This window comes from Gouania willdenowi, chromosome 13, assembly GCF_900634775.1.
Source record: "Gouania willdenowi chromosome 13, fGouWil2.1, whole genome shotgun sequence".
NCBI lineage: Eukaryota > Metazoa > Chordata > Actinopteri > Blenniiformes > Gobiesocidae > Gouania > Gouania willdenowi.
In genome coordinates, this window is record NC_041056.1 from 10,377,609 (window position 1) to 10,665,966 (window position 288,358).

Consider the following 288,358-nt stretch of genomic DNA (forward strand, 5'->3'; position numbering starts at 1 on the left):
GAGCTTTTGTTTTGAAAGTCAACATATGGACGATGTCGCTCAGTGTATAAAGTACTCAACCAATTGTACAGTAATAAAGAGCTGAGCTTTCCCCACATAAAACTTATTTTCTTCATCTTTTTCACACATGGATATTGCACCCATCATCAGGACGTAGCAGGCCAGAGAATAAAGTGGATTGGTTTCAGTAGATATTTTTACCTGGACAGTTGGCCACAGATATTCTGATACTCACTATGTTTTTGGTTCAATATGGAGTTACATTTTTTTTTTTTTTTTCGGAACCACTGCTCTAAAGGTTACATTGTAACGCAGGCACAAAAAGAACTAAAAGCACATCCAAAACAAAACAGTGTATCTTGATTTCATTTCCAAAGCAACAGCTTCCCTCAAAAAATAAAATATATTCATTGGTGACAATACAACAATACACTGAACCACCAACATGGTGCATGTAAAATGTACTCTTTTTTTTTTTAATATTATCATAATTATCATCATAGCTATTATTTCGGTTCTTGTGCAACTGCTACATAATGACTCACATTCAGGATATTTTGTCACTGAGGAACAGCTAGAGAGTATTAAAAAAAAAACAAAACAAACAAAATTAAAGTGTGAGAAAGCAAATATGGTCCATGTCTGTGGATTCAAAATAGAAACACTGAATCTGGAAAACTTCACCATCATCAAACTGGATAGCATGACAGAATAAAATAAATACTTAAATACTGTCCAAAGAACAAAACAGATCATACTTCAATGTGACAAACACTAGATGTTGAGATTAAGTAATTACCGCCAGTGGAGTTTTAATCTTCCTTTTTTTTTTTTTACTTTAACAAATTAAATACACATATTGCATGTCACTATAGCAACGCTGAATTTTTACGATCACCATTTTGGTATAGCAAATTAAAAAAAACTCATAACAAAATGTGATAAATCAGAAATCAACAGCAGACAAAGCCCGTTTTTCTCAATCATATGAATACATAACACCCACAGTATAAGTTAATAAAGTCAAGCTACGGTATATAAATACATCACCAGCATGCACAATATTAAATAATTGATATTGATGTCATCATCTTACACTGAAGAAACAGTATAGTAGGCAAGTGCATTGAATAAAACAAACACATAAGTAAACCACGAACTCTGAAGCTGCTTTTATTTAGAGTTTTTTTCTCTTTTTTTTTTTGCCATTTTTTTAAATATTTTATCGTTAAGTCTCTGCCTTTACTAATCTTCATCTCCAAAAAAAATAATGATTCCAGTGACTAATCTGCAAGATGCCAAAAACACTTCAGACAAAAAGGGATTCATCTTCTTCTTATTTTTTTTTTTTGGTCAATCTGCTGCGTGTCATTTTAACTCTTTAATTTTTTATTTTTCTTAAACCTCTTTTGTCTGTAAGACACTTTCCCTTTACATTGACCATGGCTGGAACCAATGCAATCTCGTTTTTGTGAGGCATTTCCATTCAAGCAATTTACTCTCTCAAGTGCAATCCCTATCGCGCAAAAAAACCTAGCTAAGCAGTTTATCTCGACAGAACAAGATCAGTTCCTATGCCAGTGTGAGGCTGCGACTTCAGTCCAACAAGAACCACTTCAAGCTGATTGACTGTCGTACGTGTCGGTGGTTTTGGCAAAATGTCAAAGAGAAAAATCAGGAAGACAGAGGCCCCCCTTTCAACTGTTATATATATTTCTATATATATTTAAACTGAGATTTTTACCTCCATTCTCACCTTTCTTTTTGATTCTTTTCATTTAACACATGGAAAAATAAAGAACTGCTGCTGCGGTAGATTCATCGGCAAAAGCGGCTGCCAAAGTCCACCAGCGCTTCCAAATTTTGTGTCGAAGTGTGGTTTCTCTTTTAGTTGTTGCCCTCCCCTCCCTCGTCATCCTGTTGGTCACTTGTCCACAGTGTCAAGTTGTCTCGGAGCAGCTGCATGATGAGAGTGGAGTCTTTGTAGGAGTCCTCATTGAGGGTGTCGAGCTCGGCGATGGCGTCGTCGAAGGCCGTCTTGGCCAAATGGCAGGCCTGCTCTGGGGCGTTCTGGATCTCGTAGTAAAACACTGAGTAATTGAGGGCCAAGCCCAGGCGGATGGGGTGGGTGGGTTGCATGTGCTCCTTGCTGATCTCGTGAGCCTCGTTGTAGGCCTTCTCTGACGACTCCACCACGGTGGCCCTCTTCTCGCCCGTGGCCACCTCGGCAAGGTACCGGTAGTAGTCGCCCTTCATCTTCAGGTAGAAGACCTTGCTCTCGTGCTGCGTGTCGCTGCAGTTCTTGATCAGGAAGTTGTCCAGGAGGTTGAGCACGTCCTGGCACACGGCCTCTAGCTCCTTCTCGATCTTCTCCCGGTAGGCTCGTACCATCTCGATCTTCTTCTCGTTGCCGTCGGCCGAGGTCTTCTGCTCAATGCTAGAGATAACGCGCCAGGAAGAGCGACGGGCACCCACCACGTTCTTGTAGGCCACAGAAAGGAGGTTCCGCTCCTCATTGGACAGAGCCTCGTTTAGCTCTGTTACCTGGAAGGAGAAAACAAACCCTTAACACTCTCCAACAGGTGACTCCACCTAAGAATCAACAAGACAATGTGTGATAATGACTAAAGAGGCCATTTCTAAACTGGAATGGAAAATACATTTTTGCATTTTCTTGGCTTTGAAAAACCTTTTCTTTGACACGATGCTCTAAAACAGGGATGAGCAACTCTATCACAGCAGGGGCTACAAAAATGTGATTGTATCTGATCAAACATTCATGTCAGCATTTAGAATATTGACCAATCTGAGCATTAATACAGGGGGAATAAAGAGTTTTGTCTTTGTCAGTGGTTTTGATGTTTTGTCAGTTTTTAGTCATCTTGTGTGTTTTTTGGAGTCACTGTGTGTGTTTTTTTTTGTGTTATTGGTATAATTTTGGGCATTTCATTTTCTGCATTTTTGTTGTCAATCTGTGCATTTTTGGGGACACTTTCTGTATTTTTGTTATGGTTTTCTGTATTTTCATGTAATATTGTTAACAGTTTGTGTGTCTTTGGAGCTATTCTGTAATGTGTTGTTGTTTTGTGTGTTTTTGTAGTCATTTTGTTTGTTTTAGTGGTTGTTGTGTCTGTCTGTTGACATTTTGTGTATTTTTTTTTTCAATTTTGTGTATTTTTTTTCAATTTTGTGTTTATTTTTGTGCATTTGTGTACTTTGTGTATTACGCTGCGCTTCGTATTCCTTCTAACTTCTTGAATTACAATTTTTGGAGATTTACTTTGGAGGCTGCAAAAAATTAGACTGAGGGCCATATGTGGCCCTGGGGCCGCCAGTTGCCCATGACTGATCTAAAAATTGAAGTGACAAAAAAAGCCTCCTCATACGTCACTTACATGAAACCTAAAGAAAGTTCCAGTGAGATTAATTTTGCCTTCTATTTGAATAATATGTTAAGTTGAGGTTTCGTTTATTCAGACAAGGTTTTTCAGGGCATTTTTTATGAAAAATTTCCTTAACTTAAGAAACCTAAAAAAAACTTTGTCCCAGGCTTTAAAATCTAAATAATCGCAATAAAGGAATAGAGATGATTGTAGTCCTGAGAAACGGCATTGCACATGAAATACTCAGGACCCTCTGACAATGAACAATGTTACGCTCTCGAGACGCAATTCAGTTTCCATGGCAATCCATTCATTTAGTTCTCCAGTAGCTCCAGCAGCCACGTGAACAGCTAATACCAGTTACAGATGATATTTAGGATAGTGGGCAGTCGAGGACGTGGGGGAGGGCCCTTGGTGGCTAAATGGTTCACTGGACTGTAAGGGAAAACCACTGGAGGTTCACGTGTCCTAGTGACCTTCTCCCCCAGCTGAGGCCAACCCTTGACCTATCCGATCTAAAACTCCAACCTGACATGACTTTCAGTCAGAGCAAAGAATATATTTGAATGGAATTATTTGGAAACTTAGCATCCATTAATGATTTACCTTTTTCACTGTGTTTTTTTATTTAAAAGAACATGATTTCAAACAGATTGATAAGCAAAGATTCAACAAACCTCGCAACAATAAATTTACACTAGCACTTCTGTTTGAAATGTAAAAAGCTCATCCTAAATTCCTCCTGATATTCCCTGCTCTGCTACAGGAGCACAAAGATGGTGCAGGCTCGATGACGTCATGGACTCACAGAGACGGAGTGGCCTTCAGCGCGTGCTCTCACACAAACCCACAAACACGTGACATTTAAAACCCATTCAGATGAGTCATTTGATACAGTGTTTGATGGAAATACAGGGCTTTATTGTCCTTGCGTTTGGGATTTCAACTTTACCAACTGAACTACAGTCAAATTTAATCTAGAAACATCATTTTACAAGCATTAACGGATAATATATGACAAAAAAATACCAAAAGAATAATTTACCAGCCCGTGACGCTTTCTGTGCAACATCAAGTGACGAAGGGAAGTAGGACTGGGCAATATATTGACATTAAAGATATATTGAGTTTTCAATTTTGGCGATATAGAAAATTACAATATCGCCTGTATCGATATATTTTTGTATTAAAATACTCGTTTTAGGAGTTGCTATTTTTGCTTCTTCTCAGATGGATTACCGAGTGTGTCCAAACCCAGACGCTCCCCTAAACAAGCCACACTACTGAACTCACTCACACGTGCTGTCCCTTACAAAAGAAAAAGACTAAAGTGGTACACCATTGTGCAGCTGTTTGTTAATAAATGTGTCTGACATTTCTCATTAGCAAATTTAACCCAGAATTGTGAATACTTTATTGAGTTAAAAAATATTGAGATTTATATTGTGTATCTCCATTATGAGAAAAAAAATATTGAGATATGAATTTTGGTCCATATCGCCCAGCCCTAAAGGGAAGGGATTCCCTTTGAGTGGGGATCAGTGGTGCACACCCCCTGCAGAAAGGCCCAGTTTGGACTTCACTGACATGGCAAGATTGTTTAAAGGGAAAGGAATCCCCCCTCCCCCTGCTCCAACACTCTCCCACCTCCTGCAACGTGAAACCGCAAAATGACAAACTATCCACATGGGGGCTGGTGGTGGGTGGGTGGTGTAGTTGGTGTGTCCTACTTCATCCTTGAGTAATATCCTTACAAATGTGCCTCATGGTGGAAGCTCCAGCTGCAGGGCAAAGCAGGACCTAATGTGACACAGCAGTTTTTTTTTTGGGTTTTTTTTTTTTTTTGGTTTTTTTTAAATGTATTAATGAATCTATAGTTCCCACAACCCCAACAATAGATAAGACAAAAGCTATGTGTCCTCAGCAGGCTGGAACAATGAGATCAGAGGAAAAATATCATGAGACATGGTCCTCTCCTCCTCCTCCCCATCATATAGGCCGGTAACCCAAAATGACTTCAGACTGCAGCACACGAACAGTGAACAAGGATAACTGGGGGGACTATGGTGAGGAAAGGAGGGAGAGAAAACAACGCCTGTAATCAAATCCGATCTTATTGACTTACTGCAATATGACAAAGAACATTCTAGAGAGGTTCTACTGCCTCCTACGTGTGTTTGGAGGAAAGAGCAGCCCACTCTCCATGGAGAAACCAGCTCACTCACATCAGATGAAGCTTCACTATTTTATTTTATTTTATTTTTTTAAATGAGTAAATATGAGCATTTTTATTCTGACTGTGGGTCATAGGGGAAAGGAAAGCAAAAAGGGGGGGGGGGGGGTGCAGCAGCAGATTATCTTAGAAACATCTCAGCAGACAAAATTCATTCATTCTGCATGGTGGGATCTGCGGAGGAAAAAGGCAGAAAGGACATGCTCGAAAAGCCTATAATAAAACCTTAAAGCCTCTTATTATAAGGAGCTGGAGCTGCTGGGGACCTGCGTGCATTTCACTAGAATAAAACCTTCATTCAAATGACAGTGAAGGCACCGCCCAACCAGCGGCAGATCAGTCATGATAAAAAAAATGTTTTAAAAATCTGGAAAAAATCATGTTAAAATAACATGTAATGTGTAAAATGTTGACACATATATGCAGTCCGGGGTGGATAGTCCAGGACTCCAGGGGCGTTTTACGCACAGCTCCAGCCTTTTTACGCACGGGATCAGCCTTTTAGGGACACGTCGCTCCTTATTCGTGCACTAAACACCAATGCCCAACAACACAACTCTGATGATTCATTATTGAATGGACTTACCGACTTCATAGCAGCTGCCATATCATCATATCTCTCAGCCTGCTCGGCCAGCCTGGCTTTCTGCACCAGCTGCTCACGGTCAACCATGATTTTAGGCAATTTGTGACTGATGCTCGACTCTGATTCAAAGCCTGGGGGATGATGGGATGTTTTAAAAGGCGATGCAGTGAAACCCAAAGCGGACCTAATGCTGCAGCTGTTCCCTGCTGTCTGTATGAGCTCCTCCGTGCAGACGGGACGCCCTCTCTCCTCTCTCTCCTCTCTCTCCCTCCCTCCTTCCTTCATCCTCCTCCTCCTCACACACTCTCCACAGGCTGCGTCATCATTCGGAAAGGTGGGTTAGGGTTAGTACCAATGATGTAACTCTCCATAGATGAAACTACAGGGACAGATTGAAGTTTATGAATATGAACGGGAATAAATGCCAGTTTAACCCTCCTACTATTCTTGGGGTCAGTTTGACGTATAGGCGTAGTTTGAGATTAATAAAGAAAAAATAGAATTACATACAATAACCGTCTCAAGATTCACGCCAACCACAATGTGTGTAACATATACAATCATGCAAAAATGATTAGTAACATAATTGATCATGTTGACAACAAAAATATGCGTTGACGCTTTTAACGTTGTAAATTCATGATAAAATCTGTTTTCTGCTTTTTTTTTTTTTTTTTTTTTTTTTTTTTTTTTTTTTTTTTTTTGCTGCAGTACCATACATGAACTGCTGGGTGCAGTGTAGCTTCACTATTTACGACGTGAAGAAGAATTGCGCAACAGAAGAGGAACCAACCTAAAGTCTCAAAAGTTTGGGACCATTTCACTGAAAACTTATACTATGCACCTGAGGTAGAACTAACTATCTTTGTACACTGACTGTATTTTATGGCACTTTATATTTGTATATGATGTACATTATATTAAGAACTGTATATATTTCATGACTTTTCCTAATTTGATGGTTACAACTGATTTAACATAAAATTATCATGGTTTTTATTTTATTTTATTTTTTCAATGTGCTGAACACATATTGCACTACGTCTGGGGTCAATTTGACCCCAGGATGTTTTAGCTGTCAAGTAAAATGTGTTAGTAATTAAAGATAATAGGAGGGTTAAAGGCCTTCTGGGAATTGTAGTCCTATAGCGGCCTCCACTGGCACGTAATAAGCACAGAAATTGGACAATTGATTTGAAATAAACTCTAAATGTCATGGGATATGACTGCCTTTCCAGATCAATCCTAAAATTGAATAAAACGGACATAAATCGATAAATGTACAGCAGAATGATTAATGAACTAACAACCAATAATTCAGTTATAATAATAGACATTTTGCTCTACTTAATTAGTATCAATAAATATTTTTCCCCCATTTTGTGTTTAAAGAAATTAAATGTACCTTCAAAATATTTAGTTGAAAGTTTTGAAAAAAACATAGACAAAGTAAAGGAAACGTGTGCTAAATCAGACAGGCTGGTCAGCAGATTCATGCATTAAACCTGTTCGTATATAATCGTTTCAATGCATATATGTTACACTTATTTTTTCTCCAAGTTTGATTGTTTAATGTTAGGTATTATAATCCACTTTTATGGATGAAAATCTGGAGAACAGCTTCTTTAATACCTAGAGAAGCAAATATTATGAGTCATCGGCATCAAAACCTGAAGGATTATTATTATTATTATTATTATTATTATTATTATTATTATTATTATTATTATTATTATTATTATTATTAGTAGTAGTAGTAGTAGTAGTAGTAGTAGTAGTAGTAGTAGTAGTAGTAGTGGTAGTAGTTAAAATAAATATTCAGGTGTGTTATGGCGTTTGAAAGCACCTTTTTTGATTTCATGGTTCTTACAGTAATGCATTATAAATTACTGTTGAATTGTTATTGATTTTTACATCTGATAATGTGATCAATCACGTAGTTCATGCTAAATAATCTCCAACCGTTGCTTATTATATTTATCTACCTCAAAGAAACGCATTTTGTTCGTGTTTAAAACCATGAACATAGCGCCCTCTGGTGGCCTTTTAATGATGAAGTCATCAAATTCCTGTTTTTTTTTACAACAATAAATTTGATTAAATCCAATCAGACTAAGAAAATGAATTTGTACATGCCAATAACCAATACATTTTCAAATTTGACGTCTTAAATATAAGTCAAGCCAATAATTGGCTTGACTTATATTTAAAATTCAGAGGAAAAAGGAAGTTAAAAGTTAGATTTAAACGAAAGACCTAAAGATTGGATTGTACACACAGATTGGATACACGGTGTGAACGCCTTAAATCACAGGTTTTAATTGAAAACTCTGCAACATTGTTTCCTACAAAAACAGTATTTGAACATTTTTAAAAAGGCTGATCACTTCAAACCCACAGAGAGGACACACTAATGCTCATAAATATGTAAAGAGCTGAAATGGATAAGTTGTCATTAAAACGGAATTTTAACATTCAGTTTTCAACATTTGCTTAAAGTAGTTTTATATGCACAAAGAAAAGCTGAAACAGGCAAAGAATAATAATTATTGAGTACCTTTAAAGTAAAATGTTACATAAGTAAATTATTAATATAAAGATCTCATTTAAAGCAGTAAAGTAAAAACAAAGATGTGGTTCACCTGCGCAGGGTTTCTCAAATGGAGGTACGTGTACCCCTAGGGATACGCAATGGCACTACAGGGGGTACTTGAAAGCGAGTGGAAAATTAACTTTTTCCCACACCAGGCGTGAGATGACTGTAAAGGATAAAAACTATAGAAATATAGGAGCCACTAAATCAGCCTTGGGGTCGGAACCCCATGTGGGTTCACCTGGAGTTTAAATGGGGTCGCCTGAAATTTCTGAAAAATTAAAATAGATTTTTGAAATTTTGTAATTATTATTCTTTTTTTAATTAAAACAACGGACAATCTTAAACCTAAACTGTATTTCTATAGTTTTACTTGTGAATATAGTTCAACTAAGATGCAGTAAAAACAAAAACAAAAAAGAAACATGAACAAAAACTAATTCGAGAAAAAAATGTCTTTGGGGTCGACAGGAATTCTTGATATCAAAATGGGGTCACGATCCAAAAAACGTTGGGAACCACTGCACTAAATACAGTTTCTTTCTACTTATTCTTTAAAATGTGTTATCATTCATTCATTCTATTATTATTATCTGTAGTTGTTTGTAAAAAGCGAAATGTTGTAGTCGGACAAAGGGGGTACTTGAGCCAAAAAAGATTGAGAAACACTGCACCTGAGCTTTACATCTGGCCCCCAAAGCCCTTTGGACACTGAAGCAATTTAAACATTGAGCTTAAATAATTCATTTCAGTGTTTTATCACCTGGTTTTCCCAACAGGTAAACAAGGTTACTTTAAATTGTGCATTTGGTATTGACTATCTGCAGGAATAGACTGTCCCTTGGTCCAGTGTTTCTTAAATGGGGGTACGTGTACCCCTAGGAATATGCGATGTCACAACAGGGACTACTTTAGAGAGAAAGAGAGTGTATATTAGCAAGAAAAAAGTATTAAAAATATGGATATTTATAATGTGTATTTTTTGTTAAAAATGGTAATAAATATAATGAAGATAGAAATTATCTTGATTAGAACATGAATGGAAAATACAGGGTCCGGCACTAAATACTGTTTCATTCCATTCCATTTTTACGCTCTATGGTCATTTTCTTATTGTATTATGAGCAAAATGGACAAATGGGGTACAAATTTAGATTCAGAATTCAGGGAAGGGGGTACTTGAGACAGAAAAGTTTGAGAACCACTGCCTTGGTCTATGTTGTTGACGACCCATGACAGTGAGCATGTATTTCTAAGCCTCTCCCAGGGCCAGGACAACCTGGCAATTTCAAGCCAAGCTGACCTCATCAATCTATCCACTTTCTTTAAAGAGGATTACAGATGCTCCTTCTGCTTGCTAGCTTACCTACCTCCACTTAACAGTGGGCTAGTCTGCAGAGGCCATCTGTCTGACAGCACAGTGCTCAGGGCTGCTCTCAATGGACACCCGGCTCGAGCTGGATGTTTTGATTTACCCAGATGAAGTGAGGATAGCCACGCCCGAGGACCTCAGACAGTGGGAGCTAGAAACAGCGAGTCAGGTGTCCATTCCCTGTGTGCGGCTCTTTGTGGCACTTTACCCGTACAACCCAGCAGCAATGTCTCCAAACTATGAGACGGCAGCAGAGGAGCTGCCCTTTGTGCCAGGGCAGATCATCAAGGTAGAGACTGAGCAGTGCATTTTTGCTTTTTGTGCAATCATACACCTTCACCTGTGGTCATCAGCTGACATGTACTCCCTGTTTGTGCATCTGTAGGTGTGTGGAGACAAAGATCATGACGGTTTCTACCACGGTGAGTCTGGTGGTCTCTCAGGTTATGTGCCCAGTAACATGGTGGCTGAAATCCCAGTGGACGATGAGTACGTGAAGCATCTGCTCATGCAGCAGGGATTCCTCCCAATGGATCACAGAGGTAGGAAACCAAACTTCTGTTTACTGAGCGTCACTGTGAGACTATAATACAGATACAGTTTTGTTTATTCAGACAAGGTTTTTCAGGAAGTGTTTATCTCCTGACATGTTTCATCAACTGCCAGTCTTCGTCAGAGGAGTTCTGCTGATCGCCTTTGATGGTTCCTAGAACCTGTAGTCGTTCAATAAATGGCAAATTGCTTCTGGTACAACCCTAAAATAAAGCAACCATAAACATGCTAACTAGATCGCTAAACATCTTAGAAGATTTATCTCTCCATGCAGAGGAGTAATTGTCTACTTTGAGCTCCTCTTTGATGGCTACATTGTCTATCATCACAGGCAGATACATACATTAAATTTGTATTATTGTATCAACTACATTATTGTAAATTATACGCTGAGTACAAAATATAGAATAGGACAAGGTTAGGGTGAGTGACTCCATTAAACAAATACCATTAAAGAGTAACTAATCCCAGAGGTTTTGGCTGATGCACGGCTAAGCTGAAAACTTTCATTTTATGGCCAAGATCATTGAGAAGGTGGTCTTCAACCAACTGAGTCAAATCATAACCTTCAACAGAATATTTGATGGACAGAAACTGCTCTCATTAAAGTGCTTAATGACATATCGTTGAACACTGATTCAGGATTAGTGTCCGTTCTCATTCCATTGGATGTTAGTGTTGTATTTGGCACTGTGGACTATAACATTCTATTGCACAGATTGCAAACATGGGTTGGACTAAATGAAAAGGTACTGCGATGGTTTAGGTTCTACTTGGAGGAGCGAAGTTATTTTGTAAGCATTGGAAACTTTGATTCTGACAGATTAACAATTTCCTGTGGGGTTCCTCAGGGCTCTGTTCTTGACCCCTTCTGTTTAACTTTTATATGCTTCCTTTAGGACAAACTTTACAGAACTGTAACGTTGATTATCAGAGCAACGCAGATAACACAAAACCATATCTGTTACTGAACTTCCTTCAACTTAATCATGACAAGATGGAGGTGATTATATTTGCAAACAGGCATAAGAAGACTGCTGTTAGCAGTACCTTGAGTCTCGATGTTTAAAAGAACAAATCAGAAACCTTGATGTTCTGTTTGACTCAGATCTGACATTCAACAGTCAGATTAAATCAATCACTAAAACAGTTTTTTACCATCTAAAGAACATCTCCAGAGTGAAAGGTTTCATGACTCAGCAAGATCAAGAGAAACTGGTCTATCCTTTTATCTCCAGCAGACTGGACTACTGCAATGGTCTTCATCAACAGCTCCAGCTGGTTCAGAACGCTGCAGCTCGAGTTTTAACCAGAACAAAGAGGTCACAGCACATCAGTCCAGTTTTAAAGTCTTTACACTGGCTCGCAGTCAGGCTCAGAAAGTTCTGCTGCTGGTGTATAAATCTGTGAACAAGTTTGGTTCAGAATATATCAGTGAGATGTTAGTCAAGTATGAAACCAGCAGGTCTCTCAGATATATGGACACAGGTCAGATAGTGGAGCCCAGAGTTCACAGTAAACATGGTGAAGTTGCTTTTAGTTGTTATGCTGCAAAGAAGTGGAGTCAACTCCCATTTAAGAAAGGCTCTCTTTTTCTCTTCTACCTATGGGATATTTTTAATCATGTTATTGTTGATGAAATACTTTTACTGCTGATTTCAAACCTTGTTTAATTTTTTAATGCTCTCATTGATTTAATTTTTTTCTGTTGCATGTAAAGCACATGGTTCTTGTGCCTGATACCACTTCACATTTTTAAAGGTTTACCAGAGTCTGTGAGCTGATGGCACAGGACTTACTGTTCTATAATGTATGTATAGCGCACTGATTTGCCTAATGCTATACAAATACATTTCCCTTTCCTTGCCTTTGTATGCATTGTTTTATTTATTCCAATATAGTCCTAAATGACTCTCAGTGGTTCTTTTATCTCTGTGAGGTATCACATGGGTCATAATTATTGCAGTGAGAAGAACAGGCCAAACTCTCCTCTGAAATGTCCAAATATGGTCTCGCACCTTCAAAGGACAAAGGTTTTAAATATGAATTTGTATCCTCATTATTTCTGCAGGTATGTGTTTGATGCCTGCGTCCAATGAAGTGCCCAGTATCCCTGACAATGTGGTTGTTCAACGGATGGTGGCCTTGTTTGACTACGACCCATGGGAAAGCTCTCCGAACATGGACAGCGAAGTACGCGCAAGAAATTGATTTAAAAAAAAAAAAAACCCTGCAGATAAACGTTACTTTTTTTTTAGAAGAACAGCTGGTAAACAACATTAAATATTGTTCTCCTCTTTCAGATGGAGCTCGGCTTTCAAGCAGGAGACATCATATATGTTTTTGGCAACATGGACGAAGACGGATTTTATCATGTAAGTGTCATCTCTGCTACAATAAGTCCAGGAATAGAATAGAATAGAATAGAATAGAGTTTATCAAGTGAGGTTTGTGGTTTGCAATCATCGTTGCCAGATTGGATGGTTCACTATCTTCTTCACTTTAACTGGTGGATTAAAATCTGTTGTATAAAACTTCAATTGGATTTATTTTTAAATTTTATATTTTATGGTGTGCATTTTTGCGGATTTTGAAAAAAGTTTAAAGTGAAGCATTTTCTTGCTGTATCTGGTGTAATTATTACACTTGGGGCAATATGAGACATGTGGTGTTCAGGTGGTCATTATGAAAAGGATCATTTTTGGGGTTGATTACAGTATGTCCTACAGTCTTAATTTTCCTTTCTTATGCTGTATTAAGTTAAGTTAACTAAAACTCGGCCTTGTCTTTTTGGTTTAAGGGTGATCATCACGGACGGCGAGGTTTGGTTCCCTCAAACTTCCTGCAGTCATTACCCTGGGATTAGAAAAAACTGTACTAAGTTTAGTTTAGTTTCATTTTTTTACCAAAAAATGCCAAGTCTGACACAATGAGAATTTAGTCATCTTTACATGGAACACACAGTTAACAAAACATGTTTAAATCATTTTTATTTTCTACATTAATATGGTAATATGACACTCCAGTTGAATACTTTATTTGGTTAAAAAACAACAAAAAAAATGTAATAGTTTACTACATATCAATAATAATAATAATAATATTTTATAGCTTGTAAAATAAATGCAGCAAAGGTGGAAAAGACAAATGTCACATACATCTTTATTTCCTATAACACATTAAAATAGCTCGGTGCAAAAAAACAGTTAATTGCATTTTACAGAAACTTAAAAAAAAAAAATAAATACTTTAATAAAGTTCATGTACATTTTACATCATTTACATTTATGCCTTATACAGTATTTATACATTTTCTTCATTTTACTGCTGATTATGTATTTAATTAAAAAAACATGTTTTTAAAAATAAATAATGTCAAAATGATTCATTATTGTGTTTATTATTCCACATTTCTGTACTGTTATATGATTTTGAAATGTAAAACAAAAAAGGCGTTAAGCTTGTTTCTTCTGTTTCACTCCCTGCAGACAACAGTGCACTCATCCATAAAGTAGGAAACACTACACTGTGTAGTGACGTTTAGCAGTGCTTTCTACTTTATGGGTGACAACACTGTACGTCAGATGCTCCTCGGCCGCTTGGCTGCAAAATGCTGTGGAAATACTGGTTACATTCAAGAAAAAAACCAGGAAGAACAAGTTAAAATGAACTCAAATATCTTTCAAATCAGTGGCATTCATCAATTTCAACATTCTGTTTAAGTAATGAAATATTCATCTTACCCACATGTCGTCTGCGAAGAGGAAAGACAACCCAGAAGTGCGTTCAACCTTTTATTAACCTCCTCTATGACCACGTGATTCACACAGGAAACGCTGCAACGCATTTACACACGTAGACAAGTCTTTACAAAACACACACACACACACACGCACACACGCACACACACACAAACTTGTAAACTTGTGTAGAGGGCCTGTAGAACACATTACACTAAATGAATGACACTTTATTATTCACAATTTGAAGTGTGTGAAGGTTAATAGTAGTTTTCCCTTTAACAGTCAAAAAATTACTCAACCAAAGTTTGGAAGAAACCAACTTGGAACTGAAAAAACACACAGACATGGTCCACACAGTTGTGAGAGTGTATTAAGTATTACTTCCCATCACAACTTCCTCCTTGTGTTTGCGTTTTTAGATGGTTTAGATTATTTTAAAACAAATTGCCGTGTCTGCAAAGTGCCATTTGTTCGCCTCAGAAACTTGTCCCCCGCCACCCCCCCAACCCCCCCTGGCCGTGTAATAACGCCAACAGGAAGTGCTTTAGTATCTGATCTCTACATTTCTGAGAACTTCCATGGCAAGTTGCTGGTTTGCGGTTGCGTGAAGCGCTTTAGTGTCACAGCAGCAACATGTGCAACATCCTTGCTGCAACAGAAACTGCAAAAGATAGGCCTCCGTTTCCACAACAACCGAAACCTCAAATTCACACAAGGTATAAAAGAGGAAGTGGGGGGATGGTTATGGAGAGACACATTTATAGAGCAGCACAGCAAAAAAGGCTTTTTTCATTGCCAACAGGTCAAAACTGAAGTCACATGTTCAAAACTCTTAACACAGTCTGCATGTCCATCAGCATCTCAGCTCAACAGAGGTGGCAAAAGTACTAGTCTTCAGTACTCAAGTAAAAGTATAGATACTTGAAAAAGAAATGACTGATAAAAGTATTGAAGTTGCTCCCTTACTTGAGTAAAAGTAAAACAGTACATGCTACAAAATGTACTTAAGTCAAAAAGAAAAGTAAAGCAAATGTCCCTTCAATAATAAGACAGGATTTTTAATTCTACATCTTTTCTTTTTTAACAACTTGTAGAATACTGGTACATGGAAACAAGTTAAATCTGTTACCTTTGAACACCTGTGGAAAATTTAGCACTCATTATGAATACAATTTGTAAATAAAATGTTTCAAGAACAAAAAAAGTGCAAATGCTCAATAAAATCCGGCCAGAGCAGCTTTAATTTAACGTTTTTGTGAAACTGGTACATGGAAATAAATTAAATCTGTTACCCTTTATACACCTGGATAATTTAGCACTCATTATAGATATGATTTGAAAAAAAAAACTTGAAAATGTTAATTATAAAACTAAGGGACCTGCCTAACAGAAAAAAATCTCCAACTACCAACATTTTGGGTTTTTTTATATCGTGACATCTTCGAAGGTCTTAAAAGTAACAATCTCATTTTAAAAATGTAAAGAGTAGAAAATACAGATATTTGTTTAAAAAAGTAAAGAGTGAAAGTAAAAAGTGGACAAAAAAATAAATACTCCAGTACAGTATAGATACCAGAAAACAATACTTACAGGGTCCCCATGGTCATGAAATTCCTGGAAAAGTCATGGAATATGAAAAAAGGATTTTCCACTCTTGAAAAGTAATGGCATAATTTAACTGTTTTGGAAAAGTTTTGGAAATATAGCCCATTTTATTTCAATGTTTAAAATATATTAAACTCTAAAGATGTTAAGCGTTATCTCAGAGTGAAAGTGCTGCATACCGGCAGCATTATTGAGGGGGAATCACGACTACATTAAATATCTTTTTCACCTGTTCAATGTTTTTGCTTTTTTAACATTTGGAATTAGTGGGTAAGGAAGGGAGTAAGGGGAGGGAATCCAATCTTCGCTATTATAGCTGATGCATCGTTATTTAAAAAATATGGGTGTCAAAGGTGCCACTGTATGACGCTATGATGGATAAGTGATGAACACGACTTACATTCCCTGTGCCACACTTTTGCTACTAACCGTGGGACACTGTCAGTGAATAGATCTCAGTGAATCAGAACAATGTCATGGAAATTTTGGTCAAATATTTTGGAAAAGTTTCGAAAAATCATTGTGAAAAAAGTGTGGGAACCCTGTACTTAAGTACAGCAACAGAGTATTTGTACTTTGTTGCTTGTCACCTCTGCAGCTCAACAGTTCGTCTCGCCCCCCAACAAAAGTGTTTTCTCACCAACGAAACACTTCATACACGTCTCAAAAGAAGCTCATTCAACCACAACACTAGCAAATAGTCACTGGACACATTGTCCCTCTGAGCACACTGAACTACACAATAATATAACAACAAAGAGCATTACATAAACAACATCTGATTCTGATTTTTGTCAGGTGAATCAGTGTTTTTATAATAAAATAAGTTCTTTGCATTTTCATGGTTCTAAATTATTGTATATGCTGTAATATATTGCAACAAGACTGAGTCATGGACCTTACAAAAAAAAAAATATATAAAGATTACTGTAAACAGAAAAATGCAGAAATGTCGTCTGTGAATTGCATCATCATTTATTTATTTCCATTGTCAATATTTTGATAGAATTTTCAAAAGATTTGAATGTGTCTGTAGCAGACATTCCCTATGTGGTTTTCTTTTTTTTCCCATTCTGTTTTGATTGTGTTTTGAACTGTTTTGAACAAAGTGTGTTGGCATTTTTAAAAATGTGCTGTAAAATGTTAGTGTATTGCAGGTGGTGAACTAGTGACTGAGAAAAGCGTTGAATTTTGGTGACTGTGGTCACTGAATAAATGTTGTGTGAAAACAATATGAAGTGATTTAAAGTTTAGCCCACATACTCTTCTGTCTTGCAGACTGTTAGTTTTGAATATGTGACTTCAGCTTCAACCAATGCTTGTTTGCTATCAAAAAATAAAAACTGTAAAACTTTAGTGATAATTATGGCTTCTGTTTTTGGGATCTTTCCAATACGAGTCAAAAGCATGACTGTGCAACCACAGCATTGTTTCTGTAAAGGCTGACTCTACGGCAGAAGTCTATTCCTGCATTATTGGATTATATGCACAGTGATCTCCTCCAGGACTTAGGGTGACATAGATAGCATCAAGGTGCCAGAAACCATAGTGCATTACCCTCAGAGGTGGAAGTACTCATGTAACTGCAATTGAGTGGCTTTTATAGTTGTACTTTTTTGTGTATATTTCTACTTCATTCTTTTTTTTTTATTATTTATTTTTATTAGTATTTTATTATGTTTTCAACAGTGTTCAAGAACAAGCATTCCTTTACACACAAGTGCATTTTTTCCAAACTCAATGTCCTTAAAATGGCCATGCTTGTATTAAAAAGAATACTTACAAAAAGAAAAAGAAAATAAACTGAAACAAAAAACAGGAAAAAAAAAAACCAAAAAAAAACCAGTTGTTGCTCAGGAGTACATTTATAAATCAGTATTTTTACTTGTACTCAAGTAATGTGTTATATTTTTACAGGGGAGTGAGAGCCACTCGTGACTTTTACTTTGAGTACTATCTATTTGAGCTACTTTTTACTTGTACTTGAGTATTTTATTTTATGTATGACTTACGTAAACTTACACTTGAATACAATTTTAATTAAGTAATAGTACTTCTACTTGAGTTGGATATACTGTGTGTGTGTGTATATATATATATATATATAAACTTTTCTTATATATATTCAGACTTTCATATATATATTTAATTTCCTGAACGGCTTGCCATAACACACACACACACACACACACACACATTTATATATATATACACACACACACACACACACACACACACACCTCTGATTGTTTATTGCTGCCCTCTAGTGAATGTAAGAGCAGGTAATGCAGTACATTTTTTGTCCAAGTTAGATTTAAGAAGGGTGATGAGATGGTAAAAATAAATATATTGATAATATCCGTTAATATGAAATGGCCTACATATAGAAAAATATTAATAACTATATGAAACCAATTATGCAGGTGCAGTTGATAAATTAATTTGGTTATTTTCTTGGTACTTTCTCTTTAGTCCATTATTATAATAATTGAATATGAATAAATATGAACAATAATAATATGAATAATGATAATATTGAAATTGCTACACCAAAAACAATGACACTTAACCTCTATATAAAATGATGAAATAGCAGTGAATAACCCCTCTTTAATGATTGTGTGTGTGTGCGTGCGTGTGTGTATCAGATTCACACACACAGGTTGGTAATGATTAGTACATTTTCCTAGTAACTAGTTGAGTGCAATGCTGATATTCTGGGGGATTTTAAGACTGAATGTTTATTCTTCTGGCACATTAGTCATTTATTTGGACTTGTTTAATAAAACAGCACAAAGGTTGTCTACAATCCCCAGCTATTGGCTCATAGACTCTGGAATTAGTCAATTTTTGTTGGTTTTTATGTCACAAACTTTATGCAAGAAAGATTATTATCAAATGTAAACACTTTATTATCAAAAAGACATCTCTCGGTAGATAAATTAAATAAGTCTACATTAGGGTGAAAAAACAGTTTGTGGTTTGTTTTATTTTGAAAATAAAAAATATTTACATGTTTAATCAGTTGTTATTTTTCCTGACAAAACTATATCAACATGTTAAAAAAAAAAAAGAATGCTTTTCTTACCCAACAATAAACCAGCACAAAGGCCGGATTTATTGACCATCATTTTTTTCTAAGAACATTTTGGGTTTAATATATTCACTGATGTGTATCAAATGCACATTAAGAACATGTCCATTATATACGTTTACTACTTATTAGTTGTTTTTCACTCACAGATTGTAGGAGGAAATGGTCTAAAGCTGGACATTTGTACACACTGGATGCTTCGAGGATACTATTAAACAAAGAAAGTTTCCCATAACCACCTTCACATTCTATTGACCAATTAATGAGAAAACACTTCAGTTGCAACTAAGATTTTTCAAACAAAATTCCATCTTACACGACACTCAAAATACAGTCCTTTAATCACATCAGGGGGAAAAAAAACATACATACATTACTCATTGCTCAAAACACATTTTTACCCTGGCCTTCAGCAGAGCTTAAAGTGTTCTTAAAGAGTTTCTTAAATCTTTTAATGTTTTACTAGTGTCTTTTGTTTTATGGTGTTATATATTCATTAAAGCTGACATTGAAGAAAAACTATAAACTAAAATGTATATAGAATTTAATTATATATATATAAAAAAGGTCTGAGTCTGTAGATTATTATTAGCAAAATGTGTGAAACTATATCAACACATTTTTAATAAAAAGCAACAAAAGAGGTTTAACCTTAGTACTTGTAGTTACGAATTAACATTCTAGTCAAAATAACCAATATATATTGCATCCCACACCTTTTTCTATTATTATGTTTTAATTATTCTCTCTTTTTTTTTTTTTTTTTTTGGTTGAGAATACAATAGTACACATAAAACATGTAACATATATTACCCCATTTCTTTAACAATAAAAAAAAAAAATCAAAAAAATAAAACATAATATTTACAACTATAATATTTATTTAATTTCAAACTAAAGTATCCGGGTATGAATGCTGGTTTCAAATGCGTTTTTGATGTTTGATCACATTTGAAGGCAGTTTATAAAAAAAAAAAAGGAAAAAAGAAAGAAAAAAAAGAAAAAAATGAAGAAAAACAAAAAAATAATTTTAAACAACCTTTTTCACATAAAAAAATAAATAATAATAAATACATAAGGCAAATAATTAATGATAAAGTGTGTGAGTGTCGAGTTGTTGTCAGTATCATTTCCCTAAACTTGAAGTATTTTGCGAACAGCTACTTCCGGTTCTGGTACTTTGAACCCTGGCTCGTGCCCAGCAGATAGTCGGTGATTGTTGCCAAAAGGCCAAAGTTTGTCTCTATTGTTCTCATTTCTTCCTCCTCCTCTGTGCTCGGTGATATCGGTGCTGTTTTTCTGGTTCTGGTTGGACCTCCATAGCCATGCAGCGCTGGAAGGACAGAGTGGCTCTGGTGACCGGAGCCTCGGTCGGTATCGGAGCTGCTATCGCCGCAGAGCTGGTCCGCTGTGGGATGAAGGTGGTGGGCTGTGCCAGGGACGTGGACAAAATACAGGTGTGCTTCTGAACTAAATCATAACCTTTAAAAAAACTGAGGTTTTCAAATGAAAATAATACTTAAAGTCACTGTCCAGCAAAGCTTTTCATATGTTTGTTGTGAGGTTTTACAATTTGCAAGGAAACTAAAGTGTCATGGAGTCACATGACTTGAAATAAGTTATGCATTTTGGTAGTTTGCGCTATTATAGTTACACTAGCGACATCTACTGACATTTAGCTCTCACAAGCCCCATTTTTCATATTCTCCCTGTCAGCCCAGTCCTTTGTAAAAATGAAAAATTAATATTCTTAGTCTTTGCTCAGGAAACACTGTGAATCGAACATACAAATATTAGAGTTGGGAACCTCTGGGTACCTCACGATACAATACGATACAAAGCTCACAATAACGATTATCTCACGATATGACGATACTGCAATTATTGATATATTGGTCAGAAATCAATCTACGATAATCTATGACATAACAAGAAAAAAAAAAGATTAAGTGAAAAAAATATATACATTTTTTATTTTTTATCTCTGAAAGACAATAAATTGAAAAAGTGTCCTATGAACAGTGACACTATTTTAGTGCAACATTTCTGTAAATAAGTGTCAACATACCAATAGTGTTTTCTGTAAATAAAAAATAAGGTCTTTCTTACCAGTGACACCATTATAGTGCAATATTCCAGTAAACAAAATATTGGTTTCTTCAACAAACAGTGACAACATTTCTGTGAAGACCTACCTGCACATTTTAGTAAAAAAGGTTTTTTTTTAAAAAAAAAAAAAAGGAAAAAAGATACTTAGCGCGAGCATATCGACAATCGATCATGCAAAAAAATATTGTGATATATCGCCATATCTTCACACTCCTAACAAATACATATTAGTGGTCTTATAAATAGAAAGTCAGCTAGAATTCATGCTAACATCTATGGGAAAACTCATGTATATGCTCATGCTAACATTTACAGCGATCGGCGGTGATTTATATAACACACAGTTTATGCTTAACTTTTACAAACACAGTCTTAGGATTGTAATCAAACAGTACACTTAAACATACTCACGTGTATGTTTTTCCAAGCCGAAAATACAAGAACTTAGTTAGTAGAGACTACTCGGTGAAGGTTTTAAATAATCAATTGGGTGTTGATCTAACCATATAATCATTGCTAAAACCATTGCTTAAGGCAAAGACAAGTGCAGCAGGTAAACATGTCCTGTTTCAACATTTTGTTGTAATTTTCCACTCTGAGCTATTGCAGACGCACACTTTTTTTACTTGGAATGGTCAAGGTCAATGCCATATATGGCATTATTAAAATCTTTGTGTAAAAAGTTAAAAACTCACTTTCTGAATTACTTGAGATGTCATTTGTAACATTGTGATGTTGTTGAATAACATGCTGAAAAGATTATAACGGTTCAACCACACTTTATGTCTGTATTAGTTATTGGAGTCAGATTACACACTATCACAGTGGCTGGGAAACAGATGACATAAGTGAAAAGCATAAATTAGCCCTGCACATGAAGTTCGGGGCTCTTCCTCTTTGATTTTGCTCAAGACTCTGTGTCAGGCCTTTTTCTTAGAAGGGTGTGGTCGAGCCCGAGATCTCGTATTGAACTGCTTCCTGCACAACAGGTAAAATAAATGGTCAAGTAAGAATTTGAAATGTGATCCTTCCTATTCACAAACACACTGGAATAAGAATAGATTATATTCCAACATAGGCCATGGGCTTTCAAGATGACGACTTCTGACTACTATGGCAACAGTGTTGGGTCAAAACACACAAACTCACCCAGACCTTTACAGTCTATGACACAATTCCAACAGGAAACAACAGCGACCCCAACTTACAATGTATTACATAGACAGCACAAGGAGTGTGTGTTTTTATTTGTTTAGCATGAATAAATGTTACCTTTTGTCTTGATTTTGCCTTTGTGTGATTACATCATTGGAATCAGTTCATTTAAAATTATCTTACACAAACTGTATTGTTTTTATGTCAGAATTTGTCTTAACACATTATGCATTGTATCAGTTTTTGAATCGAAAATCGGTTGAATCGAAAATCAGTTAAAACGAGAATCGATTTTGAATCGAATGGAATCGTGAGACACCCAAAGATTCACATCCCTACCACCTACTGTACTGTGTAAACTCAACAGGACACTGCTCTGAGTGTCTTTATCAGAAGCCCAAATTCTACATACTGCAGCTTTAAGTGCTTCAAATTACCTAGCATATCTCTTCAGCAGTAATACGTTCTTGATCCAGTGCCATTTTTAACTCCTCCATATTAAATGGTGCGTTCTGCTCTTCTCCTGTATCTTTCGTGACCTCTCTCCTTCACATATCTATGTTTTCAATCTTTGTTTCCTCCCTAATCCTCCATTCCTGAGAAGTTTTTGCTGATTGAAATATTATCCCCTCAATTCACCTCTCAGATGGTTGTTGGTGCATAAATTTCTGTTACTTTCATGACTACACCTTGTCATTTAATCTAGTTACCAACAATCGTCTTGTTTGTTTTCTTTAGAAACTGGCTGATGTCTGTCAGAGGGCTGGCTACTCAGGGGTTTTGGTTCCCTACAAGTGTGATTTGACCAATGAAGAGGAGATCCTGTCCATGTTTGCAAACATCAAGGCCCAGCACAGCGGTGTGGACGTGTGCATTAACAACGCTGGTTTAGCTCATGCAGAGCCACTGCTGAGCGGTCAAACCAGCGGTTGGAAGAATATGATTGACGTAAGTTGCTTGATGTCTGTGACGTAGTTGTCTGACTAAATATAATATTTGATAGGCCATAAACTCCCACCAAATCATGTTATATCAAAAACAACATGATTTATATCAGGGCTGCACCAATTGCAATTTTCTGGCCAATTACGATCTTTAAAAAGCTGACGGCATACACCTTTAATATTCTAATCTTATTTTATTGTAAAACAAATATAAATTATCCTTTAGTTCGCACATGTCAAACTCAAGGCCCGCGGGCCAAATCCGGCCTTTTGGAACATCCAATTCGGCCCGCAGGAGAATGTAAAAATGACAGAAAACGTGAACCATTGTGTAAATGAAACTCAACAATATTTGCAGGGGCTCACAGTTTTCCCGGTGCATGTATCGCATGATTGCAGTAATTTTTTTAATGTTTAACTGTTGGGAAAAAAAATTCAAAATCTTACAAAATCTTTTAATTTTCCTTAATTAAATAGAAATTGGTCACAAATCTAGGACATTTAAATTGAAGATTCTGTTGGGACTGATATTTGTCACTTACTGCTTGGATTTTGTTGGTTTCTTATGTGTTTTGTATTTCATGTATACGTAGAAGTGCACACTAGGGCACAATAATGTTGAAATTACTTGTTTTCTCACATATAATTTCCGGCCCTCTTGAGATCAAACTGCTTCATATTTGACTCGTGAACTAAAATGAGTTTGACGCCCCTGCTTTAGTCTTTCATTTTTCACATTTTAAAAACAAATAAAACTTGTGCAGCAAGTTACACTGCAAACCTGTTTTGAGGTCTTACCCCAACTTGGACTTTAACCCAACAAACCATCAACAATATGTTTCTTCACTGGATTGTACAACACAAGCAATCGCCATTTTAAATTCATTTTTGTTTCTTATCTTTTTTTGTCATCTTTTTTTTTTTTAACTTGTACCCCTGTATGGATAATAAAGTAGCTGCACTTAAACTGATTCCAGTCTCTTTTTCTGTTTTGTCCTGATCGTTAATCAGGTGAACATCCTGGGGCTGAGTATCTGCACCCGTGAAGCATATCAGTCGATGAAAGAGAGAAACATTGATGACGGGCACATCATTCACATCAACAGGTAAAATTAGTGTCTTAAAGCTGCTGGAATCCATACTTAAAGGGCCCATGTTACGCTAAATCAACTTTTCTTGCTTTAAACATCATAAAGTGCTATTTGGGCTTCATACACATGTCCAAAGTGTTTTTTCATTGATTTCCTCAGTCATTAGTTAGAGGGTGATTTGCTCCTTTCTTACTGCAGGGTGAGCCCAAACACCTCGCTCCAATTTGATGACGCGTTCCCACTTTGATGACGAATTTGACGTGGCACTGAGCTGGAGAAGCTCTCTGCTGTGATTGACATGTAAACAGACACGCTCACAAAGGTGAGCATTTCAGCGTCCTTCGCGCAGTGCTATGTATGTGTTTTCTACAGTCTATGTATGTACCGCCGAACGCCCCGCCCCCACGCTCTGTCTCCTGTTTATAAAGCAGGAGCTCGGCTACGGAGTGGGTGGGAGGAGGGCGGGCCGTCCTCTGGCCCTATGTCACCAAGCGGGGAGGAGAAAGTCAGTGTCCTGTCTATACACACGCCCACTCATGAATATGCATAAATAGGACGCAAATCAGCCTGTTTGTGTAGAGTTGCTCAGAAAGTGACTTTTCAAAGGTTAAAACTCTGGAAAACAGGTGAGTTTGTGAAAATAAACCTCAAATACTGTTTTTGGGGTTTTTAGAACAAATGGAGATGGGTGGAAAAATAGCATGACATGGGACCTTTAATGTATCAGATAAAAACATAGTTTAGTTCTAATTGATCAATAAATTAAATCTAAATTAATAAAGATGTAAAAGGTTCAATTGTCACTTGAATGTTAGTTTTTATTTCCACTGTAAACACTCCCTTAATGACATATGTCATATATATGGAAATGATTTGTAAGGAATGTTTTGTATTTTTAGCTAATGGACATTGTGATTGACCATCATCAAATGTTAATAATTATTTATTCATCTCCTGATCCAGCATGAGTGGCCATCGGATAGTTCCTGTAGCAGACACACATTTCTACTCGGCCACAAAGTTTGCAGTGACTGCCCTGACTGAAGGTCTGAGGCATGAACTACGTGAAGCCAACTCTCGCATCCGAGTCTCAGTAAGAATTTCAGTTCATTTCAGTCAAATGTTTTGCAACTGTAGATTTCCTCACTGTAGCTGATGTTCATGTGGATTTGTTGGGTTTTTTCTCAAGAATTTTATATTGATATGTAGTGCTTCGAGATCACTATTGTTGTAATTTGCGCTATATAAATAAAGTTGAATGAATTTCTACTCCACTACTTCCTTTTTAAGCCTGATTGACAACGTGTGTGTGTTACTTAAAGATCTTTCTGTGCTCCTGTCTGCAGGGCATTTCTCCTGGTCGAGTAGACACTGAGTTTTCTTCACGGCTCCACAAAAACAAGCCAGATTTGGCTGCAAATGCCAACACAGATTTGAAGGTGGTAATTTTTCCCTTTACTTCTCAAAGCACTGCTATAAAAATGTTGATGTGCCTTGAATTCTCCACAGGTGCTGGCAGCGAGCGATGTGGCAGAGGCTGTCACATACGTCCTCAGTGCTCCTCCTCATGTACAGGTGTGTGCTTTTATTTTTGATTTATTTACATTTTTTTTTTTTTGTGGGGGTGGGAGGGTTGACACTCAATCAGCATCAGCACAGTGAAGGTTAATGCCAACATTTGTTCAAGACATTGAATTTTCTCATGCATTCTTTGCTTTATGGTTTTGCCTGAAGGTGAGATTAGGTTCAACTGATTGATTTGATCAGAAAACTGTGGTTGTGTTTGAAATCGTTCTACTCATACTAAGTCTAACGTCAGAGTGAGTATGTTGTGCCTTCACTTTAAATAGTATGAGAAGGTTGAGTACTCAATAAATACCCAGGTGTATACTATATCGGGACATTTTTGAAATATGCATGGTGGGCACACTAGTCATACTCAACCGCCCCACAATGCTTTGCGAGCGGAATGTAAAATCGTCCTTGGACTGTCTTCAAGCTAAATCTCAAACATCCCCTTTTCAAAATAAAAGCATCTCTTCTTGTCTTCCATTAGTTTTTTTTTTTTTTTTTTTTTAACCCTTTTTGTAAATAGGGCTCTTGTTTTGAAGTTAACCAAAAGTTTTGTCAGTAGCACAATGACGGGTCTCCAAAATGTCTGTGTGAAATGTGTTTTCCGCGACTTTTATGGATCAAATGACCACATGTTGATATTCTACTTCGACACTTTCTCGTATGAAATGTTTTCAGAACTTACAAAGGTGGAGAATCAACAGAAATATTTAGCCTCAGTGTGCTTCAGGTTTAAGGGAGAACAGTCATCATCCTAATCATACGTATAGTATATAGTAGACAATACATACTCATTGAGTTTGTAGTGTGTAGTACGGAGTGTGCCATTTCGAACACAGCATGTGCTTTATTCAAAGTTGCGAATTTTTTTTTGCCACTTTCACTCGATCCAATCTACTTTCCTTTCAGATCGGGGATGTTCAAATGCGACCTGTGGAGCAGCTGCCTTAGAGGTGATGATCAGAGCACTACTGGAAAAAGACCATTGGGTATTCTCAAACACTTTGATTGAAGTCTCTGCTATAAACTTTGAGAGAATAAAAGTTCTTAAGTCATTTTGTGTGTGTGTTACTTTAAAATCACAGTAGTTGCTGGAGGAATAGCAACAAATGAATTAGATTTCATCAATGTGAGCTTGTCTTTCTGTACAGAAGATCATCTTGGAAAATACCAAACAAATGCACACCAGGACATGAATGTTTCAAATACAGCGGTGTAATATTACTAACTAACACATTTTACCCATGGGGTCAATCTGACCCCAGGGATATTTGCCTCCAGAAAATGATTTTCTGAAAATTGTTGATCAAGTATTTGTGTCAGCCACTTTGTTTATTTGTTGAATATATAAATAACCCCTTGATAATGAAACCATGACCTGTTCTCTAGCGCCACCATCAGGCCTAACTTTTAAATTAGAATTAATTTATCTTGAATAGTTTTCATCCAAATCTTCTCAAATGTACTAACAACATGAGTGACTACAAGAGTATGAACCCTATTGGTTGTGGTGATGATATAACTTTTACTGCAGCGCCACCTACAGGTCAAACTTTCAGTTTTAGAGTTGGTGTATCTTGAAAATCTTTCATCCAATTCTTCTCAAATCAACTCAAAAGTACCAATTCTGCACACGCGCACGTTTTACTCAGCTAAAACACCTTGGGGTCAAATTGACCCCAGAGGAACACTGATGCATGCAATATTGGAAAAATAATGTATAATGATAATTTGATGCTTAATCAATTGTACCCATCAAAGTAGGCCAAGTCATGAAATATGAAGCAAAAAAATAGTCAACTATTATTTTTTCTAATGACAAACAATGAATGGGGTCAAATTGACCCAAGGATAATAGGATGGTTAAATTGATTAAACCCTAAAATACACTAATCCAACATTTCAGCTACACATGTGCACGGTTTAGTCAGTGAAATGTCACAACCAACCGACACTATTGCATTTGAATTGCAACACAAGCCTTTTTTAGTGGTGAAAACTCCTCAAATCATCATGCCCAGTGCACACTATGCCTTTATGGATTGGACAAACGGTACTTTTGCACTTGAGAAGATAATGTTTGATGGTGTGTGTGTGTTATCATCAGAGAGGATCGTGGAGAAAGTCCTTCAATCTATTTTGCTCAGAGTGTCAACAGGAAGGTAGAGCTTTCAAGCTAACAGAACTATGTATAAATACTGGGCAATTAAGAGCCTGAAAAGCTTGAGTCTGTCTGTGTGCCGTGTCTGGTTAGCCGTCCTGCTACAGATATGTTGTTATAGATAGTTTAAAAGGTTGCGGTTGTACCACGTGCATTCCTTTCAGTTAACTCTTACTGTCGTTGTAATTATACATACACACAGGAGGCACAAGTAGGCTCCATTAACTCCTCACACCCATCTTTCCAGAAGATTCCAAAGGATTCAGGCAGTAGAGGCTGTTAAAAAAAAAAAAAAAAAAACCATCAAAATCTGTCTATCTTTAAAGGAGCAATTGGACAGTTTTTGGTCCGTTGATGCAAAATTAATAAGTTACTGAAATGTATTCATTCATGTAAGCATTGCTCTAAGCTTGACTTGTTTGTTACACTTTACACCTCTCGTTTGTTTTTTTTTCCACTGGCCTTAGAAGACCAGCAGTAAGCGACTCCTTTTATCAAAACCATTCAAACCACAAAGTACCTTTGTACTGTGTTTTGCAATTGTGACCCTCACTTTACCCTGTTTGTAAATAAGGAAAGAAGAATGAATCAGTTTCTCCTCTGTCTGAACAGACTTTTTTCAACTCATAGTGTGATTCTGATGTCTTGTCTATGCCACCTCTCTCTCTCTCGCTATAAAAGATGAATTCATCTTATTGTTCTTTTCGATCTCTGACAGAAGCTTCAGAACGTCTGCTACAACAGTTTTGTCTTTCCAAGGCAATACTGCAAATTTCCAACACAGGTCTCAGGCTGCATAAGAAAGTGTCAACCCTCGTTTTTTACCAAATTATTTTAACTGCTGGACATCCCATCACCTAAATATCAATATTCCGTATATCTCTAGTGTCTGTAGAAACCCATAACAGTGTTCACCTTTGATCTCATCCCACAATGCACTGAGATGTGGGATTAGTCGGATAGTCCAAAGTTTTAAATAACAAAATAAAAGCATAACATTCAATGTAATTACATAACACACTCAAAGACATCTGCCAAGGACTGAAACCTCTAATAGTTTTAAATTCTTTAGATTTAATAACCATGATGTTGTCAATTCATCATTTATACCAGTAGTCTTATAAGGTAGAAAAACATTAAAAAGGACTAACAATCAGAAAATAATACGAGGGTTAATTGAATTCAATTCCATTGATTTATATAGCGCAAAATTACGACAGTCATCTCAAAGAGCTTAACAATATAAAATTCAAAGTGAAAAAGAAAGATTCACAACAGGAAGAAATCTCTGGCAGAACCAGGTTCAGAGGCAATCATCGGCCTCGATACAAGCTGCTGGAATCCATCATTAATCTATCAGATAAAAACATAGTTTAGGCCTCATTGATCAATAAATCAAAGATTATTTGTTTGAATAAAGGTTAAAGGTTAAAATTGTCAGTTGAAAGTTTTTGACACTCAATCAGCGTAAGCACAGTGAAGGTTAATGCCAACACTTGTTCAAGACATTTAATTTTCTCATGCATTCTTTGCTTTATGGTTTTGCCTGAAGGTGAGATTTGGTTCAAATGATTTGTTTGATCAGAAAACTGTGGCTGTGTTTGAAATCGTACTACTCATACTAAGTCTAACGTCAGAATGATTATGTGGGATGCTTGTCCGCTTTAAATTATCGCAATATACGATGTATGCTTTAGTAAATAAGTAGGTTTTTAATGTAACGGTCTCTTGCAAAGCTGTTGACCATTTACGTGTAATGGTCTGTGATTGTGACCAAAACAACGAGACCATGTTTGTTTTAGGTTTTTTGCTATTATACGATATACGCTTTAACAAATAAATGGGTTTTGAGTTTATTTTTATAGGTGGAGAGAATAGCAGCCTCCCACACTAAGACTGGGAGCTGATTCCAAAGGCCAGGAGCCTGGTAGCTGAACGCTCTGCTTCGTTAGTGATTGGTAATGGTAAATGGACTTGATTTATATAGTGCTTTATCCCTACACTGAAGTAGTCCTAAAGCTTTACATATCAGCTCATTCACCCATTCACACAGCTCCACCCCAATGGGACAGAGCTTAGTGTCTTGTCCAAGGACACTTCGACACATAGACAGGTATAGACTGGGATTGAACCACCAACCTCTCGATTAGAAGAGCCACGGTCGCCCTACTGAGACCATTTCAAGAAAAGATCAAATACACCATTCATATCCACTTGTACAATACTTCAAACTCTAACTATTTACAAATGAACGTCTTTTTTAGAACTTTTTACTTATGGACCTGAAAGGCATGTCAACTTTATGCATATCTAAAAATGCTTTAAAGGGACATATCATGCTAAATCCAATTTTTTAGCCCTTAAATGCATTTTGTTGTATATTTAGAGTGCTTAGAAGTACAGAAAAAATCAAATAAGTCTCTTCAGGTGATATCTTTATATTCTGTTTTGCTCATATTTTTCAATCTGTTTCGATTTTTCTATTCTCTATTATGTTTTTTGAACTATTACATCACAGTATTTGCAGCGGAACTGCCAAATTAGTACATCAACTCCTGGTCCAACACTTCAAGCAATCCGCCATTTTTATTTCTCGCTTTTATTTTGTAGTCCAAGCTCAAGGATGCCGAAGTTACGAGAGGAGAAATCAAAATGTTGGGTTGTTGGTTGTAGTAACCCACACGCTTCATTACACCGTCTCCCAGCATCAGAACCTTTTCAAAGTGCCTGGTTGAGTTTTATTTTTCACGGAAATGTACCCACATCTGTGGGTAAGGTCATTTTTGTGTGCGCGAAGCACTTCAAGGATGACTGCTTCTGCAACCTCCACCAGTATAAAGAAGGATTTGCCAAAGACTTTGTCTGATTGAGGGTTCAATTCCTTCTATCTTTGGAGACGACGAACAGAGCACTTCGGTAAGCTGTAAATAACGCTAAAAAGTGTGATGATAAGACGTCCCTGTCATTGTTTTGTTAGCATTAGCAGTTGCACCATCTTCAGACTTCATATGTTAGCGCTGTGTGCTCGTTTTAGATCCTTGATGATATGGCCTACGTGATTTACTTTAAGTCTAAAGTTTTCATTAATCATTTCATTTTGCCGTTTTTGTCTTTGAAAAGACTGTATTAAAATGCATCTCGTGACGTTAGCTTGGCGCTAACGTTAGCTCGGTGCTTGTGTTAGCTCACTTGTTAGGGTTCTGCAGGTTCATCATCTTCATTTTCATCTCGCTCCGCTGGGTCAGACTCTGGCTTCAACATATAAGGCTGGATGGACAAGTCTTCCGTTGTTGACATTTTGTAAATAACCTCTGAATAAAAAGTTTATGCCCCGCTACATAGCCGTATCTCTTCTATCAAACTACAAAAATGGCCGAGCAGGGTGGAGTTGAACCGAGTGTCACCTGAAGAGGGGGCGGGGTATTGAGTGTCTCATTTGCATTTAAAGAGACCGCACCAAAACGAGTTGCTCTCAGAAGCACATCAGAAAAGGGGCCTGTGGAGCTATAATAATGAGGAATTCAGACCCAAGCATTGCAGTTCCGCTTTATATAGACCACAACTGAATGATTTATTTGTAAAAAGGAAGGATTTAAAACCATGATATGTCCCCTTTAAGATATTTTTTTTTTTTACCAAACTTAATGTATCATTTTTGTTGGGTTTTTTTTTGGTTTTTGGTTTTTGGTTTAAAGAAAATGTGTCTTGATTTTTTTTTATATAATGTTTCTGTATATTTTTAACTGTCTTTAATTTTTTTCTGTTCTTACATGTATTAGAATTTTGATGTTTTTGTTTTTTATGGATCCCAGGAAGATTAGCCACCACCATGGTGGAAGCTAATGGGGATCCAATAAACAAATTAACAAAGGTAAGAATTCCTCACACTTTGACTAAAATAATTAAAAAGATATGATATATGCGTAATAAGTTTTTCCCTTGCCATGGCAAAAAAACTGCCCAACTGCCCTCAATGAACCTTGGGAATCAAACCCAGAGCTTATTGTGGTCAGGCCAAAAGGCTAATATTTAAAACCAGTGTGCTTTGGATGGTGAGAAAGTATTCAGATTTTGTAAAATGGTATTTTCTGCCATTGAAGACAACACAAAATAACATACACCTATTAATGCTTGCAGGCATGGTGTCTCATCTCTTGTTGCATCAGTGGAAATTTCCAGGGGATTAACTTGCACCTCCTTCTCTGCCTTTGTTCAACATATCTTTGTCTGCAGAACATTTTTCTCATGCAGAAGATCTCAACTGTATGAACCAACATGGACCGCTGGAAGGGCAGAGTGGCTCTGGTTACTGGGGCCTCAGCAGGGATCGGGGCAGTAATTGCTAAAGAGCTGGTCCAGAGCGGGATGATAGTGGTCGGCTGTGCCAGGAATGTGGAAAAGATTAAGGTTTGAACCCATCTGAAAACACTTCTGCAGAAATATTAAGGAAAATTATATATATATATATATATATATATATATATATATATATATATATATACACAACGCTCTGCTTTGTTAGTGATTGGTAATGGTAAATGGACTTGATTTATATATATATATATATATTTATAGAGTATGTATACATCAAATGTAGTCATTTTACTCTTTTAAATGTTTGTGCAAATATGGTAATTACTGGTTTGTTAACATATAAAATACTAAATATGAAATCAAATTCTAAAAATGTCTATTCTATATATAGTCTGTCTTTATTCATCTGTGTTTTTCCACTTGCATGACAGATTACCTTTTCTTCCAGCCTCAGGCACACACACATGTTTCGTCATGTTTCCGTCTGAAACCTGTCTTACGAAACGGTTATCAGAATCAGAATCAGAAATGTTTTTAATGGCCATGTACAGTTTTAAGGACAGTACAAAGAATTTTTCTTGGTAGTTGGTGCACAAAACAAACAACAAAAAAAATAAAATAAAGAAAAAACAAAACCAAAAAAAAAAACAAAGAACAACCCAGCAACAATAATAATAATAATGATAAATTTAAAGGATGAGGGATAAATAAAGGATAGATAGAGAATAAAGGATAAATAGGATATATATATATATATATATATATATATATGGGGGGGAAGATAGGGGAGAGAGCCTCTGTAAGCAGCTGTGGTGAGACTGTAGCTTTGATATGGGGGGTGAAGGTGTTGGAGTGAGGCTGGTCAGAGGTGTGAGGGGGGTTGGAGTCAGGTCTGTCCCATTGTCTGTCAAATCTACAATAGAAGTTATTCAGACTGTTGGCCAGGCAGAGGTCGTTAGCAGCAGCAGGGGCTCTGGGCTTGTAGTTTGTAATTTGCCTGAGCCCTCTCCAGACAGAAGCCGAGTCAGTCGCAGAGAACTGATGTTGTAGCTTCTCTGAGTACAAACGTTTGGCTTTTCTCACCTCCTTTCCAAACGTGTACTTCGACTCTCTGTACCTGGCTCTGTCCTCAGTGGGAGAGACACTGTGTGCACATCTCTCAGAATCATTACAGGAATAAAATAATAAACTGAAATTATAGATTTGTTCTTGTGCTGCTGCTCTTGTACTGGCACATTTTACACTAAGGAGATAATGTTATCTGTTGTTTCCACTACAAGCCAAGCCAAACACATGCATTTTAATGTGTTCATTATTTTTTATTTTAAATTAAGTAATGTAAGTTTCATGATGCTAAACAATTAGTTTTACATGGTGCAGTAAACCAAGATAGTTGGCAAACTCCTTTTTCCAAAGTTGAAAACAATTACTTGTTTTTCATGATATGCACAACTACTTCTTCTGTATGTGTAAATGTGTTTTTCTCCTTTGTTTTTTTTTTTTTGATATTATACAAGAAAAAAATTACTACAAGTGTGTTTTGTAGTCTCGATCTTTAAAAGCTAAAGACCAAGTCAAAAACCTTGGTGTTCTGATTGACTCAGATCTTACATTCAGCAGTCAGATCAAATCTATCACAAAAACAGCCTTCTACCACCTAAAGAACATCTCCAGAGTGAAAGGTTTAATGGCTCAGAAAGACCAGGAGAAACTGGTCCATGCTTTTATCTCCAGCAGACTGGACTATTGTAATGGTCTTCTGACAGGAATCCCCCAAAAGAGCATCAAACAGCTACAGCTGGTTCAGAACGCTGCAGCTCGGGTCTTAACCAGAACAAAGAGGTCAGAGCACATTACTCCAGTTTTAAAGTCTTTACACTGGCTCCCAGTCAGCCTCAGAATAGACTTTAAAGTTCTGCTGCTGGTGTATAAATCTGTGAATGGGTTTGGTCCAGAATACATCAGTGACATGTTAGTCAGGTATGAACCCAGCAGGTCTCTCAGATCTATGGACACAGGTCAGATAGTGGAGCCCAGAGTTCACAGTAAACATGGTGATGCTGCTTTTAGTTGTTGTGCTGCAAAGAAGTGGAACAAACTGCCAGCAGAGCTGAAGTCAGCATCTAATGTGAACATTTTTAAATCAAAGTTAAAGGCACTTTTTTTCTCTACTGCATATGATTGAGAGAGAGATTTTTAGTCATGTTGTTGATGTAATGATGATTTTACTGATGATTTTAAATGTTCTTATTGATTTAAATGTTCTTACAATTGAATGTTTTATCATGTAAAGCACATTGAGTTGCCTTGAGTATGAAATGCGCTATATAAATAAATTTGCCTTGCCTTGCCTTGCCTTTTGATTTCAGAAATCTGCAGCTGAATATCAAAGTGCTGGCTCCACTGGGGTTTTAGTGCCATTCAAGTGCGACTTGACCAACGAGGACGAGATCCTTTCGATGTTTGCAGCCATTAAAGCCCAACATAAAGGTGTGGACGTGTGCATAAACAACGCTGGTCTGGGTCATCCAGACTCACTGCTGGATGGCAAAACCAGCGGCTGGAGGAACATGCTGGATGTAAGGGCTCAAAAGCTTTTCTTGGGTGTCACAATTGGAAGGGTGTGTTCTGATTTATTTACATGAACCAGAGTCTAAATCCAGTTACAACACTGAGTTCTTCCAGTTGTTTCTTGTTTATACAAACTTGTTTTTCCATCCATTTGCTTTCAAGAGTCGCAGGGATATGGAAGCCATTACGGCCACTAAGAAAAAAAATTACAATCACTACGGAGAGTCATAGTTATAATTATGATATAAAAAGTCATAATTATGAGAAACATTTTTTTTATGTAAAGTTGCAAAGAAATGTACAAAGATGTGACAGAATAATTTTGCAATAAAGACGTATTTATGTACTTCCACCATTTTCTACACTATGTACCATGTGTTGAATTCTAATAACTGAATAAACAGCCAAAATATGTGTTTTGAATACACTTTTATTCAAAGTGTAATCTCATAATTAAGACTTGCCGTGGTGATTTTTATTTATTTTTTTAGTGGCGGAAACAGGCTTCCATAAAGATGTCTTCAGAAGCCTGAACAAGGCGCCAGTTTACTGCGCACTAACACAGACATGTAATCCTATTGACTTAATACATGGTATGTTTGAAAACTGTAATGAACTTAAAAGATAAACAGGTTTTAGACCTTGGGAAGAAGCTGGAGCATGTGGAGTGATCCCAAACATGATCAGACAGAACGTTCAAACTCAACTCTACACAGTCCATAAGAAGTTGAAACCTCAGCATCTGCTGATCACTTTGATGTGATCTCATGAGTTCTTCCTGAAAAAAGTTCTATGAATAAATGAAACTTACATATTAGATACATTAAAGAAGACAAAAGTCACAAACTGGAATTAAAAGTTGTTTCATTCTTTTAAACCACACATGTTGGAAAAACAAAAAGGACAATCTTTAGACAGGCAACTTGCTTCCATTGTAAAGTAAGTGGTGATATTTACAGTTGTACAGTTTTATCTTGTATACTTTAACAAAAACTATGAATCAAACTTGAGGTGACGGGGTCTGAACCAATCTTTCATCCAGTGCATTTGCACATGTTCTCTTTTACTGATCTGTGTTTTTCAGGTTAATGTCCTGGCATTAAGTATCTGCACACGTGAGGCATATAAGTCCATGAAGGAGAGAAATGTTGATGATGGGCACATCATACACATCAGCAGGTATGGTTTTATTTATGAATAAAAAAAGCCTTGGACTTGACCAAGTCTCTATAATGACTAAGATTGTGAGGCTCAGGTTTCTTTCAGTTACAATTATCCATCTTGGTAACTGTGAAGTGTTTGGACAATAAAGCTGTGACATATTTACTTCTCGTGTTTCAGCATGGCTGCACATGTCATCGTTCCCAATACTGATCTACATTTCTACACTGCCACCAAATTCACAGTGAAAGCTCTGGCTGAAGCTTTAAGACAGGAGCTGAGGGAGGTGGGCTCCCACATCAGAGTTACAGTAAGTCATCATTTCTTCATCATAAATAAGGGTTTTGTTTTTTCTTTTTTTAAAAAAAAAAAAAAATATATATATATATATATATATATATATATATTCTTATACATTATTGTAGGCATTCTTTGGGTGTTTTTTTTTTTTTTTTTTTTTCTTATATCCCCTTGGGATAAGCTAATTAATTTATGATATACAATATATAACAACCTTTCTATAATGATAAATATATTAACATGAGCTATTTAGTCTGCAATGATATAACATTCTTTAGTGTTTTTTTAAAAAAAATATTAAATATTAATATGAACTATTTAACGAGCTACTTAATCTACAATGATATTTTTCATAATATAGATATAATACAATAATATGAGCTACTTGATGAGCTTCTTGGTTTACAGTGATGTGTATAATCTTTATACGATGATAAATGCAATATATTAGTATTATCAAATAGATAGCAATCTTTTAAATAGCTCTAAACAATATCTTTATATAACATATTTTCCTCGGTATTTCACAGTGCATTTCCCCTGCTCTTGTGATGTCTGAGTTTCGCACTCGGCTCCATTCAGGTGATAAGGATAAAGCAGCAGCTGCATACTCATTCAGGGTGAGTTAAGAGACTTTTGCTGAGTTAGATTTATACATACTGAAGTTCTTTCCCCTCTGCTGTAGGCTCTGGACGCTATCGACGTGGCAAATGCTGTCACTTATGCTCTTAGTGCTCCTCCCCATGTGCAGGTATAGACTTAAAATAACATGTTAAACTTTTGCTCTTTGCAAGTCAAATATTCACTACACCCTCTCTTCTTTCAGATTGGAGATGTTCAGATGAGAGGTGTGGAGGAGTTCTGATTCTAGAGCTGCTCATCAAAAAAAAAAAAAAAAAAACAGAAAGAAAACTTTTAAAGATTTAAGAAAACTCTCCGTGGTGGGCTCAATAAAGTTCATGATCAGTGACGTGTGTTTGTGTTTTTGTATAAGTTTGAGAACTGAAGCTCACAAATAATTCAGTTATATTGATGCTAATGAAACCTCTACTCTTGCCTGATGAAGACTGTGTATTTTCGAGACTTAGTATCTCATAATTATGACTTCAGATTTTTTTTTATTATTACTATTTTACTTTTCCTAGTTTTTTTTTTTTACTGGGGGTAATGGGCTTCCATAGTTATATATGTTTGAGATGAATACATAAAGAAATCGTATTCATGATATACTAAGATTACTCAGTATCTTATAATTATGACTTCAGATTTTTAAAATAATATTACTATACTTTTCGAAGTTTTTTTTTTTTTTTTTAAACGGGTGGTAATGGGCTTCCATGGTCATTTATGTTTGAGATAAATACATAAATATGTCATATTTATGATATACTAAGTCATAGTATCTCATAACTATGAGACAACTTACTATCTCATAATTATGACTTCAGAATTTTTTTTATTTATTTTTTTTTTTTAAATTGTCATTATTTTACTTTTCCTGATTTATTTTTTTTTTTTACTGGCCGGAATGGGCTTCCATAGTTATTAGTGTTTGCGATAAATGTATACTTTTCTCCTGCGGCCCAAATTTATTAAACGACATGGCCGTATTTGGCCCCCGGGCCATCAGTTTGACACAGCTGCTGTCGTAGTGTATCTGATGAGTGGTTCGTAATGTTCCGAAGACGAACTGCCCCCAGTGTGCTGCTGAGTCGGTGTTTCTTCCTCCTCCTCTGTGCTCGGTGATATCGGTGCTGTTTTTCTGGTTCTGGTTGGACCTCCATAGCCATGCAGCGCTGGAAGGACAGAGTGGCCCTGGTGACCGGAGCCTCGGTCGGTATCGGAGCTGCTATCGCCGCAGAGCTGGTCCGCTGTGCCAGGGACGTGGACAAAATACAGGTGTGGCTACCCTAACCCTCTGCACCTTTTATGAAACATCCAAGCAACATCCTTTAGAAATAAATAACACTTAATAAGAGCAGGGTGTTTTACTAGAAACAAGTTTTTACAATATGGTATGCATGTCTCTCATTTGCATAAATAATTGTCATGTCAACTAATGAACTCAGTTAGATTTCTAAAACAGGCTATATTCAAGAGTTAGTACAGTATAATATATTGTTTAGTACAGTATAATATATCGTTCCTTTATTTTAGTCAGTTCTCTACAGAAGCGTAGCTGCCACAAGGGAAAGTATGTTTTGGATCACTATATTTCAGGAGTTCACAAGTATGGAGTATGCACACTAAAAATGGAGAAACTGTGTTAAAGGTTGATCTCAGTTTGACACATGATGCTTGGCTCCCATGTCTGCTTTGGTTCTTTGTTATCTATTCTTACACTTTAGGAATGTATCTGTTTAAACATTCTATAACTTTGTTTTGTGAACATTTTGTCATGTACAATGTGATAGGTATCTGGCACCTACAAACAAGCAAGACTTCTGTCTCTCACCGACCTGTTCCTTCTTCTTTAAGAATCTCTTCTATCCTCCACTCATTACCTGTAATAATGGCACCTGTTTGATCTCGTTATCTGTATATAAGTCACCTGTCCACACCTTCAAACAGTCAGACTCCAACCTCCACCATGGCCAAAACCAGAGAGCCAGTTTCTAAAGCATCTTGGCCCACAAAAGGGCCATTGACCAACACTCACCATACAGACTATGGGAAAGAAACACACTTTCACAGTGTCATCAACCTGTTAATGTGTTGGTTTTCTTTATCCTGGCTGTAGAAATTGGCAGCAGAGTGTCAGAGTTCTGCCTTTGCTGGTGTTCTGGTGCCTTTCAGATGTGATTTGACCAATGAGGAGGAGATACTCTCCATGTTCGCCGCCATCAAGGCTGAACACAAAGGCGTTGATGTGTGCATCAACAACGCAGGGTTGGCTCATCCACAGTCACTGCTGAGTGGCAAAACCAGCAGCTGGAAGAACATGATGGATGTAAGAACTGGGTAGAATATTCATTTATGTTAAATTGTATTTATGTACTTACAATGTTTTGCATAAAAACAACAGCTTTCATTTTCCTCTGCTCTGTGTTAACAGGTGAACGTCTTGGCGTTGAGCATCTGCACACATGAGGCCTATCAATCCATGAAAGAGAGAAATGTTGACGATGGACACATCATACACGTCAACAGGTAATACCAATGATGGTCAACTAATGTCGGCTGGACAATCCTCCAACTTACTTTTGCTCCTTTTTTATTTTGAATGAAGTCATTAGCTTAGTTCTCAGATTGCCGCTCTGGGTAGCATTTCATAATTTAGCATATAGCAAAAGTTGGAAACTTATCTCACTCAATAGCAAATTATGCCACTATGAGACTGCACGAAAGAAGACTTGTCCTTCAACCAATGACTGCTTTGGGTCAATATTGCTACTGATGTATTTCTGCTACTGGCAAGATGTAAATTACAAGTATTTATCAGATAGCCAGTTTTGTTTTGATCTCCACTGTAAATGTATAATTTTCCAAAAAGTTATTCATTATTTTCCACATTGCATGTTGGGATGTAGAGTCCCAGAGACGGACGCATAGACGCGTTCTTCCTTCATTCTTACAGTGATTTCTTGTTTCTTCACCAGACAAGGGGAGGACAGTGATTGACTTGACACCATTTTGTTGTAGTTTGTTCTCGGTATTCCCCGTGATATCACCTCATTCGGCGAGACATTACATTTTGGCTGCATTCTGATTAAGGGACTTTAAATTCATGCCTTCATTTGTTTACGTTTCAATGAGAACAATTAATATAAGCTTTCTGACTTGTACGTGCAACTCTTGAAAAACTTGATGCTGAAGTATTTCATGATTTTGTTGGGTAACTTGTTGACTATATTGCAGGTGGTTGTAAATGTGTTTATACAGTGTACTTTTTTTTAATCCTCCTATTATCCTTGGGCTCATTTTTACCCCATTAAATGTTTGTCATTCAAAAAATAATAATTTGATGAGTACAATGAATAAAGCATACAAATGTAATGGTAATATTTTTTCTTTGTGCTGAACACATATTGCATGTATTGATGTTCCTCAAGGGTCAGTTTGACCCCTGGCTGTTAGCTGTGTGTGTGTGTGTGAGACCCATGTATAACCTAACATCTTAATTGACCTGAAGGTGGCGCTGCAGTAAAGGTTGTATCATCACCACAACCAATAGGGTTCATACTCTTGCGGTCATTAACGTTGTCAGTAAAATTTGAGAAGATTTGGATGAAAACTGTTCAAGATAAATTGATTATAATTTAAAAGTTTGGCCTGATGGTGGCGCTAGAGAACAGTTCAAGGTTTCATTATCAAGGGGTTGTCTATGTATTCAACAAATAAACAAAGTGCCTGATGCAAAAACTTGGTCAACAATTTTCAGAAAATCATTTTTTGGAGGCAAATGTCACTGGGGTCAGATTGACCCCCAAGGGTAACATGTGTAAGTAATATTTGAGGATAATAGGAGGGTTAATGGTCTTTCCCCCTATCACGTGTGAATCATCGTGATTCATTGTTACTAAGGCAACAACAGAGCCGTAGCGTAAAAACAAGCTTTAATCCAGACAAACATGTGAAAATATACAATATTTCAGCTTGTGTGGACACCGCTTGATAAAGTTTGCTGATTTGCAATTCTACACGGCCACCAAGTATGCAGTGACGGCCCTCACTGAGGCTCTGAAACAAGAGCTGCGTGGAGAAAAGTCTCACATTCGAGCCACAGTAAGCCACACTCTCTGAATACATTGTTTACTTATCGTGTAATGATATTGGAGGTTTCTAATGGTTAACCCTGATCTTTTCTTTTCATCATTTTATTATGTTATCAGTGCATTTCCCCTGGTTTAGTGGAGACCAAATTTTTTTCACGGTTCTATTGCAATGATGCGCAAAAATCTGCAGCTGTGCACACAAACTGCAAGGTAAAAGTTGTGCTCTTTATATTGTATTCACTTGGATTTAAGCTATAGATAAAAGCCGTTCTCTCTCCTCTAATAGGCTGTAGAAGCAGTCGATGTGGCAAATGCCGTCATCTACGTTCTTGGAGCCCCTCCACATGTGCAGGTTTGTGATATTTTTTGTTTCTGCATACGTATCAGACAAACAAATGACCATCACTTTGCTCGGTATTTTTTTTTTCTCTCAGATTGGTGATGTTCTGATACAACATGTGGAAGAAACCTTATAGAGCTACTCAAAGTCTCTACTGAGGATCTGTTTGTGATGAATCGAACAGTAATAAATTGTTTCAATCCACATTTAAGGTGTTGTTTAAACATATCAACCGTGCATTTTAGTTTAAATAGGTGACTGAGACGTATGTAACGCACTTTAGAGCTAGTGCTTTATAATGAAAGTCCATATCCAAAGAGTTTTTGCTGATCAATCACTTTCATTGAAATTACATCATTCCATCCATATCTGTTGCTATAGTTATCATGACTTTAGATGTTGAAGAATGAAAACAGTTGCATAAAATTTACAAAATCTTGCAAGATGGGATGTATGAAATTCAATTTTTAGCCCATATCCAATGTGCTGATGCTTTTTTACCCCACACCTACTTGCAGTGATCATATAGTTTCTATAGTGTAAATAACATACAAAATTATTTTACATACTCTTAATCATGTTGGCCCACTGCAAAATACAGTCATAAGACAAAGCTGAAAATTATTTAACGTTGTGCAAAATGTGTTATGTACAAAATGTTGTATTTTTTTCCTGGCAATTGTTTTTAGACAAAATAGAAAACATACTTGCAGCCTATCCTACTAAAAACAGTCACGACTTACCTTCTTAGATGTTGTATTTGGATGGTTTAAAAAACAGGATTTTTACAAAATCCAAGCATTCTGTCATGTCTGTATATGATAATAATAAATTAAAAAAAATCAAATTGTTTTGATGGCTGGGTAAATCCATTGAATAATGCTGACTTGACATTGTTGATTTACAAGCACTCCTGCAATCTGTTCCTGACACAAAAGATGGCAACGCTTAGTCTCAACTTTCCACGGGCGACGAGCATCTACGTATATGATGCCTAATCTATAAGTTGATCAAGGAAGCAAAGCCTGTTATTTTATTGGTTGATTATATACTGGCCTATGTCCGATACTGAAGTACTACTAGCAAACTAACAAAGGGAAAATTTAGCATACCGATTCGGAGTCAAGTTTATTTGTACAGCGCATTTTCTGTACAAGGCAACTCAGTGTGCCTCACAGCAACACCAAACACAATAAAAATACAATAAAGAGCAATAAAAACAAATCAATCAATACAATTACAATAAAATTTGTTAAAATACAATCAATATCCATAGGCAGCAGTAAATAAGCATGCTCTCAGCCTGGACTTAAACATAGAGTTGAAGCTTGTCTCATGTCCTCACGGAGGCTGTTCCACACCTTTGCTGCATGAAACTGCAATGCAGCCTCACCGTGTTTAGTCGTGACTCTAGAAACCACCAGAAGACCCCCTCCCTGAGGTTCTCAAGGCCCGAGGTGGGTCATATGGCTGTATAATGTCAGCTACAGTATATACTTTGGTGCCTGACCATGAAGAGACTTGTACACAAACAGAGCTATTTTAAAGTCTAGTCTCTGAGCGACAGGAAGCCAGTGCAGAGACCAGAGTACTGACTAATATGGTCATATTTCCTGGTTCTACTCAGGACTCGAGCTGCAGCATTTTGGAGGTACTGCAGCTGTCTAGTGAGAGAGCCTCAAGATGACTAATAACAATCTCTCTTTGTCTTTGTGGGCCAAAAAAATGAGTGTTTAACTGGAGGAAACTGTTTTGCATCCACACACTAATCTGTTTAATACAATGACACAGTGTATCTAAAGGCCCATGTTCACCCGCCGTCAGTGACACGTAGATCTGAGTATCGTGTGCGTAATTGTGATAGGACACATTGTTGCTGCACATAAATTCCCTTCAACATGAGCATCAAGACACACACAAAAAAAAGTTTAGGCATAAAACTTTAGTTCAATGCAAGAGTAGAGTACAACAAAGACATCCTCCATGATGGGAGCTGAGAGAATGCATTGAACCTAACATTGTTTTAGGATTCTCTAGAAAACTATGGACCCTTTTAAATCTCAGGAGTCAAACGTTGTTTTTTTTTTTTTTTTTTTGTGAGGTAGAAGATCCTACCGCCATGCTTCTAAATGGTAGTTAAAACTAAAAACTAATCAAGATAAATATGCAGTATTTATATAATGAACTTAATAACTATCTGTTCCATAAAGAAGAAAGCTCCCTGTTAAATGGAGCCTATTTTAATAAACCTCCGCAGGTTCTTCCCTCTCGATTGATTGTTCATCCTTTGTGTTGATGAACATAATGGATTATTGGATTCTTCACCCAGGAAACGTCACGTGGTGTTTGTTTCTTTGTGTTTTTATGCTGAGCAGGGATTTTCGTGACCAGCCCTCAGAAATCCTGCATCTCGGATCAATATTGTATTGGTTTGAATGAAAATCATTAAAAACTACTCCATTGGCTGAAACTACATCACTATGTGACAGTTTTAACATCTCATTGCTATTATATAACATTCATACCCTTGAGGATTATATTGTACAGGGTTTTGTATGTAGCAGCAGGCTCATTCAGGAGCAACACACACACACCCTAAAGTTACCCAGATCAATTGTACTTATGAGAGCATGTGAGAGTCAGCTGACCTGCGGCTGTTACAACCGTCACCGTAAAAGAGGTGAGGGTAATGTGCCCCTAATCAGTGCTAGGAATGTAAGCTTCATCACAAACGCGCGCACGCACACACACACACACACACACGCCAGCAGGCCAAAGTCCATTAAACAAAAGCCTAAAGTGCAGAACCTCAGCTTTGTTTTTTTCACTTCACACTTAAGTCTAGGAAATTAGCCCTAATGATATACGGAAAAAATCCTCACCAAATGAACTAATTGCACTTAGAATAATACGAAGCATCTTTTTTTCTTTTAGGCTTAAAGATTAGGACAAATATCTTTCTTTTAAGTAAGGGGTGTCAAACATTTTTTACAGATTTTGGGCTGCAAATTTTAGGTGGGAAAATAAGCAATTTCAACATTCTGCCCTATAAATATATGTAAAGTAATGGAACTTACACACAATATTCAATATTTCCATTTCCTTGAGTTTCAATAATAATTTTAATATATATATATATATATATATATATATATATATATATATATATATATTTAATATTTTAATAAAATTGCAAGATTTTAGAAAAGATAAATATTTATTTTTCAACAATTTGTGATTAAAAATGGCTGTCATCATGTGATAAAAGCTTAAATCTGATATTCACTGAATTTATGACTCCTGTAAAATATCATATCATAGTTTTATTTATATATATATATATATTTATATCTGCTCTCTCACTGTAAATATTGTAAATACTTGTGTTGTTGTTCTGTCTTTATAATTTATGTATTCTACCTTGTCGTGTTTTTGTGTTTGTAAATGTGTGGGGTGGAGAAAACAGTCATTTCAAATCTCTACATGTCTTGTACATGTAGTGTATTTGATAATAAAGCTGACTTTGATTGTGTATTTGGAAGAGCTGAGAAATCTGCAACTGAATTACTTGGTATTTTTAAACAAAGATTCATGTTTTTTGAAATTCTGAATTTATCCTGATTTGACCCCGGCCCTTGAGTTTGACACGTGTTTTAAGTTGTTCTGTTGGTTCTCTGCTGCTATAGTTTAATATTTGTATCAAAGAATAATAGACACAGTACAGCCATAATATATGAGGTCCTTGAATCTTAAAAGTTGATGTCAGATCGGATCAGAGCATCTCTAAATCTGCACTTTTGGTGCCGTTTTCCTTCTCTGCGTTGACTTCAAATGTACTGAACAGGTTATTCATTATTGCATTCAGACATGCAACGCAGATTCATCTAAAACAAACAAGACTCAGACTGTAGGAGAAACAAAAACCACCCATTCACTTACTGTAGCATGGCATGTTCAGGGTGGCGGTAATAATCCTTCCTTGTTTCTGTCATGCTAAACTGTGCCACTAGGGGTCGACTTTCACCCCTTACGATCAGTAAGATAATTAAAGAATGAATGAGTCTAAAATGGTAATTAAGACTTAGTTTTTAAAAGTGACCTTATAAAAAAAATATGTTAGGACTTGCTAATCAAAACCACCACAAAATAACTTATTTAGTTATTAGGAGATTTTATTGTTGGAAAACGGTTTTTAAAAACTGATTGTTGTATCACCATCTTTAATTTTTGTCAATTTTCCCACAAAAAAACATGAAGACTGTGCAGTCTTTGTTTGGGTGTAATGCAAATGAAAGTTAAATTTGTGTCTGACAGTAAATCAGAGCGCTGTATCACCCTGTTCTGCGAAACAGCGCTACTTTCCTTCTCTTTTTCCTCAGTAATTGCAATCTTAATCTTTCCATGGACAGCTGGAGTGGAGTGATGGCAGAAGCAGCAAAGGTGGCTTTTTGAGGTGTGAGGGTATCAGTGAGGACAGATGGTGAGGTAGTGAGTGGGAAGTGGGAATCTTCTTTACTGGGAGCAGGAGCAGCAGGTTTTCTTGGTTTTCTGCGCTGTCGGGTTTTCTGTTGCTTGTGCTTGGTGCTGACAGATAGTTCAGTGGTTGTGAAAAGTCTTGACACGCTAGCGCTTGTTGTCTCTGGATTCAGGAAATTTGGAAAGACTTTGTCAGAACTGTTCAAAGACAAAGGTGTGTTTCCACCGGGGTGAAGGGCGGGTATTTTTCTCCTTCTGTTTCTCAGTGTTTTCTCTTTCAACCTTTGGCTTTTCAAAACACTATAGGAAGGACTGAGTGTTGTGACCCTGATCTTTAGTTGGTAACTATCTGGTCTGGGTGAGATCTGCTGCTCAATGATAGGAATAGATGGAACATCTGCAAGTGTGACATCCTGGATTTGTGGATTAATATGGATGATGGTGGGAGAAGGTAGGGTTTCCCTCCATGTATTCTTTCGTACTTCCACTATGCTTTGTTCCTGGAGTCGTGTTGTTGGAGTCTCATCTCTTTGACTTATTTTAAACTCTTCAGAAGAAGGAGGATGAGACTTCTTCCTCTTTCTCCGTTTTCTTTGCAAGGCTTTGTCTTTCTTTTGAAGAACAGGAGTTGGTTTTATCTGGAGTGGGACTTCCTTCTCAATGTCAAACACATCTGGACTCTGGTGGACAATCTCCAGTGACGAACTGTACACAAACCTCTCATCACTAGCTGGTTTGTCCTTCATGACTTTGTTGGAAGGTTTATCTTTTCTCTGAAACTCATCATCTTCGGTTCTGCTTACGTTCCTACTTAATGGTTCAGGCCTCTGTGACTCGCTGATGAAGTTACTCTGAGCTTCAACTTCTTCTGCTTTCCTTCCTACTACAGTATCTTCCTCACGATTAGCAGTGACTCTTGACTTCTGATTTCTCTTCCTCCCTTTCCTTTTTCTTTGTGATTTCTTGCTGCTTTTCTTCTTTTTGCCCATGTTCTTCTTCTTTTTCTTCTCCGACTTTTGCCCTTGATCTTCATCAGACTCGGCATTGGAGCTTTGCGACGTGGAAACGGTTGCAAGGACCTTAATGAAGTCCTCTGCAGCCGTGACGACATTTCCTAGCGACGGCTCTTCTGTGCTCGCTGTCGTAGATTGAGTTGATTTGTCCTGTTTTTCACCTTCAGTGCTTTTGTTTGTAGAAGGAGCCACCTTAAGGTTATCAATGACAGCAATACCACCGAAGTCATACGGCACTGCTTCCTCCAGTACGGCTATGGGGAATTGCTCATATCTCTTGCACCTTTTAGAGAATGAAAAAGAAGAGGGGATGTGTTTAATTCAACAAATGACATGGATCATTATGTCAGACATTTTTTTTTAAATTCTCAGTGATACTCACATGCCGTACCAGTGCCGCTCTGCACACTGTTCCTCGTAGATAAACTTAAAGCAGGGGACACCGATAACATTGAAAAAGGCCTGACCAACAACTCTGGAGGATGAATCATTGACTTTTCTCAGACAGGTTTTCAGGCTGTAGATAAAAAGGCAGAAAGTTGTTCATGAGTGTAACATGAAAGACATAATGGGTTTACCTTTGTTGAGCTGCTGTCAGAACCAAAATGATAGACTGTTTTTAGGAAAAGGGAATGTCAGTCCATAATCAATGTAAGGGTGAATGTAATTACTATTTTTTTATTATCCATTTCTATGATCATGATTTATTGCTCTGGTTGAATGATGGAGTCCAGGCGAGGCATTGATGATTTTATAAAAAAAGGTTTATTATAAAATTAAATAAAAAAGGAGTAAAAAAGAAGCTTCCATCCTGAAAGAATGAAAGGCAAAAAGCTCATGGCAGAGCAAAAAGGCAAGACCCACTCTAACTAACAGTTTCACAGCTTAAGCTTTTATACAGATAACAGAAAAGGTTCCACCCTGAGGTGAGGAGGAGGAGGGAGTCAGATGCCCAACAGTGGAAACATTTGAGGATGATGAAGATGTGTATATGGGCGACCGTGGCTCAGGTGGTAGGGGATTCGATCCCAGTACCTGACTATGTGTCGAAGTGTCCTTGGGCAAGACACTGAACCCTAAGTTGCTCCCAGTGGTCGACTAGCGCCTTGCATGGCAGTCCTGTCCCACTGGTGTGTGAATGTGAGAGTGATTGGGTGAATGAGCTGATATGTAAAGCGCTTTGAGACTGCTTCAGTGTGGTGATAAAGCGCTATATAAAATCAAGTCCATTTACCATTTACCATTTATATTATGAGGAAGATTGGGCGCCACTCTTATCTATCCTTGATAGTGTGTGTGTTCGTGTGTATGGCCTTCAGCAGAGACTCTGTGTTGCACTGAGTACAATACGATCTGTACTGTTTAATCTAACATGACTCAGCTGTTCAAAAGTGCGAAGAGTAATGCAGTCATCATGTATTAAAACATGACAAATTGTACACATGAACACACATTTGACGATATTATGATGAATATAAAAATTGCCATAACACTAGTATTTCCGGTACAAAATAATGCTATTTGTCTTTTGCGTTATACAATGAAATGCCTGAGCTATTGAAAACACAGCTTTATAAACTCAGATTCTAATTAATTAGGTGACTAAACATAAAATATTTATTTGATATTAAAGAACCATGTGATTTCACACTGGGCAATAGATTTACTGTGGGGCAAAAAAAAAAAAAAAAAAACAACAACAAAAATGATAGCATGCAAGTTAATTGTTCATTTACTGCAAAAATCCCATCTGGTAATAAATGGGGTGGTGGGGGGGAGGTCTATTGTACAAGTAACAATGGCTTGTTGTATTGAGCTCCTAATTTAGGGTAATAACGTTTTCTCTTAACCTCTTTGAAAAAGCTCATAGAAATTAAATATTGGCCAAAGAACTACCAGACAATATTTGGAATGAAAAATGTCCTTTTATATTCAGCAACTCACTTGTGGCAAATAGATCCTAAAGGCTCTGCTGAAAGGAAATCGCCAGCAGAAGTTTAGTTTGTACATTATCAAGCTAAATAAACCACATTGAGATTATTTGAAATAGGGTCAGTGAAGATTAGATTGTTATCGTTATTAAGGAGGGACATTGTGCGCAATTAACCAAATGAATGTCACTTTAGGAAGTCATCTCAGAGATTTTTAAATACTACCTATCCTACCTGTTGCCTTTTTATTCGAAAGACGTCTTGTTGACAATCAGCTCCAATTTTTTTTTTTTTTTTTTTGTTTTACACAGAATGTCATCTACCCAACCCTATGATCCACTTCAATACAGATTTCATTTTGAGCCCCACTCTTTACTGCATATTTCTTATTCTCTCTCTCTCTCTCTCTCTCAACAAGCAGCATTTTCTATTCTAACACAAAGGTCTTCCACTCACGCGTTGTCACAATCACAGTGGCAGATGGAGTGCCACTTGAAGTTGGTGTATCCATATTTGGAGGAGAAGGCGTGGATGACGTGTGGGCAGTGGTCGTGGGTGCGGCAGCAGCTGTCAGTGTCAGCAAACTCTCCTGCAAGCATTGGCTCACCGTTAGGCAGCATCAGACACACACACACACACACACACACACACACACACACACAGGTTTACACACTAGGGCTTGGTGATATGGACCAAAACTCCTTGATGTTTTTCTCAAAATGGCTATATATGATATAAATCTTGATAATTTTATTTCAAATGAAGTCTGACCAGAAAGACAATTATTGATCAATTTTGCCGATGCAAAATGCCACAAAGGCACATTTATTAACAAACAGCTGCACAATATATGTGTCTTTTGGCTTTTTCTCCTGTAAAGGACAGCACGTGTGAGTGAGTTCTGTAGCGTGGCTTGTTTAGGGAAAGGTCTGGGTTAGGACGCACTCAGAAATCCATCTAACTGAGCTTTTCATGCTCTTCTGAGAGATAGTGAAAGCAACAACTCCCAAAACAAGTATTTTAAAACAAAATAAGATGTAAAAATATAGATATAACAGAAAACTCGATGTATCTTAATTTCCGATATATTACCCAGCTCCCTAATACACACACACTTACCCAGCTGGTCGTAATGGTCAGCCATGTTCCCAGCTCCGCACCACAGGGTGCCAGGGTAGGTGAAGCCTCTCCTGGACCGTCTCAGTGTGACCCCGCCCTGCGCGCTGTCGCTGTGGAACCTGCTGCACGCGTCTTTGGCTTCATCCAAGCGCGCATAACGCGCGTCAAACAGCCGCGCGTAGTCCTGACCCCCTGCTGTCCCCATCCTGCACTGCTGCACGAAGGACTGGACCTCCACCCGGATCATTGAAACCGAACAGTTCACCAGCGTCCCGGAGCGGCTCACGGTGGAGCGCACGACCTCTGCGCCATCAGTCACCTGATAGAAGAGGTTTCCTTCCACCGTGGACACTTTGGCACATGAGATGCCGTTGATCCGGCTCTCCTTATCTGCGTCCAGAGAGCTCCTCACCAGGTTTCTGTCCAGGTAGGACAGGAAGACGAAGATGACCGACCACATAATGACGACGCGTTGGGCACATTCAGCACCGGTGACGGAGACAGCTCCGGCTCTGAGGCGCACACCACCGCCAAAACAGCTTTTAAAGAGGCGTTGGCGTGGGGTGATCATCCACACATCATGAGTGGGTGCACACAGGGAGGAGCCTGAGCATTCAGCATCAATCCACTGAGCATTCAGCATCAATCCACTGAGTGGAGGAACCCTAACCACACGGTTAGCCGGTTCGATTCAGAGGACGATTTTATCATTTTTATCAATCATTTAACATAACAAAACAAAAACAAAAAAAATAACAATGGAGAAGAAAAAGTGACTATTTGTTTTGCATCACATGAATTTTAGGGAAAAGGAAAAAAAAAAAAAAAAAACTACAATTCCATGCAAACTTAATTAACTTAGCACTTATTTCAAAATCCTATTATGGTAAGCGGATTAGGGCCAATTTTGATGGAGAAAATAATTTTGGGCAAATGAAGAATAGAGTTGAAATATAATGTAGAGATTAAAGTAAAAAAAAAAAAAAAAAAAAAAACCGAGATTAAAGTTTTAGCTAATGAGGTCAAATCTACGGAAACTGAAGAGGGTCACTTCACCAGATGATTAGCTCATAAACATGGCATTGTAATCTCTTTAAAGGTGCAGTCCGTAACTTTCAGATCCGTCCCTCCCCGCTGCTCTCTTGCCCTGCCTCCAAAGTCCCTCCCTCAGAGGAGCTAACAAGTTAACGTTAGCCCAACAGCAACATCACAGTAATATAACATGCACAGAGCAGCGCGCACAGGAACAAACAAAACATGCACTACAGAGTTCTATTGTAACAATTACAAATCAAACATAATGTAAATCAAGCAGCAGTAATTACCTTTCAAGGAGAAAAGTTGACAATTCTACTCCTCCAGACCATACACTGTAAAAAAAAAAAAAAAAAAAAAAAAAAAAAAAGATGGCACTCCAGGCACTACTTTGCTATGAGCATTGTTATTTTTTGGCCATGGCAGAAAGGGTAGGGGACTGTGAGCAACAACTGTCAGACAGTACATCAAACACAATCCTGACTCTGATTGGTTATTTTTGCTCGGTCACGGTGCATTCTGGCAATCTGCCAAAGGCTGCAGGAGCAGCAGGCGGGACTCAATGAGCCTGTGTTTTTTTTTTCACACAAACTACTAGTTTCATGTAAGTCTGTCCTTAAATAGTGACAGCTTTAGCAAATATGACAAAAAGTCACTTTTATAAGGGTTACAGACTGCACCTTTAAGGACTTCGAAGAAATATTGCCAAAAACATAATCTGTTCAGAAGGAAAAACCAGTAAAGTTTGGAAGAGGTGGAGCATTCAGTCCCGTCTGTCGCTATTGTGTACGGAAACAGATTATGGCCAAACTGTTGTCATATATGGTGAATTGGCACTAGTCAGCTTCAGTAAATTTGACTTTAATAGCAAACTTTCGACTTTTATCACAAAATTGTATTTTTAGTTTATTTTTCGAAATTTAGATTTTAATCTTCACATTTTGAGTTTATTCTTAATATGCCCAAAATTATTTTATCCATCAAAATTGGCCCTAATCCACTTCCGTAATTAAAATTGTTTTATCGAGTATGTTCTACATGTAGTCTAATTTCATGGATGTTTTCCTCCTGCAGTCCAAACATTAGCTGAAGTATTTCGGGTGAATGTGTTGATCTCTGCATGTCTTAAGGATGTAACCCCCATTGTTCCAATGTGAGTTAGATCATTGTAGTTTAAAATTGATACAAAACACCTGAATTAGTCATGCTTGGTCCTCATACCATCCTTTAGACAGGCCCAACAGGGGGTTCATTTTCTGGTGTGAAGTTTGAAGCCTAAACACACTCCTCACTGCAGCAATAAATGACCCTCAGACACACACACACACACACACACACACACACACACACACACACACACACACACACACACACACACACACACACACACACACACACACACACACACACACACACACACACACACACACACACACAAAGAAACTGTAGAGATTTACTCTGGGAACATGCATTGAGGAGTTTCATGCCTTTTTTTCTACTATCCATGGAAACAAGCGTTTGGTTGAATGTGCCAAACCCACAAGATTGAACATTGTTCAAGTGCCACAAAACAGGCACTGAATTACAGATGACCTAAATCACAGAGTGGGGACAAAACTCTCCGACTGAGGAATGTGGAGGTTGGAAGTTGTGGCACGCAAACCCTTCACTGTGGCCTACAAGTGTCTGATGTGCGATCCATGTAAAATAGAGGATGAACTTGCTATTTCACCTCCAAATGTCAATGGAGCATGATCTGAGAGGATTTTTTTCTGAGAGGATCCTTTAATCAAGTCTATATGAATATGTATTCACACTAATCAGGTATGGTCACACTATCTGGTAAAGAAAAAACTCACAAAAAAAGAACACACAGTCAGATTTATTGTTTAGTATAGTTTTCCCATTAATTCTGCCCTGAAACTTTCCTTTAGCTGAATTGTCTGACATGTTTCAATGGAAAAGAATCCAGGAATGGTTTGAGACATGTAATAATACAATTCAAGGTGTTGATTTATTCATAAAATAATCCAGTAAAGCATCTGTAGGATTCACTTAGAAAATATGCATGTAATGTGACAGATATTACAGCACACCTTCAGCATCCACAAGGAGCCAGGGCTGTTTGCTTAAGTTAATATCAATTTTAGTCATTTTCCTAATTTCCATTTTTGTTTTTTGTTTCTAACTTGTGATTGAACTTTTAAGTGTCCTTTATGGCAGTGGTTCTCAAATGGGGGTACGTGTACCCCGAGGGGTAAGCGATGGCACTACAGGGGTTACTTGAGAGAGAGAAAGTGGAAATGTAATGAAAACATTTAAAAATATGAGATTTTGTAATGTTTATTTTTAGTTAAAAAGCAATATAATAAATGCAATATCTTTTTGTATTTGTTGCAACAACAAAGCAGGCACAGCATCATTTTTTTCCATATCATTCTGAGCAAAATGTTAAGGACGGACAAAGGGGGTACTTGAATTCAGAAAAAAGAGAAAGGGGGTACTTAAGCCCAAAACCTTTGAGAACCATGCTTTATGGCCTAATTTACATGCAGAAAAAGATTTGTGTGGGAAATCTGGGAGTGTCTGAGATTTGACCTGCATGCTGTGTGGAATTTTTCACATCCCATCGTGTGGAAAAATGCTGAAGAAGCTTTTCCTGCATCCATGTGCAAATGAGAAATGAAAAAACCTCTTGTGTTGCTGGGTCGCTAATCAGCCCAGTGTTTAGTCACATGGTCGGTTTTAACTCAGAACTCCAGCCTAGTACCCATGGCACAAAAAGCCGATTTCTGGAGAGGGCGGAGAGAAATGATGTCAAATCAGCAGAGGCAACATTCGAGGAAAATTTGAAAAAAAAAAAAAAAAAGAAATATTTCCACATGAACTAAAGTAGACCCTGCAGAAGAATGTGGGCTGGACATCAGTGAAGCAGAGGTTCTCACCGTGCTTCCATGCGGAGTCAGCAAACAATGATGCTGAAATGTGAATCTGTTTAAAATATGAATGTTAGAAGCTCCTGATGAGTGTTAGCTTGCTCTGATTCACTGAGAGGTCAGAGGTCAGCAGAAGAAGAAGTTGAGGCCTCAATGCATTGGTGATACAAGCAGAGTTCATAGGGTTTCTGCAGGAGTGAGATCCTCCCATACAGCCATTGTAACTGTAAGTGTTCTGAGACTAGAGGAAGACATGAGCTTTGTTCAAGGGCCACAGTTTTAACCCAGTCTGATCTGTACGAGGAGCCAAATGTAAAAACTCTGTCGCTGTTTTATAGCCAACATAGTTTGTTAAATAATTTTTTAACATGCTGTTTTACATGAATTTCTGTCTCAAATGAAAGAAAAATTAGCAAAATGTGAGGAAAGTGAGCTAAATGTCTAAAATATCGGCTATGAAACAGTGACCTAGTTTTTACATTTAACATTTAGATTTAGAAATTCGATTTACCATTTATATTTAACTTTTACATTTAGATGTAATATTCAAATTTACAATTTTCTCACGTGTTTTCAATTTTAACAATGATATAGAACATGCTGTTTCACATGGATTTCTGTCTCAAATGAAAGAAAAATTAGCTAAATGTGAGGAAAGTGATCTAAATGTTTAAAATATGTCGGCTATGAAACAGTGGCCAAGTTTTGAAGTGGGCTTGACCAGAAAAATAGGTTTTATCATGGAAAAAAAAAGCACAAATTCAAAATTGTGGTACCCCAGTTTGCACTTTCACGTTTAAGAAATGTTGTAAATCACTGAATATATTTCAAATGTTAATCAGTTCCTTGAATTTGCAATTAGTTTTTTTTGTTTTTTTTTTTTGTTTTTTTTGCAAAACATTTTTGCCAAAATTCTGTGGGATAATTTGCGAGAATTTTCCAAGTTTTAGAAGAAAGAAAAATGTGACTCAATATGACTGCAAATAATCTAGTACTGCCAGGTACATGATAGATAGATAGATAGAGTCTTGCTGTTTTGCTTTTCTCTACTCCGCCATCAAGTGGACAATATGTTTTTGGTCTTTTTCGTCTTCCCAAAAATATCGGATCGTAATTTTGTGAATACTTTCTAAGATCGCTCACTTTTCTCCCCATAGTAGCTCATATTACTGAAGAAAACGTTGGATTTTCACTGTTTATATGAAAACTAATTGATGCAGGTGAGCAGCTGTGTTAAATAAATCAATTATTAGGGAGCGAAAAACATTACAGAAGGAAAAAAAAAAAAAAAAAAATTGTTCTGAAATTAAAAAAAGAAAAAAAAAAGCTGGTAGTATGTATTTATTTTAGAAACACAAAATATAGTCCGAAAATTATACCTTTTTTTGGAACTGAAATGTTTCACTTTCTACTGAAATCCCCCAAAAGAAATAAATATTTCCATAAAATTTAACATATGTATTTTTTTTGTTTGTTTTAAAGAAGGATTGTTTTGGAATATAGAGCAAATAATTGAATCTAAATGAATTTAATTGTATTTTCAGCGCTTCCCTCACCAATTAATGATAGTCAGAAATATCATTCAAATTCATAGTTTCAAGTAAAACCGTATCAAAATTTCCCATTGGCCTGGGATCCATTAAGATTTCAAATAGCTCAGGTTTTTTTAAAAATGGCAATGTGATGTTTAGATGACACATATTTCATGCTGCTATTATATATTTACATGAACTATTTCAAATATGTGATAGCAGTGTATTTCTTAACTAACTCAAGGTAGACTGATAATATGAAGTCAATTCTGTAGTACAACACTACCTTCTACTGGACAATCCTTGGCATGTTCTAATACATTCGGTTCATTTAATGGATCTGAGTCACCCAATGAATTGATCAGGTTCATTTGACTCAATTGAGTTGTTGAATATATCTTTTTTTTTTTGGTTTTATTTGGTAACAAATCCCTGACGGTTAATGGTTCTTAATTTGAATCCTTAAAGCTCGCCATCTTTATGAGTTTGACTAAAAAATTTCGCTCTTTAACCCAGATCGTTCATTAACTGACCAGCGTCAATACTTGCACGAGCAAAGATTCACACGATAATTATGCTTACACAGTCATGGTGCTTTTAGCGCCACAGTGTGATGCGAAACCTTTCCGGGAGTTCAATATTACCAATTTGAACATTATTGTTCTCTAGTTTTCTATAACAGACCCTGCAGGCTCTTCACTTCAATAGTTCATAATTTCCTACGAATTTTGTGGAATTAGATGTGAGAAATTGCAAGATTTACTTTTTGTAAATTTAAATTTTTTTCCATAATTTGCATTCAAAAATGTGATAAAAGCATGGGAAAACTTTGAGCCCCTAAAAATATTGTGAAGTTTCATTGAAATTGTGAATTTGCGATATCCACAACTGACTTATTTGGTAATTTACACAATAATAATGTTTTACGTCATTTATACTGTCTGTGGGCTACATTAGATGTTCTAAAGGGCCAGATTTGGCCCCCGGGCCCTGACTTTGACCCATGTGCTCTGTATTACCTGGAGGAGTGAGTGTGAGTGGTTGCCTGTGTTGTTCTGCGATGGGCAGGTGGCCTGTCCAGGGTGTACCCCCGCCTAACGTCTGATGAGAGCTGGAGATAGACACCAGCAGACCCCCACGACCCTGAGAAAAGGAGAAAGTGGGTCAGAAAACGAATTCTCTTGTGCAACAATTCCGCTACGCATCTGGTGTGAACGCACCATAACAAAACATCTCTTAAACCTTGAAGCACAGTTTTTCAATTACAATTGAAATTATTGGTATTAATTATCCATGTTAAATTACAACTGAAATGATTACGATGACAAGCATTTTATCCCAATGACAATTAAAATTGCAACTACTATTTTCCCACTGAAAGTCAATTACATTTACATTGTGACCTTCCTCTTGTGTTAGCTTTCTTTTAGCATCTCTTATAATGAGTCAGTTTGACCTGTGTATTAACCAGCTGTAAAATACACTAAAAAATATAATCTATCATTTAATTTGTTTTTCATCTCATGGTTATCCTCAAGAGAACTGACAGGCAAACTTCATATGAAGCATATTTAAAAAATTGTTAGCTACGTATGTGTAAGCCATAGAACTGTAACATGGTTACCCATGTTTGCGTTTAATTAAATTATACTGAACAAATATATAAACGCAACACTTTTGTTTTTGGTTCCCATTTTTTATGAGCTGAACTCAAAGATTTAAAACACTTTCTATAAACAAAAAATACTTATTTCTGTCAAATATTCTTCACAAATGTGTCTAAATCTGTGTTAGTGAGCACTTCTCCTTTACAGAGATAATCCATCCCACCTCACAGGTGTGGCATATCAAGATGCTGATTAGACAGAATGATTATTGCACGAGGGTGACTCAGGGTGGTCACAATAAAAGGCCACTCTAAAAATGTTCAGTTTAATCACAAAGCACAATGCCACAGATGTCGCAAGTTCTGAGGGAGCGTGCAGTTGGCATGCTGACTGCAGGAATGTCCACCAGAGCTGCTGCCCGTGAATTGAATGTTCATTTCTCTACCTCTCGTCTGCAAAGACGTTTTAGAGAATTTGGCAGTACATCTAACTGGCCTCAAAACCGCAGACCACGTGTAACCACACCAGCCCAGGACCTCCACATCCAGCATGTTCACCTTCATGATCGTCTGAGCCACCCGGACAGCTGCTGCAACAATAGGTTTGCATAACCAAATCATTTCTGCACAAACTGTCAGAAAAAGTCTCAGGAAAGCTCATCTGCATGCTCGTCATCCTCATCGGGGTCTCGACCTGACTGCAGTTCGTCATTGTACCCAACTTGAGTGGGCAGATGCTCACATTCGATGGCGTCTGACGCGTTGGCGAGGTGTTCTCTTCACGGATGAATCTCGGTTTTCACTGTTCAGTGCAGAGCATTTTAATGATGGCATTTTGAATGCACAGAGATAATGTGACGACATCCTGAGGCCCATTGTTGTGCCATTCATCCACGACCATCACCTCATGTTGCAGCAAGATAATGCACGGCCCCATGTTGCAAGGATCTGTACACAGTTCCTGGAAGCTGAACATCCCAGTTGTTGAATGGCCAGCATACTCACCGGACATGTCACCCATTGAGCATGTTTGGGATGCTACTTGGCACAGCCATTGAAGACGAGTGGACCAACATTCCACAGGCCACAATCAACAACCTGATCAACTCTATGCTAAGGCACTGCATGAAGCAAATGGTGCTCACACCAGATACTGACTAGTTTGAAGTATGAACGAGAAAATATTTATATAAGACGTTACAAAACAAGCCCACTCGCTGACAGATAATGAATTAGTGTAAGACTAAACTTGTTTTATTCAACACGGTGATACGTGCGCGCGCGCACACACACATTACAGACACTCCCACAGTAGAACATGATACAGCTCTCAGCCTCTCTCAGCTCTCAGTCATTCCTCAGCCTGCACACTGTGCACAGTGAGAGCTGCTCTCCAAATGGACGCTCTAGCTGCTCCTGCAGACAGACAGAGGGGATGGTACCTCTCGCTCATGGCTCCCAACACCAAAGGACCTACATTTGCCTGGTTGGACCCTTCCAGACTTTACTGCAACTCCCAGGTAAGATAAAGCTAATCATCCTGTGCAGTCTGCCTGCAGTCTGAGAGTTGTGTGAAGCTGTTCTCATCCTTTGCATTAGCATCATATCTACTTTTCTGGTTTCTAATCCAGGCTCTTGCAGACTGTGTTAAAGATCTCCTCAGTCCTTTTCACACAGACACCATTGACCTGGTTGCAGGAATCGATGCGATGGGATTCATCCTGGGTGAGAAAAAAAAACTAAACTAAAACAAAGTTCAGAAGATTTGAGCTTCAGAGATTGTAACAGAGTTCAGGTAATCTGACACTGCAGGCACATACACTATATTTAGACCCTTTCACTCGTCTAAACTCTGTTCCAAAGTGTAATAGATAATTTGTGTACTTTTCTCCTGTGAACACAGCACTGAATGCTTTGTTTGCTTCAGGGGCTTCTGTTGCCACCACTCTTGGCAAAGGTTTCCTGGCTATTCGTAAAGCAGGTCATCTGTGCGTGGAAACCAGAATCCAGAACTACTCAGACTACACGGGCAAAGAGAAGACCATGGAAGTCAGACTGGACGTGTTGCGACCAGGTTAACCCTAGTTGACCCATTTGACCCAGTCACATGGTTTCCTGGAAGGAAGAATGTTTGAACAGCTGCAGTTTGAAAATGAGGAGAAAAGGGAAAATAGCACATTTGATACTGAGATAATTGGTGAAGGTCCAGTATTATGCTATTTTTCACCCATCTCCCTTTGTTCTATGAACCCCAGCAACTAGTAATTGTAATTATCAATTACACAATTACAGTTATGAATCCCAACCCTGGTTTGTAATGAATATATATTTAGGGGCATTAGCCATGCACTCATTATTGTGTGCAACTATAATATTGTAATGAATTAATTTAGTTGATTTGCATTTAAATAACTATCAACAAAATTGTGGAAGTATGCACTGCAGTTTTTGACAACAATCTCCACCAAGCACCAAGTGTCCTCTTAGCCAGATGTTGGCAGTTGTCTGGATCAGTGATCCTGATAGCTTGATTATTCACTGATACAAAATGTATAACCCCATTAATACCGATACAGTAGGCGAAAATGTACGGGCACCCATTTTTTTTTTTTTTTTCAAAAAATTGCGGTGAAATGTGCAAACCAGATCGGATCCAGAGGGAACTCTGTGGGGTAATTGAGGAACCGGCCCACAACATAGAAGTCTAACGTAATTGACCGATTTAACTTCATAAAAATCGGGCAATTACGAACCAAATGCCTAAATGATAAGAGAGATTTTTATTTTTTTTAAACTGACCCAGAATCAGTATATTGATCTTGATCCCCTTCAAAATGTAATGGAATCTTCCAATAGAATCTTCTTTGGTTACAATTTGGTCATAATCTGAGTACTTTTGACATAATCCTGCTAACAAACAAATAGATACAGGTGAAAATAGTACAATAAGCGTGTGTGCAACTTAAGCTTTGATTTACAAAAGCAACATTTTAAATAAAAATACAATTAAATATTATTATTCCCCGCCACAACGTGGAAGGGGAAGAACTCCGTGCTTCCGAGTTAAAGGGGACAGCTTTTCTCAGAAACTGTTTAATATAGGATAACCAAATTTGGTGTGTGGCTTCAGGGTATCAATACCTTGATGGAGTTCGAAAATGAGAAGTGCACAATTGTTTTTTCCAGAGTTATAGCCCTTGTTCCATTTTTTTTTTTATTCTGACAGCTTTTCTCAGAAATCGTTTAAGATAGGATAACCAAATTTGGTGAGTAGCTTCAGGATATCAAAACCTTGATGGAGTTTGAAAATGAGAAGCGCGCACTTATTTTTTGCGGAGTTATGGCCCTTGTTACATTTTTTTTTTTACTCTGTTCGAGGTATCTTCAAAGGGGACAGCTTTTCTCAGAAACCGTTTAAGATAGGATAACCAAATTCGGTGAGTAGCTTCAGGGTATCAAAACTTTGATGGAGTTTGAAAATGAGAAGCGTGCAATTATTTTTTTTTCCAGAGTTTTTGCCCTAGTTCTGTTTTTCTTTACTCTGTTCGAGGTATCTTCAAAGGGGACAGCTTTTCTAAGAAACCGTTAAAGATAGTTAGTAATTTTATATTCTGATGTGATATTTTATGTATACATCTAAGTTCTTAGATTTAGGACATTTAGTAAAAGGTTGTGAGTTATAATGAGAACCAATCTGGTGGGGGATGTTGATGACTGTCTCCTTGTTTTTGATTAATTTAATTCTCAGCTTTTCTTTTGAGTATCTACATAAACACACACAGTCGCACATTGGAGTAACATGATAATGCACAGAATACTCTCTATACTTTATCACACTAATGTGAAAAGTGAACATGTGCTGCTGCAGGTCTGAGGGTTTTGCTGGTGGATCAGTGGATTGAGACTGGAGGGACGATGAAAGCTGCCATCAAGCTGGTGGAGAGGCAGGGGGCCACAGTAGCAGGTTGGTGGCCCTTCATTGAAACATGATGAGTAATACAATACCAGTCGTTCCCTGTGTGAGTGATGAGGTCATCTGTGCACAGGCGTGGCCGCCGTGGCCATTGAAAACACAGAGGGAGGGAAGTGGATTAAAGAAAACTACAAATTCTCCCACTGCATCCCTGAAGAGCTCCAGGGTCAGATTGACAGAAAGTACCTGAACTCCTTCAAACTCCTTAACAAGAAAATCAAAGAAGACCAGAAACTAAATCACATTTGATGAAATCACTTTATCGAATAAAAACTCTAACCGAGCAGAAAAGGTTTGTTCTTTTTTCTTTCTTTCTTTAATACAGAAATGGTTTCAAAGTAACAAAGCTTTCAGGTCATTCCAGCAAATTTTCAAGACATCCCACGCCCTTTGATCTGAAGAAAATTCTGAAATTTTGACCAATTGTTCTGTGCTTATTAAATGGGACATTCTTAGTTATGTGTATTACTATACCAAATTTAGTTTCCTATGTGATGTAGTTCCTGAAATATTGAAAGCGGAATATAGAAAAAAAAATGAGTGGCTGTGTGGCTGTTGAATAATCACAAAACAATTAATAAAAATTTCAAAATTTTTTGTGACCGAAGTGCGTCAGCCATTTGCAAGTTTTCAGTCAAAATATTTTAATAATAAAAAATTTATACTAAATGAAAAGTTTAGTTTATTACAATACTGTTGGAGAAAGAATAGAGAACACTACATCAGATTATTCAGTCCATGTTTGGCAGGAATAAAAAAGGCCTCAGTCTTTCTTTGGTGACTTGGCCTTGCTCTCCAGAGCAACACCACAGGAATCCACAAACTTTTAATGAGGGAAACAGTTTCCAGGCCAGTTTAAAAAGGTCAGGAAGTGATCGTCACGTGCCCTCCTCTTTGCTTCGGCCACACAAACCCCTACGAGTCAGTCGTTTTTATCCCTAAATGTGGGACTTTCAACTCCTGCGACGCTCCTCACTGGCAGCAGTTGGTCTGTTTTTTCTTTGATGTGGCATAAAGATTATTGGATGGGCTTTTGATTCCTGGGAGACAAACACACCAGTAATTGAATAGATGTGATGCACACATGGCATTCTCTGGGATAGGCTTCGGTACTCACTGACAACGTCTCCAATTTTTCTTGACCCGCCCTTTTCAAGCTCCGCGAGGACGTTGGTTTCAAAAGCCAGTGCAGCGACTCGGAAGAAAAACTCCTTGACGTTTTCTCCTGCGTCATGGAAGACAAATAGAACGTTCAGGAACTACAGCAGAGGTGTCAAACTTGTTTTAGTTCAGGAGCCAGATACAGACTAGTTTATCTTAAGTGGGCCGCAGATTTTTGGAGGGAAAATTAGTAATTTAATCATTATTGTGTTTAATTTTGGACTTCTACGTATGAATGAATTATAAAATATGTAATATCAAAGCAATAAGTGAAAGATGCCAATCCCTGCAGGATCTTCACTTTCAATTTATATTTAGATTTTGTGGCTTATTTTTGTCATTTGGGTACATTTTGTGGAATAATTTGGAGATAAATGCAGGATTTTGGAAAAATTCTGAGTTCTTGCAACAGTTTGAGATGGAAAAAAGGCTGGCATCATGTGATGATGTTGTGGGGTTTCATTGAAGTTGCATATTATTTTGAAGATATCTATCTGAGGAATTTACAACTGAGTTAGTTTACTTTGCACAAAAAAATCGTGGTTTCTCTGACTTTTTTGCTTCCTACTGCGGGCCAGACTGGATGTTCTAAAGCTCTGGTTTTGGGCCTTGAGTTTTACACGTGTGAATTAAAGCAACAAAATAATGAAACACACCATGTTTGACATTCAAACTCATTTGGATTTGCACATAAAAACATAGAGGAAGTGATTTTTAAACCACCTCAGATGTGATTACTGAATGTAGATGTTATAATTATTCCGTTTTTAATGGGGGGTTAAATTAATACTTTATTGTGCACTGCATTGATTGCATCATAGTGTTTTCCAGGGTTGATTGAACCCAATTTCATTACAAAAACAAAAACAAAACAAAAAAACAAATTTTTCCAGGATCAGCTTAAGCTTGAGTTTTGCTCAGTCCTGAACTCACCAGTGAGCGATGAGATGGCCCAGTACTCCGCACTGATCTCATTGGCAAGGTCGAGGGCGTCTCGCTCAATCAGAGCATATTGAGCAGGAGACTGTTGGACAAACCAGGAGAGAAAATGAAACTTAATACACAAACTTTTTAAATTATTGTGATGTCCTGGGATAAGTTTTCTCATCTGACTGGGACACTAATCCCTGCTAATGCTACATTTTAAGCAGGTGAATGTGTCATATGTGGGGTCCGTGTTAAACACCTCTGTCTGACGTTTGCGAGGCTTTGGCTGTGTTCGAAATGTCATACTAAGTGTCTGACGTCAAAATGAGTATGAGGTGCACATGTGTCAAACTCAAGGCCCAGGGGCCCGATCCGGCCCTTCAGAGCATCTGATTCGGGTCGAAGGAGAAAGCAAAAATGACAGCGAAAACATTAATTGTTGTTAATTACCAAATAATTCAGTTGTAAATTGTTGTTGAAATAACTCATTTTCTCAAATTATTCCACAAACTCTCCCCAAATTAAATAAAAATTGGTAAAAATAAATAAATAGAATAAAAAATCAAAGGATATTTAAGTTTCTGTCACTAATTGCTTGGATATTGTTGATGCCTTCCATACTTTATGTATAATTTATAACTGGAAGTGCAAACTTGGGCACAATAATGTTAAAATTGTTCGTATTCCCACCTAAAACCTGTGGTAAAAACTGGTCCGCATTTGGCCCTTGAGTTAAAATGAGTTTGACACCCCTGTGTAGTGCGTTCACATTAGATAGTATGAAAAGATTGAGTACGCAAGAAATACCCAGGTGCATATTTTTGAAGTATGCACACTAGTCATACTTTACCGCCCCATGATGCATTCATCCTGGGACTAGTTTCAAGCTAAAAGGCAAACATCCCCTTTTCAAAACAAAAGCATCTCTTCTTGTCTTCCAATAGTTTTTAACACTTCTGTAAATGAGGCTCTTGTTTAGAAGTTAATCAGAATTTTAGTCAGTAGCACAATGGCAAGTCTCTGAAATGTTGGCATGAAATGTGTTTCCTGCGAGTTTAATGGATCAAATGACCACATGTTGATATTCTACTTGGTCACTTTCGTGCTTAAAATGTTTTCAGAACTTTCAAAGGTGGGGAATCAACAGAGATATTTAGCCTTCAGGTTTCAAAATGCATCTTGGGAAACTTGGAAGTATACTTTAGTGGGAACGGTCATCATCCTAATCCTCCTAACCATACTTATATATTATGTAGTAAACAGTATATATACCGTACTCATTGAGTGTGTAGTACGTTAGTATGCGATTTCTAACACAGCCTATGACTGTGTTTCTGCAGCAGATGCTTCATTTCCTGTAATACTCTTTAAAAAGCCACTTGACTCAGGTCGAACTGAGTACTGGTATAAAAAATGAAAACATGGTGGCAGAAAAAATTCAGTGGCTTCCTCAAAAAGTAAATAAGCTGAGTGGAATCATGGAGAAGTCTCTTATTTCCACATCAAAATGTTTGACTAGGCTTTTGTAAGGAAAAAAAAAACATTCCCACATTCTGAGCCTGGAAACTGCTGGGACTGAGCCAAGCAACTCACATCTGACTCCAGGAGAAACCTCAGTAAACCACAGGCGCATCTACTGTAAGCGGTAAAAAAAAAAAAAAAAACGTACGCTCAGGTCTTTCTTTGTGCCCACCAGGAACAGCTGGACACTGGTGGGGTCGTTCTCCTTCAACGACTCCTCCAGCCACTGCCTGCAGGTGCACAAAAGGGGGTGAAAATCACAGTATATAGAGCAACTTTTATCACAGTGGGGGACACAAAAATGTGATTGTCTGAATGAAGGGCCACATTATCCACATTCATGTCAGCATTCAAAATAATGACCTATCAGAGCATTAATACAGGGATCAACAAGGGTTTATTGATTGATTGACATCTTTATTTCAAACAAGTAAAATTATAATGGGACAGTAGTTTAAAAACTGTAAAATTATCAACTACAACAGCAGTTGATTTGATCCAAATTCTGTTCCATAATTTTACTCCACAAATTGACATACAAAAACATTTCAATGTTGTTCAAACACTTCAAATCTTTAAATTTAGTGTCCATGTTATTTTGCGCAGTTTTTATGTATTTTTTCTTGATTCTGAAGTCATTTTGTGTATTTTATTTGTCATTTGTTTTGTATTTGAGTAGTTTTAGTTGTCACTTTATTGATTTTACTTTTTTGTCCTTTTTTCCTAGTAATTGTGTGTGTTTACTTTGGGAGGGCCACAAAAAATGGAACTTCCGTCAGTTGCCCAATGTCTGGTATAGAGAAAAAAAATGTGGAAAAATGAAAGAATGAACTTACCTTACATGTCCCAGAGAGGCCACATCATTTACATCAAATGCAATGATCACAACTAAAAACACAAAAAATTAAAATAATCGGTGTAAAGCTGAAAAACGATTGCAGCCTGTGATGTTTTTGCTTTGTATGAAAGGTTAGCAGCTCACCCTGAGCTCCTCTGTAATATGTAGAGGCAATGCACTTGAATCGTTCTTGACCAGCCGTGTCCCACCTAAAGACGCAGAGACAAATCCACGAGCAAAATCACAACTAAGCACAAAGGAAATTTGAACTTTAAGATGAGCAAATGAGCAACTTTTTACAAAATGTAGCAACAAACTAAGTTTGAAAAAACGTGAATTTTTTTAGGTTACTTTTGACCAGATTTACAGCAATGTTTGTAAAATTTGTGATTTATTTTTTCTCATATAAATATGTCAATGTTAAAATGCTAATCGTAAATATTAAATATGAAATCTAAATGTGAAATATGAAATCTAAATGTGAAATATGAAATCTAAATGTGAAATATGAAATCTAAATGTGAAATATGAAATCTAAATGTGAAATATGAAATCTAAATGTTATATTAAAATATAAATGTTAAATGCTAAATGTTCAGTATTAAATCTATATGTCCTAAGTGAAACTAAATATTTAGCTAATATGCAAATTCACTGTTTAGGTTTAGATTCGACATTTAGATTTAGATTTAATGTTTGGATTCAAAATTTAATATTTAGATTTAGATTGAATATTCAAGATTTAGATTTAACATTTAGATTTGACATTGACATGTTTTTACGAGAAAGAAAATTTCACAAATTTTGCTGTAAATGTGATCTAAAGTAACATTAAAAAACATTAAAAAAATTCAAATATGTTTTTTAAAAATGGTTTGTTGCTAAATGTCGCAAAAAGTTGCTGTTTATTTTAGCATGCATAACTTTACAATCGGTGCCCCGTAGTTAACATGTGAGCAAGTGTCAGTATTTCTTCCAAAGGCATTTTTTCTGTACACGAGTTAAATTCAGCCACCTGGATAAATATGAGTACTTGTATGTCAAACTATGTTAATGTCAGCAAGAACAGGCTTTAAGAGGATTTGATTGAATTTCTTGATTATTTTCCTTTCTGTGTCACTAATCCAGATGTTGACGTATTGCTGACTCACAGCTGCAGGCTGAAAGGAACGCCCAGTACTTCAAAGCGTTCCATCTCAAAATCCACGCCGATCGTTGCCTTGTAGTTCTTATCAAAGGCATCTTTACAAAACCTGTAATGAGACCAAATTGTTGAGTGAAGTGTTAATAATAATGTAATACAAATCAATATTAATACAACCAGTAACAATACACATACATAATACACTACCTCTCATCACATTGCCACATCAATTAATAAATAATAATCATTAATGACCATAATCAATTACACTTGCTAAATAACCTGTTTTTGGACATTTTCTTGAACTGGTTGATACAGTATTTGGACTTTGCTTGAGTTGTTTGAAGTCGTGTTCCCCTCTTCATTGATAATCTCCCTTTTTTGCCTTATACATGATGTTTGCTGTTTGGTAAGATACAATGTCAGTGAATTTCAGTAGTTTTGATTGTATAAAAAGTGGATTTGTGTATTCCAAGGTGTTGACCTCGTGAATAGTCCTTATTGGTCTTTTCTACAGAATAGTAAGTGACTGTAATGCAGAAATGTGTTTTCATGTACCCTTTCAATTTCAACCCCATCTAATTCTAATTGCACATTTATATTCCATGTGCATTTGCCAAATAACGTGAGCTTAGTCTTTCTTACATTTAATGATTTTTTTTATTCCAGTCAAACCATATCTTTAGTTTTTTTCATTTCCTCGTTTATAACTGTTTCCACTTTAATGTTTTCTCCTGAACCAAAAATATTTGTGTCATTCGCGAAATTGACCAATCTTAGCCACCTTGATACTTTACATGTCATTGATATACAAGATAAACAATTTGGGGCCCAATACTGACCCCTGGGGGACCCCGCAAGCAATGTCCAAATATCCAGAGCAGTGATTACCTAACTTTACAAACTGTTGCTGTCCTTTCCAATAACTATTCACCCAGTCTAATGGATGAACTCTAAAACGAGGACATTTTGAAACAGAAAACTGGAGCCTCAACACGGACACATGATTGTGTGTTCTCATACCGATTAATCAGGCAGGTTTTCCCCACAGCCAGGTCTCCCACCACAATGACCTTTGAGATCTTGAACCTGCTGAGAACAGAAGGAAAAAAAGGTGTTCAATGTAAAAACCAGCACAGGACAAAGACACAGGCTGTGTTCGAAATTGCATATTAACGTACTACTCATACTAAGTCTGACGTCAAAATGAGTATGTAGTATGTTCCAATTGGATAGTATGGAAAGATTGAATACACGAGAAATACCCAGATGTATACTATATCGGGACATTTTAGGTATGCTAGTCACACTCAACTTCCCCATGATGCATTGCAAACGAGACTTAAAATCATTGTGGGACTGGCTTCAAGCTAAAAATCTAACATCCCCTTTTCAAAACAAAAGCATCTGTTCTTGTCTTCCATTAGTTTTTTAATGCTTTTGTAAATAGGGCTCTTGTTTTGAAGTTAATCAGACATTTTGTCACAAGCAAAATGGTCCGTTTCCGAAATGTGTTTCCTTAGGTTTAATGGATCAAATGACCACATGTTGATATTCTACTTGGTCACTTTCTCGCTGCAAATGTTTACAGACCTTTCAAAGGTGGCGAATCAACAGAGATATTTAGCCTCAGTGTGCTTCAGGTTTTTGTTGTTGCAAGTATACTTCAGTGGTAACGGTCATCATCCTAATCATACTAATAATGTATATCGTAGGCGGTATATACTCGTTGAGGGTGTAGAATGTTAGTATGTGATTTCGAACACAGCCAAAGTATGGAAAGATTGAGTATGAAAGAAATACCCGGATGTATACTATATCGAGAGATTTTTGAAGTATGCAAGGTGGGCACAATAGTCATACTCAACCTCCCCATGATGCATTGCGAGTGGAACGTAATATCGTCCTTGGACCGGCTTTAAGCTAAAACTCAAACAATTTTGTCAGAAGCACAATGGAGGGTCTCTGAAATGTCAGCATGAAATGTGTTTTTGTGAGTTTTATGGATCAAATGACCACATGTTGATATTCTACTTGGTCACTTTCTCCCTTAAAATGTTTTCAGAACTTTCAAAGGTGGCGAATCAAAGGAGATATTTCGCCTCAGTGTGATTCCGTTTTTTATCATTGTAGGTTCGAAATGCATCTTGGGAAACTTGGAAGTATACTTTAATTAGAATGCTCATCATCCTAATCCTCCTAACCATACTTAAAGTATATAGCAGACAGTATATACTCATTGAGTTTGTAGTGCATAGTACAGAGTATGCTATTTTGAACACAACCTCAGGCTTCAGGTTAGTGTACTTGCCCTACGGTGCCGGTCCGCTGTTCCTGACATGCTGTCTTCACTTTGTTGTTGAAGTCGTTCAGGGTGTGAACCGCCGCCTCCTTCCTGAAACACTAAAAAAGAGGGAGGTGTGAGGTGCCGATTGTTTCACAAGGATGACCTGGTGATGAAAAAGGCCAACCTGGGGGAGCTGGGCAATGATCCGATCCCGTCGAACTGGAGGAAAGACACTCATGCCTGAAACTCTGAGGGACATGAAGCCTTTATAGAGACGACTCCTAAATGTTTACAGCAGAAAACATTATCAGTCATTATCAGCAATAAGCCCAAACAAATCCGATGTTGCACATCCTAGCAGCCATGTCTAAAATATAGACATATAGATATGGATAGATATTGATGACCAAGCTGAGTCAGCAAAGAACGAAGGGTTTGTCTGTCATTTGATGTGTTTATTTGTATTTCTGTTTATCTTTGTTGTTTTGTGTGTTATGAGTCATTCTCTGTGTTTCTGTTTCATTTAGTATATTTTTCTCTACAAATTATTGAGTTTTTTTTTTTTTTTTTTGAGTCATTTTGTGTATTTTGTTGTCATTTTGTGTTTTTGGAATCCTTTTTCCTGTTCATGTTTGTGGGTTTTGGAGTAATGGGATGTTTTTCTTTTAGTGTATTTTTGTTGTAATCTAGGGTTTTTATATCCATTTTAGGTATCTCTGCTTTTATTTTGTAGTGGTTTGGTTTGAGGTTGTTTTTTGTATATTTTTAGTAATTGTTGTGTATGTCTTGTCTTTTAGTTTTTTTTTTTTTTTTTTTTTGTATAATTAATGTTTTGGAGTTGTTTTGTTTTTTGTTTTGTTTTGATCATTTTTGAAGACTTTTTGTGAATTATTGTTGTCATTTTGTGTTTTTGAAGTGTTTATTTTTGTAGGGGTTTTGTGTGTTTTTAGAGTAGTTTAGTGTGTTTTTCTAGCTTTTGTGTATTTTTGGGTTTTATTTTCTGTATAACGTATGCTTTTTGAGTAATTATTTTACATTTTTTTTGTTGTCATTGTATGTATTTATGTTTTAATTTTGTAGTAGTTTGGGGGGGGGGTTAGTATTTTTTGTGTATTTCTTGTCTTTTTGTGTTTTTTGTATAATATATGTTTTTGGAGTCGTTTTATTGTGAATCTATTTTGTCATTTTGTGTTTTTGAAGTTTTTCTGTTGTCGTTTTGTTTATTTTTGTAGGAGTATTGTATGTTTTTGGAGTAGTTTTTTGTGTGTGCGCTTTTCTTGTCTTTGTGTATTTTTGATGTACTTTTGGTTTGTATTTTCTGTATAACGTATTATTTTGTGAGTGAGTCTTTTAGGTGTACTTTATTTTGTTGTTGTTTTACCGTAATTTTGTGTTTAATCGGGTCTCAGTGTGACTCAGCAGCTCCATCTGCTCCAGGTATTTGTTTTAGTTTGCCATGGTCACCGGTAAATAAAGCGCGTCCTGTCCCAACGCACAGCCCTGAACCAACCATTGGAGATCCCACTAGACCCCAAACAAAAACGGATTCCAGCTCAGAACCGAGCAATGGATGAATAAAAATCAGTGTTTGAGACGTTAGTAAAACAATCTCAGATCAGATTACTGAGAGGGTCGCATCTAATCCTATTGTTCATCACAGAGAGACGATAATACACCTCATTTGCAGCATTTCGTCGACACGTTACACGCCAGTTGTTAAAGTAAAAGCAAACAAAAAACAAAAAAAAAAAGAGAGACACGATGAGTCAACTTCACCAGGCAGCCTGTTGGTTGGGGGTTAGGGACACCCAACGGGGACGGGACGGAGGATGGCCCGGTCTGGTCCGGTCCGCTTCAGCACGTCCACTCCTCTGCTTGCAGTTCTCCCTCACAGACACGACCACTACACAGCAGCACCAGCCCGGTCCGGTAATACATACACGGTCAAGACGGTAAGGAAGTCCACAGAGCCGAGAAACAGAGAACACAGACACGCTAACCTCCCGGTTCTCCTCCCACAGGCTTTCTGCGCCCCCCCTGCTGGACAAAAGGAAGAACTGTTCCCAATAATAGGGCCCACCAGGGGTGGACTGGGACCCAAATCCAGCCCTGGCATTTTCAGTACAGACCAGCCAATGATGTTATCAGAGGACACCATTGAGTCAGTGATTCTCAACATGTGGCTCTTTATGTTTTAATTGTATTTATTATTCCCCCAGAAAACCTTAAAAAGAAAAACCTTAACTCCTTTTTTTTTTTTTTTTTTTTTTTTTTTACCTTTTCCCTTTTCTTTGTCCCATTTTTGCCCCTTTTCAAAACTTTTTTTCAGACTTTAGCTAACGTTTGTCAATAAATATAATAGGGAAAGTTGTTGGGGGTTCGATACCTGTCTATGCGTAGATGTGTCTTTGGGCAAGACACTGAACCCTAAGTTGCTCCCAGTGGTTGACCAACGCCTTGCTCAGTCCCATTGTTGTGTGAATGGGTGAATGAGTTAATATTGTAAAGTGCTTTGGGACTTCTTCAGTGTATGTATAAAAGCGCTAAATCAAGTTAATTTCCCCAAATTCCAATTTTTGCCCTTTCTTTAATTTGTTGGGCTACTTTTCATCCAAATAAGCTGTTTTTTGCACCATAAATACCACTTGTTTCTTTTTTCCTTACATTTTGCCTCTTTTTGTTCCACATTTTTGCCCTTTTTCACTGTTGTTTGCCACATTTTGAAAGCTGTAATTTGGACCTGCCAAAAATAAATCCAAAATGCAGCTTGAAATGTTTAGCACCTCCTTTAAAAGTCCAACAACGTCGACTGGTTATCTCCTGTTTATATGGGGTATGAGAGGCATGTGAGAGCATCTAACTTCTCCCAAAAGAAAGACAAAGAAAGTCACATCGAGGTAGAAGGTTACATCTTATAAGTAAGCACACATTCAATGAGTAAGATACACGAGTAAATATGATTTATTAATTTCGCCACCACACAACGTAACTCTGCTTTTGCTGAATGGATGTAGAGTCGTGAACAGATTTACGAGTCTAAGCAGCACCTGCGGTGTCCATCATGTTGTAAAGAGTCTGCGCATGCACCTAATTTAGTATGCATACGTCATATTATATGGGTCTATTGGCTGAGATTAGACCAGTGACATCACTAACCGTCACTGTGGGCCCTGTCCCTTCTTTAAAATATTTTTTTGAAGGTTTTGATCCATTCATTTCTTTTAATGTGATATTTATTGCCTAAAGTGTGCGTAATGAGGCCGATATAAACGTCATATTTGTGCGTCTCTCCAGGATCTCTGTTGTGAAGTTGCTCGGAGTGCACACAGGGGGGCAGACTTCACCTTCTAATTAGCTGATTCTCTTCTACAGTGTTTAAATGAGCTCCTGACTCCAATTTTCACACATTCAGAAAACAAATATTTATTTTACTCCACCTCTGATGTGAGGATGCCGATTTTAATCTTGTAAATGTTTCTGAGCGTTCACGTCCTACTGGTAGTAAAAGTGCAATTGCGGACGTGCCAGCAGGAGAAGTCCCTATTGCGGCGTTAGGCACAACGGTTACACGACAAAGCAAGACAAAAAAGGAAGACCATCATGGGAAAGCAACAGTCTAAAGGCGCAAATGTACTCGGGCTGAACATTTATTTAAAATGTTATGATGCCCACTTGTTAGCGACAAATCCTTGATATTTTAACATTTCTATATAAGAAGTTATCCTTTTGCTTAATTAGTGGTTATTGTGTATTGGATGGTGGATTTGCGATGCACGGATTATAGCAGGATTCTTGATTGAGAATGGAACACCTCAAGGCAGCACAATAAGCCCTTTATTATTTTCTATGATGATAAATGATGTATTTAGAGGAATAGAGTATGGAAGGGGGTTTTCACTTTTTGCAGACGATGGGGTAATGTGGACAAGGGGAAGAAATGTGGAGTTCATTGTAAAGAAACTGCAGCGGGCAATTAAGAAAGTAGAGAAATTGGGTTTTAGGTTTTCAGTAGAGAAAACAAAAGCAATGTTTTTTTTACAAGAAAAACAATTGGCAGTGATGTAAAATTAAAATTGTATCATTAAGAATTGGAATGAGTAAAACACTTTAAGTTTTCAGGATTACGGTTTGAAATACATGGGCTGTACATGTCCAGAAAATTATGGATAAATGTAAAAAAAATATTTAGATGTTATGAGGTGCCTGAAGCCACAGTAGATCTAACATTATTAGGAAAGATGAATAAAGTTAGGTAATTTCATTTTTTTTTGGCATAATAAATGGGTGGAAGGAAGGAAAGGACGATGGTTTAGAATTTAAAGGAAGGTTGGTGAAATGAGAAGTGCAGGAACCAATAGGAGAAATGAATTAATAATATCTAGACTACGGTTTGGTCACAGTGGAATAAACAGTACATTGTTTAAAATAGGAACACGTAACACGGTCGTAAAGATGTGATCATGTGGAAGAGGAGACAGTGGAACATGTTATTATACAATGTCAGAAATATGATTTAAAAAGAAGACAGATGGTGGAAAAAATTGAAAGGAATTAAGGTACAATTGAATAATAGATATCCTACAAAAGAATTCAGAAAATGAAGGATACAAGATTTTTTATTATTTACAGAAAGTAGAACACGTTATATTCTGAGCCACACTCCTTACCAGTAGGTGGTGAAAATACTTTATTTCACTATTATTTAACTCCTTTTGCAAGTTATGGTCCTCTTAAACTATGATCCACTTACAAACAGTAGGTGGCGGTAAAGCACTTTTAGTTTGTTAACCGCCATAAAACCCAAAAAGAAGGAGAAAGAGAAGCGAGCACAGCGGTGTCAGTAGAGAGAGAGGCTGTAGCATAGTGCTAACCCAGCTAGCAGAGGAGCTAGCAGAGGAGCTAGCAGAGGAGCTAGCAGAGGAGCTAGCAGAGGAGCTAGCAGAGGAGCTAACAGAGGAGCTAGCGCCAACGAGACGCTACAGGAAAGACACGTAAATGTAGATAAAAGAGAGGAAATGGAGCAACATAAAGCACCGCCACCACTGTCTCTTATCGGTAACCGTGCAGACAACTGGTGCACCTGGGAACAAAGCTTTCGACTGTATATAGTGTCCTCAGGGGAGAAAGATGAAAAGCTAAAGATAGACATTTTACTCCACACCATCGGTGAGGATGCACTGGAAGTGTTCAACACTCTGAAGGTTACAACTAATGGAGATGAGCTGACAATGGAGGATGTTCTTCAAGCCTTTAGAGATTACTGTAGTCCACGGAAAAATGTTGTCTTTGAACGATATCAGTTTTGGTCCTATCAGACGACAGCAGGGACATCAGTGAACGGATTCATCACAGAGCTGCGACAGAAAATCAAAGACTGTGAGTTTGGAATAATTGAGCATGATATGCTCAGAGATAAGTTTGTGTTAAGCATCACAGACTCTGACCTAAAAAAGAGACTGTTACAAGAAAGAGGGCTAACGTTAAACAGAGCAATAGAAATATGCAGAGCAACAGAGCAAGAAAAGACTCTGTTACAAGCCATGGAGACTGAACATGGAGTGCAAGAAGTTCCAGTGAATGCTGAAATGAAAATGATTCTTCCTGACAAGAGTCTCCACCATAACACCAGTAAACAATTAGGTTCTAAATCAGTTCAAAATATGGATGAGACAGAAAAACTTGTGCTGGCTGCCTTCATGCCCAAAGTTCATCTGCACAGATTAAAACTCCAGCAGTCGTCAGTCACTGATAGTATTTTCAGTGACAGGAAGAATATGGAGCAGCTGCTCACAGAGTGTCTCCACATAAAGCAGGAACCAGAGACGCTCAGTGAAGGTCAGGAGGGAAACCAGCTTTGTGTGGAGCAGGAGACAAACACTGCTGCTTCTCCTGTTAAATGTGAAGATGAAGAGGAGAATCCTCAGGCCTCCCAGCTACACTGGAGACAACTAACAGAAGTCAACATAAAGGAGGAGAAACCTTCAACCTGCAGTTTAAATGAATTCATAAACAGACAAACTGTGGGAATTAACAACAAAGGACCAGAAGCAGCCCAGAACCCAGATACAAACAGTTTAGTACTACAAGGTCCTGATGGAACGACAACAGACTTGTCTCAGGCTGAACATAGTGATGATGATGATGATGATGATGATGATGATGAAGACTCTGATCTCTGGCAGAAACCTCTGTCTGAGTCTGAAACTGAAGCTAAAGCTGACTTTGACTCCACCAGGAAAAAGAGAAAAATGTCTGACTCAAGTAAAAATGCTGAAATGGGATGTAAAGCTCCCAAAACAAGGATTAGTTCATTTAAACAGATTTGTACCAAGAAGAAGGTTCAGGTAAAAATGACATCTGAATGTGTGGGTGGTAAAAAATCACCACCCAGTGCTGCTTCAAAACTGAGAATTCATAAAGGAGAGAAACCATTTAAATGTGATGTTTGTAGTAAATGTTTTAAACGAAAGGATTACCTGCAGGTGCACATGAGAATCCACACAGGAGAGAGACCATATAAATGTGATGTTTGTAGTAAAGGTTTTACCAGTGGGCCTAACTTACAGTCACACGTGAGAATCCACATAGGGAAAAAAACATATAAATGTGATGTTTGTTGTAAAGGTTTTGACCATAAGTGTTCCCTGCGGTCACACATGAGAAACCACACAGGAGAGAAACCATTCAAATGTGATGTTTGTAGTAAATGTTTTACCAGTGGGCCTAATTTACAGTCACACATGACAATCCACATAGGGGAAAAACCATATAAATGTGACGTTTGCAGTAAATGTTTTACCAGTGGGCCTTACTTGCAGTTACACATGAGAATCCACACAGGAGAGAAACCCTATGAATGTGATGTTTGTTGTAAATGTTTTAACCACAAGTGTTCCTTGCGGTTACACATGAGAATCCACACAGGAGATAAACCATTCAAATGTGATGTTTGCAGTAAATGTTTTAACCAAAAACATTCCCTGCAGGTACACAAGAGAATCCACACAGGAGAGAAACCATTCAAATGTGATGTTTGTAGTAAATGTTTTACCTGTCGGCCTAACATGCAATCACACATGAGAATCCACACTGGAGAGAAACCATTCAAATGTGATTTTTGTAGTAAATGTTTTCACCGGAAGGATAACCTGCAGTCACATGTGAGAATACATAAAAGATAGAAACCTTTAAAATAGGGATGTAAAGATTTATCGTGAGGCAGTTAAAATTGATTCAAACATGTCACGGTTCACATCGATACTCTGAAATTGAATCGCAGTGCTATAAAAATATATATATATATATTTTTTTTTTTTTTTACAACATTCAGGATGCACCACCGTGTTTTAAATTCGAAGTGTGGAAGCATTTTGGTTTCCCCGAGAAAAAATGAAAGAGGTGAGAAAGAAAGGAGCAAAGAGAGAGAACGAAAGCCATTGTTTATATTATTTCACAATATTTGTTTTTAAAGTCCCAATTTTTAAGGCACAAAAATACATTTTCATTTGCACTTTTAAAATGAAAAGGAACTATTATGCAGTTTTGCATAGTTTACTGTAGAGCCAGAATTTAAATGAATAGGCTTCTTTCATTTGTATTATTAATTTCATTCAGGATTTATTTATAATTAAATGCATAGTTTATCAAGGGGTTCTTTTGACAATTAAAGATAAAAGAAAGTAGTACAGTATTTTTTATTCCAAAGAAAAAACATGAATATTTTTCAATCAGTATCGTGAATTAAATTGTATCGGGAGTTGAGTGAATCGTTACATCCCTATTTTAAAATTAAATATTTGTATGAAATCTTTAAAACAAAAGTCTAAACTGTAGGTCCAAAAGAGTACACACAGAAGAAACCCTTTGAATATGATAATGGGACAAAAATATAAATGATTCATTTGATATTAAAAATACCTAATTTGTTTTCTGTTTTTTTTTTTTGTTCCCTCAATAGTTATTTTGTTTTTTAGCTGCATTGGTTTAGATCATTGATGTTTGAAGTGTAGTTAAGAGTTTTATTTTTAAGTTCTTCCAGTAACCTAACAAAAGAGATTATGACAAAAATTTTAGAGTTGGGCAGTTTGTGTTTACAGTCAGTTATTTTTATTTGTTTAATGTATCTAAAAAATGTGTGTATATTGTTTTACCTTTGATAATTAAAGTCTCATCTGTGTTACACTAAAACAAATCTGTTCTTTTGATTTTAATATCTGATATGTCCCCGACCCTATTTGGGAACCGTTCAATAAATGTAAAGCTAATCACACCATCATATACACGTTGTTCTTAATCCTCCAAAGCATAAAAATTATTTCATAATTTCCCTCAAGTGTAATGTCATTTTTCCAAATCTGCATTGTATATTGGTAAGTGTTAAGTCTGTGAATTGAATGTTGAACTAAATTACAGCTCTTTGAGGCAGTAAATACTTTGTCATATGGTTCCAGCTTGAATATTTTTTTTAAATATATATACATACCATTTATCATACATTAGCTTTGTTGACCATTTGTTTAAAGTTAAAAAAAAAATGCCCTGTACTTTGAATTTTGTCCATTTTTTAGTTGCTTTATAAAAGGACAGGACCTATATTTATTTAAATTGTTGTAATACCTGTAATGCTAATTGCATATTTCCTGAGTGGTTATTGTTTGTGTCTTGTTTGCATTTTTAATTTATATTTAGAAGCTGAGAAGTTAGGGAATTATTACATGGAGGAGTAATGAGTGGCCATGCAGTCTCAGTATGTGACTGGGGAGCTCTCATCAATCTTTACACTGGCTCCCAGTCAGCCTCAGAATATACTTTAAAGTTCTGCTGCTGGTGTTTTTGGTCCAGAATACATCATGTTGTTGAGATGTTAGTCAGGTGTGAACCTAGCAGGTCTCTCAGATCTATGGACACAGGTCAGATAGGACAGTGGAGCCCAGAGTTCACAGTAAACATAGTGATGCTGAGTTTAGTTGTTATGCTGCAAAAATTGGAACAAACTGCCAGCAGAGCTGAAGTCAGCATCCAATGTGAACATTTTTAAATCAAAGTTAAAGGCACTGTTTTACTCGACTGCGTATGATTGAGAGATTTTTGGTCATGTTGTTGAGGTAAATGTGTTTGTTGATGATTTAAAATGTTTTGTTGCCGACTTTAATGTTCCTATTGTTTTTAAGCTGTTGTCTATTGCACTTTTTGATCATGTAAAGCACATTGAGTTGCCTTGTGTATGAAATGCGCTATACAAATAGATTTGCCTTGCCCTAACTGACGCCACAATGTGTGGAAACACGGCAACGGGACAATGGATTGTGGATTCCTAGATACGAATCCACAGCTATTACCAGTAGAGGGTGGTAATGTACTGACAAGTGGATGCAAACTGTTAATAAACCCCACACAAGAAGAAGAATTAACAACAACAAGAACAACAACTCTCGTGTCGCTGTGTGTGAGTCTAACAGTGAATATTATTAATATCCAGCCAACAGACGGAGTCAGGCCACACTATAATATCGCCTTAAAGCTCCACTGGAAAGTTAGAGAGCAGAAGACGGAGTTTCAGAGACAGAGAGAGGCTGGAGCAGAGTGCTAACCGAGCTAGCAGAGGAGCTAGCGAGACGCTACAGGAAAGACGCGTAGTTGTAGATAAAAGAGAGGAAATGGAGCAACATAAAGCACCGCCACCACTGTCTCTTATCGGTAACCGTGCAGACAACTGGTGCACCTGGGAACAAAGCTTTCGACTGTATATAGTGTCCTCAGGGGAGAAAGATGAAAAGATAAAGATTGACATTTTACTCCACACCATCGGTGAGGATGCACTGGAAGTGTTCAAGACTCTGAAGGTTACAACTGATGGAGATGAGCTGACAATGGAGGATGTTCTTCAAGCCTTTAGAGATTACTGTAGTCCACGGAAAAATGTTGTCTTTGAACGATATCAGTTTTGGTCCTATCAGACGACAGCAGGGACATCAGTGAACGGATTCATCACAGAGCTGCGACAGAAAATCAAAGACTGTGAGTTTGGAATAATTGAGCATGATATGCTCAGAGATAAGTTTGTGTTAAGCATCACAGACTCTGACCTAAAAAAGAGACTGTTACAAGAAAGAGGGCTAACGTTAAACAGAGCAATAGAAATATGCAGAGCAACAGAGCAAGAAAAGACTCTGTTACAAGCCATGGAGACTGAACATGGAGTGCAAGAAGTTCCAGTGGATGCTGAAATGAAAATGATTCTTCCTGACAAGAGTCTCCACCATAACACCAGTAAACAATTAGGTTCTAAATCAGTTCAAAATATGGATGAAACAGAAAAACTTGTGCTGGCTGCCTTCATGCCCAAAGTTCATCTGCACAGATTAAAACTCCAGCAGTCGTCAGTCACTGATAGTGTTTTCAGTGACAGGAAGAATATGGAGCAGCTGCTCACAGAGTGTCTCCACATAAAGCAGGAACCAGAGACGCTCAGTGAAGGTCAGGAGGGAAACCAGCTTTGTGTGGAGCAGGAGACAAACACTGCTGCTTCTCCTGTTAAATGTGAAGATGAAGAGGAGAATCCTCAGGCCTCCCAGCTATACTGGAGACAACTAATAGAAGTCAACATAAAGGAGGAGAAACCTTCAACCTGCAGTTTAAATGAATTCATAAACAGACAAACTGTGGGAATTAACAACAAAGGACCAGAAGCAGCTCAGAACTTAGATCCAAGCAGTTTAGTACTACAAGGTCCTGATGGAACGACAACAGACTCGTCTCAGACTGAACTTAGTGATGATGATGATGATGATGAAGACTCTGATCTCTGGCAGAAACCTCTGTCAGAGTCTGAAACTGAAGCTAAAGCTGACTTTGACTCCACCAGGAAAAAGAGAAAAATGTCTGACTCAAGTAAAAATGCTGAAATGGGATGTAAAGCTCCCAAAACAAGGATTAGTTCATTTAAACAGATTTGTACCAAGAAGAAGGTTCAGGTAAAAATGACATCTGAATGTGTGGGTGGTAAAAAATCACCACTCAGTGCTGATTCAAAACTGAGAATCCACACAGGAGAGAGACCATTTAAATGTGATGTTTGTAGTAAATGTTTTAACCACAAGTGTTCCTTGCAGGTACACAAGAGAATCCACACAGGAGAGAAACCATATAAATGTGATGTTTGCAGTAAATGTTTTAACCAAAAACATTGCCTGCAGGTACACAAGAGAATCCACACAGGAGATAAACCATTCAAATGTGATGTTTGCAGTAAATGTTTTAACCAAAAACATTCCCTGCAGGCACACAAGAGAATCCACACAGGAGAGAAACCATTCAAATGTGATGTTTGTAGTAAATGTTTTACCTGTCGGCCTAACATGCAGTCACACATGAGAATCCACACTGGAGAGAAACCATTCAAATGTGATTTTTGTAGTAAATGTTTTCACCGGAAGGATAAACTGCAGTCACATGTGAGAATACATAAAAGATAGAAACCTTTAAAATAGGGATGTAAAGATTTATCGTGAGGCAGTTAAAATTGATTCAAACATGTCACGGTTCACATCGATACTCTGAAATTGAATCGCAGTGCTATAAAAATATATATATATATATATATTTTTTTTTTTTTTTTTTTTTTACAACATTCAGGATGCACCACCGTGTTTTAAATTCAAAGTGTGGAAGCATTTTGGTTTCCCCGAGAAAAAATGAAAGAGGTGAGAAAGAAAGGAGCAAAGAGAGAAACGAGAGAGAGAGAACGAAAGCCATTGTTTATATTATTTCACAATATTTGTTTTTAAAGTCCCAATTTTTAAGGCACAAAAATACATTTTCATTTGCACTTTTAAAATGAAAAGGAACTATTATGCAGTTTTGCATAGTTTACTGTAGAGCCAGAATTTAAATGAATAGGCTTCTTTCATTTGTATTATTAATTTCATTCAGGATTTATTTATAATTAAATGCATAGTTTATCAAGGGGTTCTTTTGACAATTAAAGATAAACGAAAGTAGTACAGTATTTTTTATTCCAAAGAAAAAACATGAATATTTTTCAGTCAGTATCGTGAATTAAATTGTATCGGGAGTTGAGTGAATCGTTACATCCCTATTTTAAAATTAAATATTTGTATGAAATCTTTAAAACAAAAGTCTAAACTGTAGGTCCAAAAGAGTACACACAGAAGAAACCCTTTGAATATGATAATGGGACAAAAATATAAATGATTCATTTGATATTAAAAATACCTAATTTGTTTTCTGTTTTTTTTTTTGTTCCCTCAATAGTTATTTTGTTTTTTAGCTGCATTGGTTTAGATCATTGATGTTTGAAGTGTAGTTAAGAGTTTTATTTTTAAGTTCTTCCAGTAACCTAACAAAAGAGATTATGACAAAAATTTTAGAGTTGGGCAGTTTGTGTTTACAGTCAGTTATTTTTATTTGTTTAATGTATCTAAAAAATGTGTGTATGTTGTTTTACCTTTGATAATTAAAGTCTCATCTGTGTTACACTAAAACAAATCTGTTCTTTTGATTTTAATATCTGATATGTCCCCGACCCTATTTGGGAACCGTTCAATAAATGTAAAGCTAATCACACCATCATATACACGTTGTTCTTAATCCTCCAAAGCATAAAAATTATTTCATAATTTCCCTCAAGTGTAATGTCATTTTTCCAAATCTGCATTGTATATTGGTAAGTGTTAAGTCTGTGAATTGAATGTTGAACTAAATTACAGCTCTTTGAGGCAGTAAATACTTTGTCATATGGTTCCAGCTTGAATATTTTTTTTAAATATATATACATACCGTTTATCATACATTAGCTTTGTTGACCATTTGTTTAAAGTAAAAAAAAAAAATACCCCGTACTTTGAATTTTGTCCATTTTTTAGTTGCTTTATACAAGGACAGGACCTATATTTATTTAAATTGTTGTAATACCTGTAATGCTAAATGCCTATATCCTTAGTGGTTATTGTTTGTGTCTTGTTTGCATTTTTAATTTATATTTAGAAGCTGAGAAGTTAGGGAATTATTACATGGAGGAGTAATGAGTGGCCATGCGGTCTCAGTATGTGACTGGGGAGCTCTCATCAATCTTTACACTGGCTCCCAGTCAGCCTCAGAATATACTTTAAAGTTCTGCTGCTGGTGTTTTTGGTCCAGAATACATCATGTTGTTGAGATGTTAGTCAGGTGTGAACCTAGCAGGTCTCTCAGATCTATGGACACAGGTCAGATAGGACAGTGGAGCCCAGAGTTCACAGTAAACATAGTGATGCTGAGTTTAGTAGTTATGCTGCAAAAATTGGAACAAACTGCCAGCAGAGCTGAAGTCAGCATCCAATGTGAACATTTTTAAATCAAAGTTAAAGGCACTGTTTTACTCGACTGCGTATGATTGAGAGATTTTTGGTCATGTTGTTGAGGTAAATGTGCTTGTTGATGATTTAAAATGTTTTGTTGCCGACTTTAATGTTCCTATTGTTTTTAAGCTGTTGTCTATTGCACTTTTTGATCATGTAAAGCACATTGAGTTGCCTTGTGTATGAAATGCGCTATACAAATAGATTTGCCTTGCCCTAACTGACGCCACAATGTGTGGAAACACGGCAACAGGACAATGGATTGTGGATTCCTAGATACGAATCCACAGCTATTACCAGTAGAGGGCGGTAATGTACTGACAAGTGGATGCAAACTGTTAATAAACACCACACAAGAAGAAGAATTAACAACAACAAGAACAACAACTCTCGTGTCGCTGTGTGTGAGTCTAACAGTGAATATTATTAATATCCAGCCAACAGACGGAGTCAGGCCACACTATAATATCGCCTTAAAGCTCCACTGGAAAGTTAGAGAGCAGAAGACGGAGTTTCAGAGACAGAGAGAGAGGCTGGAGCAGAGTGCTAACCGAGCTAGCAGAGGAGCTAGCAGAGGAGCTAGCAGAGGAGCTAGCACCACCGAGATGCTACAGGAAAGACGCGTAGTTGTAGATAAAAGAGAGGAAATGGAGCAACATAAAGCACCGCCACCACTGTCTCTTATCGGTAACCGTGCAGACAACTGGTGCACCTGGGAACAAAGCTTTCGACTGTATATAGTGTCCTCAGGGGAGAAAGATGAAAAGATAAAGATTGACATTTTACTCCACACCATCGGTGAGGATGCACTGGAAGTGTTCAAGACTCTGAAGGTTACAACTGATGGAGATGAGCTGACAATGGAGGATGTTCTTCAAGCCTTTAGAGATTACTGTAGTCCACGGAAAAATGTTGTCTTTGAACGATATCAGTTTTGGTCCTATCAGACGACAGCAGGGACATCAGTGAACGGATTCATCACAGAGCTGCGACAGAAAATCAAAGACTGTGAGTTTGGAATAATTGAGCATGATATGCTCAGAGATAAGTTTGTGTTAAGCATCACAGACTCTGACCTAAAAAAGAGACTGTTACAAGAAAGAGGGCTAACGTTAAACAGAGCAATAGAAATATGCAGAGCAACAGAGCAAGAAAAGACTCTGTTACAAGCCATGGAGACTGAACATGGAGTGCAAGAAGTTCCAGTGGATGCTGAAATGAAAATGATTCTTCCTGACAAGAGTCTCCACCATAACACCAGTAAACAATTAGGTTCTAAATCAGTTCAAAATATGGATGAAACAGAAAAACTTGTGCTGGCTGCCTTCATGCCCAAAGTTCATCTGCACAGATTAAAACTCCAGCAGTCGTCAGTCACTGATAGTGTTTTCAGTGACAGGAAGAATATGGAGCAGCTGCTCACAGAGTGTCTCCACATAAAGCAGGAACCAGAGACGCTCAGTGAAGGTCAGGAGGGAAACCAGCTTTGTGTGGAGCAGGAGACAAACACTGCTGCTTCTCCTGTTAAATGTGAAGATGAAGAGGAGAATCCTCAGGCCTCCCAGCTATACTGGAGACAACTAATAGAAGTCAACATAAAGGAGGAGAAACCTTCAACCTGCAGTTTAAATGAATTCATAAACAGACAAACTGTGGGAATTAACAACAAAGGACCAGAAGCAGCTCAGAACTTAGATCCAAGCAGTTTAGTACTACAAGGTCCTGATGGAACGACAACAGACTCGTCTCAGACTGAACTTAGTGATGATGATGATGATGATGATGATGAAGACTCTGATCTCTGGCAGAAACCTCTGTCAGAGTCTGAAACTGAAGCTAAAGCTGACTTTGACTCCACCAGGAAAAAGAGAAAAATGTCTGACTCAAGTAAAAATGCTGAAATGGGATGTAAAGCTCCCAAAACAAGGATTAGTTCATTTAAACAGATTTGTACCAAGAAGAAGGTTCAGGTAAAAATGACATCTGAATGTGTGGGTGGTAAAAAATCACCACTCAGTGCTGATTCAAAACTGAGAATCCACACAGGAGAGAGACCATTTAAATGTGATGTTTGTAGTAAATGTTTTAACCACAAGTGTTCCTTGCAGGTACACAAGAGAATCCACACAGGAGAGAAACCATATAAATGTGATGTTTGCAGTAAATGTTTTAACCAAAAACATTCCCTGCAGGTACACAAGAGAATCCACACAGGAGAGAAACCATTCAAATGTGATGTTTGTAGTAAATGTTTTACCTGTCAGCCTAACATGCAATCACACATGAAAATCCACACTGGGGAGAAACCATTCAAATGTGATGTTTGCAGTAAATGTTTTAACCAAAAACATACCCTGCAGGTACACAAGAGAATCCACACAAGAGAGAAACCATATAAATGTGATGTTTGCAGTAAATGTTTTACCAGTGGGCCTTACTTGCAGTTACACATGAGAATCCACACAGGAGAGAAACCCTTTGAATGTGATGTTTGTTGTAAATGTTTTAACCACAAGTGTTCCTTGCAGTTACACATGAGAATCCACACAGGAGATAAATCATTCAAATGTGATGTTTGCAGTAAATGTTTTCACCAAAAACATTGCCTGCAGGTACACAAGAGAATCCACACAGGAGAGAAACCATTCAAATGTGATGTTTGTAGTAAATGTTTTAACCAACAACATTCCCTGCAGTCACACATGAGAATCCACACTGGAGAGAAACCATTCAAATGTGATTTTTGTAGTAAATGTTTTCACCGGAAGGATAACCTGCAGTCACATGTGAGAATACATAAAAGATAGAAACCTTTAAAATAGGGATGTAAAGATTAATTGTGAGGCAGTTAAAATTGATTCAAACATGTCACGGTTCACATCGATACTCTGAAATTGAATCGCAGTGCTATAAAAATATATATATATATTTATATATTTTTTTTTTTTACAACAGAGGGCGCTATCTACTTAGAATTTGAAATTCAGGATGCACCACCGTGTTTTAAATTCAAAGTGTGGAAGCATTTTGGTTTCCCCGAGAAAAAATGAAAGAGGTGAGAAAGAAAGGAGCAAAGAGAGAAACAAGAGAGAGAGAACGAAAGCCATTGTTTATATTATTTCACAATATTTGTTTTTAAAGTCCCAATTTTTAAGGCACAAAAATACATTTTCATTTGCACTTTTAAAATGAAAAGGAACTATTATGCAGTTTTGCGTAGTTTACTGTAGAGCCAGAATTTAAATGAATAGGCTTCTTTCATTTGTATTATTAATTTCATTCAGGATTTATTTTTAATTAAATGCATAGTTTATCAAAGGGTTCTTTTGACAATTAAAGATAAAAGAAAGTAGTACAGTATTTTTTATTCCAAAGAAAAAACATGAATATTTTTCAGTCGGTATTGTGAATTAAATCGTATCGGGAGTTGAATGAATCGTTACATCCCTATTTTAAAATTAAATATTTGTATGAAATCCTTAAAACAAAATAGTTAAGTGTTTTATTTTTAAGTTCTTCCAGTAACCTAACAAAAGAGATTATGACAAAAATTTTAGAGTTGGGCAGTTTGTGTTTACGGTCAGTTATTTTTATTTGTTTAATGTATCTAAAAAATGTGTGTATATTGTTTTACCTTTGAAAATTAAAGTCTCATCTGTGTTACACTAAAACAAATCTGTTCTTTTGATTTTAATATTTGATATGTCCCCGACCCTATTTGGGAACCGTTCAATAAATGTAAAGCTAATCACACCATCATATACACGTTGTTCTTAATCCTCCAAAGCATAAAAATTATTTCATAATTTCCCTCAAGTGTAATGTAATTTTTCCAATTCTGCATTGTATATTGGTAAGTGTTAAGTCTGTGAATTGAATGTTGAACTAAATTACAGCTCTTTGAGGCAGTAAATACTTTGTCATATGGTTCCAGCTTGAATATTTTTTTTAAATATATATACATACCGTTTATCATACATTAGCTTTGTTGACCATTTGTTTAAAGTAAAAAAAAAATACCCCGTACTTTGAATTTTGTCCATTTTTTAGTTGCTTTATACAAGGACAGGACCTATATTTATTTAAATTGTTGTAATACCTGTAATGCTAAATGCCTATTTCCTTAGTGGTTATTGTTTGTGTCTTGTTTGCATTTTTAATTTATATTTAGAAGCTGAGAAGTTAGGGAATTATTACATGGAGGAGTAATGAGTGGCCATGCAGTCTCAGTATGTGACTGGGGAGCTCTCATCAATCTTTACACTGGCTCCCAGTCAGCCTCAGAATATACTTTAAAGTTCTGCTGCTGGTGTTTTTGGTCCAGAATACATCATGTTGTTGAGATGTTAGTCAGGTGTGAACCTAGCAGGTCTCTCAGATCTATGGACACAGGTCAGATAGGACAGTGGAGCCCAGAGTTCACAGTAAACATAGTGATGCTGAGTTTAGTTGTTATGCTGCAAAAATTGGAACAAACTGCCAGCAGAGCTGAAGTCAGCATCCAATGTGAACATTTTAAATCATGTTGTTGAGGTATATGTGTTTGTTGATGATTTAAAATGTTTTGTTGCCGACTTTAATGTTCTTATTGTTTTTAAGCTGTTGTCTATTGCACTTTTTGATCATGTAAAGCACATTGAGTTGCCTTGTGTATGAAATGCGCTATACAAATAGATTTGCCTTGCCCTAACTGACGCCACAATGTGTGGAAACACGGCAACAGGACAATGGATTGTGGATTCCTAGATACGAATCCACAGCTATTACCAGTAGAGGGTGGTAATGTACTGACAAGTGGATGCAAACTGTTAATAAACCCCACACAAGAAGGTGAATTAAACCACAACAAAAACAACAACTCTCGTGTCGCTGTGTGTGAGTCTAACAGTGAATATTATTAATATCCAGCCAACAGACGGAGTCAGGCTACACAATAATATCGCCTTAAAGCTCCACTGGAAAGTTAGAGAGTTTCAGAGACAGAGAGAGGCTGGAGCAGAGTGCCAACCGAGCTAGCAGAGGAGCTAGCAGAGGAGCTAGCACCACCGAGATGCTACAGGAAAGACACGTAAATGTAGATAAAGGAGAGGAAATGGAACAACATAAAACACCGCCACCACTGTCTCTTATCGGTAACCGTGCAGACAACTGGTGCACCTGGGAACAAAGCTTTCGACTGTATATCGTGTCCTCAGGGGAGAAAGATGAAAAGATAAAGATTGACATTTTACTCCACACCATCGGTGAGGATGCACTGGAAGTGTTCAACACTCTGAAGGCTACAACTGATGGAGATGAGCTGACAATGGAGGATGTCCTTCGAGCCTTTAGAGATTACTGTAGTCCATGGAAAAATGTTGTCTTTGAACGATATCAGTTTTGGTCCTATCAGACGACAGTTGAAACTAAGGAGAGGATTATCAAACTTCTTGAAGAAGGTAAATCATCAAGGATTGTTGCAAAAGAAGTTGGTTGTTCACAGTCAGCTGTGTCGAAGATCTGGACCAAGTACAAACAACATGGGAAGGTCATAAAAGGCAAGCATACTGGTAGACCAAGGAAGACATCAAAGCGTCAAGACAGAAAACTTAAAGCAATATGTCTTGAAAACAGAAATTGCACAGCAAAACAAATGAGGAACAAATGGGCGGAAACTGGAGTCAACGTCTGTGACTGAACTGTAAGAAACCGCCTAAAGGGAATGGGAATCACAAAAGCTAAATGAAAGCTGAGACAAAAAAGAACAAGGTATCAATGACTGTGGTCAAGTGAGCAGTTATAGAGGGTTTTCGCCTACTTTCTGGGCAGTTACCCGGATGCGCGTGTGGGAACCTCCCTCTTTTGGACAAAGACATGGCTGTAATGGTGGATAAGGGATTCAGAATTGATGAGCTCGTGCCATGCAAAGTATGCAGACCACCTTTTCTGAGTAAAAATTCACTGGTGTCTCACAACGAAGTGCTGGTCAACCAAGACATTGCACGTTAACGAATACATGTGTAGAGGACAATTAGACGAATCAAATCTTGAAGACATCGTCAACGTTTAATATTTATTTAGCCGGTCTCTTGCGGGAGCTCTCAACCAGTGATCTGATTCAGAAGGAAGTGATCCGTCCTGTTTTAGAGAATGCGGAAGTTGATATCGCGCATATACCCTAAGAGAAAATCTGTGGTGGAAATTGAAGAAAATGATCCATGACAATTCTCCATCCTGCAAAGCTGATCTGGCAACAGCAATCAGAGAAAGTTGGAGTCGGATTGATGAAGAGCACTTTTTGTCACTTGTTAAGTTCATGACTCAGAGACTACAAGCTGTTATAAAAGCCAGAGGTGGTGCAACAAAATACTAGTGGTGCATTGTAGTGTTTTGTCTGGTTTTTTTTCATGAAGACATTTGCAAGGATGATGATGAAGACTCTGATCGCTGGCAGAAACCTCTGTCAGAGTCTGAACCTGAAGCTAAAGCTGAATTTGACTCCACCAGGAAAAAGAGAAAAATGTCTGACTCAAGTAAAAATGCTGAAATGGGAGAATACACAAAAGATAGAAACCTTTAAAATGAGATGTTTGTAGGAAATAGCGTTTGGATTTATTGAATTAATATTGCACAATTATTGAAACACTTGAGTCTTACGCTGCTTAAGTGCACTTTGACTTTAACTTTGATTTTGACTGTGAGATTTAACATGGTACTGGGGTGTATTGGTTACTTTTGTAATTTTGATTTATTAATGACAATTTATGAATTGATGAAGTAATGTGTTTGTTTAGCAAGTATGTTCATGCATACATTGATTTTATTTTTTATACTGACTTGGTTATTTCAAATGCACTAATGTGTGTTTTTGGCCTTTTAGGTCAGTTTTTTTTTTTTTTTGGACCAACTTTAAAGTTTCTTCTTGTGGATTTTGCTCCATGCATTTCAACTCCCATGGTGAGCTAGATCAACACTGGTAGGACAAAGTCTAAAAGTCTCACACCTACTGCTGTGGACAAACCTTTCTTTGGATTAAAAGGATAGGAACTGAACATTTGAACTAAACAGAGCATTTGGGTCATTGTGGGTAATCCATTTTTTTTTTTTCTGGAATAGTGTATTGTAATAATTTCGGTAATAATTTCTGTTAATACACACTCTCAAACTGCACGACTGCCTCGTGTATTCATTCACAATCCTGGCTCTTTTAAAGAACAATCTTCTGGTGTCGCTATTGTAGCCGCAGTCAACCGCCTAGCATAAATGCGTTACAACAGCTTTATAAACGCTGATATTTTCATCACGTGTTTATAACCTAATGCTTACCTTGGATGTACATGCTGCACGCACACAGAGGCCTTTAGAGAGAGAGAGTTGCGACCACAGAAGTTCAAAATAGACTCTAAAAGTTCCCGGAAGTTATTGGCGGGCAGTGGCTGTGCTCAAAGCGAACAGTGACACACGCACGTTTCTCCGCGAACACGTCATTATAAACGCTGATTTTTTTCACCACGTGTTTATAATCTAATGCACACCTTGGGGATGTACATGACATGTTTGTGTGTAATTAATTTTCCCACTGGGTTTTTTGAGTTTTTCCTTGCCGAAGGAGGGTCTAAGGACAGGGGATGCTCCGGGACATTTAATATCTGTTTGCTTGAGTCCAGCAAACATTGGTGCAATCTTTATTTATCAATTTATCATGTGCATTTCCCATAGAATTAAAGCAGGGAAATTGCACATGCATTTTTACTTTGCACCCGCAAATGTATTCCTTTATAACAGTACAGAGTATTTACACCTCTTTGTACATCCAACCTTCAAACACTAATTTGGCCATAATGACAACTCTACTTAAGCTCCCACTATATGAATACATACTTCTGATGGGCACTGTACTAGTAATGTTAAACAACTGTAATCTACACTTTCACCTCAAGAAAAAAAAATGAAATAAAATACAGTATGAAAATAGAAAATATCTGAGCTGGCACACCTTATCACTTTGTGCAAAAATCCTGGTTACTTATTCAGTATTAGTAACTGTATAACAAACATGATTAGAAACTAAATTCTAGAAAAAAAAGTATTTGGGGTTGCAAGAAATTTGTGATATAAATATGGGGTCACAATCAAAGAGAGCTTGGGAACCACTGGTGTACACAATGATAAAGTTCCAGATCATGGATACACAGACGTACTCTTATATATTAGCCTTAATTACTACTGTTCTGCTCTGACATGTTGGGCGAAAAAAAATAATTCTAAAACAACTCAGAATACTGATAGTCCTCAGGAATATAAAAGTAATCACACCATCTGTCATTAATCCATAGAAATGTAATGTCATTTTAACAAATTTGCATTGTACATTGATGAGTGTTATTCGAGTTTTGAACTGAATTTTCTTGAGGCCGGTGGATGGAGGCAGTAAAACAAAAAGCGTTGCCACACGGTTCCAACTTGAATACTCTTATTTTTTTCATTTTTCTTTTGTGGCGCAATCTATGAAATTGTTCCACTGTGTTGTTGCCAGAGGTGTAAAGACTACTGATTCATCCCTCTCAAGTAGAAGTACTGTTACGTGATTGAAATTGTACGAGTAAGTCATACATAAAATACTCAAGTACAAGTAAAAAGTAGCTGAATTAAACAGTACTCAAAGTAAAAGTTACTGGTTACTTTCAACCTCTTTGTTTATTTTTGGTAATAAAAGTTGGTACGGTTCCCTTGAGTAAACTTCTCATGTTTGATCTTAAAAAGAAGAGACCAAATCTTGCACAAAGGCATCTGTATAATATAAAAGGTTTGTCAAAATGTTAGTTCTTTTTTAAAAAAAATATAAATAAAATAATACCAATGAATTCAATAAAAAATAAAAACAATTCTCAGGGTCTAATTATAGCTAACAATGAATTCTAAAACTGAGGAAATAAATTGCATTCAATTCTGTTTTGGCGCGGTTCATCACTTTTAATCTCCCCGTACTTTGAGTTTTCGTCCATTTTTTTAGCAGTTGCTTTAAACACAAGGACAGGACCTACGTTTTTTAAATTGTTGTGATTTTAATGCTAAATGCCTGATTGTTAGTGACAAATCCTTGTTATTTTGATATACTGCACATTATACACATTCATATGAAGTTATATTAGAAGTTCTCCTTTCACTTAATTAGTGGTTATTGTGTGTGTCTTGTTCAGTGTTTGCATTTTTAATATATATTTAGGTCTGATTATTATTTTTTTTAAAAAACACTGTTTCTGGGAATTAAGCGACTAGGTTGGCAATTACCAGTGGAGGGCGGTAGTGCAACTACAAGTGGATGCAAACTGCTAATAAACCTCACACAAGAAGAAGATGAAGAAGGAACAACAACAAAGAAAAAGAATAAACATTCTCCTGCGTCGCTGTTTGTGAGTCTAACAGTGAATATTATTAATATCCAGATCAACAGACGGAGTCAGGCCACACTATAATATCGCCTTAAAGCTCCACTGGAAAGTTAGAGAGCAGAAGACGGTGTCAGAAGACGGAGCTAACAGAGGAGCTAGCAGAGGAGCTAGCACCACCGAGACGCTACAGGAAAGACACGTAAATGTAGATAAAAGAGAGGAAATGGAGCAACATAAAGCACCGCCACCACTGTCTCTTATCGGTAACCGTGCAGACAACTGGTGCACCTGGGAACAAAGCTTTCGACTGTATATAGTGTCCTCAGGGGAGAAAGATGAAAAGATAAAGATTGACATTTTACTCCACACCATCGGTGAGGATGCACTGGAAGTGTTCAAGACTCTGAAGGTTACAACTGATGGAGATGAGCTGACAATGGAGGATGTTCTTCAAGCCTTTAGAGATTACTGTAGTCCACGGAAAAATGTTGTCTTTGAACGATATCAGTTTTGGTCCTATCAGACGACAGCAGGGACATCAGTGAACGGATTCATCACAGAGCTGCGACAGAAAATCAAAGACTGTGAGTTTGGAATAATTGAGCATGATATGCTCAGAGATAAGTTTGTGTTAAGCATCACAGACTCTGACCTAAAAAAGAGACTGTTACAAGAAAGAGGGCTAACGTTAAACAGAGCAATAGAAATATGCAGAGCAACAGAGCAAGAAAAGACTCTGTTACAAGCCATGGAGACTGAACATGGAGTGCAAGAAGTTCCAGTGGATGCTGAAATGAAAATGATTCTTCCTGACAAGAGTCTCCACCATAACACCAGTAAACAATTAGGTTCTAAATCAGTTCAAAATATGGATGAAACAGAAAAACTTGTGCTGGCTGCCTTCATGCCCAAAGTTCATCTGCACAGATTAAAACTCCAGCAGTCGTCAGTCACTGATAGTGTTTTCAGTGACAGGAAGAATATGGAGCAGCTGCTCACAGAGTGTCTCCACATAAAGCAGGAACCAGAGACGCTCAGTGAAGGTCAGGAGGGAAACCAGCTTTGTGTGGAGCAGGAGACAAACACTGCTGCTTCTCCTGTTAAATGTGAAGATGAAGAGGAGAATCCTCAGGCCTCCCAGCTACACTGGAGACAACTAACAGAAGTCAACATAAAGGAGGAGAAACCTTCAACCTGCAGTTTAAATGAATTCATAAACAGACAAACTGTGGGAATTAACAACAAAGGACCAGAAGCAGCTCAGAACTTAGATACAAACAGTTTAGTACTACAAGGTCCTGATTTAACGGCAACAGACTCGTCTCAGACTGAACATAGTGATGATGATGATGATGATGAAGACTCTGATTTCTGGCAGAAACTTCTGTCAGAGTCTGAAACTGAAGCTAAAGCTGAATTTGACTCCACCATGAAAAAGAGAAAAATGTCTGACTCAAGTAAAAATGCTGAAATGGGATGTAAAGCTCCCAAAACAAGGATTAGTTCATTTAAACAGATTTGTTCCGAGAAAAAGGTTCAGGTAAAAATGACGTCTGAATGTGTGGGTGGTCAGAAATCATCACTCAGTGCTGATTCAAAACTAACAAGCCACAGAGGAGAGAGACCTTTTGAATGTGATATTTGTAGTAAATGTTTTAAACGAAAGGGTAACTTGCAGGTTCACATGAGAATCCACACAGGAGAGAAACCATTTAAATGTGATGTTTGTAGTAAATGTTTTACCCATAAAACTTCCCTGCAGGTGCACATGAGAATCCACACAGAAGAGGGACTGTTTGGCTGTGATTTTTGTAGTAAATGTTTTACCCAAAAAGCTTCCCTGCAGTTACACATGAGAATCCACACAGGAGAGAGACCCTTTGAATGTGATGTTTGTAATAAATGTTTTATGCGAAAGGATAACCTGCAGGTGCACATGAGAATCCACACAGGAGAGAAACCATTTGTATGTGATTTTTGTAGTAAATGTTTTCACTACAAGTGTTCCCTGCGGTTACACATGAGAATCCACACAGGAGAGAAACCATTCAAATGTGATTTTTGTAGTAAATGTTTTCACCAGAATGGTCACCTGCAGTCCCATGTGAAAATACACACAAGAGAGAAACCTTTAAAATGAGATTTTTGTATAAAATCTTTAAAACAAAAGTCTGAACTGCAGGTACACAATAGTTCACACATAAGAAACCCTTTGAATATGATTATTTGGGAAATATGTAAATACTTTATTTGACGTAGAAAATAAATAGCTATTTTGTATTCTGTTTTTTTCCTCAATAGTTGTTTCTTATTTTGTTTTTTGCTACATATGTTCAGGTATTTGAAGTTTGAAATGTAGTTTAAGTTTTGTAAGTTATTTTTTCCAGTAAGGTTTCAGTAAGCTAGCGGTTAATTACCTCTGTTTAATTGTTTACTGTGAGTACAATTTTAAACATATTTTCATTTTAATATCTGATATGTACCTGACCCTATCTGGAATCCATTTATTAAATTGATTTTTGGAACTGGGAGATGGAATAGGGCTTTCTTCTGTCCACTCCACGCATCAACCTGGTATTATAGTAATTTCCGGGAATGGTTCAACTCCTAGCGTGTATATGGAAATTATTTACCATCAAGATTATTACTGTGGAAGCCCAAGAGTCATAATTAAATAAATAAAAACATTTTGAAATAAATACCATTTTGATAAATAACAGACAAATATATAATATGGCCAATAAAATGGTTAAATAAGGTAATATTATGAAATACTTTTTATTATTCTTAAATATCTTTTTCCACAATGATCGTTTTTATTTCATAATGTCCTTTTTCACAATGGCTTTTTTATTTTATGTCGTTTTCCACAATAGCCTTTTTATTTCGTAATGTCGTTTTCCACAATGGCCTCTTTATTTCATAATGTCGTTTTTCAGTAGAGTGACGCCATAGTTCAGTTCTGAAGCGTGACCCAGGGCAGGCAGCTCGGACCGATGGTTACTGCTGCAGCAAGTGGCATCATGTCTAAACAACCAAACAAATTATCTGGTGCCCAGGGAAGAAAAAAATGGAAAGAAGAAGAGGAAAATGTGGAAAAGCCAGAGGTAAGCTAGTATTTGAAGATCCCTGACAATTTATTCATCCATGATAGTCAAAGCAAGCAGAGCGACCATGCTAAGGCATGTTCGCAGCTAGTGCTAAACAGAAACAGATAAATACTATCTTAACAAAAACATTGATTGCATGGCAACAGCTGTATATTAATTTATTTCATTGTAGTTTAACGTCATTGTACGAGAAGTATGTATTATCATGTACATAACCTAACCACTAGAGCGGACATGGGCTCGTCTGTGAACGGTTGCATTTACAGACCTTGAAGTCGCTCTTGGCTTACCAATAAACGGAAACAGAGTCGTCACTTTTATAATAAATATTGACTAGGCCACTGGGAGTGAGGCCTAAGGCCAAGGCAGGCTGACTTGATAATAGTATCACGTTTTTCTGCAGTCAGTGCCTTCTCCTCGCCCTTCTTTGTCTTCTCTATATCAGGTGTCGTGAAGCTGATGATAGCAGTTCCTGATCTGTGGTTCACGGCTCAACTAATCTGGGACACTCTGATGTTTTATCTCTCCATCCTGTTCTGTTGGTTCTTCTGTCCACTACCCCCAACTAGTGAAGCAGATGGCTGCCACCTCTGAACTTGGTTCTGCTGGAGATTTCTTCCTGTTAAAATGGAGTTGTTTCTTCATACTGTTGCTAAATGCTTGTTCATGTGGATCTTGTTGGGTTTTTTTTTTTCTTATTATGAATTTTAAATTTTGATAAGCGCATTGAGATGACTTTGTTGTAAATTGCGCTTTACAAATAAAGTTGAATTGAATGTAAGGAGTGACGTCACAGTTTGTGTTTTATACAGGGGGCCTTATTTATTTAATTGATATACAGTATATGACTTGACATGATCTATAAATAGGTAAACATAAATGCATAAATTATTAAGAAGAATGTTAATATTTCTAACTTAGCTGAGACCTTTTTACTTTTAATAAAACTATTCTATATGTAAACTTGTGTTTTATTAATATTCTGTGTCTACTTCATAAATAATACATTACTTTCCTCTACTTTTATTTGCTTTGTGCTATATCTTAAATGTGTACAGTTTTTATTCTATTTCTCAATATTTATCGATTTCTATTGCATATCCTGGTTTGACTTGGTTTGTTTGATAGACTGGCTAGTGGGTATAGATTCTTTTTTTTCCTTCAGATTCGCTGAGGACATTTGACAAAGTCGTCGATGACTTCGCTGGCAGGAAAACCAGGAAAATTAACTTGTAAGGCTGGACTGAAGAATGGATGGATGGATGGATGGATGGATGGGGCTTTTTTTTAGCTTGTGTTGTTAAAGCCGCTTCATAAGCGCCACCAGAAAATGACACTATTTTTACAAATAGTTTCTTTGTGCAATACCTCTGAACTGCAATTGTTTAAATTGACGTGTGTTCATTACTGCAATTTTAGTATTGTTATGTTAAATCTGGAAGTTTTGCATCTTTTCACAAAACGTGAATGTCAATAGTAAAATATTTTAATCATAAGTATTTAAATTAAAAAAAAGTACTCTATGAGCCAACCCACCACTATCTATCTTTTATCTGTATCTTGTTTTTGTGCAATGCCTTACTCTAACAATGTTTAAATTGACTTTTATTTACTTGTTTGTGTTCTTTTATATGTGAATGTGAAACTCTTTTATCAAGATTAAACAAAATTTCAAAAATGTAATTTTGCTCATGTTTTTTAATTATGTAAAGCATCTGTGGATATGGTGAAGACCACTATGTAAGTGTTAGAAATGATTGTGATAATAATAATATAACGATGATGTAAATATCGATTACTTAGTATAAAAAAAATGCTATAAGGGGGCACCAAAAGAAAATCTTGCCTGGGGCGCCAACCAGGCCAGGGCCGACACTGGTTACTGGCTTGCTTTTATGGCTGTTTTTAAACTTGTTTAGCAGCTTGCACATAGTCCCAGTGTGTGAATACATTATTTTGGACTTATTTGGTGTTGCAAAACTTTTATTTTCATTTTATATTGAAGTCACCGTCACCGCGAGCCAAGAGGGGACAGAGAGAGAGAGAGAGAGGGCGACACACACACGCACACTTAAGGTATTTATAATATATATATATAAACTCTTCCTCACCCACCGAGGGCGGTCTCATTTTTCCTTCAAGCTCGGGTCCTCTACTAGAGGCCTGCGAGCCTAGCACTGCACTTTTCTGGACCGAGATGTCTGACCGTATCTGCTGTAGCCACTCTTTCAGTTTGGGGGTCACTGCCCCGAGTGCCCCTACAACCACGGGCACAACATAGGCTTTCCCTGCCAGCATCTTACACCCTGCTGTTATGTGCTGGATTGTCTCAGGGGCCTCTTTGCACAGTCTACACTTGGGGTCTTGTCTGGTGTGATAGATCTGGGCCTCTATTGCTATGGTGCTCAAGGCCTGCTCCTGTGCAGCCATGATGAGTGCCTCTGTGCTGTCCTTCAGTCCAGCTCTGTCTAGCCATTGGTACAATTTCCTAATTTCCGCCACTTCAGTTACGTTTCTGTGGTACATCCCATGTAGGGGCTTGTCCTCCCATGATGGAACCTCTGGCACCTCATCTTCTGTTCCCCATTGTCTGAGACATTCACTGAGCACGTCATCTGTTGGAGCCTTGTCCGTGATGTACTTACGGAACTTGGATGTTTTATCCTGGATAGTGGCTCTCACGCTCACTAGACCTCGGCCTCCTTCCTTATGGCAAGCGAACAGTCTCAGGGTGCTGGATTAGGGGTGGAACCCTCCGTGCATGGTTAGGAGCTTTTGAGTCTTAACATCTGTGGTCTGTATCTCATCCTTTGGCCAGCTTATTATTCCTGCAGGGTGTCTGATTACAGTAATCATATATATATATATATATATACTAAATGGGTAAACTAAAACAAAAAATTAAACAATGTTTATACAAAAAATACAGAAAACTACAACAGAAATGCACGAAAATATACAAAATGATTCCAAAACACATACAATACAGAAAAATACACCAAATGACATACGTAAAAAAAAACAAAAAAAACAACAACAAACACATTTATCATGCGCATGTCCCGTAGAATTAAACCAGGAAAATCGCACACGCTATTTTGTTTTGCACCCGCAAATATACCCCTTTATATCACTACAGAATACAGAGTATGTACACCTCTTTGTACATCAAACCTTCAAACACATACTCATTTGGCCATAATTGACAACTCTATTTAAGCTCCCACATGAATACATAATTCCAACGGGCAGTGGTTATTAAAAAAAACACGAACAATTCCAGGAAATCAAGCCAATAAGGTGGCAACTACCAGTAGAGGGCAGTAAAGTACTGACAAGTGGATGCAAACTGCCAAAAAAAAAACCCACACAAGAAGAAGAAGAATTAACACTAACAACAAGGAAAAAGAAAAAGAGGAAGAAGAAGGAGACACATTCTCCCGCGTGACTGTGTGCGAGTCTAACAGTGAATATTATTAATATTCAGCCAACAGACGGAGTCAGGGTACACTATAATATCGCCTTAAAGCTCCACTGGAAAGTTAGAGAGCACAACACGGTGTCAGAAGACGGAGTTTCAGAGACAGAGAGAGGCTGGAGCAGAGTGCTAACGGAGCTAGCAGAGGAGCAGGCACCACCGAGACGCTACAGGAAAGACACGTAAATGTAGATAAAAGAGAGGAAATGGAGCAACATAAAGCACCGCCACCACTGTCTCTTATCGGTAACCGTGCAGACAACTGGTGCACCTGGGAACAAAGCTTTCGACTGTATATAGTGTCCTCAGGGGAGAAAGATGAAAAGCTAAAGATTGACATTTTACTCCACACCATCGGTGAGGATGCACTGGAAGTGTTCAATACTCTGAAGGTTACAACTGATGGAGATGAGCTGACAATGGAGGATGTTCTTCAAGCCTTTAGAGATTACTGTAGTCCACGGAAAAATGTTGTCTTTGAACGATATCAGTTTTGGTCCTATCAGACGACAGCAGGGACATCAGTGAACGGATTCATCACAGAGCTGCGACAGAAAATCAAAGACTGTGAATTTGGAATAATTGAGCATGATATGCTCAGAGATAAGTTTGTGTTAAGCATCACAGACTCTGACCTAAAAAAGAGACTGTTACAAGAAAGAGGGCTAACGTTAAACAGAGCAATAGAAATATGCAGAGCAACAGAGCAAGAAAAGACTCTGTTACAAGCCATGGAGACTGAACATGGAGTGCAAGAAGTTCCAGTGGATGCTGAAATGAAAATGATTCTTCCTGACAAGAGTCTCCACCATAACACCAGTAAACAATTAGGTTCTAAATCAGTTCAAAATATGGATGAAACAGAAAAACTTGTGCTGGCTGCCTTCATGCCCAAAGTTCATCTGCACAGATTAAAACTCCAGCAGTCGTCAGTCACTGATAGCGTTTTCAGTGACAGGAAGAATATGGAGCAGCTGCTCACAGAGTGTCTCCACATAAAGCAGGAACCAGAGACGCTCAGTGAAGGTCAGGAGGGAAACCAGCTTTGTGTGGAGCAGGAGACAAACACTGCTGCTTCTCCTGTTAAATGTGAAGATGAAGAGGAGAATCCTCAGGCCTCCCAGCTACACTGGAGACAACTAACAGAAGTCAACATAAAGGAGGAGAAACCTTCAACCTGCAGTTTAAATGAATTCATAAAAAGACAAACTATGGGAATTAACAACAAAGGACCAGAAGCAGCCCAGAACTTAGATCCAAGCAGTTTAGTATTACAAGGTCCTGATGGAGCGACAACAGACTCGTCTCAGACTGAAGATGGTGATGAGGATGATGATGAAGACTCTGATCTCTGGCAGAAACCTCTGTCAGAGTCTGAAACTGAAGCTAAAGCTGAATTTGACTCCACCAGGAAAAAGAGAAAAATGTCTGACTCAAGTATAAATGCTGAAATGGGATGTAAATCTCCCAAAACAATGATTAGTTCATTTAAACAGATTTGTACAAAGAAGAAGGTTCAGGTAAAAATGACATCTGAATATGTGGGTGATCAGAAATCATCACTCAGTGCTGATTCAAAACTAACAAGCCACAAAGGAGAGAGACCATTTAAATGTGATGTTTGTAGTAAAAGTTTTACCCGAAAAGATTACCTGCAGTTACACATGAATCTTCACACAGGAGAAAAATTATTCAAATGTGATGTTTGTAGTAAATGTTTTATACAAAAGTATAAACTGCAGATTCACATGAGAATCCACACAGGAGAGAGACCCTTTGAATGTGATGTTTGTCGTAAATGTTTTACCCGAAAAGCTTCCCTGCAGTCACACATGAATTTTCACACAGGAGAAAAACCGTTCAAATGTGATGTTTGTAGTAAATGTTTTATACTAAAGGGTAACCTGCAGGTTCACATGAGAATCCACACAGGAGAGAAACCATTTAAATGTGTTGTTTGTAGTAAATGTTTTTCCAGAAAAGCTTCCCTGCAGTCGCATATGAATTTTCACACAGGAGAAAAACCATTCAAATGTGATGTTTGTAGTAAATGTTTTTCCAGAAAAGATAACCTTCAGTTACACCTGAATCTTCACACAGGAGAAAAACCATTCAAATGTGATGTTTGTAGTAATTGTTATACGAGTAGGTCTAACCTGCAGTCACACGTGAGAATCCACACAGAAGAGAAACTATTCAAATGTGATTTTTGTAGTAAATGTTTTAGGTGGGGGTCTAACTTGCAGTCACACATGAGAATCCACACAGGAGAGAAACCATTTAAATGTGAAGTTTGTAGTAAATGTTTTAGCCAAAAGGTTTCCCTGCAGGTCCACATGAGAATCCACAATGGAGAAAAAATGTGATTTTTGTCATAAATGATTTAACCATAACAGTAACTTGCAGTCACATGTGAGAATGCACATTTCTGGTAGTTTAGTGTTTTGTATGTTTTTGTAGTTTAGAGGGTGAACGCTGGGACGACGGCCCTGTATAGCGTTGGCCCAATGTCCTCCCTACTTTGGTTCAGTTTGGCCAGGGTCTCCAGTCCCTTTTAGTTTGTTCTGTTGCTACTTTTAGGATTTTGTTAATAAATACTTTTGATAAACCTTTGATTTCTGTGTGGTGTTCTGTTTATGTTGCGGCCCCTCGAGCCTTGACATGACATCCTAGAGGGGGACGTAACAACAACAAAAGTCTGAACTGCAGCTACACAAGAGTCCACACATAAGAAACCTTTTGAATATGATAATGTGGGAAATATATAAATGATTTATTTGATGTAGAAAATACCTGTTTTGTGTTTTGTTTTTTTTTTTCCTCTTTAATAGTTGTTTTTTGACATAAGTTTAGAAAGTTGAAGTTTGAGATGTAGTTAAAGTTTTGTAAGTCAGTTCTTCCAGTAAGGTTTCAGAAAGCTAGCGGTTAATTACTATTTAATTATTTACTGTGAGTATAATTTTCAACATTTGTATTTTAATATCTGATATGTCCCTGACCCTATCTGGAATCCATTTATTAAATTGGTTTTTGGAACTGGGAGATGGAATAGAGCTTTCTTCTGTCCACTCCATGCATCAACCTGGTTTTATAGTAATTCCAGGAATTAGTGTGTACGTAAATGGCAATAATTTACCATCAAGGTATATACCAGTATTTTTCAACCTTTAGATCATGACCCCATGTGTGTTTACCTGTAATGCTTAGTAATTGATAAAATTAATTGTTAAATTAAAAAACATTTAATATGTAATGTATTTTTTTAAAATCTTTTTCAAAATAAAACAGAACACAGTGTTAACCAACTGTATTTTGTACTTTCACTTTTTGAAAAATAAATCTTGTTTAAATAAAATGTGAAGAAAAGACAAAAAATTTAATTTATTAATAAATAAAATACTGTTTGAAATGATCTGACAACTGAAAGTCCTGGTTACTTACTCAGTATTAGTAACAGTATAACAAACATGATTAGAAACTAATTCTAGAGAAAAAAAATTCTTTGGGTTTGCTAGAAATTTGTGATATAAAAATGGTGACAATCAAAGAGAGGTTGTGAACCACTGGTATACACAATGATCAAGTTCCAGATCATTGATACACAGACGTAATCTTATATATTAGCCTTAATTACTACTGTTCTGCTCTGACATGGAGGGCGAAAAAATATCTATTCTTAAATGCAACTCAGTAAATAGATAATACTCAGGAATATAAAGACAATCACACCATCATATACACGCTGTCATTAATTTTCCAAAATGTAAAATAATTTTAACAAATCTGCTTTGTATATTGATAAGTTTTATTTGAGTTTTGAACTGAATTAGAACTCCTCCTTGAGTCCAGTGGATGGAGGCAGTAAAAATGTTGCTACACGGTTCCAACTTGAATACTCGTTTATTTTATTTTTTTTGTGGCACAATCTTTTAAATTGTCCCGCTGTGTTGTTGACAGAGGTGTAAAGACTACTGAATTATCCCTCTCAAGTAGAAGTACTGTTACTTGATAAACATTGTACTCAAGTATAAGTAAGTTAAACATAAAATACTCAAGTACAAGTAAAAAGTAGCTGATAAAAGTTACTGGTTACTTATTTTTGGTAATAAATCTTGGTACGGTTCCCTTGGGTAAACATCTCATGCATGATCTCAAAAAGGAAGAGAGCAAATCTTGCACAAAGGCATCCCTCTTGCTTAATGTCCTGAGACACTATATGTGGAAACCAGCACGTAACCCTGCTTTTTTCTCTGTACATGTAGGTTCTCCTTTTTGTGACATAAATAACAAACTTACGGACAGTCAGCAGATTTCAACACACTTCTAACTAAAACAGACTTCCAACTAAATCTCTAGGCTGCAAGCAGGAACAGAAATGACATCTCCTCTTAAGGGCTGGACATCCAGCCTACCCAGAGTATAAACTCCTGTGTATTTCTCTGTTCGAGAGGGTTCGACATTAGCGGCCTTGTAACAAGCGTCGAAGAATCCTCACTGATGCATGTATCTTGTGTGTCCATCAAATCTTTATTAAACCTGTTATACAAATTTCAATAATCTCTCCTGTTTCTCAATCCAATTCCAGATCAAAAGAACCCATTAGATACATAAGAGAAATCTAACAAAACACATACTCATTTGGCCATAGATGACAACTCTATTTAAGCTCCCACATGAATACATAATTCCAACGGGCACTGGTTATTAAAAAAAACACGAACAATTCCAGGAAATCAAGCGAATAGGGTGAAAACTACCAGTAGAGGGCAGTAAAGTACTGACAAGTGGATCCACACTGCCAATAAACCCCACACAAGAAGAAGAAGAAGAAGAAGAAGAAGAAGAAGAAGAAGAAGAAGAAGAAGAAGAAGAAGAAGAATTAAAACTAACAACAAAGAAGAAGAGGACGAGGACACATTCTCCCGCGTGACTGTGTGTGAGTCTAACACGAACAGTGAATATTATTAATATCCAGCCAACAGACGGAGTCAGGCCACTCTATAATATCGCCTTAAAGCTCCACTGGAAAGTTAGAGAGCACAACACGGTGTCAGAAGACGGAGTTTCAGAGATAAAGAGAGGCTGGAGCAGAGTGCTAACCGAGCTAGCAGAGGAGCTAGCGAGATGCTACAGGAAAGACGCGTAGTTGTAGATAAAAGAGAGGAAATGGAGCAACATAAAGCACCGCCACCACTGTCTCTTATCGGTAACCGTGCAGACAACTGGTGCACCTGGGAACAAAGCTTTCGACTGTATATAGTGTCCTCAGGGGAGAAAGATGAAAAGCTAAAGATTGACATTTTACTCCACACCATCGGTGAGGATGCACTGGAAGTGTTCAAGACTCTGAAGGTTACAACTGATGGAGATGAGCTGACAATGGAGGATGTTCTTCAAGCCTTTAGAGATTACTGTAGTCCACGGAAAAATGTTGTCTTTGAACGATATCACTTTTGGTCCTATCAGACGACAGCAGGGACATCAGTGAACGGATTCATCACAGAGCTGCGACAGAAAATCAAAGACTGTGAGTTTGGAATAATTGAGCATGATATGCTCAGAGATAAGTTTGTGTTAAGCATCACAGACTCTGACCTAAAAAAGAGACTGTTACAAGAAAGAGGGCTAACGTTAAACAGAGCAATAGAAATATGCAGAGCAACAGAGCAAGAAAAGACTCTGTTACAAGCCATGGAGACTGAACATGGAGTGCAAGAAGTTCCAGTGGATGCTGAAATGAAAATGATTCTTCCTGACAAGAGTCTCCACCATAACACCAGTAAACAATTAGGTTCTAAATCAGTTCAAAATATGGATGAGACAGAAAAACTTGTGCTGGCTGCCTTCATGCCCAAAGTTCATCTGCACAGATTAAAACTCCAGCAGTCGTCAGTCACTGATAGTATTTTCAGTGACAGGAAGAATATGGAGCAGCTGCTCACAGAGTGTCTCCACATAAAGCAGGAACCAGAGACGCTCAGTGAAGGTCAGGAGGGAAACCAGCTTTGTGTGGAGCAGGAGACAAACACTGCTGCTTCTCCTGTTAAATGTGAAGATGAAGAGGAGAATCCTCAGGCCTCCCAGCTACACTGGAGACAACTAACAGAAGTCAACATGGAGGAGGAGAAACTTTCAACCTGCAGTTTAAATGAATTCATAAACAGACAAACTGTGGGAATTAACAACAAAGGACCAGAAGCAGCTCAGAACTTAGATCCAAGCAGTTTAGTACTACAAGGTCCTGATGGAACGACAACAGACTTGTCTCAGACTGAAGATAGTGATTATGATGATGATGATGAAGACTCTGATCTCTGGCAGAAACCTCTGTCAGAGTCTGAAACTGAAGCTAAAGCTGAATTTGACTCCACCAGGAAAAAGAGAAAAATGTCTGACTCAAGTAAAAATGCTGAAATGGGATGTAAAGCTCCCAAAACAATGATTAGTTAATTTAAACAGATTTGTACAAAGAAGAAGGTTCAGGTAAAAATGACATCTGAATATGTGGGTGGTAAAAAATCACCACTCAGTGCTGCTTCAAAACTAACAATTCACAAAGGAGAGAAACCATTTAAATGTGATATTTGTAGAAAATGTTTTAAACGAAAGGGTAATTTGCAGGTTCACATGAGAATCCACACTGGAGAGAAACCATTTAAATGTGATGTTTGCAGTAAATGTTTTACCCATAAACATTCCCTGCAGGTGCACATGAATCTTCACTTAGGAGAGAAACAATTTAAATGTGATGTTTGCAGTAAATGTTTTACCCATAAAAATTCCCTGCAGGTGCACATGAATCTTCACACAGGAGAAAAAACATTTAAATGTGATGTTTGTAGTAAATGTTTTACCCGAAAAGATTCCCTGCAGTTACACATGAATCTTCACACAGGAGAAAAGACATTTAAATGTGATGTTTGTCGTAAATATTGTTGTAGTAGGTCTAACCTGCAGTCACACATGAGAATCCACACAGGAGAGAAACCATTTAAATGTGATGTTTGCAGTAAATGTTTTACCCATAAAAATTCCCTGCAGGTGCACATGAATCTTCACACAGGAGAAAAAGCATTTAAATGTGATGTTTGTCGTAAATGTTTTACCCGAAAAGATTCCCTGCAGTTACACATGAATCTTCACACAGGAGAAAAAACATTTAAATGTGATGTTTGTCGTAAATATTGTTGTAGTAGGTCTAACCTGCTGTCACACATGAGAATCCACACAGGAGAGAAACCATTTAAATGTGATGTTTGTAGTAAATGTTTTACCAGAAATGCTTCCCTGACGTTACACATGAAACTTCACACAGGAGAAAAACCATTCAAATGTGATGTTTGTAGTAAATGTTTTACCCGTAAAGATTCCCTGCAGTTACACATGAGAATCCACACAGGAGAGAAACCATTCAAATGTGATTTTTGTAGTGAATGTTTTAGGTGGGGGGTTAACTTGCAGTCACACAGGAGAATCCACACAGGAGAGAAACCATTTAAATGTGAAGTTTGTAGTGAAGGTTTTAACCAAAAGGTTTCCCTGCGGTTACACATGATAATCCACTTTGGAAAAAAAACATTCAAATGTGATTTTTGTAGTAAAAGATTTATAAATAACAGTAACCTACAGTCACATGTGAGAATACACTCAAGAGAGAAACCTTTAAAATGAGATGTTTGTTTGAAATCTTTACAAGTCTGAATTGCAGGTCCACAATAGTTTACACATAAGAAACCCTTAGAATATGATAATGTGCGAAATATTTAAATGAGTTATTTGACGTAGAATATACCTATTTTGTATTCGGTTTTTTCCCTCATTAATAGTTGTTTCTTGTTTTGTTTTTTGATATAAGTTTAGGAAGTTGAAGTTTGAAATGTAGTTCAAGTTTTGTAAGTTATTTTTTCCAGTAAGGTTTCAGAAAGCTAGCTGTTAATTACTTCTGTTTAATTGTTTACTGTGAGTACAATTTTAAACATTTTTGTATCTGATATGTCCCTGACCCTATCTGGAATCCATTTATTTAATTATTTTTGGAACTGGGAGATGGAATAGAGCTTTCTTCTGTTCACTCCACTCATCAACTTGGTATTATAGTAATTCCAGGAATGGTTCAACCCCGAGCGTGTATATAGAAATAATTTACCATCAAGGTAAATACCAGTGTTATTCAACCTTTATGTCATGACCCCGTGTGTGGTTACTTGAAATGCTTTGCAATTGATAAAATTAATTGTTAAATAAAAATATATTCAATATGCAATGTATTTTTTTTTTTTTTTTAATCTCTTTCAAAATAAAACAGAACACAGTGTTAACCACCTGTATTCTGTACTTTCACTTTTTGAAAAATAAATCTTGTTTAAATAAAATGTGAAGAAAAGACAAAAAATTAAATCAATTAATAAATAAAATACTGTTTGAAATGATCTGACAACTGAAAATCCTGGTTACTTACTCAGTATTAGTAACAGTATAATAAACATGATTAGAAACTAATTCTAGAGGAAAAAAAAGTCTTTGGGTTTGCTAGAAATTTGTGATATAAAAATGGTGACAATCAAAGAGAGGTTGTGAACCACTGGTATACACAATGATCAAGTTCCAGATCATAGATACAGAGACGTAATCTTATATATTAGCCTTAATTACTACTGTTCTGCTCTGACATGAAGGGCGAAAAAATATCTATTCTAAAATGCAACTCAGTAAATAGATAATACTCAGGAATATAAAGACAATCACACCATCATATACACGCTGTCATTAATTCTCCAAAATGTAAAATAATTTTAACAAATCTGCTTTGTATATTGATAAGTTTTATTTGAGTTTTGAACTGAATTAGAACTCCTCCTTGAGTCCAGTGGATGGAGGCAGTAAAAATGTTGCTACATGGTTCCAACTTGAATACTCGTTTATTTATTTTTTTAGTGGCACAATCTTTTAAATTGTCCCGCTGTGTTGTTGACAGAGGTGTAAAGACTACTGAATTATTCCTCTCAAGTAGAAGTACTGTTACTTGATAAACATTGTACTCAAGTATAAGTAAGTTATACATAAAATACTCAAGTACAAGTAAAAAGTAGCTGATAAAAGTTACTGGTTACTTATTTTTGGTAATAAATCTTGGTACGGTTCCCTTGGGTAAACATCTCATGCTTGATCTCAAAAAGGAAGAGAGCAAATCTTGCACAAAGGCATCTGTATATAATAAAAAAGGTTGTCAAAATGTACAACTTTCCTTTTAAATAAAATAACATCAAATAATTAAATTTAAAATGAAAAAAAAAAATCACAGACTAAGTATAGCTAAATTTATTAACTCTAAAACTTAGAAAATAACTGGCATTCAATGCTGTTTCGGCGCGTTGCTTTACGTTTAATCTCGTACTTTTAGTTTTTGTCCAATTTTTTCAGTTGCTTTAAACACAAGGGCAGAACCTACGTTTTTTAATTTGTTGTGATTCCCGTAATGCTAAATGCCTGATTGTTAGCGACAAATTTTTGTTATTTTAACATACTGCACATTATACAACGTGAGTTGTTTATATGAAGTTACATTATAAGTTCTCCTTTCACTTAATTAGTGGTTATTGTGTGTGTTTTGTTAAGTGTTTGTATTTTTAATATAGATTTAGGTCTGATTATCTATCTATTACATACAGGACCGTCTGCGTGTGTGTTCGTGGTGCGAATATTTCACTGACTAGTTTAAACTTTTTTTTACAGCTTTCGCATACCCCAAGTGTGTGCATGTGCATCTGTTATTTTTGACTCATATAGTGTTGGAAAGAAGAAAAAAAAAGTAAAAAAATTAATTTTGAAGTCACCACGGGCGGAGACGTGTGAGCATTGCAGCATGGCGAAAGAGGGGACCGTAACGTTGCCTTACTGTCTTGCTTTTTTGGCTGTTTTTAAACTTGTTTAGCAGCTTGCACATAGTCACAGTGTGTGCATCCATTATTTTGGACTTATTTGGTGTTGCAAAACTTTTATTTCCATTTTATTTTGAAGTCAACGTCACTGTGGGCCGAGAGGGGACAGAGATAGACAGGGCCACACACACACACACACACACACACTTAAGGTGTTTATAATAAATATATATACTAAATGAGTAAACTAAAACAAAAAATAAACAATATTTATACAAAAAGAGCAAAAAACTTCAACAGAAATGCACAAAAATATACAAAATGACTCAAGGAACACACAAAATGACAACAAAAGCCAACAAAATAACCGTCAATATACACAAAAAGGCTCCAGAAACACACAAAATGACTCCAAAACAATACATCCCAGGAAAATACACCAAATGACAAGAGAGTACAAAAAAAAACAACAAATCGAATTTATCATGCGCATGTCCCAGAGAATCAAACCAGGATAATCGCACACGCTATTATACTTTGCGCCTGCAAATATACCCCTTTATAACACTACAGAATACAGAGTATGTACACCTCTTTGTACATCCAACCTTCAAACTGATAATACAGATCAATGTATCTTCTCATTCTTTTACAGTAAACTTAACATCCTGCTGGTTTAGGGGAACTTTGTGTCGAGCTAGCTCAGGTCATTAGGTCATCAGTGCAGAGCAGGGACACGTACTTTCTGTTCCTGTCTGCTGTATTGCCTTTTTGCAGTAGCAAAACACTCTAACATATGCTTTTTCCAATTGCACATATGCTTTAGACATGGTTTACCGATAACATAACACTAGGCTGATTTACGTTAACACAAACACCACTACCTTCTACCTCTTGCTTAATGTCCTGAGACACCACATGTGGAAACCAGCACGTAACCCTGCTTTTTTCTCTGTACATATAGGTTCTCCTTTTTGTGACATAAATAACAAACTTACGGACAGTCAGCAGATTTCAACACACTTCTAACTAAAACAGACTTTCAACTAAATCTCTAGGCTGCAAGCAGGAACAGAAATGACATCTCCTCTTAAGGGCTGGACATCCAGCCTACCCAGAGTATAAACTCCTGTGTATTTCTCTGTTCGAGAGGGTTCGACATTAGCGGCCTTGTAACAAGAATCCTCACTGATGCATGTATCTTGTGTGTCCATCAAATCTTTATTAAACCTGTTATGCAAATTTCAATAATCTCTCCTGTTTCTCAATCCAATTCCAGATCAAAAGAACCCGTTAGATACATAAGAGAAATCTAACAAAACACAAACTCATTTGGCCATAATTGACAACTCTATTTAAGCTCCCACATGAATACATAATTCCAACGGGCACTGGTTATTAAAAAAAACACGAACAATTCCAGGAAATCAAGCGAATAGGGTGAAAACTACCAGTAGAGGGCAGTAAAGTACTGACAAGTGGATCCACACTGCCAATAAACCCCACACAAGAAGAAGAAGAAGAAGAAGAAGAAGAAGAAGAAGAAGAAGAAGAAATAGTAGAAGAAGAAATAGTAGAAGTAGTAGAAGAAGAAGAAGAAGAAGAAGAAGAAGAAGAAGAAGAAGAAGAAAAGTTAGAGAGCACAACACGGTGTCAGAAGACGGAGTTTCAGAGACAGAGAGAGGCTGTAGCATAGTGCTAACCGAGCTAGCAGAGGAGCTAGCAGAGGAGCTAGCACCACCGAGATGCTACAGGAAAGACACGTAAATGTAGATAAAAGAGAGGAAATGGAGCAACATAAAGCACCGCCACCACTGTCTCTTATCGGTAACCGTGCAGACAACTGGTGCACCTGGGAACAAAGCTTTCGACTGTATATAGTGTCCTCAGGGGAGAAAGATGAAAAGCTAAAGATTGACATTTTACTCCACACCATCGGTGAGGATGCACTGGAAGTGTTCAACACTCTGAAGGTTACAACTGATGGAGATGAGCTGACAATGGAGGATGTTCTTCAAGCCTTTAGAGATTACTGTAGTCCACGGAAAAATGTTGTCTTTGAACGATATCAGTTTTGGTCCTATCAGACGACAGCAGGGACATCAGTGAACGGATTCATCACAGAGCTGCGACAGAAAATCAAAGACTGTGAGTTTGGAATAATTGAGCATGATATGCTCAGAGATAAGTTTGTGTTAAGCATCACAGACTCTGACCTAAAAAAGAGACTGTTACAAGAAAGAGGGCTAACGTTAAACAGAGCAATAGAAATATGCAGAGCAACAGAGCAAGAAAAGACTCTGTTACAAGCCATGGAGACTGAACATGGAGTGCAAGAAGTTCCAGTGGATGCTGAAATGAAAATGATTCTTCCTGACAAGAGTCTCCACCATAACACCAGTAAACAATTAGGTTCTAAATCAGTTCAAAATATGGATGAAACAGAAAAACTTGTGCTGGCTGCCTTCATGCCCAAAGTTCATCTGCACAGATTAAAACTCCAGCAGTCGTCAGTCACTGATAGTGTTTTCAGTGACAGGAAGAATATGGAGCAGCTGCTCACAGAGTGTCTCCACATAAAGCAGGAACCAGAGACGCTCAGTGAAGGTCAGGAGGGAAACCAGCTTTGTGTGGAGCAGGAGACAAACACTGCTGCTTCTCCTGTTAAATGTGAAGATGAAGAGGAGAATCCTCAGGCCTCCCAGCTACACTGGAGACAACTAACAGAAGTCAACATAAAGGAGGAGAAACCTTCAACCTGCAGTTTAAATGAATTCATAAACAGACAAACTGTGGGAATTAACAACAAAGGACCAGAAGCAGCTCAGAACTTAGATCCAAGCAGTTTAGTACTACAAGGTCCTGATGGAACGACAACAGACTCGTCTCAGACTGAAGATAGTGATGATGGTGATGATGATGAAGACTCTGATCTCTGGCAGAAACCTCTGTCAGAGTCTGAAACTGAAGCTAAAGCTGAATTTGACTACACCAGGAAAAAGCGAAAAATGTCTGACTCAAGTATAAATGCTGAAATGGGATGTAAATCTCCCAAAACAATGATTAGTTCATTTAAACAGATTTGTACAAAGAAGAAGGTTCAGGTAAAAATGACGTCTGAATGTGTGGGTGGTCAGAAATCATCACTCAGTGCTGATTCAAAACTGAGAATCCATAAAGGAGAGAAACCATTTAAATGTGATGTTTGCAGTAAATGTTATGCTCATAAAAATTCCTTGCAGGTGCACATGAATCTTCACACAGGAGAAAACCTATTTGAATGTGATGTTTGTAGTAAATGGTTTACCCGAAAAGATTCCCTGCAGTTACACATGAATCTTCACACAAGAAAAAAAACATTTAAATGTGATGTTTGTAGTAAATATTTTTGTAGTAGGTCTAACCTGCAGTCACACATGAGAATCCACACAGGAGAGAAACCATTTAAATGTGATGTTTGTAGTAAATGTTTTACCAGAAATACTTCCCTGAAGTTACACATGAAACTTCACACAGGAGAAAAACCATTCAAATGTGATGTTTGTAGTAAATGTTTTACCCGTAAAGATTCCCTGCAGTTTCACATGAATCTTCACACAGGAGAAAAACCATTCAAATGTGATGTTTGTAGTAAATGTTTTATAGTAAAGGGTAACCTGCAGTCACACATGAGAATCCACACAGGAGAGAAACCATTCAAATGTGATTTTTGTAGTGAATGTTTTAGGTGGGGGGTTAACTTGCAGTCACACAGGAGAATCCACACAGGAGAGAAACCATTTAAATGTGAAGTTTGTAGTGAAGGTTTTAACCAAAAGGTTTCCCTGCGGTTACACATGATAATCCACTTTGGAAAAAAAACATTCAAATGTGATTTTTGTAGTAAAATATTTAAACATAACGGTAACCTACAGTCACATGTGAGAATACACTCAAGAGAGAAACCTTTAAAATGAGATGTTTGTTTGAAATCTTTACAACAAAAGTCTGAATTGCAGGTCCACAATAGCTCACACATAAGAAACCCTTAGAATATGATAATGTGCGAAATATTTAAATGAGTTATTTGACGCAGAAAATACCTATTTTGTATTCGGTTTTTTCCCTCATTAATAGTTGTTTCTTGTTTTGTTTTTTGATATAAGTTTAGGAAGTTGAAGTTTGAAATGTAGTTCAAGTTTTGTAAGTTATTTTTTCCAGTAAGGTTTCAGTAAGCTAGCTGTTAATTACTTCTGTTTAATTGTTTACTGAGTACAATCTTTAAACATTTTTGTATCTGATATGTCCCTGACCCTATCTGGAATCCATTTATTTAATTATTTTTGGAACTGGGAGATGGAATAGAGCTTTCTTCTGTCCACTCCATGCATCAACCTGGTATTATGGTAATTCCAGGAATGGTTCAACCCCGAGCGTGTATATAGAAATAATTTACCATCAAGGTAAATACCAGTGTTATTCAACCTTTATGTCATGACCCCATGTGTGGTTACTTGAAATGCTTTGCAATTGATAAAATTAATTGTTAAATAAAAATATATTTAATATGTAATGTATTTTTTTTTTTTCAATTAATAAATAAAATAACTTTGAAATGATCTGACAACTGAAAATCCTGGTTACTTACTCAGTATTAGTAACAGTATAACAAACATGATTAGAAACTAATTCTAGAGAAAAAAAAGTTTTTCGGTTTGCTAGAAATTTGTGATATAAAAATGGTGACAATCAAAGAGAGGTTGGGAACCACTGGTGTACACAATGATCAAGTTCCAGATCATAGATACAGAGACGTAATCTTATATATTAGCCTTAATTACTACTGTTCTGCTCTGACATGGAGGGCGAAAAAATATCTATTCTAAAATGCAACTCAGTAAACAGATAATACTCAGGAATATAAAGACAATCACACCATCGTATACACGCTGTCATTAATTCTCCAAAATGTAAAATAATTTTAACAAATCTGCTTTGTATATTGATAAGTTTTATTTGAGTTTTGAACTGAATTAGAACTCCTCCTTGAGTCCAGTGGATGGAGGCAGTAAAAATGTTGCTACACGGTTCCAACTTGAATACTCGTTTATTTTATTTTTTTTTGTGGCACAATCTATAAAATTTTCCCGCTGTGTTGTTGCCAGAGGTGTAAAGACTACTGAATTATCCCTCTCAAGTAGAAGTACTGTTACTTGATAAACATTGTACTCAAGTATAAGTAAGTTATACATAAAATACTCAAGTACAAGTAAAAAGTAGCTGAAGTAAATAGTACTCAAAGTAAAAGTTACTAGTTACTTTCAACCCATTTGTTTATTTTTGGTAATAAATCTTGGTACGGTTCCCTTGGGTGAACATCTCATGCATGATCTCAAAAGGAAGGGAGCAAATCTTGCACAAAGGCATCTGTATAAAATAAAAAGTTTGTCAAAATGTACAACTTTCCTTTTAAATAAAATAACATAAAATAATTCAATTTAAAATGAAAAAAAAATTCACAGACTAAGTATAGCTAAATTTATTAACTCAAACTTAGAAAATAACTGGCATTTTACAGGCAGTACCGGAAGGCTAGCACTAGGACCCAGAGGCGGAGTAAGTGTGTCCCCTGTCCTACATGTACAGGCTGTAATATCACCAGTTTATCATTTTACCAGTTATTAGAGCTACTGTCTTTACCAGGGAGATAATATTTATTACTGGTGATTGTTTTCTGGAGTTTTACTGGGATTTTTACCGGTGATTAGTTCATATCTCCCTTGCGCTCCGCGGTCCAAACTGACACCGTAGCCACACACACACACACACACACACACACACACACACACACACACACACACACACGCACACACACACACACACACACACACACACACACACACACACACACACACACACACACACACACGAGTGTGTCACACACGTCACTCAGTCACATTAAGAAAGGTTGTGGTCATTATACGGGGTGGATTAAAGAATGAATAAAGGATTGTTTTATCCCGTTCTTCTCCGTGTGATTATCACATTATAAAAAAAAGTTTAAAAATAACAGGAGTTAGTGCTGGTCCAGAACGGTCTTGAGGGAAAATCCAGAGTCCAGGCAGCCCGAGTTCGAGACAAGACCGAGACCTTTCAAATTTGGTCTCGACTACCACAACACTAATATATACTAAATGAGTAAACTAAAACAAAAAATAAACAATATTTATATAAAAAGTGCAAAAAACTACAACAGAAATGCACAAAAATATACAAAATGACTCAAGGAACACACAAAATGACAACAAAAGCCAACAAAATAACCGTAAATATACACAAAAAAGGCTCCAGAAAATCACAAAATGACTCCAAAACACATACATTACAGGAAAATACACCAAATGACAAGAGAGTACAAAAAAAACAACAAATCAAATTTATCATGCGCATGTCCCAGAGAATTAAACCAGGAAAATCGCACACGCTATTTTGCTTTGCACCTGCAAATATACCCCTTTACATCACTACAGAATACAGAGTATGTAAACCTCTTTGTACATCCAACCTTCAAACACATACTCATTTGGCCATAATTGACAACTCTAATTAAGCTCCCACATGAATACATAATTCCAACGGGCACTGGTTATTAAAAAAAACACGAACAATTCCAGGAAATCAAGCGAATAGGGTGAAAACTACCAGTAGAGGGCAGTAAAGTACTGACAAGTGGATCCAAACTGCCAATAAACCCCACACAAGAAGAAGAAGAATTAAAACTAACAACAAAGAAGAAGAAGAAGACGAGGACACATTCTCCCGCGTGACTGTGTGTGAGTCTAACACTAACAGTGAATATTATTAATATCCAGCCAACAGACGGAGTCAGGCCACTCTATAATATCGCCTTAAAGCTCCACTGGAAAGTTAGAGAGCAGAACACGGTGTCAGAAGACGGAGTTTCAGAGACAGAGAGAGGCTGGAGCAGAGTGCTAACCGAGCTAGCAGAGGAGCTAGCACCACCGAGATGCTACAGGAAAGACACGTAAATGTAGATAAAAGAGAGGAAATGGAGCAACATAAAGCACCGCCACCACTGTCTCTTATCGGTAACCTTGCAGACAACTGGTGCACCTGGGAACAAAGCTTTCGACTGTATATAGTGTCCTCAGGGGAGAAAGATGAAAAGCTAAAGATTGACATTTTACTCCACACCATCGGTGAGGATGCACTGGAAGTGTTCAAGACTCTGAAGGTTACAACTGATGGAGATGAGCTGACAATGGAGGATGTTCTTCAAGCCTTTAGAGATTACTGTAGTCCACGGAAAAATGTTGTCTTTGAACGATATCAGTTTTGGTCCTATCAGACGACAGCAGGGACATCAGTGAACGGATTCATCACAGAGCTGCGACAGAAAATCACAGACTGTGAGTTTGGAATAATTGAGCATGATATGCTCAGAGATAAGTTTGTGTTAAGCATCACAGACTCTGACCTAAAAAAGAGACTGTTACAAGAAAGAGGGCTAACGTTAAACAGAGCAATAGAAATATGCAGAGCAACAGAGCAAGAAAAGACTCTGTTACAAGCCATGGAGACTGAACATGGAGTGCAAGAAGTTCCAGTGGATGCTGAAATGAAAATGATTCTTCCTGACAAGAGTCTCCACCATAACACCAGTAAACAATTAGGTTCTAAATCAGTTCAAAATATGGATGAAACAGAAAAACTTGTGCTGGCTGCCTTCATGCCCAAAGTTCATCTGCACAGATTAAAACTCCAGCAGTCGTCAGTCACTGATAGTGTTTTCAGTGACAGGAAGAATATGGAGCAGCTGCTCACAGAGTGTCTCCACATAAAGCAGGAACCAGAGACGCTCAGTGAAGGTCAGGAGGGAAACCAGCTTTGTGTGGAGCAGGAGACAAACACTGCTGCTTCTCCTGTTAAATGTGAAGATGAAGAGGAGAATCCTCAGGCCTCCCAGCTACACTGGAGACAACTAACAGAAGTCAACAAAAAGGAGGAGAAACCTTCAACCTGCAGTTTAAATGAATTCATAAACAGACAAACTGTGGGAATTAACAACAAAGGACCAGAAGCAGCTCAGAACTTAGATCCAAGCAGTTTAGTACTACAAGGTCCTGATGGAACGACAACAGACTCGTCTCAGACTGAAGATAGTGATGATGGTGATGATGAAGACTCTGATCTCTGGCAGAAACCTCTGTCAGATTCTGAAACTGAAGCTAAAGCTGAATTTGACTCCACCAGGAAAAAGAGAAAAATGTCTGACTCAAGTATAAATGCTGAAATGGGATGTAAAGCTCCCAAAACAAGGATTAGTTCATTTAAACAGATTTGTACAAAGAAGAAGGTTCAGGTAAAAATGACATCTGAATATGTGGGTGGTAAAAAATCACCACTCAGTGCTGCTTCAAAACTAACAATTCACAAAGGAGAGAAACCATTTAAATGTGATATTTGTAGAAAATGTTTTAAACGAAAGGGTAATTTGCAGGTTCACATGAGAATCCACACAGGAGAGAAACCATTTAAATGTGATGTTTGCAGTAAATGTTTTACCCATAAACATTCCCTGCAGGTGCACATGAATCTTCACTTAGGAGAAAAACCATTTAAATGTGATGTTTGCAATCAATGTTTTACCCATAAACATTCCCTGCAGGTGCACATGAATCTTCACTTAAGAGAAAAACCATTTAAATGTGATGTTTGTAGTAATTGTTATCATAGTAGGTCTAACCTGCAGTCACACATGAGAATCCACACAGGAGAGAAACCATTTAAATGTGATGTTTGTAGTAAATGTTTTACCCGAAAAGATTCCCTGCAGTTACACATTAATCTTCACACAGGAGAAAAACCATTCAAATGTGATGTTTGTCATGAATGTTTTATAGCAAAGGGTAACCTGCAGTCACACATGAGAATCCACACAGGAGAGAAACCATTCAAATGTGATGTTTGTAATAAATGTTTTATAGCAAAGGGTAACCTGCAGTCACACATGAGAATCCACACAGGAGAGAAACCATTCAAATGTGATGTTTGTAGTAAATGTTTTACGTGGGCGGCTAACTTGCAGTCACACAGGAGAATCCACACAGGAGAGAAACCATTTAAATGTGATGTTTGTAGTAAATGTTATCGTAGTAGGTCTAACCTGCAGTCACACATGAGAATCCACACAGGAGACAAACCATTTAAATGTGATGTTTGTAGTAAATGTTTTATTGTAAAGGGTAACCTGCAGTCACACATGAGAATCCACACAGGAGAGAAACCATTTAAATGTGAAGTTTGTAGTAAATCTTTCAACCAAAAGGTTTCCCTGCAGGTACACATGAGAGTCCACTCTGGAGAAAAACCATTCAAATGTGATTTTTGTAGTAAAATATTTAAACATAACAGAAACTTACAGTCACATGTGAGAATACACAAAAGAGAGAAACCTTTAAAATGAGATGTTTGTATGAAATCTTTACAACAAAAGTCTGAATTGCAGGTCCACAATAGCTCACACATAAGAAACCCTTTGAATATGATAATGTGGGAAATATATAAATGATTTATTTGATGTAGAAAATACCTGTTTTGTATTCTGATTTTTTTCCTCCTTAATAGTTGTTCCTTGTTTTGTTGGTTGATATAAGTTTAGGTAGTTATAGTTTAAAATGTAGGTAAAGTTTTTTATGTCAGTTCTTCCAGTAGGGTTTCAGTAAGCTAGCTGTTAATTACTTCTGTTTAATTATTTACTGTGAGTACAATTTTAAACATATTTTCATTTTAATATCTGATATGTCCCTGACCCTATCTGGAATCCATTTATTTAATTATTTTTGGAACTGGGAGATGGAATAGAGCTTTCTTCTGTTCACTCCATGCATCAACCTGGTATTATGGTAATTCCGGGAATGGTTCAACCCCGAGCGTGTATATAGAAATATTTTACCATCAAGGTAAATACCAGTGTTTTTCAACCTGTAGATCATGACCCCATGTGTGGTTACTTGAAATGCGTCATAATTGATCAAATTAATTACTGAATACAAATGTATTTAATAATAAATATTTTTGAAAATCTGAAAGTCCTGGTTACTTACTCAGTATTAGTAACAGTATAACAAACATGGTTAGAAACTAATTCTAGAGAAAAAAATATTTTTGGGTTTGCTAGAAATTTGTGATTTAAAAATGGGGTCACAATCCAAGAGAGGTTGGGAACCACTGGTGTACACAATGATGAAGTTCCAGATCATAGATACACAGACGCAATCTTATATATTAGCTATAATTACTACTGTTTTGCTCTGACATGTAGAGCAAAAAAAATCCATTCTAAAACACAACTTAGCAAACAGGTAATCCTCAGTAATATAAAAACTATCACACCGTCATAAAGTCGCTGTCATTAATTCTCCAAAATGTAATGTCATTTTAACAAATGTGCATTGTATATTTACAAGTGTTAAGATAGTAATTCAAGTTTTGAACTGATTTACATTAGCTCCTTGAGCCCAGTGGGTGGAGGCAGTAAAAACGTTGCCACGGTTCCACCTTAAATACTCTTTTTTTTTTTTTTTTTTTGTTTGGCAAAAACTATAGAATTGTCCATACTGTGTTGTTGCCAGAGGTATAAAGAGTACTGATTTATTCCTCTCAAGTAGAAGTACTGTTACTTGATTGATATTGGATATTGTACGGAAGTATGAGTACATAAAATAAATACTACTCAAAGTAAAAGTTATTAGTTTCCCTCCACTATGGTTGCCATCAGCTCCTGAGGTTGATTTGCATGGTAAAATAAGAATTATATGGGAGATATTGGACAACTTGCTATGAGACATGTAGATGATTATTATGGTTATGTGAAAATCTTTACAGATGGTTCAAAGGATTCAGAGTCTGGAAAAGTGGGCATAGCATATGTGATCTAAGAGTTTGATATAAGTTTTCTGCAAGAGTGACTATCAGTGTATCCAGCAGAGCTGATAGTAATTATGATGGCATTGCAATGGGTGGAGCAGATCAAGCCATTGAAAGTGATAGTGTGTACAGATTCACTTTAAGCTTTTGAACATTTTGAATCAGGTAATGTAAGTGAAAGGTATGACCTTGTATGTAAAATATTGATTATTCTTCAGTCGATTCAAAATATGGGGTCTCATGTTAGATTTGTCTGGGTCCCAGCTCATGTGGGCTGTGGGAATGAGCTGGCAGATAGGTTTGCAAAACAGGCCTTAGGGCAAGCATCATATCTATTCACTGTAAAATTGCTAAATTTAGAGGCGAAGTCGTTAATTAAGAAACCTATTTAAAAACTATGGCAGGAAAAATGGGATGGGGGAGCCAAGGGGAGGGATTTTTATCGTGTGAGTCCCCAGGTTGGGATGGGAAGTCAAGGAGGAAGATGCAGGAAAGAAGAAGCAATACTCACGAGATTACGAATAGGACATACAAGATTAAACAAAACGTTGCAGTTGATGGGAAAGCGTGACTCTGGGGGGTGTGAGGCCTGTCGTGAAACAGAAACAGTAGAGCACAAGTAATTAGGTGTGTGGCCTTTGATAGAAAATAAATAAATAAGAAGCAGTGTGGAGGGCATGCAGTAGGGGACCTGCAGTTTGCATGATATTTTAACTAAACCGTCTCATCATATAGTTGTTAAAGATTAATTGAGTATCTTTGGAGCGCTGGATTTATTAATATAATTTAGTAGTAGTTTTTATTATTATTATCATTTATTTTGTTGTAGCTTACATGCTAAAATTCTTAGAAACCATACTTTGAGCCATACTGTGGATCATTCGCATACACGAAGTATCAGGAGGATGGCGGTAGTGCGCTGTAATTGTCCGCATCCGCCGTTAAACAAGCAAAGAAGAAGAAGCACTAGCATTCTACCGTGTCGCTGTTTGTGAGGCTAACAGTGAATATTATTAATATCCAGCCAACAGACGGAGTCAGGCTACACTATAATAGCGCCTTAAAGCTCCACTGGAAAGTTAGAGAGCAGAAGACGGAGTTTCAGAGACAGAGAGAGGCCGGAGCAGAGTGCTAACGGAGCTAGCAGAGTGCTAACGGAGCTAGCACCACCGAGACGCTACAGGAAAGACACGTAAATGTAGATAAAGGAAAGGAAATGGAGCAACATAAAGCACCGCCACCACTGTCTCTTATCGGTAACCGTGCAGACAACTGGTGCACCTGGGAACAAAGCTTTCGACTGTATATAGTGTCCTCGGGGGAGAAAGATGAAAAGCTAAAGATTGGCATTTTACTCCACACCATCGGTGAGGATGCACTGGAAGTGTTCAAGACTCTGAAGGTTACAACTGATGGAGATGAGCTGACAATGGAGGATGTTCTTCAAGCCTTTAGAGATTACTGTAGTCCACGGAAAAATGTTGTCTTTGAACGATATCAGTTTTGGTCCTATCAGACGACAGCAGGGACATCAGTGAACGGATTCATCACAGAGCTGCGACAGAAAATCAAAGACTGTGAGTTTGGAATAATTGAGCATGATATGCTCAGAGATAAGTTTGTGTTAAGCATCACAGACTCTGACCTAAAAAAGAGACTGTTACAAGAAAGAGGGCTAACGTTAAACAGAGCAATAGAAATATGCAGAGCAACAGAGCAAGAAAAGACTCTGTTACAAGCCATGGAGACTGAACATGGAGTGCAAGAAGTTCCAGTGGATGCTGCAATGAAAATGATTCTTCCTGACAAGAGTCTCCACCATAACACCAGTAAACAATTAGGTTCTAAATCAGTTCAAAATATGGATGAAACAGAAAAACTTGTGCTGGCTGCCTTCATGCCCAAAGTTCATCTGCACAGATTAAAACTCCAGCAGTCGTCAGTCACTGATAGTGTTTTCAGTGACAGGAAGAATATGGAGCAGCTGCTCACAGAGTGTCTCCACATAAAGCAGGAACCAGAGACGCTCAGTGAAGGTCAGGAGGGAAACCAGCTTTGTGTGGAGCAGGAGACAAACACTGCTGCTTCTCCTGTTAAATGTGAAGATGAAGAGGAGAATCCTCAGGCCTCCCAGCTATACTGGAGACAACTAATAGAAGTCAACATAAAGGAGGAGAAACCTTCAACCTGCAGTTTAAATGAATTCATAAAAAGAGGAACCATGGGAATTAACAACAAAGGACCAGAAGCAGCCCAGAACTTAGATCCAAGCAGTTTAGTACTACAAGGTCCTGATGGAACGACAAAAGACTCGTCTCAGACTGAAGATAGTGATGATGATGAAGACTCTGATCTCTGGCAGAAACCTCTGTCAGAGTCTGAAACTGAAGCTAAAGCTGAATTTGTCTCCACCAGGAAAAATACATCTGAATATGTGGGTGGTAAAAAATCACTACTCAGTGCTGCTTCAAAACTAACAATTCACAAAGGAGAGAAACCATTTAAATGTGATATTTGTAGCAAATGTTTTAAACGAAAGGGTCATTTGCAGGTTCACATGAGAATCCACACAGGAGAGAAACCATTTAAATGTGATGTTTGCAGTAAATGTTTTACTTATAAACATACCCTGCAGATGCACATGAATCTTCACTTAGGAGAAAAACCATTTAAATGTGATGTTTGTAGTAAATGTTTTATTGTAAAGGGTAACCTGCAGTCACACATGAGAATCCACACAGGAGAGAAACCATTTAAATGTGATGTATGTAGTAAATGTTTTCCCCGAAAAGATTCCCTGCAGTTACACATTAATCTTCACACAGGAGAAAAACCATTCAAATGTGATGTTTGTCATAAATGTTTTATTGGAAAGTGTAACTTGCAGTCACACATGAGAATCCACACAGGAGAGAAACCATTTAAATGTGATATTTGTAGTAAATGTTTTATAGTAAAGGGTAACCTGCAGTCACACATGAGAATCCACACAGGAGAGAAACCATTCAAATGTGATGTTTGTAATAAATGTTTTATAGTAAAGGGTAACCTGCAGTCACACATGAGAATCCACACAGGAGAGAAACCATTCAAATGTGATGTTTGTAATAAATGTTTTATAGTAAAGGGTAACCTGCAGTCACACATGAGAATCCACACAGGAGAGAAACCATTCAAATGTGATTTTTGTAGTAAATGTTTTAGGTGGGGGGTTGACTTGCAGTCACACAGGAGAATCCACACAGGAGAGGAACCATTTAAATGTGATTTTTGTAGTAAAATATTTAAACATAACAGAAACTTACAGTCACATGTGAGAATACACAAAAGAGAGAAACCTTTAAAATGAGATGTTTGTATGAAATCTTTACAACAAAAGTCTGAATTGCAGGTCCATAATAGTTGACACATAAGAAACCCTTTGAATATGATAATGTGGGAAATATATAAATGATTTATTTGATGTAGAAAATACCTGTTTTGTATTCTGATTTTTTTCCTCCTTAATAGTTGTTCCTTGTTTTGTTGTTTGATATAAGTTTAGGTAGTTATAGTTTAAAATGTAGGTAAAGTTTTGTATGTCAGTTCTTCCAGTAAGGTTTCAGTAAGCTAGCTGTTAATTACTTCTGTTTAATTATTTACTGTGAGTACAATTTTAAACATTTTTTTATTTTAATATCTGATATGTCCCTGACCCTATCTGGAATCCATTTATTTAATTATTTTTGGAACTGGGAGATGGAATAGAGCTTTCTTCTGTTCACTCCATGCATCAACCTGGTATTATGGTAATTCCGGGAATGGTTCAACCCCTAGCGTGTATATAGAAATATTTTACCATCAAGGTAAATACCAGTGTTATTCAACCTTTATGTCATGACCCCATGTGTGGTTACTTGAAATGCGTCATAATTGATCAAATTAATTACTGAATACAAATGTATTTAATAAATATTTTTGAAAATCTGAAAGTCCTGGTTACTTACTCAGTATTAGTAACAGTATAACAAACATGGTTAGAAACGAATTCTAGAGAAAAAAATATTTTTAGGTTTCTTAGAAATTTATGATTTAAAAATGGGGTCACAATCCAAGAGAGGTTGGGAACCACTGGTGTACACAATGATGAAGTTCCAGATCATCGATACACAGACGCAATCTTATATATTAGCTATAATTACTACTGTTCTGCTCTTACATGTAGAGCAAAAAAAATCCATTCTGAAACACAACTTAGCAAACAGATAATCCTCAGTAATATAAAAACAATCACACCGTCATAAAGTCGCTGTCATTAATTCTCCAAACTGTAATGTCATTTTAACAAATGTGCATTGTATATTTATTTATTTATTTATTCAGTTTATTTCTGACATGGTTACATTCACTTTTTTTTTTTTTTTTTCACATTTTTTTTTTCTTTTTGTACATGCCGAAAAAGGAGACGAGAGAAGCAGTTTGCTTATCCGGGTCCTGTCCCCTGTTTTACCATTGCAAATTTACATGTCTCTCTGGTCAAACATTCTTGAGTTGTTCTGAACCGTCCTTTTTTGTGTATTCTCATCTGTAGTCAGTGTTGTCCTCCTCCTCTCTATCGTTGTTTGTGTTGGCCTTGTTCCCTGCCAGACGTTGTTAGCATTCCTCCAGTTCAAGAACAGTTCCTCTTTCGAAGTTGTTTGGAAGGTTTTTCCCTTTTCATCCATAATGTCACCACTCGGGAATGTCTCTTTTGAACACACAAGTTTGCAGCTTGTTTTGTCTCTCCATCAAGGCTAATCCAGCTGTTGTTAGTTCTATTGGCAGTGTTGTATTCTCCACTGTCAGATCCAGCTTATATAAACACATTATTATATCCTCGTTCACAAGCAAGGTAGTATTTTAATGTATTATATCTTAGTTCATAAGCGTGTTTCTAACTGCTGTAGTTAGTTCTATTGGCAGTGTTGTATTTTCCACTGTTATTTATATGTGTTAAGATAGTAATTCAAGTTTTGAACTGATTTACATGAGCTCCTTGAGCCCAGTGGGTGGAGGCAGTAAAACGTTGCCACGGTTCCACCTTAAATACTCTTTTTTTTTCTTTTTTTTTTTTCTTTTGTTTGGCAAAAACTATAGAATTGTCCCACTGTGTTGATGCCAGAGGTGTAAAGAGTACTGATTTATTCCTCTCAAGTAGAAGTACTGTTACTTGATTGATATTGGATATTGTACGGAAGTATGAGTACATAAAATAAATACTACTCAAAGGTAAAGTTATTAGTTTCCCTCCACTATGGTTGCCATCAGCTCCTGAGGTTGATTTGCATGGAAAAATAAGAATTATATGGGAGATATTGGACAACTTGCTATGAGACATGTACGTAGATGATTATTATGGTTATGTGAAAATCTTTACAGATGGTTCAAAGGATTCAGAGTCAGGAAAAGTGGGCATAGCATATGTGATGTAAGAGTTTGATATAAGTTTTCTGCAAGAGTGACTATCAGTGTATCCAGCAGAGCTGATAGTAATTATGATGGCATTGCAATGGGTGGAGCAGATCAAGCCATTGAAAGTGATAGTGTGTACAGATTCACTTTAAGCTTTTGAACATTTTAAATTAGGTAATGTAAGTGAAAGGTATGATCTTGTATGTAAAATATTGATTATTCTTCAGTCGATTCAAAATATGGGGTCTCATGTTAGATTTGTCTGGGTCCCAGCTCATGTGGGCTGTGGAAATGAGCTGGCAGATAGGTTTGCAAAACAGGCCTTAGGGCAAGCATCATATCTATTCACTGTCAAATTGCTAAATTTAGAGGCGAAGTCGTTAATTAAGAAACCTATTTAAAAACTATGACAGGAAAAATGGGATGGGGGAGCCAAGGGGAGGGATTTTTATCGTGTGAGTCCCCAGGTTGGGATGGGAAGTCAAGGAGGAAGATGCAGGAAAGAAGAAGCAATACTCACGAGATTACGAATAGGACATACAAGATTAAACAAAACGTTGCAGTTGATGGGAAAGCGTGACTCTGGGGGGTGTGAGGCCTGTCGTGAAACAGAAACGGTAGAGCACAAGTAATTAGGTGTGTGGCCTTTGATAGAGAAAAAATAAATAAGAAGCAGTGTGGAGGGCATGCAGTAGGGGACCTGCAGTTTGCATGATATTTTAACTAAACCGTCTCATCATATAGTTGTTAAAGATTAATTGAGTATCTTTGGAGCGCTGGATTTATTAATATAATTTAGTAGTAGTTTTTTATTAATATTATTATCATTTATTTTGTTGTAGCTTGCATACTAAAATTCTTAGAAACCATACTTTGAGCCATACTGTGGATCATTCGCATACACGAAGTATCAGGAGGATGGCGGTAGTGCGCTGTAATTGTCTGCATCCGCCGTTAAACAAGCAAAGAAGAAGAAGAAGCACTAGCATTCTACCGTGTCGCTGTTTGTGAGGCTAACAGTGAATATTATTAATATCCAGCCAACAGACGGAGTCAGGCTACACTATAATAGCGCCTTAAAGCTCCACTGGAAAGTTAGAGAGCAGAAGACGGAGTTTCAGAGACAGAGAGAGGCCGGAGCAGAGTGCTAACGGAGCTAGCAGAGTGCTAACGGAGCTAGCAGAGTGCTAACGGAGCTAGCAGAGTGCTAACGGAGCTAGCACCACCGAGACGCTACAGGAAAGACACGTAAATGCAGATAAAGAAAAGGAAATGGAGCAACATAAAGCACCGCCACCACTGTCTCTTATAGGTAACCGTGCAGACAACTGGTGCACCTGGGAACAAAGCTTTCGACTGTATATAGTGTCCTCAGGGGAGAAAGATGAAAAGCTAAAGATTGACATTTTACTCCACACCATCGGTGAGGATGCACTGGAAGTGTTCAAGACTCTGAAGGTTACAACTGATGGAGATGAGCTGACAATGGAGGATGTTCTTCAAGCCTTTAGAGATTACTGCAGTCCACGGAAAAATGTTGTCTTTGAACGATATCAGTTTTGGTCCTATCAGACGACAGCAGGGACATCAGTGAACGGATTCATCACAGAGCTGCGACAGAAAGTCAAAGACTGTGAGTTTGGAATAATTGAGCATGATATGCTCAGAGATAAGTTTGTGTTAAGCATCACAGACTCTGACCTAAAAAAGAGACTGTTACAAGAAAGAGGGCTAACGTTAAACAGAGCAATAGAAATATGCAGAGCAACAGAGCAAGAAAAGACTCTGTTACAAGCCATGGAGACTGAACATGGAGTGCAAGAAGTTCCAGTGGATGCTGCAATGAAAATGATTCTTCCTGACAAGAGTCTCCACCATAACACCAGTAAACAATTAGGTTCTAAATCAATTCAAAATATGGATGAAACAGAAAAACTTGTGTTGGCTGCCTTCATGCCCAAAGTTCATCTGCACAGATTAAAACTCCAGCAGTCGTCAGTCACTGATAGTGTTTTCAGTGACAGGAAGAATATGGAGCAGCTGCTCACAGAGTGTCTCCACATAAAGCAGGAACCAGAGACGCTCAGTGAAGGTCAGGAGGGAAACCAGCTTTGTGTGGAGCAGGAGACAAACACTGCTGCTTCTCCTGTTAAATGTGAAGATGAAGAGGAGAATCCTCAGGCCTCCCAGCTACACTGGGTACAACTAATAGAAGTCAACATGGAGGAGAAACCTTCAACCTGCAGTTTAAATGAATTCATAAACAGACAAACTGTGGGAATTAACAGCAAAGGACCAGAAGCAGCCCAGAACTTAGATCCAAGCAGTTTAGTACTACAAGGTCCTGATTTAACGGCAACAGACTCGTCTCAGGATGAAGATAGTTGCGAGCATGATGATGATGATGAACACTCTGATCGATGGCAGAAACCTCTGTCAGAGTCTGAAACTGAAGCTAAAGCTGAGGAGAAGAGGAAGGTTCAGGTAAAAATGACTCCTGAATGTGTGGGTGATAAGGAAGCATCACTCAGTGCAGCTTCAAAACTGACAATCCACAAAGGAGAGAAACCATATAAATGTGACGTTTGTAATAAATGTTTTACCAGTGGTACTAACCTGCAGATACACATGAGAATCCACACAGGAGAGAAACCTTATAAATGTGATATTTGTAGTAAATGTTTTAATCATAAGGGTAACATGCAGTCACACATGAGAATCCACACAGGAGAGAAACCATATAAATGTGATATTTGTAGTAAGTGTTTTAACCAAAAGGTTTCCCTGAAGGTACACATGAGAATCCACACAGGAGAAAAACCATTCAAATGCGATTTTTGTAGTAAATGTTTTAACCACGAGGATTATCTGCAGGTGCACATGAGAATCCACACAGGAGAAAAACCATATAAATGTGATGTTTGCAGTAAATGTTTTACCAATGGGCCTAACTTGCAGTCACACATGAGAATCCACACAGGAGAAAAACCATTTAAATGTGATGTTTGTAGTAAATGTTTTAACCACAAGGCTTCCCTGCAGTTACACATGAGAATCCACACAGGAGAGAGACCTTTTGAATGTGATGTTTGTAGTAAATGTTTTACCAGTGGGACTAATCTGCAGTCACACATGAGAATCCACACAGGAGAGAGACCATTCAAATGTGATTTTTGTAGTAAATGTTTTAACCACAATATTTCCCTGCAGGTCCACATGAGAATCCACACAGGAGAGAAACCATTCAAATGTGAAGTTTGTAGTAAATGTTTTAACCATAAGGCTAACTTGCAGTCACACATGAGAATCCACACAGGAGAGAAACCATTTAAATGTTTTGTTTGTGGTAAATGTTTTAACCAAAAGGTTTCCTTGAGGGTGCACATGAGAATCCACACTGGAGAAAAACCATTCAAATGTGATTTTTGTAGTAAATGTTTTAACCATAACAGTAACCTGCAGTCACATATGAGAATGCACACAAGAGAGAAACCTTTAAAATGAGACATTTGTAGGACATTTTTAAACCAAAATCTGAACTGCAGGTCCACAGGAGTCCACACATATGAAACCCTCGGTATATGGTAATGTGGCAAATGTATAAATAATTTATTTGATGTTGAAAATACCTATTTTGTATTCTGTTTTTTCTCCTTAATAGTTGTTTTTTTTTAATTTAGTTCCTCCAGTAAGTAAACATAACAGATTTTGACAGAAGTTTTAGAGTTGGACAGTTAGTGTTTACAGTCAATTACCTTTGTTTAAATGTTTATTGTAAATACTACTGGAAACATTTAGTGTAAATTTTCACCTTTGAAAATTAAAATCTCATTTGTTGCATAAAAAAAAAATCTCTTCTTTTCATTTCAATATCTGATATGTCTGACCTGGTATTATAGTAACTCCAGGAATGGTGCACCTCGTAGTTCAGTCTTTTTCAATGTTGCGGTCGTGACCCCATATGCGGTCGCTTGAAATGTCTAGTAAATTATTTTTTAAAAAAATTGAGTAAAATTATATTTTTTGTATTTCTTTAGAGTATAATTCTTTTTCAAATTAAAATGTCCCACTAAATCTCAAGATACTGTATTTTCTACTTTCACTTCCTCAAATATAAATCTCGTTAATGAAAATACGGTATAAAAAATGTATAATTGGTCATTAAATGCAAGTTTGTTTTTTTAATTATTCTTTTTCAATTGAAAAACACCACACACAATATCAAGCAACTGTATTGTATACTTTCACTTCCTCAAATATAAATGAAGTGAAAAAAAAATACAGGCTAATACTCAGGAATATAAAGCTAATCACACCATTATATACAGGCTGTCTTTAGTCCTCCAAAGCATTCAATTATTGTATCATTTCCCAGAAGTGTAATGTCATTTTAACAAATCTGCATTATACATTTTTAGCGTTAAGATTGTGATTTGAGTTTTGAACTGAATTACAGCTCATTCTTTAGCCCAGTGGGTGGAAGCCATAAAATGTTGCCACACGGTTTCAACTTGAATATTTTTGTTTTTCTGTGGCAGACTCTATAAAATTTGTGTTGTGTTTTTAGTTGATTATTCATCTATTTAAGGTTGTATAGTATTATTGTTACGTAACAAACAAAATAAACATTGTAAAAACAGTTGAACGGAATTCCTGAAAAGAACAAAATCCAAATCAGGAAAGGTAGACAACATGATACAGAGCAGTCCATTGTCCAGACATTGTATGAGATGTAATGCAATCCAATCATTTGAAATATTCTTATTCGTGGTTGTTTATGGCTGGCTTTCAGCTCCTGATACATATAAACTGAAACTGTCCAACATTTTTCTTAATGCTTGAGTTTTTACCAATATAATGTGAAGGCTGTAATTAGTTCTCTACAGTTGTTTGTTACCGTTCTGACCAGCAGAGGGCAGCAGCTGAATGTCTGCATGTGGAAATTAAACACCGGAAGTAGTCGGAGTGCAACCAGAAAAATATTGTTTTGGGATTTTTTTTAACGTGTTTCTTTGTTTATCCATCAAACGAATTTCTGTTCTACTGTAATCACATAAAGCATACATATGAGGGTAAATCTTTGTTAAGTAGTCAGAGGACCCGAAAAAGGTCCTGTTGTGTGACCATTATTATGTGTAAATCTGACAACACAATTTAAAAAATGTGCTTTCACAAAAATAATACATTTTAAATCTGTCAAACGATAAGGCTTTTCACGCCAGAAAATTATGGGGAAAATATGTTAATTTAATTGCTTTTATTTTGAAAATTTTCCGGCCACATCAATGTTTTCCGCCTCAAAAATGGTGTCATGGTTGTTTTAGGTTCCGGGTGATCTTGTGTTAAGCTCCTACTGTGAACTGGCGCAAAAGTCCCGAATTAAATAAATGGATGGACACTGAATAAGCGACCTTTAATCAGTCCGTTCGGTTTTTAAGAATATAATCTTGAAAAAGACCTATCTTTAATTTTCCCGTTTGTTTCTAGCGGAGGTGCTAAGCGCCATTTTGGAAAGCTTGTGACTCTTCACACTACTTCTAAACGAATTTGCGTCAAGGTATAGAAAACTGTTATTTCTTTTTGAAAGCTAATCAAGCCGAAGTATAGGTTGTACTTCAGGGAACAATTGGATATTTGATATACGCTTTCATGTATCGTTAACATCTATTCTTTCCTTGATGAAATTACGTTTGTATGTTTTGTAAACCAACGATGGTTTTGAATGGGCCCAATTATGAAAATGACTGACTTGAATTCATGAATGTGAACAATCTGAACATTGCAATGACTTTATGAATATACTTTTGGTTATTATGAGTGCACTTAATTTGATTAATGATTGTAAATGTGAAAAATGTATTTCTTATGTAATGATACATTACACAATTCCTAATTTGTTTCAACCTTATTTAGGTCAGTTTTAAAAATATATTCTTGTATATAGTTTGCAAATATTTGTATATAAGTATATATATATATATATATATAGCAGACAGTGTGTTTATTTAATTTTGATGTTAATTGTTGTATGTATAATATTTTATTGCTATTATTTATTCATAGGATTTTTGTTTTGTGGTAAAGATATTGATATATTACATTTTTTTAAGCATATATATTTTGACAAGTTGTGTTATTCTACATTAAAGACAATGGTAAAAAAAACAAACAATTCTATTCAATTTATTTTGTTAAGTAATTCGCCGATTCATGACATACAGACATGAAATTACTGTTTATTTATTTATTTATTTTGTTTTTTTTTTAACTCCTGTCGATGTACTTACAGTGTAAATAAACCTTTTCTGAAAGAAAAAAAAAAAAACTTCTATCAGTTTAACTTTAACATCTGATAGGTTTCCCGCTTTCGTGTCGTAAAAGAAACGCTCGTACTAGCATGATAAATATTTTCAACGTCTCACTTTAATCAAGTCACACAACAACTTAAAATACAGGTCATCTATAAACCTTTATAGTACAACATTACATTTGACATTGCTGTAGGCACGGCTTAATGAACTCCTTTGTTTTCTAAATTGGTCTCTGTCATCTTTATGCTGCATTTCTTTGGTGGGTCAGACACCATCTTTGTTTTTGCTGATGTTTAAAAACGCACTGTGGTGAAGGCACTGCTGCGTGGCTTAGGTATCTAAACACAATGCATGTCTGTCTGGACTCTGTTGGCATTGGCTGAAAAACCAAATGACATAGGATTTCAAACACCATGTTGAGCACTGACAATTCAAGGCATGTTTAGACTCCTCCTCGCTTTTAAAAAGGAATTAGGTGAGAAAAAAAAATATCCAAAAGCAACACACAATCAGGGCTGTATTTACAAAGTTCAACACAAGTATTGTTCAGAAGAAGATAAATATATAGGAAAGGACATTTTTTGACTGTTTTTGTATAGAAGACTCATGATTGTACTGATTGTCATCTGTGTTGTTGGGCAACAGTTTGAAAGCAGGAAGCTCCAGTTTCACCTTGACTTCTAATTCTTAAAGGTGCAGTCTGCAACTTTTATAAAAGTGACTTTTTGTCATATTTGCTAAAGTTGTCACTATGTAAGGACAGATTTACATGAAACTAGTAGTTTGTGTGTGGGGGAAAAAAAAAAAAAAAAAAAAAAACAGGCTCATTGAGTCCTCCCTGCTGCTCCTGCAGCCTTTGGCAGATTGCCAGAATGCACCGCGACCGAGCAAATCAGAACCAAGATTGTGTTTGATGGACTATCTGACAGCTGTTGCTCACAGTTCCCGCCCCTTTCCCAGTGTTAGAGAGCAATCTTTTTTACAGTGTATGGTCTGGATGAGTAGAAGATGGAATTGGCGATTTTTCTGCTTGAAAGGTAATTATTGCTGCTTGATTTACATTATATTTGATTTGTAATTGTTACACTAGAACTCTGTAGTGCATGTGTTGTTTCTGCTGCTGCTGAGGTGTGTGCACATAGAGAGAGAGAAGCACTGCAGTAATGTGCTTTTAACAGAGCGTTATATTACTGTGATGTTGCTGTCAGACTAACATTAGCTTGTTAGCTCCTCTGAGGGAGGGACTTTGGAAAGTTTGGAGGCAGGGCAAGAGAGCAGTGGGGAGAGAGGGATCTGGGAGTTGCCGACTGCACCTTTAAGGTAATAAATCCAAGCTGCAATGTTGGGCAGTTGTGTTTTATGTGCTAATGCTACTCAAACGTTTCAGCTCCTACTGGCTTGATTGAATCAGAGTGGAGATTTCCTCTATTTATTGAAACACAAGGTGATCTTGGGTGTTGATTGCAATTATAGATCTAATTCAATTTTATATATTGGTTTAACTGAACTGGTAAATAGAAGTTTTTGTGCTTGCCAACAGAATTTTTAGTTGCTTGCATTGTTTTTTTTTTTTTCTGTCTTGTTTGCATGAATTGATTCTGCCAGCAGAGGAAAAACATTACTGCATTCCCCAAATACACACACAACCATGTCAGTCCAGGACTTCGTTGTGGTGTACGGGATATGTGTTAGCAACACAAAGTAAAGTACAAAAAAAAGGGAAAAAAAGGGGGGGGGGGGGGTTTCCATATATTTTCTTGAACCCAGTTTGATATTTTTCCTTGCCAAGACCTACCATAGTATTAGTCTTAATGTAAACCATAAAATGGGATTTCATTTCTGCAACATTTCAAATGCACGAAGCCAAAACTTTTACAGTCAGCGTAGAAGGTTGGGCGTAAATGATTTCCAATTTGACATGCTTTGTGTTGAAATACATTTGACCTTTTCTTTTAAAAAAAGTGAAAAAGGAATAGTTTGACATTATTGGGAGGTATCTGCATTCTAACTGAAAAAATATATAGTTGTATTCTTAATTTCAATCTTGGCATTTTTGTTTTTTTATGATTGTCTCAGACCTTTCAGAATGATTTCTTTTAGTTTTGGAAAATAATTCTTAAAGGATTCCTAAAGATAGAAGAGAGAAAAAACAGACGATACTATCTTGAAATAGATTTGCATTGCAGAAACTATTCAGTTAGAAACCCTGAATAGCTAACATTTACAACAAAACAAAAATACCAGAAATTTACTCCTAAATATTGAAAGGAAAAAAAAAAAAAAAAAAAAAATCAAAAAATACTGTGAGTTAGAATAAGTTGTGATTTTCAATTTTCAAATGAGTTTTTAAACTGTTATTTTCCTGAAGTTTCAGTCTTTGTTTAACACTGTTGTCCGAAATTTAATCTATTGAGTGTTGTTAATAAAAAGCAATATAATTTAGTTTGTCAATAACTTGTTTTGAAATGTTAAAGTACTGACTAAACAGTTAAATAAAGAAAAAGTAGTATTTTGGAGGGGCTAATAGAAAGTAACTTAGCCAGCATTAATACTGTACTAATAATACTAATCATAAAAAATTAATCTTGAAGCAGCTTTGCTAAATGGATTGATCATTTGTATCAATCCATTACAACGAACACAGGTTTAATATTGAACTATTTCTGCAAAATACAAAGATTAGATAAAGATAAAGATTAGCCTTATTTGGTATTTCCTTTGAGAGCTAACTAGCTAGCTACTGCCTAGCATTTAGCAACAAGACGAGAAGCTTTTCAGTGGTTCATGTCCAAAATGAGCACTTCAGTATAGTATCAAAGTGTATTACTTACCAGGCTGTGTATTTCTATGGAAATTATGTTTACATTCTTAAAATAACTATAGCTGAAGACAATAAAATAAGCTAGCACTGATAGCTACATGACGTATCACAACAAAGAACTAGGTACAGTTTTTTGGAAGAAAAGTTTTAATCATTGTTTAACAGAACTAAAAGAAAAATGTTTAAATAATTTTTAAGCTCTCGGTGCTAATGAGCTATAACTCCATCAATGAACCACCTGGTTTACAGGGCCGTCAGTCACTTCATTTATTAACAAAACACCGAGAGCTCAAGGTACATTTTCCAGGATTTCCACAGAATTTGGATGATGAATGAAAGTGGCTTGGATTCTATTTGTCAAATTATGTATGCTGCGACCTATTTTTTTTTTTTTTTTAATTTTAATAAAGAAATAAAGAAGAAAACACACGTAACTCCACAAAAAACAGGAGATGGCTTAACTTGCTAAGATCTACAAACACTTAACACAATGTGGCTGCATTTTAAGGCCCTGGCCTATTTGAAAACCATGACGCCTTTTCTGACTGTTTCAATATTTACGCTTAAACTTTGAGCTAAGCTTTAAGACCTCTGGCTGTGGACTCAAAGTCATGCATGTTCTCAACTATTTCTCATAAAAAGACGAACGTGTCCCCCCCCCCCCCCCCCCAAAAGATGTCAACATATTCCTTTAGGTCAGCATTTCCTTAACTTTGGGTAAAAGTAAAAAATGGTGCAGCATAGCCTAAGGTTTGGCAAATTAAATTAAATAAGATAGCATGTTATTTTTTTTCCCTGACAATCAATTTTTTTGTTTGTTTGTTTTTTTCTTGAAATCTAGAATTTGATTCATGAAAAGCAGAATCTGAAAAACAAAAACCGGTTACTTATTTTTGTTCTTTGGCAGTGAAACAAAAACAATATAATCTGCTGTCACAAGGCACGTTGTCAGTAATGATCCTATTAGGCATGGAAACGCTTAACCGACGTAAAAACAGAGACTTCAATATCCTTAAAGGCCGTCCCGAATCAATCACTAAGGAACTTTTTGGAGTTGTTGTTGTGTGTCCCGTTCTGTCCCGTGTGTTTCTTACTCCGGGGAAAGAAGTCAGCGCGGAGCAAGCGGTAGAAATAAACCAGGATCATGGCGTTCATTGCCATCATGCTGGCAAGGAAGTATCCACTGTGGTCGAGCCAGGAATAGTTGTAGATGATGTACCAAGTGAGGTAGAACTGGGTGCTCAGACGAAACGTGACGTACGTGAAGAGGTTGGCGAACTTGATGATGTAGTATATGGGGGTGGACTGAGCTCCCAGCAGCTTCAGCATCAACCTCATGTGCAACGTGACGCTGTTGACCTCCACGAAGAGAGCAATCACGGCACCAGCGACGTATACCTCTGTGTAGAGCGCATACATGAAACACCAGATCACCTTTGGAAAGACAGACAGAAAGAACTTTTAGTCTATATTTCCCCAGTTCCCACATTTAAACACAAAGAAAGCCAAAAATAAAATGGAGACATGACAATGAGCTCCTCGGATTCAGCAAAAGCATCTGTTCGTCTATCTTCTAAATCAGGGGTTCTCAACCTTGGGGTTAGTACCCTATTTGGGGTTGCGAGACACTGGGAGGGGGCCACGAGATTATCTACAAAAACTAGGATTTTTTTTTTTTACAATTTAAGCCATTTTTTGCTTATTTTTACCCTTTTTTTGCAACTACAACAAACTTGTCATATTTTCACCTATTTTTATCACTTTTTTCATCTTGCCATGTTTTTGCTCTTTTTGAGGCTTTTTTGCTACATTTCTCCCATTTCTGCCACTTCACCATCAAATTTCAATGCCATTTCTGCACATTTTTTCCACTTTCAAGACATTTTCGGCACTTATAAACCCTTTCCACCACTGTTCCCACCTAATGTCACATATGTTGACCCATTATTGTCACTTTTAACCTCTCGTCACCATATTTCATGCTTATGTTTTTGTGTTCCTACTTTTTAAATTACATTACCCCCATTTCTGCCACTTTTAAGCCAATATTGTCACTCTAAACCCTTTTTACAACTTTTTCTGTCTGATTTGGGTCACTATAAATTGCAGCTTTTGATGAATTTCTGTGGTTTTTAAAATCCCATTTCACCACCTTTTCTGCCATTTTTGGTCACTTTTAACCCATTTTATTTTTGATTAAAATATGGATCTACATCTTTAAAATGAATATATACTATGGCACAAAAATTATTGAACTTCCTGGATAATAATGGATATTATTCAGCTAAATAAATACATGTAGTCATCACAGATTCATAGAACAATTGACCAGTTCTAGATGAGGGTTATAGACCATTCCTGAGTAAACTCTTAGTTTACTCAGGAATTATTCATCAAACTCGTCATGACTATGCAAATTTAGCAACTTCTGATAATCTACACTGATATAAATGTTTTTCACGCTTTACAAAAAGCTCCAATCACAGGGATAACAGAGAAACAGAGAATTAGTCAAACTGGGAGAAAACTAGTGGGACCCAGAGTATTTACAACATTAATGTTTGCATTACAGAGACAACCTGTTTTTGGACTATGACTCTTTTTAGATGTTGACATACATACAGTATATCGGCCAGACTTTTTTCAAAATTGTTTTTTATTTTTTATTTAGCACTTTAGAGTAGCCATTAAAGGAAAAAAGAAAGAACATAAAAAACATCCATTCGGATGTATGAATATACAACAAAAATATTGCATGTGCATGGGAGAGGTAGAAGCCAATAGGCTTACAAATAGAAAGCTGAGATAATAAAATAAGGATATAATATAATAGTGCCTGATCAAACATCCTTATCCTATTATATCCTTAATAGGATAAGAATTTTTGTTTTACTTGGTTGTGTACTGGTATATTTAAAGTTCTATTGGTGGATTTATAAGTAAGTAAAAGTATATCGGCCTCAAATATCCGCTTCCAAAATCGGCTTTAGATATCGGCCATAGGCTGAATGTTTTTTTTTTTTTAAATCGGTATCTGCATCGACCTTTGGAAATCCCATATCAGTCGACCTTTATCTTTTTTAATCACAAATTTAAGCTGAATTTGACCACATTAAACACCGATGCTAACAAGTATTCAGTTATTACAGTTAGGCTATAATTATGATAATTTCTTTCTTGTCCAGTTAACTAAATAAAAGCGTTTGCTAAATTAAATGCCATTGAAACAAGCTACACATTAATTCAATGGGACAAAAAAAGGCACTAAAATCAGTAACTCTTTTTTATTAGGAGAAATTTGTTAAGTTCATTTTAGACAAATGGGTAAAAACAAAAGCAGTAAAGTTTAAACTCAATCTATTATTATTTCAGAGAAACATTAAGCGTAACATTTGAAGCAGGTATTAACTTGTGTGAGAGAAAATGAGCTTTTAAAGGGATTCATAAAGAATAAAAAAAAGGTTAGGCTTAGGTTTTGTTGTCTTACCAGAGCATGATGGACCAGGAATTCCCACGATCCTCTGGCATTTTTGGTAAGGATGATATCACATGCATCGTGCACAAAGTAGCCTGAAAGACGGAAAGCATGAATAAAACAGTTATTGCCACTGAAGTGAAGGTGAATCTGTTATATCCCAAGTAAGGGAGAAAATGTGATAATGCTACATGTAATTTGGTAGAGTTTGCTAACGTGAGCTAAACCTCAGTAGCTTACATGTTCACCCTGGTTTCCTCCCAGTAAGTCTAAAAATAAAACTAGAAAAAACATCAACATTCATGTCACCATTTAGAATAATGTCTAAACCGAGCATTAAAACAGGAAAAAACAAAAGCTTTGTCTGATTTGTCTTGTCGCTTTATATATATATATATATATATATATATATATATATATATATATATATATATATATATATACTGTATATACATAGTTGCTTTGTGGATTTTTGGAGTCATTTTGTGTATTTTGAGTGTTAAGTCATTTGTAGTATTTATGTTTCTGTAATATTGTATGTTTTTGGAGTCATTTTGATTATATTTGTCATTTTGTGCGTTCTTGGACTCATTTTGTATGTTTATTAGTGCAGGGCCGCCGGGTGCCCTTTTGTGATTTAGCCATTGGGGGTTTAGATTACGATTATGGGGGTCTGTTCTCCCGTCTGGACTTAAGAGCTTTTTTGCGCGCCTGCAGTTACGCACTTCTCTCCTGCTCGTATTCTCCGGTCCAGGCTCCTGACACGCCCACCGTGCGTAAGGAGACAAAAACCGCGTAGTCTGTGAATGAAGGCGGGCTGAAGGAAAGGAGGCGGTGATGTCATTTTTTGGGCTGTCTAGAAATCACGGAACATGGAGTTTTCCCAACGCTTGTAAATGTCATTGAAATCCGTGAAAATTATGAAGTTCACTTTTAATTTATTGATAAATGTCCGAGTCACAGTAAAATCTCTCTCCATCATTATCATCATCATCATCATCGCTGTAAAGCGTGACTGAGTTAGATGTGCTGGAAATACGAGGAAATAATGCGGCCGCAGAGCGTCCTGCTTTAATACAGAGGGATGTTTGCAGTGAAACAGAACTATTGGCTTCCATAATACACAGTTTTAAATATGAATTGTTTAAAGCGACCTGAGCTGAGCCTCATTAATATATGTGTGGGAACAGTTTGTGGTCCATCCTCATCTACATATGACAGCTTCTTTCACTCTGTAGTGGATCAAACTGTGACTTTACGTTGGACATAGTATGAAAATAGTTGAATCACTGTGACCAACATGGACAGAAGTCTGCATCTGTCAGAGTTTTATTTAATCGCGCAGCAGCAGCTGAGTGATCACAGCTGCTGCTGCGCAACGCACGAGTCCGTGTGGCTTCAAATGTAACTAAGTCCATATTTCTAGTGCAATATAATGTTTCACCTTATCGGGGCGCTGCACTCATTCCAGGGTTAGAAGCGCGTAAGAGGAGAATGCGCATAAAGCCAGATTTGAAAGGGAACACCCACATTTCAGGGCTGATCCACCCACAGTGCGACTGACTTAAGTACAGGGGGAAAATAGCACAAAACAGCGTGGCTTTTTGGACTTACGCGCATGGGAGAATAGATCCCATAGTGACTAGGAATGTATGTTTAACATGTTTTGACAAGTAAACTAATAATGGAGCAAGTGAAGAATGTTGTTTAACCTGAAGTCGTGTATAACATTTTTTTTTTTTTTCAATTAAATCTTCGGTTATCTGTGATTGCCTAATTGAACTAGAAATGGCTGAAATCATTCTTATACATCCAATCATACACTCAATGATTTTGTATAAACGTGCAAATGTTGAGGTTAGTATCATTTCACCACTCAAACTTTATGTATTTAGATGGTTCATGTATTTCTTGATTTCTTATCATGGTTGCTTCACATGTGGATACCAGTGGGCATGCACTGTAGCTGTTCCCACTCAACGTTCTTGAAGATCTTGCAATTTTGACATAATTTGCACAGTCTGCACAGTAGGGTCCGTCAGGATCAGCCCTGGTAACAGGCCCCGCCCATTTAGCGTACTGCCTTGATGACTTTCGCAGCCCAGCTACGCCAAGAACATAAGTATCTTTCCCACGAGAAACGTCTTGTTCAGATGATCAGATCATAGGTTAGTACTAGTACTAGTAGCTCAAAAAAGACTAAATTAAAAGTTTAATGGCGTCTCGGCTTTCTTTCACAACATAACTGCTTATGCTATTCACAAAGAGAGCTACGCAAGATTTGCCCATCTGTTATCATTGAGGAGGCGGGGTTTATGACCTGTACCGCAGTCAGTCAGCAGGGGGAGCTCTAAAAAACAAAAAACAAAAAACTTCACTTCTTTGGAGGATGTCCCGTCCATCTTTTTTACAGTCTATGGTGAATAAACTCACAGGAGAAGAGTGAGTGAATCAACATGTGGATCTGTACTGTCTGTTGAGTTGGTTTTGAGTTTTTCTACAACCTGAGGCCTGGTTACAACCTGCTTTCCTTGAACATTGTAAACCAGAATTCTGAACTGCTGCTAAATCTTACTTGTGACTAACTTAGAAAAAACTACCCTGAGAAATAGAATTACTCTCAAATTACTCATCTTTTCTCGGAGCAGTTCAATTAAAGATCCAGGAAGAAGGTAGAAAAAAAAATCTTTCAGAAGTTGTCTATTTATACGATACTGATAGGCTCTGCTTCTACGACTGGGCGATATATCGAGCCGATACAGAAAATTACAACATTGCCTATATCGATATATATATAATAGCTAATTTTGTTTTAAAATGCTTGTGTTACGAGTCGCTGTTTTTGCTCATTCTTAGAACAGCATAAAAAGAGTTTGATAGTCTTCTGAGTGCATTCTAACCCAAACCTGCCCCTAAACATCCACACTAAAGACCTCACTCACATGTGCTGTCCCTTATATGAGAAAAGGCCGTGAAAAAGTGGCACATTTTGTGCAGCTGTTTGTTAATTGTGCCTGTGTTGCATTTTTGCATCATCAAATTTAACTCTGAATTGTCTTTCTGGTACCATTTTATTTGAATTAAAATGATCAATATTGTATTGTATATCGCCATTTTGAAAAAAAATAATGAGATATGAGTATTGGTCAATATCTGCTTCAGTTTTCTATTCTTTATTTGCTGTGACACACTTGTGTGGTCATCAGGTGTGAACATATCCGTTATTGCGATTATTTTTGCTAAATTACCTGCTGCTCCCTACTACCAGTAGGTAGCACAGTGTAGAACTTTTCCTAACAAAGCACAGGGTGCTGTTGTATTTCTCAGTCTTATTTAGCTTCTGATTCACTATCAGTTTAACACACCACCAGGTGTTATGTTTAATAGCATGGCCTCGGTGGAGCTGTGGATTGCAGTTGTCAAGGCTGATCGCCACCATTTTCTGTCTTCATGGTAACAAACGCACAACCAAGCCACACACAGCAGTACTTTAAACCCGACAACCAGGTCTCCAAGGGATTGTCTTCTGTGCCCGAGGGGACAAAGGAGGAAACGCCCATTTGTCATGCTCTGCTCTGCTCTGAGAAACAGGTGAGAGGCGACTGCCTTTGGGCTGTTTCTCCAGTAACTGGTAAAGGAAGCAGTTAGACAACTCGTGGATAAATACAAAGGAAGGGGGATGGACACATTTGTAGTCGAGAGAAAATTCAACAATCATCATCTCAACTACTCGTAGGAGTTGCACAAATATGTGAAACATAAGCTAAAACGATTATTTAAAAAAAAATATCTTAATCTTCTAAAACTTTTTCATTTGAGTCAAATTTAGTCAAAATGTCGCAGGCCACGGTTACATGATGTATTTTTAATTCGGATTTAGTTATTCCAAATTAAATTATTAGGAATTAAACCGGAAAACCGGTTTATTCGCCTTTGTTCAGTTTCGCTTTCAGTCTGGGGGTTGGGAAGGCTCCGATTGGACAGGAGGAGAATGTGACATTCACTTTTATTTTCAGCTCCAACATAGACGACCACACATGAGAACTGTTTTCACTTTTATTCTGATTATAGTTTTGAAGCCGCAGCTGCCTCCACTACACAGGACGTTGAGTGAAAAAATAAATTTATAATGATCCGCGCGTCATTAGTGAAGTTCTGGTGCTTCGTGCCCCAATGACGCCGTTCCGTTTGCCGATGCCCGTGTGTGTAATAAGTCTGTGTGAATGTCCGAATGTTTATGCCTCCATCCATCCACTCTCTTCATTATATCCATGTCTTTTAAGGCTCTTCTTATATAAATAGTCTCAGCTCCAATCTGGATTATGTCATCACCAGCTCGCCATCGCACATGCACGGAATGACCGGAATTAACTTAAAGAGGAATGAAGTGTTTACAAGATAGTGGAATTATTTAATTCGGAATAAACCAGCCACCTAATTTTGATTTAAGTTTAATTCAGAATTAAATTAGCATTAGGCCAGTTTAAAGAGGAAATAACTTTTATTCTGCTTTAAAGAGGAATTAAAGCTCCCATGTAAACGTGGCCAATGAAATAAAGAGTATTAAATAAAGGTTTAAGAAAAAATCGATTGGGCGGTATATCGCAATATTTCACCACGCAATTATTGATGTCCAAATTGATTTTCTAAATCAGGTTTTTTAACAAAAAAACATTTAATTGCGCTAACATATGCATAGCATGTAAACACCCGGTCACTAGGTGTCAGTGAACCACATCAGACCCTAAAAAATTTAAGAACTTAACAGAATCAGAATCTGTTGTAGAAGCAGAACTTTAACCTTTGTGAAAAATTTAATTTGACAGTTTGGTAACATACCACTTGTTTTTGATATTGGTACTTGAACTACAGTTAGTTACCATTTACTTGTTCTCACAAGTTTAATAAAAATGACAAATTGTATTTCTTACCATTTTGTACTTGTAAAGCTGAAATTTGTAAATATTAATCTTGTGATGTCTATCGTATTGTTAAGTATCGGGATATATCATATTGTGACATGCAAATCTTCAATCGTATCGTCAGAATCATGGCAATGCACACCCCTAGTATTAAAACAACTTACTGTCATAATCACCTATGAAATGAAAACCAAACAGACAGAATCATGGCAATGCACACCCCTAGTATTAAAACAACTTACTGTCATAATCACCTATGAAATGAAAACCAAACAGACTTCGAAACATTGTTATGTACATGTTAGAGAATCCAGCCACACTTACATTTCTGTTTGACTATTGCAGTGGTTTATAATTGTCTCCCTGTGTGTGTATTTATATACTGACCTGTGGAGACGCAGACGAGCAGGTAGGACTGAGGCGTTTGGAATGAGTGAAGGTTGCTGAGGGTCTCGGGCCAAACCAGCGCACTGGAGAAGAACACATGTTAATTTAGACATCTGATATACCCACGACCCACGTTGTTTATTAGTTTTTCACTATTTAAGGGGATATGGATTTGTTTTAGCTTTTTGAGCTTGTAGTCTTTGTTGTGTCGTAGTGTCTCCGTTTTGTCTACATCTTTGTGTTTTCGCTTGTTGAACGTAGGCTTGGGCGGTATCCAAATTTTGATACTGTTATACCACCTCCCTATTATACCGCAGTATACTGTATTACCATGACTAATTAAAAAATATGATATAAGGCTCAGGGTGCATTCATACTAGGGATGTCCCAATACAACTTTTTCACTTCCGATACGATGCCGATATTGCAGCCTTGCGTATCGGCCGATACCGATATTGATCCGATACCAGCAGCACGAATCATGGATACTTTTATTACTTATTTTGCAGTGTGGAATGTTAGAAAAGGCTTGATCAAGTGATGTTACTCAAACAGAATAATAGTCAGCAACAGTAGGTATGAGAAAAACTGACCCATTTATTATTAACTAATTGGTAACATAAATGTTAACCTTCAAAATAATATCTACAGTATTCTACAATTGAATAAATATAATATCTGCGATTTCAGATGCAGTACGATAAAATCCGATATTCATTTTCTGGCTAATAACGGACCGATATCAATATCGGATCGGGACACCCCTAGTTCACACCAAACACGACTGTGTGTGTCTGTCTGTCTGTCTACGGAGCCGAGTGACAGTGGAGGACTGATCGCTTCTTTTCCTTCTCACTCCGGCCGTATGTTTACAGTACTCATCATTACCAGCGGCGCTTTTATGGTTTAAATTATCAGCTTATGGAGTTACTAAAGGATGAGTTCACTCAGAATGTAGGCTTGTTCAAGGAGTTAAAGCTGCAGTTCGTAGAATCCTCTCTCCGCTCCGTTTTTAAACCGAAACTGAACCTCCCTTACCAGTATATTTTCTGAACACTCTTGGCGACTTTTTTCTCAATATAGACTAGTGACAAATGTATGGACTTTATCTTATGTTATTGGAGATTTTTCTGGTGTTTTAGAGACTCTGACATGAATACATGTACCACTGTAGATACTGTCCCGATCAGCTGCTGCTGCCATCAGCTCCTCTCCGCCAGAAGCACACACAGAGGGGGCTGCACAGTCACGGGGAAGTGCATTTTAATGGCGGTATTGAAACTGATATTGTTGCTATTCTTGTGACCCCGCGGTGGACGGTATTACCGTATGACCGCCCAGGCCTAGTTGGAGGCATACAGTACCTGAAATTGTAAAGCTTTCTCTGAAACACCTCCCTATGTAAAGAAAACTTTAAAGAAGTACAGTTAATAAGTGACTCTTGGGTCCAAATTTAAGAACAAAGTTCAGTCAAATAAATTTCTAAAATATGCTTCCACAAAATTTGCATTTTCTGTAATTGAAAATTAGAAAAAAAACAATTAAAAATACTTATTTATATATGAAGCAGAATGCTGCTCATATGTGAAATTGGATTTGACATAAGGAGTTAAATAAATGCAGGCTATTTGTGTGGTGATAAGTGGGTGGAAATAATTTGGTATTTGATTTTCTTCAAATCTCAATGGGTCTCACTATTCACTTTTTTTAAAAAACTAAAAAAAAAAAACTAAAAAAAAAAAGATAAGTTATTTAAATGAGTTTTTCCTCCATTTTTAGCTGCACTTTGGGTGTTGTCAATTCAGTCTGTAGGTTTTGTAATCCAATCATTGGACGTCATGTGTGTTGTATTGCTCTGTGCAAAGCAGAGAATGGAGAACTTTTAATGTACCGGTAGTCATCTCATTTTATTGAGTTTTTATGTCACTTAAAAATTGCTGCATTGTTCTAACAAAAGGTAGAACAATTCTAGAAGTTGAGTTTCATACATTTTTGTGGTCTAAAGAGGTTTTTTTTTTTTTTTTTTTTGAGAAAATACACCTACAAGTGGCCTGGGTGTATGCATTTTTTTTAATTTTTTTTTAATACAGAATCTACATATATTGAATTTTATTCTACTTCAAAACCAACACAAAAGACCTTGAATTCACATGTTCAGCCTGAATATGATCACAACAAAACCTGATTGTCATAGTAAAAGGCAGTGTTGATGTACAAAACCAATGTCAACACAGCTGTGTTGCTTTTAAAGACAATCCACATTTACAGTAGTTTTCAGTGAATACACTCACATACAGTAGTTCCTCTGTATTTTACTAACACTGCATATCATTGTGTCGAATCAGGCTAAACATTATTTACATTGTGAAATCAAAACACAACAAGAAGATGGATGGACATGATGAGCACAAATACACATGTAGATAAAAAGGTGAGGCTTTTGACTTTGCTGGGCTTTTATAACGAAGCCCATCTTCAGCTGAAGTCAGCATTTTCTGATTTGTGAGTTTAGAAATCAGCAACAGGAAGTGATGTTTGGCAGTATTGTTTCTAAAACAATTCAGAGCGCTAAAAATGCCTGTGTAGGCGGGGCCTTGGAATGACAGCGTCAGTGTGTCAGTATGTTGTTGTTTTTGACGTTTTGAGTCATGAGCTCATACATGTCTGATACATTTTAGGGTTTTTTTTATTGGAATCATAAATGGTTAAGTCTGTATAACCATCGTGGCTTGCTGTAATGAATATTTTCTGTCTGATGTCAGGTGATGGTGGGTGCTTTAGTAACTTCTATTTATTGAGTGCTACGGCACACGTACTGCTCCACTGCTCAGCAGGTTTTTCCAGTTGACTTTGATCTGGACTTTGTCGCCTCAGCAATCTACAAGCTAAAAAAAGTTGTTTCCTCACATACCCTCCAGTGAATGTAGTGCCAATTACAAAGTTGTGCGTGCTAAAATAAACAGCAACTTTTTTTTGCAACATTTAGCAACAAACCACGTTTAAAACTTTATGTGGGTTTTTTTTAATGTTAATTTTGACCAGATTTAAAGCAAATCACATTTAGGTTTTGATTTAACATTCAGGATTTATATTTAACATTTAGATTTAATATTTATACTTAAATGTAACCTTTGAATTAACATTTAGATTTAATATTTATATTTGAATGTAACATTTTTGATTTAACATTTAGATTTAATATTTAACATTTAGATTTAACATTTAGATTTAAGTGTAACAATTAGATTTAACATTTAGATTCAATAATTAATATTTAGATTCAGATTTAATATTTACCATTCAGATTTATATTTAACATTTAGATTTGACATTGACATGATATTTTACAAGAAAAAAAAATAATCACAAAGTTCACAAATATTGCTGTAAATCTGATCATCAATCCCATACGTGTATTAAACGTGGTTCGTTGCTAAATATGGCAAAAAAAAGTTGCTGGGGTTTTTTTGGCATGCAACTTAACAATCGTCCTACACTAGTGCTCAGCTCCAGTGGCACAAGTAGCAATGGAATCTTTGTGTTGCTCTATTCCCAAATAGAAATGCCATTGTCTCCCCCGTCCTTTCTTCTGGTCTGAACATGCCCTTCTTCTCTATAACTGCCACAGACTGGCACTCACACACTTTATATAGACAATTGACAGCTAGACGTGAAATTGTTATGGAGACTCACCAGGTCACAGCCCAGGTCCCAGTGAGCGTTGAGTGCACCAGGGACAGGGAAAGGTTCTTCCACTTCCACAGTCGAAAAGCGTCCTGCTGCACCACCTGGGGCACCTGGAGCCCCTGTAGGAGCCAGTAGACCAGCCTGAAGACCAGGGAGAACAGCACCACCACCGTGCCTGGATACCCCTTCAGCAGGGTCTCCATCCTAGACTCGGATCCAAGGCCTCCCCCTATAGTTCTGCCTCTGAGCCCCCCCCAAAGAGGCTTCTCACGCCCGTCAGCGTCTTCCAGACCCTGTGGTGAAGGGTCTGACAGAGGGTGAAGCTGAACTCCTCACGCGTGTTTCTCCTGATGTGTGACTGGGGGTGTGCGTCCTGCACTAACTTCAGGTTTCCTGCGTCCGGAGCCCGAAGAGGTGGACTCTGAAATAAGTCTCCCGTCTGTGGGCATTCCAGTGAGGCAGGGTTTGGTCCACGCTGCGCCTCGTTCGCTGTAAGCAGGAGTTTGGAGCGAAGCAGAAGAGCGGGTGTCTGGGTAAGTGGGTGGTTCCCTCACGCCACACAAACAAGGAGGGGCAGGAAACAGAAACACGACCTGCTGCTTACGCAACGAACTGTCTCTCAAACAAACTAGAGGAAATGTGACGGAAAAACTCCAAATAAATGCAATAAAAAGCACCAAAAACGCGTCTGACGCGCCCGTTACGCACCGTTACGCACCGTGTGCTTAAAAAGCTCAAAACTCAGAGCGAACAACATGAAGGCAGGGTTTACAGAAAACGTTTAAAAAGTAATCATATGATTACTAAACAAATATTAACAGCAATTTCACGGGAAACGAATCTTTAAGATAAGATAAACTTAGCTAAGAAGAAAAGAAGGTCCGCACAACTGCGTAATTTGCTCCCAAGTTAAACTTAGCTGTCTGTCAAACTGGCCCGAGAGCCAAATCCGGCCCTTTAGAGCAGGGGGTTCTCAACCTTGGGATCACGACCCCATTTGGCGCCGCGAGACACTGGGAGGGGTTCGCCAAATAACTTCAAGAAAAATACTTGAAAAAAAAAAACCAATTTGACCAATTTTTGCACATTTGTGCCCTTTTTCTGCAACCACACCAAACTTGCCATATTTAAACCTATTTTCATTATTTTTTTTTCTTGCCATATTTGTGATTCTTTTAATGCCTTTTTGCTACATTACTCCCATTTCTGCCACTTCTCCATTAAATTTAAATGTCTTTTCTGCACAAATGGACTTTTAAAGACCACAGAAATTATTTAAAAGTTGCAAATTAGAGTGGACAGAAAAAGTGGTAAAATGGGTTCAAACTTGGACTAATAATAATGACTATGACAAATCATAAATGTGGTTAAATTGGCGAAAATAAGCATGAAATACAGTGAAAGTTGGTTATGAGTTAAATTGTCAACATATGTGAGATTAGGTGGGGAAAGTGGTGAAAATCAGAATCAGAATCAACTTTATTGGCCAAGGGTGTATGAATACACACGACGATTTTATTTTGGTGACCTGTGCTCTCTCAGGTAGTGTAACATTAAATAATAACAATCAGCTAGAATAAAGAAAAATAAATAAAATAAAGAAAAATAAATAAAAAAAGAAGTATAAACATAAATATAAGAGTAGTTAGACTAATATGTGCAAACTAAATAAAAATAACAAGATAATAATAATAGTAATAATAATAATAATAATAATAATAATAATAATAATAATAATAATAATAATAATGAAATAAAATAAAAATACAATAATAATAATAATAAGATAATAGTGCAGTAGTGCATTGATGACTAGTGCAGGTGAACATTTAAATGAAAAAAAATTATGTCCATGAACATTTCGCAGTGACAGGTTGTTCCAGGGTTGTTATGTTTAGTTCCAGGTTATTTCACAGTAACAGAAACAGGTCTGACACTCTATGACTGTTTAGAAAAAAATGGCTTATAAGTGCAGAAATGTGCAAAACAAATCTACCTACAGGTATTAATAGAGTCACCTGAACCTGAAGGCATTGACATTTGATGGATAAGTGGCAAAAATCCATTGAATGAAAGTATGGCACGGAAAAGTGATGAAAATAGGTTAAAATATGGCAAGTTTGGTGTAGTTGCAGAAAAATGTTAAAGAAAGAGATAAAAAAAAAATTAGTAGTTTCTTGAAGGCATAGGACGACCCCCTCCCAGTGTCTCGCGACCCCAAATGCGGTCCTGACTCCTGACCCCAAGGTTTGAGAATCCCAGATCTAAAGAACACATGTTAGCTGTAGTGCAAAGACCCACCACAAGGTTACAGCAAAACTCTGTCCAGAAAATAAACATCTGCTACAAACAGTTTCCATTGTTAACAACAGGTGGCGCTATAGACTGTTCAGAGTGTTAAAGGAGGACCAACTGAGAGAAATGTATTTGTCATCTAAAAAACTACTTAAAAAAAAAATATAGAGAGTAAAGAAATAAGCCTCCTTTGAATTTTATAGGAACTTAAGAATTTTGTGTGACGAGGTTCAGGATCCAAGCTTATGTTGAAAACTTTGAGAGTGAAATGTGAACCACGTCATTATAAAGAGTTCAACTTCTCAGTAACTCAACACCTTGGCTGTAAAGCAAGAAAGCCACCCTAATCATTCACTTTAGTATTGAGTCACGATGTGAACTCTGAGATTTTTGCTCCTGCAGAGGTTTCTTTGCAGTTGTAAGTGTGAGAATGACAATGACAAAGTAACACAGAGAGAAGTTGGCTTTGAAGAACAATATATGTAGCATAAATGTATCAATCAGGCTCTTCTATTGCAGTGGGAAACTGTCATTTTATGGAATTAATCTGGACTGATTTGGGTTTGTTTTCAACTTAACATGATGTTTGGTGTAGAGGGCATTTTAAAGTCCCTTTTTTTGTTTGTTTTAGATCTAACTGCAGATTGGTGCTTGGCATTGAGGTTGCAGTGCCATGTGTCATTGGTTGGAACAGATTCAGATGCAGATTTGAAAAATCATTCTATTTGTGAGGTTGTCAAATAGAAGTTGAGTACTTAAAAGCTGAGCCTTTGCAATTCAGACAGTTCACCATTTGACCTATCCTGTTGAGGAATAATATATAATAACTTAAACAAAAAAAAAAAAAAAAAAAAAAAAATCTATAAACACAAGAAAACATCTTATTCAGAATTATCACTCAATTTATTTATTAAATCAGCCTACTGATCTTTTCAGTGAGGAACAATCTCTTTTATTTTGGAAAACGACATCTAACAAACATTTGTTGATTGAACATATTCTGGTAATACAACCTATTAATCACCCTAAAACTGTGAAATACAACTCACTACAACTTTAATGAGAAGGGTGAGGTTGAAAGGATGTAGATAACTCTGCATGAGAAAGAGCCTGAGTCCTAAATCTTTCTCCACGCAAATTATTGCTCTGTATTCGGTTTTCATGTTTGTCAAAGTTCAAAATGCACTTTCACACAAGCCTGCGGTGGTATCAACAATGTCACCGCGAGGACCGAGGGTAGTCTTACAGAGGCCAATGTGTAATTTGTGGATGGCTCCTGACTGCTGGTCTAGTTATAATCTAGTTTCCAATGTTGTCACACTGTTTTGATTTTTTTTTCATGTACCCCATATTGGGAACCTAGGATCTAATGTACAGTATAATCTTGTGTGGATAAAAAAAGAAATAGAAAGATAATCATAACATTGTTATACATGTTCTTGTGCATCCGCACAGACACGTGTGGCATTGTGCTGTTCATTAGATGTCAGATAATGACACACACGCACATTGTTCCTACACCCACAGCTTCCTGTTATGTGCCCTAGCTGTTTATGGTCATGTGTGCACATGTTCATGCCTGGCCTACAGCGTCAGTTTCACTGTCTGTTCAGTGCATGATTCGTCAGATCTGCTGCTGACAAAAGTCTAAAGTATGTCACTAAGCTGGTCTGAGGAATGCTGTTTACACATCTCGGCTCCTTGAATGTGATATTATATCCCTGAGAAAGCACAAACTATTGTTAGTCAAAGCCCGCTCAGCACCAATCAGCCCCCCCCCCATCCATTCACTCACCCCCAACCCCACCATAGGCCTCATAACAAGGACCCTGTTAAATATAGGAAAAGTCTCAGTTTGATGTTAATGACTGTTTGTGGAGATAATTAACGATTTCCGAATGAAGATGATAGTGCAGGTATGTAATTCAGCTACACACAGAACAGGCTTTGTCACAACACAAAGCATTTATTATTCCCATCAAAGCCCAGGGGACAAGCCCAGTCTGTGCAGACCCTTCCTGCTGATCTCAGATGAGGGGAAGGCGCTTCATAATCACAGGGAGTCTGGAGCAGTGGTTCCCAAACTTTTCACAGTCATCTACCCCTTCAGACATTTAACCTGAATCCATGTACCCCCTACTTAAAAACATAATAATGTCATTTAATATACAATTTAGTCCTACATACAGTGAATCTTACGCATCCTGTTTAGCAATAATATATAATAATAATAACTAGAATATTTGCATTTGAGGATTCAAGTGAGGATACAGGTGCTGGCCCGTGTCGTACTGCATTAGCTTATCATTGGCATTAGCATCATCTTGCATTAGCCTAGCAATAACCAAGCAATAGCATTAATCTTGCATCAACATTGACATTAGCATAGCACTAGCATTAATATTGACCTAGCTTTAACATAGCATTACAATTAGCCTAGCAACATCATTAGCCTAGCAATATCATTAGCCTAACATTAGCATAAACTTAGCATTAACATTAACATAGCATTAGCCTAGCATTAGCATTAACCTAGGATTAGCCTAGCAATAGCATTAGCATTAACCTAGCATTAGCTTAGCAATAACAATAACTGAGCATTAGCATTCACCTAGCATTAGCCTAACAATAGCATTAGCACTACCCTAGCATTAGCATTAACATTAACTGATCTATTTATATTCTAGTTTCCAATATTGTCATTGTTTTTAATTTGCATTCCCGTACCCCCATGACAATTTGCGTACCCCTGGGGTACTCGTACCCCACTTTGGGAACCAAGGGTCTGGAGGAAGAAAAAAACACCACCATCACCAATTATGCACTCATATAGAATTAGACATGGTTTCTTAAGAAACTATTGTTAGTTTTTTGTTGTTTATTTTATAATTAAGAGTATTTGTGAAAGTAAGCATGTTAAGTTCTAAATATTTGTGTATTTATATCAAGGATGTTAAAAAAAATAAATTAATTGCGCTAACATATGCATAGCATGTAAACTCCCGGTCACTAGATATCAGTGAACCACATCAGACCTTGTTAAACTACCTCACTCCTCAATGCATTTTAGCTTAGAAGTTAATTGCACTTTATTTTTTATAAAACATGCTGTGCACTTTTATATATGTATGTGGTTAGTTCTTTAAAAAAAAAAAAAAAACTTGTAGAAGCAAGAGTTAAACTTTTTTGAAAAATGGAATTTGACAGTTTGATAAACATACCACTTGTTTTAGTGGTTCTTGATTTACTGTTAGTTACCATTGACTTGTTCTCACAAGTTTAAAAAACATGAAATAAATTGTATTTCATCATTTTCGACTTGTGAAATTTGGAATCACTGATATCACGATCTATCTCAATGTATATCGTATTGTTTAGAATCGGGATGTATCGTTTCGTGACATGCAAATCGTATCGTCAGATTCATGACAATGCACGCCCCTAATTTATAGACTGAAATCTGACAGTCAAAGGTCAGGTCAATCTTCTACCAGCTAAATCATGTTATAGTGAAAGGTTTCATGTCTCAGAAAGACAAAGCATGTAAAGAGCAGGACATGAATCATCAATGAAATGCTGAAAAGAGCAACAATTCTGACATTTGCCACACGTGCAGTGTCTAGTACTCACAGGCAAATTATGCTTGTGATTTGCAAACATGTGGGAGTTCTGAAAAGCAGTAGTTTAAGTCGGATTAAATTGGTGGAGAATAAAACACTGTGACATGCAAACTCATTCTTAAATTAGCGGGAGTATTTAAAAAAAAAAAAAAATACAGTGATAGATAATGTAAATATAGGTCAGATATTGAAGCCCAGAGTATCATCCACAAATGTGGTGCACAGAATGAGTCTTTTTTAAAATAAAATAAAAATGTTTTCAGTTAGCATTCAATGTGAGTGTTTTACCATGCATGCCATTCTAATTATTTAGCTTAGTTACTTTAATAGGTAAGTACTTTCTTCTACATAATTTGTACAATTATTTTTCTGCTCGTGTTTTCTTTTCTTTTCTTTTCTTTTTAGATAGATATTTTCTGTCTTAATGTATTTAATGTCGAACTCATACGAACATTCACTTTTATTTTGTAAAGAACGTGTTTAACACATAGTGCTGCCTCGCCTTGCTCATCGCCACTCCTCTCTTTTTTCTGTACAACGTGTCATTCGCTTCGGCTTTTTTGTGCCTTTGTGGCTTCCGTAGAGCTGGATCAGGGTTGCTAGGCGACGGAGCCAGAGCTTTGGCAGCGATGGAGAAGTACGAGAAAATTAAAGTGGTTGGAAGAGGAGCTTTTGGGTAAACTTTGACTTTTACGGTAGTTCATTATACTTTAACATGTTTTTTGGGGTTTTTTGTAAATGTGATCATGTCAAGAACCAGCAAAGTGAGAAAAACTCGAGTTAAAAACGCCCTTTCTTGTGAAAATATGACGAGATAACGGGAAAGAGTTAAAGGAGGTAGTTTAAGGAACTTAGTTGTATTTGAAAAGCTTATGATTAAACATTACATGGTACACAACGTTACTAAAAGCTATATAGACGTATATTGCTTTTTGTAAATGTGTTTTATTTAAAAGTAGTGTAAGTTTGTTGAACGATAGGAACCTATCTATCTATCTATCTATCTATCTATCTATCTATCTATCTATCTATCTATCTATCTATCTATCTATCTGTCTATCTTTTTGTTAGATTGACTTTGTTAGCACAGTTTTGTTTATTTTTGTAAAGGGTTTCAATGGAGTGGACAATTTTCAGTAAATTTCCATGGAAATTTAAGATCTGGAATATTGGGAATATTCAAAGATAGAAACCTTTTATGGGAATTATTAACTGGGATTAGAAATAATTAGATTTTTTTTTTTTTTTTTTGGAGTTTTTTCAAATAACTGCATCATATCCAAACAACAGATATTAGCATCCTTGTAAAAAAAAATAATACAATAAAAAGCCCAACATTTCAACAGATTTAATTGTAAGGAGAACTTTACAATTATTACAGTAATGTCGTGTAAGCATCTTGTTTTGTTTTTTTTTTTAGGACTTGTTGAAAGTAATACGATCTTACGTAACAATCAAAAATGTGATTTCAACTCATTATCATTATAAACCAAAATCTCAGCTCTTCAAATACAAACAGTGCAGTGATTGAATTGTTTGATTAACCAAGTATTTCTTTCACAAAAAATATTACTAAACTGCCCAACTCATTGTTTGAAAAGTAAATAAAATGATACAACGCTACTTTAAACACAACCAAAAAAAGTCCTGTTTAAAATCCTTATAGGCTATGGCATTTTCTTCCTATTTTCAAGTATACTTGCATGGAATGTGGTTGTTTGGATCAAGATGATTCCAACTTTATTTACAGTAACCATCATTTAAAAAAAAAAAAAAATCCAATTTATTCCCATAAACAACCTTTAATACCAATGTTTCCAACTTTAAACATTCCCAGAATTTTGCAACCTTTATTTACGTATGATTGGTGTTTTCCTTTTCATTTAAATGATATATTCTGTTTGGGTCACTTTGCTTCTCTTTATGAGAACAAGTAATTTAATCGGCTATTACAGTAACCACTTATTTAGGTTTTAAAATCCTCTTCTTAGAGCAGTAGTAGGTAAGAAATTGATTTGATGGATTAATAAACTAAATCATATTCCTTGTCATGCCTGTATATTACTGTGTTTTCACATTTAATTGAATTATTTTTTTTGTTCAGTATAATTTTTTCATCATGACTTATAAACTAAGACTTAAAGTCTAGCTTTTCTTGTGTGAGCTAAGCTTTTATTTTCTATTACGCTCGCTATTTTCTATAATTTGAATGCAAATTTCACTTATTGGATTTTCTTCAATGAACCGTGTTGTCTCCCTTTTCTTCTCACACCTCGACTGTTAGGATCGTTCACTTGTGCCGCAGGCGCACCGACGGGGCTTTTGTCATCCTGAAGGAGATCCCTGTGGAACAAATGTCACGAGACGAACGCCTTGCAGCTCAGAACGAGTGTCAGGTGTTGAAGCTGCTCAACCACCCAAATATCATCGAGTACTACGAGAACTTTTTGGAGGACAAGGCCCTCATGATAGCCATGGAATATGCACCAGGTAAAACAACAACATTGCTCATTGTGAAACATTCTCTCTGTGAGTTGTAGACCATCATTAGTAATGTGTATTTAACAGACAACTCTAACTTGATTTTACTTTTAGTCTAAATGCTAGATTTTAATTTAGCTTTAGTCTTATGTCAGTCATATTTTGTTGATTTTCAAATTGCAGTTATCTTTTCATGTCATCATCCTCTCCAATAATTTTACTTCTGTCATCGTTCATTCATTCACATTCATATAATGATTTCCTAACATGCAGACTGCATGAGGAAAAAATAAACCCCACACCATCTAATTAACAGAAAGCCTCATCAGCGTGTTCAACACCAACTGGTTCACTAATTAACAAACACATATATATATATTTGCAGGCGCGTGGTGGCTTAGTGGTTAGCACATCCACGTCACAGCAAGCCCTGGGTTCTGGAGTCCTTTCTCTGTGCAGTTTACATGTTCTCCCTGAGCTGCGTGGGTTTCCTCTGGTTACTCCTGATTACTCCCACAATCCAAAAACATGACTGTTAGGTTGATTGGAGTTTCTAAGTTGCCCGTAGTAGTGAATGTGAATGGTTGTTTGTGTCTGTGTTGCCCTGCAATAGACTGGCACCCTGTCCAGGGTGTACCCCCACCTAGTGCCCAGTGTTAGCTGCAGATAGGCACCAGCAGACCAGCGCGACCCTGGAAAACAGGAACAAGCGGGTCTGAAAATGGATGGATAGATGGATATATGTTTGCTATAGGGTGTAAGAAGACATCGATTCGGCAATATATCGCAGTATTTCATTGCACAATTATCGTATCAATCTAAAAAAATTTCTAAGTCGATTGATTAAATCCTGTTTTTTAACAAAAAAATATTTAATTGTGCAAATATATGCATAGCATGTAAATGCGGTCACTAGGTGTCAGTGAACCACATCAGACCTGGTTAAACTTCCTCACTCAATGCATTTTAGCTTAGAAGTTGATAACACTTTATTTTCATAAAACATACAGGGCACTTTTATAGATGTACAGTATGTGGTTACTTTTTAAAATAATTTAAGAACTTAGAATCAGAATGGTTTGTTGAAGCAAAAGTTAAACTTTTTTGATATATACTGTACATTATACGTGCTTTTGATATCGGTACTTGAATTACAGTTAGTTACCATTTACTTGTTCTTACAAGTTTTAAAATAAAATAGATATATAAATATAAATAATATAAAAATAAATTCATACAATTTTGTACTTGTAAATGTGAAATTTATACTACTGATATCGTGCTATATATTGTATTGTTTAGTATCGGGATATATCATATCGTGACATACAAACTGAATTGTGTCGTATCGTCATATTGATGGCAATGCACATCCCTAATTTGCTATATCATCATCAGTCTTTTATTGCTGACTCTTAGTCCAGAATTAAAAAAAAAAGAAAAGAAAAGCATCACTATTTATACTAGTTTATTCTCTATCTTTTGCAGGCGGTACTTTGGCTGACTACATTCAGAAGCGCTGTAACTCCCTGCTGGATGAAGACACCATCCTTCACTTCTTCGTGCAGCTCCTGTTGGCTCTCTATCACGTGCACAACAAACTCATCCTGCACCGTGACCTAAAGACGCAGAACATCCTTCTGGACAAGCACCAGATGATTGTTAAAATTGGAGACTTTGGAATCTCTAAGATCCTTGTCAGCAAAAGCAAAGCCTACACAGTGAGCTGGTTTATCATTGCGTTTTATTTGTTTATAATAGCTGTACACGCATTCATGACATAAGTGCGTTTTTTGGCAGGTCGTTGGAACTCCTTGCTATATTTCTCCTGAGCTGTGTGAAGGAAAGCCATACAACCAGAAAAGTGACATCTGGGCATTGGGCTGTGTGCTATACGAGCTTGCAAGCCTAAAAAGAGCTTTTGAGGCAGCGGTAAATTGATTATTTCTCACACTTCCCACATCTGGAATTCTTTCAATTAAAAGCTTTTATAGATTGTCCTATAGACAGTGATTCTCAAACTTATTAGCCTGCAGCCACCAAGATAAAGGTTTCTGAGACCAGGGACCTCCACTGTAGCTGAAGGTGGTTGAATACAGACATGAACATTGAAGAACAGTCATGTGAAGGTAGGGCCATCTAAAAGTGGGAATAAAGGAGCTTTTTATGGCCTGTCCATAAAGTCAGCAAAATGATGGTCCATTGTTCTATGAATCAGTGATAACCACATTTATTTATCTGATTAATATCCACTGTTATCAAGGAAGTGTATTATTATTTGCTCCACAGTGTATATTCATCTTAAAGATGTAAATCCTTGTTTTAATCAGAAATAAAATGGGTTAAAAGTGATAAATAATGGAGGAAAATTAGAGTTGCCAAAAAACAGACAGAAAAAGTAGTAAAAAGGGTTCAAAGTGTCAATATTGGAACCATTAGTTTAAACTGGCAAATAATGGGCATGACAAATTGCATGAAATATGGCAAAAAGAGGTTAAAAGTGATAATAATGGGTGAACATATTGGGTGGGAAAAGTGGTGTAAATGGTTTATAAGTGATGAACATTTCTTGAAAGTGGGAAAAAAATTGCAGAAAAGGGAGTAAAAATGCATCAAAAGGAGCAAAAATATGGCAAGAAAAAGTGATTAAAATAGGTTTGAATATGGCAGGTTTAGTGTAGTTGCAGAAAAAGGGTAAAAATAAGCAAAAATGGGCTCAAATTGTTAGAAAAAATATTTGTAGTTTCTTGAAGGCATTTTGAAACCCCCTTTAAGTGTCTTGCACCCCAAATGGGGTCCTGACCCCAAGGTTGTGAACCCTTATTATAGAAGATTTGACTGATGTCATTCTGGTGTTTTTGTTAAAGCTCAAGCAGCAAGTGTGATTTTTTGAAAACCCCATATCCATCTGGGTATATATTTTGGGATTTTCTACACATGATTACATACCGGTGGTAGTTTCAGTCTTTTCTTTTTTTTCCCCAGAACCTACCTGCTCTCGTTCTCAAGATCATGAGCGGCACATTTGCTCCACTCTCAGACCGCTACAGCCCAGAACTCAGACAGCTCATCCTCAACATGCTCAACTTGGATCCATCCAAGCGGCCTCAACTCAATGAAATAATGGCTCTGCCCATATGTATCAGGCCTTTGTTAAACCTTTACACTGATGTGGGCAGCGTTAAAATGCGCAGGTTGGTTTGAATCTGAGTTTTTTTTTTGTCAATTTATATTATCTGTCATTAGAATTTACTTTGTTTTGTTTGATAGTTTGTGTTTGTCATCCATTACAAAATCCTCATGAGTGTGTGTCTGACTCTCAGAATCGAGAAGCCATTATCGACCGTGCACCCCGGTCCTCCAGGCAGACCTGGTGTAAGAGTTCCCACCAGCAGGTCCAGAGGTAAAGCTCAAAACACAACTTTATGCGACACTTCATTTGTGCCATTTTAATTATTAAGCAACACTAGGGTGATCATATTTTGATTTCCAAAAAAGAAGACACTTACCGGTACTGAAATTACTCATTGTTTTCTTAAATACACTGTAACAAAGAAAAAAAAAAGACAAAATACAATATAACAAATAAATAGGTTGTTATTGTCAATAAGGTTTTTTTTAAAAAAAAATATTTATCTCTTTTTAACACAATTTTAAAAAACAAATCAGTGGTGACTCAAGTCAATCACCTTTATTATGCATTTATACAATCTGTCTTTGAAATATCTCATATAAACCTTCTTAAAATCTCTCAATTATTGAAACACTATGAGAAACATTGTCTCCTTGACATTTGAACTATAGCAAAAAAAGCAAGCCTTACAAAACAGTAAATAATTATTAAATATACACTTCAATAAATAACCATTTCAATTAAATTCACTGTTATTTAGTCTCTTTTAATGTCTCTCTCTTGAACTTTGGTCCTCTTTCTTTTTTCCTCCTGTGTGGCGATTTCGTCAAAACAAAGCAGCATCTTTAATGATTCCGTCAAGTGTGAGTAAAATTACCGTTATGACACCATGTTGGCTGTAAAGAGTAAGTCCTTAGCTTTCAGAAACTGATGGAATTTCTCAGATAGAGCAAATACTAGTGGACTTACTGTCTTTTATATTAACGTTTTTCCCTCTAGATGCATTCAAGGTCCCTGGGACGAGGACATGTCCCGGTAAAACCGGACTTATGGTCACCCTACATTATAAATTCTTGTCTGTTTCACTGGTGCAGACGGATCTGTTGGTCTGGGATCATCTAAGCTGCATTCCCTGCCACTGTCTTCGGTCTACACTTGGGGAAGTGGAATCTCGATGCCGCTTCGTCTGCCAATGCTCAACACTGAAGTTCTTCAGGTGTCCCTGGGCCGCACGCAGAGGATGGGAGTCACCAAGTCAGGCCGCTTGATTACATGGGAGGTAATGCTGAGATGATACAAGCTCTGAAGCCAGAATTTAACCCTCCAAATATCCTCAAATATTACTAACACATTTAATCCTTGGGGTCAATCTGACCCCAGGGATATTTGTCTCCAGAAAACGATTTTCAGAAAATTATTGACCAAGTTTTTGTGTCAGGCATTTTGTTTATTTGTTGAATACATAAATAACCCCTTGATAATGAAACCTTGGCCTGTTCTCTAGCGCCACCATCAGGCCAAACTTTTAAATTAGAATTCATTTATCTTGATAGTTTTCATCCAACATTAATGATCACAAGAGTTTCAACCCTATAGGTTGTGGTGATGTTATGGCCTTTCCTGCACAGAGTTAGTGTATCTTGAAAATCTTTCATCCAGATCTTTTCTAAATTGGGGTGCACATTCATGACTCTCAAAGAATGAACCATATTGGTTGATGTTGATGACCCCCACTTTTCTCTCATAAACATTTTCATATACTTATTTAATCTCCTTTTTTGTAATATTTTTATTTTATTTTTGGGGATATTGACTATAAAGTCCTATGTCTCATGAGACACATCCTCTTCTATGTCACTTTCACTGTGAAAGAGCTGTTCCAAAACCTTATTGACAGCAAAGTCACACATGGGTCACACAGACAGCTAAAACAGCTTGGGGTCAAATTGACCCCAGAGGAACACAAATCATGCAATATGCATGCAGCATATTGAAAAAAATATCATCATGATAATTTTATGCTTAATCAATTGTGTCTATCAAATTAGGAAAAGTCATGAAATATGAAGCAATAAAATAAAATAAAGTCAGCTATTGTTTTTTGAATGATTAACAATGAAGGAGGTCAAACTGACCCCAAGGATAATAGGAAGGTTAAGGAAAAATCAAAGCATTCACTCACCACAGTCTGTGCCTTTGTTTGGCACACAACCTAACACCCAACAAATAACCAGAGCATCGTTTAAGTCCTAAAAGTGCATTTTAAACTAAAATGAAAACCTTTTCTATCCAAATCATTGATCCACCTTTGTTTTATTGTTAATGCAGACTACAGAAATAACAGCAGTTACTGTAGTAATTGCTTGCAAATGTCACTTTGAAGGCTTTTGGCTCCACTGAGCACTTTGATAAATGATGAAAAGAACAAATCAGTGCCAAAAACACATGCTTAACGTTCAAATCTGAGCTAAATAGGAACAAACAGAAAGTAACAACTCAGCATAGAGTGAATCCTTCATTAAATTCAGTGTTTTCAAAGAGTATGTTTTTTACATAATTAATTTTTCCTACGTCAAATTTGTTGTTGTTGTCCCGATCACAGGCTCCATCAGTGGGATCTACTGAGACCAGTCTTCCTGGTGCTGTGGATCAGATGCAGTCTCAGTTTGTTTCTCGCTTCCTCGAGGGTCAGTCAGGAGTCACTATAAAGTCTGTGTCCTGTGGCGATCTCTTCACCACCTGCATGACAGGTTTGTTTTTGGAGAACCATCAGAGGGAGCACTAGGGGTTGCCCTAGCCCCTGCTTTCATTCTTTCACACACACACAAATGGATACAAAACATGGAGACAAGCATGTGAGTGTGAGACCACTTGAACTTAAGACAAATCCACCAAAACTTGTAATTCAAGAAATTGGAAGTAATATGAAGCGCAACATAATACTCAAAATAACTCCAAAAACTACAGCAAAATACACACAATGTGTATTTTATATACATGCATATTATATGCATGTATATAAAATATACAAAGCAACAACAACCAAAAAAAATAGAAAATTTTCAAAAATACACAAAAAGACTCATAATACACACAAAAGGACATCAGACACACAAAACAAAACCTAAACTCACAGAACAGCAACAATTACACAAAAATACCCAAAATGAAAAGGCACATATTAACAATAAACAAAATGCAAATATAAGACACAAGAAAACACTAACCCATATAATGACTCATATAAAATACACAAAATTCCAACATAAATTCCTAAAATGACAAATAAAAACACAGAATTATTGAAAATATGCACAAAAAACCAATTGTTCTTTCCTGTGTTAATGCTCAGATTGGTCGTTATTCTTAACACTGGTATGAATGTTCATAATATGGCCCTCGTATCAGACAATCACATTTTTGTGGCCCCGCTGTGATAACAGTTGCCACTGAAGCTTTAAGTCACTGAAATGTTCTACCTGAATGACGTAATAGACATGCTGAATGTTACCGTGTTGAATGAATGAATTGCCGTAGTCGAGTTGAACAACTGGTTCGTTTATTGTACTTTTCCAACGTTTCTAACACTCACACAAGTTTCTGAAGTTCATGTATTATACCTTGTAACACTTGTCACCTGACAGCGGTCAAAAACCATTTTCCCTTACGGGTGGAACACCTACCAAACAATGAAAGGTTCCCCATATACAGTATATACTAATGGCTGCCAATTACCCTGTGATGCCCAACACACCAAAATAAATTCAGTTGCATTCTGCTCCTATATTTCGATTTGAAAACACTAGCACTCATCAACACTTTGCTCTGTCAAACTATTTTTATTTTTTTTGCAGACAGGGGGATCATCATGACATTTGGAAGTGGGAGTAATGGCTGCCTTGGACATGGCAACTTTAATGATGTGACACAGGTATGATTGTACCAGAGAAAACTTAAAGTTGGACAAGTTCAATTGCAGATTCACAAAACTAGGAGTAAACCAATAAAATACAAACAGTTCACAAACTTCAACTAGAATCTTTCAACCTTTTTCTATTCAAATTAAAGAAGTTATAGAGGAATGTCTAATTGCATGTTTCGAACTTCCTCTTTACAGACTTTCCCACACTGTTGAAGCTGTAACAAAAATCAACCAAAATAATCAAATTCCTAATGTTGTTTAATGACAAGATACCACAACTTGACTCCAAGATAATTCAAAATATTGGAATCAGGCAAGATTTTGGCATTTCATTTGAATATTTCCAAAAAGAAATGTCGAGCCACCTCTATTGGTGCTTTCACAAATGGTTTGCACAATCAGAGGTGTGGTAAAGTGGCGGTGAGAGTGTTAGGTCAGTGGTTCCCAAACAGGGGTACGCGTACCCCTAGGGGTGCAGGAGCACATTGCAGGAGGTACTTGAAAAGATTTAACAATTAATTGAAATATAATCAAGAAATGTTCCTTGTTCCTTTTAGGCTATTTTTTTGGACAGCTAACAGTAATACTGCTCAACAAAAATACTGCATTTTCTTGTAAGTTATTGAAACAGGATAATTTTACATTGTAGAAGGCATTTTATCTCACTTCTGACAATAGGACAATAATTTTAACTACATTTTACATAGTATTAACTACATTGTACATAGTATTAACTACATTTTACATAGTATTAACTGACTATTGATTTGATTTGTTTAAAAAAAAAAAAATTAAATTAAATTAAATTTGTAGATTCAATTTTAGGAAACCAATGTCGTAGACACAGATAAGGGTTTAGGAGAGCCCGCTGTTCCACAAATGGAAAAGCAAATGAAATTATGGAGAGGGTACTATGATATGAAGGGGGTACATGGACAAAAATGCAAAGGGGTACACGGGCCAAAAAAGATTTGGACCCACTGTGTTAGATGTTTATCTGCTGTAATGCAGGTGGGCCTTTCTACAGAAAGCACAACTTTTGATTTTATTCTTCTAGGGTATTTTTTAACTGACATTAGATTTTGAAATGACTTCATGCATATTTAGTTTCAACCATTTGTCAAAAAAACAAAAAAAAAACCTAAAGACGTGTCATTAGTCTGGCTTTGTCTCCGCCTGCAGCCAAAGATTGTGGAGGCGCTCCTTGGCTATGAGCTGGTTCAAGTGTCGTGTGGTGCTTCCCACGTCCTCGTTGTGACCAATGAACGAGAAGTATTTGCCTGGGGACGAGGAGACAACGGTATAATCCCTAAACCCACCGTTTTCCAACCGTCTCAGGTTATCCTGGGCCCCCGCTTTCTTTTTTTTTTAGTTCTTGCCTGATTTACAGCAGTTGAGTCTGAGCTGTGATTGTTCTGTCTCTAAGGTCGCCTCGGGCTCGGCACACAAGACACACACAACTGTCCACAGCAGGTGTGTTTACCTGTAAACTTTGAGGCCCAAAGGGTGGTGTGTGGAGTGGACTGCTCAATGATCATCAGTACTCAGCAGAGCATTGTGGCGTGTGGAAGCAACAGGTAATTATCCACTTTTCTCAGCACTAAATACAGACTGTCTTAGTTTTAAGGATGAGCAGGCTGTGTTTTTCTTTTAATGGGAGTCATTGCTGCTTTTAGTCACGCTTAATAATGAGGAATGTCAGCTTCCACAGGCTGGTTTCTGAACCTAGTTATGTGTGTCAGGGGTTGTTTAGACCTTGTCTTGCCCGTGTGCATCACTGTTAATTTCTGCCACTTTTAAGCCAATATTGACAGTTTGAAGCCTTTTTCTTTCTTTTTCTGCCCGTTTTTGGCCACTCTAATTTGCAACTTTTTACCAATTTCTGTGGTTTTTAAAATCCCATTTCAGATTCGCTTTATTGTCATTGCAACAAGTACAACGAAAGGTAAGGTGCAGGCCATTCAATGCAAAAATACAAAAAAATATATATATAAAAAATATGAAATATATAAAAACTTTGTTAAAATAAAATCACAATATGACAAGATGAAATAAAATTAAATAGGCACAGTCTCAAACATAAGATTTAAAAAAGGTAAGTACATGAGGTGCAGAGAAGCTGTAGTGTATATATACAGTGGGTATTGCATGATGGATATAACACAGAGGTAGAATCAGTTGTATCAGTATATTACACGTATATTACAGACATGTTATTTGGGGCTCTTACAGCAGTTGGACCAAAGCTGTTTTTCAGTCTCTTAGTCCTGGTTTTGATGGCCCTGTACCGTCTGCCCGACGGCAGCAGCTCAAACAGGAAAGGGCCCGGGTGGTAGGAGTCCTTCAGGATAAAGTTGGTTCTTCTGAGACAGTAAGAGCCATTAAGGTCCTCCAGTGTGTTTTGGTGAGCCTCTGGAGTTTTTTCCTGTTTGCCACTGTGCAGCAGGCAAACCACGTACAGAGGCAGTATGTAATGATGCTCTCCATGGTGGAGCGGTAAAAAGACACAAGCAGTCTCTGGCTGATATTGTGGAGTCTTTGTTGTGCTTTCTCTACCAGTTGTGTAGTGTTCCTGTTCACCACCTTTTCCACCATTTTTGGTCACTTTTAACCATATTCTATTAAGATGACTATATACTATGGACCAAATAATAATAAACTTCCTGGATAACAGTGGATATTATTCAGATTAATAAATAAATGTGGTTATCACAGATTCATAAAACAATGGACCATCATTTTGCTGCCTTTATGGATGATCCCCAAAAAGCTCCCCACTTTATTCCCCCAGATGTCCTCTCTGCACATGACTGTTCTTCAATGTTCATGCCTGTGTTCAACCACCTTCAGGTACAGTGGGGGTCCCCGGTCTCTGGGATCTTTATTTTGGGGGTCGCGGCTGAAAATTTTGAGAACCACTGATTTAGAGTTTTGTAAGCTGTAAAATGGATAATGTAGACATCACTTTAGTCGTTTTACTGTTCTTAGGTTCAACAAGCTTGGCCTGGACAAAATCATTGATGGAGAAGAACCGAATCCTTCAAATCAAGTGGAAGAAGTTCATTCTCACATGCCTCTCCAGTCAGCTCCTCTCAACAGTGAGATGATTGTGTACATTAACATTGGGACGGCCCATTCTGCTGCTGTCACAGGTCGGTACATTTTAAAATATTATTTCGTCATCATTTGTTGATATTAATCTGTGTGCCATCAATAATCATAACAAAATGTTTATTAAAAGTTGTGATTGCTTTGATAGACAGAGGCCGGTGTTTCACCTTCGGCAGCAACCAGCACGGTCAGATGGGCTGCAGCTCTCGTCGGAGCACCCGTGCACCATACCTGGTGCCAGGTTTGCAGAATATCACCATGGCAGCGTGTGGTGACGCCTTTACCTTAGCTATTGGATCTGGTAAGTGGAGGAAACAAAGGCTGTCTTCCAAATGGCATACTAACGTACTACTCATGCTAAGTCTGACGCCAAAATGAGTATGTAGTGCGTTCACATTAGATAGGATGGAAAGAATGTTTTTAAGGTCTGCGCGGTGGGCACACTGGTCATTCTCAACCGCCCCATGATGCATTGCTAGCGGGAACGTAAATTCGTCCTGGGACCGGCTTCAACCTAAAAGTCAAACATCCCCTTTTAAAAACAAAAGCATCTCATTGTAGGTTCCAAAAGCATCTTGGGAAACTTTGAAGTGTCATGTGCGGGTGTACTGTAGGTGCAGACCCAAATGCAGGGACGGAGGCGGAGCTCAGGTGCATTATACCCACATTTATTGTTTTCTGAGGCATGGTCAGTTCAGGGAGGCAGAGGTCATCAAAAAACACGAAAAGCAAAAACATGGAGCACCTCTGCCAATGAGGTAATTATTTATTTGACATTTATTTATTTGTTTGTCTGTTAGCAGGATTACGTCCAAAGCACTTTTGACAAGATTTTAACCTAAGACAGACCTTACGCCATGAGAGATTCCAGAAAATTTTGGAGGGGGTCTGGATCAATAAACTGATTCTGGATCAGTTTCAAAAACTGAAAAACCCCTTTCTTTCTTCATTTAGATCTTGGGTCATTATTGACGGATTAGGAAATTTGACTAAATTATGTCGGGTTGGTTCCTAACAAACTCTGTGGAGTTCTAGATTTAAAAATGATTCTCTGATGAGAAGCAGCATTTCATAGATACCTGTGGTTTTGCTGGAGGACGGTTTGATGATGAAGGCATTTCATTGACATAATTTAATCTAACATTTCCTGGAAGGTGTTTTATAACTCAAACTCTGAAAAAAATCTGATTAAGGTTTCACTCTGAAATCATTTTTTGACTCATGGCTTGAGAGGGGGAAAAAGGTTTAGAAAAAAAACCTCACCACACAATAAACAAGCAAAACCACTGTTTTGTTCTGTTTGCGCTTACTCTTTGTTCATATTCTTGAAGAGTAAATAGTAAAATGTCACATTGTGGCACAGATTGGCTCCCCGGGGAGGAAAGGCTTTGTGCAGCTCTAACATCCTGCAGATCAAGCCATTATGCTGCCACAGCGGGGGACGCAGAGCCATCAGGGGAAGATTTGTGTTGGATTATTACCTCCTGAGTGTCTTGCCCTGATTTTCAGTGACCAGCAACTTTTTTTCCTCGTGTTTACTTTCTCTATAGAAGGGGAAGTGTACACGTGGGGAAAAGGGGCCCGCGGCCGACTCGGTAGGAAAGAAGAGGATTCTGGGAAACCAAAGGCGGTGCATCTCGACGAGCGCCATCCTTTCACTGTGACGTCCGTGGCTTGTTGTCATGGCAACACTCTGCTGGCTGTGAAACGTAATATTTTCCTTATTACTATGTGCTGATAAACACTGAGGGGCGGTGGGAGAGTAAAATTTGACTTACGTAGATGGGAGCCACGCTTCTGAACTTCAGAAAAGAGTTATCTGATACAAGGAAGGAATAGGTCGCTTTCAGCAGCTTAATTATGACTTAGTTATACTTAAAGGATTCCCAAAGATCATCTTTGAATTTTCTTAGTTTCATTAAACTGCATCACTCTTTTTATTTTATGAAGAAGCAGATGTTGTAGGTAATTCTCCCGACAGGTTGTTTGAGTGTTTCCTCCATCCTAAACCATGTGACACTAATATGGAGACCAACCACTGTGAGGGATTCAGGGTATTCAGCTTGTAATGAGCATCACATTAGAGCTGCTACATCTTTTCCCAACAAGGATCCACTTCTTATTCTTACAACCTGTAACGATGTAGATCATGGGTGTCAAACTAATTTTAGTTCAGGGACAAAATATGGAGCAGTTTGATTTCAAGTGGGTCACAGAGTCGGGAAATCAAGTAATATCAACATTTTTGTGCCCCTAGCATTTCTACATATACTTAAATTACAAAATATGTAAGATACCGACCATATCCAAGCAATAAGAAATAAATATCACTCCCAACAGGATCTTCACTTTGAATTTCCTAGATTTTGTGAACAATTTCTGTTTAATTTGAACAATTTTGAGTTTTTTCAACTGTTTAACAATAAAAATGACTGCAATCATGCGATATAAGCACAAGGAAAACTGTGCGCCCCTGCAAATATTGTTGAGTTTCATTAACACAATGATTTCTGTTTTCTCTGTCATTTTAACTTTCTGCTGCGGGCCGAATTATAGAAAAGACTCCGTGGAGAATGATTGATGACTCAGACTCTCTCAAATTCAGCTAAACATTGTAGTTCTGTGCATCCTTTCAACCTCACGGTTCTCATTAAAGTTGTAGCAAGTTATATTTCACAGTTTTAGGGTGTAGAATATGTTGTATTACTGGCATATGTTCAATCAACAAAATGTTTGGTAGATTACTTATTCCAAAATAAAAGAGATTGTTTCTCACTGTCAATGCCACTAGGCTAATTAAAATAAATAAATCGAGTGATAATTCTGAATAAGATGTTTTATTTTGTGTTTACAGATTATTATTATTAAATATTATATCTCAACATGATAGGTAAAATTCAGTGAGAAATTTCACTGCAGGGCTACATTGTATATGACATTACATTGTTGTGTTTTTTATGTGTGCAGGAGTAGGGGGTACATGGCTTCAGGTTGCATGTCTGAAGGGGGTACGGCACTGTGGAAAGTTTGGGAACCAATTGTCTAATAATCTAACATCAGTTGTATTGATATTTGTCTGTTTTTCAGCCCTGCTTGAGGAGTCAGTACGGAGTTGATGTGGTCCTGAACCCAGAGAAAACGGCTTCCCCTCACAGATCCATCTGTGCTTTGCTTGAAAGATTTCCTTTCATAGTGCAGCTGCAGCTCCAAACTTTCATTCGATTGTCCTCCACGTCCCACGTCTTATCTCTAATTCTCCTTTCAGGATCAAATCCCCTTTATCAATGAGACCATTGGACTGCCCTGATTTTTTTTGCAGCAGGGTACAGAAAAGGTCGCGACCTGTCACACACAGCCTCTCTGTTTCACAGCAGGTCGGCTTAAGGAACGAATGTTGCAACACCGATACTCAAACTGGATTACAGGAAGTCATTAAGCAGCACACATGTGGTGAACTATTGTCCTTTCTCATGTGCACTGTTTGCAAGGTAAACCATGACAAGTCAGGGAAAGTCAAACTGGTTTGAGCTCTTAGACAAGAATGAAGCCACCTAGACAAATGAACACAATCGCCTTGTCAGCGTTCACTTTGTGCTTTATTGGATCAGTTGTCCAACACTGAGGCTTTCAAACCAGAAAATGACGACCTGTTTCTTGCCTGAAACCACGCCTCCTCTCCTCTCTTGAAAACAGTCAACAGCTCATTGTGTAGGAACCAACAAAGGCCCTTCAACGTCATAAAAAAGAGATCAGACGCGGTAAACTGTGTTGTTTTTAATGCACATTAGAAGTATGGATGATTATGAACTCAACTTCACTCTAAACACAAACCATTGTGATAAAATACATACAATTTGTGTTTATGATCTGATGATTTAGTCAGGAATGGATTATTTTTATTTTTTTGAATAATGAAATATAGGGGCGCAAGGTGGCGTAGTGGTTAGCACATCCGCCTCACAGCAAGAAGGTCCTGGCTTCAGGTTGCATGTCTGAAGGGGATACGGCGGAGTTTGCATGTTCTCCACATCGATCTGGGTCTGTGTCTCGTGAATCCTTTCAGAACCAGGGACATGAACAGAATACTTGAAGCTGATTGGGCGAAGCGCCTGTCCACCATGATTTATTTTACCCAATCGTACGGTAACAAATGATGATGTTGTCATCGGCATGCGCCGCAGAGATGCTGCTACAACAACAACAAGGCTCCGCTGGTGAAAACTTTCTTTTAGGATAGTAATGCTACGGTCATTATGTCGTTGAGTGACTTTTGACGTTTTTGCAACACGAGTATGTGAGTTAAGGGCACGTTGACCATCCTCCTACGTCGACATGTTTCTATTTTGATCTGGAGCTATGCTAATAGCGGTAGCCCAGCTAGTTCCTCTCCCCGCAACTGTGTATGTGCCAGTTTTGCGTCGGCGCTTCTGCCTTCGTCACACTCGGATATCCCGCCCTAAACCACAACACTGCCTCATGATTGGTTCTAGCCGTTTTGGTTTGGATTCGAAAGGCAAAGGCGGGAAGAGTACAAGATGGATTCTGGTGTCTGTGAACACCAGGAGAATCGGCTTCCTCCCACAATCCAAAAACATGACTGATACTGTAGGTTGAATGGAGTCTCTAAATTGCCCGTATGAGTGAATGTGGTTGTCTGTCTGTGTTGACCTGTGATGGACTGGCGCCCTGTCCAGGGTGAACCCCCACCTTGTGCCCAATGTGAGCCAGAAATAAGCACCGGCAAACCCCTGTGACCCTGAAAAACAGGAACAAGCAGGTCTGAAAATAGATGGATTGATGATTTTTTTTTCTAATGTTGATCACACTTTTTTTATACCAAGTTTCTCAATACAAAAAATGAGACGTCAATTTCTGTCTTTGACCTGTTTTGAAGTTGTCAGTGTTATTGTATATAGAAACAGATTGTTCCTCTAACTTACAGGAAATTAAGTTTTTTTTTTTTACATTTTGTTTCTTTAGCATCTTAGAAAGTCATTATTTAAATTTTTACTATTGTGTTTCTCTAAATATTATATTATATTATATATATATATATATATATATATATATATATATATATATATATATATATATATATATATATCTCTTTGTTTTATATGTCGGTTAGCATTTGTATGTATGTACTTATGTGTGGGAGAAAGGTGATCAGCGTATGTTTTATACTGTATGTCTTTTGATGAAGCACTTTTGGCTGTTTCTTTGTAATAAAAATGTTCTACAAATAAAGATTGATTCATTCGTTGAATGATAATGTTTTCACAATGTTAGTTTGTTCATTTTTTATTTGATAAGGTGAATATTACTGGTATTCAAAAGTCTTTTTCACGCTGCCTGTGCTGGTCCAGTTCTAATTCTCATGTGCATCAATACTATAAGTATAATAATCCAGTTCATCACACAGTTCATCATCCTCTGTTTGCTATAGCTGCCAGTTGTTATTTATTAACAGTAAAATCATGATCTGTGTGGGAAAGTAATTCCAATATTATTATTACTGGATACAGGAAATAAAACCTGATTTTGAACTAATCAACAGTTATTAATATAAACAAGGAATGTGAATCTATGTTTGCACTGACACCTTCTTTTTTCAAAGGCTGGCTGCCATTGTTATCCTGTGCGATGATGTCATGATGATGTAATCCTATAGCAATAACAGCAGGTAGAAAGTGATCCAGATGTGCAGGGGTGGGGGTGTGAAGGGGGGCAGACAGTGTTGTTGGTTTAACGCTGATGCAGAATCGTGTCTGTAGTTATTCCTCATGCTGTTGTTGGTTTATGTATTTATTTATTTTTAGCGCGCAAGTCAAACTGTGTCGATTTTCTTTGTGTCGAAGAAGAATATGCTCGAGACATGAACACAAAGAGGAGGTACGTGCGTGCGTGTGAGCGCGTCACTCCGCCGCGAGAGGGCGCGTGTCACCTCTGTTGTTGTTTCCAAGGCAGTGACTTCATTCATTTGTTGAAATAAAGGTTGTTTTTTTCTCACATTGGGGGTTAAAAATGGGGTGAGGTGTGACAGGTAGGTGGAGAATACTGTCAATAATAAATAAGGATTATTTTAGGATCAATTAGAAATGATAATAAAGGAGATTAAGGGGATGTAATAATAGTGTGTAAGCAGCGTCTCAGGAGGGAGGAGGAGGAGGAGGAGGAGGAGGCGGGGCACGAGGCACCTAAACAGACGGTGCAGCTTCACATAGAGCTCAGTCAGTCAGTCACAGTCAGTGTGTCGGTCGGTCGGTATTTCACCGGAGGATACAGACGTTATATCCACAGCCCTGCAGCGGGAGGACTGAGGGTCAAAGCCCGGGCCTGTTCGACCGTTCCATATGAGCCCGTCCTCGGCCTGAGCTGCAGTGGGGGGGAGGACGGGAAAAAAAAAAAAAAAACATCCGCAGATTGTTGAACCTCCAGCCCGCCTCAGAGCCGCAGCCATGCCGGGCTTCGACTACAAATTCCTGGAGAAACCCAAGAGACGCTTCCAGTGTCCGCTGTGCAGCAAAGCCATGCGGGAGCCGGTCCAAGTGTCCACCTGTGGACACCGCTTCTGTGACACCTGTCTGCAGGAATTCCTCAGGTGAGCCTTCCCCATTGTGCATGTGATCCAGGTGACATCTGACACCATGCCTGTAGCTGGAGTTTCGGTCGAGCCACAATAAATAAAGGCTGTAGGTAGGTGTGTCCCGCTCACCTTTCCTCTGCAGGGCATCACTGGTTCTGTTTCTGCACTGGGAGCCAGGCCTGGACACACACGTGAACTAGGGGCGTGCATTGTCATGACTCTGACGATACGATTCACAATTTGCATGCCACGAAACGACATATCCCGATACTAAACAGTTCGATATACATTGCGATATATCGCAATATCAATAATTACAAATTTCACCTTTACAAGTACAAAATGGTATGAACTTTAATTAAAATACTTTAATTAAAATATAAAGGCAATAATGTTTTTTTTTTTTTTTTTTATATCGCCAAAATAGAAAACTCGATACATCTTGAATCTTGATATATCGGCCAGCTCTAGAACAGTGCATTTTAAAATGATGTGATGCTTGTTTCCTGCAGACACACACCCATCCATCCTCTGTTTCTTCCCTAGAGTGTTTGAGTGCAGTATTAGACAGTGTGGGTCACTGGTGTCACTCAGCAGCAGAGACAGTGTGTGTGTGTGTGTGTGTGTGTGTGTGTGTGTGTGTGTGTGTGTGTGTGTGTGTGTGTGTGTGTGTGTGTGTGTGTGTAAGGACCCTTAACTCAGAGGTCAACACTTTGACAGAGCTGCTTCACCCGTTAATTTGCCATACACTGAGCTCTGTGTTGGTCCCAGTACAAAGAGTGCGTTCGTGTGTGTGTGTGTGCTCGCCATTAATGATGACACCTTTAGTGAACCTGCACCAGCGTCATGTGCTTCAGCATCACTTTTGTAGACGGACCACGTGATGTGTTATTTATGTCATGAGCGTCACACTGTGCACTGTCTGTGAGGTCCCGCACATTAACACAATGGGTTATTTATCGCCTGGTTATAACATGTTTACCAAGCTCCTGTCATACCTGTTTTTCACTTTGTTTGTGTGTTTGACTGTTTGTAGGATTATGACAAAAGTACTGAACAGATTTCACAAATGTAACCAAATATAGACCTTAAACTATGGGAGATTTAATTAAATTTTGGATGGGATCTGGATCAGTATACTAATTCTGGATCAGTTAGAAATCTCTCATCATTGTTGAAATTAAAAAAAAAAATGACATCTCTGTTTGTGGTGGATCTTTATTAATTTTTACTTTTTATCTTTTTAATTCGAATCACATTTTGTATTTATTTTTTTTAAATGGGGTGCTCATACATTTGGACCTACTGTAACTGTATGACTATTAATGGGGATACACATTTCTTCTAAGCCTTTAAAGTGTGAAAGATCATGATCAGAATCACTGATCCATATAACTGCCAATATTTGATTAGATTTTTTATTTATTTATTCCAAACATGTAAACAGAAAATCATAAGAATCAAAAAAAACCAAAAGATTCTCAACACCATTTCGCAACTCAAAAAGGAGTGGAAATAAGTACATACTTATTTTATCCCACCCTCATCCATGAACCTTTTTTTGCTAATGAACTATCTTAACATCATACACTAACACTACTCTTAATTTTGTTTTACAAATGATAAAAAAAAAAAAACACTAATTCAGTCAACATACACCAAAATACAATTCTACAAATTTAGCAAACAAACAAACAAAAAGTTAAGGATTGTTCTCACTATTTGCTCTCTCTGAGTGCTTTTTGTTGTTCCTGCTTTCTTCTGCAATCCAGTGTCATTCAGGTTGATCGTGCATTATCATGCTGTATGATATGGTGAAGAAATACCGCTGCCTTCCATTGTGTAACTCAACACTTACTGTCTGAAGCTTGTTCTGTTGCCAAAGCCCGGATGCTGTCAGTCCGCCTCCTATTCATGCATTGGACTTCCTGACAGTTTATCTAATGTGAGTCAAACTGGAGTTTTCAGTTGCGGGTCGTAATTGTCTGTAGGAATGAGTTTGTGACTATTTACTGTACATTTGTTGATCAGTGCTGGGAGCTCCCCCTTGAGGTGTGCGTAAGCTGAATTCTTGCAAACACAAAGAGGATAATGTTGCTTTTGTTATGTATTTATTACCTGTAACTTCATTGATTTGTTTATTCCCAGTGAGAGAAAAAAAAATGGGGATGTTGTTTCAGCAGAACAAAGAAAACCAATCGTTTTCCTGAAAAGACAAATAGTTACTTTAGGTTTTAGATTTTCAGCTGAAAAAATAAGACCTCCAATGAAGTCATGAGAGCTTTTGATACGCTGTTAAGTATTTCCCTCCCTTTATTTAATAAAGCTAAGATTGTTATTGGCAAAAAAAAAGAATTGCTGCTTTTAGAATCCCTATTTTGATTTCTACAGGTTTTTGTCCGACATTGATTTGAAGAAGTGTTGATGTATTGGTTCAAGTTTACATCCTTTATTTTGTATTTATAGTAAACATTTACATTAAGCATTTTGTTGATTTCCGAAACATTGGAATCATTTTCAGTGCCAGGGAAAGCATGTTTGAGGTTCTCACATCTGTTATTAACACCCTGTCCCCTCCTGAGAAGACTAGGATTGGATTGATTTGCTTTAAAAGTGATACCTGACCACAAAATAAGTCAAGGAAGAAGAAATGTGAGAAGAGAACCTTGTGAGTTAAAGAGAATAGCTGTGTTCGAAATCCCATACTAACGTATGACGTCAAAATTAGTATGTAGTGCGTTCACATTAGATTCAATTCAACTTTATTTATTGTGTATATACCGCAAAATACAACAATAGTCATCTCAAAGCACTACCAAACTATAAAATTCTTAAGAAAAAAGAAAAAACCCAACAAATCCACATGAACATGCGTCAGCTACAGTGGGGAGAAAAAAAACTCCCTTTTAACAGGAAGAAATTAGATAGTATCTAGAAAGAGAAAATACCCTATGTACACTATTCACACTCAACCTCCCCGTATTGTGAGCAGAACGTAAAATGGTCCTGGGACCAGCTTCAAGCTAAAAGTCAAACATCCCCTTTTCAAAACAAAAGCATCTCTTCTTGTCTTCCACTAGTTTTTTTTTTAATGCTTTTGTAAATAGGGCTCTTGTTTTGAAGTTAACCGGAAGTCTTGTCAGTAGCACAATGGAGGAGGGTCTCCAAAAATCTCTGAAATGTCAGCATGAAATGTGTTTCCGTGACTTTTATGGATCAATTGACCACATGTTGATATTCTACTTGGTCACTTTCTCACTTAAAATGTTTTCAGAACTTTCAAAGGTGGAGAATGAACGGAGATATTTAGTCTCAGTATTTTTCTGCTTTTTGCCGTTGTAGGATCGAAATGCATCTTGGGAAACTTGGAAGTATACTTTAGTGGGAACGGTCATCATCCTAATCATGCTAACCATACTTATAGTATAGTATATACTGTCTACTATGTACTAGAAGTAGACAGTATATACTATACTATAAGTATGGTATATCATCGAGTGTGTAGTGCATAGTGCAGAGTTAGTATGCCATTTCAAACACAGCCAGTGACTCTCACCAACCTCAGAAAAATACTGGCAGCCATATGTTGAGATTTAGGTTAACGCAGATTATTAGACGTCATGTTAAAGCTTCCATAAATCATTTAGGATTTAAATATATATATACTTGATGGTGGTTATTGTTAATGCTAAGTCGTGTTTGCTTTAACATTCAGAAATATGTGTGTGCCTTTTATTGTCCTCTGTGTGTGTGATGATGATGATGATGAACTGGGACCAGTTCAGGGTTTGAACCCTGAGTGAGGAGAGTGTTGATAACAGGAAGGATTGACTAAGTGTTGATTTATCGACATGTGTGCATGGAATAGCAGAAGCTGTGCTGTAAACATAATGATTCACATGTTAGTGATCTGAGTCATTCTGACAAAAAAAAACATCAAATGTGTGAAGTTTGATGTTCTGTTTTGTAAAATTAATCTTCATGAGTCATAAAAAGATTATTTTAAGGTTTAGTTTTTCCTAAAGTGCAGTGGCTTCTGTTTTGAGAGCATTAAAGTGCTGAAAAACCATCTGAAAATTTGCTCAGTGTCACTTGATGAAACATGAAGATGTCCTGAGGGAGAACCAGCAGCAAGTTCTTTGAAACTTTCTGCTGTGTGGAAAGAATGTAATCTTAAACTTTTCCCCAACCGAATTGTTAGAAGTGTCACGTTGACTTTCAGCGAGGAAGGAGTGGACTGACGCGGAGAACATGAACACATTAGCCAGTTTTGTGGTGGTGGGTACGCACGTTGTAGCGTTGTATGAGTCATCAGGACTCAGGGATCCTCCTCCTCGTTACTCAACACCAACAAATTGCATGTGGTTGTGAAGCGGAGGCTGCGATGATCAAAGTGTGGGGGAGAAACGGCGCTGATCGGCGACGCTGCGTCTGCCTGATCCTGCACCTCTGTGCTCTGCTCGCCCCCCACTTTTAGCTCCTCTTTAAACTTCCCACACTTCCGCTGAACTTTCAGTGATTATCAACATTTTCAGAGATGTGTGTGTGTGTGTGGTCTGGATGTCAGAGTCAACCTGCCGGTGCTGAGCTCAGATGGAAGCCTTGATTGAAAAAGCTACACTGGTGGGTTTAATAATGGTCTGAAATTTAAGTGAAGATCCTGCAGGGACTGATATACTCACATACTTGATCATTTCTATAGCATTTATACGTGGAAGTGCAAACCAAGGCACATTAATGTTGAATTTGCTCTTATTCCCACAGAAAATCTGTGGCCCACTTAAGGTCAAACTGGTCCGTTTGACACCCCTGCTTTCCAGCATCTAATTCGGCCCACAGGAAACAGTAAAACATGGCAGAGAAAACATGAATTATTGTGTAAATTACCAAACAATCCAGTTGTAGATATTTAAAATTCACAAATACAATGAAACTCCACAATAGTTTTATGGACTTGCAGTTTTCTTTTGCTTATATCACACAAATGCAGTCATATTTATTTGAAAATTTTAAAAAGACGTCTCCATTTTTCCACCAATCTTGCAATTTCTCACAAACGGTTCCACAAAATTCCTCTAAATTACACAAAACTTGGCTATAAAATCAAGAATTTAAGTGAAGATCCAGCACGGACTGATATTAAAACTTGAATTAAAACTGGTCCGTATTTGACTCCTGAACTAAAATGAGTTTGACACCCCTGTTTTAGAAGCCCTGAGTAAAGAAGCCACACTGGTGGGTTTAAACGCTCTGCAGATAAATATACAGATATCCTCACAACAGATAGGCTTTTGATAATGTTTATGAGAACATTTAACACTTTAGATCTGGGATGTCAAACTGATTTTAGTTCAAGGGCCAAATATGGAGCAGTTTGATCTTAAGTGGGCCACAGATTTTATGGTGGAAAACGAGTAATTTCAACAATATTGTGTGCTAGTTTGCACTTCCATGTATACATAAAATACAAAATATGTAAGAAACCAACAACATTCTAGCAATAAGTGATATATATCAGTCCCAACCGGATCTTCACTTAAATTTTTATGTAATAATTGGAGGAAAATTTAAGGATTTCATAAGAATTTTGAGTTTTTTTCAACAGTTTACCACTAAAAATGACTGCAATCATGTGACATAAGCATCAGGAGTGTTGAGTTTCATTAACACAATGATTCATGTTTTCTCTGTAGTTTTTAATTTCTCCTGCGGGCCGAAATGGATGCTCCAAAAGGTCGGATTGGCCCCCGGTCCATGAGTTTGACACGTGTGCTTTAGATTAAAAAACTGTGACTTAATTTTTCAGAGTTTTGATGATGGAATATTTTTTACTTGGATATTTTTGGATTTTTGAGATTTCCTGCTCGTCCTTGGAGGTAGACTCTGCCAGTGGTGTAAAGAGTACTGATATCTCCTACTCAAGTACTGTTACTTGATTGAAAATCTACTCAAGTACAAGTACAATTAAGTCATACATAAAATACTCAAGTATAAGTAAAAAGTAGCTCAATGAAATCGTACTCAGAGTAAAATTTACTAGTTACTCTCAAGCCCCAAGTTTATTTTTGGTAATAAATCTTACCATGGTTCCCTTGCATACAGTAAACATCTCATATATAATCTTGCACAATTGGAACTTCATTTATTTTCTACAAAGGCATCTGTATAAAACTTTAAAAAATATAAAATAAATAATTACACCAATGTATTCAATTTAAAATAAAATAACTCTCAGGCCCCATGTATAGCTAAATGTATGAACTCTAATACAACAACATAGGTAGAAACCTACAACCTAAGCCAAAGAAAGAGACTGGGCGTTGAGCAGAAATGGCACGACTAAGAACATATGGATTGTGTTCAATGTGCCGTGCGTGACGTTTAATCTGGTTGGTCGGCTATGATGTGATGCATTTAAATGTTTTCTGGTGATTTCATTTTTTTTTTTTTTTTTTTTTTAATTTTACAATGTCCGTTGATCATTTTAAAACAAAAATAATATAATTTACCCAGTAACGGTTGGGTGTGAAAATGTAACTAATTACTTTACTTCTTTTAAAATGTACTTAAGTACAAATACAATTCCTGATTTAGAAATATACTCAAATTAGGACAAGTACCCATAGAAGCAACTCAGTTTCAATCACGTGAGTATGTGTAATCTGTTACTTTCACCTCTGGATTCTGCTGTAAATAATCGTAGCGTTAGCGTGTGCTGCTAACACACGGAAACGATGGAAAGGCCACGTTCTCACATCTCTAATTAACTAAGTGTGACCTCGGAGACCGTGGAGACGGAGCATCTATTGTGAGCAAAGTTCATGTTTATTGAGGTTGACAGATAGCAGTTAGCTAATGCTTCACCCATTGTGTAACTGAACTTGTCCTGTTTCCCCCTGTGGTGATAACACAGGTGTAACATCCAGTCCAACCAGCACTGAACCTAAAGCAGAGAACGGACAACGTTTATCACTGCGGGGGGCCAAAAACGTGATATTTGTCTGGTCCGAGGGCCATGTTATCAACTTTTTTGTTAGCGTTTATAATAACAACCAATCTGAACGTTAATATAGGAAAGAACAAAGGGTTTGTGTGTTTTTGTTTTTATTTTGTATATTTTTGAAGTCAATTTGTCATTTTGAAGTGTTTTTTGTGGTAATGTTGTGTTTTTGTGCTCTTGTTTTCGTTTATGAGTTCTTTTGTGCATTTAAAAAAAAAAAAACAACTTTTTAAATTTTTTTTTTTTGCAGTCATTTTGTTTGTTTTCTTTGAGGGCCACACAAAATCAGACCAAGTTGTGAATATGGCCCCCGAGCTGCCAGTTGCCCATGTCTGACGTGATCAAACTGTGTGTGTCAATCATTGTGTATGTGTGTGGCTCCCTTGGTTTGATTGATTTATTTATTTTGATCATGTAGATGACAATGTGGAAACAGTTTAAAATAAATAAAATCAAGAAATAACAACAAAGCACTATCCCGCATTTTCAAATTCTTACACATCTCAGTTTACGTGAATGAAAAGGAGTATGAACTCATCTAATCATACCCCTTTAATTTTGTGCTATATTTCCTAACTTAAACGTTAACAAAGCGTCAGTTTACTAACACTTTGAAAACAATAATGTGAATAAACAATCAATGCAGTATAATACTCACAAATTAAACTTACCTCTTTTTCAAATAATGAACCATATCCCGCAACTTTTTTTTTACTCCAAATAACAAAATGAGCTCCTTGTGCTGATTATTTTTCCACGTAGCTCTGAAGAATCCTATAATGGACCAGTGAGTTTTCCATGGTGTCATACATGTACTTTCTTTAAACTGCAACACACTTCAGTGTCCTGAAGACGATGTATGTACTGTATGTGTGGAAAAATTGGTGTTTTGTTGATTTAATTTATGCTCTTGTAAGCAGATGATCTAACTCTGAAACAGGACAAATGTCACTTTTTAACCAGTTTCCACTTATTTGTTTACTAATAAATCAGTGACTGTATGTGTGACAGTCAGAGTGACATGTTGGGAGTAACTCAAGGAAACCTCTGTATTTCTCTTCCATGTGCTTCTGTTATATCCTTGTTAGCTTTCAGTGATAATAAATATGCTGAGTTTCCATCCAGAGAGGAATGTGTACGATCACTGCCAGCGTTCCTTTGTACAATCATTGGCTTAAAAGTCAGTGATCAAACATGAGTCACACCCGTCCTACTGTGGGTGGTGGTGGTGGGGTGGTGTTAGTGAGAGTGTTTAAGCTGCCATGCCTCACTCACTAATAACGGACAGAGAACACATCAGGCCTCTTAACCTAAGGCACAGTTGTTACTTTGCAGTACGACAGCTGCTCGCGCGTTGGTATATATCGCAGTGCTGAACACAACTTTGACCTCTCTGTAATTGGTTTGTTCACCTTGGAAGTTTCTTCCTGCAGGCGTCCAACACCGAGAGCTCCGAAAAGGGCTGATGTGAGAGATTCTCACGTGTTTGGGTTCGAGCGTCTTAGCTTTGAACTCAGCGTGTGCTGTGAAGCCTGTTCCTTCCTCATTGGTGGAGATGATACTAAAAGCTTGCATCTGGATGCTTTGTCCCTTTTGGACCTTTTCTCCAGCAACATCTGTTTGTCTCATTTCAATGCGTGGGTTGTTTAGTGCATGGAAGAAAGCTGTTTAAGTCACTTCATATAAAGTTTCTTTACAGATACAAAAGCAGATCTGTGCTGAAAAACAAGTATTAACCAGCCAGACTGTAAGACTTAAAGATTTATAATAAATGAATAGAGGTTATACATGTGTCAAACTCGAGGCCCATGGGCCAAATTCAGCCCATTATAGGAGGGATTCTCTACTGGTTTCACCCTGAGACCCACATTTTCCCAGAGTCATTTAATCGTGACCCACTTTTTTAGAATTCAAACGAACTAAATTTTGATTTTCAAAAATAACTGTTGAAAACACGCATATGTAATCTTTTTTAAAAAACATAAATCTATGCATTTTCCTGTGCAACATGTATTTCACAGCATGCCTGTCAAAAGAAATATTTCTTTCAAAATAAAAGACCAGTCCAACATGAGAGACAATAAGTGTTTATTCATTTTTGACAAGCTGTTCGCAACACACCCAGTATAGGTTCGTGACCAAATTTTGGGTCCCGACCCACCAGTTGAGAATCACTGTTATAGAGCACATGTGTCAAAGTTGAGGCCCGTTGACCAAATCCAGCCCTTTAGAGCATCAAATCCGGCCCGCAGGAAACAGTAAAAATGACAGAGAAAACGTGTTATTGTTATTATGTAAAAGACCAAATAATGAAATTCACAAATATAATGAAACTCCACAATATTTTTTGGGGTTTACAGTTTTTCTTTATTTATATCTCATGAACGGCCATTTTTAATTACAAATTGTAAAAGGAAGACTCAATTTTTTTCATAAATCTTGCAATTTCTCACTGTCAATTCCACAAAATCTGTTATAAAATTAATAAATTTTGAAGTGAAGATCCAGAAGGGTCTGATATTGAAAACTAGGGCGAAAATTATGTTTAAATTGCTGTTTTTGCCCAACCTGCGGCCCACTGGAATTAACACTGGTCCATATTTGGCTTCTTTTTTTTTTTTTTTTTTTTTTACAGCATCCTCCATGTATATAAAGCAAGCATTTAAAACATCTGAAGAATGTTGAAGGTTTCTTTAAAAACTGTCTTAAAACTTGTCCAAGCAGGATTTGACTTGATGGAATTTTGATGGTATCTTTCCCTGCTATTTTCTTTATTTTAAATATCAGGTAGTGTATGTAAGGTAAACAGCTGCTGGTCTATCACACTATTCACTCATTCATCTTCTATCGATGCTTATCCTGATGCGAGTAACCTCGACCTAAACATAAAGGGACGATCACACGCGCGGTGAATATAGATGTACATTTTAGTCGAAAGTGCAGGTTTTTGGACAGTAGAGACAAAACAAATTACCATGGACAAAGTCACAAACATAATGAGTGAGAACATGCAAACTGTGATTAAAATGGTTTTGCACCGTTGGGTGATGAGAAACTGGATTATTAACACTTCCTACACATCAATACAGAATGACCTGAAGATGTAGTACCATCAAACTCTTTGAATTATTGAAACTTTGAATCCTCCAGCAAGTCAAACTACTCTATCTTCTGATTATCACTTTCCAATAAAGATTGTAGTATTTATTTTGAAATAATTTACACTTGCATGGTTAATTAAACTCTGTAAAGGTTGTATTTGATGAGAATCACTGAAGATCACATCAATCTGAGATGCATTTGGCTCATTTAGCACATGGTCATCTGCATAAATGAGACGCTCCTCTACGCACGCGATGGATACACTTGTTTCCGTGCACACAGGCGTGCACAGATGTACAGGGTGCTGTATGGGAGCGTTTCTTTATGGCCTAAATGGAGCAATGTGTTGCTTTGGTGCACTGGAGGCAGCTGGGGCTTTTGTTTCTCACTGGGTTTCTGTACGTGAATGGGAGCAAAGCCACGGATGGCTGATGAATGGCTGCTCGTTCATCTTTCTGTGCCATCACAGGGACTTTTACGGTCCTCTGCAGGTGTCCGAGGACATCCTGGCTCCAGATCCGGAGAGTTCAAGGAGGCGCCACAGCACAGCGCAGCTCGCTGTCCTTTAGTCACAGAGAGTACGGTTGTGCTGAGGAGAGAGGGAGCCTTCAAGCCTCTGCTTTGCTCTTCAGAGTTTCTTAAAGGCGTCTCAATCAGTCGCTCTGAGGGTGACGGAGACGGAAACTTTAACACTTCGATGCTAAGATGATAGTGTAGGATAGAGTGACGTTTGTCTGTGAGAAGAACAGCCTGTGCTCTGTGATCGTCCTCAGTACCTGTAAGAGAGAGAGGAATGCTGAACGCAGACATAGTTTAATCAGCAAATTTTGATTTAGTTTTTGTCAAAATGTTGTCATCAGGACCTTTTCAGGTATATATTCTAGTTTTATAAATGATGATTGTAGTCGACTAAATGTGTTAGAGATATAGTCAAATATAATGTAAAACATAAGAGTTAATGCATTTTTTAAAGATACCATTGACTCCATTTTTGTTTAAGTTTGTCCCCATGATTTTCCGTAATATCACCTGATTGGGAGGATTCAGACCATTCCTTTTAAAACCCAAAATAAAACAAAAAAAAAAAGAATACATTAATAAATAAAACCTCCACCATTGTTTTGCCACAATTATCAACCTAATATGGCAGTTGTTTCTTAACTGGGGGCAAAAATGTTGCTGAATCTTGAGCGTGAAAAATAAAAATAATTTTTTTTCATTGCAACTCAAAGAACTTTATTAATACTCTTAAAATATGTGATTGCCCATTTTATGTTTCTATTAAGTACATTTTTAAGAAGAAGAATCACTGTTTTACCCTTTTCAGTAAAGGTTACGTTTTTCATTCCATGACAACAATATAGTTTAGTTTTTATTAGTTGATGAAAAATCAATATATTTTGATCGAGTTATTGTAAAAAAATAAAAATAAAAATAGTCTAGTTATTGTCACTTAAAAATTTTTTAATTCACGAAAAAGTCAGTGAGTTACTAAATGAACATGAACTTAACTTCACAGTAATGGACTTTGAATCTATTCAACAAATGAGAGCTCCAAGGTTCAACGTGGATTATGTTTATTACCAGAATAAAAAGACGGAGGGAGCAACAAATATAAAAACATTGTCAGTTGAGCTCCACTCACAGCATCGTTGAGATATAAGGGCATTTCTGTTGCAATTGTGCAAATAGCAATTGTTAATGCTTAAGCAGAACAATAATAAAATATTTATTTATTTCTTTTACTGAAGATAATACCAATGAAGCTTATTGTGCTGTTACATGCTGTATATGCCTTGGCTGTGATGTGAAGTGTACTGCAAAGGGACGAGTTCTTTAAAAAGTTCTTCAAGAAGCCAATATTTCTTCAGTGAGAAGGTTTTCCTTCATAAACCTCCTCCTGTTGTGCTGGTTGTGTCTGTTGCTCCACAGAGATGCTGACGGACAGATGTCAGCCGGCCTGTTTTAAGATTAGACGAGCGCCTCATGGGAGGAAGCTGCGAGGATTTGCAGATCATGGCAGCTGTGATGATGACGAAGCTGAGAGAAAGTGGCCGGCGTTGTTTCTCACAGCTGCAGAGGCTCACAGAGGGACACACACACACACACACACACACATAGGGAGGAGAACATGTACGATGTGCATGATTGTGAAGAAGATGCATGCTTTAATGGCACAAAACTTTAAACATCTTCAGCCAATCATGGGGCCTTAAAACCGTGATTTGAGGATGGTGGTGTGGGAGGTTTGTCTGTTTGACCACAGAGTTGTCTGAAGGCTGTTTGTGGTGTGTAAACACTTAGATGAGAGTCATTTGTGGCTCAGAGAAAGTGACTCAACACCTGAACGGCTCTCGGAGAACAACCTCAAATTACCTGAGGGACTGTTTAACTTCACACTGTGCATGGAGCTGTCAGTAGGTCAGACTTTGAATGAATTATACCTTTAAAAAGATAAAGATTAAGCCTTGGCAGCACTTTGAACTCAATAGAGTTGCTTGTAATTTGCTCTCTCGTGATAATTTTTGGCTTGATTTAACCAAATATTTAACAACTCACTCAACATGTTTGATTCTTTTAGTATTTACTGTCGTGTTTCACACAGGAAAATCATTTACAGATAAGAATTGTATTGATCCTATGTCTACACGATGAAGATAAATGAGTATCGGCTTAAAGCCAATCTCAAAGATTTAGTCTTTAGTTAAAAAAGCATTTATCATGAAACTGGTGTCAATGACTATGTACATTTCTTAAGAGTTTTAAAGTGTTGGTTTTAAGCTGTGTACATTTTGGAACGTATCATTAGTAGCGTTCCTTTGAATTAGGGGGTGTTTCTGCCTTTTTTTTTAAACACTAGACACCATCATCAAAGGTGGCTAGCAACAGGAGGATCAAGCCTGAGTTTACGTCCCATAACTGTTTCCAACTCTCTTCTATCTGCAGCTAAATTGTTAGCATGGGATTATTGGGTTTTCTAAATTATCAATTTCAGAATATTCCTGCAACTTTCTATATGTGAATGCGATTACTTCTGTTTTTCGTCTGCTTTTGCAAATAGTGTCCAAATCTCCATGCTTAGTACGAATGTTTTATTGGTGCATTGGTCCCAATATGTAGTTAAACATGTCTGTAATATTACCAAAAACACACACACTAAAAGAAAAACATACTTATTACCAACAAAATGACCACAAAGACACTAAATGAGAGAAAAATACACACAATCACCACAAAACACACAAAAATAAAAGAGAAACATCCAAACTGACATAAAGAAACAACCAAACGAGACCAGAAACACATATTCAAAGAGAATCATTTAAATAATATCAATCAACAACACACAAAAATGACAACATAAATAAGAGAAAATTATACTGAATAATAAAAAGAACAGACAAACAACAACAACAAAGTACACAAAATGACACCAAAATACACAAAATAATGATAGAAAGGATCTTGATTAGAACATGAACTGAAAATGGTCAGTCTTGGTCCCACACCAGGGTATGATGACTGGAAATGATTAAAAACTATAGAAAATCTATTCAGGAGGCACTAAATACTGTTTAATTCCATCTATTTACAAAATGAGATTCTTTAAAATGTGTTAACGCTCATTCATTGCATTAATATGTTCACCTTTTGAGGGGGGGACTTGAGCCAAAAAAGTTTGAGAACCACTGCTGAGACCCACATTTTGCTACGGTCGTTAAATGACGACGGCCACTTTTTTTTTGTTTTAAAATTCAACCAACCAAATTTAGTTTTTCATAAATAGCTGTTGAAAACACGCACACACATATATTATTTTTAAAAACATAAGTCTATATTTTTTCCTGTGCAACATGCATTTCACAGCATGCTTGTCAAAAGAAAAGTTTCTTTCAAAATAAAAGACAAGTTTAAGATGAGACATTAAGTATTTATTAATTTTTGACCAGCAGCATGTGACCCACCTAATACAGGTCCGTGACCCACTTTTGGGTCTTGACCCACCAGTTGAGAACCACTGCTCTAGACCATGGTTCTTTATTTCTACAGTGAAGTAAATGCAGTTGTTGAGTGATGAGAGTGGAAAAGTGTGCATGGACATAAGGACATGTCTGTTCTGTTGTAGTTTAGGAGCTCCACATGCAGCACAGACTCTGTGACCACGTGCACTGTGTGTGTGCACTGAGCGAACTCTGTGTTTGGGTCGTTTTCTCTCACCTTCACGCTGCTGTCATCATGTTTCCACCTTCATCAGATGCGTTTTCCATCCTGTGAAGTGCTAACTTTCTGTGTCTGTGTTTGTTTTGTTTTGCCCTAGATGTAAACTGACAGCTTTTGTTTTGTGCACAGCTTAGTCATAACTAAGCATGTCTGGACTTGTCCCGTTTATTGGAGCTCCTTTAAAAACTGATCCGGCTGCTTTTTTCAAACCAACAAAGCCTGAAAACATCCCAGCTATGCAGCGCAGCTCCTTGCCCGCACACAGCCAGCATGCTGGGACCAGGCAGTGCTGGACCAAAGCCAGCTGGCCCAGATCACACTAAGCATGGCCATTGTGCGCACACGTGCCCTGGTACTACTCATGCTATATGAGGCAGTCCAAATGCACATCCCCATAATCACAACATGTACGTGTTGTGGGTTTGTTAATGTCAGTAATGAGAGATTTAATGATTGATTTCAGCATCTTCTCAGTCTGCCTCCATCTGTCTACGCTGTGGGTTAATTGACTCCCTCCTATTCCCACTTCTCCTCATGGACCGAAGTGTTTGCACAGGTCACTGAGCAGACACAGACACACACGTGTTCACACTCTCACACTGATTATTCCAGCTCCGCGATTCCCTGATTTCCTAAAACAACGACATCTGGAGTGAGCAGTCAGACGACAAATCGCAGATAACTAGTCGAAGGACGGCTCGACGAGAACACTTTCTCACTAACCTTTTTATCAGGGCTTTTTTTTTTTAAGTATTTAGTTGTGTGACAGTGGAGGCATCCTCTCTGCCTGGTGACGGCTGAAGGCCAGAGGCATGAAGTTGTCAGGACGTCAGTTTCATTATTTTTGACATGATGTCTCCAGAGCTGCTTGAAGGAATTTCATCTAAGTCAGCATGTGCTTTAACTCCCAGTCCACCAACGCACAGCTTAGATATTAGTAATTAAAAGCACATCATTCTACTTGTTTTTAATGAATGCAACTAAAATTAAAAATACTCGTACCTTGATTGAATGTCTGCAGTCTGTAATTTTATTTTCCATTTGGTTGTATATCGTTTGCCTTTGCTGACAGCAACAATTATCAGTTATTTCATCAATATGACGATACCGATATCTGTGCGTGCTTATATGTGCAGAGATTGCTGGAGCTTTTCCAGCTGACATGATTTTTTTTTTATCTGACAGGGACAATGTACATTTATTAACATGTACCAGAGTTAGCTTAATGGTTATTCTTTTATCTGTTAAAAGTCAACCTTAAAACAATATATATCAACATTAGTACTGTCACGATAAGTACATTCTAAAACAGCATAAAAACATTCATAAAACTTTATAATTCACCTGACTACTCAAAAACCATTTTCTTAGCTGGGTTTTAAATTAATTATATGTGGGAGTGTGCCAAATATTTTAGAGGTAATACATTCCATTAATGGGCAGCTTGAAGTGCAAAGGACGACTGTTGACGCATTCGATGGTGTGGGGCACAACACTTCTGGTCCTATAACGAGTCCCTGACAGCTCTCGCTGCACTGTGCCCCATATGACGTTTTGTGTTTTTGACAGTTCAGTATGTGACGGCTCTTCTACGCCAGCAGCCCAGAATGTTTATGGAGCTGTCGAGCAACTTAGCTCTAAGCGCGTCAAGCTTCCAACAAAATCTAAACATGATGCACGTTTTTTTGTATTGTATTAGTTGAAACGCTTTCAGTCAGCGCAGTCCGCCCCAAGTCAGAGAGAGAGAGAGTGGAAACAGACGGAATAAATAGCTTATTTAAAACATCTACGGTCTGGACAGTGTGTGTGAGCAACGGTGGCTAGCCTCTTACTGTCCTCACAGCAGTGAGTGATGCATGCTTTCGTGTCCCTAAAACATCAGAAAACTATCCAATAGCACAAGATAAAGTTCCTATAATTTTCACTAGTCTGTCCACAGTGTGCGCGTGCACTTGAGTTTCGTTCAGGAGGGGAGGAGGGAGTGTGGCGCGCCTCACAAAATTCACACACTGCAGTTTTAACTAGTAATACTACATGCACCTGTTACTAAAATGAAATATAGAACATAAAATGCTAACTCACCTGGTATAATGATGATCTTGGTCATCTGAGTTGAGCTGCAGCCGCTCTATTTGACTCAGAGCCAGCTCAAATCGTCTCCGCAAGTCCTCGTTTTCAATTTGGCGTGAGCACAATATCACTAGGTAATAAATGCTGGATACACACTCTTGTGTTCCTACTTGGAGTGAAGTTATCCGTCCGGATTTTGGTTATCCATTGCTGACGTGCTGCATTATCAGCAGGGAAGCAGTGGAAGCTAATACAGGAATTATACAGTGAAGAAAATGTAGATCTAGGTACACAACAGTGTAATGCTGAACCTCTAACCCTTTGATAGACCAATCGCCGAACGTGCTCATTTTCCCCTCCGCTCACTGGCTTCGTTACAACAACTATGGACCGGAAGTCAGCGCCCTCACAAACTATGACCGGAAGTAATTGGACGCCATATTGTGCGTGTAGCCAATTACGCTGAAATAAATAAGAAAGTGTCTATTGGTACGGTTGCCGTACGGACAACCATCGGTGCTATTGGTACATTTACCAAAGTACACGTACGTATCGTCTTATGGTTACTGTTAGCATTAGAGTTAGGTTATAACCCTATATTGCAACAAGGGTTAGGTTTACGGTTAGGTTTAGTCTTAGTCACATGACCTAAACTGGCCATTGAGGGGCGCTGTGTACGGCTTGAATGTCGGTATATTGATACTGCAACCGTACGGATAGCCACTGCCAATAAATAATGTTTTCTTTTCAAACGTGAGATTGAAAATACAAATGTACATGTTTAGACAGATTTATTATGAGTGAGTATGTTATTCATATACAACAGATAGGAAAGATATAATATGGGCTGAACACTTATGGTTTTAAACCCTGAATCTGTTAAGCTTCCTAGTTGTTGAGTTTGTTGTGCTGCTAATTTGAAGCTTTTCACTGGTGTTTAAAGGTTTGTCTGTTATTCACAGTTAGCGTTTTTTTTTTTGGCGCTGACAGGAAGCTGTTGATGAATCTGTATCCGAGCTCTGTAAGCAGAGCAGCTGGGGTGAAGGAGCGAGAGGAAGTGGGTGTTATGCCTGTCTAGGCACCTGTCGGGAGTCAAAGGCTCCTCTGTGAGTCCAACAGGTGTCGTTGGAGCAGTTTAGCCTCTCGCTCTGAATTATTGTCATTTATTCCTCGGGGGCTTCCGTCAATGTTAAGGTCACAGCCCGGTTGCCCCTCAGCTTTTTTTTCTTCCTTCCTTCCTTCCTGCAAATGCAAACCACCCCACCCCACACACACCCACCTGCAGTGTTTACTGAGGCCTTCCTTTAACCAAACAGCTCAATGAGTCTGTTGTCCCACTCAATCTCACTTGCAGCTCATTTTCAAAGATATCAACAGAGCCTTGATTCCCTGAGTCTCCTCCTTCTTCCTCTACATGAACGGAACGCTTTAGAAGAGCCATCAGGTGCATCATAGAGAACGAGCGCTTGTTCTCTAGACTAGTGGTTCTCAAATGGGGGTACGCGATGGTACTACAAGGGGTACTTGAGAGAGAGAGAGGGAAAAATTAACAAATGAAAGCATTAAAAATATGGGGTTTTAGAATGTTTATCAGAATCAGAAATGCTTTATTATCCCCAAGAGACATTGCTTGTGTTTAGTTAAAAATGATAATTATACTAAATATTACCAGCAACTCACAAAACAACAACAAAATGTCCCCAAAAAAAAGCACAAAAAATGATGCTAGAAATGATTCTGATGAGAACATGAACTGAACATCATGCAGGAAATGACCGTAAACGATAGAATTGAATCTAAATACTAAATACTGTTTCATTCCACTTATTTACAAAATTATGAAATTTATACTGTGTGTTTTCACTCATTCATCCCAACATTATGCCCTAAAGTTATTTTTTCATAGAATTCTGAGCAAAAGTGGGGTTCAGGAGATAGAGAAAGGGGGTACTTGAGCCATAAAAATTTGAAAACCACAGCTCTAGACTGCTGGTTCTCAAACTAGGGTGCCATAACTTGGAAGTCTGTGAAATAAATCTGTAAAATGAACTATTATTCACGTTGTATCATTACAAACGTGTATAACTACAGATATGGATCAATGCACCAATAAAACATTTATACTAAGCATAAAAATTTAGAAAATATTTGCAGAAGCAGATGGAAAACAGAAATTATTCATTCACATATTGAAACTAAGTTGCAGGAACATTCTGGAATTGGTGCCCTAGAAAACCCAATAATCCATTGCAATCCCATGCACCATTTAGCTGGGTGGGAAATGGTTATGGAACGCAAGCTCAGGCTTGATCACCCTGTAGCTGGCCACCTTTGATGAGGGTGTCTTGTGTCAAAAACACCAAAACACCCCTTGATTCAGAGAAACACTACTGATGATGATTCGTCCTAAATTTACTGTACATCCTTTCCATATTTGAGACACAGCTCCCACACCACTCTCAAATGGTAAACCTCATGTTACTAAGGGGTGTTACATTAATGTTACATTAACATCACATCCCGTGTTTAATGATTCTTATCAGATTCACAATTAAAAAAGGAGAAGGATGGAGATGGTCCTTATGATTCTCCCTTTCCTCCACTGTGTAACCAGCATGACAGCGGGTGGGGGGGTGGGGGGGATCTGCGATCTTATATAATGAGAAAGAGGCCAGAAGCATTTAGGTCCAATGAGACAAAAACAAATAAAGCTGGTTTACATTAGTTTGAAACAGATCAACATCTGTGTATTTGATTCAAATGCTGAAGTTTTTCTGAGTTTATCAAGTTTTATTTCACTGTAAAATACTTTATCCCTAAAAAAGTAGTGACATTTATTGACAAGTGCTGCTTTTTCATGCATTGGAAAATCTCGACATGCATCTCATTGTTGCTCCCGGCAACGGCAGCAGGCTCCGCATTTCAACAAAGCAGGAGAGGTGTTTTTCAAACAAAGGAGGCACTTTTACATCCACGCTTTGCCTCGCTGAACAAAGAAGCTGCATCCAGACTGCAGAGGAGTGACGCTCTGGGGTGGACGGCAATGCACGTGCAGACCGCCTGTCAAGACACAACATCTAGATGTCACAAATGGAGGCAGATAAGGAGCTGAGGTGTGATCACAGCCTCTTTTTGTCTATTTTTTTTGTGTGTATTTGCACAAAAAGTTTACTTTAAAAGTTCTCCCCATTCCTCCCAGTTAATGTTTAACTCTCAGGCCTGAATCCACTCAGGAAATCTGAGATCCAAGTGATGCAGCCCCACCACTGTCGTCTGAACATCTCGAGAGCCCAGAGAAAGGTGGCTAAGAGGAGAAGTTTTTCTGCCTGAGAGAAACAGAAATGATGCAGGACACATCTCGACTCTCGCTAGTGCCTCCAGAGATGGCAGTGAATCGCAGCGTGCCGGGTCACACGCTCTGACAAGCGAATATCCGAGTCATTACCCCGCCTGGGGACTGCGCCGTCCCCAGTACCTTCACCACAAAGTTCAGGAGATTCAACTTCACAGCATTTATTTCCAGAATTTGTTTCATTGTGTCTACATCTAAAAAAAAAAACAACCCAGGGAACCAATGATCCTGCAGCTGGGAGTCGTGCATGTCAAGCAGAATAAAGTCTGTGGCAGTGGGGCGGTTTTTTTCCAATGGTTGGAAGGATGTTCTGGCCATCACTTGGTCACACTGTAAAAGTTGATTATGGTTTACCCACACCTGCTATCTTGACTCACACATAGCTGGTCACGAGTGTGTGTGAAAGTTATGATCTTCTTATCTATGAGAAAGAGATTGCAGAGAAAGTCCATGATTACAGTGAAATATGGAATCACAAAGTACAAACACTTTGTTACGTTACAGTAGTTACACCAAATAATACAGTGGCTGTGTTCGAAATGGGATACTAATGTACTACTTATACTAAGTCTGACGTCAGTGCGTTCACATTAGATAGTATGTGATAAATAGCCAGATTTATACTATATCGGGATATTTTTGAAGTACTGTTTGCACAGTGAGCGCAGTAGTCATACTCAACCGCCCCATGATGCATTACAAGCCGAATGTAAAATGGTCCTGGGACCAGCTTCAAGCTAAATATCAAACATCCTCTTTTCAAAACAAAAGCATCTCTTATTGTCTTCCATTCATTTTTTAACGCTTTTGTAAATATGGCTCTTGTATTTAAGTTAACCTGAAGTTTTGTCAGTAGCACAATTGAGGGTCTCCGAAATTTTAGTTTTTCAAAAATAGCTGTTGAAAACATACACATATCTATATGATATTTTTAAAAACATAGATCCATATATTTTTTCTTGCAACATTCATTTTACAGCATGCTTGTCAAAAGAGATATTAAGTATTTGTTCTTGGTTTAAAGAACTCTAAATGTGTCCAAAATCCTGCAATTTTTCTCAAATTATTCCACAAAATCTCCCCAAAATAAATAAAAAATTGGTCAAAAATTAATTAAATCAAAGAACATTTAAGGATCCAACACTTGTTGCTTAAATATTGTTGATGATTTCCATACTTTGTTTACTGTATAACTGTCAGTGTAAACTTGGGTATATTGTTGTTGAAATTGTTCATTTTTCCACCTAAAACCTGCGTCCCACTTATGATTGAACTGATCTGTATTTTGCCCCAGAACTAAAATGAGTTTTTCATCCCTGTTCTACTTGGTCACTTTCTCACTTAAAATGCTTTCATAACTTTCAAAGCTGGCGAATCAACTGAAAAAGCCTCGATTGATCTGAATAAAAGAGTTAAATGTTGTGGTTGAATGCAGATTGTTTGAATGGACTTACCTTTCTGTCCCACTGGTTAATTAAAAGTCTTCAGGATGTTGTTGGTGGTGATTGGGGGCAGAATTAGCTCTTCCACCCACCTGTTGCGTCTACTCGCCAGACAGAAATGCTGTGACATCATCCACTGGGGGATGTGATGCTGATGTTTGTGTGATTGGCGTGTTTCAGTGTGAATGCAGCTGCTGGTGTTCCTCCTCCTCCTCCTCCTCCTTCTTAGCTTGTTTTCGACTTGCTTGATTCATGTTTCTCACAGGCGGTTTCTCCCCCGAGGGTAACGCATCAAAAACGGCAAAGTTCTTTGTCTGCCGCAGGCTTTGGCTTCGAGACTCAAGTCTATAAATGAGCTTTTTAAATCACAAAAATTGGGTTCCAAACAGTGACTCATCCTTTTAAACATCGGTGCTGAATAGTGAGAATGTGGCAGGTGAACTGTAGATGTTACTCTGCTCTTTTCTTTCCTGGCAGATCAATTACAGTAAATAAAAGTTTTAAGTTTTATCATCAGAGAGTGTTCTCACTGTGAAATGTATTATCTGTATTACCCTTAATGCTTATCTGTGGATATTCTGAGCGTTCAACTCCAACCACAACTAGAGATAATCTGAAGTCTGTACAGACACTGATCATGTTTTAATGGCAGCTCAGTTTCCCAGAGGAAGAAGCAGAGATAACGTGACAGCAAACCTTTCTTAAAAAGCTGCAGTGTAGATTAAACCAGTGAGTTTTAGTGTTGGTAAGAAGAACTGCAGCGTCCACTGGCCACAGATCTTATTGACTTTAGACTGCACATGCATTCTGTTTCTCAACTTTTGTGCTTTAGGTTCTCATCAGATTTTCAAGCATGTTTGCCAACATGATTAGCTGTAGATTTTTTATTCAAAAGCTTATTTACAAAAACCAAACAAAGGAAAACCCGTAAAAGTAATACAGTTGTTTCAGATGTTTGGCTCAATGCTTTCCAGATCTCTGTCCACTAGAGGTTGTTGCCTTTGTAATCTATAGATATGAACTTAATTAAGGCTGAACGATTAATTCAATTTGCGATATTATCGCGATATCATAAAATGCGATTTTCTAGTCACAGAGGCTGCAATTCTTTATTTATTTTTTCTTGTCCTGTCTTTTGCTGTCCTGTTAAGTTCAGAGAGTGTTTAAGAAGTGCAGTCCACACGTTTACATGTTTCATGAAACGTGAAGGTAGTTAGGTATGTTGAAGAGGTGAAGCCACAGATTTGTTTGCTTTATTGTTGCAATCTGTGCTTTAAAATTAATTTTATTTTAGTTTAAATAAATCTGAAATTGTGCATTATGAAACAGATTGATTCATTTGTTGTGTTCATTGAAAAATACATGACAAGAGGCCCTTGAAAAAATAATTGCATATTAAATCGGAATATTGAGGGGAAAAAAAATCACAATTAGATTATTTTCTAAATCATTCAGCCCTAAATTTAATGCACATTGAGATCACAATATAGATAATGGATACATACAACAATATAGAGTTATTTACGTTTTTATTTATTTTTTGCTTTGGTCTTAGCCAAAACAAACCAGTGACTCGCAGAAAAGTATCCATATGTTCTTATATTATTACATTTAAAGGTATTTCACCTCTAAAAATAAATTGTTTGCTTCACATCATTTTTTTCTTGCTGGCTAAACTTAGCCTATTAATTCTGAATGACAATGATTTTACTTTAAATATCAAACAAGCACATTCTAATACAGTGGTTCTCAAACTTTTTAGGCTCAAGTACCCCCTTTCTCTTGTTTCTGAATCCAAGTACCCCTATAGAGCACATTGATGGAATGAATGAGTGATAACACACAATTTAAAGAATCTCATGTTATAAATTAGTGGAATGAAACAGTGTTTAGTGCCTCCTGAATAGATTTATTTCTATAGTTTTCATCATTTTGGTCATCTTGACTCCAGGCTGTTGTGTGACCAAGACTGACTCTTGTATTTTCAGTTCATGTTCTAATCAATATCATTATTATGATGAGAATTTTTAACCAAACCCCCATATGTTTAATGTTTTCATTTGTTGATTTTCCAATCCCTCCCTCTCTCAAGTACCCACTGTAATGATTGCGTACCCCCATTTGAGAAACACTGAACGAAACCTGAGTTTGTCCACTTACTAAGATCTACTGACAGTCGAGTTGCTTTTCCTGTTTAGGTTCCTGATTCTAAACCTAGCTAGCTGCTGATAGCTTTATTTTTAACCCACAGGTGTGATATTTATCCTCCAACAGCAGGTTTCCCATAATGCCGCTGTGCTCAGAAACAACATCTAGCTAATCTAAACACCTGCAGATGAGCCGTTGTCTTTTATTCTGAGTGACACTTCTTTTTTGTGCCAGTTTAACAAGCTGATGGAAACGCGAAGCATCCCAGTACTTTTTATGTTGACAGACAGCTTGTACAATAGCTGGAGGCGCGCTGCTGCCTCCGCGCTTAATCTGCATTAGTGCTGCAATTTCATGCTGTGCTCTGCAACGACAGTGGCTGCAATCGCTGATTCATTAATGCCGTTTGAAAAGGGAAAAAGTAGGCGACTGCTTGTGCAGCCTCTGTTGGAGGGGGAGGCATTCAGGTACAAGGCGTACAAACCCCCCTTCAGTCTCACACTGTCTGCGTCCTCACAAGATTAGCACGTTAGCTCTGCAGCTCCTTGAAGCCGGGGCCGCCGTCGCTGCAGATCACCCGTTTGAGCAGAAATCTTTCCTCTGAAGCTGAGCTAAAATTAGACCATCAGCCATCTGTGATTCAAAACAGCTCAAACTTGCACGTGTTGCGAGTACGTTTATAGCCATGCCCCCATTTGTTGGAGAGCAAAACAGCCAATCTCTCCTTTTTCTGATCAGTTAAATTTCACAAATGTGTGACACAGAGTCGTAAAATGGAAGAGCATCGATCGCGACCTTGACTTGAGGCTGTTAGATATTTTCTACTCGCACAGGATCAGTTTCTGCGACATGTTTCAGCTCATGATTCCCATCGATTTCTTAGCCTTCCACTCGCCCCTCCTCTCCTCAAACCGCCCTTCAGTGGGATCAAACGTAACGCGTCCCCTTTCAAGCTCTCCGCTTTCATGCTCTCACTCCTCGCCTCCATCATGGTCTCTGCCTTTTTTTCTTCTTCCTCCCGTTGCTGTGTGGGTGAGGGTGACTGACTGCACCCTCAGCTTCCACTACCCGCTACGATTGATGGGACTTTTTCCTTCACTCTTTGTCTCTGCGCACCCCCCTCCCCCCCCATCCCCACCCCACCCTCACCCAGATCAGCAGCAGTTAATGAAAGTGGATTGATTTTTCTCAACCTCCTGCACACAGCGTATAATCTGAGGGATGAAATCGACCAGGAAAACACAAGATCCTCCAGCATCTCATTATATATGCCTTTTTGTTGGTTTTATTGGTTTAAAGGCCACTATGAACTGAAGACTCTATAATCCTATGCATTTTAAAATAATTTTCTTGCCTCTTGGCTTCATGTGGGACCATAAATATACAAGAAACAAGACGTCTATACTAAAAAAAATATGTATACTACAGCTACTATTTAGCTCTGATTTAGTTTAGATGCTAAACTGAAGCTTTAAATTGTTATTCTTTATGTTACAAAAAACTTTCTATAAATTAGTTGTCTGATAGTGTCTCTCAGATCAAGTGTTGTGGGAACAACAAAGTAATAATAATAATAATAATAATACATTTTATTTAAAAATGCTTTTCAAGAAACTCACTTTACAGGTTAAAAAAACAACAGCAAATACAGTGATGGAAACAAAGAAATATAAATCAGAACAAAGAAAGAACAACAGCAAAAAGATAAAATAAAAAATGACAGGAAAGGAACACAAATCCCATTAAAAAGGGAAATATATCCCAATACGAAGAGTCTAGAGACTAAATTTTAGACAAAATATCACAATAAGATGCGACACAACATGCTGATTAAGTAAAAAACAACATGGGAATTAACATAAAAACTCAAAACCTCAAAGTTCCAACTATTGAAAAAATAAAAACATAGCTAAGGCAAAAATGTAAAAAAAAAAGAAATCATTAAAAAACAACCCAGAATTCATGGGAAAAAAACGACTAAACAACAAAGATTTTAAGCAACGTGGATCACAGAAAAAATGCAAAACAAACCCCAAAAGATGCCAGAAGATTTAACAAACTATGAATAAATTACAATAAAAACCAATAAACAATATCGTATTTGAAAATAATTTTAAAACATTGAACAACTTGTACAATAGGGAAGGAAATTGTTTTACCTCATAATCAGACTTTTATTTTCTAAAATTATAAACTTCCTCTGACCTCAAGGAAGTTTCTGTTACTTCTTAAGTTTAGTGAAACTTAAGAATTACCATCAGACTGATAAAATCTCCTCATCAAAGCCTGATCCCTCTGATGGAGAGAGACAGTGAGAGTGGATTATAACTACTTAGGGCAACTGTGGCTCAGTGGTAGAGTGGGTTGTCCAATAATCGAAGGGTTGGGGTTTGAATCCCACTTTAGCCAAGTCATTGTCATTGTGTCTTTTGGCAAGGCACTTTACCCACATTGCCGAGTATGAATGTAAACAGTAAAGCACTTTGAGTGTCTATGATAAAGCCTTATATAAAAATCCAATGCATTATTATTATTATTATTACTTGTAAAAAAAAAAAACAGATCCTTCACATCCCTTCTTTCATCCCTCACTAATCTTTTTACTTATTGTAAAATTTGCGACTGAGTTAAAATACAGACTGATATGTCTTTATCTTTTTTTTATTAGAGCATGTGTTGTTATTTTGTCCATATTTGAAACCGTAAGAAGTTTTTCTTCCAATGCTGTGAACTAATTTGTTAGGACAGAGTTCTAACTGTCATCTGGTGCATTAATGTTGGCATTAATATTTTCTATTTTATACCTTATCATGCAAAGCTGCACGATGTCAGCGCACTGAGGTGAACTGCACAGAAATAAAATTACATAAGCACTGACGGACTGAGCCTCAGGTGTGCTGATCCGCCGCTTATGTTTAGCTCTTAGAAAGTGATCCGTCTCTGTGTGGGATCCAGGTCTTGGTTCTTTTGTTCAGGTTATTGTGGGAGAGGTTAGATTGTAGTAGAAAATATACTTTTGAAGTGTTGTTTTTTTTCTCATCTTGGTCCACTGTTTGTAGTACATGGGGTTCAGCCAAGAAAAGAGGCCAGACACCCTCCCACTCACACACTCTCTCTGACTTTATAGTAGTGTCTTTCTTTAACTTGCATCAGTTTTTTTTTTTTACTGCATTACGAAAATATCATCTCACTCTGAAAAGGCAAGCTTGAAAAATTGAGATTTGCAGAATGAGCAAAGTTACATTTGTGTAAACTGGAAAACGATGACATTTTCCACTTATCTTTTTTTTTTTTTTTTTTTTTAACAAAAGTGCGACAGTGAGTCTGATGTGATTTATTTCCACTTCACTGATGAGCGTGACCTGCAGACTGTCAGCCATTGTTACAACATATGGAACAGCTGCCAGTAGCTGTTAGTGACCTGCACGGAGACTCAGATGGTATTTTACAGGTGTCACATCCTCAATGAGCATCAACCCCAGGCTACGCTGAGATCCGCACTGAATGTTAGATGGAAAACTGGATGTCGTAACATTTAACTAGGAAACTAGAAGCTAGGAATCTGAATTGTCTCAGTTTGTTAATACAATGAAAAACTAAATTCAATGCCCGTCACAAATGTCTGTAAAGAAACCATAATGTTCCTCCTATGATCTCTCTGCCTTCTGAAATAAAGTTGGCTATAAACCATGGAGACGTTTTAAACAGATGGCCACACGATCAAAAGATTTATTATAAATGACAGGAAGTCATAGCAGTTTCATGTCTCTTCACATGGAAGTTGTAAATTCAGTCTCATGTTCTGCAGTTTCACTAAAACACGTGTTGAAATCCTGTCACAGACATCAGCTAAAGCCCAAATGGAGATAAATGTGCCCATAGAGGCACATGAGCCTATTGCAATGGGTGGAGGTTGGACACATTTATTAAATATTTATTAAAAAAATGTATTCCATCGTGCATCAAAGCAGTCACCCATAGAAATGCATGCTGCACATGCCCCACATTTCTTCCCCCTGCGGTCGATAAACAGCTGAGTCACAACAACACATGAGAAGATGATGAACAAAAGGGCTCATGGGTCACACAACACACACAAAAAAAAAAAGTTGGAAAATCACCTCAGGTCTCCGATTTTATCCTTCAAATATTGCACAATTTTTTTTTTCATTGCGTTTTCCTAATTTTGGCATCATTACTTGTGCTGAACTTCCCAAAATCTTCAGCAGTGGATCAATCACAACCAAGCTCCACTATTTCATAGCAGGAGATTTTGGGTGACATTTGATCACGTGTCAAACTCAAGGTCCGGGAGCTAAATCCGGCCCTATAGAACATCAAATTCGGCCCACTCAAGAAAGTACACATTTTTTTAGGAAAAAATGTATATGATCAGCTATATCAGTTGTAGATATCTCAGCAAATAAGAACTTTTGAATAAAACCCACAATATTTGAAGAGCTCAGCTTTTCAGTTCTTATATCCAAAGATGGCAGTGATTTTTAATCTCAAATGGTTGAAAAAACTCTAAATCTTTCTAAAATTTCCTCAAATTATTCTATGAAATTTTCCCAAAGTCCCAAAATCAGGGAAATTCTAGAAGATGCTGCAGGGACTGACATACTTGCATACTTTTATGACAATAATGCTGAATTGGCTCTGAATCTGTGGCCTACTTAAGGTCAAACTGGTCCCTATTTGGCCCCCAAACTAAAATTAGTTTGACACCCCTGCTTTAGGTTATCTAAATGTTGCTACACATTCAAGCTCCAGTTTTACTGGCAAAAAAAAAAAAATGTTTAGGTTTTTGTCAAGGCGCCGGTCAAATTATAACACAATTTTTTTTTTAATCATCAATCCTTCTCCCCGTACCAACATTATCTCCTAATAAAGCAGAATTTACAGAATAAAGATATGTTTGCATTAGAAAAATGTGTTAAACAGGCTATAAATGAAACTGGGTGCAGAAGGAGCAGAGAGGAGACGCCATATGGAAGCCGTTTGTATCAGGGGGCGGACAACATATTGGTATTATCAGTATACTCATCCTTACTGTAGCTACAGTCATTTATGAGAAATTACAGCATTACTGAGGAAAATGCCCTGATATACAGCACACAATGATAATTCAAACAACAGAATATAATCCCCAGCGGAGGCAGTTTGGGATCCGTCATTGATCCACCTCTGAGTGTAAGAACTGCTTCTGCCTCTACAGACAAATAGAATTGAGTCATCACTGAAAGTGAGGTTATGGAAATATCCTCCACAACTGCAGTTTACCGAGGAGACATTTAAGTCTGTGATGATGTGTGATATGTAAACTATTTCATAATGTAGCTGGTTTAGAAATACTGCCTGCAACAGAAATGTTGTTAGTGGCGTCTCTTTCCTCATTTAAGAGAAATTCAAACTACCTGTGGTTTTTCATCACAGGATCTATGTTGATGTCATAACAGTGCATCATTTTAGTGTAAATTTTTTATTCAAAGTTCCCTTTACAATATACGAATGAATGAACCATTGGCTATGCTTTTTGTTGCATTTTGGTTTTAAAGTATTCTTTTCAACAGCAACAAAAATTAATAATCCATGAAAGAAAAAGCTGCTTTTTTCTTCCTCTGTAAAACCGAGAGGCTTAAGACCATGAAGTCTCCAGTTCTAACGCACATAAACTGGAGGGATCGTAAGGATTACAGTAACTTTATCCAGGATAAAACACAAGTCCAGTTTTCTCCCAACTTCCTGTAAGGAAACCGGATAAGTGGACTTTCAGAAGCTTGACCTGGAGCCTAACTGGCTGCTGCCGGGTGAAATTTAAGGTTTTGTTTATCTATAATAAAGTTGTTCAATTTTTTTCTATCTGGGAAACATTAAAGGTTTTACATCAAAGATACATAATAAAGCTGGCATTGAGCGTTAGTGGCAAAAAGTTGGCAGTTGAGGGGATTGTGTTCAAGTCAGTTTGGTTTGGATCTTTACTTTTCATCTGGTTACCGTCTTCATACACAAGCTTTCATTCGATGCAGAATGACACTAGCTGTGTTTCCATTACCCTTGGAAATGCGCAAAATCTAGATAGCGCAATAAAAACGGGTAATGGAAAAAACTGAATTTTGAAAAAACACTCAAATATTGCTAAAAACATTTTACGCTTTCATGAGGAGGAATTTCAGACGTTTCGATATTGAAATGTGTCGCAAAAGCGCTATGGAAACACTTTTCTCGCAAATACACGCCACAGAACATACATGGTCACATGACGTGACATACCTGGTCACATGACCACTTCTCTCCGAGAAAACATGGCGCGGTATGTGTAAACAGAAGAGAAGGCCGAGACATTCCTTAGCATTATATTTTAAAATTATTAGACAGCAAACAACCAAGGAAAGCAGAGCGTTATAAAGAGGCTCTGAGCTTCCATCTTCCTACAACGAAGTTACGAGGCTCCTGCCCATAATGGCAATGGAAACACGTTCTTAGCGCAGTTATACTTTGTCGAAATTTAGAAATATCGCTTTTTTTTTTTGTGAAAATCTGTAATGGAAACACAGCTACAATCGCGTCCATTGGTGTTCCTCGAGCCATTGGTACGGCTCACTGTCTGCCTGTTAGCAGCCATAACAATGGCTTCCCTGGTGAATAAATAAGTGGCTGTCTAATCTGTGCCTCCAATGATAGCGATTGAAGATGAGGACAAAGCAAAGTGCAGGCAATTAGCAGGACGATCACTTAATAGTCTGACTGGTGACTGCATTTCACCTGCTGCCAATGGCAGATTGTCTCCTTTAAAGCTAATCCTTCCCTTAGGTAAGTTCAGGTGATCAGAACGCCATCATCTCTGCAGGAAATCGCAGCATCACAGTGAGAAGGAGGACATAACATTTTATGATGTGATTGTGTTTAACTGCTCCCTCAGATACCTTTTTATGAGCGTCTCCTCTGGATTTAGTTACCGACCTGCATTCTAATGTTCTGCCTGTCGGTGAGAATCCTGCTTGTTGCTGTAGATGAAATTTTATGTTATTGTGAAATTTGTGTTTGTAATATTTACGGTAGAAATTTGTATTTGATTTTGATATACCAACAAAATTAATTGATTGTTTTGTTTTTTTGAATCTTTTATTTTTAAATTGACCTTGAAAACAAGTTGGATAAAGTTTGGGTTTTTCATTTTTTTTTCAGTTCTATACCTGTTTTTTTTATCTGTACAGGGTGAAATGCTTCCCTGTAGAAATGTTTAAAACAGTAATTATTTGATGGTTGGGTCAGAATCTCATTCTTGGTGTTACGATTGTTGGTCTTGGGGATGTAACAAAACAGCAGAAAATGAGCGCAACAAAACTTGTGAATAATATCTAGAAGCAACTACAATCAATTTTTTGTTAATACTGGATTTGAAACACAATACAATATGCACAACTGTAACATCACATTGCACTCCCACCATAAAATTGTCAACTCTTCTGCACCCCTTCTGTCATCCCACCCTGACTTCCTCTTCCCTGTTCCCTTCCCCCTCACCTAGGTGTAACACTGCCCTCTCTTTTTATATTTTCGCTTTAATAAAGTTTTTCTTACCCTTCCTTAGGGAGGGCTGGTAATGGCCACAATTTGTAATAAAATAAATGAATTTATTTAGCAATAATAAAGCCTGCATTACTAATAAATAATTAAATATCCCATTTGACACCAAAGCAAAGCATGCCGGGAAAGCTGCAAGTATTAGAATACTACTTTTTTGTTTTATTTCATATATTGAAAGGGATTGAGGAGAAAAGGTCAATTTCAGAGAGGAGAACATGCAAACCCTGCACAGAGTGACAGGGACTAGCAAACATGAAGAAAGTTCTCATTCTTTTGACATACGTAGAAGCTTTGTAGAGTTCTGACAGCGATCCAACTCTGTTGTAAAAGTTTCAGGCTATAAAACGCCAACTCAAACTAGCCCAATGTGGCTGTATGTGCTGTCTCATTATAAAGTACTTTGTGTTGTTGTGTTGATCAGAGTTATTGTGTGGGACGATGGATGGATGGAGGCCTGTGTGTTACTGCTAATCTGCTGTAGTGAGCCTGAGTCACAGGAAGCCGAGGAAGTCAAGCCGTGTTATCGCTTCTAGAGCTGAGCACACGAATGTGAGGCTGTGCGAGCTTCTTCTCTCTGAGCAAACCAGGGAATCATCTTGACAGTCTGTGACGAGGCGCTTTTCGCCCTGTCTGCCTCTCTGTGTGTCACATGATTGGTCCAGGCAGGGACTGGGCCGTCCACTCCGATGGCCTCGGCCTGCATCAGCAGCATGTCTTCACAGCCCAAAGTGTTGCTGCTGATCTAGTCGCGCTTTACGGCATCCTCGCACTGGTCTGTGATGGCGACTATAGTGCTGTGAATGATTTCACACAGTGCTCACGGGATGCTGAGTGGGCTCTCCCAGCCTCTAATCGATTGACCTTTATTTATAGCCCAGTGTGGCTTGTTAAGTGGTCTCTTGCTCCCTGCTGACACAGTGACCCTAATGGAGGAGAATTACTGCTGCCTCGCCATGCATTAACCTCCCGTCTCATCAACCCTCTCCCATCCCCCCCTCCTCGGCCCCTACAGCTCACTGCACTGCTCCGAGTCAGCTGCATAGACAAGGTTAACTCTCGCCCTGTCACATGTCACCGCACCCTCTGGGAGTTACAGTCAGGTGATGCTGTGACCGAATTAAAGCTTCAAAACACTTTTGTATGCACACACCAGGGTCTGGGTCAATTATAATTGTGATCGCAAAATGGATAATTAATTAAAATTCTGATGTAATTAGAAATGTAATTGTAATCAAAAAATCTGAAAATCTTGTAATTGAGTTTAGGTAATTGCCTGGGAAATTGTAATTTGTGTTAGTCAGTTAAAGTTGGGATATGATTTTATTTAAATTGGGATGATTAAATTGTACATTAGTAACAATAGTGTTAATGTTACTGATGTTTAGTACAAAGATTTCATATTGCTAATTTTCAACTCATGTATACTGTATGTAAAGATGCTAAAACAAAACCATACACACATACAAAAGCACGTAAAATCATCACAACAGGCTTATAAATGAGAAACATACACAGTACGCCAAAATACAAACTACATGGGATCATTACGGAGAGAAATTTTATGGTAAGTTTGGATATGTTTCCTCTAAGGTCCATAAAATAACATGTGGTGTGCCTCAGGGATCAATTTTAGGCCCTGTCTTATTTAATCTGTTTATGCACCCTCTTGGTTATGGTGGACGGGGTTTGTACGGGGTGGATGTTCTGTTTGTTGTTGTCTTTGTGAGAGCTCTTTGAGCTGCATTTTATTGTGGGATTTTCTGTGGATTGTTTGCATGGGGTGTTTTAATTTGTGTTTTTATTGTATGTAAGGTTTTAATGATGTAAAGCACTTTGAGTTATATTGTATATATGAAAAGTGCTCTATAAATAAATTGATTGATTGATTGATTAGTGAATCACTTTGGTCCCACGTGGGCTGTTTTAAAGCACTATACAAATACAATTTACTAAAATTGTAATTAAACTTTTGTAAGGGGGAAAAATTATAATTGTAACGTAACTTGCAATTGAAAAAAAGCCGGTCACCGTAATCATAATTGAATTGTAATTGAACATTGACAATTAAAAACGTATTTATAATTTAAGAATGTAATTGACCCCAACCCTAGCACACACCATATTTTGTTCAACTATTTTCCAGCCCTAAAAAAAAAAAAGGTCATTCCTACAGCGAACACATTTTGTGCTTCTCAGCTGTAACCGATGCTTAATGTTTCAAATAAATCTGCAACAACTTAACAAATCATTTGTATCATTTTGACAACTGTGATATTGCAGTTGGTTTTTAAATGTACAGGTTTGAGGTCAGACACATTATTAATTAACCACAGCACATGTTTTGTGGTTGATGAATACATTATTCATTAAACTAATGAATAAGTTAAACATTCTTAAAATCCATTTGGTAAGCCTGCTGTTTTTGCTGAGATGCAGAATTTGTATTAATTGTATATTATACTAAAGGTACGGTTATTAAAATGTCAGTTGTCTACTGAATTATGCAAAGCAGGTCCTATTAGCAGGTCCTTTTTTCTCAGCATTTGGTTTCACATCATGATAGATCATCTCAGTGATATTTTCTTTCCAGATTAGTTTCTGCTTTTAGAGTGTTGGCAGCACTCTTGCATATTTACACAGTGAGCCTTCAGGCCCAGTACCGAGTGGAAGTTGTTTTGAAAGTGTTGCACCCTGAAGTATTTACTGTGCACAAAACAAAGGACTGGACACCAACCTTGCCAATTAAACTAAGAGCTTTGACATTAGCCTACCACTACAGTGAGTAAAGCAAGTTACATACATAAAGGCAATCAGATTTTCCCCCTTTCTGACAAAGGATGGCAAAAGCCAGATTATTTTATGTTTTATAAGATTATCCTGTGGTCTGAGGTGTATTAAAGAGTAACTAAACCCCTGTTTTCTGCTGACCTGCCATTGGGAGGGAAATTTAAAAAATGCCTTTTATGGGCGTTACTGCTGTAGCATTAAGATATGCCCACTCTGTCAGCCCATACTGCTGTTCGCAGAGACAGACAGTAATATGTCTGTAAATATACACATAGCTTGATGAACCCTCTGATTAGTGCAGAATCTGCTTTTTGTAGAAAAATGGTAAATGGACTTGATTTATGTAGCACTTTATCCCCACACTGAAGCAGTCTCAAAGTGCTTTACATATCAGCTCATTCACCCAATCACTCTCACATTCACACACCAGTGGGACAGGACTGCCATGCAAGGCGCTAGTCGACCACTGGGAGCAACTTAGGGTTCAGTGTCTTGCCCAAGGACACTTCGACACATAGTCAGGTACTGGGATCGAACCCCCAACCTCTCGATCAGAAGACGACCCACTACCACCTGAGCCACGGTCGCCCAAGAAGCACAGAGTCAAAAACATCACTGCACACGGAACACAGTGGACTTCCTCATTGCCTGTCAGTCAATGCTCACTGAGGCCTGTGATTGGAGGAAACCCTCTCCCTCCTCTCAGGTTTTACCGGAGAGGCGGGGCCAACAGTAAAATTGATGACGCAGGGGAATCCGGAAGAATCCCTTTCAGCCAATAGCAGAAGTCAGTTGTAATAGCCGGCATTCAACCCTTAGTAGCCAGTATGACGGACATTTTACAGCTAAATAGGCAAAATTAAAATACTTTTACTAAAATGTGAAGAGTGGGACTAGGATCAGTCAACAGCACTACTTAATACCCAAATACCTATGTATTCAGCAGGAAAAAAGTGGGTTTGGGGTTTAGTTACTCTTTAAGAGGGAATTTGTCCCCATAACCTGTTAGATATTTACGACCAAAACTTGTTGTGTTTGTGGTGAAAGCAAACGACTCTCGACTCATGACCCTTCATTTGAGACGGAACAGACTGTAGCCAATCGAGAAGTAAGCTGACTAAGAAACATGTAATGCAGCGTTCAATGCAACTCGCAACTCAACATTTCCGAGTTTGATCTCCTAGTTCAACCAAGTTCAACGGCAGCATGTAGAAATATCTCAAACAGGGCTGACTTTCGATGAACTTTACTGAGTAGGAGCTCCAACTTCAGGTGGCGTTCCAAGTCACTTTTTAGAGTAAGAGATCAGAAAGTCCTGAGTTTGAAGTTGCTTGGAACGCAGCATCAGATCACATCCTTAAATTTTTTTTTTTTCTTGAACACGCAAAATTTCTGGTTTGGAGGAAGATCGGCGGTTGGACAGAGTCGTGTTTGCTGTGTTGAGATTATCGGCGCACACACACGATCAAAACAGTTCTTTCTGTGCCTGATTATTTTAATCTTCATGTGTGGGGTCTGTTCAGACAATAAATCTCTTCAGATTTAGATAATCTGTGTGTGTGTGTGTGTGTGTGTGTGTGTGTGTGTGTGTGTGTGTGTGTGTGTGTGTGTGTGTGTGTGTGTGTGTAAGTAAGTGTGCACCCCTCTTTGGAATTACAATAACTAGCTGCATCATGGCAATGTTGGTTGAAGAAACTAGGAGTCTTTCAATCGAGGCCCAGGCTTCTCCATAGTCAAGGCCTTACATCACTTGTAAGGATGCATGTGTGTGTTTGCAACCGTCACTTCCTCACAATTTGTAGGTCTGAGTTTCAAGCCCTGCAGGTGATCTACCACAAGCTTTTCAGTTTCTGTGTTTTGGCTCAGCAGTAGACGGCCTTTCTGTCTCGGGCAAGGATGCCAAACATATTTTAGCTCAAGGGCCACAAAAGGCCTAGATTGGTCCACATCAAGTAATACTGATGGAAGAAAGAAATTACGGAAATGAGTTCATCCGTTATAAATCTAAATTTGTCTGGTCTTGGGTGAAATATCGCTTGGCACCTTGTGTCAGCTGGGAGTTCCTTTAGCTGTGTACAGCATAGTGTCTTGCTTGGTCCAGAGGGGATATTTCTCTGCTCAGGTGTCATCATGTAGCCCTGCAGAAAGCTTGGTACTCTGCGATTCATGCAATTATTGTGTGTTGTAGCAGTTAAACAACTAAAAGCTGCCAGAATGAGGAGATGCCTAGAGCAGAGTGAGGCACAGTTAACACTTCAGGTTTTTAATGTGTTTGGTTTTGTCTGTGTGGTTGTAACTCTAAGCTGTGTCACCATAGCCTCCCTTCTTACCCTCTCAGCTGCTGCTGCCTCCATTATTTACAATTATGAATATTTGATGAGAACAGCAGGGTTTGGGCACTGAGAGAAGTCTGCCCTTAATGAGCTTTGGCATCGGTTTGGACCCCGAAAACCAGACTGACGAACACTCTACTGAGGCGCCACAAAACCTGCAAAGGGGGTCTTTAGGAAAAAAAAATTAAAGTATAAGTTTTCGTTTATTGTTTAACTGCCTCGGAAAAATAAGTGCAGACAGATCATTTACAAATGAGAAAATGCATGTTTGTTTCCTGAAGGCAGAGCCGTGAGCGTCTTTACTTCCAAGGCAAACAGAAACTGTTGGAATATGTATCGTGTCAGACTGCAACACAAGAAGATTGATTGTGAAGCTAATATAAAATGTTGTTTAGAGGCATTCGACCTAGATAAGATTTCATTAATCCGTGTAGATGTGAGCAATGAGGTGGACAAGATATAAAGTCAATGTCATTAAAGTCATCAGGTCAGAGATGGCACTGCTGTGTTTGTTTGTCATTCCATTCGATGAGTCAGTGAACTTTACCATTAGGTGTATTTTATGAGTAATTGTAAAACTCGAAAATAAGCCTTCATTTAGTCCTCAGTGACTCCATCTGGATTATTTGTTCTGTTGATGTCTGTGAAGTTTTACTCAACCTGTACGGTTTTATTTCTTAGTGACTCCTATAGTAACAAAATATTTGTCTGCTTTTTCTTGCAGTGAAGGCGTGTTCAAGTGTCCAGAGGATCAGCTGCCTTTAGACTACGCCAAGGTACGACCAACAGCACCTTTTTAACTGGGTTTACATCTAAAGTGAGCATTTGGGTTCAGACTCTAACTCTCGTGTCAAACTTAAGGCCTTAGGTCCAAATCGACGGGAGGAAAAACTTTCATCCATTATCTTCCTCCTCGGGTCAACGGGTTTTGTAAAGCACCGGCTATCGATACGAAGTCAGATGGAGCTTGTACATATTTTGGTATTTTCTACTGCATATTAACTTGGGAGAATAGCTCAATAGCTGTAAGCATGTAAATGCACTGTAACAACAGGAAAAAAAGGAACAAATATTAAACTCTGGGTGCATCAATGCTGAAACTCAAAACCTCACCTTCACATGAATCGTCCAGGTGGGCTGTCGACCCGAAGTGGGCCGGTATGGCAAAAATGTGAAACAAAAAGAGGCCAAATGTAGGGAGAATAGTAAACAAGTGGTATTTTTGGGCAAAAGTGTCAAAAAAATGGTTAATGAAAGGGCAAAAATTGGATCAATGAAAGGAAAATTCAAATTTTTTAAAAAAAGTGACTAATCTTTGCAATAAAAGCCAAATAATGTGCAGACTTTAAATGGTAATGTGCCAGAAGAACAAAATTAATTTCAGCTACTATGAAGTCTATGTGCAGTTAATCAGATTGTGGTCTTGGAGGAAGAGATAGTGGCTGACTGTATTGAGCCTCTCTCTCACACACACACACACACACACACACACGTGATATCAATGTTGCAAAAGGAGAAACTGCAGCACAAGGATAAAAGAGCAGGAAAGGATCATCACCCCCTCTGGGCTGCTTTTGGCATCAATTTGGAGCATTTAAGTCTCCCTTACAGCAAGAGTTGGCCGATGAAACCATAGAAGAATCCAAGCTGTGGCACTTCTGGATTACTCATTATGGACTGCGTTCAATCTCTGCACAAATCCAGACAAAAACATGCAGATGTGAAACTCTCTTAGTGAGAGGGGGACGGACAGGTACGGCAAAAAAGATCATTTTAAGCCTTTGTGTTGCTACAGTCTACATGCTGAGCCGTTAACTGACAAAGCTGTAGATAATCACAGAGACGTCCCCCTCTGGGAAGGATGTGCTCATGGCACACCTGTCACTATTGTTATTTACCAATGCTCACATAGGCACCCAGTCACCTGCAAATGACTGTACGCTGGTGGTCTCCTGTCCAGCCTGCTGTGACGCCGCTCGCACACTGCCCTCGGAAATCATGCACAAACACAAAAGTGCCTCGAGAGTGGCAGTTATTAAAGGATTGCAGCACTGCTCCTCCTGCTGTACTGTAGTTGAAGGGGTGTGAACTTAAAGCCAACAATTGCTGCAGCAGACAGAATAAACCATGTGGTTGGATCTCAGAGGAGCTTAACCCCCCTGGTCTGGCCCAGACTAAGTTATTAAGAGGTCATCAGTGGCGTCTCCCTGCAGACTCCAAGACTGGAATAATTACTGAGAAAATGTGATTATGGCTATACATACCATTGGCTGCTTGTCTATCAGTGGACGGTTGCTCATGCATATCAGCAGCAAGAGGTCATTAAACAAAATGACCAGAACCAACGGCCCCCCTGTTTACTCAGGTTTTTCAACAGAAAGAAACAAACCACAGCTTGTCCCACAGATTAATGTTTAACCAAACTGCTATGTGGAAGAGCAGTTTGGCTGTTGGTGAGGGGTTAGTTGTTTAGAGGGCAGTTGGGACTTTTTGAGGAAGTTGCTTTACTTTATTGATCCCGTGCGCTCAGCTCATGTGACAGCATGGGAAGGTGGAGCATTAAATCCTCGGGACAGCACAGTGTAGGGCAGAATTTGGGGTGTTTGGCCAGAAAACTGACTCATCACTCATAGCGACGGAGGAAAAGCACATCTTTTTCCTCTGTCGTCTGTCTCTTTCTTACCAAGGCTGCATAAACCATGAACCAACTCCTGATCACTGCTGCTGCTGCTGGCCAGAGTCGCAGTATCACAGATTTAACCTCCACATTTTGGCCAGAGTTTCTGCTGTAGGGATTGTTCTCTTAGGGGTGTTTTATTATATCATAAAGTACAAAGTCACCACAACAACTAAGTGATGCTGATTAAACCGGTACTCATACTCTTACGACTCTGGCGTGTCAGGATCCTGGACCGGAGAATACGCGTAGGAGATAAGCGCGTAACTGCAGGCACGCAAAAAAGCGCTTAAGTCCAGATGGGAGAATAGACCCCAAATAGCACAAATTGAAAACACAGTTGCTGTCCCTGTTAATTGACAGATATAAATATAAATGACCATCCTGCTCTTCCTCTTATTCAGATCTATCCAGACCCGGAGTTGGAGCAGCAGATCCTGGCTCTTCCCATCCGCTGCATCCACAGTGAGGAGGGCTGCCGCTGGACCGGCCAGATGAAGCAGCTGCAGGTGAGAAGATCTGCTCTATACCTATCCTCCTGCACTTGTTCTGTGGTTGGGTTTAGATGATGAGACGTCATCATCTTTTCTCCCTCAGGGCCACTTTTCCACCTGCGCCTTCAACGTGATACCTTGCCCCAACCGCTGCTCAGTCAAACTGACACGCCGCGACTTGCCCGACCACTTGCAACACGACTGCCCCAAGCGCAAAGTCAAGTGTGAGTTTTGCGGCAACGAGTTCACCGGTGAAGCCTATGAGGTAAAAACTGCCCCCCCACCCCCTACCCCTTTCTTTTTCTATGTTCATTTTGTTTTCCTTCTACGACCTGGCAGGGGAGCCTGACATAAACAACCCACCCTGCTCTAATAATTTCCACTGTATGAAAGGAGTCTTTGAGGGAAGCAGCAGGAAAACTAAGACGTGCGTGTCAGCGCCCTCAGAGTGTGTTTTGAAATAACATGTGTGCTGGCAGAAGGAAAAGACCTTTGACCAAAACATTTTCTCTGTGAATGCTTATAGCTGCTAGCTGCTAGCTCACATCGCTCTGCTCTTTCCACTCACTCAGTCACAGATACATTAAAACACATCAACAATTTATCTGGCTGGATTTATGAAAGACACTTTCCTTATAATGAGTTGTGACTTGTGTCGTCTTTAGCCTCAGTCAGGCGTGAGTGAAGATTTGTGTTGCCAGATTGGACAGTTCTCTGCTCATTGACTGTTTTTTTTTTTTTGTCTTTTCTTTTGTGCAAAGTGTGGTGACGGGTACACAATTTTGTTCTATAGTTTAAATGCAAACGTTAACTAAACACAGATACAGGAAGTCATCTGTTATAAGGATATAGGCTAGGGATCACTTGTACATTAAACTAACTTGGTTTTCTTCAGACTTTTCCAACGTGGGACAGATTTTTAGGATTGAATCAGGTCAGAGCCTTAAAAAGACTGCATTTATTTGAAACCAATAGTGTTTGACCATGTAGTTGTGTTAGTTGAGGCAGCAGAAAATGCTTTATGTGAATCAACATATTCAACAAAGTAAAAACCTCTGCTACAAACACTGATAATTAATGTTGTTGTGCGTTTCTTTTATTTTTTTTTTTGTCTTTTTTGCTGCTTTTTAGAAATTAGTTGTGAACTTTGTGAAGCTAAATCAGCACTAGGAGCGTTCCCAGAAAAATATACATTTAGTTAAGAAGTTTTTCAAAACATAATAGAGTTTCAGAAGAAGATGATGTTGCTTTAATACCTTACCAAAAGCTCAGCTGATCATCACGGCCAAGCAGTTTTTATTCACACACTTAACCAAAGTGAACAAGTCCAGAGAACTGATTTAGATCCAGCTTCTGCATGTAAAACGAATGTAGTGTTTTCTCATCTTTGGTAACCCAACACTATTGTCCAACCATTTTGTTAGCTAGTTTTTTCATTGTTAGACTTTGATGCCATTCCCTGAATAGTAGGTGTTGTGTTGTGTTTCTGTGCAGAACCATCAGGGCGTGTGTCCTCAGGAGAGTGTTTACTGTGAGAACAAATGTGGAGCGAGGATGATGCGTCGCCTGCTGTCCCAGCACAGCATGGCCGAGTGTCCCAAACGCACCCAGCCCTGCAAGTACTGCGGCAAGGAGTTTGTCTTCGACACCATCCAGGTCAGTCTGACAAAGCGACATCCTGCATCTGAGGTGTTTGTTTTTCATGGTGTCATTGTCCTGCTTCAGCTGGATGTATGTGTGTGAGCTGCTGTTGAGGTCTTTTCATTTGAGGCCACCTGCTGCTGCTGCTGTGCACATCTGGCCTAAGGCTGAGCAGTCAGCGTCACGTGCCCTACCCCCACATTTCAGGCCAAGACGTAATCAACTGATGACTGCCATGAATACAACAGCTGGTGGACTGCAGTCAGTGTAAATCAGCGTAAAATGCTTAGAAATCAGAAAATTACACCAACAGCTACCAGGCTGCAATAATTAGAAATCCACCTCTGTACCTCGGACTGTGAAAGCAACAGGTGAACTGTCAGGGGTGTACAATACTTGTATATATGTTCATATTTATATTCATCCTTTATACTTTTTAAACATTTTTATTATACCATTTCTGGTTTGTTTTAGTTTTGGGTTTTTTTTTTTCGGACCATCCACCAGGTAAAATTCCTTGTATTGTCTAAAAAATCTACTTGGCAATAAAACTGATTCTGATTCTGATGATGAGTACAAGCTTTAGCAACACGTTGCATGATATTGGTCATTATTGCATGACTTAAAAGTGTCAAAATCAGCCAAGTTACATTAGCACCTTTGTTATTTAGCTTTAAGCTGATATCTGGAAGATGAAAAGAGAGAGATACAATTCAAACGTGAATGTCTCAATGTCCCTCCCTAAACAGCTCCACTTCCTCCCCCTGCCTCTGCCAATCTACCTGAAGCCACGCCTCTACCTTTGTACACGCGTGTCACAGAACATAACAACGCGTGTAGTATTGTTTTCACTAATACACTTATGGTAGTTTGATTAAAACATGTTCACTACCTGTCCATGAGAAATGTTGCCAAATCGGGGTCCAATTTATTCATTGACTTGTATTTTTATTGCCACAATGTCTGCACTTCTATCAGTATCTTAATGCTTTTATTGGTATGTTCAGTGCTCTAAAACCTTATGGTTTTCAACATACTGCAATGTTACCAAAAAAGAAAATTATTTTAATTAACAATCCAGAGCCTTTAAAACAACTCCAGGATGAGATTCTTTTTTGTGGAAATTAAATTTGTATAAATTTTAAGGACATTTTTTTATTCAATAAAACCAATATTTACTCTTTCTGTTTTTGTTCTTTGCTGTCTTTACAGAACCACCAGTTTCATTGTCCCCGCTTCCCAGTACAGTGCCCGAACCAGTGTGGCACACCCAACATCGCCCGTGAGGACCTGGCTAACCACGTGAAGGACAACTGTGGCAGTGCTCTTGTCCTCTGCCCCTTTAAAGACGCTGGGTGCAAGCACAGAGTAAGAAGACAAGCATTCAATAAACACTTCACTGCTAATGCAAAGTTTATTTATTGTTCTGTGTTTTTCTTTAAAAAAAAAAAAAAGCCCAAAGCAGAAATTCTCTTTTGGTTAAACATAGTCTGGATCCTGAGAGCTAAGTAATGGAGTACAAACTCCTTTACATGATTTGTAAGAACAGAGAACTTTGTTTTGTTAAGTTCAAACAAAGTTTGGTTTCTGTCTGGGCATTTTATTCTTTCTTGGTGTCAAAGTTCTTGGATGGCCCGTTATCGACAGATACATGTCAGGAGTGCCACCTGAACATTGTGTACCATGATTACAGCTGAGATTGATAAAAGGAAAGTGGTCCAGAGTGGATGGCATCATTCTTTGCCTGGAAATGATAGTAATTTTCAGCAAACAGTTGCATGTCCACAGGCAAGCCAAAATGGAAGGACTTAAGAATGTTAGGATTTGACAGAAGCGATGATAGTTAACAAAACCACAGCAAAATGGTGAATCACAATAATGGTCTAAAGGGCGCACTGAGTGCACACTCACACTTCCCTCAGCCCAGCATGGTTCCATCCAACACATACGTCATTATGTTCATATACGACATACGCATGATGCTTCAGAGTTGCTGTTGCTGCTCTTTTTAAGGCAGTTTGACCAGAACTGACCAGGAGAGAGAGTTCTGTAATTTACCATATCACAAACTAGCCAAATAATCCCAGTTTTAGGATACAAACGTGCCTAGGCCTGTGCTGGACTAAAAATCTGGGGTGCCATACATTTAGTTTCATCAAGCAGAATTACAAAAGTTTCTTCCTTGTATTTGTCAGTCAGCAGTTTTAGTCTCTTCCTGTGTGAAGATGCCTGCGTTTCTGCATAGAAACAGATTAAGAGAGCGTAGATTTCCAGATTCTCTCCCTTGATAAGTGTTAAAGTGACTTGTGCATCAGATCATGGCAGTTATTTGGGATTCACACTACCCACTTCAAACTTCTGCCCAGTCATACAAGAACTCTTAAACCAGTGCAAGTAGGAAGAAATTTCTCTCTGAGATGTATCTTAGCTTACATCTTACATGACTAATTTATTTGTTTGCACATACGTATAAATGTTTGATGAATATTTAAAATATTTTATAACATAACTGTGCTGGTAGAGATTAAGAAGACCACAGGGTCTTATAAAGCCACCTCACCAATTCCAACTACAAGTAAGCAATTTACTGACACAAAGCAACAGATCAATAGAAAAATCAAACTCTTCCGAAAATGACCAACGTCTGCAAATGTTTTTTAAAATAGTTCAAAGTAGATGTAGATTTCAGAGTCTTAGCTAAATTGTTCCAAAGTGATGGGCCTCTATATTTCAAAGTCAGTTGGTTAATTAAAGTTCTGTAATATGGCAGATGAAAATCCCTGCAATGCCTTGTTGAATAATTGTGAAAATTGGAATAATATTTAAAGAAATTACAGAATACGTTTGGTAATTCAGACTTAGTCGTATTTAATTGCAAATGAAGGCAATGAAGACTACCCATATTTATCAATCGTTTGTCAGATTTAAAGAACTAAACCCCAAAACCTGAATACAAATGTATTTGGGCATCAAATACTGTACTGTTGATTTATCCTGGTCCAACTCTCAACATTTTAGTCAAAGTATTTCAGTTTGGTGCATTTTGTTTTAAAATGTCAAAATCACTGGCTGCCCTCTATGGGGTTGAAACCCGGCTATTACAATTGATTTTCACTATTGCCTGAAAACAAGATCATGTGACGTTTTGGGACCATCTTGCGTCACAAAAAAGCACTGTCAGCCCCGCCCCTTTTATAAAAACTAGCCCTTGTGGGTTTTACAATCTGTGGTGAGTAGGTTGGATTGTTAGAAGAGTGAATAGAGAGCTATTTTGAGTAATGAATAGCAAGTTAGCATAGCATAGATTGTTCATTGGGTATTTTAGAGTACAGACTGGGCGTGTCTTAACAGCTCCAGGACATAATCGAGGGATTTTTTGAATATCTCTCCTAGTGGCAGGTCAGAAGAAAGCTGGGCATGTAGTTACTCTTTAAACATTGGATGCGTTGCTCTTACTGTAACTCATGCACTGTGTGTTTAAGTCATTGTTAAAGTTTTATCTCTGCTGCCTCTCTGCAGTGCCCCAAACTGGCCATCAGTCGTCACCTTGAAGACACCACTAAGTCCCACCTGACAATGATGTGCAACCTGGTGGGTCGCCAGAGGCAGGAGATCCTGGAGCTGCGGCGGGAAATGGAGGAACTGTCTGTCGGCCACGACGGCGTTCTCATCTGGAAGCTCAGCGATTATACCCGCAAACTCCAAGAGGCCAAGCTAAGGAGCAACCACGAGTTCTTCAGCCCAGCGTTCTACACTCACCGCTATGGCTACAAGCTGCAGGTGTCGGCGTTCCTAAACGGCAACGGCAGCGGCGAAGGCTCCCACCTGTCCGTCTACATTCGCGTGCTGCCCGGAGAGTACGACAACCTGCTGGAGTGGCCCTTCTCCTACAAGGTGACCTTCTCCATCATGGACCAGAGCGACCCATCGCTCTCCAAACCGCAGCACATCACTGAAACCTTTAACCCCGACCCCAACTGGAAGAACTTCCAGAAGCCCTCCAGCACCCGCAACTCATTGGACGAGAGCACCCTGGGCTTTGGCTACCCAAAGTTTATTTCCCACGAGGAGATCAAAAAGAGAAACTACATCCGGGACAACTGCATCTTCATCAAGGCTTCTATAGAGATTCCTCAGAAAATTATGGGCTGAGACTTGTTTTTTGTTTTGGTTTTCTTAAGGAAGATAAAGGATAAAATGACTGGTAGTGACACTTACCCTGGAAAGCTTCTACATACCTACACTTTACATACTCTGTGCCCTTACAGCCTCTCCACCACTGAGCTTGAAGTGACACTGTTTGTTTGAGTGACATGAACCGAAGGACCTGATGTATCAAAAAAAGAGAAGGTGTTTGATCTGCAGCACCGTCACTCTGTCGTTTCTTTCTATCGTTGTTCTCTATCATTTTGTTGACCTTTTGACAAAAAAGCCTTGGATATCAAACAGTGCCTAGAGAGTTTATCTTAAGTTATACTTTTATTGGTGTTTCCGCAGTGCAGACATTAAAGAATATGTAAGATATTTCTAAGTAAGGAAGAAGGGCTTCCTGAAGCAGTAGAACCAATGGAGAAGTTATTTGGAAATGTCTCTTTTATCCACGGGGGGCCTATCTAGAAAGTTTGGAGCTCAACAAACTTAACCTCAATCGCATTCGCTGCTTGTTTACATGCTGATACAGGAACCTCAACCTTAGCAAACACACGGACAGCCCCGGAGCTCAAACACGCAACAAAATCGATGCTTTGAGGCAAGAAACCTAAAAAACAAACATTTGCAGTCTATATGTCTCAGAAGATTGAAACAGTCATCCATCTTTTCATTTATTAGCATCTTATAGTTCACTAGCTTTCAACAACGTTAGTCAATTAATTTTAGAAAGATTAAATAAAAACAACACAGTCTTTATCTGGTTTCTCAAAGCTATGCTAGTTGTATCGTGAGTTAGCATTGTAAGCTAGCACTGTAGTTTTTCACAGAACAACCAACACATTTAATACTTATTCTTTCTTTTAAAACTATTTAATGTAAACTAGGTTTCCAAGCACATTTTAACTGCTAACCTGTGTGTAAAATGAAGCTAGTAAGAAAAGCAAAAGTTTTCTATTCAGTTAAATCAAATTTAATGTCAGTATTTTAGGAAAAATGTAATTTAACAAAAAGTTTAATTAAAATACGGCAAAATAAACCCAAAATGTCAATGGAAAAGTAAAGTCCATGTTTTTACAAGAGTAAAGCCAAAAATGTCAACCATTAGTACAAAATCGGGTTTAAAATCAATTTAATTACACAAAATAAATATTTATTTAATTTATTTTTTGCTTGAATATAAAAAAAAAAATCTTAACGTTTCAGAATTGAAATACAGAACAATAAGCCGTGCTCGCTACACGGGAACTATGTGTTCAACCTGTGATTTCATCTAAAATTGCAGGTACAGTACTTCCTGCTTTTACGATAGCAGTTGATTCTCACCTCAAGCATACAGTGCAGTGTTGTTAGTCTATTTTATATATTCTTACAATAACTACATGCATCATTCAACACGGGAGCCAGTGCAGCCGTTTGTGATTAGCATCTGACCTCCTTCCTCCCAGTCACACATTTTTTTACTGCCTAACTTCTCTCATTGGGATCTTTTTTCTCCCTGTTTCATTCTACAAACTGATAAACAGATGTTAATACATGTTAACCTCTTTTCACAATCTTCATGAGATGCACCTTCAGTTGAAATGAGGTAGGAGCTTATATAGGTGTGAAGGTGAAGCCGTGTGGCCTTTTTATACAGTTAAGTCTTCACATGAGGGTTTTCGGTGTGAGCAGGGCAACAAAAACACTTGCATGCGTTATGTGCAACCACCTGGACCACGTTTTTGTACTGTAACCTGTTTTCTTAAAAACTCTCTCCTGTTGATGGCTGATATGTATGTTCGTGGACCATTTACAAGTTTGTTTTTCTGATGATTTGTTTTTACATACAGCAATGTGAATGCTGTTGTTGGTGATATAACCCTATCAAGACAATGAACTGGAGGCTGTGACGTGGCTGTTATACGTAGCCTGGGTGCAGACGGTGCACCGAGATTGTCTGAAAAGATGCTTCACGTGTGTCTTGCTCCTTTTGTCGTTTCCATGGTCATGCATATTTGGCTTGACACACAATACGATGACAAAGAGCATTCCAGCGCTATGCAGCTACCTTACCCACAGCGCCGTCAGGGGGCTGAGGGACTTTGATGATCAGCTGGCTTTATTGTGTATGTGAAAACTGATGTAAAAAATGCAGAAGCACATTCTGTCCTTTTTTTATTGTCCTACATGAAAAACAAAAAACTCCTGATTTCCGCTCATAATACCAGCTGATATTTTACAGTGATTTAAAAGACGTGAAAAGATGAAACTTTTTTGTAAGATTCTGTATTTTTAAAGAAGAAAACTTGCTGTTTTATACAAACTTTTTTTGTTTGTTGGAGAGTCAGGGTTGACTTTGGGAATTTTCTGACCCTTTCTTCTCTTTGAACGTTCGATAATTTGTCGTCTGTGTGTGGTTTGAGACCCACGTTTTCTGTCTATTATTTTCCTCTTCAAAGTATTTATTTTACGTTGTCATCCTGTCAGGTTGCACTGATGGCAAAAATGTTTTACTATGCCAATCAATGAGTGCTTGTCAATTTCTTAACTGAAATAAAACACCATATATTACTTATATTAGTGTTTATTTTAGTATGGGCCTAGTCGGTAGTTTACAACAAATGGGACAGCTCTTGATAGGACTTATTTTCATGCTAATATTTGCAATTATTAGGGGTGGGACCATAGTATACACTGAGTTCACGATATGATAGACCAGACATGGGCAACTGGCGGCCCGGGGGCCACATGTGGCCCTCAGTCTAATCTTTTGCAGCCCCCAAAGCTAATTCAAGTAGTTGGAAGGAATATGAAGCCCAACATAATACAAAAAATAACTCCCAAATTACACAAATCGGCAGCAAAATGCACAAAAATTCCAAAATTACACAAAATTACTCGTAAAAAATAAAATGACAAAGACCGACACAACAACCACTTAAACAAAATGACCAAAAAATACACAAAACACACAAATCGAGAACAAAAATGTAGAAAATGACAGAAAAATACAAAGGAACACAAAAAATATTTATGCTCTGATTGGTCATTATTCTAAATGTTGACATAAGTGTTGATCATGTGGCCCTTCGATCAAATACAATCACATTTTTGTGGCCCCCGCTGTGATGGAGTTGCCTATTCCTGCGATAGAAGTTTTGAATGGTGAACTGTCTCACCAAAGCCCATTCTAAAAGCTGGCACTTTAAGTGAGGACTGTGATGCCTGTGAGTGCTTAGGGATGGGGAGGGGCCTATAATGGCCTGCACGGCTCAATGAATTGAGTAATTATACATGTTTCCATTTTCAAAAGTCTTCAATAACACCTGAAAAAGTTGCTAGATTTTTTTTTTTTTGTCTAAAAACCTGTTAAATATAGTAACAAAGTCACTAATTTTGCAACACTTTCTTTGAAGAGGTAGTACATCAAGAGGAGTTCATAAATGTGCAGGAGACTCAGGTAAATCTTCATAATACAACCTATAAACTCTCTGACACATTAAGCATTAACCCTGTAGAAGCCATCTACTGTTAATGTGTCACTTGCAATATGGATTTATGGTCGGAGTAGATCCTAAAAGGTTTGTTAGTCAGATATCAGACATGGGATTGGTACAAGGTTTAACCAACAACTCAAACTAGATGTTCCTACAAAATCAGATGTATTCATTCTGTCATGAATGAAGCAGCCAAGGGAAAAAAACAGGTTTGAAGTTAAAAAAAAAAAAATTGCGTTTTATTTTCCCCAAAAAGAAACTTGAACAAAACCACTGACAAAAATAAAGTTATAGGACTTAAAAGAGGTCAAGCAAACATAACTTTATTACACGGAGCAACAAACCACGGTGTTCACACGACTAACAAACTAGACTTACTGTATATGGTGGGTGATCATTTAAACACACACAGGGGAGAACATAATAGACACTAACTAAAATCTAACATAAAGAACTCCCATTTCCCCTCATGAGGTCAATGAGCTTGGTCTGGTCCAATGGGTGTGGGCCTCAGCAAAAAAAAGTCAGCTCCGCCCTCTCCACCATCTTTTGCCAGACCAGGAAGTCACTCCCCAGGTAACACAAAGACAAGGAAAATCAGCTTTAAAAATACCTGAATTGACAAAACATTTTAAACTAAATGTATGCACTTATAGATACATTGTGATGTCTAGATACAAAGAAACATTATAATAACAAAGTGTGTACTGAAAATAAGAATAACTGAGCAGGTGATTGTGATGTGGGTTAGTGTGTGTGGTTGTGGCCATCACACATTTATTTAACTTCTTATGAATGCACAAATGGTCAAAAGGCTCTGCCTGTGTCCATCTCCACTTTTTATCTGCATTAGCCATTGGGCACCTTTTTTTTTCTGATAAAAACCAACCTTCAAATCTGGAACAAACATGCTGCACCAGGTGTGGACTGGGATAAAAATTCAGCCCTGGCATTTTCTGTCCCGACCAGGCCACTACATTATCAGTGGACACCATGTAGGAGCTGTTATACAGTCATTGAAGCTCAATATGTGGCGCTTTATGTCTTAATTTTAATTATTATTCCCTTAGAAATCATTAAAAGGGGAAAACCTTTAAACCCCATTTTACCTATTTACACTTTCTTTGTTCGATTTAGCTACACTTTGCCAAAAAATATCCCCCTTTTGCTATTTCTTTGGTCAAATTTTGCAAGTTCTTTTTGACACTTTTATCCAAATTTTGTCTTTTCTTTTTTGTTTTTTGACCACTTTTATCCAAATAAACTAACTTTTGCCCAATAAATACCACTTGTTTCATTTTTTACCCTACATTTTGCTTCTTTTATTTCCACAGTTTACCCTTTTTTACTATTGTTTGCCATATTTTGCCCATTTAAGCTACGTTTTCCCATTACATACCACCTGGTTTTTCTTTATCTGCCCATTTTTTGCCACTCCTAAATGCCATTTTAGTCACTTGACACTCTTTTCTTGCCATGTTTTTGCCACTTTTGGACCATTTTTGGCCACCTGTTACTATGTTTGCCTCTACTCATTCGTCAAAAAAACAAACAAAACAAAAAACGTAGCAGACCGCACCGGCCCACCGAGACGATGCCCGGTATACCAGATGGCCTGTCCACCCCTGTGCCACGCTCAAATTAATCAATCGAACATTCTGCACCTTTTTCTTATGTTTTTATTCGTTTTAGCCTTTCACTTTATTTTCCTCAGAGTTAAAGGTGTGCCATTCTGTCTCCACTAGATATGAGTTCCTCTGGGTCAGAGGTCGTGCTGCCGTTTCCTTGCCTGCAGGATTTTGCAGGAAAGACGGAGCAGAGGAAGCGGGTGAGACACAGGCCATCTTTGAGGCACTGCCAGGAGTAGGTATGGGTTAGCTTAGCTTGCAGTTTGGCGGATGTTCAGTGGGACAGGATTTGGGAAGAATGAAAAGTCACAGAGAGGTTTCTCAGGAGGACCATACTGTTGTCCACTAGTTCAAGAATGAATGGCAGATCCCTTTGTGAAACTCCTAATCTCAAGTTGATCCTACAAATCCTTTTAAAACAACAAAGCAGCATCTGTTCTACATTCTAATGTAAAGTAGGGCTTCTTTTCTCTATCGCTTTTGGGGATACTTTTAATATCCTCCTTTGTGTGTGTTTACTTTAAATGAGAATATCTGTTTGTAAAGGGGAAAGATGCCAGGATCCTGGGATAGGATACAAAGTCCAGCGAAAGCAGGATCCGAAAACTTGGATGCCTCACACTTTCCTGGCACTTGTAGGCAACCGGCAGCCATGTGCTGCTTCAGAGCGACGGAACATCAAAATAGTAACAGCTAATTACATGTTAGCATGCTTCGTGTTTCCCATAAAAAGCAGCAGAGTCTCGTGTAGATCTGTGAGCAGCGCAGGCCTCTGGCTCTGCTGTCTTATTAGCATCGCTCAGCTAACTGTGGTCAATGATTTGTAGCAACAGTCATGCACATAGATGTCATTCCTACTCAGGGTGCTCATCTGACCTATGGTCAACTGCAGCTTGACAGCAGATGAGGAAGAAGATGAGTTCGTAAAGGTTTTTGAAGCGATGCCATGATGTTGTTGAGCTTCATCCTGGAATCTACTCTGAACTGGAGCGAGTGATCACTGTTATGTCCTAAAAACAGGGAAATAAGACTTTGTATTGAACTCATTAGTCCACATGTGTCAAACTCAAGGCCCGGGGCCCAAATCTGGCCCTTTGGAGCACCCAATTTGGCCCGCAGGAGAAGGTAAAAATGACAGAGAAACATTAATCATTGTGTGAATAAAACTAATGGGCTCATTGTGCTTATAGCACACGATTGCAGCCATTTTTAATGTTAAACTGTTGAAAAAAACTCAAAATTTTAACAAAAGCCTTACATTTTCCAAAAAATATGAGATTTTATCTCCTAATTAAATAGAAATTGGTCACAAAATCTAGGAAATTTAAAGTGAAGATCCTGCTGGGACTGATATCTATCACCTATTGTTTGGATATGGTCGGTGTCTTACATATTTTGTATTTTTATATATTCTTTTATGACTTGTTTTCCCACATAAAATCTGTGGCCCACTTGAGATCAAACAGTATTTGGCCCCTGAACTAAAATTGACACCCCTGCATTAGTGAGTCTAATCATCAGAAAAAGGTTTGTACAGATCAGACGCAACATTATCACCACAGACAGGTGAAGTACGTAGATAACGGTGATTATCTCCTAGTGGGAGGCAGCACGTGAACAAATACTGATTGGTAAAAAGTGGGTCAGAGCGTTTCACAAATAACTCCTGTGAAGCGTTTCCAGCCTGCAGTGGTCAGAAATCAAAAGTTTTTTAACAGAGGAAAACAGTCAGAGAGTCTGTGTCATAGACTCTATGACATAGGCTGTGTTTGAAATGGCACACTATGCACTACAAACCACCCACTGAGTATATACTGTCTACTATATACTATAAGTATGGTTAGGAGGATTAGGATGATGACCATTCCCACTGAGGTATCCTTCCAAGTTTTCCAAGATGCATATCGAACCTACCACAAAAACCTGAAGCACACTGAGGCTAAACATCGCCACTGATTTGCCGTCTTTGAAAGTTCTGAAAACATTTTAGGCGAAAAAGTGACCAAATAGAATATCAACATCTGGTCACTTTATCCATAAGACTCGTGGAAACACACTTCATGCCGACATTTCTTAAATTTTCGGAGACTTTCAGAGTAGACATCGTGCTACTGAATAAACTTCCGGTTAACGTTAAAATCAGAGTCCCATTTACGAAAAACGTTAAAAATGACTGGAAGACAAGAACCCATGCTTTTGTTTTGAAGTGGGAATGTTTGGCATTTAGCTAGAAGCCGGTCCCAGGATGATTTTACATTCTGATTGCAATGCATCATGGGGTGGTTGAGTATGACTAGTGTGCCCACTGTGCATTCTTCAAAAAAGTCCCGATATACTCTACATCCGGATATTTCTCGTGTACTCAATCTTTTCATACTATCTAATGTGAACGCACTACTTAATCATTTTGACGTCAGACTTAGTGTGAGTAGTACGTTAGTAATGCATTTCAAACACAACCATAGACTCTCCAGGACACGACTTGGGCACCTCAGGTCCGCCTTGTTAAACCTAACAAATTCAGCTCTAGAAGAATTGATTGCTCAACCAATTCAACATAACAATCGAGTATCCTCTCAGATTACAGGGTCTGGATATTCATTTATTTTTTTTATTTAGGTTGTGATTATGTTGTGTGGTTAGCGTCACTGCCAACAAGCAGGTACAAAAAGGTGCCAATCTGCTGGTTGTTTTCAGGAGCTTTTCATTTTAGTAATTACACTAACTATATCTCCTGACTCCTACACCCACATGACATAAAATCTTATTTGGGTCACCCCTGTAAAAATAACGTCCGACACGTCACTGATGCTATTTTATTTTCCTTAGTCCCAATCCGTTAGCATGGTGGAGAGATCCATTCAGGATTGGTTAAACTTCTTTAGAAACTCAACCAGAATGCTTATCAAAGGGGTTTAGCGTTATCCTAAATGAACCATCCTCACCCTCCCAGAGTCCTGCTCACGATTAAAAACATTGTGCTCCAATCTCTTTGAGTCGATATACTTAACTCCAGGCTTTAACATTTAAGTAATGGCTCACTGTGGCTACAACCCATAATCTGGCTGCATTTTAAACATCCACATGGCAGACACGTGAACAGAGAAACTGACTTTCAGCTGCACAAGCCTAAAAATATAACTTTGTCTTTGGCCTATTTTTGCATGCTTTACTCTGGACTCCAAATGCGCATTGTTGCTGGTCTAACTTTGGACACATTTCCTGCTGAATATATTTCCCGTCCACCTACTATGAGCTGCAATGAAATATAAAATGAAGAAGACATTTCATGACAGTAGATATAAAAGTGGTATTTGATTACATTCAGCAACAGGAATAAAGCAACAACTGTGCAGATAAATGCTGCACGATCATGTGATAGAGCAGAAACGTGCCAACTTCTTCAATTCAAATTACATGATATTGCTTTGGTCTTAAAAAATGTGAACATATAATCATTTTTTTGTTGTTGTGGCGAACAAGGGATAAATTCAGAATTTTCACTTCATCCCACCAAGAGTGATGTGCTTATGGAGCTCTGCCCTGTAGGAGCAATGTCACACTACTGTCAAGCTCACTTTAATCCTATTACAATCACTTTCATCATCACCAAGAAATCTAGATTAAATTTCCTGTGTCAACAGTGATTAAACTGGAAGGCCAGTGGGATTTCTGAAGCCTCCAGATGGGCAGCTACAACTGGAAGTGATCAGTAATGAAATAAGGATGGATTATGTGGTTCGACCACAGCTGGGAATGCTGCTGCAATCCATCAATGCCCTCACATTTATCCATGTTCAGATGGACACACTAATGTTTTTTATCTTTTTTATGTTTGTATGGTTCATCACTTTTTATCTTCTTCTACAATCAATTTTTGATCGTGTTTGTTATACTGTGGCACAAATACAGAGTAATCAAGATTAGAGACAATTTATGCCAGCTCAGATATTTTTATACTGCATTTTACTTGAATTTTTATATTTGCAAAAGTGAAAATATAAAATACAGTTGTTTAAGATTGTGTTGTGTTTTAATTTAAAAATGAATAACAATAAAATGAAAATAAAAATGATCAGTAACTTTTTTTTGATCAATGACTAGACATATTAGGTGACCCCATTTAAATTCCAGTGGACCCCACATGGGTCACAAACCCAAGGTTGAAAAACAATGCATTAACCGGCCTACAAGTGTATTTTACGTTTAGACAATAATAAAATATTTTTTTTATTTTTTATTTTACCTATTGGGGTTTTTCTTTGCCAAAATTAGTCAGTTTCCAATAATCATTTATCATTTGTTTTCAATATCCGTTGTGCATTTTGTAGTGATGTCATAGGTAACCTATCAAATTTGATTTGTAGTTGTTTGTTGCATGATGCCATTTAAGTTGCACTATGTATTATTCACTTTAACAAATCATCAGATTTAGGAATAAAGCAGACTAAAGATGAGAGGACTAATTGATGTTTCAGCCAAGAATAACTTTTTTCCTGAGTCAGGAGGAGTTAAAAGGTTCTCACCAACCAGTGGGAGTCTATGTTTGTTAACTCTGTGTCTGTTTGTTTCCTCTGTTACTCAAACACGTTTTGCTTGGTTTTTGGACTGAGCTGCATTCAAACTTCCTACAGCACCACCCACAACTTAGTGTTTCTCACATTATTCCCACATCTGTGGCGACTTGGGACTCAGATTTCAGCCCTTCCTCCAACATCTCCAGCATCTGCTGCCGGCTCCAAATGTTCCATATATTTAGAGTCCACCTAAAGGACGAACTCAGCACTTTTTTTGAGATAGTGTTTCCTTTGTGTGACCAAAGCAGGATTTAAACAATAATGTGATACACAGCCCAAAGAGTTTGCCTGAGATGATGGGAAATGAAATGAAACGCTGATTGGCTGAAATCTATAAAATGGTCCACAAATTAAGTAATGTTACGTACATTTTAAAGCTAAAAGTTAAGGTAAATGACTCCAAAGACATGTCTTACATTGTGTATTGCTTTGAATAAACCCACATTGTCAAACTGAGACACTTGTCATCCGTATTCAAACTGGAAAAAACTTTATTATCTGCACAAAATGCTGAACAACATAACACAACAATAAACTTCTTGCAGAAAAACCTGATTCAGTGATTACTTAAACTGGTAAAAGACTCAAATGACCTCTTAAGGATCCTGCTGATGAAAGAGGGAAAATGTTAATTCCAGAAACACACAAACGAGTGGAAAAGTATCCTGTGAATTCTACTTTTAACCATTGGGTCAATGTATGAGGATCTTTTTTTCCATTTGGTTTCATGTAATCCAGAAAAGTCAAATTTCCATGTGAAATTTGTCCCAACATCAGCTTATTGTTTTTTATTTCCAAATATTCAAAATGGTATAAACACTGCTTTAGGAGAAAAGTGGTAGGTATGGGTGTCAGTGTCGATTACTAGTTGTATCAATTTGAAGACAATTGATGTTTAGCTTGTAGAATATTATAGACAACACTCAGTTGTATTCACTATGATTTATCAGGAGCTTCAGATTTACCTGTACGTTCGACCAATGAATGAGTCCCATTTAAAGGTATAGTCAATCCGGTTCAGAAACCCATCCTGAGTAGTCAGTACATTATGTATTCAGAAAAAAGGAACTAAAAGAATGAGACCTCTGTAGCAGCTGGAATCCTGTAAAAACTCTGACCAATCCCTGCCATTCGGTCCAAATGATAAGAACCAATCAAACACACAGTTCCAGGAAATCTGGAGCACAAATGAGGATCTGAAGGGCCTGAAAAGGGATGCAGAGGTTTCTGTCTTTCTGTTGGAATTTTGTTTTGCTTGGAAGAAATTGATTTTTTTTTATTACAGGTGTGCGTTCAAGCTTGTGGGGGCGTGGCTAGCACTGACGGGATCATACCGGAGGGGGTTAGATCAGGTCTTGCTAGCTCAAATCATGCTAGCGTCGAAGCTTTCCAACATAGCGGACTGCCCTTTAAAATCATGGCATTCGTCGAACCATGCTGATGAAAAACCCATTTGGAAAGGGAAACATATAATGGCTACAAGAGTATCCCAATATTGTTTTAATAACATTTCTTCAAAAAGATTATTCATATTTATTATTAATAGTAAGTATTATTGGTATTCAGGGGTGTAGCACCACATTTTTGCCCGTGGGTAAAAACCATTTTGTTGTGCCCGTAAACAATTTTTTTTTTTTTTTTGTTATACCCCCTTCCTAACCCCCCATCCCTCCCACAAAAATTACCATTTGATATACTTTTGCCACTAAATCGTAGCAATGCAAGAATACCAGTAAAGTTTCCAGGCAAAAAAAAGGTGTGCATAATGCACATATATGGATTTATGTTTTTAAGAATATTATATATATATATATATATATACACACATATATTATGAGTAAGCAGTTGCTTTCCCTCATTTCACCTTCTCTCCCTCTCCTTTCTTTCCTTGCTTTTGGAAACCTGGTTTTCCTTTCTTGAGGAAAGACATGGTTTCCTGCTGCTGTCTATCTCCTGCTCCTTGTCACATCCACAGTTCAGACTACCTGCCACAGCGTACATGCGGGTTGTATCACTATTGCAATATAAATAATCTAAATATAACCCCCCCCCCAGTCGGACGCCCATGGACAAGAAATGTATCACTTTAAATGCACGATCGTACCAAGTAATCTACTCGTACTGTTTCACTCATTGGAAATGGCAAAAATGTGTAGAAAAAAGTACATTTGGAGATAACCTATGCTCTTTATGTGTGACAGTGACTCCTGAGAGTGACCACAGCAGGATTCAAACATTCATATAAAAACCTGTCCTCATCCCACCCTCCTGAGGGCATTTCCTGCCCTGAAGCTCCAGGAGAGCTCATTGTGTGTGTTGCTTTGACGGAGACAGAGCAGACACTGAGAGGACTGTCAGAGATCAGAGTTAGAAATGTGCGGTTGCCACGGTGAGCACGTTCTGTTCCACCAAGCCTGCCCCTGATTGGCTGAAGCTGCAGCTGAGAGAAAGACATCCTGCCAATTGGAAACAATTGATGTTTTGTTGCCGTCCAAGAAGTCCTGCATGTTTACAGGCAACAAAAAATGTGTTACTTTTTTTTTTTTTTTTTTTAACAAATAAGGACACTCATAAATAAGACAAGCTAGAATCACTGCAAAGATTTAATCATCTAGTCGAAATACAAGCATGGGGCAAAGGAAAATGTATTATGTTCTACTCATTTTTAGGCCGGGCAAACGGATTCAAAATGCCACTCACCTTCTTCTGTACACTAGTTAAAATTTCTACTTTTATGTTATTCGTGAACGGATGAGGCTGAAATTTGCTAGCTATAATCTATGGATATGTACGCATGGACGCTCGGAGCCCGATTTTCAATTTGGGACCCAGGGGAGCCAAAAACAAAAGTGGATTTCTCATTTATTTGTGAGTCAAATATTACGACGGTTGGTGGAACCAAATCATTGAGACATACCAACATATAAATGTGGCCCATTCCCACGTACGTATAAAAAGGGCACCAGAGGGAGCCCGGGGACCCCATTTTTCAAATGACCACTCATCCGTTAGTTCTCGTTAGATCGGAATGCGGTTTGGTATGAATACTCTATGAATGAATATGATGAGAAGCTCAGAGCCCTTTGTTTGAAATACTTTATTTATGGGAACATAGTCGTATGATATATTGTTTCAAAGATAATTCAACGTAGATTATGATTATACCTCACACAATTTGATTACCACCCCCCTTTTTTGTGCCACGGGGGCCCCCGCGTGCCCCATTTTTCAAATGACAACTCCTCCGTTAATGCTCGTTGAATCGGGCTGTAATTTGACATTGATATTCTATGAGCAGATGTCAACACCCTCCAGGAAACCTTTTTGAAATGTACCTATTAATTCATTAAAAATCCTACAATGTGACAGTTGAGGTATATATATATATATATATATATATATATATATAAAAAACTGTTTTCATAGCACAATTATTAAACAAAAATAACTTCTCTGACTTATTAAATAAGCTCTTTGAGGACCAAAGGCTTCACCTGATCTATCAAAACAGACCAAAATGGCTTTACACTTTTACATCATTTTAGTATTTTGAAAAACTTAAAATATTAAGTATATTTAACTTCCATTACCACATTATTAACTGAATAGTGACCAAAAGAAACCGTAATTAAAATATATATGTAAATGTTTTTCTGTTGTTGTTTTTTTTTTTTTTTTTAATTAAGTAAAATATGGATATTGTATTTAAAATGTACTTTTTAAGGCATTGTTTATCATTTATTTCCCCCACATACATCACATACATAGAGATCCACCATGTTTTTGTTTTTTAATAAAATCCTGTGCTGTGTTTTTAGGCTGTTTGAGGCGGTAAGATTAAACTAGATAATAAACAACTGACTCATAATTCGCTGTGGAGTTTCCTGTGTATTTCATTTCTTAGTTTTTATTATATCTGGTTCATGTTGGGTGTGATAAGGAAAATGTTTTCTACTTAAAATCTAATTTCTCTACGAGTTAATTTGAAAAGTTGTAATAAAAGCCACCCAGAGGAACAAAAACCAACAACCATTAAAGCTTTGTTACATTCGTTCTCCTGGATCATGTTGCACACTGAAAGGTATAGTCTGTTACTTTGTGATGTCATGATGTCATTGTCTGTAGAAATTCAGGTGTACAGTAATGCAAGGTGGCACCGCTGTCTTTTGTTCAATGTGCATTTCAACACCAATCATTGGGCTGATTTTACTCCCTTGAGCAAAGCTAATAGCACACGTAAATTAACAATGGCTTTACACGATGCTCTAAGTAATTTGTCAGACTGAAGAAATGGAAGACAGAAAACATTGATTAATTAATTGTGAGATTCAACAGAATAATGAAGGACAATAAGACTTTAGTTGGTGCATTGGAATCTTTAAAAAAAACAAAAACTCAAACATAAGTTTTCACAGTAACTTTTTTGTTTAAGTGAACAGTACAGTAACTGAATTACTCTTTTAGTGAAATAACTACCGTGCTAACAATAACTAATTACCAATTTTCAAGCTTGAAATTCTATCTTTCCCCAATTCATCGTGTCTATTCATTTTTAAAGCTGCTACCTACAATACATAGTGTATGCCTCATAAATCAATGTCTCAAACATTATTTACTCAAAAATAAAGAAAAACCTTTGAAATTGTTGCTTGAAAGTTTGTCTTCACCGCCACCAAAAACACATTCTTTGACATTTTCTTGCGCATCGCATTGTGGGATGTAAAATCCCGTGAAAAGATGCATAAACGAGTTTTTACTTCATTCTTAATGTGATTTCTTGTGTTTCTTCTCCAGACAAGGAGGATAGTAAATCACTTGACACCATAATATTTTCAGTTTGTTCCCGGTATTCCCAGGGTTATCAGAATTAAGTAAAATCACTTTATGCACCCATCTCCGTGACTCCACATCCCACAATGCAATGCGCAGAAATGTGAACAAACGGAGTGCTTACGGTGGAGATGAAAACTAACTTTCAAGCGACAATTTCAACCTTTTATCCCTTTTTTTAAGCAAATGATTTTTTCTAAAGTTATATCTTTACAGTAAAGGTGTATTAATAATTCTGTCACTTTTCCTATTTTGATATGTACTCCAAATGCACCTTTCCTATTAAGTTTAAACTATTGAACATACTCAGCAGTATAACAACTACTGAAAATGTGGTTGTTATACTGAATAATAATATACAGTGTAATCTAACCTTATGTATTCATATAAAAAGGTCCAAGCCTCATCGCACCACTTTAAAACACTTCACTGCCTTCACTTAGGTGCTCCGTATTCTGCTCCAGGCACGAATGAAATGCCATCACAAAAACATGCAAACCTCTGCCCCTAAAAGCACTTTTTCTTTCCTTTTCCGTACATATACACAACTGTGTTTGGTGACTATCATTTCTATTGAGATAGGTTCATCAGCAATAACCACAACAGTAAATCCAACAGAAATGTTTCCCAATTACAGCAGTTAGTGTGGATCCAACAAGCCTAGAACACACACCTCCACTCCACTCTCATCACATCCCACAGGTCTAATCCTAAACAGGCAGACTGGATCATGTCCCACATGTGCAGGGCTGGATTAGAGCAGATGTGAACAATTAACGTGGATGAGGGTCTGCCCTGCCTCGATTAGAAAGAAGCGCTATCTCCTTATGTTAATTTCTCAGGATTAATTTAAGGAGCTTTTAAGGACACTTTGGTGGGAGGAATTTCATCACGTCATCGCTCATGTTTTAGAGAATATACAAGCCCGTACTTAGAAGAACCCCTCTGTTAGCATACCAGCCCAGTGGAAAACAAATTCTTTGGTGGCACCATAGTGCAGTGTGTGCGCGTGTGCGTGTGTGTGTGTGTGGTGTTGGGCTGGCGCCGTGCTCGGCCCTATGGCTGAGGTTCCAGATGTGAATCGTCTCTGTGAAGCTCTGCCGTGGAAGAGAAGGAGGAGGTGGAAAAAAACAGACTTGCTGACATGCTGACTGCATCCCTACCTAACTCCTTACCAAACACACTAAGGGCACACAAATCAGACTTTTTTGCCCATATGTGACCTTTATCTGATCTGTTAAAGACAGTTTAAACAACTCAAATCTGATTTTTTTTCCAAATCTGATCATGGCACGTTTATATCTGGTCCTAAATCTGATCACATCTGATATTTTTGCAATGCAACTGCTGTCTGAATGTCTAGGTTGTCTTTGTCAGACTTTTACATCATCGAAATGCAATAAACTGCTCCAGTACCGTGACGACCGGGAGATAGTCTGTGTCTACATTTACAGCACTTATCATAGCCACTTCCGGTGATTTAAATGCTCAACTTGCAGTGTTACTAAAGGATGAGTTCCCTCAAAATATACTTTAAGTGGCTTATTCAAGGAGAATGCCACTTTTATTTGGCCCCAGTAAGTTGAGGAAGTGTGCAGACCTCCCGCTGCAGCCTTCTCACTGAAGGGAGGTTGCTTCACGCCGCTTGACATCGTTTCATTTACATTGACTTTGAATGTAATCTAGTCGCCAGAGTCGCTTAAGTCGTGTTCCTTTAAGGTGCGTTCACACCAAATACGTCTTCAATGACTATAGTTGCTTAAATCGGTATTGATGAGTTGCTTGTACATAGCTGCACTTTTTGCTCATTTCATCACTTTATCTACCTCACCAATTTTAAATCCCGTTTCCGGCTCAATTTTCATTTCACATTTTTTTCCACTTTCAAGCCTTTTTTTTTTGGCACTTATAAACCCTTTCCACCACTGTTCCCACCTAATATCTCATATGTTGACCCATTATTTTCACCATATTTCATGGTTTTGCCAATTCAACCACATTCACAATTTGTCATGCTCATTTTTTGCCAGTTTAAACTAATTGTTCCTAATAATTGTTCCAATATTGACACTTCTGTCCATTTTTGGCCACTTTTAACCAATTTCTGTAGTTTTTTAAATCCCATTTCACCATCTTTTACACCATTTTTTGTCACTTTTAACCCATTTTATTTCTGACAAAGTGAATATTATTCAAATCAATGAATAAATGTGGTTATCACAAATTCATAGAACAATGGACCATCATTTTGCTGAATTGATGGATGGGCCCCAAAAAGCTCTCTATTTATTCCTCCTTAAAGATGGCTCTGATTGTTCTTTGATGTTCATGTCTGTGTTCAACCACCTCAGGTACAGTGGGGGTCCCCGATCTGTGGGACCTTTATTTTGGGGCTCGCGGGCTGAAAAGGTTGAGAACCACTGACATAGGCAGTAGTCAGCTAAATGCTGAAATCATGAGTAAGATGCATGTGGCATGGAACAAACTTTTTGTGGTTAAATTGAGCAAATATTAATAAAGTAATATTCATATAAATGTGGATTTGGTTTTATTTTTTAGACCTTGTTTGGGCATCCAGGCCTTAAAAAAAGCACACTTTAAGTCCTGTATCTCCCATCATACTCTGGAGATCAAAGGACAACCTTTGAACAGTGTATTTGTCAGAGCAGTAAAAACACGTTTTAAAAAACATTCAACTGTAAATCAGTCTCTAGGATCATTTGGAAAAGCCAATTCTGAGCTGGCAGACGTCCCTCTGAAAGAGGATTGGGGGGTTGATTAAAGCGTTCTTCAGGCAGTGCTGCATCATGTTGATAGGCCTCTTGGGAGTCCTCCATCACCTGAACGTCCATCATTCCCGCTGCGCCTCCGCTCTCAGTCACTGTGTCAGGTTTCAAGCACATGGAGCGGATTACCAGAACTCCATGTGTCACATCTGCTGGGTGATGTCCTGCCCACACTGATGAAACCGGTGACCAGCTTGCCTGGAGGTCCCCACTTTGTTTTCTCTGCAAACAACAAGTACATTTAAGACTTGTTGTTGCAGGATGGGGCTGTTGTAAAGCATTCTGAGGAATGTGTCAGGAATTTGTTACTGTTGTTAAGCAGGAGAGTGACCTTAGTACAATGATTCCACACTCTATATGGAGCCATTATTCTGTGCAAGAATGCATATGATTCAAGAAAATTCTGTGTTATCCTTTGACACTGATTAACTCATTATATACGTATGTCAAAATAACACTTTAAAACTACTATTTTGGGCGAGTGGAAATAATCTAAAATAAGAGAAGTGGTGGTTTAGTTACTAGTCTGCCATTAAAAGCCACGATTGCCACTTAAAAGATAGAGTACTACTTTTTTTGGTGGGGGTTTTAGGAGAGCCAGGTTTCTTGAAGTGGTCAGGTATTTATTTATTACACCAATGCTTCTGTTGTTGATAATAATAATAATTATTATTGTCAGCATTGTTCCAATTTTTTACATTTCACAATGCACATACTTGAAGAAAGAGTTCAATTCTGTTTGCGTTTTACTGCATAAACAAAATGTATTTATGTCAGTGTACAGTCAGTGAAGAACCTTTGTACTCAAAGTTTGTGTATACTGTATACATTTCATTATGCGCACGAAACGAAAATTCAATTCGGTGAGCATTTTAGGAACTTTATTTTTCAGTTTTTGCACATTACTTGTGAAATGCGTATTATTTGTTTATTTATTTTGATAGCACATGTTATATAGTTCTGGTCAATTAGGTTCCTCAAATAATTGAGTAGTTACAACCTTGTGTTTAGTTGACAGAACTACAATATAATAGTTTTCTTTAACAAAAGAACACTGAGTAAATTCCACGCTAACATTATATTTCAATTTTAAAAATGCATTTAAGTTGGTCTTTATTCTGAAAAATTCCAATCAACACATTGTAAAATAACTAAGAATTGATGCAAATGAGTGTAATCTACTGACCTTTTTTAAGGTATTTTAACTAAATGAAAAATCTGTTTATGACGCAATTTATCCAAGCTATGTAAACAATAAACAAGTAGAATAGCATTTACCCAAACCATTAAAATAGAATAAAGATTTGTTTTCAGTCAATAAACTCAAAGGGTATAAAGCAATCTGCTTCCTCAAACCAGGTTTTACAGTAATATATTGTTAATAATTGTAGACAGTACAAGTTCACAGTCATTGCGTTGGTAGTCTCACAGTCTGATTGAGGCTGTGTATGCTGTTAATGGGTTACTCATGTTTTAGTTTAATTTGAAGGCATTGCTTTCTTTGATTTATTGCCGGTTTGGATTTCTGTGGGATTTCAGTTTGGTTATTTGATCCTTCCTTTAGTTTTCTTGAATTGATCATATTTCAGTAAAATACATTTAGTCAGTAAATCTTAGTCATTAGTGACTGATTTTGTAATCTCTTGTCACACAGATGATATTTAGAGAGTATTGTGACTCCTCTTAGGGTGTGCGTTAAGCTCCACATTACTATGAGGACAACGTAATGCAGTCATGTTTGCTTAGCTGTCAGTTTAGTTTGCCATGATTCACCCAGTCGTTTCCTTCCACAAAAGTAAACCATTAATCTATGTTCTCATGGGTTGCCACTGATACACCAACAGAACTATTTATCTCTGTGACGAATGAATGGTGACGAGATATTTTTCAATAAGCTTGACTCCTTTCCTAAGTACCAACTTCAACAGAAACCTCAAAAATGCTAATCCACTTTATTCACTAAGTTGTAAACGAGGGTCTCGTGGAAGTCCCATGAAACCAAATGGGTGGAGTGCTAAAGCAGAGGGATGTTAAGTGTGACAGAAGAATGGAACGTTGGGTGTCCCGTTTCAAACTGCAAGCCTCAGACCATGTTTCTCTACTTCAGAGGAAAACAGTGAACTCTAAACATCCAAAGAGGTCAGTTCACACAAAGTTTTCATACTGTGTGATTTATGGGAAAAAAGTAGCTAGAATTATTGTTTAGCTGAAGTAGCGTTTGAATAACGAAAGGCTGTAGGGCTCAAAAAAATGAACTGTTAATTAGAAAAAACATATGCTCATAGAAATTGTGATAGAATGTCAAAGTGGGGTATAAGAGGGGCAGAAGGTGAATGAGGGCCTTATCGTAGTGAAGGTGGCAGCATTACCAAGCAATAATTATTTAAAAAAAAGAAAAGATAAGCAAAATGTACAAAAACAAAAAACACCATCCATCCATCTGTTTTCTAACCCACAGGGAGCACATGTAGCACACAATTGCACCTCTGGTCCATCTGAGTCACTTCCCTTCTGAGGAGCAGCAGGAGGAGTAACTGGAGGTGCTGGAGATTCATCAGGAGCTGCAGATGTGGAGGGAGCGCCGGCTGTTGTCTGGTCCTGGACTTTGACGTGTTCTTCAGCTGTGGCATCTTGAAACGGTAAGAAATGAAGCGAGGATACACTCCGAATGCTCTCAAGCTCTATTGCATACCGAAACGGATCAGCACGAGGCAACGTGAGTGTTCACGCACTGCTCCGCACTCCACAAATATGGTCACTTTCGTAGCATTTGTGGATGTCAAAATATCTCCACCAATGCTATACGTGCTACATTACACACCTTCTCCAGTTAGGAGTGAGGCGAATGTGTCACGAATCATGCAGATTTTTTTTTGTTATACTTTTCAACATACGTTGAAGACAATGACAAAGACAAAAGTGCAAAATCAGGCAACAAAACACCCGAAACAACATTTACAAATATCTACCAGTACAAATTCCAATTCTTCACTTTACAATAAAGTGTGAAAATAACTGGGAGGGGATGGATGAAGACAAAAAGAAGAGAAATAAATAAGGTTGTCATTAATTTGAGAAAGAGAAAAAAACCCAAAAAAGATAAAGATAAATAAATGAACAGTGAAGGTCTACACACATAAATGTAATGGAATTAAATAATAAATAAAATACTACATACTGTATAGCCCTGGCTCCCAGAGAGAAAGAGGGAATCATCCAAATTTGACATGTGTAACGTGTCAGAGCTGTGTGTAACAGTCATATTTCTGGATTGTGAGAGAAAACTGGAGTACCTGGAGAAAACCTGAGCAAGCACGGGGAGAACATGCAAACTCCACGCAGAAAGGACCCAAGTGTCCACCTCAGGACCTTCTTGCTGTGAGGCGGTCGTGCTAACCACTACCCCACTATGTGCCCGATCACAGGCACAATGCAACAAAAAACAACGCCTCTGTGCCAAGCACTCCATAAAATATTGAGGGAGGCAATGAGGAGGTGAGGCAGACATGAGTGAAACAAGAGGGAGCCGAATCTCTCACTTTGCACATAAATATTAACAAGACAGGGTGTGTTGAAACAAACAGGAATCCATGACCCAGAGACAGAGACAGGGAATGAACTGAACACATAACAACTGGTAAATATATACTTAAATATAAGACCTATAAAAGCAAATAGATGTCTAACTAATGCAGAAACTGAGTGAAGCATAGGTATACCAAAGACAACTAAAAACATTCATTTATTCATTAACTATCTATCTATCTATTAACTATCCTCAGCTCCAGAAAAAGTAAACATTCAAGTCTGCACACTTATTCATTTTGAATTATTTATTGAAAGTAATAAGAATATAATGTTTTTATCAGCATCAAATATAATTAAAAAAAAGAATAATGGGATCTAATTACAATATCTTTTACAATATTTTGGACTCAAATGTGTATAATTGCACCAAAGGCTCATTTCCCTCATGTTTTCACTCTGCTCACTCAATGACTGATGATTCTAAAGCCAAGCAGATGTTGATTGTGTTAACAAGGTTGTCAGAGTTGTACAATGTGTGACAGAGTCAGTGTGTCAGTTCTGCACCACACCATGTCTTGATAAAGGCCGACTCTGCTGTGGTAATAATGGTCCCACCCCATCGAGCTGTCGCTGTCTGCAACTGTGTCACACTGACAGCATGTACGGTACATGTGGAGGAGGTCACAGCTCATTCTGGGAGCTGAATATCTTTCGTCTGGAACATAAACACATTAATGAAGTCATTCTCATGTCTGACTTCCACAGTGGAGAAGGGAGAGCTGCGAGCTGTTCTAACTATAGTTTCCCTGCAGAGAACCATGGCTTTATATTGCTGTTTTGTTTTTTGTCATTGCAATGTGAGAGAATCAAACTAATCCATCAATACTAAACATTCCCATTATTACATCTGCCAAGGCCATATTTTAACCGGCATTCATTTATTAGCTTGTTTCTATGTCAGCAGGATTACATCAAAAGTATTCACAAATTTTGACAAAGTTTTAACCAAAGATAGACCTTACGTCATGGAAAATTCCGTTACATTTTAGAGGGGATCCGGATCAATATCCTGATTTTGGATTAGTTTTGAAAAATAAAAAGGGAAAATTTCAAAATTTCAAAAATTCATATCTCGGTTTGTATTTGACTGATCTTTCTGAAATTTGACTCAGTTATGCCAGGTTGGTTCTTCAATCTACCACACTGAGTTGTTTCCTGATCAGATCCAGATTTCACATTTCAATGCAGTATCTCAAAAACCTACTATATTGTTATTAATGAAGATAGAAATTTCTGGTAACATGATCGGGATCATAGATAAGAGGATATTTGGCGCTTGGCGGGGGTTTGGACTCTGAGTGCTCTTGTTTATTCATCATGTCATCTGGTTTGTCCAGGTTAGGATGAGGCACTAAAGCCTCCTACAGTCATCGATTAGAAAAAAATTGTAGAGAAATGTAATCAATACTGTTGTGATGCCCATTTTCAGAATAAATTCAGACCTTTGACCTTTATAGTAAAGGATGAATGAAGATGACTGATTAGTTGTGAAAGGTGCATGGCCTGCTCCTCTGGTGGGTGGTTTGATCCATCTCATATCCACTTCATCCAAACACACTCAAGCATACACGTGCACAGTCCTTATCAACACCAACCAAACATTGCTCAGTGGAACATAATTCAAAAGCATCATAAACAATGAGACACACTGGAACAATAGAAAGCAGAGGGAAGGAAGAGAAAGTTAAACAGTGGCTGAATATTTTATTTCAGTTTGCAGATGGACGTCAGGGAGCCCCGTGACCTTTGACCCCAGCTGGAGCCCTTTTCCTGGCGGGTGTGGGTGGTTCTCCTGCTGCTAAGGTGCAGTGTTTGCAACACATGAAAAAGGACTTCAGTCACCCTGGAAATCAGCACTGCCCCATCTGCTCCATTTGAAAAAGTATTGATTCCTCGAGACTAGGAACTTTACATATGCCAGAATGAAATCAGTGAGATGTGGTCAATTGTCAAATGAACTCTATAATTAAAATATTTTGCTGGAGGACTGCCATGGCTTTGTGTCTTTTCAAAATCTGGTGTTAGGATTTAGAGGATCTTTCTTTGACCTCACATTAACCACCTGCAATCTTCAATTGATTTTAGCTAATCAGCGCTATGAGGGAGGTAAGATGTTAAACTCACTTTTCTATGATGCCGTCAATACATATCCTATACATTTAATTTGATTAAAGAGTATCTGTATTTGTCCATTTTACAACATCAGTTGTGTTTTATCTATTGCCAATAATTTATGTGAACATTAAAGTACTTTCCTGAACATTTGCATTCCTTGCGGCAGAACTGAATGGTACGGCTGTACCATTTGTTCTATAGGTCAGAATAGATAAGTAAATAAAATAAACATGGCTAGTCACTGTGATGAAATGTGAATGGTTATCTGTTTGGGCCAGGAAGGTATACCGTACTGTGTGTCAGGACAGTGTCATTCTAATGATTCTGAGGAGGAAAATGCAGCCAGAGCTATGTCTAACAGCAGAGAGTGCTTCGTCATGAGAACTGGCATGGAATTTTTTTTTTTTATTATTATCTTGTAAAGAGTATGAATTTATTGTAGACCACTTGGAATGCTCCATTACTTCTAAGTCATATCTGCATGAAAAGGTTCACCACAAACCATTCCTGAATACACCGATTTTTGACGGGATGATCCGCTGGTTCCTCCAAGACCATCATCTGATGGTTACTTGACAAAGACATAAGTTCTGCTGGAATAATACTGGATCCTATATTGTTAATGAGACAAAATAAAAATGGTGCATCACTACAAGCCCGTAAATGAGACGATACGGCGCTGACCATCTTTTGCTGACGACAAGTTATTTTGTACCTGGTGTGGCATTTTGAGCTTTTTTTCTGGTCTCAACTGTACCTTGAATCAGTGCACGCATGCGCAAAAATGTGGGTGTTTTTGCGAGTTAAGGTTTGCGGTTGGGGTTAGAATTTGGGTTCGGGCTAGGTATGATGGAAAACTGAGACTGTGACACCGGCGCTGCTTGACAAAGACTGATAATAACTGTTACCTGACTGAACCTCTAGTATTATGCACGTTATTAAGATACAGTTTGCAATTAGTTTACTCCAGGTATATTTTAAACTGGATTGTTTTTCAACCAATATTTGAATATACTCTAAGAAAGAATTGATTTTACTAAAAAGTTTGTTGATTAAAGCTGGCGCTTTGTAGTGACGATAAGAGAGATAAGAGCAACTTTATTGAATTAAGAATGAATTGAACCAGATGTTTATTACATGTTACCCAGATGAATGTGAAGGAAGTTGTGCATCTGAAGAAGAAGGATGATGTTTTTCTAATCTGTGTCCTATTGCTGTTTTCACAGTTTCCTTGTGCTCAGTGGAGCTGGCTGAAAGTGCAAAGGTGTTTTCTGCCTCAGAAAGGGAAAACTCATTGTTGCATGTTGTGTGTGGGACTTTCTGGAATGCAGAAATGGATCTTTGAGGAAGTCCTAAACCTATCAGATCACCTTTGGTGGAACGACCAATTCACAAGCACGTAGCAGACACAAAAACTCACTTGACTCACCTTTGTTAATCTTTATAATCTCATTAATGTATCGTGTTTTGCAACCATCTCATGGAAATATTGCTCTAAATAAGTAAATCAGAGACATTTCTTTGTAGTTGAGTGTTTTTTTGCCTGTGATACATCTGAATTAGGATATTAAAGTATCTATAGACAAAGTCCCTCTATGAATAAAACATGCCATCAAGGCCTGAGGAGTGTTGCATTTCCTTCTGCTGCAGTCGAGCGCTTAAAGTTTGTTTGCACAGCCATCACCAACCTTTAAAGTCAGAGGAAGCCCTTCAGTTGCATAATTCCTGCAATTAATTTTAACTCACAACAGAGCAACCTAAGGCTGAATTTAAATATGAGTAGCGTCGGTACTTGTTCTTTGTAATCAAGCCTCAAGATCAGCACTTTTAATTCCACACAGTAACTTCTGACAAACTTCCATAGGACTTTGTTTCAACGGACATATAGCCAGAAACCCATTTCAATGGAGGAGATGCTGCAAATGACCCTGAGTTTGTGCGTGCTTGGCCTGACTGGCCAACAACAATAGCATACCAAAAATGGCAGATGAGTGCGAGTCCAGGAGAGCAGTCAACACTGGGGTAATATATCAGTGTCAACTGATACAGGAGCAGGAGCAGTGAGGAGGAACAACATGAAAACCAACCTGAAGGAGTCAAAGTAGAAGGAAGAAATGATCAGCAATGAAAGAATAATAGTCTTGGCTATTTTAGGATTATATTGATAAATAGTCTTTGGAAAGCTCAACTTGAACCATTTGTACAAAGAATGCTTTTGTATTTGTTGGATTTGTTTGTTTGTTTTTCTATTTATTTCAGTCATAGTCAAGACCAGTCCTCAGGTCCTTGATGTTACAGTTTTAAACCATAGCCAAAATATCAAACTCCTTGATAATCCAACCAAATAATTTAGTTTACCAACGCACACCAAACAGAAAATGACATGCTATAGCAAGAAATGACTAAAACGACAAGTTAACTAGATATGTGTTTGGCCTCAAATGTATTAGAAAGGTAAAAAGATCAACCAACCAAGGTCTGTTTGACTGTATTGTCGGCCTCATAAATACCACTTTGTTCTCACAGAAACACATTATTAGAAAAAATGAAGGATCTTTATATGTTTGGCATATCATTCAGATAAATCATCTATTTTAAAGGCCACAAAATAATCCATTCTGATAAAAAGTTCCAGATTTGGACAAATCAGATGTTCTTTTTTCCTTTGCTCCATCCCCAAAATATATTTTGGCAAAACGGGCATAAAATATCCCAATTTGCCAAAGAATGGGAAACAGTTGGATTTAATGATTAACAAACTTGTTTTAACCTAATGATGTCATGCAAAAATGACTTATTAAAGTAAGCGAGTCATTTCTCTGAATGAATCACTTCAAAAACTTTAATATTTCACGTGCCAATTCTGTCTCTGACAAAGCAAATGTTTGTGTGGAACGCTGCCACTTGTGTCACCATGTGCTGAGCAGATAAGCCTGCGACTGTTGAAAGAGTTGGAGCATCCAGAGGGCGGCAAGGGAAGTCCATTGACCCATACAGGAAGCACGTAAACTGAGCAGCAATACAAACAGGAAGTGAGTGATGGATTGCTGCTTTTAGCTTGAGTGAGTTAAAAGACAAACTACTGCATTTTAGGAAAAGGCCTTTCTGTGGTCTGAGTTGGCGTTGACAGCAGTGAGAGTAGTTTTTGAGGATATTTCTAGCACTGTAGTGTGATAAGCAACTAAAAGGCTCTTTTGTGTTACTGTAATATGCGTGTTAGGATTTCAAACTAAGATAAATAAATAAGTTTATAAGCTGAGTCATGGGAATGTGGGACCTGAATGGATATTTGCCTCCTGGTCTAAATAACAACACCATCCAACAAAAAGAGGAAGGAGAAGAAATTGCAGTTAATTTCTGGTGCGCTAACATTTGCATTTCATGTTTTTTTTCTGCAGGACCTCACACTTGAAACTGTTCCAGTAACAGATGCAGAAACAGTGTCTGTATATGTGCAAACAGGGACAGTCATCATCAATCTGTACCAAACGGAAAGTTTGTAAGTGCTGTTTTTTTTTTTTTTATTGCTGCTGTTGTTTTGTTTTGTGAGTTTTTTGGGGGATTTTTTTATATCAATTTAAGGCATCACAAATCAATTAGATTAATGTTTTTTTTTTGTGTTTGTAGTATCGTGGTGTCGCTTAAAAAGTTACAGAGACACTGAGAAAGCAGGTCGACACTGACTTGTTCTACAGTCTGCATATAAAAAAGCATTGGGTTAACAGAAAGCCTTAAGGTAGCTGCAGGCTCTAGATAGCAGCTTCGCAGAAATAATCTTTAATGCTAAATGCAGGAATGGTAATTGTACATCTCTCCTGGTGTAGCTTCTGCACAGTGAAGTGCAATATTTCCTGGTACGGCAGAGACGCTGCACAGTCTCACTCTGCTGTAAGGCAGGAGGAGGCCACGCCCTCCCCCAAAGACACATTGCTGCTCTGCCTCTGTTCCCATAGCATGTTTTTATGTTTTTGCGCATGCGCAGTCAGTTCTCCAATATGAAAACCACTTACGTCCAAAGGCAGCTCTCTATGCTGCCTTTGGACGTAACCGTGGTATGCTAAATCCTATACGTACGTTGAGAGTGCAATAGTGAATTGATGCAGCGTGGCCGCTGCTACGTTTTCTAGCTAGTGGGTTGGATGACACTACAGTCAGGATGACAGCGCTAGAGACGATAAAGAAACTTTCTTTTGAGGAAAAATGACATCTTTTAAAAGATGGGAGACCAACACCTGAGCTACCAGACCTTCAGCAAAGGTAAGGTCAGAAAATTGTTCGTATTTTCCACAGTGAATGGTACAAAAGGAAGGATTTGCTTTGTGGATGCGCCTCACTGAGGCTGTTCTGAGTTGTTGTTGTTGTTGTTGTTGTTGTTGTCATTTTCTTCGTGTTACTGTGTTTCCAACACAAACAATGGATGCGCTGCCGTGTCATGAGTTACATCTTGTTGGGAGAGTATGGAGGCTATATTAAATAATTGTTTATGTTTCTTTAATGGTGTTTTACGATGTTGATTTTCTTTGATTAACACTTTCCAGCAGAAACATATGAAATTGTCATTGGTGTTGACATTGGTTCTCTCGATTTGCAATGCCCTGCCTACCCAACCCTAGTGCTCACAGCACATCACTGCTTCTGCATTCGTGCATCTACCTGAATCCGTCTCATTTTCAGGCAGGCACCTGTGCCCTAGCATTTAGTTCATGCAGATAATATTACACGGGTAGGGTCACAGGTCAGATTCTCCTTTATTTGCCTTCATCTGTCCGGTGTCACATTCCTACTGAATAAAATGTAGGTATTTTCTCCACAGCTGAAGCCGACACACCAATGTGAAAGTCACTGGATTGAACAAACTACTCACATAAAATTATTCTTCAGAGCTCAAAGGAAAAACGTACATTTAGATAAGATCATGTGGAGTTTTACATAAATTATTTCATCTTTGTCTGTTCAATGGGTGGGATACTGTATACCAGGCACCAAGTAATCATTGTTGTCTGAATAACTTCAAGTCACTGTTTCTTAATTAAGTCTCAAGTCTTGTCACTGGAGTCCAGAATCTAGTCCCAAGTCAAAAGTCCTCAACTTTCATTTAGTCTTAACAAGTCATGAGTCAATAATGCACCACAGCAGGTCCCATTTTACAGAGCAAGTTTGTTCAACTGATATAAACAACGTATTTCTCATAAAATAGAGATAACAGAGTTAACCAAACAAACAATAATCATACTGGGAAGTAGAACGAGGTATATTTTTATAAATCAATTATTAATCATGGTATAATCTTTAAATCCAAAGGAATCATTTTCCCTGCTAGTGTGCACGCGTCTTGAGTGCTGTACAGCAGGGGTTTGAGCAGACTTATTGATCATTAATAAAAATTGCATTTTATAAAATAATAGCCCTCCCTCTAACTGGAGTTCTCCACATCAATCTGCGTCTGTGTCTGGCGAATCCTTTCGGAACCAGCTCGAGACATGAACAGAATGCTTGAAGCTGATTGGGCGAAGCGCCTGTCCACCCTGATTGGTTTTAGCCAATCACACGGTAACAAATGATGACGTCGTCATCGGCATGTGCCGCAGATGCTGCTACAACAACAACAAGACTCCGCTTTGCCGACTTTACCGTCCAAAAATGCACAAAACGCCTCTCGCTGTTGCTTTTTCAAAAAGGAAATGCTGGATTCTTCTAAAACTGAGTTTATAGCAGCTTCCACACTTTTTATCCTCTTGTGTCGACATCTTTCTATTTTGAATTGGAGCTATGCTAATAGCGGTAGCCCAGTTACTTCCTCTCCCGCAACTGCGCATTAGCCAGTTTTGCTACGGCGCCTCTGCCTTCGTCACACTTGGATATCCCGCCCTAAACCACAACACTGCCACATGATTGGTTCGAACCAGTTTGGTTTGGGTTTGAAAGGCAAAGGCGGAAGCAGCACAAGATGGATTCTGGTATTTGTGAACACCAGGAGAATTCATCTTGCGGGCAAGGTTAACTGGAGTCCACACCTCTGTTGAACGTTGAAGTCATTGGAAGTCAAGGTTCATAACGTTATAGGGTGTTAAACTGACTTCTTTAATCACTGCTTTTCATCCCAATCAGGCTGCTGTGGGTTCTTGTGCTAAACAAACATGTTGGATCCACACAGGCTCCTTCTTAAATATTAATGTAGCAAAAGGATATGATGCTAATGTCTTAGTGTCAGTTACCTTAGAACTTTCTGAGGTCTCATGAAGTTCATACTACAATAGACTTGCTGTTTTGGCAGCAGAGAGAACATGCACAATATAAGAGGAGAATAATAGTAGAGATGGAACAACTGCTTGGTCTGTGTCGTCAAGACGTTGAGACGTAACAAGACTTTCTAAAAGTCGAGGCATTGTTGACATTCATTGCATTAAAAAGCCCAGCAGTGATCGTCTACCCTCTGCTCCAGTACACATTAGACTGAGTGTATATCTGCAGCGCTGTGGAAGCAGAAGTCCAACCATGCTGTCTCTGACACAGAGCAGGATGTCCGTGCATACTTCCACAGTCTCCCTTTAATCTGTCCTCTGGCTGCTGGAGATAAGACAGTGAGGCTGCCCCTGCACTACTGCCATCAGACACCAATGGCTCCTCTGTGGACACCTCATAGCTCTATACTGCTCTATAGGACAGACGCTCATAATGCATTAGCCGTTTTACAAGTAGAGTTTTGTACTGTACAAAAATGAAATGAAATAAATTCAACTTTATTTATATAGCGCAAAATACAACAAAGTAATCTCAAAGAGCTGAACAAAACATAAAGTCCATAGTAAAAAAGACTAAACCCAACAAGATCCACACAAACAAGCATTTAGCGACAGTGGGAAGAAAAATCTTCAGAAGAACCAGGTTCAGAGGTGGCAGCCATCCACTTTGACTGGTTGGGGTAAGTGAACAGAGGGGCAAACAGAATAGGATAGAAGGATAGACCATCCAAGTGTCCCAGACTAGTTGAGCCGCAAACCATTGATTAGTCCACTTTCAGTCCATTTTCACTCAGTATAACTTAATTTGCATTAGATATTTCTGCTGATGCAAACTGCGCAGAATTTGAAAACACAAAAATATGTTAAAAGGCAAAGGAGTCAAGACACAACAAAACATTTGATCCCCTGAAGTTTATTATATAATATTTTTTATACTCAGTTGAAATTTTAATTCACGTATAAACCTTAACTTCCTCTTTAGTCGCTGTTTTCAAAGCTGCTGGAAATTTTTTTTTTAATCAAACAAACATAGAGTAGGACTCATAGATCAATAAATCAAAGATCGAAAAAAAAATATGGAAAAGGTTGAAACTGCTCAAAAATGTGAGTCACAATTTACTTGAAAAAGTTTTATACATAAGGCTGACATAAGGCTGTCATTATCTGTCACTAGCATGAATAAGATGTTATGAAGGCTGTCATTAAGTGTCGTTTGCTAAATTATGATACCTTTCCCTTAATTATGACACATTTGGAGCTATGTTGGCATTTCTTGGGTTAGGTGGAAGGATCGAGTGGGGTTATGTTTGATTAAGGTTAAGGTTAGGGGTTAGGGGTTAGGGTGACGAACAACACTTAGTGACAGCCTCCACAATAATCACAGCATAATGTCACCCTTATGTATAAAACTTCATGTAAAGTGTTACCAAATTTAGTTTTGAACTCCAAAGTTTGGTGCCTGGCATTATGGGATGTGGAGTCCCATAGATGGATGTATAGAAGTGTTTTATTTAAACTTCACCATGATTTTTTTGTCAAAAGGCTCTCCCAAAGTGACTTCCCAACACATTTTGGGTGTTTTCTCAGACTGAGAGTTGCAGCAAAACAATGGTGGATGTTTATTTTGGGGCTTACACAGAAAGATCCAGATCCGGCCTTAATTGAATGGCTTGCAGAGTGAGGTGATATCACAAGGGATACAAGGAAAAAAATTGATTAAAGTGTTGTCAGGTGGATCACTGTCCACCATGCCTGAAGAAGAAACACAAGAAATCACAGTAAGAATGAGGGAAAAACGCTTCTATGCATCCGTTTACAGGACTCCACATCCCACAATGTGTGACTTTTCCGACCATGTCAATAAGAGTGTGTACAGTAGGGATCAGAAAAAACTTTAAATAATTGTTTAAGAAAGGTGTTTAGAAGAAAAACAGCTTCTCAAGAGTGGTTTCAGCATCAGATCTGCTCTATAATTCAAATGAAAAGGCCTTAGTCAGAGAATAGAGAAAGAATCTCCTTCCTCTCCATATGGAGGTTGTGCTACATTGCATCAGCTAGGAGGCCTTTTTAAACACTCATTGAGGACTCTGTGGCTCTTTAGGCCAAGCTCCCTGTTTATGAGCCCACAGACGGGACCGAACTGGAACATGTGGTTTTGATCGGCTCACGTGCAAGGCTAAGGCCAGTTAAAGCATTCAAACACAACCATCACTCACTACACTGCTGCAATGAGAAACACATGTCACTTTAAAGTCCAAAGCCCTGGTCCCGGTCTCTGTTTTTAGTCAAGTCCTGTGGGAGAAGTTTCCAAGCTCACAAACAATAGCTTTGTATTCCTTCCATTTTTTTTCTAGCATCTCAGAGCCTTTGGAGCCCCTCCCAAGCACGATTTTCCAATGAGATTAAATTGAATAATGTGTTGAATTATTTGGGATGTTTAGATTTTCCTCACTTATACATCTCTGCAGATGATTTGTTATACTCACTCCAGCTTCTCCGTGCTTATAGAATACTTGTGACCCCAAATGTAGAAGACAAACAGCTTCACTTTACGCCCCTTTCCCACAGAAACTGTTTCTGCCTGTGTTTGTTCTCACACATATGGGAGGGAAGATCAGACACATTTAAACTAAACCTGACAAGCTCTGCAACTCATTACTGCTCGTGCAACAATCTCAAAACTACTGCCTTCTTTAGTGAGAATTTCTGATTTTATTTCTCAACAGAAATCTGTATTTAAGTGATTTTTGATCCTGTAAAATATTATTAAATACCTACATAACTGAAGCTCAGTTTATATTTTTACAATGTTTAACTGTTATTTAGCATAGACCCTATATACACATCTTGCTGTAAAAAATAATTGTTTTATCAAGTCTGTCTTCAGACTCCTCGAGTTTCATTCGTCTTTATTTTTTCAAAATAAAATTTAACAGAAAAGACATTTATTTAAGTCTTTAAAAACGTAAGAAGTATTTGAAATATTAGGAAATTGCTGAAATTTTAATCTCAAATAGTTCTGAAATATTTAATACAATTGTATAGTAAAGCATAGGAAATAACATTTACACATTTATTTACAAAACTGAATTAATTAAACTACCTACTACCAATACTATCCACACTTACTCCATTAACTCATTAACTAGCAACCCAACTGGCTACATGTTGGTCTTTGGCTTTCATAGTTAGTCTATAAAATAAACTTTAGCTTGAGTGTTTATGTCCTTTAGAGTAAGGAACTTTTCACCTTAACTGCATATACTGCTTTTATAAAACTAGATTTCAATCAGCTTTATGTTATTTTTTATTCTGTTCACTGCTTGTGTCTTATGGCTCATTCTTGAATAAAAATGTATCTCCTATTTTAGGGAAGGCACTGGGAAAATGAAAGAAAAATGGATTTTAAAATGTGTTGGGATTGTAGAGATGTTGGTGTTGGTTGTCCTGGAGGCCGGCAACGCACATCCTCATAATAGTTTTGCCCTTTAATTAGCTGCCATGAAGACAAAGTAGAAAAACGAGATCTAAAAATCCATAGAAAATCTTCTTTTGTCTGATTATATCCTCCACACTGAGCTTTGTGCTGTCAAACTGAGGTCTTAGCTCCGTTTACGCAGCAGGAACAGATTCTTATGTAATATTCAGGCCCAGTCTATGGTTGGAACTCCAATGACTAGCTGTGACAGACCTTTAGTGAAGGAAAAGACGATTAGACGTCAGTGGGTTGAGGTGTCTCACAGTAAACTGCTGCTTGTTTTAATGGCTTGCACATAACTCATAAAAAATTGAAAATCAATATAGTGCCTAGTAAGTAAAAGTACCCAACAAAGCAAAATTATGAATTTTGAATATTTAATCATTCAGTGTATTTTTTTTTTTGTTGTTGCGTTTTTTTTTTACATTACGTAGCTTTAAAAATTGAAAAAAGCCACCAGACAGCCTGGACTTCCAATCCTAACGTGTGAAAATGTAAGCACACTCCTCATCAGGGACTGAAGTATCAGCGAATTTGCAACTACACGTCATTTGTGTCGCGACACCGCGAGCAGGTTGTTATTAACGCTTTCCATTCTCGTGAACTCTTGACTTTAGGAAAGAATCCTTAAATTCCTCCGCCCAGCAGCTGACCCAGCAGCTCCATCGCTCCAGAACAAATCCCACCCAGCCACAGGTTTGCAACAGCCCATTTCTGCTGTGTAATAGAAAGTGTTTGGTTGTTAACCCTGAAGCGACTGCGTGCACGTGTCTTTATCTTGCCCTCACAGCCCCACGCTGCTGCATTCCCACATTGACTTCTGTGACCACTCTTTGCTCCACAGCACACAATCTGAGCAGCAGGTGACAACCAAGAATAGTTTAGCCATGTCGACAGGCCGCATACCGCTGTGAGAGGTGACCATCTGGATGACGTGACACATTATTGGGTTTGAAGAATGGGTGGAAACGTCATGGCCGATGAAGGTTTGTAAATAGAGAAACAGAGAAAGCTGTCAAGTTGTATTGGTCATGGAAAAGAAGTTGAAATCACTTCGAAATGGCATACTAACGTACTACTCATACTAAGTTTCATGTCAAAGCATGTAGTGGATTCACATTAGATAGTATAAAAAGGTTGAGTACTCCAGAAATACCTGGATATATACTTTATCGGGACATTTTTTAATTATGTACCAGGGAACCAGCTTCAAGCTAAAAATCAAACATCCCCTTTTCTAAACAAAAGCTCCTCTTCTTGACTTGACTATTAGTTTATTAACGCTTTTGTAAATAGGACTCTTGGTTTGAAGTTAACCGGAAATTTTGTCAGTAACCCAATGACGGGTCTCTGAAAATCTCCAAATTGTTGGCATGAAATGTGTTTCCTCGAGTTTTATGGATCAAATGACCACATGTTGATATTCTACTTGGTCGCTTCCTCGCTTAAAATGCGTTCAGAACTTTCAAAGGGCACAAATCAACGGTTTTTGCCGTTGTAGGTTTGAAATGCATCTTGGGAAACTTGGAAGTATACTTCAGTGTGAACGGTCATCATTAGTCATCATCCTAACCATACTTATAGTATATATAGTACAGTATACTGTATACTCATTGAGTATGTAGAGCATAGTACAGAGTGTGCCTTTTTGAACAGAGCCAGAGTTCTACTAGTCTAGTGATAAGCCACAGAAAGTGGGTGTGGCTTATGCCGCTGTTTCTGCTAATTTCCTTGGTTTGAAATAAACCGAGCCAATCAGAGCCGTACAGAAAGAACGTCACATCTCCTGCGCCAAGCTGTGTCAAAACAAACATGGCGCCCACCACGGAGAAGCCGTTCTGAGCTGTGCCGTGTTTTAAAAGACCTGGATATGTTGTTGAAACCATGACAAGAAGACACTTTAAAACCGTGACTGCACCGTACTACATGCCATTTTCCTCTTGCGGCTCCGTTTAGGAAGCTGGCTTAGCTTGTCACGCTATGGTCGTCATGGCCACTCTTCATTTGATTGGTTACTCTGCACATGTTTGTCCCACCCTGCTCAGCCCTCAGAACTCAAACACCTAGTGAGCACCTCCAGACTAATCTGATCCACCAGATGGTCATTGATTTACATCCCAACCCATTATCTGGATAGAATGGTCGAAGGTCCTGTAAAAAGGCCACAAAGTTGAGGATATCTGCTCTACTTATTAGCGTACATGTGTTTGTCAAACCGGAGCTGGAGTCCAATATCATCTCACCGTTCAGGTTCAGACTGGACCTCAGGTTACCCAGTCATTGCCAACCTGAGTGCTGACATCTGTGGGAAGCTTCCTGTGTATGAACAAAGCAGTGTCAAGTTTTCCACAATGCAAACTTAATGACTGCCTGTCATTAGATTCCAAAATTCAACTAATGGAAATTCTACTGATTGATTTAAAAGCTTTATTCCACTTGTACTGTGGAGTAAAGGTCTGTTCTGCTGCCTCACACGCACTGGATGATGGGTTTTCTGTTATTTTTCCTTCCTTCTATTGTTTACTGTTACTACAGTAAAGTGTTCTCTCTCTTGAAATTATTTTAAAGCCCTTACTTTGGAATCATAAAACAGAGGAATGTGAATGCAGTGCATGCTGAAACTTTCTGTCTGTGTTTTTGTGACATATTTAGGGCAATACAATTTTACTCTCTAATGAGGTCATTATTATTTGTTCTTTGCTAACAGCTGTAAGACATGTAGCATGAGGTCTTAAAGCCATTTATTCTCTGATTACAAGAGATCAGCCTTTTAGTAAAAACAGTCCGACCTGTCCTGTGTGACCCCTTGCTGTTGTTATTTCTGCTTATTATCTCAAATGCCAGCAGAGATAATGCACAATGCATGCCATCAGTCCTCCCACAGATTAAATTTAGGGGATATATTGTGTTAAGGATCCCTTTCCAGTGTGCCAAAACCAGCCCGGTTATCCATAGGCGGCTGTTAAGAAGGCCTAAAGCAACAGGCCTGCTGTGTCCCTGTGAAGCAGCGCTGGGAGAGCGTGAGCGTGGAGGCCATCATGGCACCAGCAGATGATGTGCTTTGACAGTGTTGTGGCCGATCCGTTCTACCATGAGACACAAAGAGAAAAAAAAGCAGTTCACACGGGGAGCTCGGCCTCAACGGAAATTGTGTGTGCGTGTGCGTGCGCGTGTGTGTGTGTGTGCGAGTGTGTGTTTTCTAATTTCAGCCACAAAGTCTCTTCTCTTGGTTTGCTCAGGATTTCCTTATTCTGGTGTTGTAAATCTCTCTTTAGTGGTGGAAAATGTCCCAAATGTTTAAATTTGGCACTATTTTGTTGTAGTCTTGTTTCCATTGAACGCTTTTACTACTTCTTTTTTTTCTTGATCTCTACTAAAAGTAATCATATTTACTGAATAAAGCAGAACAGAATGAGAGTGAATAGCTTGATGTTATTTTACTCAACTTTTTTCAAAGTATTTCCCATGATTTGTCACTCCATGTTCGTCCATTTTTGGCTGTTTCCATTTATCAAGAAACGCATTGATATAGATCAAAAACAACCTTCAAGTGGTAATTTCGAACCTTATAAATGTGCTTATGAGTAAATTAGATTTGATTTATTTATCAAAGGCTGCATTCAGACAGCAGATTTAATGCACAAATCAGATATTTTTTTTTTTTTTTTTTTTTTAGAAGTAATTTGATTTCTGTGTTTCTTATTATTGGACATTAAATGCAACTTCTAGGAGTTTAGAGTATGAACTGAATGCAACCCCGACGGGATCCACGTCGAGGCCTGCTCTATGCTGGGGCAAGAGGGGGCAGCGCCCCCTCAAACAAATGTCTTGCCCCCTCAAATCAAAATTTTAGAAGTAGCGGAAAAATCCGCCGAAAAAGGGACGCGTAGACGAAATACCATCAGGTTTCTCTCATTTTTCTGTCCCTCCGCTGTGAGCGCACATAAACACCTTCCGCCAGCCCTCAGTAAACATCCAATCACCGTTAGTATACAAATGAGCCAAGACGTTGCCAGACATTGTGTTGTCAGGTTTCAGCGTGGCCACGGAGCGGTAAGAAGCTGCGTTTTCTCAGTCACAACTGCTTTGCACTGCTTTGTTTCATTTAATCACAGCTGTTTTTACAAAGCCAGCTCATTTATTTTCCACTCCACCAACAGGCGATTTTCCATCTCCTCACTGTCACACGTCTGCATATCAGTCCATTTACAGCTTTTTATTTATTTTATATTACACTTTTTTACTGGATCCAGACTGAGATAGCGCTCCGTCCGCTCCCTTGCATCATCGCCTCAGCAGCGATTACGTTGACACGATCGCTTCTGAACAAACGTAACGTGGTTATTTTGGCAACTTTATGCTGTTTATTTCTACCATAAACCAGCTGATTTTTACTTTATCCAGAATGTTTCAACACTCTCTCTCTGTGCACGCAACCATAAGTCTTGTCTGTTCTTCTGAAAAGGGTGCCCACCAGCCGGTATAGTGTGAGATTTAAGTCCTGGATTGTTGGTTCTCCTATTTGTGCAATCAACAACGCAATACGATGGCATTGTGTTGTTTTTATACAAAAACAACAGTGTTTCAATCGCGTGCTGATGCTAGTACAATACAGTTCTCCAGTTGTTTTAGTCTGCATGCATGCACCTAATTTAGTATGCATACGTCACATGAAATGGGTCTTTGGGTAATGAAACAAAATAGTGGTACTTACAGTTGTGAGATCAAGTCAAACCATGAACTGGACAAACCTTAACCAAACTAAAGTCAAACACAAATGATGGTTCTGTACAGGTCAATTATTGTTCTTTCAGGCCTGGTTCCACCAAGGTTCCCTTTGCATACTGGTAGCATGTGTTTCTTCTGGTTTGTGTGCTGAGCTTCTTCTCATGGGAAACACCAGCGTTTCACTCCCACTCACTAACCCCTCTGAACTCTGCCGCACAGACTCCTCTGTGTTACCTTGACCATGAGGAGAAGATGTGCAGCTACCAGCACACATAAAGCATGAACATATGAGGGCGGACTTTCTGATTAAGCAAAAAACTAACTTAAGGCATATTTGAGTCATCTATGAGTTATTATTCAGATTTGGTTTACTGCTTTCTTCTCTGAAAGTAGAGGATTGAATAATATCAACTTGTATTTTAACTCCATTTCTTTTTTAGCTTTGCACACAAAAACATAACCAAAGTGCTGCACGTCAAAGATCAAAAGCCATTTGAAAACCACCAAAAAATGTCAACAGACCTGCACTCAAACAGTGTAGAAACGTGACGATGACTCAGCACCTCATGAACATTATGAGCTCTCTGTATAAAGACACATAACATTATCCTGAGTCACTTCTCACCACGTGAGGATTTCCTGCCATAGACGGCCAACTCCTAGAGTCAATAACAAGGTCAATGTGTATGGAACGTCGCTGCGGTGTGGAAAAAACGCAAGATTAGTGTATGATTAACGATTAACATCTGTAATCTAGACACAGTGAAAAGAACTGAAGCCACGAAAAAGTGAATGGGCAAAAAAAGTGAAGTGAACTCAATGACTTCTAACAAAGAAATCCTGAAAAACAAATACGATGAATGAACAATAGGATTAAAAATTAGTGCCAGCAGCACAAGTGCATTTTTCTTAAATAACTACCTTAATGACCTTAATAACTACCTTAATGACAAGGCCTCACAAAACCACTAATAAAGACCAAAAAATTCATATTGGACACAAATCAAAACACACTTGACTACTGCTGTTTAATACAAGATTAAGAAAAAAAAGAACAACCACGTCTGGCGTTATTGGGTGTCTCGGGGTTTTAAAATATACTTAAAACACGTTAAAAGGCAGAGAAAAAATGATTGAAATGCAAAACAAATAATGAATTAAAACAATGAAACGTTTTACTTGGCAACACAAAAATATAAATTGAACACAGACGAAATATATTAACAATACAGACTGAGTTCTGCTCAGTACTTTTACATGCCCACAACTATTGAGCTTTGCATATAAGGTGATTAAGGATCACCTGTCCTCTCTGAGGATACATGCAGGAGAGAAAATCTAATTATATACAGGCTCCGACTGACTCTGGCTCAATAAGTGGCACTTTATCCTTTACAAACTTGTTGACCTGTAGAAAAAGATTAAGAATAAAAAAAAATTTTTGGAATAGAGTATAATAGAATACTTTAATTGTGATTATACACAAGGTACAACGAAATTAAGAGGTGACTCTTAAGATGCAAGATAGAGAGAAAAAAAGAGAAAAATAAATAAAAAGGAAGTTAGATAAGTGTATTTACAAGGGGAGCCACTAAGACGTCCCTGTAGTTTAAGATGTTATGCTCCTTTAGCTGTCGCTGCATTAAATTAGTTTCCTCGTCAATCCAAAAGTGTCTTTCACCCGCCATCAATTTCCTCCTTTAACGTTCGCAGTAAAAACATTCGTACAACACTGTCTCACTGAAACTGAGCTAACGTTTCTCTACATGCACTAATAACTCGATTGTCATCACATTATCTGAGTATCATAATCAGAGGAGACTTTGTACCTGGGGAAACTTTGTCCAAGCTGAACACTGTGCTGTACAAACACATTGGTTTCTGTTGTAAACATATTCCTTTTAGAGGCAGGAAGTTTGTGACCAACTGTGTGTTAATATGATACAGTGACCAGATGGCAGCGGTAACAACCTGCAGAGACATTTTTAAAGCTGTCATGCTAATATTAAGAGCAAAGCAAGTCCATCCTGCAGAGCTTTGGTGCAGATTTTATTCTCCAAGTGTCTCCTCCTGTTGTCTTTTGTCTGGTCTGTTTTTAGGAGTGTGTTGTGTCTATTCATTATTTGATACTTTCAGGAGTTTCAGAGCCTCTCCATGACAGAAGCATTTAGCTGAGTTGCCTGTCACCCCTGAAGGCGTGTGCCAGATGCCCTCTTTTATTTGACCAGGCCCTCATTTTCAAATCACAGCAGCTGGGAGGTGTTGCTGAGGGGGAAAGTATAGAGGGCAGAGACCAGGGGACTTTTTAAAGATGTAATGAGTTGGAGGGGGTGGCTAGGGAGTGTCCATTTGCTTGGCCGATGCGTAATCTGGCACACGCCTTACCAAAGAAACCCCAAGGCTTTCTGCCTTTGATCCACAGCGGTGTGCGGCCTTCAGGCTGGGGGTTTTCCTTGGCTTTGGGAGTCTTTAGTCTTGGTGTGAAGGCTGAGGGGGGGGTGCTGAGGTGCATGTGGCTGCAGAGACAGCAGGCTGTCTGCCCACAGGCGGTGATGCTGCAGGGGCCTTCATAAGGGAGCACACATGTCACTCTGCAGGCCCGACATTATTCTCTTTGTTTGCCTCCATTTGGATAATGGACTGAGCTGCATTCACTGCCAAGATGTGTGTTTTTTACAGTACACTGCCACATATGCTGATCCAGGCAATTCAAACAGCTATAGAGAGAGTGTGTGCTTGATTAAAATCATATGCAGTCCTCGCATAAACTGTAAGACATAAAATAACTAGGAACTAGTGAAAACTACATTGAATAATGTTATGTTTATTTGGTATTAGAGGCTTAAATATGTAGAAACAACAGGAAAAATCTCCCAAATTTGCACATAATTTAATCCACCCCCAGCAGTTTAGCTTTCAAACAGAATAATGCAATGAAATTTAAAAAATGTAAATAATCTCCATAAAATAAAAAAATATATATTCATAATGTTTTACATTTATTTATTTTATCTTTATTTGATTTCCTCGTACCATGCCATTAAGGTCATTTTATTCTGAAGTCCAAAGACATTCTTTATTTATTTATCTTCAATTGTGGGCCTTTAAATAACAAAGGAAATACCATCCAGCATTATATTTTTATTCCCACTTCTTTTTGCTCTGCTAGTGCCCATCTTTAGCTCACACTGGGTGTAAGGAAGGGGACATTCTATGTTATGGATTAGGTCCAATTTTGATGGAGAAAATGATTTTGGACAAATCAAGAATAAAGTCGAAAAGACTAGATTAAAGTCGAAATTTTGAAAATTAAATCAAAATTTACCCATCCATCCATTTTCAGACCTGCTTGTTCCTGTTTTTTAGGGTATGGGGTCTGTCGGTGCCTCTCTCTGGCTCACACTAGGTGCTGGCTGGGGGTACATCATGGAAAGGGTGCCCATCCATCGTAGGGCAACACATACACAGACAACCACCCACACTCACATTCACTCCTACGGGCAATTTAGAGACTCCAATCAACCTTACAGTCATGTTTTTGGATTGTGGGAGGAAGCTGGAGGACCTGGAGGAAGCCCACGCAGCATTTTGGAGAACATGCAATCTCCACACAGAGAGGACCCAAGTTTCCACCCCAGGGCTTGAACCCAGGACCTTTTTGCTGTGAGGTGGACATGCTAACCACTAAGCCTCAAAATACAATGTCGTGATAAAACGCAAAAGTTTGCTAATGAAGTCAAATCTACAGAAGCTGACGAGGGCCAATTTATACAGTGGCCTTAAAAGCTCCCAACACAATAGAGCTGGGCAAAAAATTGCTTTATCAGATTTGTAGATAAAAACGATTTTTATTTTGTAAATTTGAGTTGAATTTACTTATTTATTTAAATTTTTTATTTATTTTTTGCCAGCCCCCTATTTGTTTACCTTTTGAGTAGGCTATATGTGTGCTACAGGCATGTTAAATTTTTTATTCGCACTATGCTGAGATGCTATGGGAAGAGTTTATTATTTTTTTTATTTGTAATGTTATAAAATATGTAGTTATCTGATTTCTTAATCAGAAAATTTAAGCAACTGTGAAGTCGCTGTTGCACTTTTGCTGAAACCTGGGTTCAAGCTTGAAGTAGTTGAATGACAGAGCCTCATTTACTTTATATTTTGGGATTGTTCTATGTATTTTAACTCTTGAGGACAATCACACCAATAAAGTTGTACTTTTGACAATATATATGATGTCTGCAGTCATTTTTAAGTGCATTGGGAAAAAAAAAATCAAAAATCAAATCGAAACTCGTATTTTTCTTTGAAAAATCGGAGATTTTTTTTTCGTAGGCAAAATCGCCCAGCACCACAACACAACACAAAATAAAGAAACCCACAATACAACAAAAAACACCCTGAGAGCTCACAACACAACACAGAATGACAAACACCACAACACAACACAAAACGAAAGCGCACAAAAATACAAACCCCACAACATGACACAAAATCCCTGAAGAAGAGTGACGGAAAGGGTCAGGCCCGTGAAAGGCTTGGGAACTGACAACACCAACGTTAATGTCCCTCTTCATTGATTTATTTATGTTCCTCTGTAATTGTCACTATTCTTTGTGGATTTTTACTGGACTGCTTTTGTGTTGTGTTGTGGAGTTTGTATTTGTGTGCGCTTTGGTTTTGTGTTGCGTTGTGGCGTTTGTCATTCTGTGTTTTGAGCTTTTACAGCCATCGTAAATTCACCATATGACAACAAACAGCAGATCGTGGCCGTCTACAAAATGCTGTGTCGATTAATGCGTTACACTATACTTTAAAGTTGGGTTTAATAACTAAGAGATTTTTTCGTTTTTAGCTCATAAACACGGTGTTGTAATCTCTTAAAGGTCTTTGAAGACATTTTACCAAAAACGTAATCTGTTCAGAGGGTAAACCCAGTCAAGTTTGGAAGAGGTGCAGCATTCAGTCTCGTCTGTGGCTATTGAGGAGCTACAGAAACAGATTAGGGCCAGTTTTGATTGAGACTGTTGTTGTGTATGTTGAATTGGCCCTAGTCCACTTCCGTAGATTGGTCTTTATTATCAAACTTTAGATTTTTATCACAATATTGTATTTTGAGTTTATTTTCAAATCGTGGCATTCTGACTTTCTTCTTGATTTGCCCAAAATTATTTTCTGTATCAAAATTGGTCCTAATCCTCTTCCGTACTAACTCCACACTGCATTCTGATTAAAACAATGTATGTAAATGCTGAGGCTTAGCAAGTAGACACTAAACTCAGAACTGTTCTGTGTGTGATTGATGGTATTAAAGGTTTTCCTTCCTCTGTCTCAGGTTCTCATCCACACACGCCTCCTTTACTTCTGCCTTAATCTGCTTCACCTCTGCCTCATTACTTTACTCAGTGTTTAAGGACAGCCAGCAGTGGGTGTTTCTGTCAGAGGATGATTTAAAACTTGGCTTCATCCACCAAACCACTTCCACTCTCAACGATGGCTCTGAAAAGACAAGTTTCCTTTTTAAAGATAAATTATTCATATTGTTCTCAAGGGCTTATCAAACAAACTGCTGTGACAGACAGTGGTGGGAGCACAAGTATCTCTCCCTCTTTTTTATTTTTTAAACATGCACAGTTTGTTGTCTGGGTCGCTACTGATCCTAAGGGTGCTACTGGACTCTCAGGGTCACGATCAGTGAATTTAGGACACACTGAACCCTTGTCACTGTGAATCGTCCTCATAGAGAAGCTCTGGGCACCAAAAGTAGAGAAAAGCACTCATTGTTCCCTGATGTGAACTATAGCAGCTACACTGGAGCATTCTCATTGGTAGAGGTTGAAAGAGTAAAATAAGTAAATGTTACTAGTTTCTTTCACCATCCACGTTTATTTTTGGTAATAAATCTTGCCAAAATTCCCTTGCATACAGTAAACGTCTCATGTATAAACTTAAAAAGGAAGCGATGGAATCATAAAATAACACTAATGAATTCAACTCAAAATTTAAAAAAATATCAGGCTCTACTACATTTATGAATTCATGCGTTACATTTATTCTTGTTGGTCGTCTATGATGTGATGCATTTGATTGTTTGGTCATTTCATTTTTTGTAGTTTCACAATGTCCGTTCATCAAATAAAAAATATATTCTAATAATAATTTACTCAGTCACGGTTGCGTGTGGAAATGTAATTCATTACTTTACTTATTTTAAAATGCACTTAAGTACAAGTAAAATCAGTGATTTAGAAATATACTCAATAAAGTACAAGTACCCATGAAAGCAACTCAATTACAGTAACGTGAGTACTTGTAATCGATTACTTTCACCTCTGCTCATTGGTAAGCTCTGAACAAAAGAGAAGCACTTAATTTGGTAAAAAATGGAATTACATCTTTAGGTTGGAGGGATTAGATTATTTATGAGCGTTAATGTAAAGTGATCATCGTCTGTCCTCAATTTTAGGGTAACTAAAACTAACTTTGAGGGTTTTTGTTTTTAGAGCTGCAGTTTTACAAGGATAACAGTGATTGATTGTGGCTCGAGTAGATTTTAATCAGCCTACAAAGCACAACATGAGAGCTGGAAATCATGAGAATCTGTAAACAGATGTTGTTGCTGCAGTTTTGACATGAGAACCATGGTTTTTGAGCCATTGTCAATGAAAGCAGTCTTTCTGGTAGTCTGTATTAGTGCAGCAGGGGGTTTAAATGTGCTGACCACTTACATCCATCTGTCTTCCATTGCTCAACCCAACACATGTAATGCACAAGAGCCAACTGGTGGTTAGGGAAAGACAAAAGGCTGAGAGGCTCTCATTGTTTCTACTGAGGAAGTGTTGTAAGATTACCACCTAGTGGTAAGATGGAGAACAGTGGGGGAAAAAATTAAAAAAAAAAAGAATAAATTAGATACATTTTTATAGTATTTTAAAAAGAAAAAAAAAACTGAAACAACTATAAATGTGTTTAATAAAAACACTTTTTTATTGTCTTCTCTTAATTTAGGGTTGACTTCATTCTCCTATTGATGTCAGAATGTTCTGTAAACCAAAAAATTGTTGGTTGGCCTATACATACAGGACATCATTTATAAATATTTGGAATAACAAGAGGTTGTCTACATCAATTCAGTGCGTGTAATTGGACACCCAAATAAGCTTAAGAGCTCCTGTAAAGTTCTCGACATGAACAGCAATGAAAAACAAATAATAAACCAACAGTCCTTATCTCAACAATTAAAACATATATTCAAAATACTGCATCAAATCCAAACAATTCCCTGTTCTGTTTAAAACCTAAAGTCTCCATTCTAATTCCTCGAGGTCTAACATATCCGAGTCTGAAACAAATACATGTTTAAAAATCCTATCAGTGTTTAATAAATGTGTACATCATCATCTAGTTCATTTACAGTCCACTATAAGTCCAGTGTATTTAAGTTATAATATTTACCGTTGATCAAATTCTAACAGATGGATGAATGGATAAATGTGACAGTAAAAAAAAAATATGATGTGGTGGTGAAAAATTAGTATTCCATTTATTTCAGCCAATTTCTGTGAAGGGATATTATTAGTTATTAAATAAACCTAACCTATATTGTACTTAAATCACTGCCGGATTTGTTAAGCACTAAATATTTTTGGATATTTTGTGACCTGTAGCATACACATGCAAATCCAACAATATAATCCATAACAAATATGCAATGGTAAGTTAAGCCCTGCTTTTATTCAAAATTTAATTAATTTAAAAAACAGTGCAAAGACAACTAAGAATTGATGAGAATGGCCACACCCCAACCTCCCCAACATTTACTGAGGAAGTTTGCCTCTTACCTAAAGTCTCATCATGTCTTGTGTGGAGTTTTGCAGCAAACTACATGCATTTCAAGTTAGGAACTCTTACACCCATATTTGCATAGGTGGGAAAACAATAATCCTAGGTGATAAAAAAAAAAAATAGTTACCAGTTGTAGGCAAGTATTCTTGACTTGCATATGTTCTCCCTTTAATATCTTCTCAGGTGACTACACTAGCAACTCAGTTTTCACTCATTTAAAGGGGCAGTATTATAAAAAATTAAACTAATAGTTGGTTTGCTACAGAGATATACCTTCCTTTAGCCTCATTCAGAGGGTCAAAGTTCGAAAAAGTTCTGTTTTGTCCCTCCCTTGTTATTCCACATTTTGTAAAAAGTCAGCTCCAAATGGGAGAGTTGGATTTTTCTCGCCAGGCGACGTCACGTAGCGGAAATTCCTAGTCCTGACAATCCTGGCTCCTCCTACCCTTGAAAAATGTGAGCTCCTCCCTCTCAAACTAACTCACAGCTAAAACAAACACTGCAATTTAATATAGAATATACATTATACTTTATTGTCATATATATAAAGCTACATACACAAAATGTGTTCTCTGCATTTAACCCCTCCCTGAGGAGCAGTGAGCAGCCACGGTGTAGCGCCCAGGGAGTAGTTACAATCAGTTCCATTTTTAGTACCTGTTATATCGCCTCGAATCTCCTTTGACATGATCTGACGTGTTTGTGACCCAAAGCGATGCAGCGGTTGGTCAAAACAGTGGACTCTCATCTTGAATGGCCTATTCCTGTAATCAGTAGTGATGAGGAGGAGAAGAAAGCAACGTAGTCGCTCCGGCGAGTGTTTGAAACAGCTAAAACAGCTAACTAACTCCGCTGCTCACCGTGGAGCAGCTTTTGTCCGACTCACAATCACAATAACCGCTTAAATAGCCATGTGTTTTACTGTAATGTGCAGTTTTTTGGCTGAAAACCAAAACAAGAGTGTGTGCATAGCATAAGAAAATTGCTATGATGATAAAGCTGTTGTGTGGAGTCAGCGTCTATAGACACGCCCACTCATGCATATGCACAAATGCCCCAAAACAGCCCTTTTTTAGAAGCGTCTTGAAACTGACTTTTCAGAGTGCTAAAACTCTGGAAAACAGGCTCGGTTGGAATAATAAACCTCAAATATTATGTTTTTGGGGGTTCTGAGAACAAATGGAGGTGAGAGAAAAATAGCATAACACTGGACCTTTAAACAATAGCAGCATCACATTATACCAACGGTGCATTAAAAAACTGGCTTTTCTCTTGTTGTCCTCCCAAACTCCTTTTCCCTCACTCGGGAGTTACACTGAACTTCCTTGTCATATGTTTTTCAGCAAAAACATATTAATACTTCATTTAAAACATTCATTAATTCATTCATTTTCAGACCCACTTTATCCTGTTCAGGGTCGTGGGGGTCTGCCGGTGCCAATCTCCGGCTCTCATTGGGCGCTGGGCGGGGGTACACCCTGGACAGGGCGCCAGTCCATCGCAGGGCTCATTTAAAACATACAGTGTGTTAACCTTTGATGACATATGGAGACAAGAAGGGGGTAATAATAATAATTTGATTAACCTCCATTAAACCGTAAAGAAACTTTTGCCTCGGTGCATTCAATGCTTTTGATTGTTTATTGAGCAGCTTTTATAGTTATTCAGGTAAAAGTATTGTTTATTGAACCGTTTTGGGCTGATTGCGGGCAGTTTTCAAGAGTTGTGAGACGGTAAACCATTCCAAGTATCTGGCAACTAACTACCAGGGCCTCTTGCGAACGCAGAAAAATCGATCGATCCCTAAAATCTATCTTGTTTTATATTTGTTTAAACACGTTCACATGGATCGTCTAACGTCATTTACAAGTGAGTGCTGACCCAAATAACATGTGTTCAGATGTTTAAGTTGTAGTTTTAAAGTAAACTCAGGTCATTTCTGTCTTTGTTTACGGTCGGTGTTTTTAGCTGCTAGCACCTAGCTGACTGTTAGCTTGTAAAGACGTACATTAGATAATTTACAAACGTCAACGACACATGCTAACTTAATTAATAATGTTTAGTGTTGTAAACACACCCAGCTTTAGACACAGTGTGTTATAAACCTGACATTTTAGCCTACAGGGATATTGGTTTATTAGCAGAGCTCGCTATGAGGTTAGCTGCCTGTCAAAGGTGCTTGTTTTTAAGTTATTCTGACTTTATTAAAATGATTCACATGCTGTACAGTCAAACCACTTGAACCAAAGATGTGATTTTTTTTTTTTTTTTTTTCTTCCAGGCGATCCCTTTGACAAACCTCCATGTAGAGGCTGTTCTTCCTACCTCACTGAGCCCTACATCAAATGTGCTGAATGTGGACCCTCAGCTGTGCTTCTGTGTCTGCAGGTCAGTGAGAGAATACTCAGTAATTCAATGATTTAAATACCTTACTTTCACAACTTTAGCCCATTAAAACATCTTTACAGGTTATGGGCCATTTACTGATTTACAGAAAACAAAAAACAACGAATCTATTCTTTACTGTCACTAAAAAATACAAAATCAGCTATTTGTATATTTTGTGTAATATCAACCAATAAAATTTTAAATCTTGATATTTGTGGATTATTTGACATGTATGTTGAAATATAGTCGATTAGTCTTCACACTAAAAACAGCAACAAAACAAAAGATAGTTATACTGCATCAATAAAGTCTCTCCAAGTCAATTCTGTGGGTTTCAAGATGTGTTGTTTGGAGTTAAGGGTTCTGTTCAGTTTTGATCCAATATTTATATCCGGTATCGGCCCGATATTAGCTCTACATTAGGAGTATCATATTATATTGGCCTGCGTCTAAAACCGCTGATTGTTTTTATTGTATTAGGTTATTTTTCAGGGTCTTCTAATTTAGATTCAGTTTTATTTATTACTGTAGAATATTCTCATGTTTAAGGTTAAAATATATTTAACCCATTGGTTGACAAAGGCATCACTTTTTCTTCTACCTACGGTTGTTTGCTATTTTTAGTAATATTCCTTGATCAAGCCTTTTCTAACATTCCACGTTACAAAAAAAGTCATTTTATGTTTGCTTGATTCGGGCTGATATTGCATCGGACTGATATCGGTATCTACCAATACTAAAAGCAGCAATACCAGTATCGTATCGGAAGTGAAAAAGTTAAATGCTGAGGAAAAAAAAAAAAGTATGCGTTTTGTAGCTTGTATTAATATCATTGGAAATTATGACCAGCAAAGCCAATAACTTTCAATCAGCAGAAACAAGTGAAATATTTGCATCATTATTATTATTATTATTATTATTATTATTATTATTATTATTATTATTATTATTATTTTTATTTATCAATGTATTTTGTTCTTCAGTATTGCAGATTTTGTGCCTGAAATGTGAGAAACATAAACCAGGTTTAGATTGCCATAGCATTTGAACTACTAATGGCTACATAATGGTGACTTTCACATTAGATCAGTGCTCTTGTTCACATTTTATTGTGAAGGTAAACATGCTGGTTTTGTTCTCAGTGTTTCACTAGAGGATTTGAATACAAGAAGCACCAGAGCGACCACAAATATGAGATTATGGTGAGTAAAATAAATATTCTGCATGTTGTTTACTCTCCTCTGACTCCTTGTTATCCTTGTTATGCTCATGCATCACATTTTTCCACACGTAGACCTCAGATTTTCCCGTCCTGGAGCCCGGGTGGACGGCGCAGGAGGAGATGGCGTTGCTGGAGGCCGTCATGGACTGTGGATTTGGAAACTGGTGAGATGGTTGTTTTGTGTGTTTATAATTGCAATTATCCATAGAAATATTATTATTAGTGAACGCTGAGCAGTCCGTCAAATCAACTGTGATTTGTGAGAAAGCTGCTTATTCACCTGGTTTTTATACGAGATGTAAACATTTGTGTATCTATGAAGTTTGAACATAGGAGTGCAATTACAATTTAATCTATAAGCACAGTTAATGGTTGATCATCAATCATGCTTTTCAACAAATTTGTAAAATTTGTGTAGGTTATGCATGAACGTGCATTATTTTCTCTTAACTATATAACAAAAATGCATATTTAGTTTCTGATTAAAGTAGGACTAAAACATTATGTGTCTAAGACGAGTGTACACTGTGTAAGTGGGTATAAAGACTAGGGATCTCCCGATACAACTTTTTCATTTCCGATATGATACCGATATTGCAGCCTTGCGTATCAGCCGACACCGATATTGATCCAATATCAGCATGAATCATACATACATTTTTTTTCTTTAGTAATAAAGTAATATTTACTTATTTTGTAGTGTGGAATGTTAGAAAAGTCTTGATCAAGTGATGTTACACAAACAGAGAACAATAGTCAGCAACAGTAGGGATGAGAAAAACTGACCCATTTATTATTAACCAATTGGTTTCATACATTTTAACCTTCAACATAATATCTACAGTATTCTACATTTGAATAAAATAAATTAAAAAAATGAATTGGGTGAAGAAAAAATAAAAAAACGGAGAATCCGGAAGTTTGAATCCGATATTCGTTTTCAGGCTAACATCGAACCGATATTGATATCGGATCGAGACACCTCTAATAAATAAAAAATTTTGTAAAGCTATTATTCACTTATTTCTGTATATTTTGTTATTTCTGTATATTCTGTTTTTTTCCATATTGTGTATTTATATATTATTTCAACCCCGTTTGCTGCTTTTTTTTTTTAATGCTGCTGGAAATGTAATTTCCCTGAGGGAGCATTCCCAAGGGATCAATGAAGTTCTATCTAATCTAATCTAGCCTAATATTACCTTATATGTTCTATTTATTCTTTTTGTTTTGGTAAATATGTTGCATACTCGTTTCTCACAACTGAAGCTTTCTAAAACCATAAAATAATATAAAATAAGTTCTCAAACAAATCATGTGATCAACATCAGGAGCAATGCGTCTGATGTGCATTAAATGTGTTTAATTAAATATGTATTTGTTTTGTGACCTGTTAAATCACCAAACTATAATTGACATTGAGCATATGACATATGAGATGAAAATTAAAATCAATAATTGTACATTTGTTGATATATGCCTCCCACAGGCATGACGTGGCCTATCAGATGCGCTCTAAGACCAAAGAGGAGTGTGAGAGCCACTACATGAAGAACTTCATCAATAACCCACTCTTCTCCTCCACATTACTGAGCCTGCGGAAAAACAAAGACTCCTGCTTCTCTGAAGGTGCCATTCCTTTCAAACGTAAGGACACGCCTTGTTTGCCCTCACAGATGTTCCACCTCCTCTCAGACCTCAGCTCTCCATCTTCATCACTGTTTAATCCTTAATGAACACATTGTGTGTCCTGTTCTCAGCTTCTGATGATCCCCCTCGGCCCACGTTTGACTCTGTGATGTCTCGAGACATGGCCGGATATATGCCGGCAAGAGCAGACTTCATGGAGGTAAGGAGGTGGACTGCACATGCTCTTGTTTGTGGCTATTTAAAACTCAGCAAAGGTCACTGGAGCTCTTCATATTAAACATGACTTTTTTATGGCCTCGGGTCAGAGAGCTTTGTGTGTGAAACTGTGCTGAGCTCTGCAGGCACCATGTGGCTTTTTCAGTTAATTTTCAAGTCAGAAAAGAAGCTCAGATATGATTCACTTATTTTAACTTGTCTGTTCAATAGTTTTAGCTTTGCATTTCATTGTATTAAATGTTCTACTCATAGGTAAAGTTTGTCTCTTCTTTCCTTCATGCATTTAATTGTTGTTTTAATTATAGCATGTTTTAGCATTGCCCAGAACAATCACATTTCAATTAATATGACCTTTGTTTTGTTTTTTTTTTCCTTGTACATTTTTCTTAATATTGTTACCTACTGTTGCATTTCATTTAGGCTTGATGTAAAAATGCTGTTTTGCTCTAATGCAGGAGTTTGATAACTACGCAGAATGGGATCTGAAAGATATCGACTTTGTGGACGACGACTCAGACGTCCTACGCGGTGGGCACATCTATCACCTTTACAACTGATGATTGGAGGACTTCTGCATCATTTATGTTCTTCTTCTTTTCCAGCATTGAAACTGTCAGTTGTGGATATTTATCATTCAAGATTAAGAGAGAGGCAAAGAAGAAAAAAGTGAGTTGTTTTTTTTCTTCTTTTATTATTGATACAATAATGTATTTATTGTCTTGTAATGTTGCCATTTTACCAATAGGGGGCCTCATAGGCTCTCATTTTGAAGTTTATGTTCTCAGTTTGAATAAATGCCTTTCATCGTGAACTGTAAAAACTAAGGAAACTGTTTTATTCATCTCTCTTTTCAATTTTACTCAAAATAGCATTATTACATATTTGAAGCTACTATATTGAACAGTTTTAAATTGTGCAATAAAGCATTTTTAAAGGCTTTGATTGTCTCAGTAATAATACTAATAATAATAATATTAGTAAAGTGGAGCCTTTCCAAGCTCATTCTAGGTCTTAGCGAATAACAACCACGCATTTCACCCTGGTGTGTAAAGGTGGATCTTCTAAACATACAGCTAATTAATCAGCTTAGTAATATATTCATAAGTGATCTCATGATGTGCAACTCTCCGTCAAACCATTACATGAATGTTCTTTAGATGACCGGTCTAAAGCTGAACAATAAAACTTTAATAATTTGTGTCAGAAATGTCATTTATATAAATTTGTAGTCTTCAAATACACGTAATATTCCTTTTTACTACAGAACCATTACACATCCATGCATTCCCTCCAGCTAACAAAGACCACTTACCTAACACCTTAAAACGCTATAATTAGAATGACGGGAGGTCTTCATCTTTAAACTCATCAATACTCAGTTGGAGTTGTATTAAAGTAGCACTTCCTTGAGTATTCACTACATCACAGTTTGAGCTCCATTTTTATTGCATTTGCAGCTTCTAAATCGTCTTTAATTCTTACTAGTAAAGGTTACATATAAAAGTCTCTCAGTTGAGCTGTCGTTCAGGTTGAGTATTCCTTCTTTATTACTCTCCGTCTCCTCTGGGGTTGGTTGTCTTTGGTTCGTGTTCATACATCACAGTGGTAACATTCTCTGCATTGCGTCCATCACTAAATCATCTTTAAGTAGTCTTTGCCAATGTACTCAAAGTGAACAGCATGCCTGGTATTAGAGGCATGTGTGGATCTTAAATCTCTACTTATCTTGGCTAACAGGTGTCCTCTCAGAGAGATGAAAGGGTCGGACCCTCAAAGGACACTTTTCATTGTGTTTACAGATCATGAGTCATCTTTAAACTAAAGACCCCTCAGAAAGTCTTAAAAGTCTTTGATCTGATTTTGCAAAAATATTAAAAATGTTACTTGAAAAAAGTCTGTTTTAAATGTTATTTTTGCTTTATTCTTTATGTGTTATGTATTATTCAAAAAAGGTTTTTAAGATTCATTTTACATTCAAACAAGCTCTATTTTTTTTTTTACCAGTTATGGGCGATAAACATCTATCTGACATGTTTGTTTTTGCACAAGTTTATTTAGTAAGCAACATGTTTTCATATTTTTAAACTTTAATTCAAATATACAATGATACCGTACAAGACACAATAATGACAATAATTATTCTCTATATCTACCCTTTGCCCGTACATCACATTATCAATTTAACACATCCTATAGAGGTCCTGAGCTTTGGAAATGTTTACCTCCTCAGATAAGATCCACATCCTTCTACTTACGCTTTAAAAAACATCTTATTCATTTATACAGTAAGTCCTCCTACATTACATCTAATTAATTCTTGCCCTCTTTTACTTTACTCTATGCCTTTTCACCATGATTACAATCCACGTGTAATATGTACGTTTGTATTCACATCTATATCTATATATGTTTTAATTTTGTATTTGTTTTTTGATTTTCAATTATTATTTTGTTCAATATTTTCATAATATTGATTCTTGTATGCGTTGTTCATATATTATTTTTCCTAATTTAGCAAAGTTTAATTGTGTACTTTGTCTCATGATTTTATACGTGTTTATTTGTTTGCCCTTATTTCAGATTGTTTGTGTTTATTGAAAGAGGTGGAACTGTTATACAATACTTTTTAATGTGTGCTAAATATATAAATGAAATGAAAATCTGCAATCAGCTTTGGAGGTACAAATGTATAGAGCTTGATTTGTGTGTTCCAGGATCATACGAGACCACGGACTGATCAACTTGAGGAAATTTCAGAGTGAGTCCTTCGCACAAACTTGTTGGTGGTCGTCTGATGTGTGGTTTAGGGCAGTGGTTCTCAACTGGTCTCACCCTGGGGCCCATATTTTGCCATGGTCATTAAATCGCGACCCACTTTTTTTCAGAATTCAACCAACCAAAGTTGGTTTTTCAAAAATGGCTGTTGAAAACACACACATATAATCATTTTTTAAAATCTAAATCTATATATTATCCTGAGCAACATTCAGTTCACAGCATACCTGTCAAAAGAAAAGTTTATTTCAAGATAAAAGACAAGCCGAAGACAATAAACATTAAGTATTAATTTGGCTTTGTCCAGCTGTCCGCTACCCACCCAGTCCAGGTCCACGACCCACCTTTGGGTCCCGAGCCACCAGTTGAGAATCACTGGTTTAGGGTTTCTGTTTGGTGTCTGTTCTGCACTGACAACTGCGTCGTAATTTCCACTGGCAGCATTGTGTGTGTGTGTGTGTGTGCGTTAGTGTGCGTGCGTGTGTGTGTGTGTTTGCCATGACGGCTAAAATGCACGCTGCATTTATTGATCCACCTGTTCCAGGCTTATCTCAGCCAGCGCTCTAATGTAATTCTTCACATCTCCTGGGTTTCTTCACGTGGACAGCTATGGCAACTATAAATGGATTTGTCCAATTAAACCGTCTCTTTTTTAAGCGCGCATGGTGACCAGGCCAGTGGCGCCACGTGTTGCTGTGTGACATTGTCGATGGTCGAGGAGTTGAAGAGTTCTCAACCCATGTATTATTTATGCTTTCTCCATCCTCCAATTAGCGTCCTACCCTTTTCCCTTATCTCTCCAGTCGTTCAAGACAAAAGGCAGCCCAGAGTAGCTGTAGAGCTGCAGACTGGTTGTCATGGAGACTGTCAAAGATTGTGTGAAGGTGTGTGTGTGTCACATGGAATAATGGTAGCAGCCTTCAGGCCAGGATGCTGTTAGTATCATGTTTCAGCTGCTGCTGGAGGTAGACTGACCTGGGTCCAGTTTCAGAGCAGGGTTCAGAACAAACTCCTGCATTTGTTGCTCAGGGGACGAGAGGAACTTGAACCCGGAGTCAGTTACCATGGAAACACAGTGCAGCAACGAAGTATTTGAAGCAGACCTTCTCTCTGGCCGGAGATATGACGTGATTTTCTCTTTTCGTTCCTGAAATAGTTTTTCAAAAAAAGGCCTGACTAATAATAAAGCAGCGATATTTCAAACCCAACTCATTTACTGCATAGGTTTGTGCTTCATTACGATACATCTGTTATTCAGTTTTTCTCTTTTGCTCACTTTTGTTTAACCAAATTTTTATCAACAGTATTTCTTACTAATAATAGTTTGTTTTACTGCCAAACTGTCTGCAGAGAAGTTTTTGTGCATTTTTTTTCAAAGCTAAACAGTTTCAACTAGAGGTATGCCAAAATAACGATACAACGATATATCGCGATATTTCTTCTTGCGGTACATTATGGAATATCAATTTTCTTTTTTTCTACACAAGTTAAGTACTAAGCACAAGTTAACACAAGTTAAATGTTCTCAGCTTTACAAAGAACAACTTGATATTAGTGTTAGCACTGAAATGTACAGTATGTGCAGTCTGCAGTACAGATTTAAGTTGAACTTCACACATTGTGGTCATTATAAGTTAAAATGTGTGCCCAAGTTTTCATAGACCACCCAGTTCTTTATATTGTAATGCGCTAACTGAAATGTTTTTTTTTTATTTTTATTTTTATGCAGTGTAATATTCCAGTTTTCATAAAACAAGTTCATTCTGCTTGTTAAGCAGCACTGATATGTGAAGTTGATAACACTAGCACTAAAATAAGTATTTTCTGCATTAATTTTGTTTTTAATGATTTAAAGTTAATTTTCACAAACATCATGAACAATATTTTGGTGAAGCATTATTTTGTATCAGTCTTTCCTTAAAGACTTAAATATAACACAAGGACATTGGACTAGTTGTGGTCAGTTTGTGTTAAAAAGAGCCACTGTGCACTATACACTGTGTTGTACTTGTGTTGTACTCGTCACTCATGTGAAATTGATTGACACAGATAATGTATCGTGGATGAAATTTCCTGCGATATATCAGTTATCACAGAATCGCTGTATTGTGATTATATTATTATCGTGGGCAAAAACTTTGCAATATATCGTATCGCAAGGTACCTGACGATACCCAGCCCGACTTTCAACAATTTGTTTTCAGGATATGAGTCAGGGAGAATATATTTCTAACAAGAGCACTCAGTGCCAAATATCTTTTTGTGGTACCATGATCATTTACACTTTAAAGCACATGTCAAACTAAAGAGCATCCAATGCAGCCCACAGAAACGGTAAAAATGTCAAAGAAACACATTAATTATTGTGTAAATTACCTAAAAATTCCGTTATAGATATCTCAAATTCAAACTTCACAAAGGGGCTCAAAGTTTCCCCACACTTATGTCACATGAATGAATCCAGTCATTTTTCATCGCAAATTATGGAAAGATATCTAAATTTTTCAAAAAATCTTGCAATTTCTCACAAATAATTCCACAAATTCCACAAGAATTGTGATTGATATTGAAAATTGCTCTTTTTTCCTCCACCTAAAATCTGCGACCTACTTGAGGTCAAACTGGTCCGTGTTTGAACTAAATAAGTTCAACACCCCTACTTTAAAGGTTTGTAAGAAATTTCTAATTTAATTAATAACGATACAGTTTCAATGTATGGGCACCCCCATTTTTTGAAGAATCGCAATAAAATGTGCAATCCACATCTGATCCAGATGAAACTCTGTGGGGTAAGTAAGTAAAATGTAATAAAGATCAGTCATTTACAAACAGAGATATGAATTTTTTAAATTTTGACAATGATGAGATTAAGATTTTTTAATTGTTTGACCTGATCCCGAATCATTATATTGATCCGGATCCCCTTCAAAATTTAATGGAATCTTCCATGGCATAAGGTCTATCTTTGGTTAAAATTTTGTCAATTTCTGTTTAGTACTTTTGTCGTAATCCTGCCAACAGACCAACTTTTGCGGAGATAATAAGAACCTGGTGGTGTTTTGTTGGATCATAGAAATTAACTTGAAATGATTAAAATACAAAAATATTTTTTTCTAAATAAATGTTGTCCATTGATAAAAGGAAAACAGAAAATGTACAAATTAATTCCCTCCCAAAAGGTATATTAGTAAATCAATCTCCATGGATGACCCAGGCCAGTTGAGGCTGAGCAAACCTAGCTTCATTCTATCAACTCAGATCAGTGTTTTTTTGTGTTTGCCAATGAGTGTTGGTTTGTGTTGTGGCTGCAGGCCCAGCTGGCGGGAGATATTACTCTGTTCCAACAAACTTGATTTCAATTAGTGGGTCATAATCACAGCTGGAGGACAACATGATCTTTGGATTTAGGGGTAACGAAGCAATGACTCTAAACAAAACCTGCTGGACTGAATCTGTCTGGGATCACGGTCGACTACTACAGCGTTACACTTAAGGGTTTGGTTCATTCACCAAACCGTGTATCTGCTCCTGAGAAACATTATCCAGCTTGTTTTTCCATCTCTTCCTGATCCCATACACCTGAATCTGATTAGTGACTTGTTACCAGGCTTTTAGCAGAGTTAGCTGATTACACATTCATTAGATTCGGGGATTCAGGTGTGTTTGAGCTGAAGGCATCTAAAATATGCAGAATAGCAGCTCTTCAGGACCAGTGAACGCTAACCCTGTTTTAAAGCAACAACAGTCTTTTTAAATCACTACATTTAAATTATATCTTGTATATTTAAAATAAAATAAAGGCCCAAATACAATATACACCAATGGTCTAGTAAATAAACTTTTGTATCATGGCACTGTTGTGTTGTTGGTTGTCACTTTAAACAATTCAAGCGCTCAAATGTCCAGCATCTCTTGGAGACGCTTTTAAACCCCCACCAGCACGTGTTTGAAACTTCATGTGTTTGGTCTCAGATGACGGTCTCTGATTAAAGCTCACATCCCCGAGTCCCAACGATAACAGTTAATTGATGTAGATGGCAGTCTGTTTCTATAACGTGTCTGTGGTTACTCAGCAACACGGCATATGCCGATGCAAAGGCAACACAGCAGGCTCCTCAGTGAGTGTGTGTTTGCAGTAGAAACAGCAGGGGTTAAGTGCTTTCAGCCCCGGGAAGGAAATTTGACGCTTCCAAAGGGTGAAACAAAGACAGCTCAACGGAACGTTCTCAGTTCCACAAACTGTTGTCAATCTGCCTCTTTAGAGCCTGACCGATATGGAATTTTTAGGGCCAATACTCATATTAGGTTCTTATATGAAATAAAAATATTGATATACACAGCACATATAATGTATCGTACATGAAGATACATTTTCATAATACCCCAAATTTGATTCAAGACAAAGAAGCTAAACACTACATTAATTAGTAATGCTGTCAACAGGACTGTAAAGCCACTGATAAACAAAAAAGGCAAATATTATAACATTCATAAAAAGCAAAATGTAACTGTAAAGAATAAACTTGTGTATTTCTTCCAGTGTTGTCATTTTGTAATTATTACTGCTGATTCAGAAGTGGCAGCTAATTATACAGAAAACAGCACAAAGCAACATAATTTACGCACAGCGAAGTTTGCAGACAAAAACCAGGAGATGTATATCTCTATAATCTGTATTTTCTAGCAAATCCTGCCTTTTGTTGTGATAGAAAACTTTTTTTTTTTCAATGCACTTGAAAATTACTGCAGACATCAGATATATTGTCAAAAGTGCAACTTTATTGTTGTGATTCTCCTCAAGAGTTAAAATGCATAGAACAATCCCAAAATAAAAAAGTAAATGAGGCTCTGTCATTCAACAATTTCAAGCTTTAACCCAGGTTTAAGCAAAAGTGCAACAGCAACTTCACATTAGCTTAAATTTCCTGATTAAGAAATCAGATAACTACATATCACATTACAGTTAAAAAGATAATAAACTCTTCCCTTAGCATCTCAGCATAGTGTGAATAAAAAATGAAACATACCTGTGGCACACACATAGCCTACTCAAAGGGTAAACACATGTAAACAAAGAGGAGGCTGGCTCACATCATCACACAGAACGCAAAAAAGTCCAAAAAAACTGGTGAAAAAATGTTTTTAATTAAAATTAAAAAAATTAAATATACATATATGTTTTTTTTTAACTCGAATTTGCTCAATAAAAATTGCTTTTATCTACAAATTCAATAAATCGATGAAATCGATTTTTTGCTCAGCCCTAAGGCAAAGCTTAAAAGACAACAAATTTACCACCCACATGGCAGTTATCAATTAAAATTAACTGTTATTGAACAAACTACCGTAATCAACGACTATCATGCTATCATACTATATATATAGATATTATTATTGATGTTTTTTTCAGCTGATTGTGCATCACTACATGTGCAACGATCCCAGGGTTGTTGATGGTTTCATGAAATCAACGGTTTGAATCAAACATACTGAACCCACTTTGTATAGCCACAGGAAACAAACTCTGATTCTATTAGTGCATCTACAGAAGGGCCGTGACAATGGGTTGGTGATGTTTACATGCCTGTGAGATCACTGTTGACTCAATACTACGCTGTCATACACAAAAGAAACCAAAATGACTTCCCCACGTTGCTTTTTCACTGCTCATGCTTTGAAGTACCTAGAGGGAGTGGATGATTCCTTTATACCGGATGGCGTCTGCAGCCTATTCTAACCCTCGCTCTCTCTGTCTCTCTTTTTCTGTCAGTGCTGGAGCGATGCTACCCAAAGGAGGTGCAGGATTTGTACGACGTCATGAGACGATTTGCCCGAGTGGTTGGACCGACTGAGCACGACAAATTCATTGAGAGTCATGCACGTTAGTATTTGTGCAGCGAGCGTGCACGTCTTGTATCAGACAGCTTTGACAGGGCTGCAAATTTGTTGCCTCAATCTGTTTTTTGTGTAGTTTTTTGGTACTGTATATATATATATATATATATATATATCTTGTGGAAGGTTTTCATAACATATGAAACAAAACAAAACCTGATACAATAAAGGTCCCAAGGGTCCTACATGAGAAAGCACTATGATGTAAAACAGGAAGAACGCTGAGAAGATGTTTAGTTTAGTGGATATTTAAGAAGTATGAATAAGATATGAATTTCAGATTAGGGACTGTTGGCTCCTAATACACAAATAACCGCAGGAAAAGAAAAAAGGAGAAAGCAAAGACTAAGAGAGACAAAAGCTCATTGTACCGGTGAGTGAAACCATGGCAGCAGGATTAAAGACAAGAGCTCAAGATAACCTGAGCCAGTTGTAGTTGAAAGAATGTTTTCAAATCCTATGAAGTGAAGCGGTATAACCTTACCGGCCTTTAGGATGTGTCCAAGTTTCAGGTTAAGGGTTCAGTTTCTTTAAGGAAGATGTTTGCAGTTCTGTCCTACGTCTGGGGAAATAAATACAAATCTGGTCTCTTCCTGTATCCGTCAAAATATTCACTGTGGCTCTAGAGCAGGGGTTTCAAACTCATTTTAGTTCAGGGGCCAAATGCGGAGCTGTTTATTTTTAGCGGGCCACAGATTTTTAGCGGGACGATTAGTAATTTATTCATTATTGTGCTTTAGTTTGCATGTCTACGTATAAATACATTATAAATTATGTAATATACCGATAATGATATCAAAGCAATTAGTGACAGATATCCCTGCTTGATCTTAAATTTCAAATTTGTCATTCATTTGTATGTAATTTGGGGAAATTTTGTGGAATAATTTGAAGAAAGTTGCAGGATTTTTGAAAAACTTGAGTTTTTTTTTTTTTTAGATTAAAAGTGACTGCCGTCATGTGATACAAGCATGGGGAAAATTTGAGCCCAGCTATTATTGTTTCATTAAATGTGTGTATTATTTCTATATCTACAACTAAATTTGTTTGAGTAGCATGAAAATTCATGGTTTCTTTGACTTTTTTTGCTTTCTGCTGCTTGACAAATTAGATGATCTTAAAGGCCAGATTTGGCCCCCGGGCCCTGAATTTGACTCGTGTGCTCTAGATACATCCCAACTGTAGTCTTAAAGTAGATGGATTGCATTTTTAACAAATATCTGTCAATAATGACTGCAAGCTTTTCCTCAGGCACCTGAAGATCAAATACTTTTAACCAAAGTGTTTGTTCAGAAAAATTAAAAAATCATGTTTTTTAGACAAAGCCCATCCAAACATAATTTCTCTGTGTAGTCGCTACGGTAACATGACCTGTAAATGTTTTCTCCCTATCCAATAACACTTTGCCCTCTCACACGCTTTGATGCCATGCTGGATTTTGACTGTTGCCAAGCAACTAGCAGAAGTGTAAGGAGGCGGGTTTGTGCAAACGTCTGTCGTTTAACACACATTTGTTTATTTAGACTTGTGAAAGAAAGCATGTATGAAGTGAGCAGATTGAAATCGGCCTCTTGGTCCGGCTGTGTGTTGATGAACAGACATTGCATGAAACAACAGGCATTTAAGTGCAAACCCCCTTTATTTATTTTTTTGCAGTGGAGTTTGAACTGAGGAGAGAAATTCACAGACTGCAGGAGTACAGGAAAGCAGGGATCAAGTCTCTCCTCAGTGAGTTGGGTTTGACCTTTTCCTCCTCTGTTCACTAAAACTGTGTTTCTGCTTGAAGGAGCCAGATGTGTTTCACTGAAATGCTGGAGGATTTTCACTGTGCAGAACCAATATCCTGTATTCTTATGTGTTATCTGAAAGATAGTGAAATGTTCTGCCTCAAGTATTCTGGATGTGGGCTTATTAAATAGATTTAATGCATGCTAATTAAACTCTTTCCCATTATTTCTGCCTCTAATTAATTAACAAAAGGACAAAATGTTTACTTGTGGCTAATGCATTCCACCAAATAACAACTCCAATGTATTTTTTCATTATTGTTGTTTAATTATTATTCTTTACCTCTGCGTCGCCCCCTTCAGGTGCCAAGGTGTACGAGCGGGTGAAGCGGATGCGTGAAGACGAGCGCAGGAAGAGGACCATGCTGTGTGACGTGCTGCAGTACATCCAGGATGGCAGAGCCTGCCAACAGTGGCTCAGCAAACAGGCTGCAATGTGAGGGTCCACACTTCCACAACGTTACCTGACATTTAGTGACTCGGGAACATAAAGCCTGCAGACATTTGGTGGTGCAGTGCATCTAACGTCCAGAATCTGCTGGATTATGTGTCGTAACGCTAATATTATTTTTAAGTAGGATTATGTATGTATATGTATGTGTGTGTGTGTGTGTGTGTGTGTGTAAACAAGGCTAAAGAAATGACAATCATTATTGTGTTTGCAGAGACGCTGGCATCACACCAGCTGTGACCACCTTGACGGTTTCAGGTAAGAAGCTTTTATCCAGCATTGGGGTCAATTACATTTTTAAATTACAATCATCAATTACAACTGAATTATGATTACGGTAACTGGCATTTATTCTAATTACACTTCAAATCACGATTATTATTTTTTTCCCTGAAATTTAATTACAATTACATTCTCAGTTACTAAAGTTCAATTACAGTTACTCACAATTACTGAGGCCATACACACGTATGGGTAAGCCATAGAACTGTAACATGGTTCCCCAGTTTGTTGTTCAGTTACATTTTTATAGCATTTTCATACCAATTACTATTAGAAAGTCAATTATCTGACTTCAATTACAATTCAATTATGATTACAACAGCAACATATTTTTTCAATTACGATTACAGTTATAATTACATCATAATTGTAATGAATTACCATTTTTACTTTTTTTTTTTGAATTACCATTTTTACAATTACAATTGACCCCAAACCTGCTTTTGTCCACCCTTTGCGGTTGGTTCCAGACACTGTGTGCTCCATGTGATTTTTTTGAAAATAAACCCACTTTATTTATTGCTGCAGCTTTTCAATTCCTTTTATGCACCATTCCTTGACTTCACTCGGCTTTATTTACACATTGTGCCACAAATATTTCCTCCCACCATCTCTGCAGGGGAATTAGCGCTGCTTGTCAAGCTGTTGTTGTGCTTTCTGAAGTGCAGCGTCTCTGAATATTATTAAATATCTGCTTCTCAGCAACAGGTAGGCGGAGCGCGCCTCCTCTCAATCTGACTGGGCTGCCAGGAACGGAGAAGCTCAATGAGAAGGAGAAAGAGGTACGAGGGCCACAGGAGGAGTGGGCGGGATTTGGATTATTGAGGCGGTCTAATTGGTCAACCATGAGTAATATAGAGGGCCAAGGTGGCTCAAGATCGTAGACTTGGTGCACCTTGATAAGCATGACTGTACATTTTATTTACAAAATATTTATGATAGAAATCATAGATCTTGCTTGGAACAATGGTTTCCTACATTTTTAGGAGTGTATTCCCTCATTTTGTTTTAGATCATCTTAAATTTCAGTGAAAAAATGTCTGTTAACGGATAAGGTTTTACAATGAAATAAATAACATTAATGCATCCATCTACAGGACTCCACATCCCACAATGCAATGTGCAACACTTTTCCGATATGGTCAAAAAACCGAGTATTTTCAGTGGAAATTTTTAAGCAACAATTTCAACTTTCTACATTTGTTTTTGAATAAATGATCTTGGATTTATTAATATATCAGGTTGACACTATGTGTTTATCTTAAAAAATAATAGCATCTCTCAAATCTTTATCTGATTTCTTTAAAAATAATGTGTTTATTTTTTTGTTTCTGGGTGAGAAAGGGTTATGGGAATAATAACAATTATCTACAGTCGGTCCATATAATCTGTCGTACGTACTTGCATACTTTCCCTCCTACAATCATTTTTAAGACTAGATTTTTATTTGATATTTATGATGGATTTAGTCATTTTTTAATCCCAAAAAATTATGAACAAAAATGGGGCAATTTTGTAAAAATAACATTTGTCACTGCTGCCCTGGTTTCCTTGTAAATCTAGCATTTCTAAGAAGAGAGTCGCCTAAACTTTTCCGCACCAATTAAACAAATTGATCCAATGGTTTTTGTAAGTATCACCTATTGTTGAATCATATAAAGAAAGTTCAGTCGTGTTTTTTAAACGTCATCAGTATCATGGATACATTTTCATCCATGGCCTTTCTCATGAGCTTTGATTTGACGTTTCCTTTTTCTGGGAGTTAATTGTTGTTTGTGCTCAGCTGTGTCAGGTGGTCCGCCTGGTGCCCGGGGCCTACCTGGAGTACAAGCAGGCCTTGCTGAACGAGCACCGGCGGCAGGGTGGGCTGCGACTGGCACAGGCTCGAGCGCTGATCAAAATCGACGTCAACAAGACCAGAAAGATCTACGACTTCCTGATCAAAGAAGGCCACATCACAAAAGCCTAGACGGAGGATTTTGTAACATGTTTAGTGCTTTGTATGAAGTATTTTTCTGTTGTGCTATGTTGTGATATTTGTCAGTACGACTCGAAGTGTCATTCAAACTGAAGATGTTAAAATACATTTCTTTTTGTAACATTGTTAAACTAGAAACATGGTGTATTTATTCCTCCTGTCGTGTTAATTAAAAGAGATTTGATGTTTTTTATAGTTTGCGTTTTCATTTAACGAGACTCTGCATAAATTATGTAGGAATTGACTCAAACGTATATTATTGTATTATTTAATGCAGTGTTTTTCAACATTGCGGTCACGTGAAATGTCTAAAAATTGATTAAAAGGAATGAATGATTCATTTTGAATTATTTCTCAAAACTACAAACAATCTTAAACAACTACTTTCACTTTTCAAATCTATATACATGATCAAAAACTAGTTCTAGAAGAAAAAAGTTTTTGGGGTCGCCAGAAATTTGTGATATTAAAATGGGGTCATGCCTGTTATTTGTAAAGTAAAAATTGACACCAAAGTATTAATTCTTAGATTGTTTTTTTCTCTTATATTGTCAGCTATAATCTATATATTTTAGGCTCCTGCTGGTTTTATTACAACATGTCGTTTTCGGGTTTGTGAGGTGCTCTCTCTTTCCCTACAGGTTTTCAGTCAGGTTAGTTTCTGCACCCCGGTTGGGCTGTTGTTATAAATTTAATCTACTTGTTTGCTCATAATCTGGTTTATTGTTTTGGGTTTTTGTGTTTGCTCAACTTGTTAAAGCAAGAATGAGGTCAAATGTGGTTCAAAATGTTTAAAAGAGCATCCTTTGAATTTAAAGCCTTGCTTGTTAAAGAGAAACAGTCTTGAAAGATAAATTAAGGTTTCATTTATTCTGACAACTGTTACTCAGGAAATCCACTTTGATCTCCTGACAAGTATCGACTCTCTGGCGTATGCTGATTACTTTGATGTTTCCTTTGTAGTTTCATTCAAGCGTTGAAACATGATGCTGTCACAATTGTGCATCATTGTGTATACTACAGTATATATGTACACTCAGTTGTCTAGTACTGATTTAGATTTGTTTAATCTGGGCAGGATTTGGCAGCTCACTTTCTTCCAGCTTTTATCCAATTTCAAAGAGATTTCCGGTGTCTAAAAAAAAGTTACATTTTGTTGTTTTGACAGCATTCATTGTAATATTTATTGTTATGAAAATTAGTTGTTGGTCTTTTTTCAGAAACCTATGCACCCGTTGACCATCTTTACTTTTAATAACTCCTGAGATTCATCACAAGAAAGTCTCTTTGCAGCGTTCTCTTGAACAGAGCGTTGAGTTTAGATGAATTTTATACTCTGCACTCCTGAGACAATTGAGGTCTTGTTTCATTAGATATTCTGACATGAAATAGGACACATTTTAAGGTAGACCTTGTTGAAAGAAGAATAGATTAAAGCCTGTAGTTGGGTTTTATTCTAACCTGCATTATGCCGATATTCTCAGCCTTTCCTTCAGACTCTTTTTCACGTGTCTGGATGCAGTCTCTCTCTCTCCATCAGTGTAGAGCTGGTGCTGAAGTGGCAGGAGCAGCAGATGGAGCAGATGTCAGTGTCAAGAGCTGCAGCATTTCTCAACCCACACACACAGTCTTCACAGGCTGAGAGCTGCCAACTGCTCACAGAGGTAAGATTGGCCGACTTTGAGAGATTTGCTGTCGATGGAATAATGTTCAACAAAAAAAAAAAAATATATATATATTTTCCTGGCCAAAACTAAAATCAGGAAGTCACTTTCTGTCCATTATAAAACAAACAATGCTGTTTGAAAAATAATCACTGAAAAAGCCCCAATATTGTGTTAAACTGCATCAGTGTTGAGCATGTGTCAAACTCAAGGTCCGGGGGCCAAATCCGGTCCTTTAGACAAGAGCATAAAATCTGTCCAGCTCGACAAAGTAAAAATAATAGATTATTTCACAATTAGTTGGTCATTTATAAAATGTTTCATGTTTTTTCTGAGTAAAATTTGCCAGATTAGAGGCTGAAAAATGTATAACAAGATCCTGCAGGGACTGATATACTCACATACTTTATATAAATATGTGTGGAAGTGCAAACCAGGAAACAATAATGTTGAATTTGCTCTAAAATGTTAATCTTAAGTGGGCACCTAAAATCTGTGGCCCAGTTAAACTCAAACTGGTCCGTATTTGGTCCCTGAACTAAAATTGTTGTAAAGTTGTTTTTTAAATTGAAGTTGATTTTCTCTTAATTAAAGTGCACAATAAGAATTCACATTAGATGCCTGATTAATAATTTCTACCAACCAAGTCTTATTAATAATTAGGGTTGCTTTATTTCCACATTATATCCTAATTCACAACTTTACATGTAAACAAAATCCCAGTATTAAGACATTATGAATCAAAAAAATATGATTTATAATACAGCAATTGAATATGACATAAATAATTTATAATAGTGGATTTGAATTGAAGTATGCATATTTTTCCTTTGTGCTAACTTTACTCAAGGTCCATCTTTCTCGCAAATTTTAAAACCTGATCATTGGAAACTTTAAAGAAGCATGACAGAAAAAGGTTGTGAGTCTATCTCTGGAATTATTCAGGCTCATGATGGTGACCTGTTCAGGATGTTCCCTTCTAGCATCCTGAGCTATGCTACACTGCAACATGTGTGTCCTAAACAAGATCAGTGTGTTTCATGGGGATAGATGGAGAATGAATGCTGTGGATTAATAATCAGTCTGTTTTTCTTTGAAATGATGAGGAGTGGATGATTACAATGGCAGAAAATGCTCAAGGAGCTCAGCCTTGTAATTGTTAATCAGCATCAGGTTGACGATAACAAGAGGTCCATGATTTCCACATTTATTCTCCGGATATTTGGAAGAAAAAAATAATTGTGGATTTATTGGTAATAGAAAACAAAACACAAGAGAATAATTTACTATAATGTCTTTATTGATTTGAAACTTTGTGTTCACAGAGGAAAGCTTTTATATTTGTGCCTCAGTGTGGTGTTGGTGTTGTTATTGTTGAAGGACAAACACGGCTTGTCCTTTCCATCCCTGTGGGGACTTGACCTTTGAGTGGTGAATGTGTATCCATCAAAAATGTCTTCACAAGGATAGGCAGACACACACACACACACACACACACGCTCTCCAGCCTCAGTCATTATCGCTGCTTTGTGATTAACACGAAGGTGAAGCCATCAACCCCACAGGTTGCCATGGTAACCGCTTCTGTGCTCCTCCACCATCAGAGGAGTCGTGACTATACCTCCTTTTCCCTCCGTCATGTCTGCAGGCTGATGCCACACTAACCCTAGATGATATTTTACCAGACAAAATGATGAGCTTTACGTGACAGACCAGCACCGTGGGTGTTTATATTTATAATGAGGAAGTATATAAATAAATAGATACAATGGTTGTAGAAAAACATGTTGGAGTTGGCACAGTAGTTACTGAGTTTGTGTTTACTGTAAAATCATGAATAGAAACAGTGTTGTGTTTGTTAATAGTAACCCATTACTATTACCGGTTACCTTAATTACTGATTACCCAAATCAAGAAGCAATGCATTACTGTGAAAACACTTAAAAGTAACATTTAAGTTACTCTAAAAAATAAAATTATTTGAAATGCTCAAACTAATGCTTGTATAGCTTGTATTTCACTACTTTATTGTATGAAAAATAATAACAACCTGATAGTTTCCCTTCATTTGCATTCACATCATATCATAATAATTATTATTATGTTATGTTTTCATGTCCTATTAGCAGTGTGTTGCCTGGGAATGGTACCTAGGGGCTCTGAATTTCCATGATTGTGGAAAACAATTAACTTCACTTCCTGAAGTGGCAATATTGTTAATGTTAATATTAATTAAAGAAATCAGCTAAACAGTCTAAGCAGCAAGGTGATCTGTTTTGGGTAGTGAGAGAAAAATGAACAAATGGATGCTGAGTTGAATCAAAGGTTGTCGTTCTTGAGCTGTGTGCGTGCACAGATTTGAATTGTGTCCAGCTGTAATGGGTTCGGTCTGAAAAAAAGTTCTGCTTCATTTAGGTTTGGGCCGTATTCTGTCGGTTGAGAGCCACGTCAACTCTAGTCTGATTGTAATTGCTCCAAAACCTCCCCCGAACGTGTACCATGGTCCAGTTCATACCTAGCAGACTTTCTGGTGAATCAAACCCTGGAACGGTTAAAATAAGTAAGAATTTTTTTTTTTTTTATTTATAAAGCGCTTTTCACTGATAAAAATCAGTAAGTGCTGTACAAAACAAAGGTGAATTTAAAACAACAGGAGCGACATATAAAAAGAATAACGAAAGTTACCAAGAGCTTTTCTGAATAACAAAGTCTTCGATTGCTTTTTTAAAGAGTCCACACAGTCAAGCTTACAGAGGGACTGGTGCAAGTCATTCCAGAGTCTGGGGGCTACAGCCTGGAATGCCAGGTCTCCCCAAGTTTTAAAATTAGTTTTAGGGATCTTTATCAGACCCTGGCCTGAAGACCCAAGCCTGTGCCCTGAAGTGTAGGGGCACAACAAATCAGTGATATACTGAGGGGCCTGACCATGCAATGCACAGAAAGTCACGACTAAAATTTTAACTTGATGCAAAATTTGACTAGAAGCCAATGAAGACTTGATAGAATGGAGGTAACGTGGGCTGTTCTGGCTGCACCGGTCAAAGATCAGGCAGCAGCATTTTCTACAACCTGAAGTCTGTTTAGAGTGAACTTGTTGAAACAAGTGAAAACAGAATTACAATAATCAATGCGAGATGAGATGAACGTGTGGATGCTCATTTCGAAATCCGATTTAGGCAGCAAATTCCTCACTGTAGAGAGAGATTTCTAACGTGATAAAAAATAGTTTTTGGTCAGTTGACGACAGTGACCCTCCAAAGACATTGACTGATCAAACACAATCCCAAGGTTTCTGAGGTTGGTTTTTACAGACGAGCCCAGAGCACCAAAGGACTTCTTGATCAGGGGGATCTTTTTATCTGGAGCAATGATCAAAGTTTCTGTTTTGTTAGAATTTATCTGAAGGTAATTTGAAGAAAACCAATTTTTGATGCAAGATACACATTACAAGAACCCAGTGAAACTCTGAGTCATTGAAGGAACAGTGCAACAGAATATGATCTGCATAGAAATGATAAGACACATTTTCAAAACCACGGATCAACCGACCAAGAGGCATCAGGTACAACAAAAACAAAACAGGCCCCAGAACAGAGCCCTGGGGAACTCCACATGACAGGTTGGACAAATTCGAAATTACATTGTTGATAGCAACGTTGAAAGTTCTTCCATTTACTGTATATATGAAGACAACCACTGGAGAACAGCCCCAGAAAAATCCATCTCAGATTTGAGTCGATCAATCAGTATAGCGTGATTCACAGTATCAAAGGCAGATGTTAAATCAAGTAAAACCAAAACTGTGTAGCGACCAGAGTCAGCACCCATCATCACGTCACTGGAAACTTTCACAAGAGCAGTTTCAGTGGAGTGGATTGCCCTAAAGCCAGATTGATATTTATCATAAAAATCATGCTGTTCCAAAATTGAGGTTAGCTGTTCAGCCACCACTTTCTCCATGATTTTTGTCATGAAGGGAAGTTTCTCAAAAAACTATTACAGTTTTCCTGTGTGTACAAAGACACAGGGTGCAAAAAGATTTTCAATAGTGTCAAATAAGACTGAAGGGTTTTTCTTATTACGCAAAAGAAGATTTGAGAAATAAGCTGAGCGAGAATATCATTTCTTTAAGATGGAGTCTGTACACCTCCAATTTTGTGGCTTTCCACAAACATTAAACTAAAGAAAGTTTGTGTTAATGTGCTAAAAAGCCACAAAGGAAGCACTAATTAAAACTGATTTATACTGCAATAATGATATCCCAATAATTATGGTATCACAGACAGTTGTCCTTAATATATAAAATCCTTATATACTACTGGATTTATGATATTCATAGCCTTCTATACATAAACAGCTGTAATACAAAGCATTGTTTTAATAGTCCATTGGTTTTAAAAGCTCAAACTTTTAAAAAAATCAAGATATAATTTGCAATGTAAAGAAATACAGCAACAATGTTCTTGCCATTGTGCACGCCTTAAAACATTCTTCCTTATGAGCTTATTTATTAACGTTGCAAGTTACTGTAGTTTAATGCTATTCTGTATATATTAAGGTTTACTGATGCTTCAGTGAAAATTGTGACTATTTTAACTATAGTGACTAAGGCATGAAGGAAATCACTCAGCCCTGGTAGCAGTTACCCTGGTAACCGTTATAGAACTGAACACATGGTATGAGATAAGAAAACCTTGAGTTTTCCTATTTTGGAGAAATTAAACCACGCATTAGTTTGACTCTAATGTAGACTTGTTGAGAATTTAGTTTCCTATTTTCCACGTCAGCAGCAGTAAACAGCTCTAACGTCATAGTCATCATCATCATCAGTGTAGAGTGCTACATGCTGCGTCCATGCGGTTACCTTGCTCCCTCTACCATGTTGCCACAGCAAACACTTCCCGGATCCCGGGTCTATTTACTGCTTTCACAGCTGGAGCAATAGTGACGCCTGAGGGATCGTCAGCAGCTTTTTTTAGAGCGCCCTCACATCACACATCATCGGCCACTGCTGACCCTAAAACACTTCTGCACACACCACAGAAAATAAACAGCTCGAATGATACAACTTGGATCATCGCACTTACTTTCTCACATTGATTTTCTTTCCCAGAGGTAATTGTTATGTAGGGTTATTAGCAGACTGATCATCTGTCAAAGCCTCCATAGCAGCTCAGGTCTCGAGCCAAAATGTCTTGTTTCCTTTGGGATTTGTGCTTATCCTGTACCAGGTCACAGCCTATTCTCACTGACTCATCACTCAACACAGTCTAGAGACTCTTGTCAGTGTTTTACAGAGACAACTAAGAAGAGGTCAACTATGGAGCCTCATTTATACAAGGTCAGACTCACCAAAGTAGTATTATACCTGACACAAGTTAGTTGCATGAGCAAATATAGGATGTATTTTAATTGGGTTGTAATGTAACTGTTTACGAGACATGGGTATTCTATTACAGAAAAACATCACAATAATCACCATTTTTTTTTATATAATTATCCCATTGCAGTTTATATGAATCAGCATTTGGGTGGAATGTTATACAAAGTATAATTTGCATAAAATGTAACCCATTCATAATATGGTAGAATTTACCCAGGGTTGAAATTAATTTGACCCAGCATTTGAATTAAATGTGTGACCCATCTGTTGGGTTAAAATGCACAACCCATTTTGTTGGGTCAAATTAACTAGTGTTGAGTTGATCCAATAGTTACCCAGATGTTGGGTTAAAAAAAAAAAAAAAATAATAATAATAATAGTCTGTTCTCCTCACATATACAGTTGTTCATATTTATAAAAGCACTTTTGTCTAATTTTGGTGAGCTATTTTATGTTTCTCGAGTCAGAGAATTCTGCCTTCAGAATAAGCTGAGCAGGGGCCCAATGCCCCCATAAATAAACATAAACTGAATTGCTTTAAGTCTCAAACTCCAGTAGAGGCAAGAGTACTATTGATTTTTTTGTAATGTACATTTTTTAATACTGTATTTTTTTATTTTTTTTTACCATTTTAAGGTGTGATAAAGCTAAAAGTAGAATTTTTTAAGTATGTTTTTTGGGTGTTTTTAGTAAACGCTCACATATTCCATTTCACAATTTGCAAAATTCCTTTTAAGAGTTTACCCATTTCCATGTCAGTTTTCCATTTTCTGTTTTGTTACCGTTGGATTGTCTTTCCTGAGTCAGGTATCATTATTAACTTTTAAACTTTCCTAAATTGTGCCAAACATGCTTAACACTGTTAAATAAGTTATAACTACTGTTATCAAATTTTTTTTTTTGCCCAATGCACTCACTCAAATCTCACATGTAAAGGTAAGAGTGCAATTTCCGCATGATTTGGTTT

General features: G+C 37.6%; 20 protein-coding genes, 2 long non-coding RNA genes and 1 pseudogene across 33 annotated transcripts in view; 18 read left to right on the forward strand and 5 right to left on the reverse strand.

The window, feature by feature from the left end:
• Positions 1 to 6,457, reverse strand: part of ywhag2 (3-monooxygenase/tryptophan 5-monooxygenase activation protein, gamma polypeptide 2) — an 8,465-nt gene extending 2,008 nt beyond the window's left edge. Inside the window, exons 1-2 of the mRNA XM_028464390.1 lie at positions 6,203 to 6,457; positions 1 to 2,544 (exon numbers count right to left, since the gene is read on the reverse strand). The exon at positions 1 to 2,544 is cut by the window's left edge and continues 2,008 nt beyond it. Of these exons, the coding sequence (XP_028320191.1) occupies positions 1,888 to 2,544; positions 6,203 to 6,289 (744 nt within the window). The 5' untranslated portion in view covers positions 6,290 to 6,457 and the 3' untranslated portion in view covers positions 1 to 1,887. The remainder of the gene's footprint in view (positions 2,545 to 6,202) is intronic.
• Positions 6,458 to 10,224: 3,767 nt separating this feature from the next.
• Positions 10,225 to 13,585, forward strand: LOC114474239 (RIMS-binding protein 2). Its single transcript, XM_028464391.1, has 5 exons — positions 10,225 to 10,456; positions 10,553 to 10,709; positions 12,791 to 12,912; positions 13,023 to 13,094; positions 13,520 to 13,585. The coding sequence occupies exons 1-5, from the start codon at positions 10,235 to 10,237 to the stop codon at positions 13,583 to 13,585; spliced, it is 639 nt and encodes a 212-aa protein (XP_028320192.1). The 5' UTR covers positions 10,225 to 10,234.
• Positions 13,586 to 13,863: 278 nt separating this feature from the next.
• Positions 13,864 to 14,522, reverse strand: LOC114474240 (uncharacterized). Its single transcript, XR_003675354.1, has 2 exons — positions 14,463 to 14,522; positions 13,864 to 14,343 (listed from the first exon to the last, which is right to left on the reverse strand). It is a non-coding gene; the product is annotated as an uncharacterized LOC114474240 (long non-coding RNA).
• Positions 14,523 to 20,253: 5,731 nt separating this feature from the next.
• On the forward strand, positions 20,254 to 42,302 carry LOC114474341 (dehydrogenase/reductase SDR family member 11-like). The gene is made up of 8 exons (XM_028464578.1): positions 20,254 to 20,463; positions 38,305 to 38,438; positions 39,280 to 39,489; positions 39,595 to 39,689; positions 41,135 to 41,264; positions 41,372 to 41,464; positions 41,541 to 41,606; positions 41,689 to 42,302. Exons 2-8 carry the CDS (start codon positions 38,328 to 38,330, stop codon positions 41,728 to 41,730), a joined length of 747 nt encoding a protein of 248 aa, XP_028320379.1. The 5' UTR covers positions 20,254 to 20,463; positions 38,305 to 38,327; the 3' UTR covers positions 41,731 to 42,302.
• On the forward strand, positions 20,346 to 27,087 carry LOC114474339 (dehydrogenase/reductase SDR family member 11-like). The gene is made up of 7 exons (XM_028464576.1): positions 20,346 to 20,618; positions 23,164 to 23,373; positions 24,381 to 24,475; positions 25,424 to 25,553; positions 25,807 to 25,899; positions 25,970 to 26,035; positions 26,942 to 27,087. The coding sequence occupies exons 1-7, from the start codon at positions 20,487 to 20,489 to the stop codon at positions 26,981 to 26,983; spliced, it is 768 nt and encodes a 255-aa protein (XP_028320377.1). The 5' UTR covers positions 20,346 to 20,486; the 3' UTR covers positions 26,984 to 27,087.
• Positions 32,407 to 37,509, forward strand: LOC114474340 (dehydrogenase/reductase SDR family member 11-like). Its single transcript, XM_028464577.1, has 7 exons — positions 32,407 to 32,600; positions 34,877 to 35,086; positions 36,163 to 36,257; positions 36,420 to 36,549; positions 37,070 to 37,159; positions 37,225 to 37,290; positions 37,366 to 37,509. The coding sequence occupies exons 1-7, from the start codon at positions 32,469 to 32,471 to the stop codon at positions 37,402 to 37,404; spliced, it is 762 nt and encodes a 253-aa protein (XP_028320378.1). The 5' UTR covers positions 32,407 to 32,468; the 3' UTR covers positions 37,405 to 37,509.
• A 3,536-nt stretch (positions 42,303 to 45,838) lies between the features above and the next one.
• proca1 (protein interacting with cyclin A1) lies at positions 45,839 to 50,776 on the reverse strand. Its single transcript, XM_028465014.1, has 4 exons — positions 50,134 to 50,776; positions 49,471 to 49,603; positions 47,466 to 47,600; positions 45,839 to 47,366 (listed from the first exon to the last, which is right to left on the reverse strand). Exons 1-4 carry the CDS (start codon positions 50,774 to 50,776, stop codon positions 45,926 to 45,928), a joined length of 2,352 nt encoding a protein of 783 aa, XP_028320815.1. The 3' UTR covers positions 45,839 to 45,925.
• A 7,791-nt stretch (positions 50,777 to 58,567) lies between these two features.
• LOC114474279 (adenine phosphoribosyltransferase) lies at positions 58,568 to 61,506 on the forward strand. Its single transcript, XM_028464460.1, has 5 exons — positions 58,568 to 58,762; positions 58,874 to 58,967; positions 59,170 to 59,316; positions 61,111 to 61,206; positions 61,289 to 61,506. Exons 1-5 carry the CDS (start codon positions 58,640 to 58,642, stop codon positions 61,462 to 61,464), a joined length of 636 nt encoding a protein of 211 aa, XP_028320261.1. The 5' UTR covers positions 58,568 to 58,639; the 3' UTR covers positions 61,465 to 61,506.
• LOC114474280 (ras-related protein Rab-34-like) lies at positions 61,460 to 71,123 on the reverse strand. 2 transcript variants are annotated; one of them, XM_028464462.1, is made up of 11 exons: positions 70,870 to 71,123; positions 69,278 to 69,374; positions 69,118 to 69,209; positions 67,830 to 67,895; positions 66,814 to 66,915; positions 65,807 to 65,871; positions 65,661 to 65,712; positions 64,973 to 65,054; positions 63,310 to 63,400; positions 62,333 to 62,440; positions 61,460 to 62,255 (listed from the first exon to the last, which is right to left on the reverse strand). In XM_028464462.1, exons 2-11 carry the CDS (start codon positions 69,350 to 69,352, stop codon positions 62,188 to 62,190), a joined length of 801 nt encoding a protein of 266 aa, XP_028320263.1. In that variant the 5' UTR covers positions 69,353 to 69,374; positions 70,870 to 71,123; the 3' UTR covers positions 61,460 to 62,187. The 2 variants fall into 2 exon arrangements, with proteins under 2 accessions (XP_028320263.1, XP_028320262.1); XM_028464461.1 differs by having other exon boundaries at positions 67,830 to 67,898.
• Positions 71,124 to 74,044: 2,921 nt separating this feature from the next.
• LOC114474276 (zinc finger protein 2-like) lies at positions 74,045 to 76,373 on the forward strand. The gene is made up of 2 exons (XM_028464456.1): positions 74,045 to 75,599; positions 75,852 to 76,373. Exons 1-2 carry the CDS (start codon positions 74,109 to 74,111, stop codon positions 76,272 to 76,274), a joined length of 1,914 nt encoding a protein of 637 aa, XP_028320257.1. The 5' UTR covers positions 74,045 to 74,108; the 3' UTR covers positions 76,275 to 76,373.
• Positions 76,374 to 78,493: 2,120 nt separating this feature from the next.
• On the forward strand, positions 78,494 to 80,663 carry LOC114474277 (zinc finger protein 2-like). The gene has a single exon (XM_028464457.1). It carries the CDS (start codon positions 78,750 to 78,752, stop codon positions 80,565 to 80,567), a length of 1,818 nt encoding a protein of 605 aa, XP_028320258.1. The 5' UTR covers positions 78,494 to 78,749; the 3' UTR covers positions 80,568 to 80,663.
• Positions 80,664 to 82,810: 2,147 nt separating this feature from the next.
• LOC114474272 (zinc finger protein 239-like) lies at positions 82,811 to 85,379 on the forward strand (annotated as a pseudogene).
• Positions 85,380 to 91,768: 6,389 nt separating this feature from the next.
• LOC114474274 (oocyte zinc finger protein XlCOF22-like) lies at positions 91,769 to 101,162 on the forward strand. 8 transcript variants are annotated; one of them, XM_028464452.1, is made up of 4 exons: positions 91,769 to 93,179; positions 99,739 to 100,179; positions 100,264 to 100,352; positions 100,605 to 101,162. In XM_028464452.1, exons 1-4 carry the CDS (start codon positions 92,046 to 92,048, stop codon positions 100,774 to 100,776), a joined length of 1,836 nt encoding a protein of 611 aa, XP_028320253.1. In that variant the 5' UTR covers positions 91,769 to 92,045; the 3' UTR covers positions 100,777 to 101,162. The 8 variants fall into 8 exon arrangements, with proteins under 8 accessions (XP_028320253.1, XP_028320254.1, XP_028320249.1 ...); XM_028464453.1 differs by lacking the exon at positions 99,739 to 100,179 and having other exon boundaries at positions 91,769 to 93,533; positions 100,270 to 100,352; XM_028464448.1 differs by having other exon boundaries at positions 99,739 to 100,320; positions 100,573 to 101,162.
• LOC114474275 (zinc finger protein 836-like) lies at positions 98,330 to 123,116 on the forward strand. The gene is made up of 2 exons (XM_028464455.1): positions 98,330 to 98,557; positions 120,347 to 123,116. The coding sequence occupies exon 2, from the start codon at positions 120,434 to 120,436 to the stop codon at positions 122,564 to 122,566; it is 2,133 nt and encodes a 710-aa protein (XP_028320256.1). The 5' UTR covers positions 98,330 to 98,557; positions 120,347 to 120,433; the 3' UTR covers positions 122,567 to 123,116.
• Positions 103,275 to 112,754, forward strand: LOC114474271 (zinc finger protein 2-like). 2 transcript variants are annotated; one of them, XM_028464444.1, is made up of 2 exons: positions 103,275 to 103,511; positions 110,005 to 112,754. In XM_028464444.1, exon 2 carries the CDS (start codon positions 110,034 to 110,036, stop codon positions 112,242 to 112,244), a length of 2,211 nt encoding a protein of 736 aa, XP_028320245.1. In that variant the 5' UTR covers positions 103,275 to 103,511; positions 110,005 to 110,033; the 3' UTR covers positions 112,245 to 112,754. The 2 variants fall into 2 exon arrangements, with proteins under 2 accessions (XP_028320245.1, XP_028320244.1); XM_028464443.1 differs by having other exon boundaries at positions 103,275 to 103,473; positions 109,996 to 112,754.
• On the forward strand, positions 104,866 to 106,532 carry LOC114474278 (zinc finger protein OZF-like). Its single transcript, XM_028464458.1, has 2 exons — positions 104,866 to 105,845; positions 105,930 to 106,532. The coding sequence occupies exons 1-2, from the start codon at positions 104,900 to 104,902 to the stop codon at positions 106,079 to 106,081; spliced, it is 1,098 nt and encodes a 365-aa protein (XP_028320259.1). The 5' UTR covers positions 104,866 to 104,899; the 3' UTR covers positions 106,082 to 106,532.
• On the forward strand, positions 115,062 to 117,879 carry LOC114474269 (zinc finger protein 2 homolog). Its single transcript, XM_028464441.1, has one exon. The coding sequence runs from the start codon at positions 115,295 to 115,297 to the stop codon at positions 117,752 to 117,754; it is 2,460 nt and encodes an 819-aa protein (XP_028320242.1). The 5' UTR covers positions 115,062 to 115,294; the 3' UTR covers positions 117,755 to 117,879.
• Positions 123,117 to 125,612: 2,496 nt separating the features above from the next.
• Positions 125,613 to 128,373, forward strand: LOC114474270 (zinc finger protein 260-like). Its single transcript, XM_028464442.1, has one exon. It carries the CDS (start codon positions 125,920 to 125,922, stop codon positions 128,149 to 128,151), a length of 2,232 nt encoding a protein of 743 aa, XP_028320243.1. The 5' UTR covers positions 125,613 to 125,919; the 3' UTR covers positions 128,152 to 128,373.
• Positions 128,374 to 133,908: 5,535 nt separating this feature from the next.
• On the reverse strand, positions 133,909 to 147,197 carry tlcd1 (TLC domain containing 1). Its single transcript, XM_028464486.1, has 4 exons — positions 146,257 to 147,197; positions 142,564 to 142,646; positions 137,267 to 137,349; positions 133,909 to 135,213 (listed from the first exon to the last, which is right to left on the reverse strand). The coding sequence occupies exons 1-4, from the start codon at positions 146,451 to 146,453 to the stop codon at positions 134,809 to 134,811; spliced, it is 768 nt and encodes a 255-aa protein (XP_028320287.1). The 5' UTR covers positions 146,454 to 147,197; the 3' UTR covers positions 133,909 to 134,808.
• nek8 (NIMA-related kinase 8) lies at positions 146,374 to 168,943 on the forward strand. 3 transcript variants are annotated; one of them, XM_028464483.1, is made up of 16 exons: positions 146,374 to 146,783; positions 152,749 to 152,841; positions 154,450 to 154,655; positions 156,135 to 156,367; positions 156,447 to 156,578; positions 157,632 to 157,840; positions 157,970 to 158,049; positions 158,874 to 159,058; positions 160,382 to 160,529; positions 161,634 to 161,710; positions 162,884 to 163,001; positions 163,128 to 163,278; positions 164,690 to 164,853; positions 164,961 to 165,113; positions 166,363 to 166,521; positions 167,900 to 168,943. In XM_028464483.1, the coding sequence occupies exons 2-16, from the start codon at positions 152,795 to 152,797 to the stop codon at positions 167,926 to 167,928; spliced, it is 2,091 nt and encodes a 696-aa protein (XP_028320284.1). In that variant the 5' UTR covers positions 146,374 to 146,783; positions 152,749 to 152,794; the 3' UTR covers positions 167,929 to 168,943. The 3 variants fall into 3 exon arrangements, 2 of the variants coding, with proteins under 2 accessions (XP_028320284.1, XP_028320286.1); XM_028464485.1 differs by lacking the exon at positions 152,749 to 152,841; XR_003675356.1 differs by lacking the exons at positions 164,961 to 165,113; positions 166,363 to 166,521; positions 167,900 to 168,943 and adding an exon at positions 163,610 to 164,551 and having other exon boundaries at positions 164,690 to 164,726.
• A 2,082-nt stretch (positions 168,944 to 171,025) lies between these two features.
• traf4a (tnf receptor-associated factor 4a) lies at positions 171,026 to 218,957 on the forward strand. The gene is made up of 7 exons (XM_028465416.1): positions 171,026 to 171,413; positions 208,168 to 208,219; positions 210,525 to 210,629; positions 210,718 to 210,879; positions 212,109 to 212,270; positions 213,468 to 213,623; positions 215,775 to 218,957. Exons 1-7 carry the CDS (start codon positions 171,271 to 171,273, stop codon positions 216,405 to 216,407), a joined length of 1,413 nt encoding a protein of 470 aa, XP_028321217.1. The 5' UTR covers positions 171,026 to 171,270; the 3' UTR covers positions 216,408 to 218,957.
• Positions 180,413 to 199,140, forward strand: LOC114474854 (uncharacterized). The gene is made up of 3 exons (XR_003675399.1): positions 180,413 to 180,588; positions 191,402 to 191,417; positions 199,130 to 199,140. It is a non-coding gene; the product is annotated as an uncharacterized LOC114474854 (long non-coding RNA).
• A 44,587-nt stretch (positions 218,958 to 263,544) lies between the features above and the next one.
• tada2a (transcriptional adaptor 2A) lies at positions 263,545 to 280,537 on the forward strand. Its single transcript, XM_028464504.1, has 15 exons — positions 263,545 to 263,569; positions 263,982 to 264,088; positions 265,231 to 265,290; positions 265,383 to 265,474; positions 266,800 to 266,957; positions 267,071 to 267,159; positions 267,632 to 267,704; positions 267,779 to 267,842; positions 269,891 to 269,934; positions 275,722 to 275,832; positions 277,503 to 277,574; positions 277,937 to 278,069; positions 278,299 to 278,342; positions 279,069 to 279,148; positions 280,150 to 280,537. Exons 1-15 carry the CDS (start codon positions 263,545 to 263,547, stop codon positions 280,333 to 280,335), a joined length of 1,338 nt encoding a protein of 445 aa, XP_028320305.1. The 3' UTR covers positions 280,336 to 280,537.
• The last annotated feature ends 7,821 nt before the right edge of the window (positions 280,538 to 288,358 follow it).

What these genes read in the sequence shown, in the direction of transcription:
- LOC114474239 (XM_028464391.1), top strand. Translation starts at nt 10,235, where the DNA reads ATGGACACCCGGCTCGAGCTGGATGTTTTGATTTACCCAGATGAAGTG. An exon ending in CCTCCCAATGGATCACAGAG is followed by an intron (nt 10,710 to 12,790) that starts GTAGGAAACCAA and finishes TTATTTCTGCAG; the next exon opens with GTATGTGTTTGATGCCTGCG. An exon ending in CTCCGAACATGGACAGCGAA is followed by an intron (nt 12,913 to 13,022) that starts GTACGCGCAAGA and finishes CTCCTCTTTCAG; the next exon opens with ATGGAGCTCGGCTTTCAAGC.
- LOC114474339 (XM_028464576.1), top strand. Translation starts at nt 20,487, where the DNA reads ATGCAGCGCTGGAAGGACAGAGTGGCTCTGGTGACCGGAGCCTCGGTC. An exon ending in CACATCATTCACATCAACAG is followed by an intron (nt 24,476 to 25,423) that starts GTAAAATTAGTG and finishes CTCCTGATCCAG; the next exon opens with CATGAGTGGCCATCGGATAG. An exon ending in ATGCCAACACAGATTTGAAG is followed by an intron (nt 25,900 to 25,969) that starts GTGGTAATTTTT and finishes AATTCTCCACAG; the next exon opens with GTGCTGGCAGCGAGCGATGT.
- LOC114474340 (XM_028464577.1), top strand. Translation starts at nt 32,469, where the DNA reads ATGGACCGCTGGAAGGGCAGAGTGGCTCTGGTTACTGGGGCCTCAGCA. An exon ending in GGAATGTGGAAAAGATTAAG is followed by an intron (nt 32,601 to 34,876) that starts GTTTGAACCCAT and finishes TTTTGATTTCAG; the next exon opens with AAATCTGCAGCTGAATATCA. An exon ending in GCTGGAGGAACATGCTGGAT is followed by an intron (nt 35,087 to 36,162) that starts GTAAGGGCTCAA and finishes TGTGTTTTTCAG; the next exon opens with GTTAATGTCCTGGCATTAAG.
- LOC114474341 (XM_028464578.1), top strand. Translation starts at nt 38,328, where the DNA reads ATGCAGCGCTGGAAGGACAGAGTGGCCCTGGTGACCGGAGCCTCGGTC. An exon ending in AGTCTCACATTCGAGCCACA is followed by an intron (nt 41,265 to 41,371) that starts GTAAGCCACACT and finishes TTATGTTATCAG; the next exon opens with TGCATTTCCCCTGGTTTAGT. An exon ending in CTGTGCACACAAACTGCAAG is followed by an intron (nt 41,465 to 41,540) that starts GTAAAAGTTGTG and finishes CTCCTCTAATAG; the next exon opens with GCTGTAGAAGCAGTCGATGT.
- proca1 (XM_028465014.1), bottom strand. Translation starts at nt 50,776, where the DNA reads ATGCTGAATGCTCAGTGGATTGATGCTGAATGCTCAGGCTCCTCCCTG. An exon ending in TGACCATTACGACCAGCTGG is followed by an intron (nt 49,604 to 50,133) that starts GTAAGTGTGTGT and finishes CAATGCTTGCAG; the next exon opens with GAGAGTTTGCTGACACTGAC. An exon ending in CACTGTGATTGTGACAACGC is followed by an intron (nt 47,601 to 49,470) that starts GTGAGTGGAAGA and finishes TTTTATCTACAG; the next exon opens with CCTGAAAACCTGTCTGAGAA.
- LOC114474279 (XM_028464460.1), top strand. Translation starts at nt 58,640, where the DNA reads ATGGACGCTCTAGCTGCTCCTGCAGACAGACAGAGGGGATGGTACCTC. An exon ending in TGCGATGGGATTCATCCTGG is followed by an intron (nt 58,968 to 59,169) that starts GTGAGAAAAAAA and finishes TGTTTGCTTCAG; the next exon opens with GGGCTTCTGTTGCCACCACT. An exon ending in GCAGGGGGCCACAGTAGCAG is followed by an intron (nt 61,207 to 61,288) that starts GTTGGTGGCCCT and finishes ATCTGTGCACAG; the next exon opens with GCGTGGCCGCCGTGGCCATT.
- LOC114474280 (XM_028464461.1), bottom strand. Translation starts at nt 69,352, where the DNA reads ATGTCCCTCAGAGTTTCAGGCATGAGTGTCTTTCCTCCAGTTCGACGG. An exon ending in GCCTCTCTGGGACATGTAAG is followed by an intron (nt 65,055 to 65,660) that starts GTAAGTTCATTC and finishes GTGCACCTGCAG; the next exon opens with GCAGTGGCTGGAGGAGTCGT. An exon ending in GCACAAAGAAAGACCTGAGC is followed by an intron (nt 63,401 to 64,972) that starts GTACGTTTTTTT and finishes TTTGTCCAACAG; the next exon opens with TCTCCTGCTCAATATGCTCT.
- LOC114474276 (XM_028464456.1), top strand. Translation starts at nt 74,109, where the DNA reads ATGGAGCAACATAAAGCACCGCCACCACTGTCTCTTATCGGTAACCGT. An exon ending in ACATGAGAATCCACACAGGA is followed by an intron (nt 75,600 to 75,851) that starts GAGAGACCATAT and finishes ATCCACATAGGG; the next exon opens with GAAAAACCATATAAATGTGA.
- LOC114474277 (XM_028464457.1), top strand. Translation starts at nt 78,750, where the DNA reads ATGGAGCAACATAAAGCACCGCCACCACTGTCTCTTATCGGTAACCGT.
- LOC114474274 (XM_028464445.1), top strand. Translation starts at nt 98,617, where the DNA reads ATGGAGCAACATAAAGCACCGCCACCACTGTCTCTTATCGGTAACCGT.
- LOC114474278 (XM_028464458.1), top strand. Translation starts at nt 104,900, where the DNA reads ATGACATCTGAATATGTGGGTGGTAAAAAATCACCACTCAGTGCTGCT. An exon ending in ATGTGATTTTTGTAGTGAAT is followed by an intron (nt 105,846 to 105,929) that starts GTTTTAGGTGGG and finishes TTTGTAGTGAAG; the next exon opens with GTTTTAACCAAAAGGTTTCC.
- LOC114474271 (XM_028464444.1), top strand. Translation starts at nt 110,034, where the DNA reads ATGCTACAGGAAAGACACGTAAATGTAGATAAAAGAGAGGAAATGGAG.
- LOC114474269 (XM_028464441.1), top strand. Translation starts at nt 115,295, where the DNA reads ATGCTACAGGAAAGACACGTAAATGTAGATAAAAGAGAGGAAATGGAG.
- LOC114474275 (XM_028464455.1), top strand. Translation starts at nt 120,434, where the DNA reads ATGGAGCAACATAAAGCACCGCCACCACTGTCTCTTATCGGTAACCGT.
- LOC114474270 (XM_028464442.1), top strand. Translation starts at nt 125,920, where the DNA reads ATGGAGCAACATAAAGCACCGCCACCACTGTCTCTTATAGGTAACCGT.
- tlcd1 (XM_028464486.1), bottom strand. Translation starts at nt 146,453, where the DNA reads ATGGAGACCCTGCTGAAGGGGTATCCAGGCACGGTGGTGGTGCTGTTC. An exon ending in GCTCGTCTGCGTCTCCACAG is followed by an intron (nt 137,350 to 142,563) that starts GTCAGTATATAA and finishes TCCGTCTTTCAG; the next exon opens with GCTACTTTGTGCACGATGCA. An exon ending in TCCTGGTCCATCATGCTCTG is followed by an intron (nt 135,214 to 137,266) that starts GTAAGACAACAA and finishes GTCTTTCCAAAG; the next exon opens with GTGATCTGGTGTTTCATGTA.
- nek8 (XM_028464483.1), top strand. Translation starts at nt 152,795, where the DNA reads ATGGAGAAGTACGAGAAAATTAAAGTGGTTGGAAGAGGAGCTTTTGG. An exon ending in AGCCATGGAATATGCACCAG is followed by an intron (nt 154,656 to 156,134) that starts GTAAAACAACAA and finishes TATCTTTTGCAG; the next exon opens with GCGGTACTTTGGCTGACTAC. An exon ending in GTGGCGTGTGGAAGCAACAG is followed by an intron (nt 163,279 to 164,689) that starts GTAATTATCCAC and finishes TACTGTTCTTAG; the next exon opens with GTTCAACAAGCTTGGCCTGG.
- traf4a (XM_028465416.1), top strand. Translation starts at nt 171,271, where the DNA reads ATGCCGGGCTTCGACTACAAATTCCTGGAGAAACCCAAGAGACGCTTC. An exon ending in TGCCTTTAGACTACGCCAAG is followed by an intron (nt 208,220 to 210,524) that starts GTACGACCAACA and finishes CCTCTTATTCAG; the next exon opens with ATCTATCCAGACCCGGAGTT. An exon ending in TCACCGGTGAAGCCTATGAG is followed by an intron (nt 210,880 to 212,108) that starts GTAAAAACTGCC and finishes GTTTCTGTGCAG; the next exon opens with AACCATCAGGGCGTGTGTCC.
- tada2a (XM_028464504.1), top strand. Translation starts at nt 263,545, where the DNA reads ATGGATCGTCTAACGTCATTTACAA. An exon ending in GAGAGGCAAAGAAGAAAAAA is followed by an intron (nt 267,843 to 269,890) that starts GTGAGTTGTTTT and finishes TGTGTGTTCCAG; the next exon opens with GATCATACGAGACCACGGAC. An exon ending in GACCACCTTGACGGTTTCAG is followed by an intron (nt 278,343 to 279,068) that starts GTAAGAAGCTTT and finishes TCTGCTTCTCAG; the next exon opens with CAACAGGTAGGCGGAGCGCG.